Source organism: Acomys minous, assembly GCF_964271855.1.
Source record: "Acomys minous genome assembly, chromosome: 4".
Lineage (NCBI taxonomy): Eukaryota > Metazoa > Chordata > Mammalia > Rodentia > Muridae > Acomys > Acomys minous.
Window position 1 is genome coordinate 71,190,426 of NC_140486.1, and position 288,358 is coordinate 71,478,783.

At 48.1% G+C, this 288,358-nt stretch overlaps 2 protein-coding genes, 1 long non-coding RNA gene and 1 pseudogene across 8 annotated transcripts; 1 reads left to right on the forward strand and 3 right to left on the reverse strand.

Moving 5' to 3' along the window:
• Window positions 1-3,558: 3,558 nt before the first annotated feature.
• TMEM241 (transmembrane protein 241) lies at window positions 3,559-124,493 on the forward strand. Of its 4 annotated transcripts, none has more exons than XM_084780741.1 (15): window positions 3,559-4,035; window positions 5,570-5,616; window positions 10,243-10,320; window positions 18,743-18,824; window positions 33,228-33,305; window positions 39,813-39,838; window positions 44,478-44,529; window positions 47,189-47,237; window positions 48,492-48,537; window positions 54,284-54,319; window positions 59,091-59,125; window positions 68,109-68,178; window positions 72,138-72,231; window positions 113,004-113,068; window positions 121,457-124,493. In XM_084780741.1, exons 1-15 carry the CDS (start codon window positions 3,964-3,966, stop codon window positions 121,518-121,520), a joined length of 894 nt encoding a protein of 297 aa, XP_084636867.1. In that variant the 5' UTR covers window positions 3,559-3,963; the 3' UTR covers window positions 121,521-124,493. The 4 variants fall into 4 exon arrangements, with proteins under 4 accessions (XP_084636867.1, XP_084636868.1, XP_084636866.1 ...); XM_084780743.1 differs by lacking the exons at window positions 113,004-113,068; window positions 121,457-124,493 and adding exons at window positions 6,548-6,626; window positions 85,378-85,515 and having other exon boundaries at window positions 3,948-4,035; XM_084780742.1 differs by lacking the exons at window positions 113,004-113,068; window positions 121,457-124,493 and adding an exon at window positions 90,478-90,556.
• LOC311596869 lies at window positions 66,023-67,125 on the reverse strand. Its single transcript, XR_014779013.1, has 3 exons — window positions 67,071-67,125; window positions 66,833-66,886; window positions 66,023-66,142 (listed from the first exon to the last, which is right to left on the reverse strand). It is a non-coding gene; the product is annotated as an uncharacterized lncRNA (long non-coding RNA).
• Window positions 124,494-146,868: 22,375 nt separating the features above from the next.
• On the reverse strand, window positions 146,869-248,540 carry CABLES1 (Cdk5 and Abl enzyme substrate 1; the record flags this gene model as incomplete). Of its 2 annotated transcripts, XM_084780729.1 has the most annotated exons (10): window positions 146,869-147,976; window positions 152,423-152,630; window positions 154,028-154,134; window positions 164,662-164,765; window positions 166,074-166,230; window positions 167,320-167,416; window positions 185,894-185,971; window positions 202,626-202,718; window positions 209,675-209,746; window positions 247,819-248,540. In XM_084780729.1, the coding sequence occupies 10 exons, from the start codon at window positions 248,538-248,540 to the stop codon at window positions 147,836-147,838; spliced, it is 1,779 nt and encodes a 592-aa protein (XP_084636855.1). In that variant the 3' UTR covers window positions 146,869-147,835. The 2 variants fall into 2 exon arrangements, with proteins under 2 accessions (XP_084636855.1, XP_084636856.1); XM_084780730.1 differs by lacking the exon at window positions 185,894-185,971.
• A 25,727-nt stretch (window positions 248,541-274,267) lies between these two features.
• On the reverse strand, window positions 274,268-274,708 carry LOC311596273 (small ribosomal subunit protein uS9-like; annotated as a pseudogene). Its single transcript has one exon. The product of its transcript is annotated as a small ribosomal subunit protein uS9-like (transcript).
• Window positions 274,709-288,358: the final 13,650 nt, after the last annotated feature.

Consider the following 288,358-nt stretch of genomic DNA (forward strand, 5'->3'; position numbering starts at 1 on the left):
ACACACACACACACACACACACAAAACAAGCAACTAAAAAAAAGAAAAAGGTACAAACTAATGTCTTAGTTTCTCTTCTCCTGTTACTGTAATAAGAGGCCCTGACAGAAGCATCTGAAAGGAGAAAGGCTTGTTCTGGTGCGCATTTAAGGGCACAGCCGTGCTGGTGGGGAGGTCAGAGCAACAGGATCATGAACCAGCTGGTCGCATCTCATCAGCGAGACACACAGAGCAACGAGTGGTGTCCTCCTCTCTTGTTTTCATTGAAAATCCCAACCATTCTATTTTACCAATAAAGACAGGAGCCAGATGCTGGGCTGAACATCTGCTAGCTCAGAGAGGCAGAGAAGGCTCCCAGATGACCTTACTACTCAGCTCATGTCTCCATGTAAAAGGCCCAGAAGGCTCAACTAGTTCAGCTGACAGCCCGGGAGGAAAAGGCTGAACAACGCAAGGGAAAGGCTTGCTAGCTCAGAGAGCCAAAGGCCAAGGTGCTGAGGAGCCGAGGAGCTAAAGCGCTCAAACCAAAGAAGTAAAAACTAAAGAGAGCTAAAGGCCTTCTGCTTCTCCACGCTGTGTTAAATACCCCTCAACTCAAAGTCCCTCCTGCTCTAATCCCTGTCAAGCAGTTTCTTGCTCCTGTCTCTTGACCTAGGGTTAACTTTATTAAATCCTGTGTACAGAAAGCTCTTGGATTAAGGGTGTGTGCTAGGGTTCAACCACACCAAACAAAAGACAGGTTTTCACAGGTCACAATCTCAGGGATTGCAGTGGGGTCAAACACCCTGCAATACTCCAACTCCCTTTCTCCACTTCTATAGTCTAGGGCCCCAGCGAGAAAATGGGGCCTTCAAATGGGTGGCTCTTCCCAGCTCAGTTAATGTAGTCAAAATCATCCCCACTGCATGCCTGGAGATCCCTCCCCAAGTGATTCTACACTCTGTCAGGTTGACAAGTAGCACTAATCGTCACAGAGATTAAACCTAATACAATATGAACAAAATTTGAAAGACTTGTTATTTATTCTTTGAAAGTTTCATATGTATACAATGTATTTTGATTATATCCAACCCCTGACTACTCTCCCCACTGCTCCTGGACGCCTGGAATGCCCTCCTCAAGCTCTCATGTCCCCTCTTTTCTGTTTCCTGTAACCCCTGCGTCCAGTTGGTGCTGCTGCCACCGCTGTGTCATCCGGTCACATTGGCCTGGTCTTGTGCAGGTTGTATGTTGGTAACCATAGCTGCAGTGAGTTCCTGAGTGCGGATGCCATGTGCACAGAAGCCGGCATTCCACTGCATATCTCCTTCCCTAGTCTCTACACTCTTTCCATCCTGTCTTCTTCAATGTTCCTTGAACCTGGACAATTTTAAGTAGGAGCTAACCTGACATACCCAATGCTTTACTGTACAAAGCTCGGGCAAAGGGAAAACGAGGAGGAAGTATCAAGGACCTTTACCAAGACTTGTGTTTTCTGGAGATGAACTTAAATATTTTGGCTGCACACACACTTTTTTGAGACAGGGTCTCAGTACGTAGCCCCTGGCTGGCCTGGAACTCACAGAAATCTGCCTGCCTCTGCCTCCCAAGTGCTGCCTCCCATGTGGCACCACACCGTTTAAAAGCAAAGTTTGTGATGTTGGCTGACATGGTAAGGGCATCTTAACATTCCATTCATATGTCACTGGCTTTATTTCTTCACATTTCATCCTGTTTGAAGCTCTCAGGCTTGGGCTGAGTTCAGTTGCTGAAAACATGAGTTACGCTCCCCCAACATCACAGAAAACAGGGGTATCAGATGTGGTGGGGTGGGCATAGGAGGGTCCCTGGAGCTCCCTGGCCAGCAGAGCCAGCTTAGTGAGCTCCAGCGTCAGGGACACCCTGGCTCAAAATAAGCTGGAGGAATAAAGGAAGACACCCAAAGGGCCCCTCTGGCCCCCTACAGCCACATGCGCATGCGTGTAACCATACGCCCGCCCAATCGGCAGCATAGACACCCAAAGGGCCCCTCTGGCCCCTACACCCACATGCACACGCGTGTAACGCACGCCCACACAATCTGCAGCATAGACACCCAAAGGGTCCCTCTGGCCCCTACACCCACATGCACACACATGTAAATACTGGCCTGCCCAATCGGTAGCATAGACACCCAAAGGGTCCTCTGGCCCCTACACCCACATGCGCATGCGTGTAAACACATGCCTGCCCAATCGGCAGCATAGACACCCAAAGGGCCCCTCCGGCCCTTACATCCACATGTACACGCGTGTAAACACACGCCCGCATAATCGGCAGCATAGACACGCAAAGGGCCCCTCTGGCCCCCTACATCCACATGCGCATGCGTGCAAACACAGGCCCGCCTAATCGGCAGCATTCGCTTCACCATAAGTATTTGAGGATCTGGTATGACTCAGAGCTCCATCTCTCCCTGTCTGTTCCATGCACCTCCCTTTAATATCTATTAGCATCATTACTGTTTATAGGTGTTTCGCCTGTGTGTGTTTGCATAGCGCATGAGTACCATGCTCCCTTCTTTAATGACTCAACCTAGGTAAAGAAAGGTGCGTTACAATTTCTCGAACTGCCTTGAAAGACAGACTAGGCCACTGAGAGTAGGGATAGGTGTCCAGACTCAGCTGCACTTCCACGCTTGTTCCCTCTCATGACCAGAACAGGGCCACGGGGAGAGTGAGTACCCACCCGTTCTGTGATGAGACTTCAAAGGACAAGCAGAGGCCAGCCCTTGCTTCCTCTGTGCAGGGCGGAGGGGGAGGGCAGAGAGAAGCAGAGCGTGCCTCAGGTAGACATGCGAGGGTCCCAAGTGTTGGGATGCTGTTTCTCATCTACAGCTCCGCGCTGAGGCCCATAATGTGCACTTATGTGTGGCTTAAGGGTGTGTGTCTGTCCGTGGGCACACAAGCGCCACAGCACCCGTGAGGAGGTCAAGGGACAATCATGGGACTCAGCGAGCGTCACTTGAATTCTGGTTATGGAACACAGGTTGTCAGTCTTGGCAGCAGGTGCCTTTACCATTTCTCTGGCCCACGTGCACCTTTCATTACCACCAACGTGTTCCCAGTACAATTTTCTACTGTTTGCCAGAACCTGGGTTAATTTCTTGCCCTGGGAACAGCGGCTGTGTTTAAAATTCTCGTTTGGAAAATACAATCTCCCTTGTAGTCTGCTGCCCAAAGTCTCACATAGCTCAAGCCGGCCTCGGATCCTCTTGGTAGCCCAGATGAACTTTGAACTTACTTCTGAACCATTTGTTCCCTTATCCCAGGCCCCTGGCACTGTGTCTACACAAGTCTTTTAGAGACATTTCTGCACAATAGAATGCCTTTTCTTAAATCAGTCATTCTAGTCCCCTCTTCAGCCTTCCTTTTAACATCGTTTTTAGATTTGTTTTATTTTGATTATGTGCATTTGTAGTTCAGGGTGTGGTTTTGTGCATGTGGTGACTGTGGTGCCCAGAGAGTGCAGAAGAGATCCTAAGGAGAACTCCGGGAACCGAACCCCAGCCCTCTGCAGAGCAGTGCACACTCTTAACCACTGAACCACCTCTCTAGCCCCTTTCAAAGTAGTTAATTTGTGTGGTTTTGCCAAAGTTAAAAAACGAAGCAATGTAGAACATTGGAAGATTTCGGCAGAAAATCGGTAAAATCTACAGCAGTTTCGTCCAGTCATTCAGTAATAGATATGGCTACTTTCCTTCAAACCATAAAGTAATGCTATGGCGTCTTCCGTAACGTGCTACCTTTCTCTTCCATCATTTTCTACCACGGGCAGACAGAGAGGACCAGGGTCTTGCCACCCTGAGGACTCGCCGCCAGCAGCCCCTTTAAGGAGGCAGGCGCCCGGCGTGCTGCTCGCTGATTGGCTGCGGGGGAGCCTCGTGGCAGGGCCGCGGAGACGGAGGTCCGGGCTCCGGTGGCGGGGAAGCCCGATCGCTGCCTGATGAACGCCGGGCGGTCCCTCCTCGGCCTTTGCTTTTGCACCTGCTACCTGGCTTCTCACCTCACGAACAAGGTGAGCGGGCGGGCGGCCGCCACTGCGCGTGGGCTGCGAGCCGCGCCGTCCACGTCACAGATGCTGCCCCGGGCTGGCTGTCAGCGGAAACCCACCCTGAGAGGAAGTACTCTGAGCCCACTTCCAGGAGGACTGTCTCCTAGGGGAGCTGGGGCTGGAGCGAGGCGCACAGAGCCCTGGGCTGCATCCCTCCTGCTCACCAATCCCTCAGCACTTGGGAGGTGGAGGGAGGATCTTAGGTTCTAGGTCATCCTCAGCTACATCGCGAGTTCGAGGCCAGCTCGGGGTACTTGAAACACTGGCTCAAGTAAATAAATACAAGCACACGCGAATAAACAGAAAGCAAGCCTCCTGGTTCTCCCTCGCGGAAGGAAGAGTTGAAGGAGTCAGACATTCGGCCCACCCCCAACAGCCTTCTGTCCCAGGACCCCAAGTTCCAGAAGCAGTGAAAAAGATGAGTTCATAAGCCCTTAACCCACTGATTGATTCATTTAGTCTTTATCTCCATTTCAAGCATTTCCCATATACCCAGTTTTTAAAAAATGGTTTAAAATCTTGGTGGGGCAGAAAGTGCCCTATTTTGATAAGAGTAGCCTGGAACCAACTTTGTAGACTGTGCTGGCCCTGGATTCACAGAGACCCATCTGTGTCTGGCTCCTGAGCAGGATTGAAGGCCTGTGCCACCACACCTGGCTTGACTGCCCTTTTTTTTTTTTTAAAGACAATGTAGAGAATTGACTGAGATCTTTCCTAAAGTATTTAATGGCTTTAGGCAAAAATGAATGAATGAATGAACATAAAGGGTTCATAATAAAAAGGATGTCTCCAAAACAAAATACAATTCCTTGACTATCAAGCTCTATGAATTTGACTAAAAGACTTAAAAGAAAGGCTGGGAGATGCTTAGGCAACAGTGTTTGCCTCTCAGGTGTGGGGACCCGAGCTCCCCTAAATACAACAAAGAATTAATGTCACTACAAATTGAATCAGGGCAGGGTGGCACATACCTGTAATTCTGTTACTTAGGAGCCTGGGTTGCATAGCAAGTTCTAGGCTAGCCTGGACTACAGACAAGATCTTGTCTCAAGAACAAACAAGCAAGCAACAGCAAAGCAAAAACATGAATTTACCTCAGCTGAGTTGTTCTTAAAAAAGAAAATTTGTTCGCTTCAGTGTAACTTGGAAGGCCACTCTTTTGTTCGTTTGTGACTTGAGGGAATGAAGGCCTTTAGTTGTTTAAACATACTTATATCTCTTCATTAGGAAGGTTATTATGTGCTTTATCAATTCGCGTCATTCAAAATGTCCACTGATCCTTTATTCCCAGCACTCAGGAGGCAGAGGCAGGTGGATCACTGTGAGTTGGAGGCCAGCCTGGTCTACAAAGCAAGTCCAAGACAGCCAACCCTGTCTCAAAAAACCAAAACCAAACAAACCAAAAAAATAAAGCAAGTCTAGGACAGCCAGGGCTACACAGAGATACCCTGTCTCAAAAAAAAAAAAAAAAGAGTCCATTAATCTGTTTGTTTTTCAGTATGTCCTGTCTGTCCTGAAATTTACCTACCCTACATTATTCCAAGGGTGAGTATCTTTTTTTCTCTCAGATTTTGTTCTTTAAAATTTGGATATTTGTGTGTGTGTGTGTGTGTGTATGACACACGCATGAATTTCCCTTGGAAGCCAGAAGGCATTGTTGCTGGAGATTCAGGCAGTTGTGAGCCATCTGACATGGGTGCTGGGGACTGAATCCTGGTCCTCTGCAAGAGCAACGTGTGTCCTTAATCACTGAGCCATCTCTCTCACTCAAAGGGCAAACATCGTTAACACTTTCCATCCGGGTGGTGGTGGCACATACCTTTAATCCCAGCACTCAGGAGGCAGAGGGAGGCGGATCTCTGTGGGTTCGAGGCCAGCCTGGTCTACAAAGCAAGTCCAGGACAGTCAGGGCTGTTACACGGAGAAACCCTGTCTCAAAACAAAACAAACCAAAACAACTTTCCATATGTATTTGTAGGATATGTCTGATGATGCCTTAAAATGTCATTTGAAGCAGTTTTAGTAACTGTTTTGTTCATCACCTAGAGATACTGTAGTTCATCCCCAGACAACTTTGTATTTGAGCCTGAAAACCAAACCAAAAAAAAACTTCCTGGGCTGGCTCAGAGGTTAAGAGTACTGTCTGCTCTTGCAGAGGTTCTGAGTTCAATTCTCAGCAACTACATGGTGGCTCACAGCCATCTGTAATGAGATCTGGTGCCCTCTTCTGGTGGGTGGGCACACATGCAGGCAGGACATTGTAAACTAAATACATTTTAAAAAGGTGGGGTGGGGGGGTGGGGGGGCAAGGCATCAGGCAGATCTCTGTGAGTTTGAGGCTAGCCTTTTCTAGAACATCCAAACTATGTAGAAAGACCCTATGTCAAAATGAAGAAGGAAAGAAAGAATGCTAAAGAAGTTTTTTTGGTTTTTGGTTTTTGTCTTTTTAATAGTTATTTATTTATTATGTATACAGTGTACACCTGCAGGCCAGAAGAGGGCACTGAACCCTGGGAGACTGGACAGAGCTCCTGACCCCTGAGTCATCTCTCCAGGTTCAGTTTACCGTTTAGCCCTGCATGCATATGAAAGTTTCTATAATACTATATACCATATCAAAGGAATGACTCTTTTTCTTCCTTTCTGCAAATTTCATGAGCAAATATCAATCCTTTTTTTGTTTCACAATTTGACTTATTCATAAAATCAGATCGTTTTCTTGTGCTTATTATTCTCTTGCCTGTTTTCAGTGAATTTTCGTTTGTGCCTTTATCCGCTTATTTTCACTGAGGTTTTAACATTTTTCTCTTTTATTTGGTGCGTTTAGTTTTGGTACTGGGGATTGAGCCTATGATCCACACTTGCTAGGGATCCGCTCTACTGCTTAGCTATAGCACCCCCACTTACAAAAGAAACACATGTTTGGAGACAAAGCCTTGCTAAGTTACTCAGAATGGCTTTAAACTCAGTCTATAGCCCAGGCAGCGTTTGAACTTGTGATCTTCTTGCCTCAGTCTTCTCAGGAGCTGGGGTCACAGGCCACAAGGCCTGATTATTTTTACCTCTTAAGGATATAACCACTAGAAACTGGAGAAGATGGCTTAGTGGTTAAGGGTGTTTGTGAGGACCAGAATTTGGCTCCCAGCATCCTCTGAAAGAGCAGCCAGTGCTCTTAACTGCTGAGCCATCTCTCTAGTGCCATTGCAATTTGTTTTTTAACCTTTTAATTTCTTTGCTTTCTTTCTTTCTTTTTTTTTGTTTTTGTTTTTTGAGACAGGGTTTCTCTGTGTAGCCTTGGCTGTCCTGGACTCACTTTGTAGACCAGCCTGGCCTCGAACTCACTGTGATCCACCTGCCTCTGCCTCCCGAGTGCTGTTTAATTTCTTTTTAATTATTTTTATTACTTTGTGACCACTTCCATTGCATTTCTGTGTATGATTCTTTTGTTCTTTAAAGATGCTATGTAGTTAGCTATTCACACATGTTTGTTAAAGCTTCACTCGGTTCCTAGCCATTGTCAGTTTACTTAAGTGTGTGGTTAGTGTGAGAAAATTTTCCCTCCCTCAGTAGTTAACCAATTTATAATATGCTCATTTATTGTATAATCCTTCCTTTATGCCTCTGGATCCTTAAAACAATACATAGTTAGTATTCTATAGTCTTTTTTTTGGGTACTCTTTTGTTATTTATTTATTTATTTATAGAGAAAAGGGCTGTTGAACTTTTTAAAGCATATGCCATTTATGTACATATAGAATAGCTCTCTCATGCTTCTCTTTACACAGTGTTTTGGGGGATGGAGAAATGGCTCCGTGGTTAAGAAAGACCCTAGCACCCACAGTTCAGTTTCTAGCATCTTCATGGTCTAACACATAATGGTCTATAACTCCAGTTCCAGAGGCTCTGACACCCGCTCCTTGCCTCCCCACAGGCACTGCACACCTGTGGTGCACAGACATTCAGACAAAAACACCCATACACATAAAATAAAATATATACTTAAAAAATCACCAAGCATTACTTCATGTCTCTTGGGGGGGGGGGAAATTCATGAGGTTCAGACCTTTTCTGATTGAGGGACATAAACTGCTTGTCTTGTTCTTGGCTGGCCCAGTGAAACACTGGGTCTTACTCCTGAGCAACTGTCTTCTAATACTTGAGGAGATGGGACCATATCATGAGCAATGAGCAGTACCCACAAATTCCAAGAAGTAAGAGATGGCCCAGCACATTTTGAGGGTGCAGGCTGTGGGTCTTGGGAATCCCCAAGGCAGGGAGAGAGAGCTTTTCCTGGGGAGGGGACTAGCCCAAGTCTAGAGGTCTTTGGGTCACACATAAGAGACTTTGTCCTGGAGGCCAGAGGTTCTTGGTAGAGTATCACAACATATGGGTGTGTTACAGTCACTTCTGAGGTGAGATGTCTCATGATTTGTGACTAAATAATAGGATCTTAAAATGTAGAAAGGATACCAGTGCCGGGCGTGGTGGCGCACGCCTTTAATCCCAGCACTCGGGAGGCAGAGGCAGGCGGATCGCTGTGAGTTCGAGGCCAGCCTGGTCTACAAAGTGAGTCCAGGACGGCCAAGGCTACACAGAGAGACCCTGTCCTGAAAAACCAAAACAAAAAACAAAAAAAAAAAAAAAAGAAAAGAAAGGATACCAGTAAAAACCGTCAGGGAGAGGTTAGCTATGTGAGGGCTGAGGGGCTCATGGACCCACTAGGAATCTTCCAGACACCTCTGGGGGGGGGTTGGGCTGCGCAAACCATGGCTGCTTCATGGATGCATTAAGTAAAGGGGTCAGTGGGGACTTGCTGCATTTGTGATAGCTCTAGGAGCTGACTGTTACTTGGAGCCCCAGAATAAGGATAAGAAACATCACTGAAGAGAATGCTAGGACTTATCGTCTCTGTCACCTCCAGGAGATGGTCTTGAACTCACATACCTTCTCCTCTTTAAGATTTATTTTTTATAAGATGGGTGTGGTGACACACACCTTTAATCCCAGCCCTCAGGGAGACACAGACAGACAGATCACTGTGAGGCTAGCACGGTCTACAAAGCAAATCCAGGACAGCCAAGGCTACACAGAGAAACTCTGTCTCAAAAATAACAAAAACAAAACAAAACAAGATTTATTTTTATGAGTGTGAGTGTGTGCCATGTGTGTCCAGTGCCTGAGGCGGGCCTTTGGGTCTCCTGGAGCTGGAGTTACAGGCAGCTGTGAGCCACCAAACATGGGCCCTCTGGGAGAGAAGAGAGTATTCTTAACCACTGAGCCATCTCCCTGTTCCCTCTAAACCGTCCTGATTCGGTCTCCCAGCTGTTGGGATCACAGGTCTGTTCCACCATGCCTGGCTCCTTTGGCATTTTGATGCGCTTTACACAGTGGGAATGGGAGGAGTGTTGCTAAGCTCTGCTGTCCTTCACTGTATTGCTAAGAGCCTTGTGTCACTAGTGACCTTCATGACCCCAGGGTGTATGTGGCTGTGAAGGGGTTGAGGGCTAAGGAAGAGCCAATGGTTTCTAAAACAAGGGAGTGGCATGCTTTAATGAACAGCCTGGAAGAAAAAGCTACAAGGTAGAGAATGAACGGCGAGGGACAACCGTGGGACCTTGTTATAGTACTAAGCTGAGGATCAGGTGCAAGATGGTAAAAAACTAAACTATATGACAAGTAGAGAGGCGGCTTCAGATGGGGATGCTTTATGGGGCTAAATACAGTCATGAGGATTTTGCCAAGTAGACATGAAGTCTGAGAAGGGTCAGGAAGGTTGAGAAGATGTCTTAGTTGGCTGACAAAGACAGTAGGGCAGTGATCAGGGTTGGGCATATGTAAGGTGGCCTTTTGCATGTGACGTAATTGGGAGCTTATGAGACTTCAGGTAGAAGTATCTAGGTAAGAAAGGGGGATCTGGGAGTCGTCCGTATCTATGGGCCGTGAATGAGGTTGCTCAGGAAATGTCTAGAAGTAGGAGAGGTGAGTGAGGTTGCCAGCTTATTGGAGAGCTGGATCCAAGGCAAAGATCTGAGGAACTGGAGGATCGTGGAGAATGGGGGGATAGGGTGTAGCAGGCCTGGACGGTTCGTATCAGTGATGAGCAGGTCGGGAGGGCCGGGTAGTGCTGGGTCTAGCCCTGGAGTGACTCTCCTCAACTCTCCTCCTTTCCAGGTGGCAGACGCTCATCGGTGCACTTCTGCTTCACATGTCATGGAAACTGGGCTGGGTGGAGATCAACAGCAGTTTAAGGTACAGATCCTCCTCGTGACTGACTCATGAGTGACACGCACTCGCTTAACATATGTGTTACATTGCAGCAGAAGACCTGGATGTGTGCTTGGGTTGTTTGGCCCCTTCTTTTCCAATCTTGAAATTCAACGATTTTCTACTAAGATAAGACTTGAATAGTGTCACTAATAGGATGTTAACATTTCTAGAGACACACAAATTACAATACCATATTAACTTGCCTTTATTCTAGGTCCAAGGATCACCACGGAGAACTTAAGGGAGTAGCTGTAAATGTTCTTGGAAATTTTTATTATTTTATTTTCTACTTACAGAATAGTTAAGAACAGTACCAATGTATTAGTTACTTTTCTTTTGCTGTGATAAAACACCAGGACCAAAGCAGCTTACGGAAGGACGGGCTTATTTGGGGGTTCCAGAGGGGTACGGTCCATGGTGCTGAGCAGAGGCTTGGTGGCAGGAGAAGCTGAGAGCGCACATGTGGGTGCACAGGCAGGAAGCAGAGCGAGTGCACGCAGAGCAGCACATGGCTCTTGCAATTTTTAATCACTTTTAATTTAAATATTATTTCTTTTATTTTTTTATTTCTTTTATTTTTTAAGATTGTAATTTAATTACATTGTTTCCCTCTTTGCCTTTCTCCCTCCAAACTCTCCCTATACCTACCTCTCCTGACTTCTCTTTCAAATGACCTTTCTTCATTAACCATTGTTACTGCATGTATTAGGTACATGTGAACCTCCCTGAGTATTATGTCACAATTCATGTGCATAAGACGCTGATCTAATCTAGAAGAGCGGCTCCTTAAATATTACTTTTGCTGTAAGTAATGGATTTAAAAACATGAAGTCTAAAGTTCTTCTGTAATTAAGGAGTTAATATATACAAAAGGACCTGTATAGACCATTGAGCTGGTACAGTGCTTGCTTGCACTGGTGGTGGTGGTGGTGGTAACACCAGCATTGTTGTTGTTGTTGTTGTTGTTGTTGTGTGTGTGTGTGTGTGTGTGTGTGTGTGTGTGTGTGTAGTGGGAGGGAGGGCACACAGGGAGAGGGGGGAATTCACTGGTCAGCCAGTCTAGCAGAAATCCAATTTCAGTAAAAGATCCAGTCTCAAAAAATTTAAGGTGCAGAGCAATTGAGGAAAACATCTGAGTTCACTTCTGGCCTCCAAATGCACATGCACACGTGCACACACACACAAACTTGTACACATATACACGCAAACTAGAAAAAAACCAAAAAACAAGTATTGTCTTTACAGTGGAAGGATGCTACTATGCCAGACAATGCCAGTGACCAACCTAAGACCCTTGGTGTCTTCATATCCATGTTTGGAAGCTATCTTTATGTCCACTAGATGTTGGTAGAATACAGAAATTTTGAGAATTCCACTTGAGGAGCCCTCTAGGCGCCCATAACAAAACACTGCCGAGTGTTTGTAGGAAGCAGATGTTCTCTCAATAAAGCATGCTCTATTTGAAAAACAAGTGACTTAATTTAATTAGCTCCATCTCAGTAACAACAGTTTTATTATGTATGCCAACAGACTTTCCTTAGCTTCACAGTGGGGGTGGGGCGCGCATGCAAATGGAAAGCAGACCTGTGATTCAAGCGAGACACACTATCTGGCTTTTCTCAGTCAGTTAAGGGGCTCGGCAGATGAGCACAGTTTTCAAACCAGACCCTTGGCAAGAGATCCCTCCAAGTGATTGTACCTGTAATCCTCCAGTCAGGAGTTGCTCTCCCACCCTCATGCAAACACATGCATGGGCATGCATGCAAACATGCATGTGAACATACTTACTGACTCAGCAGTTCCCCAGAGGCCCCAAATGCCCAAGGGACCTGAGACCCTGCCATGACCACCTATTTGGTTTCCTTTGTGGGTGAATAAGAGAATGAAAGAATTAACCCACAAAGAGGCCCAAATGCTGATGAATTAGAAGAGGGAAAATCGTGCCCCGTCTAATGTTCAGGTCTTAGACTCAGTGTTAGGCCTTTAAAGGAGCCAGGGTGAGTGTGATCTCTCTCTAAAGTGATGTTGTAGCCAGATTAACCTTCAGGGCCTGTATCTTTAAATGCTTCTGGGCATTTATCCTGAGTGTTATGAAAACATCACAAATATGAGAAAATAATGTATTTAAGGATACTCATACAGCATTGGGATAGTAAGAAACGCAAGATTGACTTAAAATATGCAACCATAGGACATTTAGTCAATTGTTATTATTAGCATTAATTGTTCAGTTGTTACTAATACAAGTCAGTGGTCATTAATTCAATTATCAGTAAATCGGGTGTGGCTTTTTGCCATGGGAAATTGTGAAAGCAAGCAGATCATGAGACAGTATGCGCAATGAAATCCTGTTGTTGTAGGAATGTTAATATGTGTAACGTGTGGGCGCTGGGAGGACACCGAACAGGTCTGATTCCTTTTTGGTGGGCCCTGGATTGTAATTGCAATGTTTTTCTTTTGTTTCCTGGTTTTTGAGACAAGGTCTCACTGTGTAGCCATGGCTGGCCTGGAACTTGCTGTGTACACCAGGCTGGCCCTTGAATACCACACTAGGCCTACAGTGTTTTTCTTAATTTTAGAGTATGGTAGAGTATGGCAGTTTCTCATTGCGTAGAGGAGCCAGGTATCCTCATAGTCAACTGTTATAGGTTCAGGGTCACAGCCTGTGCCCCAAATAAGCCAGATTCAGTGGTCTATCCTCAATAAGCCAATTCAAATAGCTAAATAGTGAAATGTAGAAAAAGACAATCCTTCTGGGAGGAGTGACAGGGAGTTCCAGGGATGCTCCGACCCGCAGGAGTCTCTTCAGCGTCCTAAAGTGAGGTTACGGTTTCCTGCAGGGCCAGTTATGTGTGCCAAGGCAGTCCTGGTTATGTGTGGCCCCGCCCACCACTGACCTGTCTTCTTCTGTGAGAACACTTAACAGGTTTTTCTCCTCTGATGGCCTACACTTGCTCTTTTTCCAGCTGGAGACTCCTGGGGTAACTCAGTTTCTTGGAGGAGTCTGTTATTTGGATAAACGGCAAAGCGAAGGGTGCAAGGCTTTCTTTCGGATGCCTTCATACCTGCCACGTACACTGCCTCTTCCCCCCAGATCGGCTGAAATGCCAAGGAAATGCCTGCATCCCTTTAAGCTGGTGGGTAGACTGTCCCACAAGCGTACATTGTGCTTTCCTGTTAGCCCCAGTCGGGATGACAACATAAGCCACACTGTCCTTTGCCTGGATCTTGGCCCAGATGTTTGGACCAAAATGCTCACCCAGTCTCCCTGCCACATTTCCCAGGAGTCTCTAATGTATCCAGTTGAAGTTATGTCTTTGTGTTTCATAGTAGGGATTGGCACATAAGATAGTGAGTGCCAGGGGGTTGTTTTCTTCCCTCGCATTCTCAGTTAGCAGTGCAGACTCTTATTTCCTGGAGTCTGTAACTCAGCAGGAGTTTCGTTTGCTTATTTTATGAGTGACTCAAGTACAGAGGTCCGGAACTTCACTGACCTTACATTCCAAAGCCTCAGGCCTGCTGCAGCCAAGCCAGCTGCTGGCTGGCCTTGAGCACTGGACTTCTGGTGCACGGCCTGCTGTGGGTTTGTGTTCTGCTGCCTTTGATCCTTGTAAGGTCAGTGTGACTCAGAAGTGGGAACGCCTTTTCCTAGGGTAACGGCCACCATCTACAGTATCTCTTGGCCCATGAGGGTGGGGATGGCATGCTCTTCTCGCTGTTCACTTTTTGGTTAAGGATACAGATATGTATTGTTTCAGGCAGGGCTGGTGATAATGGAGAATATATTCCTGTTAGCTTTTTTACTGATGCAACCCCCCGCCCCCAGTGTGCTTGCAGCTTACCTGTTGTAGCCTTGTCTACATTAGAGCGTGAGAGCTGTGTGGGCAAAGCACAAGGACATGGGTGAATGCTTAGACCAGGGTAGCCCTGACTTTAGATTCTGCCCTTGTTTACCAGCTCTTCAATAGGAAAGTGACCTGGGGTCCGTGTGCATCTGTGCAAGTTGACAACTTTTGATTAGAACAGGAGATAGGAACTTGTCAAGGATAGCAAGGACCCCAAAGCAACAGTATTAAATATGAAAAATAAGATGCCAGGCAACAGATATGATAGGGAGTTTATTTGTAGAAGTGTGGGAGGGCAGGAAAGGGAAGGGGCACCCCAAGGGGAGAAAGAGAGAGACAGAGAAAATGAGAGAGTCAGAGAGAACAAGAGATAGGAAGAGAAAGAGAGGGAGCCAGAGGGGGAGATGAGGTGGGTTTGCCCTTTTTATATCCTGGGCAGCTGGCACACCTAGCTGGGCACCTGGCAGATGATGATGTCATAGGTTGCTAGGCAGACTGGGGACGATATGCTAACATTCCTCCCTTTCCCTATAATTAAAAAAATGAGAATGTTGGATTACTTTTCCTGTAAGGTAAGTTAAAGTATATAAATGTAGGTTCATAGGAAGCAGCTCTTCGCTGCCATGCAAGGAGGGAGGAGAGAGAGAGAAAAAAGCAAGAGCAACAAAATGTCCAGATTATATGGTAAAGAAGAAGGAAAAGCTCTGTCCTGGAAAGTTCAGGGTATGCCAGCATGTTCTGCATCAGATAGGGACTGAGGAATGCTGGGAAAATCTGGAGATGTCTGTCCCAGGTCTGAAGCACACCATTCCTGCCTTTTGTTGATAATAAACAAATGAGGGTGAAGAAATCAGTTGCCTCTGACTGCTTCCTGCTGACAGTGGGGTGGTGACAGGGGGTTAAAAGGCTGAAATGTTGGCCAGGTCTGGGAAGAGCAGGGTGTTGCATTTCCTGTCCACGGTCTGAGGACATCTGCAGCTAAGAGGGGCTGTGCAGGTCCAGCAGGCATGATCTGTGAGGTTGGACCAGAGCGCCTGTGCATGAAGTTAGTAGGTTGGGGAGAGAATTCCCTATTGGTGGACTTTTGAAATTCTTGGGAGAGCGAGCAGAGATGGAAGTCTTGGAGCAAAGAAGAGAAAAGCCTGAATATTGGGAGCGTCCTTCCGTTTTACTCTAGGTGTATATTTGAAACTTTTGGGAGAGCAAAGAGAAAAGGCTTGAATGTTTACCCAATTTCTGGTGGCAATTAAAAGTTTCATGTTGGATCTTTCCAAGTTTGGTTGCAGAGCCATGTAAGCTTAGCAGCCTTTAATGTGGGCATAGGGATCTGAAATTCTCCAGAAGGCATCTGAAAGGAGCCTGGAGAGATGGCGAGTGGACCGTTTCCATGGGGAGGTGGTCAGTGACTTGCTGGGGCGTCCCCCAGTGCAAAATTTAACTCAAAAGGTTGGTATAGACTGTGTCAGGGACTCATCAGTGCTGGTCAGTGATCAAGAGAGCACATCCCGAAAAGGACCGAGCTGAGCCCAGAGACACAGTCACTTAGCGCACCGGGATCTATGTATCAGGACGGGGAAAATACTGTATTGGCGGTGACCCCATCCAATAGAAAAGGTCCTGATTGACGGTCAGCGAGAAGGACCAGGTTGGGATTGGGTACCTCTGTTCCTGAGTGAACCAGAGAGCTGTCGACAGTCTCCTGGACAAAGGGAAGCTGAGTGGGAACTCACCAAACAAGCCAATGTTGGCTGCACAAAGGTGGCAGGTAGTAAGAGAGCAGAGTCCCAAAACCAGGGAAAGTGACAGGAATTCCATCCTCTGAAACAGGCAATAGGTGGGAAACTTAGGCTGCTGATTGGCAGTTCATATATGGGCTCCATTTGACCTGAGAGGTGGATTTCCTGTATCTTACAAGAATCATTTTAAGTTTGCAAAAGGAGATAAATTTTAGACATGTTAGCATCATCGTTGTTTGCAATTTGCAGTAAAATACACATTGTAGGAAAAGGGAGTAGACCTATGGCATAGCATATGCGTGGGGAAAAACTTTGTGTTAAAAGCATGGATACTCTTTGAGATGAGCTTAGGAAAGGCAGAAGCCTTACAGATCTTTCTGACATCTGTGGAATGGTAACATGGAGAGTGCAGAAACCTCTTGTTGAGCAGAAGGGCAAAGGCTCTCTTGATCTGGATTTTCAGCATCAGTACGCATCATGACAAAGGGGCTTCTTCCCTCTGTCCAGAAGACTGGAGGTATACAATTCACGCACAATGAGAAACATTTTTAATAAAAGACAAACCAAAGAAAGTTTAGGTTTTTGGGCTTGTAACTATGATAGAGGATTGTATAGTAGAATGTTTTACCATGGTTAGATTAAGAATTCAGAGCTCCATGGATTAATGTCAAAGATCTACACATTCTCAGTACAAAAGTAGCACAGCAACGGGAAGCAATAACACATTCTTTTAGACCCTCCAACCTTCATAATTTGCATTTACCAACCTTAAACACCTTAGAAGCTTTCCTTTTAAATGTCAACTTCTGTATCTTTATCTAGTTATTTACCATAAGACATGGGTAAAATTGCTGTGCGCAGTCACTGTCCTTTAGCTAAAAGAATGGTAAAGTTCGTATTGAGACCTGGTTTTTTGTGTCTGGTTACAAGGTTGGCTGTATCTAAACCTGACATTAGCAGCCCTAGGAGTGAGTCTTCAGGCCGTATCTCCTGCATATGAAGAAAACTGAGAAGGTATCCAAAGCCTGTTTATCTTTAACCTGAGGTCTGTGAGTAAGGCAAATCTGTTTGTCTTTTTAAATAAGAGATACAATATCTAGTAGTTTTAATTAGCTAATGAACTGACCATGGAGTAACATGGCAGATTACTTTGTGCTAAGGAGCTAATTGTCTGTTGTCTAGCTATCAAGCGAACATCAGCTTAGCCATCGGTGTGATCAGAGACCTGAGAAGGATAAACTGTAATCTAACCGAATCTATGTATTAACCAAAATGACAGAGATGACTAGTTATTCCTATCCCAGTACCTGGTCAGCTGTCCTCAGTTGTCTCCTGTGGCAGCGTGGTACCATGAGCAGAGACAGTCTGGCATCAGGCGCAGAGTACGAGAGGTTGTTTTTGTGGAAGGAGAACATGGCAGAGACTGACCTCAACGTGAGACAATAACTCCCCAGGTGTCGACTTTGTCCGCAGTTCAGGCTGGATTCCAGCAAGAGGGTGAGACTTCGGGGGCAGTGCCGCCCAGTGATCAGCACACCAAAATCCAGGGCTGAACTTTGTAAGTTGCTACATGCATCTGCTGAAGTAATCTATGTGGTTAGAACAATGGGGGGGGGGCCCATCCTGGAGCCTGGGAACATTGATCTGCTCAAGGATAGGCCGCCTGTGCTGGCCTTTTTGTGAGTTTGCCATTGCCCCAGGGTGTTCACTGAGTGTGTCCGTGATGCTGCTGCTGTACGCTGCTCAAATGGCTTTTCTTATCTTTATTCATTGTGATTCTGGGAGCCTCAAGCAGTAGCAAAGCTTCACTTATTATTACTTCAGTGAGGGGAAACAAGTGGCAGCCTCCATGAAATGTGTTCTATCTCCACATCTTTTCCTTCTTGTGTGTGTGTGTGTGTGTGTGTGTGTGTGTTTATTTTCAGATATGATTTTGCTATATAGCTCTGGCTGTCCTGGGACTCATTGTGGAGACCAGGCTGGTCTCAAAACTCACAAAGTTCTGCTTGCCTCTGCCTCCCAAGTGCTGACATTAAAGGTGTGTGCTACCATACCCAGCTTGTTTGTTTATTTTTGAGGAGAACAAGATTCTAGACTATAATGAAAAGTCAGATCCCTTCAGCGCTCTCAGAGTTCTCTAGAATTTCAGGTTAATAATATTTGAAGAAGCTGGAATACCACCAGTCTGTAGAAGTTCTGCGATTCACTATTTTAAAATCTTTTTTTCTAATTTTTTTTGGTTCCGAGTTGTGATTTCATGGAGCTGTTTGAAACATCTTAGGTAAACAGTACTTTCAAAAGCATTATTGGTGCTAGAGAGATGGCTCAGAGGTTAAGAGCACTGTCTGTTCTTCCAAAGGTCCTGAGTTCAATTCCCAGCAACCACATGGTGGCTCACAACCATCGACAGTGAAATCTATTATCCTCTTCTGGCATGCAGACACACATGCAGGCAGAATGCTGTATAAATAATAAACAAATCTTTAAAAGAAAAAAAGCATTATTGGTATACTTGAAATTAATGCTATACCACTGAGAAAATCAGCTGTGTCTTCTCCCCGAGTCTGCCGCAAGGCCTATGCACGTTCAGTTTTGGAGGAGTTCCTGAATGCTAAGTACATGTCACATGACAGAGATGTATGTTGGATGGCTTCCTTTGCTTATGTTGCTGTCTCGGTGAGCAAAGAGCACATCTCACTTACCACATCCCCCAAGGCTAGTTAGCCTTAGTGGAAGGAGTTGCTGCCTCTGGGAGTGCTTCCCAGATAGCTCTTTTCAAACAAGAAGTAGTAAAAGCATTATAATTTCTTGTTCGCTTTTTAGATCTGATGTGTTGACGTGGCTTCCTGCTTCGGTGCTGTTTGTTGGTACAATCTATGCGGGGTCCAGAGCTTTGTCTAGACTGGTAAGTATTAGAATGTGTGTGAGTGTGCAGGGACACACAACCCGCTTGTGTTTTACTTTATTGCCCCTGGCAGCAGGTAGGGTAGGCATCAGCTTGAAGGTCTAACTGGATCTGTAGCTGTGATCAAAATACCCAAGGAACAACTTCAGAGGGTCCCAGGCTGAGTCCTTGCCCCTTGGGATCTGGGCCTGTGGTAAGGTTGAACATAGTGACAGTGGAGGATGTGCCTAGGGCTGACCATGCTGACAGTGCAGGATACAGAGAAGCTGTTTGTCCCGTGGCAGAGAGGGAGCAGAGCACAGTAGTAGATGGAGGACCAGGAGCAGCTTTCAGAGGCCTGCCCCCAGTAACCCACTTCTAGCCAGAAGTCCAGACATTCCCCAATTAGTACCACTGCCTGGGGACCAAGCCGGCACTATGGAAGCCTTTTAAGGGGTGACTTGATACCCAAACCATGACAGAGGAGTCCTGGGCCTGAGCTAACATGGAGCTTTTTTATTTTTATTTTTATTTTTTTTGCTTTTGCTTTTGCTAAATTGGAAATAACTAGAAAATAAAGCAGGGTCAGCTTGTCTCACAGGGTAGAGGACGGCAGGGACAGAAGCAGCAGTTGTGAAGTCCGCCACAGTCACGTGAGCAGTGTCGACGTGGAGGAGGCAGGATATGCTGGATATTCTGGGAAGCAGAGTCACCTGCTGCCGAGGAGGGACTGGATACATTGGGAAATGGTCCAGGGGATGCTGGATGCAGTTGTGAACACAAGTGTGGCTCAGAGTGGACCAGTATCTGAGTACTAGTGAGATGAGTTGTCTGCTCTGTCTTCCCGCTCCTCATCCCTCCCCTCCAGGGCTGAACTGAGCTCCTCAATGTGAGCTTTCTGAAGATCAGAGATGCTTCCAAATATGTTATTCAGAACCCCAAAATGTACTTATTTGCCATCAAGAGAATCCATTCAAACTACCATGGATGCTATTCATACCTCCTCTTACTTTTTCTTGACTTCTTTTTTTATTTGTCAGAAAATGCCCAATGTTGTGACTTTTGAAAAATACGGAATTTGTAAAAAACAATTTGGTCTTTTTATAGTGTTTGTTGTTATGCTAGTTCCTGAGACCTCAGATATAAAAACAAACAAGATCTCTCTACCTGGGTCATGATGTTATGGTGAGGACAAAGTCAGGGTTATAAAATAGCAGCTGAGAATGTAATTTTGAAATTAAGTCATCATTTTTCTTTCATGATTTGTACACTTAGGAGCTGGAGTGATTGGTTCAGAAGGGTAGAAATTCCCTGGGTGGCCTGGGAGCCGACTCACAGCCCACGGCGGTGACCAGCACAGAGGGTTCAGCCGGCTCCTACTCTTTCTACTGCTTTTTTCTGGTTCCATTAGGTTTAATTTTCCCTCTACGTTCTGGATAAGTCTGGGTGCCAGAAGTTTAAAGATTGAATAAATCAGGTGTTGGGCTTTTGATAATGATGCTTTTTCTGTCCGGTGATTACCCCACAGAGGTTTTCAGAGTGTTTTTCTTTTTTTGTATCTTTTACTTATTTACATTATAAATTTTGTGTGTGCATATATATTTGTAGGTGTGCCTATTTGTGTGTGCATATGTGGATTTTAGAGGTCAACATTGGGAATCTTCTGTCATGTCCTAATACACATGCGCGCGCGCACACACACACACACACACACACACACACACATACACACACACACACACATTTGAGACAAGGCATTTCACAGTTTCAGCTACACTAGCTGGCTGGTGCAATCCTAGCACTGGGGTGATGATGTGTATCTTCACACTTGCATCTTAGGTCTTTTCTGGTAATCTGATGTAAGCCGTCATGTATGTGCATCACGCATTTACTGGCTGAGCCTTCTCTCCAGCCTCCTTTGTATCTTTTTAAAAAGTAATTTTCATTTATTTTTAGATTATTTGAGGCGGTGGAAACGTATTGTAATATTTTATTTTATTTTTTTAATTATTCAGATTACATCTCGATTGTTATCCCCTCACTTGTATCTTCCCGTCCCCCCTCTCCTCCATGCCTCTTTCGCCCTATTCCCCTCCCCTAGACCTGTGATAGAATGGGTCCTCCTCCCTGACCATATGATCACAGCCTATCAAGTCTCATCTGGATAGCCTGCTTACCCTTCCTCTGAGTGCCACCATGCCTCCCTACCAAGGGGAAGTGGTCAAATACGGGGCACCAGAGTTCATGTCAGTCCCCGCTCTTCCCACAACCATGGAAAATGAGCTGTCCATTGGCTAGATTTGAATAGGGGGTCTAGGTTTACTGCATGCATTGTCTTTGGTTGGTACAACAGTTTGTGCAGGGTCTAGATCCGCCACCCCTGATGGTCTTCTTGTGGGGCTCCTGGACCCTCTGTGCCCTTCTGCCTCCCCATTCTCTCATACCACTCTCACCTGGAGTCCCAATAGCAAGTCCCAGGCTCTGTCCCAACCCGCCGCTGAGTGAAGACTCTCAGAGGACATCCATGGTGGGCTAGTATCCAATTATAAGTGAGTATATACCGTGTGTATCTTTCTGGGTCTGGGTTAACTCACTCAGGATGATCATTTCTAGTTCCATCCATTTGCCACAAATTTCAAGATTTCCTTATTTTTAATAGCTGAGTAGTATTCCATTGTGTAAATGTACCACAGTTTCTTTATCCATTCTTCAACCGAGGGACATCTAGGTTGTTTCCAGATTCTGGCTATTATGAATAAAGCTGCTATGAACATAGTTAAGCAAATGTCCATGTTGTATGATGGAGCATCTTTCAGGTATATGCCAAGGAGTGGAACAGCTGGGTCGTGAGGTAGCCCTATTTTCATTTTTCTTAGAAAGCATCAGATTGATTTCCAAAGTTGGTTGTACAAGTTTGCACTCCCACCAGCAATGGAGGAGTGTTCCCCTTTCTCCACATTCTCGCCAGCATGTGCTGTCACTTGAGTTTTTGATCTTAGCCATTCTGATGGGTGTAAGATGGAATCTCAGAGTCATTTTGATTTGCATTTCTCTGATGACTAAGAATGTTGAGCATTTCTTTAAGTGTTTCTCAGCCATTTAGTGTTCCTCTTTTGAGAATTTTCTGTTTCGCTCTGAACCCCACTTCTTAATTGGGCTATTTGGTTTGATGGTATTTAATTTCTTGAGTTCTTTACATATTTTGGATATTAGCCCTTTGTCAGATGTAGGGTTGGTGAAGATCTTTTCCCAGTGTGTAGGCTGTCAGTTTGTTCTTTTGAAACTGTCTTCTGCCTTACAGAAGCTTTTCAGTTTCATGAGGTCCCATTTATTAATTGTTGACCTTAGAGCCTGGGCTGTTGGAGTTCTGTTCAGGAAGTTGTCTCCTGTGCCAATGAGGTCAAGGCTCTTTTCTACTTTTTCTTCTAACAGATTTACTGTGTCTGGTTTTATGTTGAGGTCTTTAATCCACTTGAGTTTTGTGCATGGTGATAAATATGGATCTACTTGCATTTTTCTACATGTAGACATCCAGTTAGACCAGCACCATTTGTTGAAGATGCTATCCTTTTTCCATTTAATAGATTTGGCTTCTTTGTCAAAAATCAAATGTTTATAGGTGTGTAGATTTATTTCTGGGTCTTTGATTAAATTCCATTGATCAACCAGCCTATTGCTCTGCCAGTACATTGCTGTTTTAATTACTGTTGCTCTATAGTACTGCTTGACATCAGGGATGAAGGTTCCTTCGGAGGATATTTTATTGTACAGGATTGTTTTAGCTATTCTGGGTTTTTTGTTTTTTCATATGAAGTTGAGAATTGATCTTTCAATGTCTTTAAAAAATTATGTAGGTATTTTGATAGGGATTGCATTGAATCTGTAAATTGCTTTTTGTCAGATGGCCATTTTTACTATGTTAATTCTCCTGATCCACGAACAAGGGAGATCTTTCCATCTTCTGATATCATCTTCAATCTCCTTCTTCAGAGACTTGAGTTTTCTTTTCTTTTCTTTTTGTTTTTCATTTTTTAAAAAATTTTGCTGAGACAGGGTATCTCTGTGTAACCTTGGCTGTCCTAGACCTGCTTTGTAGACCAGGCTGGCCTCGAACTCACAGCAATCCACCTGCCTCTGCCTCCAGAGTGCTGGGATTAAAGGTGTGTGCCACCACGCTTGGCTTGAAGGGTTTTTTTTTTCATGCAAGTCTTTCACTTGCTTGGTTAGGGTTACACCTAGATACTTTATATTATTTGTGGCTATTGTGAATGGTGTAGTTTCCCTAATTTCTTTCTCAGCATGATTGTTATTTGTATACAGAAGGACTACTGACTTTTTTGAGTTGATTTTATATCCAGCCACTTTGCTGAAGGTGTTTATCATCTGTAGAAGTTTTTCAGCTGTGGAATTTTGGGGGTCACTTATGTATATTATCATATCATCAGTCAATAGGGATAATTTGACTTCCTCCTTTCCAATGTGAATCCCCTTGATCTCCTTTTGTTGTCTTATTGTTCTTGCTAGAACTTCAAGTACTATATTGAAGAGACAGGGAGAGAGTGGACAGCCTTGTCTAGTCCCTGATTTTAGTGGAATTTCCTTGAGTTCTCTCCATTTAATTTGATGTTGGCTATTGGCTTGCTGTATATAGCCTTTATTATGTTGAGGTATATGCCTTGTATCCCTGATCTCTCCAAGACTTTAAACATGAGTGGCCGTTGGATTTTGTCAAATGCTTTTGACATCTAAGGAGATGATCATGTAGTTTTTTTCTTTCAGTTTGTTTATATGGTGGATTACATTGATGGATTTCCATATATTGAACGATCTCTGCATGCCTGGGATGAAGTCTACTTGGTCGTGGTGAATGATATCTTTGAGGTGTTCTTGGAGTGTTTTGTTGAGTATTTTTGCATCAATGTTCACAAGGGAAATTGGTTTCAAATTCTCTTTATTTGTTGGGTCTTTGTGAGGTTTAGGTACCAAGGTGACTGTGGCCTCATAGAATGAGTTTGGTAATGTTCCATCCATTTCCATTTTGTGGAGTAGTTTGAAGAGTATCTGTATTAGCTCTTCTTTGAAGGTCTGGTAGAATTCTGTACTGAAACCATCTGGGCTTCTTTTTTTTTTTTTTTTTTTTTTTTTTTGGTTGGGAGACTTTTGGTGACTGCTTCTATTTCTGTAGGAGAAATAGGACTATTTAATTTGTTTATCTGATCTTGATTCAACTTTGGCAAGTGGAATCGATCAAGAAAATTGTCCATTTCCCTTAGATTTTCAAATTTTGTGGCATATAGGCTTTTGAAGTAAGACCGGATGATTCTTTGTATTTCTTCAGTGTCTGTTGTTATGTCTCCCTTTTCATTTCTCATTTTGTTGATTTGGATAGTGTCTCTCTGCCTTTTAGTTAGTTTGACTAATGGTTTGTCTAACTTGTTGATTTTCTTAAAGAACCAGCTCTTGGTTTTGTTGATTCTTTGAATTGTTCTCTTTGTTTCTAATTCATTCATTTCAGCCCTGAGTTTAATTATTTCCAGTCATCTATTCCTCTTGGGTGTTTCTGCTTCTTTTTGTCCCTAGGGCTTCCAGATGTGTCGTAGGCCTTTTGTATGTTTATATGCATCTGTTTCTTTAAATTGGAGAAATTTTCCTCAATGATTTAGTTGAAAATATTTTCTGGGCCTTGGAGCCAGGCATTTTCGCTTTCCTCAATTCCTATAATCCTTAGGTTTTGTCTTTTCATAGTGTCCTTTATTTCTTGGATGTTTTGTGTCAGGAATTTTTCAGATTTAACATTTTCTTTGATGATTGCTTCAAGTGCTTCTGTTGTATCCCCTACACCCGAGATTCTTTCCTCCATCTCTCGAATTCTGTGGGCGATGATTACCTATGCGCTTCTTGTTTCTTCTCTAAATTCTCTCTTTCCTGACTTTCTTCTGTTTGTGCTTTTATCATTGTTTCCATTTTCATTTTCTGATCTTGAACCATTTTATTGATTTCCTTCACCTGATTGTTGGCATTTTCCTGAATTTCTTGTAGTGACTTCTTCATTTCCTATCCATAGGCTTCTGTTGTGGACTCTCTAAGGTCCTCAGTCTGTTTGCCTGCATCTTCCTGTATTTGTTTAAGGATTTTATTCATTTCCTCCATTACCATCTTCATTATGAAGAATTTGAGGTAATTTTCTTGTGCTTCAGTTATGTTTGAGTTTCTGGGGCTGATTGCTTTAGGATAACTGGGTTCTGGAGATGCCATATTATTTTAGCTTTTGTTGTTTGTGTTTTTACGCTGGTGTTTAGTCATCTTGCTGTTTCTGAAGTTGGATGGTAGTTTCTGGTGTCCTTCACTGGCTGTTGAGAGCAGTTCATATGTGAGTGTCTATAGGTGGAGACCGCTCACATGTCGGGATCAGGGAACCCTTCCCTGAATCAGGCAGATGACCTGGGTTCAACTTTGGGGGTACTTTGCTCCACACTCTGAACTCCCCCTGGACCAGCAGAGGCTGATGCTGGTGCTCTGCAGCCCAAGGTTCAGTCCGAAATACTGTAGTTACATCCTACTATTCTGTGTTTGACTTGACTTTGGGCCACCGGGGCCTTGGGGCCTTGGTTCGTTATGCCAGAGAGTGTGGGTACCATGTGAACTAGCCTGCAGCATTTGGCTGAGCTTTGGAGAACTTGTCTACAGCTGCCTGGGCCCTGGGTCCCTCTGTGGACCGGTGGGGTGATCGAAAGTCAGATCTATTCTAGCTCTGGGATGCCTCCTGGTCCAGCAGACACTGATGCTGGTGCTCACAGTTCAGAGAAAGGGAGAGAGAGAGAGAGAATGAATGTGTGTGTGTGTGTGTGTGTGTGTGTGTGTGTGTGTGTGTGTGTTCAGGTACAGCCCAATAGCTGGTGTATGGCTGGGCTTTGGTGAGCTTGCCTGTGCCCTCACAGGTTCTGGGGCTTTCTGTGGACTGGCAGGGTGGTCTGGGGTCAAATCCACCCATTCTGGGTTCTCTCCTGGGCCAGCAGATCCAGATGCTAATGCTTCACCACCCACAGTTCAGTCCCAGATACAGAGTCTGAGATAAAGAGCACAGATGCAGCTCACAGGTGGGTATGGGTCCAGATTCTGGGGACTGGGCACCCATCCTCTGTGGGCCAGTTGGATGGCCTGAGGCTGGACCCACCTGTGTTCTAAACTGTTCTCTGAGGGTTCTCCAGGTCCTGTGGTCTATGGCTCCTAGCCTGGTCCCTAGGCTCTGCCCTGCCAATCAGACACAGTGCATTGTGGGAGCCGCCATCTTGGATTCCCTTCCTTTGTATCTTATGTAAGTCACAGTCACTAGACAAGCGAGGGCTGAGGAAAGTGCCAGTCACCTGAGGAAGAAAGAGATACATCTGCAGAGTCTTGCCAGCTTGCCTCTAGCCTCCACCAAGTGACAGTGCTTCTGACTTGTGTTTTTCAAATCTGTCTCTTTAAGAACTAGTATATAAGTTGGACAAGGTGGCCCATGCCTGTAATCCCAGCACTTAGGGAGGTAGAGGCAGGTGGAATGCTGTGAGTTCGAGGCCAGCCTGGTCTACAAAGTGAGTCTAGGACAGCTAGGGCTACACAGAGAGACTCTGTCTCAAAACCAAATAACAAATGATTTATTTATGTATATATTTAAAACATGCATTGGTGTTTTGCCTGCATATGTCTGTGTGAGGGTCTCAGATGCCCTGGAACTGGAGTTTCAGGCAGTTGTGAGCTGCCATGTGGGTGCTGGAAATTGAACCTAGATCCTCTGAAGAGCAGCCAGTGCTCCATTTCTCCAGCCTGGACTTTTTTTCTTTTTTAAGACAGTGTCTTCCTATGTAGCCTGTTCTGGTTTTATACTTACCGTCGTTTACCTTAGTCTCCTGGGCAGTGGGTATGATTGCAACATATGCCACTGTGTCTGGGTGCTTAGCAGGGGGTGTGATTGCAGTGTGTGCCACTGTGTCTGGGTGCTTAGCAGGGGCTGTGATTGCAGTGTGTGTCACTGTGTCTGGCTGCTTAGCAGGGGCTGTGATTGCAGTGTGTGTCACTGTGTCTGGGTGCTTAGCAGGGGGTGTGATTGCAGTGTGTGTCACTGTGTCTGGGTGCTTAGCAGGGGGTGTGATTGCAGTGTGTGTCACTGTGTCTGGCTGCTTAGCAGGGGGTGTGATTGCAGTGTGTGTCACTGTGTCTGGGTGCTTAGCAGGGGGTGTGATTGCAGTGTGTGTTACTGTGTCTGGGTGCTTAGCAGGGGGTGTGATTGCAGTGTGTGCCACTGTGTCTGGGTGCTTAGCAGGGGGTGTGATTGCAGTGTGTGTCACTGTGTCTGGCTGCTTAGAATCTTTTCACTCTGTTAGAAAGCTAGCACTAGTCTAAGCAGCCAGGAACTGTACTGGCTCATATTAGTAAATTGTAGGCTAGAGACCTACTTTGGGCCTGGTTAGATCCAGAGAGACTGCAGTGACATTCCTAGAACATTCAGTTTCCCTCTCTGTCTGTCACTTCTACATGGTATCTGTTCCAGCGACATCTCTTCCCTCTGGGAGTCACTAGCCTCAGGCTCACCTCCTCACAGTTTGTAGGGAGACTACCTTCCTCATGCCTCTTATCTGAGAGCCAGGCTTTGCTTACATTGATCCTTTGGGGACACTGCCCATCCTGCAGACTAGCTGGGAAGATGGGGCCATGTTTCCCAGCCTGTGTGGATTGTAGCTCTGCCATCATCCACTGTGACTGGAGACACTCAGAGGCACTGACTGGCCTAGGTGGGCAGACTGAGAGACTGGCAGATTCTCAGCTTCAGCCACCTTACTGCAAAAAGCTCTCCAATACCAGATGACTAAAGTCCCTCAAAAGCCCATCATAAATGTCCATTCAGTTTGTCCTTGGCAGCTGGGGAGCTCTGTACCCTAGAACAATGCTTCAGAAGTACAGTTTCTAGGCCAGCCTGTCCTTGAGCTTGCTCTTTGGTTACAGGATATGCATCAACTTCCGCCTTAAACACACCATTCAGCTGAGCTATCTGGTGGTTCACAGCAAGACTTTACGAAGAAGGTGGTTTACACTATAGTGTAAACATGGTTTCTTCCTCCTCTTCTTCTTCTTCTTTACAATTTCTTTTGTTTGTTTGTTTGTTTTCTGGGTCAGGGTTTCTCTGAGTAGCCTTGGTTGTCCTGGACTCACTTTGTAGACCAGGCTGGCCTTGAATTCACAGAGAACCTCTGGCCTCTGTCTCCCCAGGTACTGGGAATTACAGGTGTAACCTTCTATTTTTGTGTGAGTCCCTGAGCAGACTGTCTCAGTTGAGTGGACTGACCTAGAGCATACTCTTGTCTAACAGGCAGATACATAGGCTGCTCAATTCAAATCTGTTAGAACAAGATGACTCCCCTCCCCTGTTAGAACAAGACCCCTCCCTCCATCTACCCAGTGGGAGTGGGAGGGCAATGAGCAGGAGGACACTTCTTTTTTGTTTTTTTTTTTTTTTGTGAAAGAATTCAACCCAGCATCTTTTCAGTTTTTTTGTTTTTACATTGCTGCGTAGACATTCCTAGGGTGGATAAACACCAGGCACTCACACAATTTGTGTTGGATGGAAAACAGGCCTCACTATTCTGGTGCCAAACTGTCAGTTAACGAATCCATGAGGAACTGGGGTAAGTGCTCAGTTAAAATCTGTGGGTGTGTTGTTATACAAAGCACTTTGAGTAGCTGCTTCAGAAAGGCCTCCTTGATCATACAAAGCCTTGAAGTTCAGATGTACAGCTCCTGGGAGCAACTTGAGGAAACTTTGCTGGGCCCTATGGGGAGTTCTTTGTGGACTTTTCTACCTCATACTTACAATTGACTGATACATAGAGGTTAGGGAGAGAAGAAGGTATTCTAAGGTTTTGTTGTTGTTGTCATTGTTATTTATTTATTTATTTATTTATTTATTTGAGACATGATTTCATCTGTCTTAGGTTGTCCTCAAACTCTCTGTGTGTCTGAGGATGACCTTGAACTGACTCTCCTGCCAACCCCTCAGGAGTGCTGGGCTGACAGAGGTGCAGCGCCATGCCTGTCAACCCCTCAGGAGTGCTGGGCTGACAGAGGTACACAGGCATGCCTGGCTTGTGTTGTTCTGGGAAGGATCCCAGGCCTCAGGCTCCTTCATCCCTAAGCACTTTGCTGACCTAAGCTGACTTCTGGTTCCCAGCAGGTCTTAGGGAGGCAAAGCATTGACTCACATGCTAGCCTGAGTGCTAGGCAAGCATACTGCCCACCACACACCCAACTCTAGGAGTGTTGACTGCTCGCGTGTGCAGGCGGCCACAGCTGCTGAGAGCTCATGAGCGCAGTGGTCCTGTCGTGTGTCTTCACTGGCCTCTGGCTCTTAAAATCTTTCGGTTCCTTCTTCAGCCGTGGTTCCTGAGTTTTGTGCAGAGGAGCTATGAGATAACAGTCATGTGTGGCTGAGCACTCCGTAGGCACTTAGACTAGTTGTGCCTGCTCGCCCCCTCCCCCCACTGAATGAAGAAGCTGCTCAGATGAGATCTTACAGCAGCACTGATCTGTGGGTGGCGAGGTGTGAGCAAAGGACTCTTTGCTAAATACAGATTTTATTTAAAAAACAGGCTCTTTGGCAAAATAGTAACTCCCCGTCAAGATTGTCATTATCTTTTTGTTCTGTCTAAAAGTGTTTCCCAATATCCTAATTTTATTCAGTAAACCTTCTTTAAAGATTATAGAAACATGTTTGTCTTATGGGTCTTTTGCTTTTTTGTTTTACTTTTCGTGTGTGTGTGTGTGTGTGTGTATGATTTTTCTTTGTTTATCTTTCTTGGTTTTATTGCTTTTTGAAAGAGAGAAAGAACATGGATGGGTTAGGGAGGTGGGGAGGATCTGTGAGGAGTTGGGATAGGTGAAAACATGACCAAAATATATGAAAAAAATTTCAGTAGAAAAAAGGCTTATTAAAATTAGACTAGGGAAAAAGCTTCCTGAATATTGTTAACAACAACTTCTTAGAAATGACACCAAAGCACAGAAACAAAAGAAAAAAAATTTTTTTTATTAAAATGAAAAACTTACTTGTGCCTGGCATGGAGGCACATGCCTTTAATCCCAGCACTTGAGAGGCAAAGGCAGGCAGATATCTGTGAGTTTTAGGTCTACAGAGCTAGGTCCAGGATAGCTAGGGCTGTTACACACAGAAACCCTATCTTGAAAAGCCATCTTCATCATCATCATCATCATCTGTCGCGCCCTCCCGCCGGCAGGAACGACGCAGACACCAGGATTCTTCTCAATTGCGCTTTATTGGGAGCGCCCTTGAAGTTGAAGCGAAAGACCCCGAATGCCCATGAGCACGTTGTTTAAATACTGTCTGTACGTGGCGTGTCAAAGTCTCATTGGCTACATTTGGATGCCTCATTAGCATGCCTCATTAGCATGCCTCATTAGCATGCCTGCAGTCGAGAGGGCCGTGTTGGAGTGCTTCATTTGCATACCCCTGTTCGGGAGGGGTGCATTGAGAGGGCTTATGTCTGCGCATGCGTGGGAGCGTTAACGGTCGCCGCCAAGTGGTAACGGTCGCCGCCATTATCGGGTGTGGCCACGCCTTACAATCATCATCACCATCACCATCATAATAAGTTTGTCTTTCTGGGTCTAGGTTACCTCACTCAGGATGATTTTTTCTAGTTCCATCCATTTGCCTGCAAATTTCAAGATTTCTTTGATTTTAATGGCTGAGTAATACTCCATTGTGTAAATGTACCACAGTTTTTTAAATCTGTTCTTTGGTTGAGGGACATCTAGGTTGCTTCCAGTTTCTGACTATTACAAATAAAGCTGCCATGAACACAGCTGAGCAAGTGTCCTTGTGGTACGGTGGAGCATCTTTTGTGTACATGCCCATGAATGGTACAGCTGGGTCTTGAGGTAGCACTATTCCCAATTTTCTGAGAAACCAAGTTGATTTCCAAATTGAGTGCTGGGATTAAAGGCATGAGCCACCATGCCAGGTTGTACAGGTCTGCACTCCCACCAGCAATGGAGGAGTGTTCCTTTTGCTCTGTATCCTCCCAGCATGAGCTATTGTTTGAGCTTTGATCCTAGCCTTTCTCATGGGTGTAAGATAGAATCTCAGTCATTTTGATTTGCATTTCCCTGATGACCAAAGATGTTGAACATTCCTTTCTCCGCCATTAGACATTCCTCTGTCAAGAATTCTCTGTTTAGCTCTGTACCCCATTTTTTAAAAGGTTTATTTATTATTTATAAAGTGTTCTGCCTGTTTGTGTGCCTGCAGGCCAGAAGAGGGCACCAGATCTCATTAGAGATGGTTGTGACATGTGGTTGCTAGGATGTGGCCTCAGGATCTTTGGAAGGGCAGCCAGTGCTCTTATCCTCTGGGTTATTTGGTTTGTTGGTGTCTAATTTCTTGAGTTCTTTATATATTTTGGATATCAGCCCTCTTTCTGATATAGGGATGGTGAATGTAGGGATGTAGATCTTTTCCCATTTTGTGCTTTTAACGGTGTCTTTTGCCTTACAGAAGCTTTTCAGTTTCATGAGGTCCTGTTTATTAATTGTTGATCTTAGTGCCTGTACTGTTGGTGTTCTGTTCAGGAAGTTGTCTCCTGTACCAATGAGTTCAAAGTTATCCTCCACTTTGCCTTCCATTAGATTCAGTATATCCGTACATCCAGCTTTATGTTGAGGTCTTTGATCCACTCGGACCTGAGTTTTGTCCAGGGTGATAGATGTGGATCTATTCGCATTCTTCTACATGCAGGCAGCCAGTTAGACCAGCATCATTTGTTGCAGATGTTTTCTTTTTCCCACTGTATAGTTGAGGCTTCTTTGTCAAAGATCAAGTGCTAGAATCCCAAGGACGAGCCATGTTTCTAGCTGCAGAATTTGGTTCATTCTAGCCTTGTTTGTACCAGCCCTGTTGTGATTGGGCAGCTGCGGGCTCGCTGGGGACCCTGTTGTGATTGGACAGCTGTGGGCTCGCTGGGGACCCTGTTGTGATTGGACAGCTTCGGGCTTGCTGGGGACCCTGTTGTGATTGGACAGCTGCGGGCTCACTGGGGACCCTGTTGTGATTGGACAGCTTCGGGCTCGCTGGGGACCCTGTTGTGATTGGACAGCTTCGGGCTTGCTGGGGACCCTGTTGTGATTGGACAGCTTCGGGCTTGCTGGGGACCCTGTTGTGATTGGACAGCTGTGGGCTCGCTGGGGACCCTGTTGTGATTGGGATGTCAGTATGGAGCAGCTTGCCCGGAAGCCCTGTGTCTTTGTCCGCCCCGCCTGTGAGAATTGTAGCCCATCTACTTAAAGACTTCAGAGGAGAGTTAAGAAAAAAAAAAACAAAGTAGACAGCTGTCGGTTATGAGGATACCAGGTGTTGAGGTGCATGCCGGTCATCCAGGCACTTGGGAGGCTGAGGCAATAAGATCTAGAGTTCAAGGTCAGTCAGTCTGGGCTAAACAGCAAGATCCTGCCTCAAAAATGGAAAAAACCTAGGTTAATCGTGTGGCATTATTCATGTGCTCTTCAGCTATTATTTGTGTACTTTGAAATCAGTGTTATGCCTATGGACGGATTCTTCTCCAGCTTCTGGTCAGTCAGGCCCAGCTAGACAATTAAGCCTCCTTTGGGTCTATAGTCAGGGTCGCACGTTCTGAATTCATAATCCCAAACCTAATCTTATTTCTGGACTCATATGTGAGATTTATAGTCAAGGAGCCAAAAGCCATTGCTTTTCATCAACTATTCTAAAAGGCCATTTAACATTTCCTAGCTTGGCCATCTTCCAACCTCCCGGGCACACTTCCTTTCACATGCCACATGGGTAAGGTTGTCCGCATCCTCCGTGTTTTGCTGGATTAGCTGTGTCTTGCAGTATGCTCCATCTGAGCCCCTGCTTGCTGGGGACCAGGTTTTCTGCCGTGTGCCCACCTTGCTCGTGGGATTTGTTCCCTGCACCTGGCATGGTGCATGATACACGGGAGGTGCTTAAAACTGCGGAAGGGGAGCCTTGACACACACCCCAGCTAGGTCAGCACCTCCAGGGCTGGGGGACTTACTACTCAGTGGTTACGAGCACTTGCTGTTCTTGCAGAGGACATGGGTTCAGTTCTTAGCACCCATGTGGTGGCTTCCACCATATGAGACTCCTGTTCTAACGAGTCTGATGCCTTCTTCCGTTCTCTGTGGGCATTGCATGCACACAGAGCAAACGTGTGAGCGGAGAAAGTACGCAAGTGAACATTTCAGCAAAGTGCTAGTCTACTGGAGTCTTTTTTGGGGGGGGGTCTGTGAATGCTGAATGTCCCCACACATCTTATTTTTAAACAACAGTCAAGAGCCGTGCAGCTGTGAGATGGGAGAAAGTGTTTTCATGCTTGTTATTCTGTTTGCTTTCAGGCGGTTCCTGTGTTTTTCATTTTGCATAATGTTGCTGAAGCTCTCATCTGTGGGTACCAGAAGTGTGTCTGGAAAGAGGTAAAAGATAAAGCAAAATGCTGGTTTCCCAGCCCTGGCTTATGTCAGAGACCTGCTTTTCACTCAATGGCCTGTCCTAGTTAGGGTTACTATTTGATGAAACACCGTGGCCAAGAGCAACTGGGGGGAGGAAAAGGCTTATTTGTCTCACAGTTCCATATAACAACTTATTTCAAAGGAAGTCAGGACAGGAACTCAAGCAGGACAGGAACCTGGAGGCAGTAGCTGCTGCAGAGGCCATGGAGGATGCTGCTCTCTGGCTTCCTCAGCAGCAGGAAGGAGCTGGGCTAAGTCACATAACGCTTGCAAGAAGCTCTGTGCATGGTCATACTAGGTTAGGCATCTGGGCCTAGATAGAGATGCTCTCCAGATAAGGTCAGGCAGAGAAGAGGAAGCCCTGATGAGAAAGAGAGTCCCCCATTTTGCACCAAGCTTGGAGAGCTATCCAGACATGGAGCACTGAGACCTTAATAGCAGGGTCTTCCAACAATATTCTAAAACTCTGTGTGTGTGTGTGTGTGTGTGTGTGTGTGTGTGTGTGTGAGAGAGAGAGAGAGAGAGAGAGAGAGAGAGAGAGAGAGAGAGAGACAGACAGACAGACAGACAGACAGACAGACAGACACACAGACACACAGACACACAGACACACAGACACACAGAAAGACACAGGGGTCAGGGGGAGGAATATGCACACGTGGAGTTCAGAGGACAGCTCCTGCCCTGACATTGCTTTGGCTGGATTCCCTGAGGTCGGAGGCCACTGTCCAGTTGACTCTTCATGGGTGGTATGTGCTGTTTGTCAACCTGTTTGCTTTTCTGGAATCTCTTGACCCCTTGGCCTTGACGACCCTCCCTGCCTGGTTCTCTTTTGAGCAGGCTTTCCCCTCATGGCCTCGTCTTCATCCTCCATCTACTTTTTCATGATTTGTGTCAGCATCATCGTCCTCATGGCCTCACCTCTGCGGCCCCCTGCCCGCCCCCCATCTTCTTCCTACTCCAGCTTTTTGTCTCCCCTGAGCTCAGAGCCCCAGCAGAGGCCCCTGGCCGTCAGCTCGGTTCCCCAGACCTGCCTCCCACTTAGGAGATCAGGTCGGTCAGCATCTGTGGGTCCTTGCCTTCTTCCACCCGCATACTGTCCTCCTCTGCAGCCCCTGCTGTGGCCACTCTAGCTCATGGGTTCTGTCTCTGTCTCGGGGCAGCTAGCTGAGGACTAATGCATGGGGGCTTAATGTGCAGGTGCCTGGGACAGCTGAGCGGCGCCATCCCAGAGCAGAGTGAGGCCATGACCACCTCCCAGCACTCTCAGCTCTTCTCCTTGGGGTCAGAAGGGGACATCTCTCTGACATTTTACACCACATCATGTGCTTTCCATATCTCATCAGTTCTAACACATGCAGCTTCCCACAGCACCCATTTTTAACCATCTAGAATTAGAGGCTCTTGCAGTCAGATGCGTCTAGTGTGAATTTCTTTCTGTGAATACAGAAGGTAAAATTTTATCTGACATCCTTTTGTGTTGCTGAAATGGGGTTTCATTATATGGCCTAGGCTGGTCTCAAATACCCCTGCCCCAGCCTCTTCAATGTTACACTTGTAGACTTATAGAATGGAATTACCAGTCCCTTCTCCTTTTTTGTGTCTTCTTAAGTTTAGTGACAGGGCATTGTTTTCTCTGTTTCTCTAGCTGGCTTCCTGTGACCCCCCCCCCCCACTTTCCCAAAGCAGAGCCACAGGATGAGCCTCTTTATAACGTCAGGCACAAGCCCCAAGGCTTCTAGTTAGCCACTTTCTTCTCTGAGGTTCAGGTTTAGCTGCTCAGCTTTTGTGGGGGCTGACTCACATCACCCACATTTTTAGTAAGCAAGTGAGTGAAAATTTTAGTCATTAAAAAAACAACCTTCTTTGGCTAGAGCTAACTCATTGGTAGCATCCTTAGATAGCACATGTGAAGCCCCAGGCATGGTGGCATGTGCCTTTAATCCTCACAAGTCTAGGGTTATACTTGGCTGTATAGGGACATGTGAGGCCCTGTCTCAAACAAATCCAAAACAGCCCCCTTGCACAGTCAGTGTAGTAAGATGTAAGTCAATTTAGGAACTGCAAAGGAAACCGCCAGACACTGTGTGTGCACACGTATATAGGTGCACCTATGCTTTTTTATTTAATGAGCCTCAGACACTGCTACTGTTGTTGCTGTTCCATGCTAGAGCCTCTCCCTAGTTGCTTATATGTAGGTGGTTTTTATCTCAGCTTGACATTAAAATCTTTTCTGGGTTTCTGTTTGTGTGTGTTGGTGGTCCCCCTTCCCCCTTGAGTCAGGTCTCACTCGGTAGCCCTGGTCACCAGTGCTGACGTTAGACTCACAGATATCCTCCTGACTCTACCTCCTGACACTGGGCCCTGAACACTTGATGACCCTTGTGCTTCTGCCTCCAGCATTACCGGAACCGAACCGTAAGTCCCCTCAGCAGCCACAGCCTGCCTGCCAGCCCATCAGGACAGTCCCTCTGACCTAAGGTCACCAGCTTTCAGTTGCTGCTTCTGCTGCCTGCCTGAAGTTTCCTTCCTCTTGAGAAAAAGTCTCACTCTGTAGCCCAGGCTGTCCTGGAACCTGAAATCCACCTCGTGCCCCCCCCCCCAACCTCCACCTATATGCCTGTGCCACCTCCTTACCTCGGGGGTGTGTTCTTAATGTAACAGCTGAGGGCCTGAAAAGATAATATTTTTCATGAAGAATACAGTTTCCCCCTCCCTCACACACTGTCAGATGTTGCCATGTGGGGGCTCATTGGGTTAGGGGCTTGTCTCCAAGCTGTACAACCAAGCCTGATTCTGGGAACCCACATGGTGGAAGAGGAGAACTGGTTGTCGTCAGACCAGCACATGCATGCCCCAGCACTAATAATAAGTGTAAAACAAAGTTAACGATAAAGTTTGGCTTAACCATTATGTGTCCATTTTACTGGATTAAGTTCTTGGGAGCAAAATTGACTCATGATTTAATTTCTGGATTATGAGAGTGAACTTGATGTCCTGTAGTTGGTTCTACACATGTTCTCTTCTTCCCCCTCTCCCTCACACACACAGAGTTTGACTGCAAGGTAATGGTGGCTTGTGGGACTGCCACTGCTGGTTTGTTTCTCAGTGTTTATTGTTTATAGTAAATAGCAAGATTTCCGCCAGGCCTAAGGTTGAGATGTGGGAGGTGCATTTGTGACCCTCATGGAGCTTGGAGTTGAGCAAGAGGAGCCACGCTAACGTGTGAGCTATGATGCCCGTAGGATCCTAAGTGGGCTGGAACTGGGTGTGTGGGAGGACCAGTCCCACCAGGAAGGCTTCCCAGGGCCCTAGATTTGAGTGGAGCTACGTGGAATATGTGGGGAGAAAGGAAACTTAGGTAGGCTGAAGAAGCAGCAATGGAAGCCTGGTGGCTTAAGGTCAGAGGCTTGTGACCGAAGGACTGGCAGGCAGGCAGTGGCATGAAAAGGTCAGGTTGTTGGGGGCTGGAGAGATGGCTTGGTGGATGCGAGCACTGGCTGCACTTCCATAGGTCCTGAGTTCAATTTCCAGCAACCAGACGGTGGCTCACAACCATCTATAATGAGATCTGGTGCCCTCTTCTGGCGTGCAGGCACACATGTCGTACTGTATAAATATATACATATATAAATATATATATTAAAAATTATATATTTCTATACAGGAGCACTATATAAATAAATAATAAACTAATAAATAAATCTTAAAACAATAAAAAAGAAAGGTCAGGTTGTGAAACCAAAACACTGATCCCAAACCCCAAGACCTTGGACAACCTCTTCCCAGATTTCCTTCCTGTCTTGGCGCCTGCATCTTTATAAGATAGCCCACAGCTGCTGACCCATGGTTATACTGGACAATAAGGGTAGGATGGTACCCAGCAAAGACTAAGCATTACCTGCAGCAAACTGGATAATGCAGAATGATTTTTACCCTTATTATAATTTTTGTCACTGTGACCTTTTCCCCCTTTTAAATAGGATTCTTTTCACTATGTAGTTCTGGCTAGCCTTGAACTTGCAAGTCCTCCTGTCTTGTCTTACTGGGCCCTGCTACTACATTCACTCAGCCAGGAATGAGACTTCTGAGGAGTTGCACTTTGCAACCCCAGACCCTGAGATAGTATTGGGCTTGCTTATTATTGGATCAAGGCCCTGAAAATGGTACAGACATTACAGTAATGTCTTAGTGGTTTCCTGGGGAAAGTGGAGCTATAAAATGAGTTTTCATCGTGTTCTGAGCATGGTGGCTCAAACTGTAACCCCCGCTCTCAGGAGGCGGAGCAGGCCATTGTTTTGAGTCCGAGGCCAGCCTGAGCTAGAGTATATCTCCGGCCAACAGAGTATCTGGGTGTGGTGGTGCATTCCTGAATCCCAGGAGTGGATGGTGGAGTGAGTTCAAGGCCAACCTGGGCTACATGAGATCAAACAAAACAAACGCAGAATAGTTAAAAAATGAAATAGAATACATTTATTTTTAAAAGAAGCTGACGTCTTAGAGGCTGAAATCTTGTGGACCAGGTGGCTTCACTGTTCTGTGTCATAAGCCCCATGTGAGTTACTGAGTAGCCATGTTATCCATGGCAAGGGTAGAGCAGCCCCAAAACCTCTGCCCTCTGCTTGCTCTTAACCACACTCATGAGGTTTCCATTGTATTTAGCTTATAGTATAGCTTGAAAGACAACACATTTTACCCTTAACAGGGTCAAAGGTACAGGTCTTAAGAGCACAAGGCACTCTTCCCACTAGGGGGCAGCATATCCATGCTTGTCCTGCTTTCCATATTCAGAGGATCCCAAAGATACAAGCCATAACTTTGTATACAGATAGCATCTAATTATTAAAAGAACAAAACTTTGGTTACTTACCAACATGTGAAAACTTAAGGTATCCTGGCGAGCAGGCCATATGTTTCTTTTGTCAGCTCTTTCCTCCTCTTCCTCCTCTTCTTTCTTTTTCTTTTTTTCTTTTTGTATGGGGTCACAGACTGCCCTGGAACTATCTGGCCTGGAATCCACTCTGTAGCCAACACTGGCCTTGAATTTATGATCCTCCTGCCTTGGGCTCTGGAGTGCTGGGATGACAGGTGTGCGTTACTGTGCTTAGCTTCAGCCCTTCACTTCTAAGTGACACACTTATACGTCTCACTATTTGAATAGCGTCAAAAAAAAAAATGTGGTTTGTCTCAGATAGTAAAATGATCCGGAACTATCCAGAGTTAACCTGCCATCCTCCCTGCCCACTTCATCTATCAAGCAGAAAGACCTGTGCGACTCTGCTAAAACTTCATTCTTCCAGACCAGCGGTTCATTTACTTGATCCGATTTAAAAGTCTTTTACAGGAAGAGTCCACATTAGAATGTCTTCATTTCAAGACTTTTTAAATGTCAGGGTCATATTCCTCCAACACACTATTTTATAAAAATGTCCCTTATCTTCATTTTAAAAAAAGTTTTCATATACCAGAAAATGTGTAACATTCTAAGAGTCAGAGCTGGTTGAACGACACAGGTGTGGCTCTGCCCAGTGAGGCATGCCTCTGGTTACAGCTACACAGGCTGAGGCAGGAAGATCACTTGACTTTAGGAGTTCAGGAATAGTTGGGAAACACAGCAAGACCAACTCCCTCTCAGAAATCATTAAATAGTAGGCAGGAGATATGGGTTGGAGGCTGAGACCACTTTCCGCCTTTGCAGAGGACCTGGGTTCGGTTCCCAGCTCACACATTGAGTATCTTACAATTAATTACCTTGTAACTCCATTTCTAGGAGCGATCCAGTGCCCTTTTCTGGCCTCTCTGGGCATCTGCACACATGTGGTACATATAAAGTCATATAGACACACATACACTTAAGTAGTAAATAAGTATTTATCAGTAAATAAGTGACTATATACATAGAGGCTAGAAGTTGAACTAGAAGTTAGTTTCTTTTCCTGTGTAGATCACACTGATTTCTCTCTATGTCCTTGGATTGGTATGTAAGATGTGAAAGCTGGCACTGATATCATCTTATTGTTTATAAGCAGCACAGTACCGGTGGTCAAAGCACTTTGGCAGAAGACTCAGCTGTGGCCCAAGTCATTCCTAGTTTGATCCATATATCAAAAGGCGCAGGAAATGCTAAATGTCAACAAACTCTCTTTAAAATAAAAATGAAAAAGATGGTTTGTCTTCATATATGCACACCAGAAGTGAACATCAAAGCCCATGAGATTACAGTTGTAGATGGTTGTGAGCCACCATGTCGGTATTGGGAATTGAACTCAGGACCTTTGGAAGAACAGCCAGAACTCCTAAGCTCAAGTGATCCTCTTTGCTGAGCCATCTCTCCAGCCCCTGGCAGTGAGCTCTTAAGCACCCCCAAAATTGACTTATAATTTATTTGCTTTTTAATCTAAATGTTTTCTGTTCAAGGAAGTTAAAGAGTTTTAAAAGACTAATTAATTATGTTTCTTTACTTTCACACAGAAAACATCGCTTACAAAGATCTGTAGGTAAGTTAAAAGAAAACACCCTGGGGACGTGAGATTAGACCTGATTTTAACTCAGATGATAAACACTTGAAGGAGGAATTTATAATTAATAGTCATATATTTGTGCTTTTTAAATTATTATCTTCTTTATGTAATACTTTCTTCAGAGGGGAAAAACCAGCCCATGTCATATTTGCACACCGATTATACAAATCTTCACTAATTGTACAGTAGTAGCGATGAAAAGCAAACGGAAAACATGGAAGTAACGTAAAATCTAAAAATAAACAAAGACCAAAATGGGGGTGGTGGGGGTGGGTGAGATAGTTCAGTTAATAGTGCTTACCACAGGAGCAGAATGCCCTGGTTCAGCCCCCAGCTTTAAAAGCCTAGTGCAGTAGCAGATGCTTGTAATTCCAGTGTGGGATTTACTGGGAGAGAGACATGGTTTTGAGATCCTGTCTCAAAAACAAAGTGGGTCATTCCTGAGGCATGAGCTCTAGCCTCCGCATGTAAGTTCACACACACGAAGGTGTACCACCCCTGTGTGCACACCTTCATCCATGTGTGCATGTACACACATATAGCTGAAATGATATTTTTATTATTGGTGTCTTAGTTAGGGTTCTATTGCTGTGATTAAACACCGTAACCCGCAAGCAGGTTGGGGAGGAGAGGGTTTAATTCAGCTTACACTTCCACATCACAGTTCATCAACAAAAGAACAGGACAGGAACTCAGGCAGGGCAGGAACCTGGAGGCAGGAGCTGATGCAGAGGCCACGGAGGAGGCTTGCTCAGCTTGTTTTCTTATAGGACTCAGGACCACCAGGCTGGGGATGCAACACCCGCAATGGGCTGGGCCCTCCCCCATTAATCACTAAAAAGAAACTGCCCTACAGACGGATCTTATGGAGGCATTTTCTCAGCTGAGGTTTTCTCCTTTCAGATAAATCTAGCTTGGGTAAAGTTGACATAAATAGCAAGCCCACTGGGTGTCTGATTTTCCATGATGATAAAAGTCCGCCTCAGGATCTGAATTGTGGTCCCAGGCTGTGAGCATAGACTGGTTTATAACACTCTGTGCCTCCTCGTGGTCCTCGGCAGAGTATGTCCCATGCCAGGCTCTCATGTGTCCTTATTCTAACTGTGCAGTTGCTTGTACTGCCTCCCCCTCAGCAGTGACTAAGACGCTCCATCTTGAAGGCAGAGCACCATGGAGCTGCCTTGACTGTGGGCTTAGGTTTTCATTGTTGTTGTTGTTTTGGGCTTTCATCCTACCCAATCCCCCTTACCTTCTTTGGCTTTTAGTACAGCTTGCAACTTGAAATAAAAAACGTAAACAAAACCTGAGGACCCGTCCTGTTTTAAGGGAGATTAGCTGTTGTAAAAAGCTGTTAGTGCGGGTGGTGGTGGTGGCCCACGTCTTTAATCCTAGCACTTGGGAGGCAGAGGCAGGTGGATTGCTGTGAGTTCGAGCCCAGCCTCGTTTACAAAGTGAGTCCAGGACAGCCAAGGCTACACAGAGAAACCCTGTCTCGAAAAAACAAAACAAACCAAACAAACAAAACAAGCAGGGCGTGGTGTCGCATACCTATAATCCTAGCACTCAGGAAGCAGAGGCAGGTGGATCTCTGTGAGTTTGAGGCCAGCCTGGTCTACAAAACAGGTCCAGGACAGCCAAGGCTACACAGAGAAACCCTGTCTCGAAAAACAAAACAAAAAAACCCAATAAAACAAAACAAAGCTGTTAGTGATCTATTCGTGACTACCTGAGGCAGCTGCTGTGGGAGCCAGTCCAGTCTCAGCCTGATAGCCCTGTGCTGCTCATTCCTTTGTGTGGGAGCATGGTGTGTTCTAGCTGGCCTTCCTTCCCAGGGAGCCCCTGCTGGTCCCCTCCACTCACCCATCTCTGCCTTCGTTATCCTCTAGAACACTGTGATGTCACCACGGCTGTCAGAGGAGGGTGCAGACTGAGTGCAGAGTCTTCTGGGCCACAGGCTAGCCCATGTTCTGACCTTCCCCAAGCTAGCGCTCAGCTATGAGGGATCCTCAGTGCCTCGTTCTGCCTTGGATCCTAACAGCTATGCAGGTCTGGGTACAGTACAGAGCCACATGTTACAGCGGGGAGGACTGTTGGAATGGGTCAGCATCACTGCTCCCAGTGTGCCGAGTTTGTAACATGGCTAAAGAAGACTAAGCTGGCCTGGAGGTTGTGCTTTTGGTGCCCTTTTTGGACAAAGCCTGAAGTCAGGTCTTTCTGTGTCTGAAACTCCAAAAAGTGATACAAAGAACCAGGGGTCCTAACAGCCCCAGATGGCCTGACAAGGAGAGCTCTGAAGATACCTGAGGTTGGTTGTGCTGGGTTGTTTTGTTTGTTTGTTGTTTTGTTTTGTTTTGTTTTGCTTGTGGCATTTTGTTTTGTTTTTTGGCTGGTTTGGAGTTCTTGTTTTGTTTTTAGTTTGTTTGTTTTTGGTTTTTCGAGACAGTAGCCCTGGATGTCTTGGAACTTACTATGTAGACTAGGCTGGCCTCAAACTTGGAGGTCAAAGGTGTGTGTCACAACCACCTGGCTGTGTTGAGGTTTTGTAAGTGAAATTTTAAGAATAATATTTTGTAGAAGTTTAAAACTATCTATAAAAGTAGACAATAGTATGATGAAGCCTCTCTGTCTGTTTCCTGTTCCATGTCGCTCCCCTTACACATCTGTACCTTGCTACCTCAGGGTGACTTTGAAGCAAACCTCAGCACTGGAGCATCTCACCTATGTTTCAGGATCATAAGAGGTTTTTATTTAAAAGCTTTTTATTTGGGAAGTAAAGATTAAGCAAGAGGGGGCTGGAGAGATGACTCAGAAGTTAAGCGCAGTTAAGAGCTGGCTGCTTGTCCAGAGGACCAGGGTTCAATTCCCAGCACCTACATGGCAGCTTACAACTGTCTGTAACTCCATTTTGGGGAGATCTGATGCCTTCATGCAGATATACATGCAGGTAAAACATCAATGCACATAAAATAAAAAATTTTTAAAAGTTTTTGTTTGTTTGTTTTGTTTTTTCAAGACAGGATTTCTTTGTGTAGCCTTGGCTGTCCTTGACTCACGTTGTAGACCAGGCTGGCCTCGAACTCACATTGATCTGCCTGCCTCTGCCTGCCAAATGCTGGGATTAAAGGCATGTGCCATCACGCCTGGCTAAAACAAATCATTTCTAAAAAGACAGTATTAAAAAAAAAAAAGATTAAGCAGGGCTGTTTACAAGCACTGGCTGCTCTTCCAGAAGACTTGGGTTCAGTTCCCAGGAAATTCCCAGCAGGCAAAACTCCAATGCACGTAAAACAAATAAATCATTAAAAAGAAAACTAAGCAAGAATCTTATAGTGGATTCCTACATTTATCCATTTCTACCTTTTTTGTATTCTCTTTCTCCCTTCATATATATATGGACCCATGTTTATAAATGTAACAGTGTATGTAGGAATATATATATATATACCAGTACTCGTATTTCTCTGATTCACTTGAGAATAAGTTGCAGAACCCATGACCCCGTTCTTCAATACTTTGTATGTCTCCTAATACCAACCATCCCTGGCGTGACAACACACAGTTACGTTGAGAAGACTCCTACTGAGCCTTAGTCTAGTGCTCTTATCTGATACTGAGTTGTGTTCATGTTTTGTCACTATACCACTTGGCTTTTATAGCAGTTTCTCCCTCCGGGATGGCGTGTGTCTTCAATATCCTTAATTGCTTGTCAATTGTTCAACATTTCTCTTTATTTACTTTTTATTATTTGCCTTTCCATTAAAAGTTTTTACAATTACATTTTTTTAATTGTGGGGTTTCAGGGGGAGGGGGAGTGGTGTGTGGTGTGTGTGTGTGTGTGTGTGTGTGTGTGTGTGGTATGTGTGTGTATGTGATGTATGTGTGGTGTGTGTGTTTACATGCTTATGTACTATGGTGTAAGTGATGCGTGGTCAAAGGGCAACTCTTGGGGTTAGTTCTTTCCTTCCACTGGGTGTGACCCAGAAAGTTAACTCAGGTCATCAGGTGTGGTAACAAGTGGCTTTACCTTCTGAGACACCCTGGTCTTCATATTTCTGAAGGTCCGGGCCTGATGTTTGTGAACCGTGCCTAAGTCTGGGTCTAATGTATTATTTCCACATGATGAGGTGAGCTTCAACAGGCTTGATACTGTGTCCTGAGGGCATGTTATCAAGAGGACATGGTGGGGATGCCCCGTTATTGCAGACAGCAAGAGCAGCTGTTAACACACAGCAGTGGTGGACTACAACATAATGCGCTTTCCATACTGCGTTCATCCAGCAACTGGCCTGGCTGTGATCCAGTCTCCTAGTCTGCCTCCCTCATATCTGGGTGGACTGATGGTGAACAGGACACTGTGAGGTGTGCCTTTTTAGGTACCTGTGAACCCCAGGCTTTAGGAAGCAGCCGGCTGGACCACAGAGAGGGAGCCACCTGACCATCAGTATATAACTGTGAGACTTAAGCAGTGGGCTCTCGGAGACGGTCAGGTGAGCTGGGTGGTTATAGAGTCTCCCGGCCACTTGCAGACTGCGGAGGGTGTTCCTCCCTCTGCACACACTGTGGCAGGCTTTGATGTTGAACGCTGACGCCGTCTGTTTTATCTGCCTGTCCACAGTACCCTCTTCCTCTTGGCTGCTGCAGGGTGCCTTCCCTTCCAGGACTCTCAGGTAAGCCCAGGCGGACTCGCAGTGCCTTCAAAGCTCTTCGAAGCTTTCATAGGTGTGCAGGGTTTCTCTGCCTTCTTTGAGAACCAGAATAGCCTGGCCTAGCAAAGATGTTCAAAGACCTATCAGGCTGGTTGCCTCGTGGCTCAGCCTGTCGTTTCTCCAGGCCTTCAAACGGGTTCCTGGCCGGGTACAGTCCAACTTGTGTAACCTATGATCACCACAGCCTCAGACACTCAGCCAAAGTTGATTTTCCTTCTTATCCTAAGCTTTCCTCTTCCGCTGGGGGTTATCACTGGTGTTTATCTTGCGAGGCACTTAGGGGCCCCTTTCATCCCTAGAAATCATCTCATTGTAGACATTTTTTTCTTACTTACCTTTTCCCTTTTCTCCCCTGATAGCCTTAACAGTCTACCAAGCGTCAGGCACCAGGCTAAGAATACAGACAATAGTCGGTTCCAGCAGAAACTGGAAACCATTTAGAGCAGCGGGCGGGGAAACAGGCCGAGACAACAGGTCATTATAACCCAGGGAGGCCAGGGCTCTGCTCAGGGAGGCGTTCAGTTCTGCGTGGGAAGCACCTAATTAGGAATACCTGACAGTTGTGGGGACTTGCCTCACGGTGGGCTCTGTGCCAGTGCTTTATGAGTTTCACCTTATTCAGAGTCTCACGGCGTGGACTGGGGGGTTGGGGGGGCAGGCCTGTTGGGTAAGTGCTTGAGGACCAGAGTTGGGTTTCCAGCACCCAAGTTAAAAAATAAGCAAGCAAGCACGCAAACAAGCAAGCAAACAAAAACTGGTTGCAGTGCTGTAAAACCATACTCCCAGTGCAGAGAGAATCCCAGGGGCTTTTAGCTAGTCTGAGCTTCAGGTTTAATGAGAGATCCTATCTCAAATATAAGGTGAGGAACCAATGGAAGAATACACCTGCTGTCTGTGTCTGGCCTCCACATGCACACCTGTGCACCTGCACACATGTGCGTACATACAAATGCACACACAAACAGAAAAAAAGCTTAGTATTGAAGGGATAGGGACCTTTTCTTTTTCTTTGACTTAAAAAAATTTTAATTTATTATAATTTATTCAGATTATATCCTGATTGTTATCCTCTTGTATGCCCCATTCCCACCCTCCCTTTTTCTTCCGGCACCCTCTTCCCCTCCCCTGGACCTCAGACAGATAGGCACTGTTTCAATCTGTATTTTATTATTAAGGAATTAGTATGGTCCAAACAGGCTAATAAACATGTATTTCAGAATTTTATTCAGATCTTTGTGGTGCTGCAGCAGCACTCTGCTCACCAGCCTTAAGTGTGGAAAAGTGACGGGGAGTTGACTAGGAAAGAGGGCAGGGCTCTGTTGTGCGTTGAGTTATGATCATCTTGTGGTTTACTTTAAGTCACACCTATGGTGTGTGTACTCTGCTCTAACCCCTGCCTTCCAGCAGTTGATACCTTAGTGAAAAGTGCATGCAGAGAGAGATATAAACAGACCAAGGAAGCTATGGAGTGTGTTTGGTGGTATTAAGTCATACGGCAGGTAGCAGGAAAGAGAAAAGAAAGGAGTCAGTGTTGACGTGGGGCAGTGAGAGAAGCTGCTTGCCTAGCGTGGACAGTGCCCTGGGTTCTGTTCCTAAGCATTGCAAAAGTAAGTTAGTAAGTAAGTGCGGAGGAAGGAGGAAGTCCCCCTGGCTGAGGTGACGGGGACACATTCACGCTTGGGAAAGCGCAGGACATCCTTGCTCTTCGGGTAGCGGGGCTGTAGATGGGACTAAAGATGTGGATGAGAGCTTGTCATGCCACTGGAATCTTAGGAAGTCCTTAATGATCACCACGTGATACTGGGGAAATGAGGGTTTCCTTTGGGGGTTCTTAGCTGTATTAATTAAAAAAAAACATAAGAGTGAACTCAAATAGAAGCTGGAGGACAGTTTTTTTTAGAGTTTAAAAGAGCACCACCACAAATGAGCAGGCTGTAACCCTGAGCAGCTGAAGGCAAGGCTGGTGAGAAGGGAAGCCCCGCTCTTTAAGTTAAGCTGGCTGCTGTGGGGTCAGCAGACAGCCACCATGCGGATGAGCAGAGCTTTCAAGAAGGAATTAGGAAGCCCAAAGCTTCAGAAAAAGCATATGTAGGTGCTGGGCAACACTTGGAAGATAAAAAGGTGGGCACACCTGAACCCCCTTGCAATCCGTAGGACAGTCTTGGGGTGGGGATTCTGCGAAGGAAAAGTACAGTATCTCACTAAAAGGATAAGTATTCTGCTTGCCTCCTTAGCATGGCTTAAGGTGAGCCAACCTTCCTAGAGTGGCCTGCGTTCCCGGGCGTACTTTCCTGACCAGGTCATGGACCCACCCTTCCAGATTGCCTCTTAAGGGAGGAGACAGTGGCCTATCCCACCTAAAGACAGATCCCATTCCTTACCACAGCAGACACAGGCCTTTGGATGGCATGATTTCACATTTGAACACATTGGGGGTGGCGGCAGAGTGGGGTACTGGCAGAACCCAGGAAGACGCTTAGGGTCACTGGGTGGGCATCGAGCTGATTCTAGGCCCCAGGAGGGTTGCCCGAAGCTCCCACTCTCTGTGTTCTGATTGCTGTACAAATGTCTGTTGGGCCGTAACTTAGCCTTTCCTCGCCTTTTCAATCCTGTATTACAGTTTGATCCAGATGGATATTTTTGGGCTGTGATTCATCTATTTTGTGTAGGTAAGTTTTTGAAAGTATTCACTTAAACGACTGAGGACTGTTATAAACTCTTACTGTGTAGCCATTTTCTTAGTGATCCTAGACAATAGGAAAATTAAAATATAAAGACTAAAGTTAAATGGACATTTTCCAGATTTTTTTTTGTACTTGTGGACTTTTCCTCAAATGTTACAATTTCCAACATAATTTCTCTTTTGTGCCAAACTGTCCTTGCTTTGGGTTTTATTTGCAATGCTGGTTGGTCTTCCCTAAAAATAGTGGGCTCGATATATACGGGGGTGGCGGCGGCAGTGAAGAAACTGCTGCCACGACCACTCCATTAGGGGCAAGGTTTTTATTGTGGGTAAGAAGGAGAAAATATCCAGAGGCATTCTGGAAGATTCCAGAGCAGAGAGAAAGGAAAACAGGTGTACATGGCCAGGCCTGGGGAAGCAGGAGATAACAGGGGAGATATAGCAAGAGAGCGAGCATAGCAAACGGCGCACAGGGAGCTGGAGAGGAAGAGAAATCACTTAATAAGCACTGTGGGTGCTTATAAAGAGGGTGGGTAGCTGGGGGAGGACTTCTTGTGGGGATGGAAAACCAGTTCCTGAGGAACGCTCACTTCATCTAACCACCAGGAATCCCGTCCTCTGGCTTGAGCTCATTTCTAGCACTCAAAATAGCATGTCTAAAATGTTTCCAAAATGTTTTCCAAACAAAATCCCAAAAGCTGAATTTAAAAATCAATCTGATTTTTAAAAAAGATTTATTGATTTATTATTATGTATACAGTGTTCAGCCTGCATGTACAACTGCAGGCCAGAAGAGGGCATCATGTCACATTACAGATGGTTGGGAGCCACCATGTGGTTGCTGGGGTCTGAACTCAGGACCTTTGGGAGAACAGGTGGCGCTCTTAACCACTGAGCCATCTCTCCAGCCCGAACAATCTGATCTTATTTCAAGTCATAAGTTCAGTATTTCTTGTTTGACTTGGTTGCAATCAGAAATCTTGGGGCTTTCCCTTCTCCACATATAACAAGGAAAGAAAAAAAAAACTGTCAGCAGTATCACCTGGTGGCAATTCCTGGCCTGGCACCTCCTGCTGACCACTGACGTTCCCTGCTACCCCCAGTGTTGTTTTCTCCTGTGTGTGAAATGGGGAGAGAAGGACCAGCCTCCCGTTTCCCTTGCGGACTCTTTTCTGTTTCACTGCAAGTGTACGCAGCTCCTTAAGCAGACAGTGCCAGTGACTCTGTCCTTCCTATCCAGGGGCTTACAGAATACTCCGGAAGGCCCAGAAGCGCAGCATGCTAAGGTAAGCTCTTGATGTGTGGGGACTGGCTGGCTGAGCAGATGAGACAAGACCCACAAACACATCTTGTCGCTAATTGGGCTGCTTATCTCTCCGGCCTCTTGCCACCTCCTTCAGCAACGTGTGCAGAGGCAAGGACGTCTCTTGCCCCTCTGGTTCTGCCATTCGATGAGAATTTAATGAAATGCCCACACCCCTAGCTGTTGAGGTGCTGCTTGACTGTGTCTAGCTCAGGAGGGCAGCTTCTGTGTTCTTGTTTCCACGGCCCCTAAAACTTGACGCAGTTTATATCTGGAAGTCTCCCTGGTTTCCAGTCTTTGTTGTGGGTAGCTAATGAAACAACCTCAGTGAATGTAAATTTAAAAAAAAAAAAAAGGAAAGGAAAGAAAAGAATTTTTTTCTCCATTGAGGTGGCCGTTGAGACTGGCCCAGCTGGCCTCTGGGTACCCACAAAGGAAGGCCTAGGGGGTGACAAGGCCCTGTTTCTGTGTTTTCACTCCTTTGAATGAAGTGTTTTTGCAGCCAGAAGCCAGCCAAGCAAGGTATGGTTGTGAATACCTGTAATTAATTCCTCTTTGGCAGGAGGATCTAGCGTTCAAGGCTTGACTAAGTTCCATAGAAAAACCATGTCCCAGGAAAAAAAACAAAGCTACACAAAGTCTAGGATGCTCACTTAAATCTGAGGTTGGATGAGTATCACATGATTTTTCTTCTTGTTTGCATTTACTTATTTCTTCAATTAGCCACTTTCCAGCCTGATCCCAGCCTCCTCCCTCCTCTCCTCCCAGTCCCACCTTCACGCCCCCACCCCATTCCTCCCTCTCCTTTTCAGAGGAGGGGTGGTCCCCCATGGGTATCAGCCCACCCTGACTCCTCAAGTCACAGCACCACCAAGAGCATCCTTTCCCACTGAGGCCAGACAAGACAGCCCAGCTAGGGGTTTGGGATCCAGAGGAAGGTAGCAGAGTCACAGGCAGCCTCCGCCCCGTTGCTAGGGGACTCACATGATGACAAAACTGCACAGCTGCAGCCGGGCGTGGTGGCGCACGCCTTTAATCCCAGCACTTGGGAGGCAGAGGCAGGCGGATCGCTGTGAGTTCGAGGCCAGCCTGGTCTACAAAGCGAGTCCAGGACAGTCAAGGCTACACAGAGAAACCCTGTCTCAAAAAACCAAAAAAAAAAAAAAAAAAAAACCCTGCACAGCTGCTACATTTGTGTAGGTGATCTACGCCCAGCCCATACATGCTCATTGGTTGATGGTTTAGTCTCTGTGAGTCCCATGAGCCCAGGTTAGTTGACTCTTTTGTTAATTTGGGTACAGTTTCTCTGGATTTTAGTTAATTTGGCTAAGGATTTTTCTATTTTGTTGATTTTCTCAAAGAACCAGCTCTTGGTTTTGTTGATTCTTTGTATTGTTCTTTTTGTTTCCAAGTTATTGCTTTCAGGTGTGCTTTTACACTGCTAGTATGAGATGGCTCCAATTTATTTTCTTTCTTGTGTGTTTGTTTTTCCAGACAGTGTTTCTTTGTATAGCCTTAGTTGTCCTGGACTCACTTTATAGACCAGGCTGGCCATGAACTCATAGTGATCCACCTGCCTCTGCCTCCCTGGGTGCTGGGATTAAAGGCAAGCACCACCACACCCAGCTCCAATTTCTTTATGAAGGCAATTAATGCTATGAACTGTTAAAATTATTTTTTTTATTTATTTTTGGTTTTTCAAGACAGGGTTTCTCTATGTTATCTTAGCTGTCCTAGACTCACTAGAGGCAGCAATCCGCCTGCCTCTGCCTCCTGAGTGCTGGGATTAAAGGTGTGTGCCATGACGCCAGGCAAAATTATTTTTATAAAATTGTGTTTGTTTTTCAGTTTTCCTCTTAACCTGGCCATCATTCAAATAATTGAGACTCCATTATATTATTTTAACAAGCTTCACAGCACAATCCTGAGCAGGATTAACTTTGTTCTTCATCCTCTAAGATAATCTGGCTTCTTCCCAGCATACATCCCAGAGATACTTGCACTCTGTGGTTTTCTCCGCCAAGCTCTCCTGGTCTCTCCTGGACCTCTCCTATGGCTCAATCCCCGTCTTTCTCCTCTAACTCTTCGTTCCCTGGCTGTCAGGAAGTCCAGTCCTGTTATCCCCCTTACTCAGGGATTGGCTGTAAGATGCTTTTTTTTGGCACATCAGGGGACAATTGGAGAGCAGTGTTCACACAACATTGAGACAGGAGATTCTCAGAGCAAGTATTGCAACCAGATATGGGGGTGGGGTTACAGAAATCAGCATTTGAATTACACAATAACCTTATGCTTACAATGAACTTTCCTCTTAGCACTGATTTCATTGTGTGTCATAAGTTTGGGTATGTTGTGCCTTCATTTTCATTGAATTCTAGAAAGTCTTTAATTTCTTTATTTCCTCCCTGACCCAGTGGTCACTGTATAGAGAAGTTCAGTTTCTGAGTTTGTAGGCTTTCTGTTGTTTTTGTTGTTGCTGAAGTCTAGCTTTAATCCATTGTGGTCTGATAAAATACAAGGTGTTAGTTCACTTTTCTTGAATCTGTTGAGACTTGCTTCATGAGCAACTATGTGGTTGATTTTAGAAAAGGTCCTGTAAGGTGCTGAGAAGAAGGTTTTTGTGTTTGGATGGAATATTTTGTAGATATCTGTTAGGTCCATTGATTCATAACACCTATTAGTTTCATTATTTCTCTGTTTAGTATCTGTCTCAATGACCTTTCTGTTGGTGAGCAAGGGATGTTGAGGTCTCCTACTATTAACATGTGTGGGTCGATGTCTGGCTCTTAGAGTCTCGGTTGAGAAATAGGTATAATTCTGATAGGTCTGCCTTTGTAAGTCACTTGGCCTTTTCCCATTGCAGCTTTTAATATTCTTTCTTTGTTCTATAGATTTAGTGTTTTGATTATTATGAGGCAGGAGGATTTTCTTTCCTTGTCTAATCTAATTGGTATTCTGTATGCTTCTTGTATGTTTATAAGCATCTCTTTCTTTAGGATAGGGAGATTTTTCTATGATTTTGTTGAAAATATTTTCTAGTCATTGGAGCTGAGACTCTTTACCTTCTTCTATTACTGTTATTCATAGGTTAGGTCTTTTCATAGTATCCCAGATTTCCTGCAAGTTTTGTGTCAGGAATATTTTAGATTTAACATTTTCTTTAACTGATGTCTCAGTTTCTCCTGTCGTATCTTCAATGCCTGAGATTCTCTCGTCCATCTCTTGTGTTCTGTTCATAATGCTTGGTATGTTTATGTTATTCCTGTTCTCTTCTCTAGGCTTTCCATCTCCAGAATTCTTTCAGTTTGTGTTTTCTTTATTGCTCCTACTTCCATTTTCATGTCTTGAACAGTTTTACTCATTTCCTTTACCTGTTTGATTGTATTTTCCTGTATTTCTTTAAGGGATTTCTTTTTCTCTAAAGGCCTCTATCATCTTCAGAAAACTGGATCTGAGGTCGCTTTCTTGTGCTTCATCCGCGTTAAGATCTCCTGAGCTTGCTGCAGTATGATGGCTGGTGCCACATGATGATGCCATATTGCCCTGGCTCTTGTTATTTATGTTCTTACATTGGATTTTAGCCGTCTGGTTGTCTCTGTTGTTGGCAGGCCTCAGGAAATGCAGTCCAAGCTGTGGGCCAGAAAATGGGTCACTGGGGAGCAGGTATGGTTTACCTCTGGTGGTCCCTGATGGCCTCAGGCCTCTGGGAGTGCAGGCAGGATTGTGGTCCAGGAGATGGAGAGCACCACTGCTGTGCTTGCCCAGGGGTGCCTAGCAGGCAGAGGGCTGGGGCACAGAGGTCTCACCTGTCTATCCCTGGTGGCCACAGGGCTCTGGAGATGGAAGCTGAGCTGTGGGCTGGGAATGGGGTACACAGGGGACTAGCACATGATTCTTCTTCTTCTTCTTCTTCTTTTTTTTTTAGCACATGATTCTTATAGTTTCAGTTTGTACCATGTGGTCTTGGGACATAAAGTATAAGTTTTAAGCTGAATTTTCAATTTATTTGAGTATTCTGGCCTTTTAAAAAGAAATACTATTGTGTGTATGGTGTGCGTATGTGAGGTGTGCCCATGCTATGATTTGTATGTTGGGAAGAAGATGGCTTTTTGGAGTCAGTTCTTTCCTTCTTCCATCAGTTCCTGGAGAGCAAGCCGAGAGCCTCCGAATTGCACTTCCGCCTGAGCCCTGGCCGTGGGTTTCTGTCTGTTAAGAATGCCAGCCCTGGAAGACAGAGAGTCCTGTGCTCTAAGATAGTTGATAGGGTTGATAGCTGACACTCCTTTGAGAGTAGCCAACACATACATGGGAAGCAGATGACCAGGTGAGGTGTGTGTTTGTGCTGAGCTAGCAGCTGTCTGCCCCAGATGAATGGGCCCATTGGTGGAAGGGGTTTAAAATCTGTATTTCTGCTTCTTCAGCAGTCACCTGCATGTCCACTGCTGTCATGAGCTTTGTCATCCAAACTCCAAATTTTAGGGAGCTACACTGTGGTTTATTCTTTACTTACCTGGATAACTAACAAGAAATAAGAATATATTTGGTTGATCCTAAAATGTCTTTTTTGTTTGTTTGTTTTTAGTTTTACCTTGACTATAATCTAATTTTCATTAATTTTTTTTGCACTGAAAATAGATTCTTGTCTCATACAATATATCCTAATTAGTTTCCCTCCTGCTCCTCCCAGTTCCTCTCTATCCCCATCCCCTTGGGTCCTTTCCCTTTTTGTCTCTCTTTAGAAAGAACAGGCTTCTAAGAGGTAACTAAACATGATGTTGAGGTTGGACACAGCAACCCAGCAGTAGGAAAAGAGTCCCAACAGCAGGCAAAAAAGGTCAGAGACCCATAACAATACTAAGCCGATAGCTATAACATGAACGCAGTGAACCTGAGGCAGACCCATGTGGGCCCTGTGCTTGCTGCTTCAGTCTCTGTGAGCCCATATGCACCTTGCTTAGTTGATTCAGAGGGCCACGTTCTCCTGACTTCTTACAATCCTTCCACCCTCTCTTCCATGGGATTCTCTGAGTTCTGAGGGGAGGGATTTTATGGAGACCTCCAGTTTAGACTGTCTTTCCGATTAATGTCTGACTGCAGGTCTCTGCATCTGTTGCCATCTGCTGCAGACGAAGCCCCTCTGATGATGACTGGCTAGTCACTGATCTATGAGTAGAGCAGAATATCATTGGCAATCATTTTATTGGGTTTGTTTTGGTTTTGGCCAGTTGTGTTAGGGTTTACCCTAGGTCACTAGGCTGTCTAATCTCTGGTTGTTGGTTACCCAATCAATGTTGGGGATAGGTGCCTTCTCATGGGATGGGCCTTAAGTCAAATCAGACATTGGTTGACTCCTCCCATGGGTCCTGTGTCACCATCGCCTTAGCTTGTTTTGCAGGCAGGACAGATTGTAGGTTAAAGGCCAAGGGTTTTGTGGCTGGGATGGTGTCCACATTTCTCTTTTTGTAGCCTGCAGAGAAACTTCCTGCACCAAAGAACTAGAACATAGAGGTGAAGGGTTCATGTTCAGTGACCGCCTGGAATTTAAAAAGTTATTTCAGGTCAAATGACAAGACTTGACCTCAAATACCAGTTACTCCTTTTCCTTTGATACTTTATGAAATCAGTAACTTAGAGGTAGAATTTATTAATAGAGGATAATGACCATTTATAGACTTAAAATTTTCTTCCATCATTTAATGAGTTTTATCTCTTTCTGTCTCCTTTCTCAGTGACATTGACCAGCAGTACTTAAACTATGTATTCAGGTAAGACATACTTTACCTTCTTTTTTTTAATACTTTACCTTTTTTTTAAAGAATAATGTGTATCCTGCTTAGAGATGAGTTTTTGTTTTCTAACAATATTTTGATTAGAGAATTTTAAACACATTGTCTGCAAGGAACAAGTTTAAAATGTTTTGGGTTGATCACAATATAGAGTCTAATGGTTGTCGTTGCCTTAGCCCAGGCAAGGGGAACCCGTCCAGCCCGCAGCCGCAGAGGCCCCACCCTTCCACCTGGACGGTGACGGGTATTTATTCTAGTGCCCAAGCCTTTGTTTCTAGACTGAATCCTGAATCCTGAATCCAAGTGGCCCTGAGCCTGGCTTACCAAAGTGTGGCAGAGGAGCTCCCCAGGGGGGCTGTTCCTCATGTCTACACACACACACACACACACACACACACACACACACACACACAGACATATCACACCACACGCACACACCACACACACACACCCCACACATACACACATACACACCACACCCCCCACACCACACACACACACCCCACACATACACACATACATGCACCACACACACACCACACACACTCCGCACCCCCCACCACACACACACACACCACACACACACCACACCCCCCACCACACACACACACCACACACACACCATACATACACACCACACACACACACACACACCACACACACACACACACACACACACACACACACCCCACACCCCCCACACCCCCCACACCACACCCCCCCCCACATACACACATACACGCACCACACACACACCACACACACTCCGCACCACACACCACACACACACACACACACACACACACCACACACACACACACACACACACACACACACTACTCAGGGTACAGAGCAGAGGCAGAGGCCAGATCCCTTTGATAATGAAGCTTCCGACACTCTCAGGGTGTTTTCACGCTGTCTTTGTTAAAGGGGTTAGTCATGTCCCAGGCTTAGTTTATAAACTTTTCAGTATGGCCCAGCAGAGGATGGGGTCATCCTGCTCCATCAGATAGCTCAGGATGGCTCCTGGACTTCAGCAGCCTCAGACTGTGCATTGCAGACACGTGACTGAGAAAGTGAGAGTTGCTGCTGCCCTCCAAGTGAGCCTACACACAGAGAGCACCAGGTAGGATATATAGCTCAACATTTGGTGGAGTTACTTAAGACATTGAGCGTTTACTGTAGCTCTATTTTCAGAGAAAGCTCCTGTTGTACAGTGCAACCCAGCAGTTATTAAAACACCCCTTAGTATTTTGATTTTTAAATAGGCTTGTGTGTTTGGTCATATGTGCACACACATGAGAACAAGTACTGGAAAAGGCCAGAACAGGGCATCAGATCTTCTGGAGTTGGAGTTATAGGTATTTTGTGAGTCTCCTGACGTGGGTGCTGGGAACTGAACTCAGGTCCTCTGCAAAAGCAGTACACACTAACCACTTGAATCTTCTCTCTACCCCAAAACACTGTTTTAAATGTAAAATTCACCCTAAGCATGGATGTTTGATGCCTTTGTACTACTACTACTAATAATAATAATGATAGTCCTAGTCACTAGTTCTGCTGTGCTTAGATACACTAGCTGGTGCCATGTGATGCGTATGTGTGCGTGCGTGTGTATTAGTTATAGAGGTCAGCTTCCAGTATCATCTAATTTTTTGAGGCAGTCTCTCACTGAACCTGCAGCTTGCCATTTCAGCTGGCTGGTTAGCCAGTGAACCCCTGGGATCTGCCTGTCTTCACCTTCCATCTACCGGCTGGGTTTTAAGATACTTTCCCCCAAAAATGCCAAAGGTTCTTGGTGTTTAAAAAAATGTTTCCCAGGGCTACAGTTTGGTGGTAAAGTACCCAGCATGCACTAGGCTTTGCGATTAATCCACAGCACTGAAAGTAAAACTATTTCTCAGCTGTTGGGTCATAGAAAATATTTCTGCACAGAAGATATATGCCATGCATCATGGGAAAACGAGCCTCTAAGATCCTCAGCTCTTTATTCTGTCCTTTCTCCCTCCATCTGGGTGAGGCTGTTTATTGACGATGAGTGACCCTGGTATTCAGGACTTCCTGGCTGAGGCTGTGGCACACTCCAGTAAAGCCCTAACTCTGTCCAGATTTTTTTTCATTCAGTAAAGTGGCAAAGACAAATGAATCACAACGAGGACCACTTTTTAATGGCTGGGAAATCAGCATCCAGGAGCCTGCGTTCTGCTCAAATGTATGGGTTGTCCCTGTCTGGCAGCCAGGAGCACTGCATGCCAGCGTGCAGATGCGACAAGCGGACGGTTCTCTGGCTCTGGCTCTGAGAATACACCTGCTCCTGACTCTGACTCCTCCGTGCCCCCACCGCAGATGCACCTCGAGGGCATGAACTGCAGCAGAGCCTGCTTTGAGCACCTGTTGTGTGTGTGGACTGGGATGCTTCAGATCCAGAGATAAATAAAACACGGTCCTTCCCCTCTGAGAAGGCAGAGTGTACGAGTAAGGAGAGAGCTGGCGCTGTTCTGCGGTTCAGACAGATGAATAAGGGAAAGGTTGGCTGGAGGACTAAAAATAACCGAAACTCCTAAGTGTCTTCTGTCTGCGTTTTGGAGAATTTAGGTAGTAAATGAGGGTGGCCTTGTATTGTAAATTCTTCTTTTTTTTCCTGGGTTTTTGAGACAGGGTTTCTCTGTGTTAGCCATGGCTGTCCTGGACTTGCTTTGTAGACCAGGCTGGCCTCGATCTCACATTGATCCACCTGCCTCTGTCTCCCAAGTGCTGGGACTAAAGGTGTGCGCCACCATGCCTTCTAATCTGAATTCCCCTGGTATATAAAATATAAAATCATTAGTGTAACATTGCTAACACATTCTCTGCTTCCTTGTTTGGGTGAGATTATGTGCAAGCTTGTCACTGAGAAATGGACAGGTGCTCTCTGGGGTGAAACTCAGTGAGACAGACAACATGCAGGCTAGCATTTGGAGATCACACTTTCCCTGGCTTTCCCTACAGTTCTCCTGTGAGAGCTGACTTGTCGGGTCCTGGCCCGCTGGAAAAATCGAATCAGGGTTCACCTGAAAGAGGGAGTGGGGATTGAAAGTAGGATACAGAGACACGAGAAATAACAAATCAAGTCAGGAAATTTCTAATCAAGATTCCCTTTAATGCAGACCAGTAAGACTTTATATAGTAAGGTCAATAGGATCTATTCTGATCCCTCTCTCCTTAGCTCCCAAGGCAAGAAGAACACAGTAGCCTGAATAGCTCTCTGTAAGAACTTCTTTTCCCTTCCAGGTGTTTCTCAGTAGGGATTTCCCTACTTTTTCAAAGGTCCAATGATGGCCTGGAACACAAAGACCTCCTCTGGTCCCCAGGAGGGTACAGCACAGTATGGATAAGACCGAGTTGTAAAATTACAAACAGGGATTTGAGAGTCAACCCTGAATTGTTTTTAACCTAATAGAGTGATGCTGAGAGTATTTAAGGTTCCATGGTAGGTCCTGGATGGTACTTTGGGATGGAAAGGGATCCCCATATCCTTCCATGGGAGAAGTAACTGATGCTCCTGAAGTTAAACCAAAAGAGGATCTACAGGCTTAAATAGTGAAGGGTGTACATTTTAAAGATATAAAAAGATGTACAGAACACATACATGGGCAGGACTAGGCATTGCCAATTTTGAAGTCTCATGTAGTGTGTGTGTGTTTCTGACCATTGTAAATTCTGTCGTACAAGCCTACAGGTTCTTGGATACTGGGACACAGGGCTTGTTCCCTCCCCATTTATCAGAAGCCTTCTCTCTTCTCTGCTGATCTAAGAGCATCCCATTAAAAAAAAAAAACAAAACAAACCAAAAGCATAAGGTAGGGTTTAAAATACAGCTCATTAGCAGGGCGCTTGCCTAGCACCATGAAGCCTGGCTTCAAATTGACCCTCTGTCTTAGAGGATGAGTCTGGAAAATCAGAAATGCATTTTTGCATCCCTGGAGATTTTGATGTAAGCCAGGATGCTGGGCTGTTCTGTCACACAGCCAGGGTGTAGACCAGAACCAGCCTCCCTGTACCTGTAAACCGACTCCTGTTCCTACCCCGGAACTAGGCCGGTTGCCTAGATGACATGGAGTCTTGCTAGAAGTTCCACAAGGTGGGAATTCAGCCCTTGGCAGCTGCGCTGAGGCGGGCAGTGGGTTCGGGGAGATGGAGGGGCCTCTAGAGAGAGAGGGATGTAAGTGCCAAGGCGGAATATGGCTCCCTCACGTCCCTCATCATTTATTATCAGGTAGTTTTTGGCTGTACAATAGGAAGATGGATACATTTGTGAAACAGCTGGAAATTTAACTACTTTTTACACAGCTTATATTATGACAAATAAATCCTTAGCTCACACTCAACAGCTAGCTTTTAGCTCGCAACCTAATTGAAATTTGGAACTTGTTTTGCTTAGCTTTCAAATAATCATGTTAAGGTAAATAAAACTATACTAGGACCAGCCAGGGCAAGAGAGCACTAAACAGGGAGCACGCAAAACCCTTGTCCCACCATGAGCACTCTTGCCAAGACAGAGTGATTCCCCTGAATTCCCGTTCTCTCGGGGTCTGGGCTCAGGTAGAAGGACCAAGGAGCACAGACGGCTTTCAGGCAAATCTAACCTGTGAAATTGGATGGAAATGTGTATTTCCTTCTCAGTGCATTTTTGGGTGCTTGTGTGTGTGCTGGAGAACGCTTTCTTAACTGCTTTGTTGTGTTTTTCATGCTTGTTTTTTTTTTTTTTCAGCATGGTACTCCTGGCATTTGCATCTCATCCCACAGGTAAACCACTGTGCTGTTCATTTATTAACCTTGTTCTGCCCAGGACTCGGGGCCTGGCTAGATCTCTGAAGGCATTCTGAAAGAGAGTATGAGGTTAGGCATGGTCCACGGACTTGAAACCTCACTCAGTGGATGGGTGCAGATGTGGCTCAGAGGCAGAGTGCTTGCCTAGCGCGTCCAAGGCCCTAGGTTCATCCCAGCACTGCAGAACAGGAGGATGGAAACAATACTCCATTGTGGATTTATTGCTCATGAATTATTCTTATCCCTGTTTTTTTTAATTTTTACCTTATATTTGACCTTTGAATTTTTTAATTAGCCTACAAAATAATAGGCTCTATAGTGACATTCTCATACATATGTATCATTGTATATTACTCACTGTCCCGCTCCACCACCTCCCCTTGCTCTCCCCCAGGCTGTCTCCTTATACTTTCATGTCATGCATGTAAGTTTGTATATTTTAAGCCTAGAATATGCACATGAGAAAAAAACATGTTTTAGCTGTCTCTCTGGATCTCGCTTGTTTTGCTTACTGTAATGAGCTCTAGTTCTGACCCTTGGACATAATATTGTCTTCCTTATGTGTGTATTTTCCACGAGTGTGTATGTGTGTGTGTGTGTGTGAGTGTGTGTGTGTGTGTGTGTGTGTGTGTGTGTGTGTGTATGAGTATGTGTGTGTGTGTTTCAGTATGCATGTGGATGTCAGGGAACAGTGTTCAGCAGCGTTGGTTCTCACATGAGTGCGGGAATGTGTGTACATGTGTGCGTGCGTGCATGTGTGCATGTGTGTGTGTGTTTCGGTATGCATGTGGATATCAGGGAACAGTGTTCAGCAGCGTCGGTTCTCCCGTAGGTTCTCAGCTCAGGCTCAGGCTCAGATAGTCGTCCTTGGGTCGAGTGCTTTTGACCTCAGCGGCATCTTGCTGGCCCTGCTGACGTCATCTTAATGTAATTTCTCATCATATATCACTGCCCAATCTTTTTAAAGCTGGGGTTGGTTTTCAAGTTATCTTTACTTTGTTGTTGCCTCAGTTACTCTGAGGTTGTCCTTCTGGATTAGGAATTTCCCCAAATGCTCTGTTCTATTCTGCAGTTTTATTTATTTATTTTTAACTTTGAAAGGTCTTAAAGACCTATTTTCCATTGTTAGTAACACAAAACCACAGGCTGGGTAAATTATTTTTTCCAAAGAGGCTTATTTTGGTCCCTAATGGTGGTTCAGGGTCACAGGGCCACTTCCAGTGAGACTGTCTGGGTAGGTCACTAGGGTTTGTAGGGCAGAGCCTGGGCCCCAGCAGCCCAACAAGCTAGGCCTGGTTCCCAGTCAATGGGCTAATGAAGGAGAGAAGTAACAGTGAAAAGCTGAGAAGGAAGGGTCAGTCAGCACAGCCAGGTTCCCCCTGGCTTACCCATATTTACTTTCTGAGTTAGTCCCAGTGGCTTTGGATATATATATCTACCTGTACATATATATTATATTATATCCTACATATATTCCCTCCACTGAGACCTGTTTGTCCTTCAGCTGTGTGATTGTGCTTTTAAATCTGCACACAATCATCAGAGCTGGGAGGCATCTCAACAGTTAGCCCAGTGCTACCACAATGTGCAAGTGAGGGAGGTGGAGCTGGAGGGGTTAAATGCCATGACCAAGCCATGGCCAGCAGGCGTGTGTCAGCAGAGGAATGTCAAGTTAAGGGCATCTGACCTTGCTGTCAGGGTCTTTTGAATTTCTGCTTTCCTAGGGCTCTGCACGTTACTGTGAAGCATTCTGAGCAAGTGAGTACATTTCTAGGACACTGACTTGCCTTCTGGAGCTGCCTTTGTTTTGGTGTTTCATCCTCCAGGCTTCAGACTTGGATGCTGGTAATAGTTTATCTGATAACAATTGAGATGTACTATGAATAAGTTAATAAAATTTAAAAAAATAGTTTATCCGTTTTGGCCACTGATCCGACTTTTTACCTTGAGTTACTTGAGTTTTCAGGTCAATGCAGAAGATACCCCGGATGGATTGCTGCTCTGTGGGTCAGCAGCTTGAGACTGTAGATTGGTTTGCACAGAAGACTTGTCTTAAATGAGCATCAGCTTCCTCCTTCAGGGTATGCGAATGCTCTGTAATTAGATCGTAGCGATGATTACACAGCTGTGGGTATACTGAACTCCAGAAAGTGTACATTTCCAAGGGTGAATTTTATGGTATGAATTATATCTCATTCAGAAAGTATGTCAGAGACAAAAAAGAAAACTCTTTAATTTGGGAACTCTCTAATTTGGAGTGTGGTCACACTGAAAGAAGAGTAATTATCCTTCAGATATGTGTGTAGAGGCTTGGGGGTACGGCTCAGAGGTAGAGACTTAGAGACTTGCTTAACATATGTGAGCTCTGGGTTCAATCCCTAGAATGTCCGTGTTTGTGTGTGTGTGTGTGTGTGTGTGTGTGTGTGTGTGTGTGTGCGCGTGCGCGCGCGCTGTAAGCTTGTTATACAAGACGAGTCCTGTCTTGGACTTCACATTAACCAAAGTGGTATCATTGAAGAGGCTGGGTACAGGAAGTTGAGAAGGAATTTTCAGAGCTAATGATTGGCTGTGCCTCTTCTGTTGATAACAGGGCTAGGCTTGACTTCCCTTGCTCTTAACAGCTGAGACTCCCTAGCATATGAATGCCCCCAGACTTCAGTGTCCAGCACGTTGGCTATCTGAATGCCATAGCAGGCCTCCTGCAAGAGCCCCAGGAAAGTTGGTGTGGGGTGATGGGCAGCGAAAAAGCTGGACCCTTCTCTGTGCTAGAAGCAAGTTCATGCTCTGACTCTTGCAGTGACACTGTAGACCACACTGCCTTTCTTGCATACTGGGTAATGTGAGGGTGGCTTCTTTTCCTCTTTTGTGTGTAAATATGCATGTGTGCATACACGCTCCTGCATGCTAACTGGGTGGGGCTGTACACATGTGTGAGTGTGTGAATGAAGCCCAGGCAAACTTGGAACGTCATTTCTCAGGACAATGCCCTCATTGTTCTTTTGAGACAGGTTTATCTGGGACCCAGTGACTCAGCCAGGCCAGCTGGCAGGCAGCCTGGAAGGGTCGCCTGTCTCTGCCTCTCCAGTCCCAGGATTACAAACGTGCCACCATACATGAATTTTTTTTTTTTTTTGATGGGAGCCTATGTGGCAAACTTCTCTGACTGAGTCATCATTTCCTCAGCAGCAAGCTTTATTCTCTTTACAGCAGTGCTCTGTGTGTTGTCACCAATATCATGTTTGTCACTTTCTTAGAACTTTTACAAGTTGTGCATCGAGGTGCCGTAGGAATGTGTCTGCTTCTCCTGTTTCCTATCTGGGGAGTTCCATAGACTTCAAACCTTAGTAGCAGTGAAGTTTTTCCGTTGAGTGCCTGTGTGAACCGAGGATCTCTGAGCAGTAGAAATCTTGACTAGAGTAGTAAAGCTCTTTGTGAAGTGCAAGTGAAAAGACCCTTACCAGATTGAATAGCCTTGACCTTTGGGAACTCTCAGGGCTATACAGACAGCTGTAGTCTGTATGAGTTATGCCCAGTCCTTAGAACTGTGCAGTACCTAACCTCTGCAGCCACAAGAAGTCCAAGTCACTTAGGAATCATTGGATGCTTACTTTCATTTCTTAGAATGGATGACCAAAACATTAGGGACCATGGTGCACAAAATGACAGAAGGTCAGTATCTTCACTTCTTTTCCTGCTTCTGTGACAAAGTTCTGTGACAAAAGCAACTTAAGGGAGCGTGACCATGTGACCATATTGTGTCCCACAGTTCAAGGGTCTTGTCCATCACTATACAGAAGCCAAAGTGACGAGCTAGCCACACCCCATCTACAGTCAGGAAAAAGAGATCAATGCGTGCCTGTTGTAGCTCAGGGCATCCCTTTATTTATATAGCCCAGGATCCCGGCCAGGGAGTGGTGCCACAGTGGGTGGGTCCTTCCCACCTCAATATAATTAAGAGCTCTCCTACAGGCGCGCCAGATGGCCGCTGCCCAGATAATTCCAGATTCTATCAAGCTGACAATTAACAGTAACCACCACATTCAGAATGTGCCCCTTGGGAGTCAATTCCATTAACTTCAAATGGATCCTGGTGTTGTTTTCTGTCTTAGGGAGAGACACCGTAGCCATCACAACTCTTATACAGGAAGACGTTTGGTTGGGGCCGCCTTACGGTTGAGAGGTTTAGTCTGTCGTTGTCATGGGGGAAGCCTGGTGGCACGAAGTCACACATGGTGCCAGAATGACACCTGAGAGTTCTACATCTGGATAACCAGGCAGCAGAAGGAGCGCGTGCCACTGGACCTGGCCAGAGCCCACCGCAGCGACACATTCCCTCCAACAAGTTCACACCTCCCACTGAGCCTTTAGGGCCATTTTCATTCTTTTTATTTTTAAAGATTTATTTTATTATTAGGTACACAGTGCTCTGCCTGCATGTAGACCTGCAGGCCAGAAGAAGGCATCAGATCACATTACAGATGGTTGTGAGCCACCATGTGGTTGCTGGGAATTGAACTCAGGACCTCTGGAGGAGCAGTCAGTGTCCTTAACCTCTGAGCCATTCTCCAGCCCGCCATTTTCTTTCTTACCACATTTTCTAATGGTTCATTGCAGCTAATTGTAAAGTTCAGCAGATAAAGCAGCTAAATAGACTTGTTGGGTCTTAGAGTAGATATATATTGAATAAGAAAGTGCCAGTATCCCAGAGGGTTTGTACCATTTGCCATTTCGCTCAGTGACTCCACAGCCTCAGCAGCCTTTGCTATGTCAGTCTGACTTGATCTACCAGGCAAGGGTCTCCTGATGGAGTTCTTGCCTCAGCATCACTCACCCTCAGTTCTGAGTGGCTGAAGGATGATCTTTCCTGTAAATGTGTCTGGATGCATGGACCAGGGAGATGGGTGTGCGTGCCCTGAACACTGGTTTCCTTGGGGCTGGGGAGACAGAGCAGACCTGTTCACTTGCCTAGAACCGTAATTGAGAAGACTCTCATTCCTGTTCTTTTAAACCATTATACCAGGAGTAGAGAAATTCTCATCCATGTTTAGAAGTTTGCACTTTGTATTCTTGTGAGGTCCTCTGCTGTGGTATTTAAAAGAGAGGCTTTAAAGCAAGCAGAAGAGCAACGAGATCCCGGGCATGTGGGCCAGCGGAGACCTTGGTGCTTGACTTTAGGTGCAGCAGCAGCAGCAGCAGCAGCAGCAGCAGCAGCAGCAGCAGCAGCTCTTTGGAGCAGGCCCCATTCACTGCCAGTTCAGGGGCTGCGATGCAGGGAGAGGACATTTCCCTCACACTTCGCCTCATGTTAGCGTAGCAAGTCAGGATGCTACACTGTTGTACTTCTGTGTCCAGTAGCCTCCGGAGAAGTGGGGTTCATGTCCTCTGCTCAGGACAGTGCTACCTGGGACCTATGCAGGGTACGCACACTTGCTTGCAGGAGCTTCGTGTGGCTGCCACCAGGCACGAGTCAGGTGCCTGTGCCACTTTCAGCTCAGCACGGAATAGCACAGTGTTGTAAAATATCTTCACTTAGTTATTTGTTTTTGTTAAGATTTTAATTATTTTATGTGTAAGTGGCTGAGTTTATGTATGTGCTCCGCGTGCATGTATGTGCCTACAGAGAAGGAGGGCACTAGAGCTGCTGAGCAGGAGTTCCAGGGGTTGTGAGCCCGCTGATGGGTGCTGGGAAGCAAACCTGGGTCCTCGGCAAGAGCAGAAAGTGCTTAACTGCCGATCCACTTTAGCCCCAACACTTTCACATGTCCCTTAGGCTCCAGGATTGAACTCTCCTGTGGCTGCAGCAAGCTACTCCTTATACCCTCTTTGTGGTATTTGTAGCAGTGTATAGGGACACATAGGTGCCGCTTTCCGTTTAAAAGCTTCACTTTTGCCCATTGTGGTGGTACAAGCCTTTAATCCCAGTGCTAGGGAGGTGGAGGCAGGTGGATCACTGTGAGTTTGAGGCCAGCCTGGTCTACATAACTTGAACTGTCCTGGAGCTAACACATACACACACTCTCTCCCCCCCCTCCTCTTTCTCTTTCCCCCACCCCCTCCCTCCTTCCCTCCCTCTCTTTCCTTCTCTCTCCCTCCCCCATCTCTCTCTCTGTTCTGCCTTTTCTTTGTTTTGTATTTTTTAGTTATTGTTTAACTATTTATTTAACTGTTTGTACAGTTGGTTGCGTGGGGAGGCGGGGAGAATCTCAGAGGAGACTAGGGAGGAAAAACCATGATCAGAATATATTGTATGAAAAATAAAAATAAAAACCTTGCTTTAGTAAGAGGCATATTGAGGGCACCAGAAGGGGAGCATTTTGATTCAGGTGGAAATTGAGGGTCACATAATCAAGTCTAGAACATTCCTGGCCTGTCAGGAGACGCCCAGTTTTTCAAACCCCTTCTTACTATAGTGTCATTGTGGTGCTTGCAGTGACAACGGGTAAGGGTGACGCAGTCCCTGCCCTCAAAGGAGTTGGTAATTCTGGGTAGCCAGGCATGTATGCAGACAGGTAGGTGCTGTGTGAAACATAACAGCTTTAGAATGACTTAAGGATGAAGGCAGGCTAAATTTTTATCCTACCTTTTTTCTCTCCCTCCATCCCTCCATCCCTCTGTCCGTCCCTCCCTCTCTCCCTGTAACTTACAAGAGTGGCTCTGTGACCTTAATTATCCTCTAGCTGGCAGGTTCCTTAGACTGTGGCTTGTTCCTTACTTCCCTCCCTCCCAGTCTACCTCCGTCCATTCTGCTTGTTCTTCAGGCTTCTCTCCGAAGCCTGGGCTGGGCCGTAACTACTGCCTGGCGCCCGCGCCGGCTGACCCCGCCAGAACGTTTATGATGAGAGATGCGGTGTCAAGAGCAGGCACATCCAGAGGCCTCTCAAGGTCCTGGATTTCGTTGATGGCTCTCTCTGCCGTTCCTCATTATCTCTGTCACTGCACTGCGCTTCCTCTCGCCCCTGGGAGGGAGATTGGGCAAAGGCCAAGGAACAGCAGCTGCAAAAGAGACAGAACAAATTGTCCACGGATGTCCACCCGCATGCCTGGGCAGGCCCTCAGCCTGCCTGGCAGTCCACAGTCCCGGGGTTAGCTAGCTTGTCGTTTCTCTGCGGAGAGCCTCGGGGTTTTCTTCAGTGCCGGGCACGTTGTGCACCACAGTTCTGAAGCTGGCGAGGAAAGGCCGACTCTTTTCCTCTCGTACTTCCCTGTGTGGGCGCCGCCTGCTGAAGGGCAAAGCGAAGGTCTGGGCAGACTTGGGTGCACATTCTGGCTCCACAGTTCGGTCAGTATATAATCTTAGCTGCATCTCCTCATTTGGAGTGGGGTAATAGAACCTTCCAGAGGTGCTACGGGGAGTCACCACATTTCACATACAGCTCCCAGAGGTGCTTGCTACAGGGAGTGACTACATTTCACACACGGCTCTGCACAAAGCAAGTGGTCACTGTCATTGCTTTATTCTTAGAGGCAATAGACGTGGCAGGTGGAGGGCTGGGACATTACTAATACAGGCTACAACTAGAAAGTACAGACATTCAGTAGAGTGGTGACCTTTGATGGGCTGCATAAAACCAAATCCCACGAAACCCTTTTATTAGACCCACGTGTGATAAGTGAAGATTGATCTCAATTTTTTAAACATCCAAACAGGCAGAGATGTAGAATTTGGAACTTTCTAATAGGTACCTGAACCATTTGAGGTCACATAGGAGGCTTCACAGCAGCTCACTGAATCTTGTTCTGAAGAGAGAGAGAGAGAGAGAGAGAGAGAGAGAGAGAGAGAGAGAGAGAGTGAGAGAGTCCACACACGTGTGTGAGCATGCGTCCCTGCTGATGGAACCCAGGGTCCTGTGCATGCTAAGCAAACACTCTGCCAATGAGCTACTTGACTCAGCTATCAGCGGTAAAGGAAATCAGTACTTACAGCTCTGCTGCAAAGCTCTTTACAGGAGTACTTTGGAATGTCAGCCTCGTCCCCCGCACACCCCTCCCCCCCCAGCTGCCCAGAACAGACCCAGACCAGAGCCCAGGCCTCTAGAGAGCCAGGCTCCTGCAGCGTGTCAGAAAGTCTAGGTTTGGAAGGATTAAGCTGTCTGCTGTCGAAATGCTTAATTCCTTTTCTCGAGACATTTTTGGAAGGGTTTCTGGTTTTTTAATCTCCGACTTATTGTTTGTGACAAAGTTCAAATTCCAGAGGGAAATAGTCAATATGTATGATTATTTCCTCTTGTACTAAAAGTGGAACTAAAAGAATTCACTTACTTCACGAGAAATAAATGTACCCTTTGGGCCTTACACTGGAATGAGTGTGCACAGTTGCTCTGCTCCTGTGCCGTCTGTGCAGTAATTAAACACTAACGTGGAAAAGGATGTCAGGGGAGTGCATTCATGGCTTTTAAAAAAATTACATAAGGCCAAAAAAAGGGAAGAAAATAATCTTGATTTGTTTTTCGAGACAGGATTTCTCTGTGTAGCCCTGGCTGTCCTGGACTTGTTTTGTAGATCAGGCTGGCCGTGAACTCACAGAGATTTGCCTGCCTCTGCCTCCCAAGTGTTGAGATTAAAGGTGTGCGCCACCACTGCCCATCTGAAAAGAATCTTTAAGAAGACTTTTTCTCTTGTACTTCCCTGTGTGGGCGCTGCCTGCTGACGGTCTGGGTGGACTTGGGTGCACATTCTGGCTCCACAGTTCAACAAGTACACGACCTTAGCCCCTCTCCACCCCATTTGTAATTAGAGTTATAGAACCTTCCAGAGGTGCTACGGGGAGGCACCACATTTCAGGTATGGCTCTGCACAAAGCAAGCTCTCGCTAAGCGGTCACTAAGATTTGTAGGGACATGGCGGCTAGAGGGCCGGTTCATTGTGCACAGGACACTGTGTTACGTGTCCCTAAGCAGCTGGGTTGAGGGAGCTGTGGGAACTGTGTGGACCGTCGCATGACCTTTGCTGTGCTCCTTAGGTGACCTCTTCGGTGCCCTGGACTTTCCATTCCTGTATTTCTACAGATTCCACGGCAGCTGCTGGGCCAGGTAATCTTGAGCAGATCCGAGTCCTGTGCGCTCTGTGCCATTAGCTGTCTTCATCTACGAAGCTCATGGTATTTCCGGTGAACGGAGTGAGATATGGAAGGAAGTAGGGGAAGCAGCTCTGTGTGTCCAGCGTGTCCAGCCGGTCATTACTGGACACTCACCCATGCTCAGCGCCAACCTGTGCCCAGCAGACCCTGGCCTGGCGCAGTGGCTCAGCCGGGACTACGGTTTTCAAGCCCACTGAGACGCTGGACTTCCTGTGCCCTTTTCCTCCACAGCCCTTACACAGAGTTCAGTCTGTAAAACTAATGATGTCGATTCGGTTTGAGGGATGTTTGTGTGGTGTCAACCTTCATCTTGGCTCCCCTCTTGCTTCTGAAGATGACCCGCAAAACCCTCCATGGAACTCTGAATCTATGGACGTGGTAGAAATGGGCAGCTAGCCAAGACGCCAGGGTGCTAGTAGTACCTAGCCGTGGGAAGGCCTGAGGGATGGAGACCAATCAGATGAGCACACACGGGTACTCAGAACTTCACTGCCACCCGGCCCCATCATTTTAGGCAGTCACAAGTGGGGAGAGGTGGGGAGATGGGGTGACGGTCTCACAAGTGGGGAGAGGCGGGGAGATGGGGTGTCGGTCTCAAGCCTGTATTTTGGCATGGTGGGAAGAAGAGAACTGGCCGCCCCAGGGCTGTGTGGCCGCTTGGCCGATTGTCCAGATTCCCTTCCTCCCCTCCCAGTTTATAACACAGAACAGTAACCCAATAAAGGGGTATTGCGTGACTCAGAATATTTGTCAGCTCCTAAGCATCAGGCCTGGCCCGGAAAATGGTGGCCATTATCAGTCCAGTGCTCAGGCTGACTGTAAGGAGAGTCTCAAAAGTGTTGGGGTTGAATCCTGGCTCTGCCAAAGAATCTTAAGAATCAGGTTTTTAATTTGTTTCCACTCGTCTAAAGATAATGACTATATTTGTCTTACAGGCTTTTATACTAATTAATACAAGTGTATACTTAGAGCAGTGCCTGTGCGTAATAGATACCCAGTTAGTGCTATTGTCATCAGTCAGAAAAACAAACAAACAAACAACAAAACAAACCCAAAACCCACAAGTAAAAGCCAGACTGTCCATTCCTATAGGAAAATGGTGTCCAATGGAGCAGTCTTTGTACATAGGTAAAAAGTTGCCTGTATGGGCTGGGGAGTTGGCTCAGCGATTAAGAACATTTGTTGCGGAGGACTGGGTTCAATTCCCAGTACCCACACGGCACCTCACAGCCATCTGTAACCCCAATCCTAAGGTGCACATGCTTAGATGGTGGGAAAGCACCCCCACACATAAAGTAATAAAACAAATAAATTTTTAAAAATTGAGTTGAATTATAGGTAAGTACTGCTTCTGAAGTGGCCATGTCATGCTTCCTGTGGGCATTGGGAAAATGAGGGCAATATTTTATAGACTTTCTGCATTTGAGCCTCCGAATGATTTTCTTTATTACCCTCAGGAAAATATCAACAAGTGTTGTGTCAACTTCCCCAAGCTCTTGTCAGTCTGACTAGCCTCACAAGCTTTCACAGTGTAACTCTTGCTGCCCAGGCACCTGCAGTTGGCATTGCTTTTAGTATGAGTGTAGGCTCTGGTGTGTGGTCAACACTAGTCTGGTTATCTGGGACAGAACAGCACCTTCACAGCTCACTGGGGTGGGCTTTGTGGGCGACACGCACTGGGCATGTTTCTGGCCCTCTGTAATCACCTTCCTCCTAACTCCGCATGTTAGATCAGCCCTTTTTCTTTTAAAGAGCTGTAAATCTTTGTTTGAATAGTCCTAACTCTGTATCATTTCCCCCTCTGGCTTCAGCACAAAGCTGACATTTAAAAAAATGTATACAGTTCCTCCACATCATTTTAATGGTTCCTCCATGGCCATATCTCAGACTAGTGTCACCTTCAGGAGGTCCTGGGAAAGCTCAGAGGGGATCATGGGTATCTGAGGTGGGAGCTAGCCATTACCCAGAAACCCTTGAAGCAGAACTCTCTTTCTCCCAGGATCCTTTACTTCAGGGATCCTCCCTTAGTTTTTCAGAGGGATATTCCCCATATCAAGGGGCAGAAGGGTTGAAAGGAGGAGGAGAAAGATGGGGTAGCCCCAGTATAGAAATGATTTATAAACTAGCAAGTTAAGCAATGGAGGGGGGGGAGACATGTCGGATGTCTGTAAACAGAGACCGGCTTATCCTCACTGAGTCTGTGCTGAGGGGGGCTACGCTCATGCCCCTTGGCTGGAGGTGGGGAGGAAAGGACTAAGGACAAAGGACAAAGGACAAGGACAGGGAGACTGGACACCCCTGTGACATTGATGTAGTGGTGGAAGCCACCAAGAGGTAACGCAGAGGATTGGCTGCCTTATTCTCCACCCCTAAAGGATCTCTCTGGTTTCCTTATCTGGAGTCTGCCAAGGTTGCCGGTTCCCTTACTTTGGGCCCGGGAGACTGATTCTGTGGTAATGATGTAGGAGGAACTCAAAGTAATAGAATCCACAGTAAAGGATTTACCAACAGGTTGGCTTGGGAAACATTAAGTCACATGAGTAGAGTTAAGCTAAGTGAGTGCTGTTCCCAGACACCCCAAAGATAAGCAGTAGCTGCCGAGACCTATTAGAGGTAAGCAAAGGTTGCCATGTAGGATGCAGTGTTTGCTCACCAGGACTGTGCACACATCAGGTCCAACCCCCAAAGCCATGCTTCCAACAGGCAGCTCAGGGAATAGCTAGCACACCGTCACAGATGCTTAAGTCCTGGCCTGCACACAAGTTCCTTGTGCCCTTATCAGGAAAAGCATTATTCTGCAAGGTAGGCAAGGTAAGCCTGGGTAGCAACTATTTAAGAACAGCACTGCTGTAGGCACGCCTGTAATCCCAGTACTGGGGGAGACAAAGGCAGAATGATCCCTGAACTTGAGGCCAGACTGGTCTACAAGCCTTGCCCAGGACATCCAAGGCTACTGTCTCAACAAAACAAAAACAACAAACAAACCAAAAAGAAGTAAATCTGGCAACATCTTTGCTGTGTAAATCTCTCGCCTCCCCAAGTGGCCAGGCACGCAGTCTCCTATCTGTGTTTAAATTGCTCAGCATGTGACCTAGGGCTGGGACCTACAGTAGATTTAAGGATGTGTAAGCCTAAGGTGCATATGGATGAGAAAAACTGCTGTGTGAGCTGGCTCCTCCTTGGGCTTTTTTTTTTTTTTAAAGATTTCCCTCTGTTAACCTGTAAGTAAGCAATTTCTCACCGAGAGGGCATATTAATTCTGTAACAGGGGCAGTATGCCGTGGAGGAGGTATTTGCTAGTGAAACAGAAGGGAAGGGTTAGGGCCAGCATGCTTCCTAGGTGTGCCCCAGGGGGGCATTCCCTCTAACCATATTCCCCCTTCTGAAGTTCCCATTGTCTCTCAGAAACGCCTTCAAATGTTGTGTCCATAAATGGACTAATCAAAAGTCAGGGGCCTCATGGTATAACCACTTTTAAAGCCAACACGATTTGCATCTGTGATCAAGTCTTAGTGTCCAAGTTTTTGGAGCAGCACTTGGCATTGAAAGCATAACAATGGCCGACCAGACATCTTTCTTTCATGACTTAGCCAGAGTTCCAAGCCTCTCTCACCTCTTTAGAAAAGTAGGGGGTCTGCTTTCTAAACTGTTGTTTTTGTACAGGGGTGGTAGAAAACGCAAATGTGATGGAAGTTGTGCAGTGCTTAGAAATTAGACATGGGTAAACTGCGTGTGATGGCACAGGCCTGTCTGTCATCACAGCTCCCTGGGAGGGAGTGGCGGGAGGGTTTAGGGTTCCAGGCCAGCATGTGGCCGAGACCCTGCCTCCAGGGTGGGGTGTACAAGGAGGAATTGCGGGCTGTAGCTGAAGGAAGGCAGCCTCACTAACCAAAAGCTGTTCTCTCATTCCAGTGGAGTTTTAGGATTCTTCCTCATGCTCAGTACAGTCAAGCTCAGAAGCATTCTGGCCCCAGGGCAGTGTGCGGCCTGGATCTTCCTTGCTAAGGTAGGAGAGAGCGAGGGTTCGTAGGGGTGGGAAAACCTCAGACACCTGTGTGCCAGACTTCTCCGCCTCGGTTAATTAAAATGGGATCTTTAGGAAATCATTTTTAGTGATAACACACCTGACCATCTGTACCGGTGATAGTTTCTAAGACCTTTCACCTGTTTTATCAGCAAGACATAAGAATAGCTTTTGTGTGCCAGAGTGACCATGACTGACGCCTAAGAAGATAGGTCAGAAGCAGAAAGGCAACAGCGCAAAGCACCATGTTAACAGCAGTGCTTTGAGACATGCTCTCTCTTTCTCTGGGTGCCTCACTTTCCCTATGTCTGAAGGAAGCGAGGTGCAGGGGCTTAGTGGCTGCTTCTGAGGAGAGGGAGTCAGCTCTAATGAGGTTGTTATCGGTGTTTCTGCCTTCAGCCATCTATATTATTTCAGTTGCTTCTGTTTTCTCTGAAAATGAGATTGCACAGTGGTGATGTCACTCACGCTGTCTACGCGTTAGTAGTAGTATTTTCTGAAGAATGGGAGACTGGTTGAAATCTTAGGCATGAGAGACGGAGGAAATCGACAGTCTCCAAAACAAGCAGAAAGCTGGAAAAACACGGCCGGAAGTCACCGTTCTCATGCTCCAGACATTGACTAACGACACCAGAGAAGCCAGAAGCACCTTGTTGTTGGTAGGGATAGAGTGCTTTCAGCTCTATCAGTGTGATGGTTAACACAGAGCAGGCTGTGGGGATCTGTGAAAAATCAGCCTTGCTGCTTCTAGAAGATGCTCCCTCTGTCTGGGGCATTGCTAATTCAGGTGGTCGTTTTGGTCATAGGTGACCAGGGGAAGTCAACAGTTCCACTGTTTTGAGTTTCTAGGCCTCAGGGGGGTAATCTATGGATAGTGATTTTGCTGGTGACCTAAGTAGTTATGGAGGTAAGAGAGCATCGTGAGCTCCATAGCCTTGTATGTGTCACACGCTAGATGCTTCCCGTGTTTAGGTTAGGAACTCACAAAAAGAGGCGGGGCAGGCGGAAACATACCCACACATTCATGGCAGTGGAGCCTGTTTGCACACACAGAGCCAGAGGGAAGCACAAGCCAAGGCAGACATGAGAACTGCCCGAGGTTCAAATGTCCTCTCCAGCCACGCAGAAGCAGAGACAGACATGGTTTTCTGGCTCATAGTATTTGAACAAAACCCTCTGGCTGGTCCTTGCCAGGATACCAAGTTACACATGCATAAAGAATAAGAATAAATAATAGAGACATCCTCATCTGTACCTTTTACGAGAGACAGAATTTACACTTGGTCTCGGAGGATCGCTGAACAAGCAAAACAAACAACTACAGTAATAAGATGTGTGGGAAAAGCTAGGGCCCAGAGCTGTTACCACATATTATCTAAAAAGCATAGTATTCAACCAAAAATTACAGACATTTAGAGAAGTGAAATGTGGTCTATGGGCAGGAAAAGAAAAGGCTTCGGATGTAGGAGTTGGCTTAGAACACCGCAAAGGATTCCCTTTAGAGCGCTCACGGACGGGACGGCAACTGTGCAGAATCGCAGGAAAAGCTCAGTGACTTCAGAGTGTCAGCGGAGAGAGTTAGAAAACAACCAATGGAAAGTCCAGACTGAAAAGTGTAACAGAAGTGAGATTTCTGTAGAGGGACTCAGTGGATTTTAGATGGCAGAAAAAGTGAACTGATGATAGGGAGAAGTCCTCATTTACTTAAAAAAAAATTAACTGAAAAAATGTGAACAGCAGCCCAGAGACCTGTGTGACATCATATGCATCAGCGTGTGTACAGAAGCAGTCTTGGAAGAGCGGGAGTCAGGGATAGAAAAAAAATTTGAGTAAGTAATGGATGAAACACCCAGATTTTATGAAAGACTCAATAAGCCCTAAGGACAAACAAAACAGAACCTTATCTAAACAAATTATAATCAGACTGTTAAAAGCCAAAGAGAAGATATTAAAAGCATAAAAAAAGAATTCCACATAGAGAAGAAAATCAATGCAATTAGCGAAAAATAGCAAGCAAACCTCAAAACAGAGCAAAAGCCCAGAGGCCAGAGGTATCAAGAGGAGGCCACATTCCGCATACTAAAGGAAAAAACATGATAACCAGAGACTTAACACATAGCAAAATTGTCCTTCAAATATGACAGAGAAATAAAGACATTCCCAAATAAATAAAGACTGAGAGATGTGTTGCTAGTGGCAATATCAATAATTACATTAAATGTGAATGGTAGAGAAATGGCTCAGAGCTTAGGAGCACTGGCTGTTCTTGCTCTGTTTCCAGCACCCATGTGGTGACTCACAATCTTTGTAACTACAGGTCCAGGGGATCTGACACTGTCTTCTGGCCTTTGTGGGCAGTAGGCATGAATGTGTGCTTATACATACTTGTAGGCAAAAACACTCAAACAGATAAAATAAAAATAAATGAATGTTTAAAAAAAAGTTCCATTAAAAAGACAGAGGTTGTCAGATTACATTTTCAAAATGTAAGGCCCAACTCCATACTGTCCAGAAGAAGAGATACACCTTGGATCAAAGATACAAGTAGGCCGGCTTTGAGGATGCAGCAGAGCCAGGATCCTCATAGACTGCTGGTCAACATTTGTGTAGGCAGCTGGGTATTTCCCAAAAGGGAGACTGAGTATTATGCCTCTGTGCCCAAAAAAGGCTCAGGAGGAATGAAAACACACATCCTACAAAAACCCTGCCCATGGATGTTCATAATAGCATTAATAACACTGTTTGCCAAAACATGCAACTAGTGTAAACATGAATTTATTAGTGGATGGATAAACAAAATATTAAACCATAACAAGAAATGAGCTATTAATACATGCTATGATGTGTCTGATATATGTATATGAGCCACACCTTAATTTCCGATAGCTGAGTATTGTGGCTTGTAAACCGTCCCTGACAGCTGTAAAGTGTGCTTTGCCTATTTGACCACTGGTCACTGAGAGTCTCCTTTGCTCTATTTTATTTTTATTTATTTTTTAAAATATATTTTATTAATTTATTCATATTATATCTCAGCTTATTTATATTTTTTAACTTGAAGGGACAGTTATAACTTCTCCCTCAATAGTTACTTTCAAAAGAGGCATTTTTAATCGGTTCTTGTGGCTTTGTACTAATCCTTAAGTGTGGAGGATTAGATTAAATGAACCATTAAGGTTTGTTGTAGTTTCCCCCTGATCTTCCCCCTCTCCCCATTACACACAGACACACACCTTTTCTACCACATATGAGCTCTGGATCTTAGTATCCAAATATGTGTTCATTCCCCGAACCAGCTACATATCAAATGAACTGGCATTTGTAATGTACCACAACTGTGCTTGGTGATACAGCATTGCCTCGTGATGCCGTCATGACTGAACAGCAGGTGCCAGTGCTTTCAGAAAGTGACTCAGAAGGGGGGGGGGGGACCCCTGGTGCCAGAGGAGAATTTGTAGACCCAGGCAGAAAGGTCATTCAAGGGCCAAGATGCCTTGTTCCTGGCTCCAAAAAAAGTATTCTTTCTTAGCCATTGTTTAAGAGGTTGTCATATCAACATCATTATTTCTCTAGTATCCGCTTTCTTCTCTCCCTCCCTCCCCTCTGATTGGTTGATTGATTGATTGATTGATTGATTGATTGAGACAGTCCTGCTGTGTATCCCTTACCTGGCCTGCAATCACTGTGTAGACAGGCTGGCCTCAGAGTCCCAGGCCTGCCAGCCTCTGCTCCTGGATGTTGGGATTAAGGGTGTCACTACCATGCTTGGCTTCAGTTCTTTTTCTATCATTTTTCTCTGTTGGAGTCTGAAAAATATTTTAAGAGATAGAAAGCATTACAGTGCGTAGCAGCCTCTGGGGGAAGAGCTCTTCCTTTTGGTAAATTTGAAATGTGAAATCTAACGCATTGGCAAATCTTAAGCTTTCTTGTCACTGGGAGAACAAAGGATTGACTCAGGAAAGGTGAATGGATTCAGGAGAAGAGCAGTGAAGGGTGTGGGTGTGTAAGAAAGTACAGCCTGAGTTTCTACTCTTCGTGGGATTTTCCATCAGGTTTAAACCCTGTGTGAGAACTCTTCCTGGCTTGGGTATCATTTTAAAAGAAAATCCCAAATGTTCAATTATACCAATAAAGACTCAGGAGCCAGATGCTGGGGTGAAAATCTGCTAGCTCAGAGAGATGGAGAAAGCACCTGGCTGACCTTCCTGCTCAGCTCCTGTCCCAATGGAAAAAGACTCAAAAGGCTCACTAGCTCAGCTGACAGCCCAGGAAGAAAAGGCCAAAAAACCCCAAGGCCAAAGGCTTGCTAGCTCAAAGCTCAAAAAGCCCCAAAGCCAAAGGCCAAGGAGCTGGAGAGCTAAAGAGCTAAAGGCTAAAAGTCCAAGAGCCAAAGGACTCCGTCTACTCTACAGCTGTCTTAAATACCCTTTAACTCAAAGCCTCTCCTATTTTTTAATCCCTGTCAGCAGTTTCTTGCTCCTGTCTCTTGATCTAGGGTTAACTTTTTAAATCCTGTGTACAGAAAGCTCTTGGATTAAAGGTGTGTGCTAGGGCTGGCTGAACCACACTGTAATCACCTGTTTACAATAAACAGAAAGTTCTTGGATTAAAAGTGTGTGTTAGGGATCAACCATGCTAAACAAGAAAAGATTTTTACAGTTCACAACCTCAGGGATGACAGTGGGATCAAATGTCCTGCAACAGTTGGGAACTGCCTTATCTTATGCTTATTCATTTCAAACTGTTTGGGTTCTCAGAGCCGTTGGAAAGAAGCAACTGAGGGCGAGTGAGTTTATAATGTGCACAAGGCAAGAGAGGTGAGGCATACTCAGACACTAGCAGCAGCACCCGATGTCCTGTCAAAGCCGCCCTGTGCAACGTGGCTTCCTCTGAAGCTAATGCTGATAGCATTCGTGGCCTGGAGAGAGCATCATCAGGTCATAATGCCAAGTCTGTCCTTTTAATGGCCCTTTTCTGTACATTTTATGTGTGGTTGCTTGGTTGGTTAGTTGGTTTTGCTTGGTTGGCTTCTGGTTGGTTGGTTTTGGTTGATTGGTTGGTAGGTTTGGATTTTTTTGTTTTTGTTTTTGTTTGTTTGTTTGTTTGATATTACTAAGGATTGAACCCAGAGTCTTAAACATACAAGGCATGTGTTCTATCATTGAATTATATTCTTAACCCTCTTTTAAAATTTGATTAAAATTTCAGTCCTGGAGACTATAGCAGACATGATTCTTTTAACATTTGTGCTTCATATATCTACCTATGTATGTGTGCACATATGCATGGGTGTGCACGTGTGAACACCAAAGGACAACTTGTGAGAGTTGGTTCTTCCCTTCAGCCAGATGGGTCTCAGGGATTTACTAAGGTTGTCATGCTGGACAGCACTGCCTTTACCCTGGAATATTTCACTGGCCTTCTGCTTGTTTTGTTTTGTTTTCTCAAGACAGGGTTTCTCTGTGTAGCCTTGGCTGTTCTGGACTCACTTTGTAGCTCAGGCTGGCCTCAAACTCACAGAGATCCACCTGCCTCTGTCTCCTGAGTGCTGGGATTACAGGTGTGAGCCACTGTTCCTGGCCTTCTGGTTGGTGTTTCATGGAGCTTACATGTCACACATGCAGGGCTAACACTCTGTATTAGTTAGGCTTCTCTGAAGAACAGCACTGTTAAAATGAGCATAAACATACACACACACACACACACACACACACACACACACACACACACACACACAGAGTATACATATTATGTAATATATAATATACATACATATTAGTAAGAGATTTAGTAGAATGTTTGACAAACTGTTGTCTAAGCAGTATAACAATACCTGTCACCTGACAGAGAGGCTACAAATCCAGGAGTTGTTCAGTTCACAAGACAGATGTCTCAGCAGTCCTAATCAAGTGCTGGAGTCCCAGGAAGTCCTAGAGAGCGGTCAGTTTTTAGTCCGTGTTGGAATCCCAAAGAAGTAGGTCCTAACACCAGCGAAGGAATGTGTCAGAATATATATACTTGCCAGTGAGAGTGAGGGCGAGCCGACATTCAAGTAAAACCTTCTTACGTTCATGTCCTGCGGTGTGGGCCGCCACCACAAGGCATGGCCTAGATTTAGGATGCATCTTCTGACCTCAGATGACCTGGACTTAAGGTGTGTTCCCCCACCTCAGTTAATCTAAGAAAAATCCCTCACAGGTGTGCCCAGCTGCTTCGGTTTTGGTTAATTCCAGAGGTATCGGGCAACCAAGACTAGCTCTCATGGACTGCTTCCCAGAGCCGTGCAGTGCCTACCAGTGCCATGAGGCAACACTCCCCTCAGTGCTGTAACCTCTGTGTGTGGGAGCCTCATGTGGCTCCAACACTCTTTTTCTAATTTACTACCAGCCTGAAGCAGTTAGCGGTCCTGTAAGATTTAAGATACACTAGGGGCATATGATATGATATGACTTGAAGGCTTATAGCTTCTCTTTCAGTGAATCTCTTTTTGTACATGATTCTACCATCACTCAGCACTTCTTTAGGGAAATCTTTGGAGTTTGGTGGACACACGGAGGAGAAATGCATTAAGTGTGTTCAGTGCCTGTCTAAGGGCTGCTGTAATTCAGAGCAGACAAGGATGAGACCAACCTGGGTAGCAAAGGAGTAGTTGACACTGATTGCTGGACAAGGCTGAAGGAAGGAAAAAGAGCCTTCAAGAGTGAGTAGCAGGACCACTGAGGCAGGATGAGCACGTGGGGACTCGTAAGCTTGATCAGAGGAAGAGACAGTGCAGGCATAGGGAAACTGGGCAAAAAGCCAGATTACAGTAAAAAGGAGCTACTCTGTGAAGCCCACTGTGGCCCTCTGGATGCGCTGGTGAATGGTGTGGTGGTTTGAATGGCTCAGAGGGAATGACACTGTCAGGAGGTGTGGCCTTGTTGGATGATGAGTGTCCCTGGGGGGTGGGGTGGGGATGGGGCTTTGAAGTTCCAGAAGCTTAAACCAGGATCCAGAGTAGAACTCTCAGCTCCTTCTCCAGCACCATGTCTGTCCTGAGGACAATGGACTAAGCCTCTGAACTGTAAGCAAGCCCCAATAAAATGTTTTCCTTTATGGGTTGCTGTGGTCATGGTGTCTCTTCACAGCAATAGAAACGTAACTAAGACAAGTGGTTAATTATGCTGGGGCAGGTTAATATGGAAACGACTGGGCTTAAGTAGATAGAACTGAACTTTAGGCATTCAGGTAGGAAGTCAATCAAAGCGTCAATGGCAGGAATTCAAAAAGACAGTGAGGCCCGCCTGACAATTAGAAGGAAAGTAAATTTTAATCATTTAACATCATATGATTTTTATGGAACATGACAAGATAATCAGATAAGATTACACCATGTTGGGACAGATGGGAGCAGGTAATGCTATTTCTAAAACACCAAGAATGCTGGGTCCGGAAGAGCATGGGTGACTCCTAGGCTTGGAACTGGAGACACGGGACACCCATGGCAGACAGAAGTGTTGATGGTAAGGCTGGAGGGAGTAAAGCTGGTGAAATGTATTCTAGACAGATGTGTGTGGCAACCAGACATCTAAATGGAGCTGCTTTGAGTAGGAAACCGGAAGTGAGAAGTGGGTGAGACCCAACGTCAGACATTAGAATAGTGAAGGGACGGAAGAGCTCACTGGGAGAGGAAATGCAGGAATGAAGGAACAGAAGCCAGACTCTTAACTTGGGAGACACCCAAATGCTGGACACCATAGTAAGCAGGAGAGAGAAGTAACAGCCAAGGGGTGGGAGAAGAGCCGGGAAGTGATGCTAACGGGGTCACAGAGAGCAGGTTGAGAATCGGAGCAAGGGCATTGATAGCCTTTGAGGAAGTAACAAGGGGCAGATGTGGGAATGAAGATGGACCGTAAATACACTGAAGTAGAAGCCTGAGTGGTGGTCAGGGGGGTGATAGCGGACTCGGGTGAAAGAACAGAGAAGCCAGGAATGAGAGAATGAGGGGACCTTGGGAAGACCAGTGTCAACGCTGTGTGCAAGGACTTGGGGCTGTAGGCTGTCCTAGAAGCCAGAAAGCCTCCCTCCCCTCCACGCAGCCTTGGCAGGGGTAGGCCGCAGGGCTTTAGTCTCTGTCATAGGATGTGTGTGGCAGAGGGACTGGGACTTCCAGGTGAGGGGAAGGAGAACACTGTTTGACTTTGATCACTATTCGCTGAACTTTCCCTCTATGATATGAATGTTTGTGCCGTACAGTTCATGGTTTGAAATCCTAATCTCTGGGGTGATGGTTGTAAGTGTAGCTTTGAGCGTGATTAGATTATGACGGCAGAGTCCTCAGGAGGCTGCAGTCAGTCATGGTGGCTCACGCCTGTGATCCCTGCACTAAGGAGACAGAGGCAGGCAGATCTCTGTGAGTTTGAGGCCTGTGGCCGGTTCTCGGCCATCCAGGGTTACTGAGGGAGATCCTCTCTCAAAATAAAAGGTTCCGTTGGAGCTGGCTTGCCCCATGCACTGTGAGGACACAGAAGGAGGGTGCTGTCTCTAAGGAAGCTGCTCTTTGCAGACACTGAATCAACCAGCATGCTGGCCTTGCATGTCCTAGGCTGCAGAAAGAGTAAGAAATACATTTGTGTTGTCTATAAGCTACCGGGCCTCTGGCCATTAGTTACAGCCTCCACGATGGACAACTTAACCCACATTGGTTGCTTTTCTCATTGCTGTGATCAAATGCCTGACTTGAGGAAGAAGGGTTTGTTTTGGCTTACAGTTTGAGAGGATACAGGCCATGGTGATGGGGAAGGCATGGCAGCAAGTGGCTCCCTGGCTACAGGAGTATCAGTATGCTGACACTACTAAAGAGCATCTCATAGCTCCATGGACCAGGAAGCAGTTACTGGAAGGAAGTAGAGCCAAGTCTCTGAACCTCAAGGCCTACTGGCATAGCCAACTTCCTGTATCGATGATCCACGTCTTTTTTTGTTTGTTTGTTTGTTTGGTTGGTTGGTTTGGTTTTTAAAGATAGGGTTTCTCTGTGTAGCCTTGACTGTCCTGGACTTGCTTTGTAGACCAGGCTGGCCTCGAACTCACAGCGATCCACCTGCCTCTGCCTCCCAAGAGCGGGGATTAAAGGTGTGTGCCACCACTCCCCGGCTTGATGATCCACTTCTTAAAGGCTCTACTACAGCACCCCAAAACACAAACACCCCAAACACAGGAGCCCAAGGTAGACACTTCACATTTTGGACACTTCGCCTTCAAACTGCAGCACCCAACCCCCCAACCCTCAGTTCTTTGATCAGTAAAGCAGAGTTTGGACGAGAAGGTGTCTGAAGACAGTTCAAAGCTGACAGCAGGGCGGCTCTGATACTCAGGACCGACTAGCTGACAGCTTTCATGTCTCATGTAGCCTTGTGTTGATGAAGACCATGCCTATTCACTAAAACATTTTGCAGATTTATAAGGACCTCTTGGAGCACACCCCTCTTCAGCAGGCCTTTCTTCTGCCCCTGTTGTAGGCTCCAGCCTCTTTGGGAGAAGATCTTGGTGTCAGGGTTACAGGTGGTTTATTGGAATTTTTTTCCTTAACCCGAATAATCAGAACTCAGGCTTATAGAAGATGGTTCCTCCCATCGCTCTTAGGATGCTGCTCATATGGAGGAAATATTGTGAAGTTAGAAGGTACTAGAACATGAACTCCTGATTCGGAGCAAATTAAATGACCTAATGTATGTGGAAATAGCTAGGGTAGGGTATGCTTTGCAAACAGCTTTCCATAGAATAATAGAGATTTAAATAAAGACTTAATTTTTACCTAGTCTCAGGTCTGCTACTTCAGGTGCGTGAATTGGTTTTCTTTTCTGTAAACAAGCACAATACTGTCGACCTCACAGAGGGCATTAAGTGATCTCTCACAGCTCTGGACTGGTGAAAGCCAGCCCTTGGCAGGTCCTTCCGGGCTCTGTCAAACCCTAGCTCAGTTCTTTCAGGAAGTTAACCAGTGATTTCCTGCCTCTGAATTTACCATTGTGGTCACTGATTTGTAGACTGTGGCTCTGAATGCAGCATCCACAAGAACCAGATTTCTCACAGCCCATTTAATATGAGATTGTCCAACAAAGGAAGCTATTGATGCACCATTCATAACGTTTTAGACATATAAAGAGTCATTGATCCAAAACAATCACCTGCATGTGAAAATGTATGTTTGCTGGTTTCCATGGAGACCACCCAGCTGGCTACTCTGTGATCACTCACTAGCCTTAATTATACATTGGCATTGCCTGGGAGCCTTCAAAGCTGTCTCCATAACAACATCTCCTTGTGGCATAACATGACCACCCTGGTCTGTGTTTCCCATGTAGGAGTTTCTGTTAAGAGGTGGGCAAATGCTGCTAGTAAACTGGCCAGTTTATCCTTATAAAAAGCTTTGATGTGCATAGGAAGTTTTCTGTGCTCTGACTTCCTGTCTCAGGCTTTCTTGCATGTGGAGGCCACAGCACAGCTGCTTTCTCTCTTTTTGAGGTGGCATGCTGACGTGTCGCCTGACCTGTTGCCAAGATATTGAAGCAAGAAAGAGTCTTCAGTATGTCAATGGACTAGAGTTAATTTCTTAAAAAGTAATTTTTTTATGTGTAGCAGTGTTTTTCCTGTGTGTGTTTGTGTGTGTGTGTATATATATGTATATATATATATATATATATATATATATATATATATATATACATACATACATACATACACACACATGCATCCCTTGGAACTGGAGTTACCAATGGCCGTCAGCCTCCACTGTGGGTGCTAGGAGTCAAACCTGGGTCTTGTACAAGAACAAGTGCTCTTAACTGCAGATCCATTTCTACAGCTCCAAACTAAAATCATCATCATCAGCAGCAGCAGCAGCAGCAGCATAAAATTAAGAGGCAAGACAACCAACATTGACCTCTAGACCCACACACATGTGCATGGGACACCTGCACATGTATGTGCACACACTCAGAAACAGATACACATGCGCCACACAGAAAAGGCTGAGTTGTCTTAATGGAAGAATCATACAAACTTTTTGACATCTAAATAATAAGAATGTTTACTTTTATTAATTTTATGTATTTGTTTATGTGTGCTATAGTTGTGTGTGTGTGTGTGTGTGTGTGTGTGTGTGTGTGTGTGTGTGTAAGGAGGCCAGAAGTTGATAATGGGTGTCTTCCTCTCCATTTATTTGAGGTAGCGTCTCTCATTAATCCTAGAGCTCACCTTGATCAGCACTGGGGTTGCAAATGTGCCCATACAGCCAGCCCTCACGAGGGCTAGGCCTGCTGAGCCATATCCACAGCCCCTACTTTTTGCCTTTCTATTGGATGTCTATCTCGAGAGAAGTTATAAGAAGGTCCTCTAAGGCTTAACATTGACTGTCACCTTAAATGTCCAAGGAGGTGACAAGAGACGCCCTTCCAGTTCTGAATCAGAGTTCTTAGGTTTGGTTTTTGACATGTGCCTCTGCACATAGGGCAGGCTGGAGAGGAAACACCAGGAGTGTAGAGTCAATGATTTGTTCTCTGGATGGCCTGTCTGCAGAGCAGGGAGCATTCCCTTCCCGCCCGCCACTGCGCGCTGCCTACCACTTCTGCGTCTTCTTGTTACTACCACCATTGACGTTCTCACACACCTTTCCACTGTCTGTCAGGGGGCTGGGCTAGTGTCCACAGTGAGGTGGAGAGCCCCTGTCACACACCTTTCCACTGTCTGTCAGGGGCCCGGGCTAGTGTCCACAGTGAGGTGGAGAGCCCCTGTCACACACCTTTCCACTGTCTGTCAGGGGGCTGGGCTAGTGTCCACAGTGAGGTGGAGAGCCCCTGTCACACACCTTTCCACTGTCTGTCAGGGGCCCAGGCTAGTGTCCACAGTGAGGTGGAGAGCCCCTGCTCCCCACGCGTTTATGGCTCTTCCTGGTGTCCTCCCTCCTTCCCATCGCATTTCATAGCTCATTTCACTGTGGAAGTTCTCACTCTGATATTCTTTTTCTTTTTTTCCTTTGGTTTTTACTAAACATCTTTGTGTGTTGTGGAATGGTCTGATGAAAATATGTCATGAAGTAGAATTAAGCTCTGCAGTAATGTAACTTCTATGTTGAAAGAGTATACTGAGAAAAAAATCTAATTATGGCTGTCTCTTAATTAAATCATTTTTCTTGTTCACCGACTAAGCCTCTGTGGTGATGAGAACAATTTTTCATGGAAAATTTAAACCCAGAGGCAGCAGCATAATTTCCTTTACAGCCTCTAGCTCGGCGATAATAACAGCATGTCAGTGCCTTTCCATGACATCAACGGCGAGGCGACAGGAACGTGGAGTGGCCTGTGAGGGAGTAACTCAGTGCTGAAGCCTCAGAAACACTCAGCAAAGAAGCCAGTTACCCAGGAATCACTTGTTTATGAACAGCCTTTTCCCGGAGGATCCCAGGAGGGAATACAGTTCTGGAGTTGAGGAAAAATAACCAGATTCTGTTTCCTGTTGTCAGATTAATTGAGAGAGGCGAGTGATGCTTCGTGGATGTTTTGCTGTTTGGATAAGGTGCTTGTTTGTTTTGTGCCTGTGCTTTACATAGTTTCCCCGTAGCTATTTTTAGGGCTGTTTTTAGGATCATCACAAGGTTCTGTGTTGCGAAAATATGATGGCAATTCTGGGTTTCACAACTTTTGGTCCAAAGGAATTTGCTGCTTATTTACTAAGGGAGAAGCTTAATTTTGTAAATGTCCTGACTGTGAGTTTCTTTCTGGGTGCGCCTCATATCCTAGATAACTTAAAATAACTGAGGCTGTCTCTGAAACACGAAGGCCAGTTATTTGGACACATTTGTAAAACTTCCCGTTTGGGGTGCCGAGTGGGAGATGAGGGTGGGGCCGGCGAAGTGATTGGCAAAGAGTGCCAAATAAACAAGTTTCCAGGGAGCAGTGCTGAAACCAGCTGATTAAGCACTCCTGAACCGCTGGTGAGAACCGGGTCAGGAGCCATTGTTTAAGCCAGCCCTTACAACATACTAGCCTTCCCCTCCAGAAAGGAGCCAAGTTGTGTAACATTTCCCCCACTCTGTTGAAGACTTTCCTCTCAGAGACTAACGCCTCCTTGATACCTGTGTTCCACTCTCAGCCCCACGCAGGAGGATTTGTCACCTTGGAAGAGGCAAGAGGCAGGAGACTCACGCCAGGACTTAAGGCTCCCACCTGGTACCTGGAGCCTGGAGCTGTGTTCAACCTGAAGCTTCCACTGCCATTGCCCTAAGCCCTCACCCCCCCACACCCCACCCTTGACCCCCCCCCCCAGCCTTGAGTTGTTGGGCTGGTGACCCCTTCCACAGCTGGATTCAGTGCCCCCTGCGCTTTGTGATTTGCTTTTGTCTTGCTTTGTTGAGCTCAGTAGTTTGAATGATAATGGCCCTCATGGGCTCCATCTATAGGAGCTTCAGCCCTACCTGACAGGGACTAGGAGGCGTGGCCTTTCTGAAGGAAGTGCGTCACTGGGGATAGGTTTGGGGGTTGCAACTGCTTAAGCAAGGCCCAGTGTCAGTCTCTCTGCCTGCTGTCTGTGCGTCCAGATGTAGAGCTCTCAGCTACTCTCTGCCTGCGTGTCACCGTGCTTCCCGCCATGATGGGAATGAACTAAACCTCTGAACCTGTAAGCCAGTCCCAAGTAAATGCTTTCCTCTCTCAGAGTTGCCACGGCCCTGTGTCTCCTTACTGTAACAGAACACTGACTTAGCCGTGACCACTCAGCATGTAGCTGAGGCTGGCCTGGAACCTGCCCAGCTGCCTTTGCCCTCAAGTTTTATTTCTCAAGTAGCTTGGTGGGAAGGTATTCTGTCGTCAATTTCATTCAGCAGATTTGTGTATTGTGTCTCAGTCAGTGTTCTCTTGCTAGGAAGAGACACCATGACCATGGCGACTCTTGTAGAAGAAAGCATTTAATTGGGGAGGTTGCTTACAGTTTAAGAAGCTTAGGTCATTATCAGCCTGGTGCATGGCGGGACACAGACATACACGGTGCTGGGAAGGAACAGAGAGTTCTCTGTCTGGATCTGAGGCAGAAGGCAGAGAGAAACACTGGGCCTGGCTTGGGCTTTTGAACCCTGAAAGCCTAATCCCATTGACATGCTTCCTCCAGCAAGGCCACACCTCCTAATGCCTGTCAAGTAGCGCCATTTCCTGATGTGTAAGGGGTCAAATACCTGAGCCTGTGGGGGACATTCTTATTCAAACCACTGCAAGTGGCCTCTCATCTTCCAGGTTAGGGCGAGGACACAGGAGAGTGGCCCAGAGCCCAGCATTTCAACAACCAGAGAGACCTGTGTTAACAAGAGACTACCTAACTTCTGTCTGCCTCAGTTGGCTCATTTGCAAAGTAGAAATAGTTGTATATGTTTCAGGGAAATGTTGCAAGAATTGCACACACACACACACACACACACACACACACACACACACACACAAGAATTGCGCACACAGAAGAGTGGCGAGCTATTTTCTTGTTTGAAGAGAATGAGCGTCCCTCATGGGGCTGTGGAGTTTGAAGTGCTGGCTCGCATTTTGGATGGAGTCACGCTTTGGAACCCTTGGGTGTGTAGGGAGCTGTCACCTTGCTCTCTCACTATTCTAGCACCAGAGGAGTTTTAAAACTACTACGAGTTACCAAGTAAATAAAACACAATTACCAAAATGACAGGCAACATCATGCAGTTTTAAAATATATTCAATTGTTTCCAAGTAAATCAGGAAACGCACCACCTCGGCTGACTTTAAGAAGTGCTTTCTTGGTGGTGTTAGCTTGTTTGTTTTAAGAACTATGATCTCTGAAGACAATGGACAAGTCCCCAGTGGGGACTCACAGCCCTCAGCTCAGCTGGTGATGAGACAGTGGGAGTTGAGGCAGAGGAACTTCATAGCCGCCGCTGCCAACTGCGGAGGAAAAGACTGGCAATTTCAAATGCCGGATAGGATGCTGGGAACACAAATACCAAACAACAATTCCATTGTAGCCTCGCTATCACATGCCTGGGTGTGTTTCCCCAAAGAAAGGAAGACCAGGCCTCAGACAAACGTCCATGGAGTGAGTTAGAGCTGGCTGCACAACTCAGAGTGCCCTGGACATGCCTGAACTGTGCCCTTTAGCAGGCAAGTTCCATGACCAGGGCATTGTATTTCAAAAAAAGCTGTTTTGAAGGTATCTTTAAACTGGCATGTAAAGCATTAGGATTCATTATGATATTTTCAAACTATTTTTCTGCTGACTCCTCCTTCACTTTTTGTCCCCATCTTCCTACCCTTCCTTGTGCCCTCCTACTCACTGTCACCTCCTTTCCCCTTTCCCCTCACTTTTGTTCTGTTACTCTGCTCCTCATCAAGTGACTCCTCTGCCTCTTGCTTTGATGCTGCCTTTTGACTAAAGGCAGCCTGGGTGTCACTTGGGGAAAGGAGATAGATGCTCAGTCTGGAGCCTTGCTATTCTGGTTCTTAGCCACTGTCTGTCTCTATAAAGCCATGATGGGAGAAAGCATGTGACGTGAAGAGGTGAGCGCAGACTTCCCATAGCACGACAGAAGAATGTGTTGTTTGGCTCAGCTCCACAGGTGAGGGCCTGGGCCTGTCGTGCACACTCCGGTCAGGGCCTGAGGTGCTTAAAGAAAACAGCAGGCCTGCCATTCTCTCAGGCGAAGTGGTTTAAATAAACAAACACGATGTTCCTGAGCTATAGCCCTCACTGGGAGCATGTGCTAGGGCTGGGCTGGGCACCTCCCCTGGGGATGGCCTCAATTTCACCGTGCTGTTAGATCGCTTTCCTCTCTCCGGCTTTGCAGGCTCCCTTCGCTTTGGAGTCAGGGTTGAGCACTTTTTAAAAAGCGAGCACTTCAAGTTGGCAGCTGTCTTGGTGCCAGCCTCCCAGGCTTTAGGCGCACATCGCTGTGTGTTGTGATAAAGAGGAGAAGTGGCAGCCAGCTTTCATGGGCAAGAATGGGGAGGAGAACAGACTCCCTGAGTGCACGGGAGGCTGAGAACCAGCATCTGCTCTATTGTTTGGATACATTGTACAAGTGGCTGATCCCTGTTATAGAAAGGGGCTGGGGTGTGTGGGGCCGTGTCTTTATGATAGCATCTTCCTTGTGGTCCCTAACAAACAGAAATCCCAGGCTGACTTTACCGCAGACCCACCTCACGCTTGTGGAATCTATGATAAAGCTACAAGGAACAGACACAGCCACCACTCACTGTGTGCTCACCTTAAGCAGTGTGACATACTTTGACACACATTTCTTTCTTGGTTTTAATTATAGTTGTGTGGTTCAAACCATGTCCTTCTCTCCTACCCTCCTTTTGTGGGTACAGGGTAAATATAATTTATATAAATTTGAACAAAGCGGCTCATACTTGAAACAAGGTCTCAGGGGAAAGAAAAAGGGGGGGACAAGGTCTCAGGACTTAAATCCTGTATGTGCCCCTGACCCCCAGACCAAGTACACAGCATCTGCAGTTCTGCTCTGTTGTGTGAGTGACATGAGAGGGGCCCTGGGTGAGACTGCTGTACATGGTCTGGTAGGAAGGCGTATCATGGGCTCCTGCACTTAGTTGTTGACATTTTCTACTGATGTAGAAAATACCCCCAGGAAACCAAGAGCTGGTGGGAAGGAGCAGGCTGTCACAGGAGCTCATCTGGCAGCCCGTGCAGCACCGGGACCCAACCAACTGCCACTCAGTGCCATGTCAGCATGCCCAGACAGAAGTTAAACATGGGAGCGCAGATTGCATAGTTTCTTCCTCAGCCTTTGAGGTTTCCAGTGGGTATGGTATGCTCTAGGGAGTGCCAACCATGACTGAAACTGACAGCTCATTTCTTTTTTTGGCTGTTATTTTGCTTTTTTGAGGTAGCGTTTCTTTGTGTAGCCCTGGCTGTCCTGGAATGCCCTGTTTAAGCCAGGCTGGCCTCGAACTCACAGAGATCGGCCTGCTTCTGCCTCCTGAGTGCTGGGATTAAAGGTGTGCACCACTACCGCCTAGCTGCGGAAAAGGGCTTTAAAGTTAGTTATTCCCTTCATTAAAAGGGAAAACTTGAGCTGGGCAAGAGGGCACCCCAGGACAAGGTGACCCCAGCAGTTGGAAGGTTGAGGCAAGGAGGGCAGGAGTTCAAGGTCATTCTCTGCTGTATAGAAAGTTCTAGGCCAGTCCAGGGGATGTGAGACCCTGTCTCATACAAACAAAAACAGGATCCAGAGCGATGACTGCTCTTCCAGAGGAACTGGGTTTGATTCCCAGCATCCACATGGTGGTTTACAACCATCTCTAACTCCAGTTCCAGGGGAGCCATGGCATCTTCTGGCCTCTTGAGGTAGCCTGACACCAGGCATACACAGGATGCACAGACATACATGCAGGCAAAACACTCATATTCATAAGGTAAAGATTAAACAGGAAGAACCAATACCAAAATCAAAATATATAATTTCAAAAAGGACAAGCTCTAAAGGTGTATGAGAAAATTAGAAAGCAAATGAAAAGAAGAAAAAACTTATTGAATCCACCACAATAGATATTTTGGAGATCATCTTTTGACCTATCTACCTGTGTCTATCATCTGCAAAGTTATTTTTATAAAACTGTGTTTGCTTCTCAGTTTCTTGCTTAACCTGGCAATCACACCAATATATTATATTATTATATATACTCTATTATATTATTTTAACAAGTTTCATAGCACAAGAACTAAGCAGTTACTACCCTATTCTTTTTTTAATTTTTTATTAATTTATTCAGATTACAACTCAATTGTTATCCCATCATTTGTATCTTCCTGTTCCTCCCTCTCCCCTACTTTCACCCTACTCCCCTCCCCTAAGTCTATGACCAAGGGGGACCTCCTCCCCCACTATATGGTCATAGGCTATCAAGTCTCATCTTGGTAGCCTGCTTATTCTTTCTTTGAGTGCCATCAGGCCTCCCCACCAAGAGGAGGTGGTCAAATATGGGGCACCAGGGTTCATGTCAGAATAAGTCCCTGCTCTCCCCATAACTGTGGAGAATGTCCTGTCCATTGGGTAGATCAGAGTAGGGGTTCGATGTTTACTACTTATGTTGTCCTTGGTTAGTGCAATAGTTTGAGCAGACTCCCCTGGGCCCCGATCCACCATCACGATATTCTTCTTGTAGGTTTCTAGGACCCTCTGGGTCCTTCTATTTCCTCATCTCCTATATTTTTCTTACTTAGAGTCTCAGTAGGATGTCCTCCCATCTGTCCCAATCTCCTGATAAGTGAAGACTTTCGTGGGACATACCTTTTGGCCTAGTGCCCAATTATAAGTGAGTATATACCATGTGAGTCTTTCTGCTTCTGGGTTAACTCACTCATTGTGATCATTTCTAGTCCCATATATTTGCCCACAAATTTCAAGAATTCTTTGTTTTTAATAGCTGAGTAGTATTCCATAGTGTAAATGTACCAGTTTCTTTATTCATTCTTCAACTGAGGGACATTTAAGTTGTTTCCAGGTTCTGGTTATTACGAATAAGGCTGCTATGAACATGGTTGAGCATATGTCCTTGTTGTGTGGTGGAGCATCTTCTGGGTATATTCCAAGGAGGGGAATAGCTGTATTACCCTAATATTAACCCTCTAAGCTAATCTGGTTTCCTCCCAGCATACATCCCAGAGATATGCACTTTGCGGCTTTCCTGCTCCAGCTCCTTCTCCTGATGGCTCCTGGATCTCTTCCATGGCTCAGTCCCCTACTTCCTCCTCCATCTCCTCCTCCACTGGCTGGTAGGAAATGCAGCCCTATTGTCTCCCCTGCTCAGCGATTGGCTATAAGCGGCTTTATTGGCACATCAGGAGACAGTTGGGGAGCAGTGTTTACACAACATTGAGAAAGGAGATTCTCAGAACAAGGACAGCAACCAGATATTAAGGGTATAGAAATCAGCATTTAAATTACACAGTAACCTTATGCCTACAATCATCTATCTTTCCTGTCTTTTTTTTTTTTTTTTGGTTTTTTCAAGACAGGGTTTCTCTGTGTAGCCTTGGCCATCCTGGACTCGCTTTGTAGACCAGGCTAGCCTCGAACTCACAGCGATCCGCCTACCTCTGCCTCCCAAGTGCTGGGATTAAAGGCGTGCGCCACCACGCCCAGCTTTTCCTGTCTTTTTTATGATTTATTTTATTGCTTTCTTTGTTTGTTATGAGACAGGATCTCACTATGCAATTCTGGCTGTCCTGGAACTTCCAGAGAGATCCACCTGCCTCTTCTTTCTGAGTATTGAGATTAAAGGTGTATGCTTCCATGTATGGCTTAGTTTATTATTTTTAGTTCTGTTTCTCTGTGTGGGTCTGTATATGAGTGGGTGCATGTGGATGAGGTGTCTGCATTGACCAGAGGCACCATATCCTCTTGGAGCTGGAATTACAGGTAGTTTTGAGCTATCCCATGTGGAGTGGATGCCAGGAGTTGAACTCAGGTCCTCTTTAAGGACATGTTCTTAACCACTGAGCCATGTCCCCAGCCCCATTTTTTTTTTCAGTTTTATTTTATTTTTCCTATACAGGGTCTTTCTGTGTGGCCCAATCTGCCTTCAAACTTGTGATCCCCCTGCCTTAGCGTTCTGAAAGTTGGATTTACAGGGTGTGCCAGACACTGAATTTCCACTTTTCAACCTGATTTTAAAAAGATGAGATTATTCCCTGCCAGTTATCTATATGCTTATTTATTTTTCATTTTTGCAACACTTGGAATGAAACACATGCCAGGCAAGTGTTCTGCTACTGTGTTGTACACATATCTACCTGCTGGGTTTTATGTGACTCTTTGGGGACCCCTCCTTACCACCCCCACCCAGCCCCCAACTTAGGGTGGTTGAAGAAACGGAAGCCCAGAGTAGTGAATGACTTGTTCACGACATCTCGTGGCTGGCCTGAGATGGGAAAAGCTAGCCCGTGAACTCACCCAGCCCAAGGGGATCTTTGCCAGTCAGAGGCCTGAATAGGCAAGTGGTGGCCTGAGACTAGTGGGTCCAGTACTGGGCTTCTCAGTGTCTCTGGGTGTTTGGCACAATGCCTGACACTGGATAGGCCCCTTGGTGGAAGAAAAGAAGGAAAGAAAGAAACTGACTTTATGGACTGAGACCTCTTTCACATCTTCCCTGTCTGCATGGCAGGCTGTCCAACAGTTAGCTTTCTTTTTTTTTTAATTGTTTTATTTTATGAGTATGGGTGTTTGGCCAGCGTGTATGTTTGTGCACCGTGTGCATGCCTGGCACCCACAGAGGGCATCAGATTTCTTAGAATTGGAGTGGGTTGTGAGCCATTCATTATGTGGGTGCTGAGAATCAAGTCCAGGTCCTCTGGAAGAGCAGCCAGTGCTTTTCAACCTCTGAGCCATCTCTCCAGCTTTGTTAGCTGTTTTAATTTTTTTAAAAGAATATCTTTTTAGGGCTGGAGAGATGGCTCAGTGGTTGGGAGCACTGACTGTTCTTCCAGAGTACCCGGGTTCAATTCCCAGCACCCACATGGCAGCTCACAACTGTCTATAACTCCAAAATCTGACACCTGTAGACATACAATGCACATAAAATAAAAATAAATAAATAAAATAATATCTTTTTAAATGCCTTTAATTCTCTGACCATTTATATATGCGTCTTGACCATCTATGCCCTCACCTTTCTCCCACTGTCTCCAGACACTCCCAACTCTTCCTCCTCACCCCTTCATGTCTGCTCCGTGTTTGTTTGGTTAATAACCTAGTGAGTCCAGTTAGTGCTGCCTGTGGGAATTGTCACTGGTTGTGTGCAGGTAAATCATAGCTGCGGTGAGTTCATGGTGCAGTGGCCATGTCACCACAAAGCCAGTATTTCTCAGTGTCCCTCTCAGCCTTACCTTCTTTCTGCTTCTCCTCTGTGATATTCCCTGGGCTTTGGGACAGGAAGTTGATACCAATGTCTTGTTTGGGGCTGAGGGCTCAATAGACATTTAATTCTCAGCACCTTGACTACTTCCGGATGTCTGCACCAGTTCCTGATCATTGCAAAGAAAAGATATCACTAACCTCTGGGCATAAGAGCAAATATGTGGGAGACGGTTTGAGAGCATGTGGTGTAGCAACAACTGTGGTAGCTTTCCTCCTAGAGCTTGGACCTTGCAAGCTTGGGGCTTTGAGCAGATTTACAATATGAAACCTGAAATCCTTTCTTTGTAACAGGCCTCAAATCCAATACAAAAGCAGTTGATTACCCCGTAACTTTATGCCTCTGTTACTCTAGTAGGCACACCTTGTCCAGTACCGGTGGCCTCTCTTTTTCCTTAGTGACCGCCATGGTACCTTCTAGCATTACAAAAGCTAGTCAGCAGGAAGTTTTCAATGCCAGTGCCACTTTGATTTCTACGTGTCTACAATCAAACTATGGAGACTTATAGTTTAATTCTGGGGCCAACACAGGCTATAACCTGTATTATTTGGGGGCCTCTCGCCAGTGGCCAGCTCTTGACAGCTGTCTTGCTCTCCCTACCAGCGGGGCACTGGTTAACAGTGTGGGTGCTAGGGAGCCTCCAGCAGGGCACTAGTTAACAGTGTGGGTGCTAGAGAGCCTCCAGTGGGACACTAGTTAACAGTGTGGGTGGTAGGGAGCCTCCAGCAGGGCACTAGTTAACAGTGTGGGTGCTAGAGAGCCTCCAGCGGGACACTAGTTAACAGTGTGGATGCTAGAGAGCCTCCAGCGGGACACTAGTTAACAGTGTGGGTGCTAGAGAGCCTCCAGTGGGACACTAGTTAACAGTGTGGGTGTTAGGGAGCCTCTACTGTTACGTTGTCATCTTCTCAGTTATAGAAAGACTAGACCTGTGCCAGCCATGTCAGTCCTAGATACCAGATGTATTATTTGGATTTTGTATGTCACAAAGTCCCAGAGAGCCTGAGCAGCCAGGCAGTAACTCTTGAGCACACCATGGTTAGTAGGGAGCAAACCACAGAGTTAAACTATTGTATTTTAGGGGTAATCATTTATCTCTGCAAAAACCTGAGGTGATATTTTATCCTTACAAATGTGTGTGCCCTTTGACCTGACACAGTAACCTCCCCCTTATTCATGAGAATACATTTCAAGACCTTTAGAGGATATGTGAAGCCACAGATAGTACTAAACTATATGTCTACTTTATATATTGTTTCCTGTCCGTGTATACCTCAGGTAAAATTCAATAAATTAAAGTTCTATGAAGTATCCATAAGAGGTTAACAACAACAGTAATAAAACAGAATAATTATTAAAATACACTGCAATAAAATGTCCACCTTAACTACTCTTTTGGTTGGTGCTATTATTCAATAAAGTAAGGGTTACTTGAATGTAAGCGTTGAAATGCTGTGACAATGGCTCTGTTAACTGAGACAGTTACTGACTAACAGGTGGGTAGCATTCAAGATGTAGATCCACTGGGCAGAGGAGTGATTCATGCCCAGACAGAGGGCACATGAGTTGATAATGCTATTCAGAGCAGTTTATCATTTAAGACTTATAAGTAGTTTAGTTTTGGAATTTTCCATTTAATATTTTTGGACCACAGTTGACTGTGGGCAATTGAAACCACAGAAAAGAAAACTATGGATAAAGCAACATTAATATATCCACTTCTGGGAAATTATCCTTTAGTTCTATAAATAACATATATGCAGTACTGTAGGGCTTTTATAGCATTGTAATAATGACAGAAGTTGAAAACAATCCTCATGGGATTTTTTAACAGGATCACAATCTCTCTTGCCAGCAGGATCCTTAAAAATAAATAAATAAGAAAAAAGAAAAATTATGGACACTCTCACCATACTGCCAGGGGAAAATCTCCAAGATTACTAAGGCAAACCATATGTGCCAGCTTTCTTTGTGTAAAAAGAGAAACAAATCCATTATCAGTATTCATGTTGACTTACATGTGCAGAAATAAATTTTATTTTTTTTTTATAAATTGTAATTAATAAACATTGTCTGTGGCAAGAAGTGGGACCCGAGCACACAGAGAGCTGGAGTGTTCTGCTGTATATATTTTTATAGATTTTTTTTTGGATCAAAATCATGATTTATCACCTACTTAAAAATGCAATGGAAAAATGAAATGTAGGCACAGTGTAACTCTCCAGTGTTGTGAAAGCAGGTGCCTTTGCTTGGGCAGAGCTAAAACATGGGTACAAGGGTTTCAAAACAGGAAGACTTGATCACTTGCTAGAAAGATGGCAGGAAAGCAAGGAGGCGGGTCTCATTGCAGGGGGAGGATGGTGTCCCATGGTGGCCTCCTGAGCTAAAGTAGTGTGACCTCTAAGACCAATGGAAGGGTTGCTCCCACCAAAATAACTGGAGAATAGTATGCTGGTCTGTCCAAAGGCAGCCATGAGCATCCATAAATGGGAGCTCTTAAGGACCACCATGGCCTGAGTCTTAGTGTCAGAGAACAGAGACTAGATGCTTTACAGCTGAATGCAGCAGGGTAGCCCAGCATTTTGGTGATCAGTACGTTCTTGGGTATAAATGTGTGTACTATTTGGGGTCATGTGAGTGTGTGTGGAGGCCAAAGGTCAACCTCAGATGCCTTCTCAGGGGTTGTCTCCCCGATCGCTCTGTCAATGTCTCCTTGTCTGTCTTTCTGCCAGCCTGTCTCTGCCTGTGTCTCTGCCTGCCTTTCTTACCCCCTTCTCTGTGTCTGTGTCTGTCTGTCTGTCTGTCTGTCTGTCTCTCTAACACACACACACACACACACACACACACACACACACACACACATCAACATCAAGATCTCTTCCTGTGAGCTGGCACCTCTAAGTGTGCAGCATGCTTCTCTGGGATTTTAAAGTACCTTGCCAGTGACTTGCCTCACTGCCTTCAATTTTCATTTGACGGTGACGGCAGCTGCTGACCACCCCATGCCTGGCATTTTCAGTATCACCTACTGGCTGAGCATTTGCTGAGCTTTCTTCATGCTGTTCCTTCTATGGCACATCCCCCTCTCACCTTTCTTTCCCTCAGACTCACACAGCCCTCTCTGTGAGAGGCTTGCTCTGTGACGCTCAGGAGTGTACCCGCATCTTCTCCCTCACCAGGTGATGCTGACCTGTTTCCTCACTCGTGCTGACTAGTCAGTGTGGGCTGCTGTGAGGAGTCTGCCTTCCTTGTGTTGTCACTCTAGGGCCTCGCATGAGTTCCCTAAGAGCAACTTAGCTTCATCCCAGCAAAACCCAAAGCCCTGGCATCTGCCACATCCAATTCTGTGAAAGGCGCCTTGAAACATTTCATTTTTAAACTTACTCTTTAAAAACTTTCCAGCAAAAGGGTGTCTGAGTCAGTTGTAATGAAATGCCGAGATTGAGTGACTTTCAACCACTGAAATTCTGTCTGCCTGTCTGTGTCTGTGTGTATGTGTGTATGTGCGCACGTGCACGTGTGTAGGAGTGTGTATACACGTGCATATGTATACAGGTGCATGTGTCCATATGAGGATGAGGAGGAATTGTGAGCGTCCTACTTGAGCAGCCTTTTGATACAGGGCTTCTTGTTGGCCTGGCTAGCCAGTGAGCTCCAGGGGGCCAGCTGCCTCTGCCTCTCACTTCACCAGCACTGGGATTAGAAGCCTGCCACCACGGTGGCTTCCAACCTGAGTTCTGAGGATCACACTCATACCCTCATGCCTCCAAAACAAACTCTTTAATGACTGACCCACCTTCCCAGCCCAGGAGTTTATTGTCTTACAGATCTTGAAGGTAGGATCCCAAGACTCAGGAGTCAGCCGGGTAGTGTCTGGGGGGACTTGTGAATGGCCATCTTATAGTGAATGTTCACGTGACTTCACCTTTGCGCCTGAGCAGCACTAGGGAGAGAGCATCACAGAGGGAATGAACAATGCAGGAGCACGTGCTTTGCTATTCATGGAGCCACTTTTTGGGTTTGGTGCTGAGGATGAAGCTAGGGCCTCACGCGCGTTAAGCACAACCGACCACTGAGCTACACTGTCAGACCTGCCTTCTTTATATGAATGTGCTAGTCCCATCATGATGGCCCCACCTCCCAAGGTATCACTGGAGGTTAGGGCTTTTGGGGCATCTTTCAGTCTGTTGCATAGAGGCTCACAGGAGACCTGTCGGATGCTTAGAATGCTGAGGAGCTCCTGTGAGATCATGGAGAACTGTGTGCTGTCACGCAGACGCTCTTTCCTTCAGCTGATGCTTCCTCAGGAATTGCTGGCTACAAGAAGGAGGTGGGTCAAAAGCAGCAAAGGCTTCACCCAACAGACACCATATTTCCTACTTTTGAACACTGCAAGGAAGGGTTGGTCTCTGGTACCGATGCATATTTTTGGCATGCCTATTATTTCCCCCTCTGCTATGGTGAAGTATATAACAAAGAAGGTGAGTTGAAGTCATTGAGTCAGAAACCGTTGTCATGGCCTTGGGTAAGCATGGCGTATTTTTATTTAGGACCCCTTTGAATATAAGTTTACCTCATCTCTAAAAGCGGTCTGTAGAGATTAGATCTCACCTTTGATTGAATCAAAACAAGTTAAAAAATAACTTGGCCACAGGCTCCTCATCTGCAGCAACTGGGTACTCCTGCACTTGAGAACAGCTCAAGCTTTTGATCCACAGGATGGAGGTTTTAAAAAGTAACTGGCAGGAATCCATCATTCTGCATGTAACCAACATAGAAGGCTCCATTTCCTGAACAAGCGAAACCATGAGCATACATAGTATCAGGCTGAAGAATCAATCCAGGCACACAGCAGGCTGTTGCCAAATGTAGTTGGAGGGAATAGTAGGGTGGTTCCAAATGCTCCTTTTGTCTTATATAGTTGGACACTTTACTTTTGTCAGAGAGGCCAGACAGGAGGATGGCTTAGTAGCAGAGAGCTTGCCTGACATACACAAGGCTCTGGCTTCAACCCCCAGCACCACACAAACAAACAAACAATAAAAGAGACCCAAGACAATGGTTTTTTTATACTAACTTGAAAGAGAAGCAATATATGGCTTATTTGTAACTCCTTTCTGTAAAGTAAGCCATAATAACATACAGCCAACCCCTTTTTGACTTATCATACAGAACACCCAGAAGGTTCGAGGGAATATCAGCTTGATAGACATGATGTTATCATGGCCTTGAGAGAAATGTTGGGATCTTCCCAAGGAAGAAGTAACACAGGTTTTGTAATATGGCTTGGTAAGCCTAGGCGAGAAGCTATGGTTGAGGTAGAGAGTTCAAGATTTTAGGGGCTGGGGTGCAGCTCTGTGGTAAAGTACTTGCTTGGTATGGGCAGGGCCCTCCATTTTGATGCCAAGCATTGGGGTGGGAAAGAGAAGGAAGGGGAGAGAGAAGAGGAGGAGGAAAGAAGGTAAAGAGGATGAAGAAGAACTGCTCTTGTTTAAGGTTTTGGTGCCGGAATTCCACTACCCTCTGCTTGCCTGTTGGGTTATAGACCAGGAGAAGACGCGTACAGGAGTCGTAGGCAGGTGGGAAACAAAGCAGAGTTGGAAATAAAAGGCATTCAAGCCCAGCAGTGAGACGTTAGGCCTTCTGTTTCCTGCAGGGGACAGGCCTCTTTGCCATCCTCTTTCCCAGTACACGGAGACAGAGTCAAGAGATTCCACTGTTGGATTCCAGAGAAGAAAGACCAAGTGTCCTGCCTTTAAATCTGGGGATCCCACTGTCAAGGCTAATGAGCTCAGTAAATGTGCAGTCACAGGAATATGTGCAGAAACAGGAACACTTCTTCCCTTGGTAGGAAACTTGGAAGAGAATGAAAGCAGCAGAGCTTCCTACCCCAGAGGCTCCAAACCGCCCTGGCGATCACCACCGGTCACATGTCTCAAGAGAGACTGTGCCCTTGGGAACATTCCTTTGTTCCAGGCTACTGTACATAAAACACTGGACCGTGATTTAGAAAAAAATAAAATTAATTAGCATTGTGATGATGAGCTAGAAAGATTGCTGCTGATCAGAGAGATGTTAGGAAGAGTTCCCACAAGGCTTTTCCACCTTGCCTCATCAGGCATCCAATGGCAGCAGGGGATAGTGGTTGGCCACACCCTTTAGGTCATATGTCACTGGCTCTGTTTTCCCTTGTATATAATAAAGGAGTCTTTTATTTCAGACTAGAATATTGTACCTTGCAACAGGCCAACATTCCAACAGAAACTAGGAAGAAAGGTTGCTTGTGCCTTTAAAAAAAAAATAGTGCCCAGCTGTGAGCAACATTTTCTAAGGCAGTTGGGGAGTTATGAAAGCGATCAATGAGAGTGGGATGAAACACATTTCTAGAGAGCAAAAATTCCTTCCCAGGTACTGAGTAGAACAAGCTAATCTTTTTGGTAGAGATGGGTAAGGAGGGACGGTATGTTCTGTATCTAGATGTGAGCTAAATATTTGGTTTTGTCCAAGCGGATAAATCCTCAGGGAAGGAGAAGCCAGAAGAGCTTTTGACAGACAATGGACTCACTGGAGGGCTGGAAACTGGAGGACTCATGAAGGCAATTCCAGTTTTCCTATGAGATGTTTGCTTAATTCTGAGGCAGCATGGAGGCTGCAGCCTAGCCTAGGAAGGAAAAGGAAAAACTCACAGTTTTGGAGGATAGAACATTCTAGAAGGTGCCTGTATTATCATGATGGTGTAGGATGGGATGGGAGACTGAAAGTTCAAAACCTCTAGAAGAGAGACCTTTCATGAACGAGGAGATACCCACCTAGCTCCCAAGTCTGGAGAGCTGACTTTGAGTGGCTAGCTGGAGTAGAGGACGCCAACTCTCTGAGTAGCATCCTATCTCTGAGTCCATGCTGGGTCCCCACCCCCACCCCCGCGTAGGAGGAAATGCTTCCTGGTAGAAGGTGATGCCCGGAATCTCAGTAGCTGTTTTACAAAGGACATTCACACACAGAGACAGGCAGGGCTTGGTGACTGGGTAACTGTATGATAATAACTGGGAGAGAACCTCAAGGGATCCACATCCTGGAATTAGCCAACTTGTAGCACACTGGTGAGGACTGGCCAACATGTGAAAGCCCTAGTTTCAACATCAGTTCCACAAAAAGGAGAAAAGAAAGAAAAGGGGGGAGGGCGGACTGGAGAGATGGCTCAGAGGTTAAGAGCATTGCTTGCTCTTCCAAAGGTCCTGAATTCAATTCCCAGCAACCACATGGTGACTCACAACCATCTATAATGAGATCTGGCGCCCTCTTCTGGCCTGCAGGCAGAACACTGTACAATGATTAAAGATAAATAAGTACATCTTTTAAAAAGAAAGAAAACTGGGAAGAAGAAACAAGGAATTGCTTCAAATTGAAGGAGCACCTTAGGCTGAAGACTCACATTTTAATGGAAACTGTGAGCATAATGGAAGCAGAAGTAGCACTGGCCAATAAAAGAGCAGGGTTGGGGTGTGGGGGTTCATCTTTCTCCATCCCTCTGCTGGGGGGGCAGGGCATCTCCCTCCATCCCTCTGCTGGGGGGGCGGGGCATCTCCCTCCATCCCTCTGCTGGGGGGCGGGGCATCTTCCCCATCCCTCTGCTGGGGGGGCAGGGCATCTTCCCCATCCATCTGCTGGGGGCATCTCCCCCCATCCCTCTGCTGGAGGTGGACAGGGCATCTCCCTTTATCCCTCTGCTCGGGGGGCGGGGCATCTCCCCCATCCCTCTGCTGGGGGGGCGGGGCATCTCCCCCCATCTCTCTGCTCCTGCTTCAAAGAAGTGGCAACCAGTCGTTTCAAAATTACTGTGAAAATACCTGGAGACTTATTCTGTGAGGTATTCCAGAGTCTCGAGTTCTCATGTTTGTTGGGTATACAAGTCAGATTTCTTCTGAGTAATAAAAGGATTCATAGCACGTTGGTTGATTCCCTTATGTCACTCTGGGCAGTCATTATAAATACTGTATGTTCAAGAACACATAGAGAGTAGCTCTAGTAAAGGGAGACCATGTGAAAGCTTTGGTATATGGATCGTGTTGATTAAGATGTTGCATGAAGCAGTGATGTAGAATTCTTTCCTTGTTACTTAAAACATGGCTATAGACCAAAAACACAGACAAGAAGAAGAAAAGCAGCTCACTTGGGTTCTGTCAAAATTAAAAAAACTTTGAGCTGCAAGAGTCAGACAAATTGTATGTCTGATGTGGAACCTGCGTGTACATAGTAAGTGGAGCTGGAGAAACGGCTCAGTGATTAACAGTGTGAACTGCCCAAGGACCTGAGTTCAGTTCCCACTGTGCAAATAGGGAGGCTCACAAATGCCTGCAGTGCCAGCACCAAAGGCCCTGAGGCCCTCTGCTGGCGTCTGCAGCACTGAACTCATGTGCACAACACACACACACACACACACACACACACACACACACACACACACAAATAATTTTTTTAAAAAAATCTAGAATATGTAAGTAACTCTTATACCTCAATAATGAACGATAACTCCAGTCTTTAAAATGGGCCAAAAGTCTAGCTAGGCAGGAAGATGAATGAATGGCCCATAAGCCATAGGAAAATACTAAACATCATTAACACAGAAAAGCACTTCATTAGCTGCTAGGATGTCAGTGACTAAGAAGACAGATAATAGCAAGGATGGGAGGAAGGCAGAGCTTTCGTACATCTCAGGTAAGGATGTGAAGGTAGTGGTGAGCCCACAGGGATGGGACGGATGGTACTGGCGATGTCTCGCTTCACCACCTTCCTGCTAATCCATCTGTGGATAGATTGTATGGATGCTTCTACTCAAATTACTAATATAACAACACCCAAGTTAGGAACATATCAATAACCAGGGATCCAATTCTGTTTTACAAGAGTCATCAGGAGATTTGTTTTGTTTTGTTTTTTGAAACAAAGTTTCTCTGTGTAGTTCCTGGTTGTCCTGGAACTCACTCTGTAGACCAGGCTGGCCTTGAACTCACGGAGATCCACTTGCCTCTGCCTCCTGAGTGCTGGGATTAAAGGCATGCACCACCACCGCCTGATTGAGGAGAATTTCTTAAACGCATCCAACCTGTGCCCTAAAAAGCCCTGATGGAATAGAGCAGGGTATACTGAGGTTTTAGTTTGTTTTTGCTTTTTTACTTTTTCTTTACTTCCTAAAAGGTTTTTACATACATAGCAGAGATGGACAACTGCCAAAGCACATGAACATTGATCCAGTTAAGCAGAGCCCTGGTGGAGGGCCAGCTTGCTGCCAGAAGAGGGAGCTTGGCCCAGGACTCAGGAGGCTTGCTCTGATCAGGGTGTTTATCTGCTGTGGGCTCCAGTTTGTCATCTGTAAAGTGGGCTCATCTCTCTCCTCTGTAGGGCTGAAGTGGGGCTCTCCTGAGACCGAGCATATGCTCCTGAAAGCCTGCTTACCTGGGACGTTTTATATCCTCTTTACACTGGCTACTTTTCCCTTCATACCTCCACCTAGAAATTCATACCCCATTTCCCGAATTCTGTTCTCTTATTGCTTCTTTCATAAATTATAGATGTTTACAAAAAGTTTCTCTGCATTGAGATTGCCTTTTCTTCATGTAGACTTAGCAACTTAACCTTTTTTTTTTTTTTTTTTTTTTTTTTTTTTGTTCCTCAGCTGTGTCCTCCACACTGCTATGCTTATAAGGCTGGCAGAATGAGCAGCCCATCTATTTTAATAAGCAATATCAAATACTATTAATAGTCATGTCTAGAAGTTGGTGAGAGCTGTTTCTCGTTAATATTACATTAGTAGTGGTAATAAATCACAGGATGAATAATAAGGGCTATTTGAATATTTATAGAATGTCAAATAAAATTCCTAGTCTTAGCCATGGTTTCCATCTGGGGAACACAGAAGAGTTCCTTGGGTCTTATGAGGGAGTAAAAGTCTCCTCTTAAGGTTTTTGGCTTGTTACGGTTTTGTTTCGTTTTTGTTTTCTTGAGACAGGGTTTCTCTGTGTAGCCCTGGCTGTCCCTGGACTCACTCTGTAGATCAGGCTGGCCTCAAACTCAGTTCCACCTGCCTTCTGAGTGCTGGGATTAAAGGCGTGCACCACCACCGTCTGGCAAATTGTTAATGTCGTGTTAGATTTCCTCTTGAACTTAACGATAAGGCTGCATTTGGGGCGTTTCTATGTGATTCAGCTGCGCAGATGCCAGGGCTCTCTGACATAGACCTCTATGCTCTGCGGCCCCGGAGAGGTGCAAGACCCACTTGCTCCATTCATCTGGTCCCTGCACGTGTGGCAGAGCAGCTGGAGGACCTGCTGCCGCCACTACAGGTGTGGCACAGAGCTCCCATGCTGCGCGTGCAAGCTGGCCCTGCTGTTAATAGGTGTGTGTGTGGGGGGGGGGTGTCTGCGCTGCTACACATCCTGCAAGCTCACAGGTGATTCTGGTGCAGCTCGTCGGCAACTACACCTGGGGACTGGGGAAATGGCCTGAGGTTAAAGCAGTTCCCACACAGCAAGAGGACCGGAGTTGGATCTCCACCTGTGCGGGGAGGGCATGCAGGCTCATCAGTAATTGTAGTCTCAGAAGGCAGAGACATGGAATGAGGAACAAACTGTCTAGCAGCTGCCTATACTGGGGAGCTCTGCTTGACTGAGAGACTGCCTCTAGGAGTAAGGTGAAAGAGTAGTCGATGAAAAATTATGACATCAATCTCTGACCTGCGCATGCGCAGGCATGCGCACAGACCCACACACGTATACATATGCATGCACATATACACCTTACACACGTGTTCACATGCATGCAGACATTCATACCCACACATGCATGAAAAGGAAGTATAGCTACCTCTTTTCCGGTCTGTCCATCTGTCAGGATTTTCCCTGCCTTCCTTAAGAAATGTCCCCTCCTAGTTTCCCACAAGAAGCTCAATAGTACGAGTCGATATTCTTATATTCCTCTGCTTGCCGAGCCGCAGGCCCTGTTAGAACTCTTCCTGCCATGTTTGACTTGACACCAGTGAGATCACAGTGATGAGTCAGCGGTGAGGCGAAGAGGGTGTCTTTAGTTACCCTCATCTGTGAGATCTCAAGTGATCAGTGTTGTGGCGCCACGACTGTTCCCAGCTCTGATGGCCTGGCGCAGCCATACGAAAGTCATGAGGCTCCATCACATACAGATCTCTCTTGTTAGCCCCTGAGCAAACCCAGAGAACCGTCTGACACAATCAGATGCATTCATAGGGTTTAAGTTCCGGAAAGGCTTTCTAGGGACAGGCTTTGGGGAGGTGAGCAGGAATCGTGTGAGCAGGCCTCTGAAATGGCCCAGCAGGGGGGACGTGCTGAGGAAAGATAGTGATGTGATATCCGGAAACTGTCTGACAAAACTGTAGCCATGAGAGGGAGGCCAGGGGCAGAAGCAATCTGTGGTGCAGATTCCTTTTTCCCTGAAGCGCCATAACAGCTAGCCATAGTGGCATACCCCTTTAGCCTCCCTGCTCAGGAGGCAGAGGCAGGCTGATCTCTGTGACTTCAAAGCCAGCCTGGTCTACAGAGTGAGTCCCAGGACAGCCAGAGCTCCATAGCGAGACCCTGTCTCAAAAAGGAAAAACACAGAGTCATGTGCAGTTAAATAACAACAAACAAGGACTCTGAACCTCTGACTCTCACTCAAGTACCCCACTGTCTGGCAAGTTCCTGCCACCCCTGCCCCCACAAACCTGCTTTAAATAGCAAAGTCTGCTTAAATAACACAGAGATTTTGATATCCATGGACATAGCCAGAAAGCTCAAAGCCTGCCACTGCTTGTAGCATTGAGTCCTGCTGCTGTTGGCATGGGCTGTGCCTGTGGCGGGGTATGGGCTTGTCATTCAGGTCTTCCAGGGAGATGTGCAGCTGGCAAGGCCCTTTCTCCTGTGGGGGAAAACTGTATCTCTAAAACTGCTTTTAAAACGTGAGAACAGTGATTAGTACTGATGGGCATTTCCTATGTCTTCTAGATGGCAAATTCTGAGAGTTAGCTGGAAACCTTCTGCAAGGGGCTGCTTTAGCCGTTTCAAGAGCTCTTAAAAGAATTCAGATGCTTTTGTTGACATTTTGGAAGACAAATATAGTTTATTTGAGGTGCTGTCTTATAACTTGGGCATTATTATTGCATGAAAGGTGATTAGAGGTGTTGAAAGGTTAGAAGACCCTGCAGGAAGGTTGCTGTGGTAGAGCCTTAACCTCTAGGACACGCTCAGCTCAGGAACACTGGAATTGTGATTCTGATCATAACTGTGGGACGAATGGCCCAGGAGCTGCCTGTTGCTAAGCTGAAAGGGTTGTTTCATGTAGTTGGGGACCAACCAACTGTTCAATATGGAACGTGTGACAGCTTACTTAGTTCCTTGGATATGAGACCTGGGCTCTCTTTCCTAAAGGCCAGGACAAGGAAAGAGGGGGGATGGTCAGATTTGGGAGATTCGCCCACTGGCAAGGCATGCCCATGTAGCTAGCTGGGCCCATGCATGGTCTCCATTGGGACAGAGGAGTTTCATTCTCTCTGAAAATGGCAGGAGGGATGTAGGGTCAGCAATCCAGGTGTTTAGGGAGGCTTCTCTGGAGTAATAGCTTACAGAATGAGTGTGTGTATGTGTGCGTGTGTGTGTGTGTGTGTGTGTGTACGTGCATATATACATATATATATACATATTTATATATTATATAATTATATGTTATATATAATATATATAATAGGATTGTTTGTAGGTTGTGATCAAGCTAATCAAACAATTGTGGGCTATGAACAGAAAGTCCAAGAATCCAGATGTTGCGCAGTCCGTGGGGGTGGATGTCTCAGCTGGTCTTCGGTAGACATTGAAATCCTGAAAATGTAAGCTCTTATGCCAGTGAAGGAATGGACGTGTCGCAAGGCTAGAGCAAGCAGACAAAGAACAAAAGCTTCCTTCTTTCATGTCCTTATATAGGCTTCGAGCAGAAGGTGTGACCCAGATTAAAGGCTTGTGTGTCCTGTTCCCTTCCCCCCAAAAGACCCAGATTAAAAGTGTGTCCGCCCACCTCAAGATCTGGAATAAAGACAGGTGTTTTCAGACCTTAAGCTCTGGATTAGAAGTGGAGCTTCCTACTTCAAGTTAAGTAAAAACCCCTCACTGGCATATGTCTCTTTTTGGACTTTAATTAACTCTGGATGTAGTCAAGTTGACAACCAAGAGTAGCCATCACACCAGGTCATACTTAGATCTCAGATGGAGTGCCCTTCTAGAAGATCAGTCCTAGAACTCTGAGTTATGGCTCCAGAGGCCAAGGACTGGCCAGAGCCAAGCAGGCTAGAAAGCACCCCTGGGCTGGAGAACAGAGGAAGTGTGGAGCACTAGGAGGGAAAGTGAGGCGGCTCTCGAGTTAACGCAAAGGCCACATCCCATTCTGGGGACCAGGTAATCTTGGGAGGCACAGCGTAAGTGGGGCGTACACACTCAAGAGGCTGAGGCAGGCAGATCTCTGAGTTCGAGGCCAGCCTGGTCTACAGAGCAAGTTCCAGGACAGCCGAGGCTACATAGAGAAACCCTGTCTTCAAAAACCAAACCAAACAAGCACAGAGGGAGCACGGGGAGCCTCCTCATGCTTTCAGCCTCAGTACTAACACCTGGCTGTGCCTTAGGGGTCCTCATCAGAGAGTCACTCACCCCGAAGTTTGCCCCCTCCAAACGTATGTCAAAATTTAATGCCATTGCAGCAGTATGCAGGGACGATGGGATCACAGGTCTTCCCTCATAGATGAAGGCGTTCCTCTGGAAGTAGGTTGATAAACAGAGGCGGCTGAGCAAAAGGCTGAGTTTGACCCACTTTCTTGGCCCTGCCTGTTCCTTGCTCTCTGTTACATCATGGCGCGGCACGGAGGCCTCTCACATGCTGCTGCCACCTTCTTCAACCTCCTAACCTCCAGATCCACTGTGAGTCAAATGGGCCTCTGCTCTGGCTTTTGTTGCAGGAGGAGATGTCCTTGTTTTACAAGTGTATATGTGAGCAGTGTAAGTGTGTGTGTGTGTGTGTGTGTGTGTGTGTGTGTGTGTGTAAGTCATAGGTTGAAACTGAGTATATTCCTCAATCATCTTCACTTTATTCTGTCGGGGTCTCTTGGGGAACCCCGAGCTCACCAATAATTCTGGCTTGCCCCGAGGAGCCCGATCTTTATCCACTACAAGCTAGGGTTTCCGGTGCTTGCCATGTTTTCCTGACTTAGCCATGGGTTATGGGGCTCTGAACTTGTGGTGCTCACACTCGCACAGCGAGTGCTTTATCCACTAAGCTGGCTCCTTCATCCGAGTTTTAGGTTTTTATGACAGGCTGATGGAGAACCAGGTGAGGTCACTAACTCAGTGAGTATCTTAGTTTCCTTTCCTGTTGCTGTAAGAAAATACTCTGACAGAAGCAACTTAAAGGAGAAAGGATTTATTTTAGCTCGTGAGTCCAGGTTATGGGCCTGTGAGGAAATATAGCTGTCTTGAGATAGCTGGCTGCACGCAGAGAACAGTGAGTATAGGCAATGCTTGCGCTCAGCTGGCTTTTTTTGCTCCTAGACAGTCCAGGATTCCTTGCCTGGGGAATGGTGCTCCCCATGGTGGGAAGGTCACCCCACAGACATGCCTACAGGCTGACCTGATCCAGGTATTATGTCATCTGACAGTCAAAACTAACCATCACAACTTGGTAAAGATGCTTGCTGCTAAGCCTGATTACCCGGGTTCAATTCCCAAAGCCCATATGGTGGAAGGAGAAAGCCAACTCCTGCAGCTTGTCCTCTGACTTCCACGTACGCCCTGTGGCTCCTGTCCCCGACTCTGTAAACAAATGAATAAATGTGTTTTTAAAAAATGGGTCTTGCTGTGTGTCCCAGGTTAGCCTCAGTCTGTTTACTTGCCTCCACATACCATATGCTAAAATTACAGGCATGTGCCACCACATCCATCTCAATCCCTGTTCTTTGTAAATTATACAGACTACAGCATCTGTTATAGGAGAAAAAGTGTAAAGACCTTCAAGAAGCCTCTGGTACAAACGAGCATCAGAATCAACGCCTTCGCAAAGCTGGTGCTTAGCAAACAATGGGAGTTCTCCTCGTAAGGCAGTGCGTGCCTGCTGTCCCTGGTACCATGACAACTCCGTCATCAGTTGGCTGCAGGATTCAGGAACTAAGGGGATCCTCCATCTGCCTGATAAACATAAGATTTATTGTCTTAGCCTTTTTTTTTCTTTCTGTTGCTTATGAGTGTGTGTGTGTGTGTGTGTGTGTGTGTGTATGCACATTTCCAAATGTGTGTGTGTGTGTGTGTATGCACATTTCCAAATGTGTGTGTGTGTGTGTGTGTGTGTAGGCACACCTGTTTATAGGTGCATGTGCACATGTGTGTGTGATCATGTAGAGATTCGAGGGTGTTGTTGGGAATCCTTTTCCACTTCATTCATGGAGGTAAAGTCTCTCAGTCAGTCTTGAGGCTGGTTTTGCCAGCCAGCTTGTTCTGGAGATCCTGTCTCCACCTTTTGGTGGAATTTTGAATTATAGGCAGGAATTTTGAATTACCTGGCAATTACATGGGTTTTTGAGGATCCGAACCCAGGGCTTCATGCTTGAACAGTAAACAGTTTTACTGCTGAGCCATATCTCCAGCACCTTGGCCATTCTTAAGTGGTGTCCTGGTCACTGTTCTGTTGCTGGAAAGAGCCACCATGACAAAGGCAACTCTGTTTTGTTGTTTTTTTGGTTTTCTTTCTGAGACTGGGTTTCTCTGTGTAGCCCTGGCTGTCCTAGAACTCATTCTGTAGACGAGGCTGCCCTTGAACTTACAGAGATCCACTGTCTCTGCCTCCTGAGTTCTGAGATCAAAGGTGCACACCACCACCACCTGGCTCAAGGCAATTCTTATAAAACATAACATTTAACTGGGGACTTGCTTACAGTTTTGGGCGGATAGTCTGTTACGACCATGGTGGGGAGCATGGCGGCACCCACGGTACTGGAGCAGGAGCTCAGATCTACTTCCTAGTTCACGGGCTGGGAAATCCCACCCCCAGCGACACACTTCCTCCAACAGGTCCTGATCCTTCTAATCCTTTGAAACAGTGGTCTCCCTGGTGACCAGACAAATATATAAGCCTGTCGGGGCTGTTCTTACTCAAACCACCACGACTCCACAGTGCAGTAGCATCAGTGGGTTTATAACATTGTGTAACCATCACTACTGTTTCCCTTGAAGATCTTTCCAAACTGAAACTCTCTACCCACCCAATAATATCTGTCCTTTCTGGGCTCCCCCAGGCCACAGCAATGACCATTGTCCTTTCAGTCTCCATGAGTTTTATGACTAGATGCCTTACATACATGGAATCTGATTTCATTTGGCCTCTTTCAAAACAAAACAAAGAACAAAAAATAATAAAAAGCCGGGTGTGATGGCGGACGCCTTTAATCTCAGCACTCGGGAGGCAAAGACAGGTGGATCGCTGTGAGTTCAAGGCCAGCCTGGTCTACAAAGTGAGTCCAGGACAGCCAAGGCTACACAGAGAAACCCTGTCTCAAAAAGAAAACAACAAAAAAACAAAACAAAACAAAAAACAGAGTTTCCTCTTTTAAAAAGCTGAGTGATAGCTCCACTGTGAGTCGGTTTCTTTACCTGCTCATCACTTAATGGATGATTTGGTTGCTCCCAACTCTGTCTGTTGGGAATGATGCAGCTGAGTGTGGATGTATGAAAATGAGAGGTTTGCTTTCAGTAGGCTCCTCTCTCTCTCTCTCTCTCTCTCTCTCTCTCTCTCTCTCTCTCTGTGTGTGTGTGTGTGTGTGTTTATGTGTACTGTGTGCTTGTGTAGATGGATGTATAGATCTGAAGACACTCTTCAGGTGTCATTTCTTAAGTGCATTTCTACTATTTGTAGAAACTCACCAAGTAGGCTAGGCAGGCTGGCCTGTGAGCTCCAGGAATCAGCCTGTCTCAGCCTCCTGTCTTGAAACAACTGGGTTTACAAGCAGCTTTTTACATTGATTTTGAGGCCTTTATTAAAGCAGACAGTTTACCAATTTAGCGATCTCTCCAGCCCTTCCAGTGCCTTCTTGCAGCCGCATGTGGCTGTGTGACCCTTTCTTGAGTTCTTGGCTATGAGTGAAGGTTGAGCTAGAAGCCAAGGCTTTGGTTCTCCTCTCACTGCCACAAACCGAGAGTCCCTGGGGCAAGTCACAGCCCCTCTACTTGTTGGCCAAGTCCTACTGCTTAGGTCTTGCCAGGTGGCTACTTTATATTCTGGCCTGGAGCAGTCAGCCACTGGCTTTTACTTCCTTATAAGTGGGATTGGGAAGGAGTGGCCCTTTACAGGTTCAGCATTGGCACTGTGGTGGATTCCTAGCAGCCCTGAAGGCCCATGGCATACAGAAACCTGCCACTTTGAGCAGATATGAATTTTACCTCAGAAATGGAGAGGTCAGCGTTTGGGGGCTATTCACTGAGTGGGCAAGCCAGACTGCCCGGCTGCGGACATCCACCTTACTAAGCAGTTGCCACTGCCATAGCGAAAGAAGGAAAAGAGTGTAACAGCCAAAAGCCATGGCGGTCCTCACGGAGCAGACGGAAAGACGCTGTCTGACTCCACAGTACTGCTGCCAGGCAAGCGCGACACTGTGCATTTTTGACAGAAACAAGCCACAGTGATTTATAACATGCCAACGGATGTCACAGCCATCAGCAGTCTTGCTTGTGAAAAGAGAAAACTTTGGAGTAGCTTGAAAACACGGCTCAGGAGGAAGGCAGGAGGCTGCACAAACATTTCCGGGAAGGAGCAGGGGCCGAGGCCTGTTATGCCTGTTAGGCCAAACTCATTTTCAAGTAAGGGCTGGTTTGAAAATTTTAAGACGTGTTTTTCTTGGCAAAAGACACCATTCACAGGCACAGCGAGGCCAGCCGCCTGAGTCCTGGCAGACAGGATTCTTCCCAAGTTCCAGACCTGTGTGGATTCCCGGCAAGGAGCACCTCCCTTTTCTCAGGCAGGACCAAGTCTCATGAGAGAGGCAGAGAAGATGAGCAGAGGAAGCCTCTGAGAGCTGGTGAAGGAAGCAGAGGAGGACACAGGTGGCTCAGAAGATAAAGCCACTTGCTACCATAGAGCCTGCATGGTGGAGAGAACCAGCTTCTGTATGGGTGCACTGTGATGCACACGTACACACACACACATACACACACACACACACACACACATACACACACACACACACACACACACACACACACACACACGAGAGAGAGAGAGAGAGAGAGAGAGAGAGAGAGAGAGAGAGATGTAAAAATGTTTAAAGGGAAATGAGATGCAATAGTGAAGAAAGAGGAAAAAAGATGTAATCTGGGCCCCCCACAGCTCCAGGCTGACAGTGCAGCTAACAGCCATGTGGACTACAGACTTTTTCTCCTGTCAGTTCCAAAAAAACATGACCCTGTTGGCACTGTGCCAAGAAACAGCAAATTTTTTGAAAGAAAAGACCGACTATCAGGATAGCCAACTTTGTTTTTAAGATGTGGAAGGAAAACAAATTAAGAGAAAAGAGAGAGAGAGAGAGAGAGAGAGAGAGAGAGAGAGAGAGAGAGAGAGAGAGAATAAAAAGGAACAGCGTAAAAGCAGACACACACAGATTAAATAATATTTCTCCTAACAGATTAATGGGAAAACCATGATGAGATATATTTCGTGGAAAGTGCAAATGTAGTACTCAGGGTTGGAAGTGGTGATGGGACAGTGGTCCTTAAAGGCCGCTGCAGTCAGGAGCTCCAGGCCAGGGGCCTTTAGGTTAGGGTTAGCCTTTACCAGCATCAGCTTTGTCCTCTGTTGGGAAATGAGGACGAAGTAGCACGTTTGTGTGGGCAGAATGCTCATTTCCAAAATCAGACATCTGCCCCGCAGGATGCCTAGTCTGCCCTGTAGAATGGCTCAGTTCTGAGGTTGCTTCCTCAGATGGGAGGATCTCAAGTTCAAAGCCAGCCTGCAGAATTCAGAATTCTAAATACAAGAACCATCTTGGCGGGCTGGAGAGATGGCTCAGTGGTTAAGAGCGCTGCCTGCTCTTCCAAAGGTCCTGAATTCCACATGGTGTTTCAGAACCATCTGTAATGTGATCTGATGCCCTCTTCTGGCCTACAGGTGTACATGCAGGAAGAACACTCAATACATAATAATAAATAAATAAATATTAAAAAAAACATCTTGGCTTAGCACAGACATTCTAAGTGTGGACAGTGTTGGTTCACACTCATTTCTCGGCAACTGTTCTGCATCTGGACCCCTGGCTGCCCTTCCTAAGAGTCCTCTCTGGAAGAGTCTGCTCTAGAAGATGTAGGGCTAACCTCTTCCCTCTACCTCAGCTTCTGTGATTCAGATAATTACTATGCAACTGCTCTCTTCCCCCAGGAAGTGCTTGGCTCCTTAGAAGCTATATGGGCAGGTGTTTACCCTGAGGATCTGGGCTCAGGCCTGCAGTCATCCTGCACTGGGGATGGCTTCTGTGCACCGAGACAAGATGGAGGCACTGTTGTCGATACAGTCTTTTCTTGGGATGGATGTGGTGACTTTGGCACTGCACCTCTCTTCTGAACAGCTTAGAAATAAAATGCTTCTTTGTGGGTCCCAACAGACCACAGGACATAGCATTTTCCACATCACACTTTTTGATCAGAGGCCACGCCACACCAGAAGACTGTTGGGCGCAATGGCGAATGGCGAAAATAATCCTTTAACCTGGGGTGGCGCAGACCCCTGCGGCTCTGATGGCCTTTGTTGTTTCTGCAGGTCATCACAGCTGGCCTGTCACTGCTGCTGTTTGATGTAATCCTGACCAGAGCAACTGTGGGATGGTAAGTTTACTTCAGAGAGAAGACACAATTCATCAGGACAGTGCTGTTTGCTCAGACAAAGCAGGAGTGTGTGTTGGGTGGATGTGCCCATCCTAAGTAAATTTCCATATCAGTGATGCATTCCCTGTTTTACTTAGTCATTGACTGATTGATTGATCGATTGATTGATTACAGTACTAGGCCTTATACAGAGTGCTTTGTGTGTACTAAGCTCTCACTCTCCTATAAACCACACCTCACACTGTAGCCTGGGCTGGCCTTGAACTTGCATTAATCCTCCTGCCTCAGTCTCTCAAATGCTGGAGTGGCAGATATGAACAAGCCTGCCCCTCTTCTCTTTCAACTGTTACCGGTGTGCTTAGAAGAATCCGCCTATGACTCTTGCACAGCTCATATAATGCATGCTTAGGCAGCATGTGCTTACACATTATGCAGCATGACACATTTCCAACAACTGAACGTCATATAGACCCTAACACCCAGTTCAGCATGTCACCAGAATGTCACCATCGGTCCTTGGGTATCTAAGGGAAGGAAGGACTGGCTGCCCCAGAGGCCTTACAGATACCAGAGTCGCAGCAGATTGTCTTCTTACAGGAAGTGATGTTGTGTTTCCATTTAACCCATCTATCCTCTTGTGTGGTTTTAAATCCTCTTTAGATTACTTAGCCCTACCCAAGCAGAGACTGGTTCTGAGGGGAAAATGGCTTTTCTTGTTCTTAGGACCAGAGTCATCCTAATGACTGATCTGTTGGGGCCACCTTGCTGGTTTTGTTTGTAGTTTTGTTCTGCTTCTGAATTTATGTCAAAACGGGCCCTGCTGAGTTGTTAGCTGTTTGACTCAAGACCGCAGTGCTAGTAAGTGTGGCCGACACTGGTGCCTGGGTTTTCTACTGTGGCTGATGCCCCTGAGTGCTGCCATTGTCCTGGAAACAAGTGTTCCATTTGAGCTACAGTAGGCAATGCCTATGGGCTAATTGTGAGGACCAGCCCTGAGGAATCCATGATTGGGAGTCCAGGAAGTGAGCCTGCATCCTGTGCGCCTTGCCTGGGTGAGCCTGTGTCCTGTGTGCCTTGCCTGGGTGAGCCAGCATCCTGTGTGCCTTGCCTGGATGAGCCTGAGTCCTGTGCGCCTTGCCTGGGTGATCCTGCATCCTGTGCGCCTTGCCTGGGTGAGCCTGCGTCCTGTGTGCCTTGCCTGGGTGAGCCTGTGTCTTGTGAGCCTTGCCTGGATGAGCCTGTGTCCTATGAGCCTTACCTGGGCGAGCCTGCACCCTGTGTGCCTTGCCTGGGTGAGCCTGTGTCCTGTGCGCCTTGCCTGGGTGAGCCTGTGTCCTGTGCACCTTGTCTGGGTGAGCCTGTGTCCTGTGCGCCTTGCTTGGATGAGCCTGCGTCCTGTGAGCCTTGCCTGGGTGAGCTTGCATCCTGTGCGCCTTGCCTGGGTGAGCCAGCGTCCTGTGCGCCTTGCCTGGGTGAGCCTGCATCCTGTGCGCCTTGCCTGGGTGAGCCTGCATCCTGTGCGCCTTGCCTGGGTGAGCCTGTGTCCTGTGCGCCTTGGGATGCAAGGGCTCCCTTCAGTAGTCAGATATTTCCCACACACCTGTTCTTGAGTGACAGCCAGAACTCGCCCCTTCTACAGTGTCCAGACACTCGTTCCCCTTCCTGGTGGCAAGCCCTTGCCTGAGCTGTCCCAGAGGGACAGAAGGAAGCAGCTTTTGCTCAGGGCACTCAGAGTAAGGAACCCATGCCCTCTCCTGGGCCTACATTTCTTAGATGGAGAAGAACAGCAGGAAGAAGATACAAGTGAGGAAACACTCTTCCACTTTCCTTCTCTTTTTCTTCTTCTTTTTTAAATTTTTATTTATTCACATCCTTTTGTTGTTTTAGCCACAGGGCCGCACTTTGTAGCCCTAGCCGTCCCGGAACTCATTATGTCGACTAGGCTAGCCTTGAGCTCAGAGATCCACCATGCCTAGCTTCCTATTCTTTGTAATAATAACTGGTTAGGGGACTGGAGAGATGGCTCGGTCCATAAAGTTCTTCACGAGGACCTGAGTTCAATGCTTACAACCCAGGTTAAAAGAGCAGTGATGGGGGCATTTCAGCGCTGGAAAGGTGGAAACAGATAGGCTTGCTGGGCAGCGAGGCTAGCCTACTGAGCGAACTTCAGATCAGTGAGACGAACTCAGAAAGTGTCACAATAGCCACTGAAAGAGACACCGTGGCCATGGCAACTCCCACAGAGGAAAACATTTAACTGGGGCTGGACTGCAGTATCAGAGGTTTGTCTATTATCAGCATGGCGGAGAGCACAGCAGCAGCGGGCATGCATGGCGCTGCAGAATAGCAGAGAGGTCTACATCAGAGGCAGCAGGAGCAGAGTCTTTGGGCTCAGAATGCAGCTTTTGAAGCCTCAAAGCCCACCCTCAGTGACACACTTCCTCCAATAAGGCCACACTTCGTATACATGAGCCTCTGGGGGCCAGTGTTATTCAAACCACCATGCACGTGTACACACATATAAAATCTAACCCATCTGCAGAAGGCTACTGTGCGTCTGACGTTTTTTGCAGTAATACCATCTCACTTTCATAGTGCCCCTAGTTAAGTGTGCTTAAAAACCCAAGACGCTGAAGAGGGTCTGAGGCACTGAGTGGCCCCCCTTCCTTCAGGATTTTTAAGCTGTGGGAAATTACCAGAGTTTAAGTGTAGGCCTTCATGTGGCCGAAGCCCTAGAGCCTGGAAGTGGCTTGAGCACTGGCAACAGCACAGCGTACAGTGTCAGAGCCCATAGGGGAGACACGCAGGGAACGGGCTCAACTGGTTCTCTTCCCACCACAGTGACGTGCCTCAGCCTTGCACTCTGTAAAGAGAACTGGAGATGGTCCATGTCCAGGAGGGGCGGTTTGCGTTGGCTCAGTTTCAGACAATGCCATTCCTTTGGGCCTGACGAGGCAGAGAGCATATGATGCTGACCTTATGGTACAGCCTGTAAGCAAAGAATAAGAAGGAGCCAGGTCCTCATCTCCAAACCCCACCTTTTAAAGGTTAGAAAGGTTGGGCTGGAGAAATGGCCCAGAGGTTAAGAGCACTCACTGCTCTTTCAAAGGTCATGAGTTCAGTTCCAAGCAACCATATGTTGGCTCCCAACCGTCTATAACAAGATTTGAGTACATAATAAATAAATAAATCTTTTTTTTATTAAAAAATGTTCTAGCCCTTCCCAGTAGTGAACAGACTGGTGACAAAGTCTTTAATCCATGAGCCACTTACTCAGACCATAGCAGCAATACACTGTAAAGAGCGTGGTAATGGCCTGACAGCAGAGAGCGCTTTGTGGGAGGACACAGCCTAATTCCTGTTAGGGTCTGACTTGGCAAAATGATCCATGGATGCGTTTAGGGTAAAAACTTCATTATTGTGCATTTTCAACTGTGTTTTATTTGTTCTTTCACAACTTTATCCATGTGTACAATGGATGTTGAACATATCCACCCTCAGCTCACACCTTTGGAATTTCCCTTCTCACTTCTCTCTCTCTCTCTCTCTGCTCTCCACCCCCCCACACTCCTCCCACACCCCTGGTTTTGTAACCTACTGAGTGCCACCTGCTGGAACGCCGACCACCTTGCTGGCTTGACTGGCCTGACATTGTGCAGTTAACATAGCTGCAGTCCGTTCATGTTGTCTGCAGAAGGCAGCGTTCATAGCACCGTCCCCCTTCCTCCCGCCCTCACGCTCCTTCCGCCCCTCCTTGTGTGATGTTCCCTGAGCTGTGTGGGGAATGTTAGGTTTTTAATACTTAGCTATGACTCTGTTGGTTAAAATGTTTAAATGTTCTGTTGAAGCCATGTTGATGTGTGTGGGCTGTGCTGCTGCTGAGGCCGTGGTGTTGTTCGTGGTCCGGGCCGCCTCCAAGGGCTTTGCCTGGGTCGGTGGGCCTCCTGGAGCTGGGGGAGGTCATATCTGTGCTCTGTGCTGTCACCAGTAACATGAAGAAGCCCATGGTACATGCTCGCCTGGCTGTAAAGAGCAAGGAGGTGACTTCTGCAGTGATACAGATGATCGCAGGTGCATAGCTGAGAAGGAGGAGCATGGAGGGCTTCTGTGATAGATACCTATTCCCCCCCCATTCCCCCTCCCAAGTAACAGCCTAAGCAGGAAGCCATTGAAGAGAACTCTTACAAAGTGTGATAAGGAGCTGGGCATGGTGGTGCACGCCTTTAATCCCAGCACTCGGGAGGCAGAGGCAGGTGGCTCTCTGTGAGTTCGAGGCCAGCCTGGTCTACAAGGCAAGTCCAGGACAGCCAAGGCTACCCAGACAAACCCTGTCTCAGAAGAATAAAATAAAAGCTGTGCTAAGGATGTCTGTCATATCCTGAGGCATTTAAGTGATTCCCCTTGGATTTTATAAATATGAGATCGTACTAGAATTCAAACCCAGGCCTCAGTGTGTCCAAACCTTCCAGAACTAGCTCGAGCACTGGCAAAGACTTGTCCGTAGTACAGGTCAGTGTGCAAGGCCAAAGCCTATGAAGGGCAAACAGGGAAATTGGCTTCAACGTTTCTCTTCCCACCTCTGTGTGGCTAGTCTAAGTTCTTGAGAGTATTTTTCTTTCTTAAACACATGCCCTCATGTTTTGTATAGACTTTCAAAACGAACCAAGAAACCCAGGTTGAGTGTGAGGAATCAAAGCGAGCCGGCTCTCAGGCGTGAGGAATGCGAAGGCCCATTAGTGAGGAGGTGGCTGTCAGAAGGGACTGGTCTCCAGGCTGCTTCACACCCTGTGGAATTGAGGCTGAGCCCTGAACAAGACGGGAGGCGAGCATTTGGACCCAATCAAGGACGCGCCATGTAAGGCTCTGGCAAAAGGAGCCTTGGCTTCGGAAATTGCTGGGTTTTTAGAAGTCTTGAGGTTGGGGATGGTTTTTCAGCCTCAGAGAATTTTCCAACCACAAGCTGAACAACGAGAAGGGGCATGTCAAACTATAATTCCAATTTCTGTCTCTCACCAAGATCCGTACCCTGTAGGAGTTCAGGCGCAGCCAGGTGGCCAGGCCAGCGCTGAGGCTCCAGATGGGAGACGCTGGGACCGTGAACTAATCAGAAGTCTAAAGGGCCGGGGTCGCAGGTCTCGGAGCCTTTTTCTTTTTCTTTTTAAGAGTTATTTATGTATTAACACAGTATCTTGCAGGCATGTACGCCTGCATACCAGAAAAGGGCACCAAATCTCATTATTATAGATAGTTATGAGCCACCATGTAGTTGCTGGGAATTGAACTCAGGACCTTTGGAAAAACAGTCAGTTCTCTTAACCTCTGAGCCATCTCTCCAGCCCTCTTTTTTTTTCTTCCTTTTTTAATGTTTTAGACCCCCTGTACAGTTATTGTTTCTTATGTTTTGATTAATCACCAGCATTTAGAAATTAGGTGATTTTCTTCTACGAATCCAGATTTACATACTCCTTCAAAAATGGCGACCAGCTGTGAGTCGGGTCTGTGCCTCACATGACAGCAGCCATTGGCGTGGACAGTCCCTAGGAAGTGCTCTCTGATGAGCATGGTCAGGCTGTGCCTCCCGGCTGGCCTGCCTTCCTGGGAGGGCGGCATAGCATCTCAAGTGATCAGATCAGGGCATCTAAAGGAGGGTTTCTGGGCCGACAGGACACTCAGTGGGCAAAGGTGCCTACCTCTAAACCCAACAATCCAACTCCCACCTTGGCCCTGACATGCACACGTGTGCCGTAGCACGCATGCACTCACACTCACACTCTCGTCACTGTTGGTATATACAGAGAGATTATTGCTTGTTGTGGGTACTATGCTGTGCCTCATTGGATGCCAAGTAGCAGACCTGACCTCCACCCCACTTGATGCTAGTAGCACCCTCACGTTTGTAATGGCGGGTGTTCCCTGGGAGGCAGAATCACAGTCTCAAGGTTCCTGGAAGTGAGAAGAGAGAATGTTATCTGAACAAGATCCTAAGTAATGTGCTCATCCCCTGATTAGAGGTTTAAATCAGCTCACGTCCTTGGGAGCATCTCTCAGGCTCCCTGGGGATGGCTTTGAAAGTGCCTCAGTGTAACAGCCAGACATGTAGATGGATCCTTCCCATGTGCTTCCACATGGGTGCAGTGCTGTGGGGGGGGGGGGCTCAGGCTCCCTCACGTTTCTGAGTCTAGCATCTCATGCTTGCTGATGATCCAGCCTTCCAAGAACAGTACCTAAGAGCAGGTCAACCTACACACCCAATACATCAGAGTTCACGTAGCCAATTGCCTTGTTTTTCATGATTAAAAAAAATCTATTTCAAGCTCAAAAATTATTTAGGCTTATATATAATTAATTTTAATTAACAATTTTATAGTTTATACTAATTCACTCTGTTTGAAAACTGTAACGAGGGCCTTCAACACATGCAAAGAGAAACCTCACCTATGAGCAGTGTCCTGCTGAATAGAATTATTTGTGGTACCACCTCTCTGGAGATTTTACAGATTCCAAGAGGTGCGTTCGTCTTTGGAATGATGCCAGTGTAAGGCTGTGGGGAATGACCACAGTGCATCCGCATCCTTCTGAGGGCTCCATGGCAACCTCCCCTTTGCCCATCATTCATTGGGCCTGCCACCTGTCCATCATAGGTGGCCAACTGTGACAATCTCTCAGATGCGATCCCAGTACAAACCTCATGAACACCAAAGATCGTTAGAAAATCATTGTAAAGAGCTGGGTGTGGTCCCTATGCATGCTCGTGCGCACGCAGGCACACACACACACACACACACACACACACACACACACACACACACACTTTCTCCCTGAAGAAATGGAGACTGAGGCAGGAGGATTATAAGCTTGAGACCAGCCTGTGATACTTAGTGAGACCCAGAATAAAAACAAAGAAAGATTTTCAGTTATCTTAGTGTCACGATTCCTGCCCCTCTGATTTTAGGGGCCCTTCCTGGAGACTGCTCAAGCCTTGGTAGACAGAAAGTGAACTTGGGAGCCAGGGAAAAATATCCTAATACCCTCAAAACCCCTTTAGGACGACAGTGGATGAAACATATCAGTTTCCTGTTTGAATTAAATGTTTGCATCTCAATTTAAAAGACATTATTTGGGCCTGGGGATGTCCCTCAGATAGTAGAGCGCCTGCCTATGGTTGTGTAAAACTCTGGGTTCCACCTCCAGTACCACCTCAAACTGGGTGTGGTGTATTCCTGACTACACAGTGGGTGTAGTAACTTTGGGTGACGTAGGACCCTGTCGAGCATATCATGCTTTGTGAATTTCATCCCAGCTGGGAATGAGTGTTACGGAAATACATTATAGTGAGGTGGAAGGAAGTGAAAACCAGGCCGCTGGAATATAGGTGGCAGACGGGCAACATATTTAACAACTGGGCCTTTTGTTGGATAACTATACATACTGTGCGCTGGGTCTGCAGCTGAGGAAAAATTAGAGTCTGTTGAGTTCAGTAGGAATTAGCCAGGCAGCCACAATCGTAGACGTAAGACAAGGCCTTTGATCCCCACTGGGGACGGCAAGCTCTAACTTAAATAGTTGTAATGCTATTAAGACTCCAGGACCCCGTGTGAGCCCCTCCTGCGGGCTAGAAAACAACATCAAAGTTCACCTCTTGGCTGCCTCCGCGGTTTCATTTTACCATTCACTAAGCTCCTTGGGCACTTCATAAAGTCTCTCCGCCAAAGGGATGAATGTGAGGTTATTACACTCAGGCATTGCCCCTAGGCTGTGGAGGACAACTGCTGTGGGGGTGGGGGGTGGGGGGAGGGATGAGGGGGAGGGGGGAAAACACTGCCCCAGTCCTTCCTGGTGATGAAGGAAGATTAGTGAGAAGGCCCACAGCAGAGCTCCTGCAGCCTTCCTCCCAGGTTGCTGTGTCCCTGCGCTTGCCCAGGGACATGAGGTAGCATGTGTGATCTTGAGTGGATGCTGGGAAGACCAGCTGGGGGTGGGGGTGGGGGGAATTCATGACTCCCGTCTGTATGCTCACCTTTAAATGTCCTGCTAGTCTAAATTAGAAGCCATGTCCCTATTAATTGCAAGGCTGTTTCTGTAAAATTTCATATCCCACAATTCCCTTTAGCTAGAAGCACCCAAGGGGTCATGGGAATTCCTTCCCTGCTTCCCCCTCTTTTTTTCTTTAGAATATTAACCTGGTCAGGAGAAGTGGGGCACAGGCCCCCCCCCAGGAGGCCTCCCAGACCCCTTACCTCCCAGGCGGTGACTGACAGACAGTTCCTGAGCCATACTTGTCTGGGCTAGTGGAGGTGGAGTACCTCACTCCTTCCGTTGTTTTTGGGTGCCAGGCAGCTTGGCTACCCTGCAAGGTGAGGAGAGTTGACCATGTGCTACTGTTCGCAGCTTCCTGCTCGGTGGACTTGGTGAGGCCCTGCTGGTGTTCTCAGAGCGGAGGAGTTCCTCATGAAGATGGACAAGGGAAGGAAGCACACAGCTTGCTGCCCACTGGAGAGAGCGACCGACCGAGAGAACACGCCACAGTGAGACCAAGCTGGGGTGTCCTCTGGACAGAGCCTGTGGCCTGTGTATGCCCCAGCCAAGCTCAACTCACTGACTGCTGATGATCCAAACACCCCAGTTTCGCATTGCTGAGGGGAAGGGTTTCCCAGGGAGCTGTGGTGCAGAGGAAGGGTCTGTATTACATCTTCCCATGCTGAACCGCCCCCTCTCAGGGTACCCAGTTCTGTGGAATCAGAGGATCTTAACGGGATGGCTGTGTTAGCTGGGTGCACCACACCCTTGCCTGCCTCCCACCAGATACCACTTACTAACTAACACAGTCCATGGAGTCTCGTTGCATTGCTGGGTGGGGTTGTTTTGTGTCTTTACACCTTGGCTTCTCTTATACCACTTGATTTTTCTGCTTTACACTTGAGCCCATGCCAAAACACACATGTTCCTGAGGCCATGCAGAGCAGGGCATATGTGTGAGCTGAGCAGGAGCTCTGGACCCTGTGAGACAGCAGCAAAGATCTATAGACTGTGGAGTCAGTGGTGTCCTTTGTGGTTGCTGCTGATTTATTCCCAGCATCTAAATTTCTCTTGGTATTTATGAATTGGTCAGGAAGTGTTGAATTCTGTGGACTGTTGACCACTGGTAGGTTAAAGTAGTCACTAATCAATCATCTGCAGTCTGTTAAGTACTCTGTAGCCCAGGTGGACCTTAAACGCCTCACCTTCTGCCTCTATTTCCTGAGTACTGAGATTGCAGGCATGCACTACTATGCTTAGCTTTTGTTCCTTACATTCTTTAAAATATGTAATTCCTTCATATCTCAGAAGAGATCTCAAGTCATTGAGCACTGGATTAATAATTAAAGCCCCACAGCTTACCACCAAAGAAGAAAGCACTTGATTCTGAATCCACTAAGGGCTAAGAAAATAATAACAGACATTTCTTCCCATTGATTTCACAAAGACTTGATTGTTCTGGCAGGTCTGAGAGAGTGGGTCATACTGAGGCGATGTCTCCAGCCCTGATGTGTCAGAGGCCATGTCATTGATGGAGCCCTCTGGGCCCTGAGAACTGCTCCTTGTCACAGGCTCAGTCCCAAGATGGGTGAAGTCAGTCCATTATTCTTGAAATTTTTCCCAACTTGTTGGTAAACAAAGAAAATGTAATAGTAGGATGGATTATGTATTTAGACTGTGAGGACCTTTAAAAGTTCATGTCCTTTTCTGATCTCTGTTTACCATTTAAGGTAAAAGTGTTCCAAGACTTTATGCTTATGTAGTTTTCAATTTGCTTTCTTAGAATAATTTTACATTTATTTATTCTATTATTTCATGCCTGGTACCTGTGAAGGTCAGAGGAGTGTAAAACTGGAGTTACAGACAGTGGTGAGCTGCCGTGTGGCTGTTGTGAATTGAACCTGTGAGCTCTGCAAGCATAACAAATGCTCCTAACCTCCAGGCTGTGTCTCCAGCCCTGCAATTTGCTTTTAAAATATATTCTTATTTTAAATTATGTGTAATGTTTATGTATATGCATGGGTCCAGATGTCCCAAGGAGGCCAGAAGAGAGCATTGGACCCCACGGAGATGGAAGTACAGGAGTTGTGAGCTGCCCAGTGTGGAGGCTGGAAGACCACTCTGGTCCTCTGTGAGAACAGTACATGCTCTTTCCTGAGCCTGTCTCTCCATCTAGAATGTACTCTTGTTCTTCACCTGCTGTGGCAAACTAGTAATGTAATAATGTCCTGTAGCTCAAATGGAGAATCTTGGTTTAGAGTTTTCCTTTTTAAATTCCCACAAAACTCTACTGCCCCACTCTCTCCCTGTTTGTGAAAGGGGTCAAAATGTCACCCTATGCCTGTCCTTCTTAATGTCATTTAAGGGGATGGAGAGTCCTTAGCTGTAAAGAACCACACAGCAACCAGTCCCAGCCCCATCTCTAGCAGATGAACCTCAAAAGCCTTTACTGAAAAGATTTGGGCACTTTTATTGTAAAGATATCTAGTCTCTAATGCTTTGGGTTTTATTATTATTTTTATAAGCACATTCCAGTGTTCCATTGTGTCTAAAGTCTCAGGTGTTTTCATACTGCGGTGACAGGGTGAGGCTGAGGGCCAGTTATCCCTCAGTGCACCGTCCTGTGTCCTCCATCTTCCTTCGCGTCCTGGCCTTCTTTCCTTAAGGCATGGCCACCATCTTTTGTCCCCCATCCTGATGCTCAACTCTGAATGTTCATGAATCCAGGATGAGGCAGGGACTCCCCTGGAGTTCTGCTGTGATGCTCTCTGTGGGTCAGAGAGGTACCCACAGTCCTTAGGCCATCATGCCCATTTAATTCCGAGTTTTTATTAGCTCCAGTTTGTTTGTTTGTTTGGGTCTCTGTTATGTAGCCCTTGCTATCCTGCTGGAAGTATAGGCCAGGCTAGCCTTGAACTAGCTTGCCTCTGTCTCTCCAGTGCTGGGATTAAAGATGTGCACTAACACACCTGGCTCCAGTTCCACTTCAAAACCACAGTGTATTTCTTTTTTCTTTTCTTTCTTTCTTTCTTTTTTTTTTTACTTGCACAAATAAAGAATATGCCTTCTTTGAAGGGAGGCAAAGTTCTGTGTGGTTGAGTATTAAACTACACTTCTGTAGCTGTAAAAAAAATAAATAAACCATTTATTTTCTTGGTAATTTGCCTTTGTTTTTCCTTTTTTCAGCCCCACCAGGGGGGAGCTGTAGAAACAGTTGGTGGTGGCCCTGAGAGTTCTTAGATTTGTTGTTGTGGCTGCACTTTGTTGTTGGACAGGGCCTCCTATTGTAGCCCAGGCTGGCTCTGAAGTCAAACCTGTCTTCTTGCCTCCGACTCCCAAATGCTAATGCCTTAACTTGGGCACAGGCCCCTTCCACCATTTTCAGGCCTCTTGGCTCAGCTGGTGAAGCCCACAGTCCCTTCTAGACCCACAGGCTGTTCTGTTCTTGCTGGCCTCACATAACAATGAAAGAATCAGTCACTGCCAGATTTACATTTGCTCTAAGTGTGGGGACATACTAATTTAGTCTTTAAAAATTATATTAAAAAGATTTAATATAAAAGTGTAAAATAGCTAGGCACAGTGGCACTCAGAAGGCAGAGGCAGGGGCATCTCTATGACTTTGAGGCCAGGCTGCTCTATAAAGTTCTAAGCCAGCCAGGGCGACACAGTAAGACCCTGTGTCTAGCGGAGAAATAACTCATAAAAATTTTGTAGTGAATATATATTAAAATATGACATTAGTTATCAAATATAAAATGTAAGTGAATGTGAAATGTATACTTTCAATACAAATATATTTTTACCTTTTAAAATGTTGCCACTAGAAAACTGTTTGCAGACACGGGGCACATTCTGTCACTATTGGTCATCTTGAATTTAGAGCTGTGGTTGACCAGCCCAATAATACTCTCCATGCCCATTGTATTCCACAGGCTGCACACCGAGTCTCTCTGTGCTGCAGGCATTTTGTATTGGGGGTTGCATTCTCTTCATTTTCCAAGAAGATAAATCTGTAACCTCCACGGATGCTGCTCTTTAATTACCTTTCCTGTTGCTGAGACAGCATGCCTGACACAAACAGCTTAGAAAGAGGAAAGGTTTATTTAGCTCACAGCTTTAGTCCATTGTGGCAGGTGAAATATGGCCAGAGGGAAGAGAGGGAGGGGAGAGGAGAGGAGAGGAGAGAGAGAGAGAGAGAGAGAGAGAGAGAGAGAGGGAGAGAGACAGAGACAGACAGAGACACAGAGAGAGACAGAGACAGACACAGAGACACAGACACAGAGAGAGACAGAGAGAGAGAGAAAGAGAGAGAGAGAGACAGACAGAGACAGAGAGACAGAGACAGAGAAAGAGAGAAACAGAGGGAGACAGAGAGACAGAGACAGACAGAGACACAGAGACACAGAGAGAGACAGAGACAGAGAAAGAGAGAGAGAGAAAGAGCGCCCTGGTGCACCTGACTCCTTTTCTCTCTTCTGTCAGGGCCCAAGCCTATGAGACAGTGCTGCTCATAATCAGCATGAGAAGGGCTGAGACATAGATTCTTGGTGTCTCTTCTGTTGCCTGGGGCAAGGTCTGTGGCCTGCATCCCTCATCCCTGCATCCCTCATCCCTGCATCCCTCATCCCTGCATCCCTCATCCCTGCATCCCTCATCCCTGCATCCCTCATCCCTGCGTCCATCATCCCTGCATCCTGCATCCTGCATCCCTGCATCCCTCATCCCTGCATCCCTCATCCCTGCATCCTTGCATCCCTGCGTCCATCATCTCTCATTCCTGCATCCTGCATCCTTGCATCCCTGCATCCCTCATCCTTGCATCCCTGCATCCCTCATCCTTGTCTTTCCAGTTCTGAACTCCTTCCTCAGCCTTTGCTTCCTGGCCCTGGATGGGGCTGGAGACACCGCAGGTTTCTGAGAATGAAGGCTCTGATCCCACTAAGCCATCACTGCCTCTAGAATAGAGAGAATTCATCTGCTGAGTGCTCAGGCACATTGTCTCAGGGCAAGTTTTGTGATGGCCTGTTACATGGCAGTGGAAAATAGACCTATATGGTAGTGCGTGCCTATAGTCCTGACACTCAGAAGCTCAGCTGGCAGATGGTCTAGCCACCCCCCCCCCAGGGCCACACATCAAGGTATAATCTAAAACAAAAGAAAAAGGAGGGGGAGGAAGAGGGAGAGAAGAGGTAAGAACGGGGGTGGGGGGGTGGGGAGAAAGTAGAAAAGAAAGGGCAAGCAGGGAAGAAAAACCAAATAACAAGAGCACAGTCCAGCCTTGCCGAAGGTCAGGACACAGTTCTGCTTCTCTCAGGGAGTCCTGTCTGGCCAGCTCTTCCCCTAAACACACTCTGAGAGGCCCAGTCTCTGTCCCCACATCCTCCAGACTCTGCTTTCATGGGGACTTAACCATGAACAAGATACACACACACACACACACACACACACACACACACACACACACACACACACACGACATGCCCCCAGATTTACTTTCTAGTGCCTGAGATATGGCGATGGAAGAATTCAGTTTCAGAGGCAGCAGAATTAAGACAGACACTGGAGGAAACAATGGCTCTTCACAGGTTCTGAAGGAAGGTCAGGAACTTCTCTTCCAAAACACACACACAACAGGACCCAGGATTTATGATCCGAGTCTGTCTGTTGAGCCTCCCTGGGCTATGAAGACAGGGTCTTTGGGAGACAGAGGATGAGGCTAGCAATGCTTCTAGGGAGAATGACTGTCCCCTCCACCCAGCATAAGGTGTGTGAGTGGGACAGGTGCAGGCCCTTGGATGGCCGCCGTGGGCTTGGACTCAACCTTGCCTTGGGCTGTTCTCGTTCTCTTGGAGGTGAGATGCGGACTGGAAGTGAGCCTGTAGGTCACAGTGGGCATGTGTCTGAGTAGGTGCAGACGGGTGCCATCCCTCCCTCCCGGCAGCCAGGCTGTGGGGACAGCTCACCTTCACCTTGTACAGCATCTCACCTGTCCTTCCCATGAGGCCTCTGAGTGGGGTCATCCTTAGCCTCATTTTGTGGAGGACACAGACTCCGAGGAGGTAAGCTCACTGAGGGCCAGCTCGGTAGAGTGGGTGTGAGGACTTGGAGGTGGGCTTTGGTCACGCAGCTACCACCTCTGAATTCCCAGGGTATCCTGCCATCCCCATGAGTCGGGTCCATCCCAGGGAAGTTGAGTCCGTCCATCTGTCTGTCTTTGTGTCTGTCAGGCTTCAGGGCAAACATATGTTACGTGTATGCTCTTCCCAACACTGACAAGACTCCACACCCCAGACTGGGCAGGAAACCTCCACAAGGCCAGCCACGACCAGGCCAGGATTCCAGAGTCATCCATAAAAGCAGTCAACCTGGAGAATTTCCCATGCTCCAAATTGTTTCTGGGCCTATGTACTTCTGTGTTGTAAACAAGTCAGGGAGTCGAGCTGCTGGCCCTTGGCTCTGGCAGCCTGTGGGGGCATCTGCAGGCCTCTGAACTGGGCAGCACACCATGGGGGGGGGGTCCACGCTCTTGTAGAGACACTTCAGGGAGGGCAGACATCCCTAGTCCCCAGTGAACTGGGGGTTCTGTGCTCTGCTGGGACTTGGCTTCATTCTTCCTGTGGCCATCTCACCCTGGGAAAAACAGATTGGCACACGTGTCTCCTTGTAGTTCACTCTCAGCTTGGCCAGGAGAGGCCTGAAGGACACTCCTACCCCGTTCCTTGGCAGCTGTGGGCAGAAGCTCATTTAAACGACTGCCTGAGCCAGAAGGGACATCTGAGTCCTTTATTCCCCGCTCTCTGAGAAGGCCTGGCAAAGGCCTCCGTGCCCATTTGTCTTCGTCCTCGGGACTCTGAGCCTCGAGGAGAGCTGGAGAAGCTTTAGAAGTTTCAGAGACCTGATCCAGGAACCATCTACCTGGCCCCGTTGATCTGCAGACCAGAAGTAAAGCCGTCTGTGCCGCTAAAAGGCTCCGAGTGGGAGGTAGCAGCTGGCTTCTGCCTGACCTCGCTCACTTTGCCAGAGATTTAGACACATATTGCTATAGGTGTTGTTGTTTTCACATAGATGGGTGTTTTCCAGCAGGGCTGACCTGTCCTCTCTGGCTCAGGCTGAGGCTGGCTTTTCTGTACTGTGGCGTTGTCCCACCCACTTACCTGACAGACACAGCTCCGGTGGCTTTCTGTGTGATTGCTGATCTGTGTGGCTGCAGATGCAAGGCAAATCCACGCTCCCGTTCCTCAGAGAGGCTGAGCCTACAAGAGACACAGAAAGCCAGTTGTTATTAAAAATGAGATGGCACGCAACAGGAATAAATATAGAGAGATTGGTTTATAGAAGGGGAGAGAGGGAAGAGGGAGGAAGAGATGCCCCAGGAGGACAGGAAAAGCAGGGGTGGGGGGTGGGGGGGGAGGGGGAGGCAAAGTAAGAGAGTACGAGGGTGAGAAGGTGGCAGGTAGGTCCCTTTTATATCCTGAACTCCTGGCACACCTAGTGGCCAGCTGTGATGATGTTACAGGTTGCTAAGAGACCTACAGGCAGGTATGCTAATATTCTTGCCTTTTCCTATCATTAAAAAACAAAAACAAAAAAACTCAAGAAACTAGGAAGGGTGGTGGGGTGGACATGGGGCCATTGGACTGCTTCTCATGCGAGACAAGATAAAGTACATAAATGTAGGTTCATTGGAAGCAGCTCTTGGCTGCCATGCAACGGGGAAGAGAGAGAGAAGGAGAAGAAAGCAAGAACAACACAACGGCGAAGGAGAAGGAGCAGCCCTTGCTCTGGAAAGTTCAGGGTAGAGGGCAGGCTGTGTCAGCCATGTCCTGCAGCAGACAGGGACCAAGGAGTGCTGGGGAAATCCCGGGGCCATTTGTCTTGGATTGCCCCAACATGGTCTCATTGGAAGTATACAGTTAAGTAGTTTTTAGTTTAATTACAGAGCTTTACACCCATTGTCCTCATCTAGTTATATGAAATTTTACCCTGAGAAGAAATCCAACAGGCATCGTCCCCTTCCTTCCCAGCTATGTAGATGTGCCTGGTCTGGGCCTCCTCCTGAGTGGCATTGTCCGCATGTGGCCTGTTGTATCACACCAAAAACTTTACAGTGATTTTCTGTCACACCTATGGATTATGGGTGTGGGTGCCCCTTCTGTGGTGAAGTGGGACAGGGGGAGAGGTGATGGAGCCACCATTACCAGGTAGTGTGGAGAGCTGCGAGGTGCCACGCCTTAACATGGCGCAGGCTTCCGCCTTCCGCCATCCCGACGGCGAGCGCTCTCTAAGATAAACAAGTCCTTATATGGCAAAAGGCTGTGCAACGGTAACTGGTGATCTGATGACGAGCAGTCCTGCTCTGACGCGGACCTATGAGGAGGTGGCACCTGGCATGAGCTGATTGGCCCTTGAGTTGTACTTAAGCTTGGCCCTTCCCTTCTTCGGGGCCATTCCCACTGAGCTTAATCCTGAGTAAAGATCTCGAGAAAAAGTCTGGTTGTTGGTGTCTTATTTCTGCTGGACGGTGCGGCGCCGACAAGGTAGTACCACTTAAGCTTTTAGGTCCAGCCCCACAAGTCTTGAAGATCCTCTCAGTCCCAGTCTACATTGATCTGTGGACTGACTACTTAGACATCATCTGCTATTCGGGGGCTACTTGCTTCTTGAAGAAGGCAGACACGGCCTTAGAGGAGTCATGCTGGCAGAACAGGGTTGTGTGTGCTTGGAATAAGAGGAGTCATTCGGGAGACGGCATGCAGGCTTCTGCTAAGAGCTGCTGTTCTCAGGGCTCCCAACCACCACCTTGGTCTTTGGGAACCCCACCTGGAGGCTGGGAATAGACCCAATGAATAGAAGGTCTGCACGGTAGCCAGTTTCTTTGTCACAGTGACAAAACACCTGAGAAAAACAATGTAAGAGAGGAAGTATTTATTTCTGCTGATGGTTTCAGAGATTTTGGGGTCAAGGTCGGTTGGATCTACTGTATTGGAGCTTGTGTAAGGCAGAAGGTCATGGGGGCTGCAGTGTACGGCGGAGGCAGGAAGCAGAGAGTGCAGATCAGCTAAGGGACAAGATGTTCTTGCAAGGGTGACCCTAGTAACGGTTTTCCTTCCATCAGGCCCCGTCTCAGGACCAGGTTTTTAATGTGTGGTCCTGAAGTATGGGCAAGCTATCTGTTGATGCTAAGGTTTAGATCTCACTTTGCATCGTAAGACACCCAACCCAGCTGAGCTTGGGACAAAAGCTAGAAGGAGCCCATCTCTGGGAAGCCCGCAAATCCCCTTGCCAGTGGGGAAGTCACTGCTAACCTTTTCTATGAAGGAAAATAACAAAGACCTTTGTCTTCATTAGGGTCTTATTGCTGTGAAGAGATACTGTGACCACAGCAACTGTTTTTTTAAAAATTAATTTATTCAGATTACAACTCAATTGTTATCCCACCACTTGTATCCTCCCATTCCTCCCTCCCTCCTGCTTTCACCCTATTCCCCTCCCCTAGGTCTATGACTGAGGGGGACCTCCTCCCCCACCAAATGGTCACAGGCTATCAAGTCTCATCTTGGTAGCCTGCTTATTCTTTCTTTGCATGCCACCAGGCCTCCCCTCTCCCCAGAGGAAGTGGTCAAATATAGGGCATCAGAGTTCATGTCAGAGTCAGTCCCTGCTCTCCACATAACTGTGGAGAATGTCCTGTGCATTGGGTAGATCAGAGTAGGGGTTCGATGTTTACTACTTGTATTGTCCTTGGTTAGTGCAGTAGTTTGAGCAGACGCCCCTGGGCCCCAATGCACTCATCTCGATGTTCTTCTTGTAGGTTTCTGGGACTCTCTGGGTCCTTCTATTTCCCTATCTCCTATATGTGTCTTACCTAGAGTCCCAGTGGGATGTCCTCACATCTGTCCCAATCTCCTGGTAAGTGAAGCAAGTCTTAATTTCTTTAAAGATAGAAATGGGGTTATAACACCAAGGCTGTTTTAGTCATATAAGACATGGTGCTTAACGCATTTTAGAAACTCAGGATGAGGATTTTAGGATCTTACCCCTACCCTACCCTTGCTAAGAATTTCCCATTTCCTGCCTTTCCTAAGGCTAAGTCTCTGGTGTGTGTTATGTTTCTGAGGCTCCATCTCACATCCTTTGCTTTCTTTGGGTCGTGAGAACCTCATTGGATCTGTTGTCTCTAGGTTGCCTGGGTCTTGGTGACGGCTCCTTCCAGGCTGTCCCTTGAGTGCAGGGATTGCCACTGCTTGGCCAGGGAGTCTTCACCTGGAGAGACTAGGACAGACAGGAAGCTTTCCATCCTTCCCTGTGATTTCCACTGGCTTTTGCAAAATGGCGAACTGTTTCTTCACTCTCTGGGCTTGCCTAGCCTTGTAAATTAAACCGCAGTGAAAGTAACACTTGCCATTTTGAATCTAGACCCCAAGTGGCTGTGTATAACTCCATGTGCTCTTTGACTTGGCTTAGATTCTCTTTTTTGACTCAGCTTTAGAGAGACTTCTTTGAGCCTCTGCCTTGAACAGTCCTTCCTGTGCTGAACCCAGTTCAGTAAGCATTCTGCCAGGCTCGCTTCCTGAGAGCTTCATGCCCAGCCACAAGCCCATGCACGCTGGCTTTCACCTCTGGCTGACTCTGGTGTCTAGCCCCGGGCTCAGTCTCTCTTTCAAGTCTTGGCACCTGTTGCCTGTATTAAGTGGAGGGTTAGAGGCGTTGTGGAGCACAACAGCCCTCCCAGCAGAAGCTAACTTATCCCTGCCAGCCTCGGCGGACTGGAGACCTAGGACTCTGGGCCTCGAAAAGGTAAGCTGAACTCCTGGCTGTCTCAGAGGCTCATGGGAAAGAACATGTCTTTTGGTTTACACCACTAAGACTTCAGAGGCTTGAACTGTAGCATTCTGATTGGCAGTACTTGCCACCAACAGGGAGAAGAAAAGGCAAGAAGAGCAGAGCACAGGGGCTGCTGCAAAGCTCCTCTGCTTTGAGTTAAGTACAGAGTGGGCACTGTGTGGCATCCAGACCCTGTGAGTGTGTGCATGTATATGTGCGCGCGCGCACGCGTGTGTGTGTGTGTGTGTGTGTGTGTGTGTGTGTGTGTGTGTGTATGATGTCCTGGGTTTGATCACCACCTTCAGCACACACACACACACACACACACACACACACACACACACATTAAGCACACACACATTAAGCATGCACACACACACACCAAGCACACACACACACCAAGCACACACACACACACACACACACACACACACACACACACACACACACCCTGCCAGGTTCTGTCGTTGGTGGCCAGCCCAGAAAAGCCTATCAGAGGAGTGGATTTGCAATCAGCCTCTGTCAGCAACCAAGAGGCAAGAGAGGCTGTGCTAATGTTGGTGTTGACTTAGCGTTTGGCTCCAGCTGGGCAACAATTATGTCCTAGGTTCCAAATCAGGCTAAGTAAACACATGTGAGGCTGAGCTGTAAATATCACCCTGAAGAGCTGATATGTCAGCACCCCAGCACTGGAAGCTGGAACGCCAGCCTAGGACGCTCAGCCCACGCTGCTGTCCCGTGCGGATTCTCTGGCAGCTCAGCCTGTTATATTTTATTTGAAGTGCTGGAGATCGAGTCCACAGCCTTGTACATGCTAGGCACGGTATTCTACCACTAAGATACATTGCAGCTCTTTTTATTCTTTTTAATGTTAATTTTTATTTGTTTATATGTCTGAGTGTTGCAATGTGTGTAGGAGCCTATGAGGGCCAGAAGAGGGCGCCAGATCCCCGGGAGCTGAAGTTACAGGCAGCCATTATGACATGCTCCTGTGAGTGCTGGGAACTGAAGTCAATTCCTTCTGAAGAACAGCAGGCATTCTTAACCACTGAGCCATCTCTCTGGCTCCTTTAAAAATCGTTTTTAATATTTATTGATTGATTGATTGTGCCCAAGCCTGATTCTGTGTGCATGCCACAGCTCACATGTGAAGGTCAGAAGACCCCTTGTTGGGAGTTGGTTCTCTCTTCTCATCATATGGTTCCTGGCATTGAACTTAAGTTGTCACGCTTGGCAGTGGGTGCTGTTACCCCTCATCCACCTTACAGGCCCTGAGTTCATTTTTGTTTTTGTTTTTGTTTGGTTTTGTGAGACAGGGTTTCTCTGTGTAGCCTTGGCTGTTCGGGACTCACTTTGTAGACCAGACTGGCCTCAAACTCACAGCGATCTACCTGCCTCTGCCTCCTGAGTGCTCGGATCATAGGTGTGTGCCACGGCTCCCAGATGGACCTGAGTTCTTAGTTCAGAATTCGGCACAATGCAATGGCCCTGGATACACATATAACACTTCACAGACATCACCATGGTCCATGTCCAGAACCTTCCCATTGTCCCAGACGGAATTCTGTACACCCTTCTCTCCTCCGCACCACAGAGGCTCTTGTCCTTTTGGTCCTCTGAGCATCCCAGTGAGGATGTGGGACTTGCAGTTTCATTAATGTCCAACCTGTTTCCTTCATTACACTGCAAGAGCTGGACCACATGACATCAGCCTCGGGATGCGGCCAGGCATCCCTCCTTACCATCCAGTCTCCAAGAGATGCAAAACAAATCACCCTTCTTACTGCAGCTCCTGGAGAGGTTTCGAGAACTCCCTTCACCCTTTCTGTCTTTTAGCTCGGCTTGTTCTTAATAAGCGCCATTGCCCTCCAATCAGATGATGGGGAAGCGTGGCTGGCTGGGGGGGGGGGTGGGCACCTCGAGTCCATCTTAGTAGCCCCAGGGACACTGTTCATGTTCCTTGAGTGGCCTTAAACCTGACTTCCAAAGCTGGATAGATAATTGTTGCCTCAGTAGCTGACTCTTGGAACAACTTGGAATCCAGTCAGCCCCTGGGGGCCAAATGTGAAGCCAGGGAGAAGATGAGGTCCAAGTTTCTACACCCTGCTGCCCCTCTATACCCCATACACATATGAGTGCACACATGTAAACACACATGTGGGGACATATGTGGTGTCTCTGGCCTGAGGTAAGAGACCTGCTCGAGGCATAACCTGGGGAGCTAGGTGGAGGGTATAGACATGCACAGTGGGGTCACCCCTGAAACAGGAAAGAGGGGGATTTCCCTTAACTCCTTTGAGGACATATTGCTGCTCTGCACATAGACAGCATCCGAGGTTGGGGTGGGGCTTAGGGATGGAAAGGGCCACGTAGCCAGCTTATAAGGCAAAACACCCCATGTCCAGCAGCCAAACATTCAGTTACACCAATTAAAGAGACAGGGAATGGGGAAAATCAGAGGAGATGTGGTCAGTGCTCACTGGGACCAAGAACTAGAACAGAGAAAGGGGTTGAGTGACCCAAAGTTTGTCTTTTGTAAACTGATATGGACTTCAGACTGAGATACAGGAAGAGTTGGTTAACTCTGATAAAAGAAGAGCAAAGGTCGGTCCGTAAAGAAGCTGAGGGCTGCTTCCTCTGGAAGAATGCAGTCTATTAGGAGAAAGGGCAGCGGAGGAGGGGCACTGCATTATACAGACTGTGGGACAGGGCCACTGGCTGGGCTTGCAGAGGCCCCAGCTTCGGTTCCCAGCACCCGCATGGCACCTCACAACTGTAACTCGCAGGCCCAGGGGGGAATCTGATGCCCCCTTGTGGCCTCTGTAGACACTGCATGTGTGTGGTGCAGGCAAATACTCATTCACAGAAAAAAACAAAAACACAAAAAACTCTCTCAAAAGAAAGCAACTGAGACACAGCCCCAATGGCTACTGAAGAGGAGGAGGAAGAGGGGCAGAAAAAGGAACAATATACTTGAGGGAAAAGCGACATGGCCTTCTGGGAAGAGAGGGGTCCCTTTAAGCCAAAGAAGAGTTGTAATTAAGAGTGAGGGTGGGTGTGGGGGAGGAGAGGACTCTCCCTGAGGAGTCTCTACATCCATCCCAGAAAGCAGAGAATTCTGGCCTTCTATGACCTTTCCGGGGTGGCCAGAATTTTCACACCATGTGCTTTAGCTCAACATAGAGTACGTGACAAAGAGCACGGAGGAGCCAGGTAGTGGTTAGGACCATAAATCAGAGGCTGCTGTTGGGCCAGAGCACTGCCAGCTTCCCAACTCTGATCCAGAGCGAGCTGCCAGGAGGTGGGGCCTGGCTTCTGCAGCCTGTGGGATCTGGCTTTTTAAAGTGACCACTGTCTTTTAGGGGCAGGCCTGTGTTCTAACAAGAACGGGGCAGGGCAGACTGGGTGTTGAAATTCAGCTGTTCTGGCCAGGGTGTGGCCTTGCCTGCCACTGTCATCCACTGCCGTCTCCAGCGGACAGCAGTCTGGGTCTCGGAGGGCTAGCCTCGACACCATAAATTGCTGTGCTTATTTAGGCTAGGCTATCCTGCATATAGACCTTGCTGTCCCTATAGTTAAAGGTAATTGTAGGTTTAGGACAGCGTCTTGTCTGAGGACATTAGTGACGAATGTACCTTCCTGAAGAGGGAACCAGCTGATCCAGAGTACAGGAAGCAGACACAAAATGAAAGCAGGGGCACCAGGCTTTTATCCTGGATTTAGTCATCTTGTAGAGCCAGGTATGGAGGCAATACTTTTTAAAAAAGCAAACTCTACATGCCAGATAAAGGTGGGGGAGGGCGCCTCAGGAAGCCTTAGCGATTGGGTACCCAAGAGTGTGGGGGTGGGGGAGGGCGCCTCAGGAAGCCTTAGAGATTGGGTACCCAAGAGTGTGGGGGGTTGGAGAAGAGCTAAGCGGCAGTAGGGGGAAGGGCAGTCTCTGCTCAGACTTGCCTGGGGAAACTCAGCTTATAGTTAGCCAGCTCCCACTGCTTTGGGAGGAATTCACTGTGAAAGTCAATTCCACTTTGTCCTAAGGCAAAGAAATTCACTTTTATCCTGTGGCAAAGCTGAATTTTCCTCCTCAAGAATTTTCTGTCTCCTCATCCTCTTTGGTCAGGTGAGGCCGACCTGCCTCTGTTGAGGTGAGCAGTGTCCTGGGCACCTGCTCTCAACTCAGGATGCGTTACTCATGCATGGGTTTATATTCTCAGAGTGGAAAAGGTCATCTAATCCTCTCTTTGCTTTATTGAGAGAATTAAGCGGAGAAAGCTGTATTTGTTTGTGTGTGTGAGCTGAGCAATTGCGGAGAGGGGGAGTTCGAGAGAGTATGTATGTATTATGTATGTATGTATGTGATGTAGCTCTTTGCCTTGTACCTACACATAGTAACCATATTAGTTATTTTGCTGTGACAAAACACTACAACTTACAGCTTAAGGAAGAGTTTATTTGAGTTTACGGTTCCAGGGACAGAGTCTGTAGTGGTGGGGAAAACATGACAGCAGGCAGCCAGAGCAGGAAGCTGAGAGAGCAAACTGGAAGTGAGGTGAGGTTAAAACTGTCAGGCCTCTCCCCATCAATGTACTTCCCCCAGCAAGGCCACACCACCTCTCCAGATGGAGCCGCCAATTTAGAGGGCACTCCAACAGCAGATGCCACGTGACCCTCACCCAGCCACTGCTGTCCTGTGACCGCCGTCCAGGAAGGCTTCCCCAGTGATTGGCTTCAGTTGACAGAGAAAACAGTCTTTAAGATAACGTCAGACAGGCGTGGGAGTGTCTTAGAAAACCAAGGGCTGGGCCCACACTTATTTGTTCGTTCAAGAAGTCTCAGGTCATGTCGTTGTCTCCAGCAGCTCTAGGGCCCAAGGGAATGTGCAGCTTCTCAAAGATTCTGTACTCTCTTCCCCCTAATTATTACAGGCTTTCCACTCTTCAGGCCTTTGTCCCCTCTTCCATTCAGAGGGGCTTCACGTTTCACTGCAGGAAGAGCAGGGGCTGACAAGTGGGAGCCTGTCACCATCCCACTGTCGTCTGCGTTCACCACACCTTCCCTCCTCTTGTCCCTAGTTCAGAAGTGCCACCTCTTTAGTTGGATGTTAGTGTCCTCTGCCTTGGATCATCTTCTTCTCTCCCTCAGAAACCCAGCGATGGATAGATGTATGTATGTATGTACGTATGTATGTACGTATGTATGTATGTATGTATGTATGCATGTATGTATATGTTATATAATTTTCTGTTTCTCCACTGGATTTAATTTTTGTTTTGTTTTGTTTTGTTTTTTGAGACAGAGTTTCTCTGTGTAGTCCAGACTGTCCTGGAACTCAATCTGTAGACCAGGCTGGCCTCAAACTTACAGATATCCACCTGCCTCTGCCTCCTAAGTGCTGAAATTTAAGGCATGTGCCAGCGCCATCTGGCCACCACTGCATTTAAATGCCCTATTTCCTCTATTTAGAAAACACAAAGAAGCTTTGTTCTTTTTTTCTTTCTTTCTTTCTTTCTTTTTTGGTTTTTTGAGACAGAGTCTCTCTGTTTTAGTGTTGGCTGTCCAGGATTTGCTTTGTAGATCAAGCTGGCCTCAAACTCACAGCGATCCACCTGCCTCTGCCTCCTGAGTGCTGGGACTAAAGGCGTGCACAACCACCCCCGGCTACAAAGAAGCTTTTTCTTCACAACCTTTCTTGTATGTTGATTGCCCAAATCTCCAGCACACCCATCAAAGAAACAGAGTTTGAGTTGGTTCAGCAGTGGAGAAGAACAGCAAAGTTTTCATGTTTTGGAGCAGGGAAGATGGGGTCATTCACTGAGAACTGAGTATGGTTCTAGATGAGACTAATAGCAGGGATTCAGGATTAGGGGCTATGGCGTGTGGATTCAGGATTAGGGGCTATAGCATGTGGAATGAAAGCTCATTTCTTTGGGTACAAATTGCTGATATTTTCCACCCATGAGTTGATGGGTCTTTGGGGGAGTTTCTGCAGTAGACAAATATACCATGTATTTATGGGGCTGTAAAGCCATGCGACCTGAGGCGGGGAACAGCAACGTCAGGTCCATATTGGCAGAGGTATCGGTTCTCTGTGTCCAGACTGATTGTGAGGGTTGAAGCTTTGGTTCCTGGCTTCCAATGTCTTTTCTAGCTCTTTTCTCCTGTCCACAGCTGAACATTCTCAAAGAGCTATAGCTCTGCTTGCTGACCTCACGTCTCACTCTCCTGTCGCTTCCCAAGTGCTCTGGGCTGCGTTCATACCCCTGAAAGTATTTAGCTGTGTTCTTGTTGAGACACCCTTATGTCACGAGCACGTGTCCAGCTCTCTCCTCCTGAGAACTGGGCCTTGTCCCAACGGCTACGAATTGTGACACTCTCCCCATGGCCCTGTCTCCTCACTCTGCTTTTTGGCAGGTGCCTGCTCTCCTGACCTGTCATTAGATGTCACCATCCCTCAAGACATGGGCCTGGGTGTTCTCTTTACTGCCCATTCTTCCTGTGGTTGTTGGAGTCACTGGCAGGGAAAGAATTCATCCCCGTCTTTCTGAGTGCTTTGCCAGGGAGCAGCAGGCAGGGGAGTCAGCGGTAGCTGCTGCCTTCTGTGAGGCTGTGGCTGTTTCTGTAGTGCAGCTTTCCTTTTTATGGTTTGGTTTGTACCATGGACATGAGGGTGTTGGTCAATATGTGACTCTGGGCGGGGGCTGGGATTTTGGAGCAATGGTTTTGTGGAGTGAGACCACGGTTAACTTTGATTGGCTGGGCCCAGCCACTCCATTCACACATTGCCCCACCGACTACTTCCTCCTGTGGCACTGCTATGCATCAACATGGCTTCAGCCTTGCATCTCTGTCTCTAGCACAATCTGGAGCTTGGGACCCAGAGCAGCTTGCATCTGAGTGTCTTCCAAGCACAGTTTGGTCGGCAGACACTAGTATTAGCATCAGAACAAACAATCCCCCAAACTAGGAGGACATAGGATTTATTTTCCATTGGTATTCCTTGTTTGGCTGCTCGTGTCACTCATGTGGCATGCTAGGTGACAAAATTACTACTGCTACTACCATCATCACCTCCTCCTCCTCCTCCTCCTCCTCCTCCTCCTCCTCCTCCTCCTCTTCTTCTTCTTCTTCTTCTTCTTCTTCTTCTTCTTCTTCTTCTTCTTCTTCTTCTTCTTCTTCTTCAGTGGTGGGTTGAGAACTCACTCTGCAGACCAGGCTAGCCTTGAACTCACAGAAATCTGCCTCTGCCTCTGCCTCCTGAGTGCTGGAATTAAAGGTGTATGCTACCATCACCTGACTTCCTAAAATTTCTCTTGCCTATGAATTTTCCTCTTCCTACATGCTCCAGTACCCAGGGAAAAGAATGGTATAAAATTTCTTCCCCATCCACCCCCATATAGCCTGCCACAGAGAGGCACACTCTCTAATGCATTGCTTCTAAAAATGTGAAATGTGATTTGTGGGCCAGGAGCCTGGCTCCTTGGGATCTTGAGTCCCAACTTGAGCTCCTTGGCTTTTAGCATATGTGAGTGGCCCATGCTGGCATCAGAATCCTTGACTGCCTTCAATGTGTTTTGGTATGACACCGCGGCACCTTTATGGCTGTGGTTGTCAATCTTGGCAAGGGAAAAAGCCACCTGGGGAACATGTGAATTCCCAGACGCCACCTCCAGAAACCCTGGAATTATAAGGAGTCTCATTTCTACACTAACCCTCCCCCCATGGGGGCGGGGGCCTCATCAAATGTGTCTTTATTCTCCCACGGAGAATCTGGTCTGGAATAGTGAATTGACCTCTGGAAACTTTGCTTTTAGATTTATTTATTTTATGTATCTGAGTGTTTTGCCTGCATGCATGTGTACCCCACGTGTGCCTGGTGTGTGTAGACGTCAGCCGAGGGCATCAGATCTCCTGTCCCTGCAGTTAGATGGTTATGAGCCACCTTGTGGATACTGGGAATAGAACCTGGGTCCTTTGCAAGAACAACAGTGTTCTTAACAGCTGAACCTGCTCACTAGCCCCCTCTGGAAACTGCTCCTGGCCACAGTAAGAAGCATATCTCTAAGCCTGGACCTCACGCCAGTAGGATCCTCAGATGGAATTTTCAGTGAGGAAAAGTATTGAGAACAAGTACTCACCTCTATTCGCTCTTTGCCCTCATAGACCTTTTTAAAAAAAATTATTTAAAGGCTTTCCGAAAAATAATATTTAGACTTTAAGCAAAAACTGAAAATCATCCTCTGAGCTTCCTGGGGTGGGTGAGTTTGTACACTCTCTTAGGTGTCTCTCTGAGGCCAATCTGAGGCTGAACTGTAGGGACCATTGAAAGCGAGCGTGTAGAGCCCAGATGCTTACATGTCCAGAGAGCTATGGAAATCACCTAGCCGCAAAAGACAACAAGGGAGTGTAGGGACTTCCCAACTGAGTGGCCAATGGACCTTCTATCCAATTGAGACCATGGATGTCATGTGTGTTCAGTGAATACGATGTGGAGACATGTGCTAGGATCCGTAGGGAACTGGGAAAGGCGAGGGAGGGACGACAGGGCAGCGAGGAACAGACCACCCTCAGTGGAATCCCAAGACCGGCAGAAGCCAAAGCCCAGAAAGAGATGTGAAGGACGTGAGATGGCACAAGAAACCCCAGACCTGAAGCGGAGATGCAAAGAGATGCAATGGAGAGGCAGGCAGGGAGGAATGGGGAAATTAGGAGGTAGGCTGTGGGCTGACAGTGCAGGCCAGAAAGCAGCCGTGTGAGAAGCCGGCAAGCGGCATTGCCTACCAGGATTTAACGTACCAGGTAGGACTGGACAAAGCATGCCCTTCCGGTGTACAGGGTTAGGGGTGGAGCGGAACTGCCAAGCAACCTGGAGAGAGTCACCAGGGTGGAGCCTGTCCCCATTTGGAAGAGCTTTGAATGGATTTGAACTTGAACCTAAAAAAGCACCTCGACTTGGTTGCATGCCCTAATCCTCATCGTGAAGTTTGTCTACAGCTCGGGGGTTGTGCCTGAGGCCATGTTCATACTGGACAGCAGAGTGGAAAAGCAGGAAGGCCCCAAGGGGACAGTGACCTCGAAGCCTCAGATGGACAAGAGAGGTAGCTTCGCTGGTAACCCCCGTGGGCTGCTGGGTTCCAGATGCTTCTCCCAATTGAATCAACACATCTCTTTGAGGGACGTCTACCACCTTGAGTCTGTAAAGCAAGTGACATGCAGGTGGAGTCTTCATCCCCAGAGTCCCTTCTCTGCCCTATAGAGTCCCCAAACCACCACTGTGCCGTGTGGGCACAGCCCCTACTCTGGCAGACGGTGACCTTCAGGAGTTACAGATGTCTAGCGGTTTCTTTTATTTCCAAATTGCTTCCGTAAGCCTCAGCCTCACAGTCGGCCTACATCTCTCATCAGTGGGCTGCAACAAGGGGGTCATTCCTCCCAGGACACCCTGGCTTCTCATGCGTGAGCAATGACAGGCTGGCAACATTCCCACCTGGGCTCTGACTTCAACCTCTAGCGGGGTGTGTGTGTGTGTGTGTGTGTGTGTGTGTGTGTGTGTGTGTGTGTGTGACTGTGTCAGGCTGTTGTGTGTCTTATACATGGTGTTAAATGTAGTGCCGGGTTCAACCCTGGCTTTTAGCACCATTATGAAAAGGTTTCAGGCTTGGGACTCAAGGGGGGAAACTGAGGCAGGCTGTCCACTTGGGTAAGAGATTTATTAGAAGACTTACTAATGCCATGGGCAGACAGACTTACAGACAGACAGACAGCTGCATATCGGGCGTTTCTTAGGAGAGTTTGGGCCTCAACCCCATAGACAGACATACAGTATGGTGGGGACTCTGGTCTGTGTTCAGGTCCAAAAGGCAGAATGGAGAGTCTCCTTACAGGTCTCAGAGGCAGAGGGTGGTTTCATGCCTGTAGGCTGTCTCTGATTCCTTGGCTGGGTGGCAGGGAAAATGTAGGAAGGCTTTGTATTCTAGGAAGGACTGTGAAACTCTGAAGGTATGGGGGTGTCTCATCTAATTGAGTTTATCCATTATACAAATCGGGGGTGTATCTCCTGGAACCTGGGTGCCTGGGGCATCTGTTAGTGGCTTAGAGATCCAGATAGATTGTAGGATCCTTCACAGGAGAAAGAGACACTCCAGGTGAGTGTGGCACATAGACTAGCAGCCACACCACTGTAGAGCCCAGAGCTGGCACGCCCCCCTCCCTACCTCCCTGCCCTAAAATTGGGGTGCCAGGCTCAGACACCAGTGAGCTTAAAAGTCTGCCAGCCCCATGAGGAAGGGAAGTCACCAGCAACTTTGCTGACAGGTTCCACCAACGGGCTTCTGGACGGCAGCTGTCTGGGATGTTGAATAGGACCAGGGGTTAACCAACTTCCCTGTCAACCAAGGAGGAAGCCTCAATGCCACAGGGACTCTCATGACTACCCTAAGTCAGCCCCTGGTGGGTAATCTTGGTTAGAGACATCAGCAACTCCAACAACATCCAGTAGTATGGGGTCCTCCTAGTTGACAGGGTCATGTGCCTTGGACTTCATCTGTGTCCCCTGAGCTGCAACCAACACACCTGTCAACCAAGAAACAGGAAGAAGCAAAGGATGGAGCCAGACCGTGGTCGTGCACACCTTTAATCCCAGCACTTGGGAGGCAGAGGCAGGTGGATCTCTGTGAGTTCGAGGCCAGCCTGGTCTGCAGAGTGAGTTCCAGGACAGTCAGGAAACAATAGCTACACAGTGAAACCCTGTCTTGGAAAACCAAAACCAAAACCAAAATTAAAAGTATGGAATCCAAATGAGTTCAGTCATCCCCACGGATGAGTGTCACTGTCGTCCCTGTGGAGCAGGAGTGTGTCTGTGTTCATGCTAACTAAGCACAGTAGTTTCTATCTGAATCCTGACTGCCAGGCTCTAAGTTGGTCTTCCCCAGAACAATTCTGATGAAAGACACTATGACCCCTGAGTAGCTGTTGTGACTTTCTCAGACTCACATGGGCCAGGTCCTGTACTTCTGTTCTTCCCTGTGACTGTCAGAGCTTCTGTTGAAAACTGTCCCATGTGTCATCTACCCTTCCTGAACATGGCTTCCAGCTCTGCTGTGTGGCCTCGGTTTTCACTTGGAACATCTCTTTGGTGCTGATCTGAACTGTCACGGGTTGCTATGGCCCACCATCCCGCATTGGTCTTTCCATTTGGAAGCTTCCAGAACCCAGTGTGAGACACACTGAAAAAAAAATGCCAGTTGGTTCACCCATGATGCCACCAGGTCACAGCTTTTCAGCTCTCTCTATTGCCCAAACTTCCCTCTGTGGAAACTCCCTGCCGCTGGTCCCTGGAGAGCCTGAGGCACGGGTCTGACCCAAGCAGGACCATGGCCAGTGCTGGCCAAGGCGATTCCGTGAGTTGCTTTCCTCCGAGTTGAGACCAAATACCCAACAAGAAGCTGCTTCACAGACGTCCGGGAAGGATGCAGTCTGTGTGGCAGAAAGATCACGGTGATAGGAACAAGACGTGGCTAGTCACAGGGGTTGATGGGGAACAGAGAGAGCAACCAGGAAGTAAGTCAGAGCTTCACAACCCCAAGTCCTGCCCACAGTGACTCCTGACTCCAGAGAGGCTCCAGCTCCAGAAGGTTCCACAATTTTCCAGAACAGTGCTGCCAGCTACAGACCAAGTGTTGAAACACTTGAGCCTCTGGGTGACATTTCACACTTGAATGTCAACAGGGACGGGTCCACTGCAAGGCAGCTCAGTGTGGGGGCCCTGTGTATGGCTTGGTCCAGCTTGTCCTTCTGGCCTTGTGCATCCCAACAGTGTCAGGCTGTGTCGTCAAAGGATGCTGGGGCTGATCAGCCAGTGGCTGGCACTGCTGTTTGCTGTTTCATAAAACCACAAACGTTTACTTTCTCTCCACCTTTCTCAGCTCAGACTGATCTATACATGCTGACTGGTTCTTTCTGAGTGGTACTTTATATTCTGCGTTTATGGAGGACTGCTGACTAGGAGCCATTAATACACACAGATCTTCGTGAGGCCCCAGCCAGGACAGCAGGGCACGCCACCCTCCCCCCACACCAGTGAGTCCCTGCCAACCAGCTATGTGGAGGACCACAAATCTGGCTGCTGCCGCTTTTCAGAGCCTCCCCTGTTCACAGCTGCTGACACAGCCCTGAGACTGTGAGTTCCTAGCTAACAGACTTGCCGTTCAGGGAGGTGAGCCTACGTCAAAGGGGCACTACTTCCTGTCTGGGAATCAGAGCCTGTTGCTGGTTCTTGCTGTGGAGCCTCCCCATCCGGAGTGTGAAGAGCATCTCTGCTGTGCAGGCTGTTTCTCATTAGAGACCCTACCATGCTGTGGCCCCTGTCTGTCCATGGTGTCATGTTAGAGACCCAACCATGCTGTGGCCCCTGTCTGTCCATGGTGTCATGTTAGAGACCCAACCATGCTGTGGCCCCTGTCTGTCCATGGTGTCATGTTAGAGACCCAACCATGCTGTGGCCTCTGTCTGTCCATGGTGTTATGTTAGAGACCGAACCATGCTGTGGCTGTCCATGATGTTATGTTAGAGCAATTTAAACCAGCAACATGGCTACTCTGGCTGGAATGCAGACAAGGCTTTGATCCCAGGAGTCAGAGGCATGCAGATCTCTGAGGCCAGCCTGGTATAGAGCAAGTTTCAGGTAAGGAAAAGCTTAGGTGCAGGCGTGGTGGTGCACACCTTTAATCCCAGCACCCAGGAGGCAGAGGCATGCAGATCTCTGAGTTCTGTTCAGGCAGTTGGGTTGAGAGTCAGTGCAGTGGAGTTGAGTCTGTGGTAGTTCAGTTCCTGGAATTCAGAGGTAGTTTTTCTAGGATGATTTCACACAGACAGGTTGCAGAGAGAACAAGCTAGACCCAGGTGAAGATAGAAGAGCCAGAGAATGAGGAGCCAGGAGATTAGAACAGATTGTTAGTTTGTTTGAGGCCAAGCAGAGCAATTCAGTCAGAGGCCAAGAGAGAAGCCAGACTGAATCAGTCAGCATGGAAGAAGGGTTTGAACCAGAACCGCTGAGTTGAATCAGCCAGCCAGAGTTCAGAAAGGATCTAGGAAGGGTGAGCTTATTCAGCAATAAGTCTCAGAGGATGAAAACATTCTAGGTCTAGAACAGACTATATGGAGGCTAGAAACTTCCAGGACTAGGCCTAGGTTAGAGACAGACAGCAAGCCTCCAAGACAACGATTGCATCAGGTGAATAAAAGATACCATTACAGTGTTACTCTTTCAATAAATAGCCTTTTAGGTCCCAGTGTCCTCCTGAACCACCGGCCCCACCCAACGCTCACCTCACCCAGCTGACTTTCTTCTTTGAAGCTGTTATCTCCAGCCTTGTACTTAAAACAGCCTTTTGTTCAAGCTGGTGTCCACCTGAAAGACGTGAATGCCTGTCTGCCCCCGTCCTTCCTTTCTCCTCTTGTCCTCAGCAGCGCGCCACCCCGACCTCTACCCCTGTAGCGTTGTCGACAACTGCCCCAGGGAGGGGACTGCAGGCCGCCCTGCCCATGGAGTGCTCCCTGCAAGTCCCCTGCTTGGAAAGACTTATTTCTTCACTAGAGGCACAACCCCTGAGCTCTCCCGTCCCCTCTGCCTATTTGGTTCTGGCAAAGGGGCAGGAAGTCTGGGTTCTGCTGAGTTATCAGCGGCATCCAGGGCCTGGAGGGCAGGGAGTTTGGCAGTTCAGCAGTTGAGCACTGAACAGGAACTGTCAGAGAGATAAAGAATTGGCTGGACTCGCTCTGAGCTGTTTCGTTTGCTGTTTCGGGACGGTGAGAGCTGGAAGGAGGAAGAGGAGGGAAAGGGACCGCAATCCTGTCTTGCTCCTCAGTCACTAAGACGGGTAACATGACAGAGAGTGATCTGTGTGAAGTGACCACTCCAAGTGGAGCCTTCCGGCTGATGACAACAGGAAAAACTCTGGTTGGGGAGCTTTTGATCAGAAAGAAAAGCCTTGAGGAAAACAAACTATATTTTCATTTGACACAGGTTTCCTGCCTTAGCTAAAGGGGAGTGACTTCCATGTGTTCTACCTGGGGCCTTCCGTGGGAACTGACCCAGTTCAAGTCTCATCTGGTCCTTTTCACACAGGGCTAACTAGAGCAGAGGTGCCCATGACTGCAGGCCAGACTGGGGTGGCCCTGATGTCCCAAGGAGCAGGTAACTGGGCAGAGCTTTTCTAGAGACTGCCCTAGAGAAACTTCAGAGCAGTCCTCAGAGGAAGAAGTCCAAGGGTAACGGGCAAAGCCTCAGCAACTTCTAGAACTGGACTTCATGTCCTAGTGACTTTCTCACAGCACAGGCTCAGGTTTCCTTCTGGACTCCTTGTCAGAGCCCAAGGCTGCGGACGAGTCTGCATGATGTATGCCCCCAACCCTCCCCATTGCCCCCCGAAAGCTGGAGTTGTGAACACAAGCTAGGAGACCTCTTGTCACAATGTCCTCACTCTCATGAAGGCACCCCTTTCACCAAAGGAAAACAAGACTCCCACTCCATACACTCAGAGCCATAGTGCCTAAGTTAAAAGGAAACAGACTAGTGAGGTCATGAATCTGTGGTCACTCAAACCCAAGTCACCCCAAATACAAGTTGTGGAAACCCACTTCCTCCACCTTCTTTCTCCAGGTAATGCCAAGGGGTGTCAGTGTGTGACCTCACCAGGACTAGAAAGATCTGAGGTGGGATGAAGGCAGGAAACCTGGTTATAAAAATGGCTGAGTCTACCAAGAAGACACTTGATACCCTATGAGCATATACAGGGGGAGGAGGCCCACCTCAGTCATAGTCATAGGGGAGGGGAGTAGGGGGAAAGTGGGAAGGAGGGAGGAATGGGAGGATACAAGGGATGGGATAACTATTGAGATGTAAAATGAATGAATTCATAAAAAAAATTTAAAAAATTACATACTGTCTCACACATACTGTATATGTATAAAACAACAAAATATTTTAATTCTCTTCCATTGCCACAAGCTTTCTTCAGTAAGGTTACACCTGTGTAACTACCAGGTGACAGCATGGTTAATGCTTCAGGACTAGAAGTCCAGGACGGTATTAGGACAAGTCACAAGTTTGCACTAACAATCAATTCAACCACAGCTTGAAATGTAGCTTGTCCCAGCTGCAAAAGCCACAAGACACCAATCATGCGTCTTACCCCCAATACAGACTTTTATAAAACACACACATATAGGTATTTAGCACAATAAACGCGCTCAGTATGCACTCTAACATAGAGCACAGGAGTACACGCCATGGAGTGCAGCCCGCACGTCTCCACAGGCCAGAGCCTGTGGTGTGGTGGCAGGTAAGTTCAGAGCGCACCACTCTGCATGTGACATTCCCCTTACTGAGAAATGTCACCTTTGTCCAGTGGGTGGCAGGTACAGTCCCATAAACAGTGTTATTTCCTAAGAGCAGAGATGTCAATTTGCATCTGAGTCATTGTTACCCAGAAGTCTTTACGAGTCAGCTCCCTAGAGGGTGGGGATTGGTTTGGGGGGTCAAGTGTAACAGTGTCCCTCAGACACTTGCACACCCACACCCACGGGCCCCAGGGAAAGTGCACTTCCGACGGCAGATATAAAAATAGATTGGCACACTCTTGACACAGGGGGAGGGAAATTGAAGTAGCTTCCCCGAATTGCGAACATTCTGTGGTAGCACATCCCGCTACAAGTCAGAACCGGTCTACAGTGAAGGCCCGCTTCAAGCTGTGGGCGTGCCTGGGAGGGAGAGCAAGGCTGAGCTGAACTCTGGCTGTGGGGAGCTGGGAGGGTCTCCATCTTCCCCAGTACATGCCTCCTTAGTGCGTCTGAAAGAAGTCTCCCCCGCAAGTTCCGAGGCTCCACCGCACTCAGAGGAAGCAGTCCTTGGCCCTCCTGGGGCCTGTGCTAGGAGCTCTGGATCAGGCGTCTATAGTGGGGCATGATTTCGTGCTCCGGCAGGTGAAGTGCAAATTCCAAGGCCACCAACACCGGGAACTCAAAGGCAATGAGTTCCCGTCGGTTCAGCCGGAACTTCTCTTCCAGTTTCTGCAAAGTCAACAGAACCATTTTAGTTTTGGGTTTGTTTGTTTGTTTGTTTTCCAAGAGTAACTTTTCTATCACGCTAGTGAGTGCTTATCACCAATACTTCTGCTCTCTGATGCTGTAACAGAATGCCAGAGGCTGGGTGAGTTTAAAAGAATAGAGGTTCTAAAGGCCAGGAGGCCAACGATGGGCAGCTGTATCTGGTACAGGCTTTGTGCTGATCCGTCTCAGGAAGAAAAGCAGGACAGGCCAGTCTGTGCCATGCAGAAAGCAGGATGGACACTCACAGCTTCCCTCTTCACACCCTAAATTTACACCCCAAAGAAGGGGCACAAGTCCTCCTCTCTTTTTACAGCCCTCCCAACAGCACTGCAATGGAAATCAAATTTCAATGTGAGTTTTAGGATGAGAAAAACATGCCCAAACCACCTATCTACCCATTACTGGCAGGGTGCCTGCCTTAGTCCTGGTGATCAAGACAGTGAATGGTCCCCAGAGGCCAGTAGTCTTATCTGGAGATTCATGACAATGTCATTTACTCTTCTAGAATTCTCAAAGTCGATATTGCATTTGTACCCGTTTTACGGGTGATCACAACTCAAGAGGTCACAATCCCTCATCTACAGTCATGTGGATAGGAAACCACTGCACTGCAACCTAACTGGAAATCTTTTCTTTTTCTGAGACAGGGTTTCTCCGTGCAGCCCTGGATGTCCTGGAACTTGCTTTGTAGACCAGGTTGGCTTTGCCCTCACAGAAACCTGCTTGCCTCAGCCTCCTTGAGTGCTGGGATTAAAGGTGTGCGCCACCACTGCCCTGCTCCAATTGGGATTCTGACTGTATGTGTTATAACTGAGTCGGGCTTAGAGGTCAGATCACATTGACCAGCAAGCGTCATGGGCGATCTGCATGGCACAAGATGAGGATTTGTGATTCAACCTTTTCCTCTCACTCGTGAGAACCCAAGTCCCCATGAGGCTGTCCCACATCTAAACAGCTAGGTGGCCAATGGCTCCTTACCTGTCCACTGAACAATACAGCTTCTGGGATTAGACACAAAAGAGAAGCAGTGGGGAGACAGGAAGTCCCCCCTTTTGCTAGTCTTGGCTTCAGCTCAGCCTTTGGCTAATGAAATAGCTCGCTAGCAGAGCGAAGACTGACAGCTCTAAGGTTAAACTGGGGGGATCTGCGGCCCTCAGATGGCAACTGTGTAACTGTTGTGCTGTTCTGTAACTGTGTAACTGTTGTGTGGTTCTGTAACTGTGTAACTGTTGTGCGGTTCTGCAACTGTGTAACTGTTGTGCTGTTCTGCAACTGTGTAACTGTTGTGCTGTTCTGTAACTATGTAACTGTTGTGCTGTTCTGTAACTGTGTAACTGTTGTGTAGTTCTGCAACTGTATAACTGTTGTGCTGATGTGCAACTGTGTAACTGTTGTGCTGTTCTGCAACTCTGTAACTGTTGTGCTGTTCTGTAACTCTGTAACTGTTGTGCTGTTGTGCAACTGTGTAACTGTTGTGCTGTTGTGCAACTGTGTAACTGTTGTGCTGTTGTGCAACTGTGTAACTGTTGTGCTGTTCTGTAACTCTGCAACTGTTGTGCTGTTCTGTAACTCTGTAACTGTTGTGCAACTGTGTAACTGTTGTGCTGTTGTGCAACTGTGTAACTGTTGTGCTGTTGTGCAACTGTGTAACTGTTATGCTGTTCTGTAACTCTGTAACTGTTGTGCTGTTGTGCAACTGTGTAACTGTTGTGCTGTTCTGTAACTCTGTAACTGTTGTGCTGTTGTGCAACTGTGTAACTGTTGTGCTGTTGTGCAACTGTGTAACTGTTATGCTGTTCTGTAACTCTGTAACTGTTGTGCTGTTCTGTAACTCTGTAACTGTTGTGCTGTTGTGCAACTGTGTAACTGTTGTGCTGTTGTGCAACTGTGTAACTGTTGTGCTGTTCTGTAACTCTGTAACTGTTGTGCTGTTGTGCAACTGTGTAACTGTTATGCTGTTCTGTAACTCTGTAACTGTTGTGCTGTTGTGCAACTGTGTAACTGTTGTGCTGTTGTGCAACTGTGTAACTGTTGTGCTGTTCTGTAACTCTGTAACTGTTGTGCTGTTCTGCAACTGTGTAACTGTTGTGCTGTTCTGTAACTCTGTAACTGTTGTGCTGTTCTGCAACTGTGTAACTGTTGTGCTGTTCTGTAACTCTGTAACTGTTGTGCTGTTCTGCAACTGTGTAACTGTTGTGTGGTTCTGCATGGATACTTTCAGCTTCAGTAGTGTGGCACATTCTGATTAAATGTGTATTATAAATGTGCTTAGGACTGTATTAGTATAACTTCTTAAGATGCCTTAGCTCAGCATATGTCCATACATGTAAATTTACCACTTTATCTGGGGACCCCCAGTAGAACCCTGAAACCACAGTATCATATCCTATAGGTATATAATGTACATCTATAGCAAAGTTTGACTTATAAGTTATGTACAACAAGACCAACAACAACTAAAACAGTAAAGGTCCTGGAGCCGAAGTTGCTTAGCCATCTGATGTGTCCATGCTGGGCAGAAGTTAGATGACGACATTGTGGTGGAGGAATGCAGACATTTATAGGACGCTACTCAGACATACAAGCTGCGATGCTGGGGCAGTCAGTCTAGCAAATGAGGTGACTAATAGGTGCTGGGGTAAGCAAGGTGGCTACCCAGAACCCAGAACCACCCCCATCTGAGGCAGGACAGGGTGAGCTAAAATGTACAAATTGCTTATTTTGGGACTTTTCTATGCAGTATTTGGGGCTGTGGGTGACTGGGTAACAAACCAAGGAAGGCCAGTGGATAAATGGGGACAGCTGTATGAGCTCAGTGATTCTTAGCTTGGATTTGGCACCCAATAACCAGATGTTCATGCATCTACTGCACACACTAGACCCTGTACTATTTCTAAAAATGGACATAAATAATATTTGTTCTTTAAAAAAATATATGCTAAAGCTAGACATGGTGGCACATGCGTTTCATCCCAGCACTGGGGAGGCAGAGGCAGGTGGATCCCTGTGAGTTCAAGGCCAGCCTGGTCTACCAAATGAATCTAGGACAGCTAGGGCCACACAGAGAAACCCTGTTTTGAAAAAAACCAAAACCAAACAAAAAAAAAAAGAAGCTAAATACCTGTGCTTCACTCTCTTCCATCACTAGAAGCTGGTGGGGCGGTCAGACATGCAGGACATTGCACTGACCGTCTGCTCTGTATTCTTTGCTGCCCCTGCCTTTCCCAGGGCTAGCCCACTCCTCACCTGTGAGAATGCAAGCTAGTAATCGAGGACTCCCAACCCCAGCACCTCCTTCCTTCACTCCAACGAGCAGAGAGCCCACCTGTGGCAGCCCAGCGCTGCTGGTATTCTTCCTGAGCCTGCACACCTGCCTGGTGAGTAACCTTTCTAAACTCCTTCCCTCTCCATCTGCCCCCACGGGATCCGGATTCTATGCACTGCATGTGTGTCCCTCACGGCACTGGCTTGGCCCCAGGGTAGTGCAGTTAGGAGTAAGGCTTCTGAGGATAATCAGGTGCAGATGAGCTGGGTGGTCTTGGTGAGTTTGGTGACCTTAAAGGAGACCAGATTCAGGAATAAAAGGCACATGTAAGCCAGGAAGGGGACGAGAAGCCGGTGACCTTGAACTGGCCAGCTTTTACAACTATGGGAAGTCAGTTTCTATGTTAAGCCACTCAGTCCATAGTACTGTGCTCCAGCGGCTAAAGTCCTGTACTCCTGAGAACTGTAGGTAATGACACAGTTTTCAGTAACAGCTGGCTCTTGATCTGTTGTCTTTTTTTTTTTTAAGTTGCATATTACATTACACACACAACATGCACTTAACTACATTTGTGTCCTGGGAATTAGAACCTGGAGTCGGCCTCATGCTGGACACACACTCTCACACTGTACCACAGCCTTCCCCACTCTTTTTACTTTGAGGCAGGGTCTTACTAGGTTTCCCTGGCTGGCTTTCAACTTCAATCCTCCTGCCTTCGCCTCCCGAGCATCTGGGTTTATGCCTATACACTCAATGTTAAAAACAGGCATTCATGAATCCAGCCTAGGTGATCAGGCTTGCCTTGCTTTGCTAGGGCTTGCCTGTAGAAGAAAGTTGACACCATCCCATTGACCCCTGAATCTCTGGAGGGTGGTCTGCAGTCACGCCCATCACAAGATTCTTGGTTGCCATGGCTTCTTTGGCTGTGAGAATAACTTCATCTCTCACTTACCTGAGAAAGGTTCTTAGGCCATGACCCAACGCTGCCTTTTTAGTCCTGTCCAGGCAGATCATCCATTTCTTCTTCATATGATTTCACAGCCCCTTATCTGTATTAGCCATCAAAGGCCACCTGCCTGCCAGGGGACCCTTGGACTGAGTGCACACCCCTCCCCACAGCCAGCAAGATGCAGCTCACTTACATCAATTAGATGTTTGACTTCGTGCTTTTTGAGGTCACTTCCGACCTTGGCTGCTAACAGCACGCATGCTCCTGCACAGAGCTTCCGGTTCTGCTTGTTCAGCTTCCCCTTGAGGGCGAGCTTCTCAAAGTAGACGAAGGCCATGGCCACCGTGGGCTCCTCGAAGCCACAGTCCTCCTGGGCAAGCTTCCGCATCTCCCTTTTCAGACTAGAGAAAGACAGGAAATGGAGTCCTGAGAGAGCTCAGGGGGACCCAAAAGAAGACCGTGACGCCATCTGGAAAGCATTTTCTCTATTTTACTCCCACAGGGGATGCGGGCTGCTGACATTAATCCACAGAAGATGTGGGACCAGTTATGTAGCTGGGCTCTGGCCCATCTGTGGGTGTACTGACCCAGCATGCCCAAATCACCACTCCAAGGATAACGGGCAGGCAGGGCTCCAAAGAATAGTGATGGAAGGATGCCCCAGAATACAGTTCATGTCTGAGTCCCCAAAAAAATAGGGACCGGGCTCCTCAAAGCTTTTCATAGAAGTGTTCGGTCTAAGCTCTGCCAATTATTGACTACACTCATCAAGTCAGGTGGGAATAGTGTTTGGCTAAAGCAAGCAAGACCCCTGGGGTCCTTGGGAAAGATGCCCAGCAAAGGGACATAGCATGGATGCTTAATTTGTCTTATTCTTTGGTTTGGAACATGCCAGAATCAAAGCTGTGTTAGGACACACAGCAGGCTATAAACCCTGCACAATCCTCCAGCACCTCAGCTGTGGTTGCCACACACTGGTGTTGCTGGAGGCATCCCGCGGACACCGCAATACAAGTCATCTCTAGTTTGGCAGGGTGAGTAGCTGGCAGACGTGGATCGCCACAAATACATCCAATCATCTGTCTGGGAAACATGGGCCTGTCTCTCTGGCTTGGCTGTTTTGGTGGCTGTTCAAAGATTTGGGCCTTGAAGTCATGTCTGGGTAGGTGGAGTTAGCCCATGCCTTACTTCAGGTGCCAAGTCTGGGCACTTCTCTTTTGCCTGCATTCAGAAAGCTAAGACCTGAACGCTGCCCATTCTGGTTTGATATTGTGTGTGTGTGTGTGTGTGTGTGTGTGTGTGTGTGTGTGTGACATGACTCACGTATCCTAGGCTGACCTCAAATTTCTCCCTCTGTTTCCCAAGCGCTGGGATCACACAGGACCGTATAACCACGCCTGGGTTGTGTAGTGAGGGAGTTTGAACCCAGGGCTCTGGGCACGAAAGGCAAGCAATACTCTACCTACTGAGCTCCATGCCCAGATGCATCCCTTCAGTTTGTAAAAACCTCGGTTTTAACTGAGCTGGCAAGCTGCAGGCAGACAGCATGAAATTATTTTTCTCACTGAATATCTCCCCAAGAGCTGTGTCAACTAGGGGGTCAGCTTAGCCTGATGCCCTGGGCCCTCACACGGCATCCAGACACAAATGAGCCCACAGCAGAAGAGTGTCTAGTGAGCGTGACTGTATTTCCTTTTTCCTGAGGAACAAGAAGAAGAAGAAGAAGAAGAGCTACAGTGCAGTTTGTGAGCTCAGGGTGTGCTGGCGGGAAGGGCAGGGTGGTGGGCAGCTCCCATACCTCCTGATTTTGCTGAGTGTTAACTTAATATGAGGAAACTTCTCCTTGAAGGTTTCGTTCATGTCCTTCTTGAGATCTGAGGGCTTCACATAGTCAATCACTGTGGTCTGTAACAGAGGAGGAAAGAAACGTTACTGCAACCACAGGTCCGACGTAAGAACCGTGTACAAGCTAGGCCTAATTTGCAGCAGGAAACAAAAGCTAGGATCATCTGAAGCAGCCAGTAGCAAGTGCCTGTGCCTCAGCACGTTGTCCACACTGGGCAGGATTCAAAGGCATGGGATTTGAATTTGGAGTCCTGGGTTCAAATCCACCCTCAGCCACTCAGTGGCCCGGCTTTCCAGAGACTCACAACATCTCAGATCCTACCACCCATGGCTATTTTGAGAATTATGAGAGGTGCTTTGTTCAGTTCCTTGCTCAACAAATTCTAGCTACTGTTTAAGTAGTTTTTGCAAAATGTGACAAAATACATATAAAATATCATTTTAAGGCACCATTTAATGGCATGAGGGACATTCACATTGTTATAGAATCATTACCACCATCACCATCATACCCCATGGATAATCATTCCCACCACCATCACCACCATATTCCAAGCATAACCATGACCACCACCATCACACCCCATGGATAACCATGACCACCACCATCACTCCCCATGGATAACCGTTACCACCACCACCATACCCCATGGATAACCGTAACCACCACTATCTACTCCATGGAGCATCTCCCTGTAAACTCTCTTGAGTACTGGCAAGCATCATTTTTGTTGTTGTTTATTTTTGAGATGAGGCTCTAGTCAAGACTGGCCTTGAACTCAGAATTTCTCTAACCAAGATTAGATATATGCCATCCCATGCCAAGATACCTTTAAAAACATTTATTTACATGTGTGTACACATGCAAGTGATTCCTTTTGCCATGTCGCATGTGTGTGTGTCGGGAGGGGGGGTGGTCAGAAGGTAACTCATGGGAGTTGATTCTCCCCTCCTACTATGTGAGTTCAGGAAATCAAGCTCTGGTTGTCAGGCTTGGTGGCAAGCATCCTTACTTAGCCATCTCACCAGCCCTTAGCTAGCTGTCGGCTCATGTAAGTAGAGTTATGTGCTTGCTTCTCCATTGCAGGTTTCCTGTAGTGGTAATGCTTCCAGGCTCAGCTGCACTGTAGCTTGTCCCTGAATTTGCCTTCAGAGGCAGAATGACATTCCAGTATATGTATGTAATGGTGACTATTATTAACAGTCCCTTGTTTAAATTCTGCCGATCCCTGAAGGCAGGCTCCTCTGAGCCCTTTGGAATGTTCTGGCTTTCCTTGCCTAGTGCTCTGTACATTTCACACTGAGTTAGTATTGTTCTGGGTCACACCATTTAGTCTCAGCTCATCTCAAAAGTGTATCTGCCAAGGGTCTGTTGGCTGGCCACAGAAGTCACTTTCAGCAGGTGACTGGCTTTCCACAGTGGCTGTTACCCCTTGTGATGTGGAGGCCACCTAGCCCCAGGGATGACCCACTACCAGAAAAACACATCCAACATTCTCCTAGCAACTGTAGCTAATGTTGGTAGGTTTCTTTGAACACTTGGTTTGATGTGATTTGTAATGAATATTTAGATTTTGTGGTGCTGAGAATTGAACCCAGGGCTTTGGTATGCCCAGCAAGTGCTGTGCCACTGAGCTACGTCCCAGCTTACAAGACATAGAATAGGTACATGAACTGCATTTGGTGGCAGCTAAAGGCCACATATAGCCCAGTTCTAAGTGTCTTAGTGGCACTTTCCTTTCTCTGGATTATAAACACTGAGCGCGGCAATGTTAACCAAATTCTGCTAAACAAGGTCACAATTCTGTGACACTTGGGGAGATGAGAATCAGGCAAGTAACTCCAAGCCGACATCCAGTTCAAAGGAGCATTTGAATTTTCCAACCAGTCTGTCCAAACATTTGGGGCAATGGGAGACCCAGATGCTTCCCTGCAGGAACCATTGGAGCTGACTGGATGTGGAATGTATGAAAGTACACCCAACACTTTCTTGAAGTTTCTGAATGCACTCCATGTGAAGAAACTGATGTCTAGTGTGATGGAGGAGCCTGTCCCAATCTTGACAAGCTACAGGCAGGGCCAGTAGTGAGATCCTGGCCTCCCACTTTGGAACTTTCGCTCTTCTTACACCCTGTCTTCCAGGCTGCTCATCCCTAATCAGACTATGAATGGCTGAGAGTAGCTCCCCCCTCAGGAGACTGTCACAAAGAGGTGTGGATACAGACAGGGCCAACAGGGTGGTCACGTTGAGCAAGTCCAAGCAACAAAGCCAAAGTCAATCAACCTCTGGTCTAGGACCCCAGAGACATGCACATCAGATTATCCTTGTCAACTAACATTTGTTTCCGGTTTCCTCTATGATGGTGTGTCTGGAGGCTCATCCAGCTAAGTTCCCTACTGCACAGGTTGCTTTCCCCATGACTAACCTTCCATAAACACTCTGCTTCCTTCTGGGTAGCTTTACTCCATTATAAAGGCTGGGAAACTAGCTGTTATGTTTCCTGACTCCCTTGCAGCTAGGGTGACAGATACATTTCTGGCTCTTTCTATCAGATGCTGTGGCACAAAGAGAGAGTGACACTGGAGAAGAGGCGGCACTTCTGTTACTTCTGCTACCAAGAGTGGTTGAGCAGTTCTAGCGCACTAGCTCTGGGTGACTGTTCTGTAGGTGTAGGCCACAGCAAGAGTGACATACTCTAGAGCCAGCAGAAGATGCTACTGCATCTTCCCAACTGTGGAACTTGCCTGTTCTTATTCTGTCAGCGTTCTTAAACCATCCAGGGAGCTTCGGGAATCCTTCCTGTCTGCCCACCTCCTCAGAGCTGGAATTACAAGTGTGCTACCATGCCCAGGCCTCCTCACAGGGGTCCTGAGGACTGAACTCAGGCCTTCAGGCTTGGGAGGCAAGGCGAGCACTTTACCAACAGAGGCCCAGCCCCAGCTGGAGTGGATGCTGAGCTTTTGCAGTACGCTATAACAGAAACTCATGTACTGCAGTTTACAGGTTTCCCCATCTGTGCTTTGGGGGTAAGGAGCGTGGGCATCCTTTCCTGGTAGTGAGCTGAGTGGAGGCCACTGAGTGTTGACCTGAGACCCTCAGCACCGTCCTTGGTAGACTGTTCAGACCACCTAGGTGGCAAAGCTCTAGGGCTCATAGAGATGCCACCTGCAGGCACACGTGACATCCTGCACCTCTCCTGACCGGTGTGCTTGCTTTTAGCTGCAGGCCACGTCATCACGACTGTTCTCAGCACTGAACATAGGTCTTGGTCCCAATCTGGCATTTGGCTTGATCCTCTATTTGGGCTTCGCCTGTCCCGAGTCTCAGCACGTAGCCTAGGCTAGCCCTAAACTCACAGCCTTCTTGCTTTAGCCTTGAGTGCTGCTGGGATTTTAGGAGTGCACCACCATGATGTTCCTCAAGTCTTCCCTTAGGTCAGTACATTCTGGGGTGTGTAGGGTCCTCTGCAAAGCTGTCCATCAAAGCTCAGTAATCCACACAGCTTAGACAAGAAGCCTCGACTCCATTTTCAGGGAAGCGGTCGGTACCGCACCTCATTTGATTGGCATTCTCTCTTCACAGCCCCAGCGCCTGGCTGCCAAGTGGGTGGTGGTGAGTGATCCAAGGGCAGTGCTCCAGGGTGAGTGGCAGAGGAAGCCCTGAGGCGGTGCTCCCCACAAGAAGGGTGAGCTGGGCACAGGCCAGGTGGGACCAGTGGACCAGTATCCTAGAGGGTGTCTGCTTTAGGGACTCTGAAGGTGTCAGTGAACTTGGACAGCTAAAGGTTGTGACTGCCTACGTCACTGAGGCAAGTGCCCAGGGACAGTCACGCTAGCCTGTCTGCCTCAGGGTGGATTTGAGGGGCCATGAAATGCCCCGAGGATGCGATGGAATGAAGATGGAGGTAAGTTGTGATGTGTGAGGCTGGCTCAGAACAGCAAGTGGCTGCTTTGGCTTCCTGGCCTGCTGCAAGAAGATCCTACAATCTGGGAATCAGCAGGCTAGTAGGCTGTACTCATGGAAATAGAATGCTTTCTGTCTCTAGAACCTTCCTTGCCCCACCCCTAAGCCTGACAGATGTTTCACTCCAACCTCTGTTGGCTTTTGTCTCCGTCTCCAGACATAACCACATTAGATTAGAGCCCAACCTTGCTTCCCCACTAACCTCACTTTACCTCATTTGCATCTGCAGAGAGCCTATTTCAGGTCAAACACATAAGGTCACAGGCGGTCACAGCATCTCTCTCTCTCTGGGAGTCATAGCCCTGGCCACAGTAGCGGTTTGTACTTACGGGCTCTGCTGTGTGGCCTTGCTAGACTCTGACTCTACCTGGTCCCCTAGAAGGAGTGCTCAGCTCCCCCCGCCCAGCCTCCCAAGTGTTAGCCTGAGGGGTGGTGAGTATTTCCAGGCACCTTCCCTCCCAGCTTGATGTGGGAGGTCTGTGTTTGGTCTTCCTGTCTCTTGGGGGAGTCTCAGCCCAAGCTTTGGTTTTACACCCAGCTCTGCCATATAGCATCCGGGTAGCCTGGTGCATACTCTTAAGTGCTTGGGCTTCAGTTCCCTCCTCTGGCATCTCTAACAGATACCTGGTTTGTGTTGATGGCCACAGGACACCTGATCTGGATGGCTTCTCCTGTATTCTGCTCACTTGGCTGCCTGGCGTGTTTTACTAGGCTGAGTGGGCAGGCCCCAGGACGGCCATCTGCTTCTGAACCTTCTAGGATGCAGAAGGGCCACCCTTTGCCCTAGCAGATGTCAGAGGGACACACCTTCACTGTCTTCTGAGCTACGGGGTGGGGGGGGGGTGAGTACTGGAGGATGAGGAGCCCTGACAACCTGACACCATGCTCTCTGCATGATGACCCTTAGGGTCTGGCCTCCCAGCCGGCCACCTGACAGCCCCACTGTTCCTGCAATGACGGCAGAAAACCAAAGAGCATCAGGGGACTCAGCAGCAGGCATGAGGGGCTCCCAGCCCCTGCCAGCCACCCTTTCTGACTTGAGGGAGAATAACTTCAACACAACATCAATGCTTTAAGCCTACTCACTCACTGGTCTAGCACACCAGCTATAAAAACTTGCAATGCTGGATTTTACCAGGAGTGTTACTACTGTAAAGCATGGTGCTAATTAAACAGGGCATAGCTCCTTCCCAGCCTGGAAACTGTGCATTACTGCCTAATTCCAGGCCATAGGACTGGCCTGATCAAGGCTCCTCACAGCCTGTAGCCCTGCCTGATGGCAGGGCTGGGATGCAGGACGGATGGACAGCTAGGACACTCCGCACTTGCATTTTTGATCATGCACCCAACGTCAGGCCGCCGGATGCACTTGCTTGAAGCTTTCTGGCTGCAGGAAGCTGTGTGTCCTCAGCTGTGTAAAGGGGACGACAGGAGAGTCAGCTGAGAGGACAGTGTGATTTACAAAGGAGCCTAGCTAGGCCTGCCCCTCCAGAGGCAGGAAGGTGGGAGGGGAAAAGGGAGGGGAGAGAGCGCGAGTGCGGAAAAGGACCCTGAAAAGATGAAATACCTCCAGCTTATTTAGGTGGAAGTGTCCAGTGCTCTGTTGTAGACGCTGGGGCACTCAGGGTTTTTTTTTTGTTTTTGTTTTTTTTTATCATTATTCCCTCTTCGCTCATGAAGGAGAAGCCTCCAAGGAGTTGGGAGTTGGCCTTGGACTTCATCCACCTCACAGCACTAGCTGTGGTGCTGTGAAGAGCAGGCCCCTTGGCATGCCGTGTCAGAGGACAGGGAGCCATCTGCCTCAGTAAGGATCCTGGACAAGTGCAGGGGACAGTGGCTTATATGGTTCCACTCCAGGGTCTGGCAGAGCTCTGGCCTCTGAGCACCTGCACAGCAGCTCTGAGCAGGGCATCTGCTACTGTCTCTCGGGGCAAAAATTCACGCCTACCTAGGTGGGGACATCTTAAGGAAGTGAGGCTGCCTCAGTTTCCCCACGATACCTTAAAAGGAACGCATAGTACCAGGAGTGATCTGGGCAGCTGCTTCCAGCCTGGCAAACATCAGTGCTCAGCTCTGCTTCAGCGGCACTTGTCAGCCCACAGCATTCCGGTCCAGGGGGCAGCGGGAAAGCAGATGCTATGCTTGTTCAGGTAATTAAGCAGGGGGCGGCTAGAGACTATATCCATCTAACCACCGGCAGATGGGCATTTCAGCTGTCCCGTGCATTTAATCCTCTTTCTTAGGACAACGGGGAATGCAAAGCATGCCATGGGGATGGGTTGGTGGCCTAAGCAACAGGGGTCGGGGGAGGAGGTCTGCCTTTGGAGCTGTTTCTATCCTTCGGATTCCAAACACAGGCACCTTGAAGGAAGAAGCACACAGGGTTGGTCACACTGTGAGGTCACCATGCTTGTGAGGCCCGTTGACAGACAACAGACACCTCACATCTTGGATTTCTTCTGTCAGGTGAGCACCTAAGCCACCAAGACAATTCTTTTTTTTTTTTTAAGATTTATTTATTTATTTATTTACTATGTATACAGTGTTTCGCCTGCATGTCAGAAGAGGGCATCATATCACATTATAGATGGTTGTGAGCCACCATGTGGTTGCTGGGAATTGAACTCAGGACCTTTGGAAGAACAGCCAGTGCTCTTAACCTCTGAGCCATCTCTCCAGCTCTGCCGAGACAATTCTTGACGAAAACAAGCAATGATAATAAAATTCATCTATGGAGGCAGGGGCAGATCCAGCCCCCAAGCAGGGCAGCCAGCCTGAATGAATCCTTTTTACCGAGCTCTCTACTTCCCACTGCTCAGCATTTCATAGTGCACTGGAAAACTGAATTCTAAGATGCATTTCTACAGCTTAAGGCTGGCACAGGGATGCCTTGTGGGCTTGCCAGAGGACTAGGATGCTGCTACCAGGTAAACGGAAGTAGAGCAATACCGTCAGAGCCCCATCCGACAGGTGTTCTGTTGAGATGTGGGTATCAAGAATGTCTGTTAGCTTTGTCTCTCATGTCAGAGCAGTATGAGAAAAGGAAAAAGGATCTAATGATCTATTCCTACTGGGTTACTTCTGTTGACCTTACCACCAGCACTCTTTCTCACATACTCTTCTTAATTGTTTTCCACACCCATAAAGGGAGGGGAAAAAACAAGGTAACAATGAAAACCACTACCAGTGCAAGCTGCCAGGTGCTAATGATAAAGAGCCACTCTGCTAGTTAAACTTAATTATACACCAGGCAGCAGCCAGCACAGGAAGCTCGGGTTCTGACAGGACGCCTCCTGTCCTCTGTGGCTGCACCTTAGCTAATGCCCTACAAGAGCCGGCAGGCAGCCAGGCAGCTTGACGTGCTTTCTTTCATGGTCTGTGGTCACGTTCTATGACGCGCTTTCATAGTCTGTGGTCACCTAGAAATGTGCAGGCTGGGCCACAGGTGGGGCCTCCACACCTGCCTCGGAGGTTTCAAGGTCAACATGTAGTGTTTGCCTTTTCGTGATGGATGAGTGTGAGAATGGCCTGGTGGCTTAACAGTCAAACATACAAATGTAACAAGAGCCACATAGTGTCATCCCAGCCTGAAAGAGAAGGACTTCACCTGTAGAAGCCTCCAATGGATGGTGGCAAGTGGCTCTTTTGACACTTCACTTAGAACAGTGGCAGTGACAGGGCATATGCAACAGCAGGCTGGATGGGTACCACTGAGGCAGCAGGGTTCACGATAGCCGTACACCAGAGATGCCTGAGTGGCCATCAATAAGACAATGAGTCACCTGTGTTCATCCAACCCTGCCCAGCGGTTACGTAACGTCTGTGGCTGAACCTCAGGAACCCCAGGATGTGTGAAATAAATACAGACCAAAGGACAGATAGAGCCAAGTTCCATTTACACAAACCTCCAGGGTAGATGCACAACTGAATGCAGTTCCAGAGCTAAGAACAGTGGTGGCCTTAGGGATGGGGAGTTAGAAAGACACTAGACCGGGCTGGAGAGATGGCTCAGAGGTTAACAGAACTGGCTGCTCTTCCAAAGGTCCTGAGTTCAATTCCCAGCAACCACATGGTGGCTCACAACCATCTATAGTGAGATCTGGTGCCCTCTTCTGGCCTGCTGGCTCACATGCCAGCAGAACACTGTATAGGTAAATAAATAAATCCTAAAAAAAAAAAAAAAAGAAAAAAGAAAAAACAAAGACACTAGACCTAGGTTGGGATCTAAGGACAGTGACAGAATTCATGAGACTATATACTTAAAATGGTTGTAACAGAGCCTGAAATTCCATGCATCCCTCCCCCATAAAAAAAACCAAAACCAAAACCAAAAAAACAAAACCCTGGACTGGACAACCGTGCCACAGTTTCAGGCTTGTGCTCTCCACCGAGATGGTCCAGCCAGGACTATGGCCTGAGGAGACAAAGCTAAGGCAGCAGGATCTGCAGGCCAAACAGTCCCTAGGACTTGCTCCCATGAGCCAGTACAGGCAGTGGCAGGAAGCACTGGGGCCAACAGACAGTAGAGCCCAGTCCCACGGACCTGACACCACCTGAAGGGATGGCTGCCAGACTGAAGAGAGCTCCCTTTCCTCCTGTGCCTGTACTGAAGGCCCTTCAGCCACCTGCTCAAATAACTCCAACTCTTATCATCCCTCTTGGGAGTCACAGGCCTATTACAGTTGCAGGGTCGTCACTCTAGGCCTCACCCCGCTTCCTGCACACACCCTGGCCTTCCCACACAGAACCCACCTTGTCAACCCCATCACGTCTCCAGGATGACGTCTGTACCCTCATGACTGCAGGCACCATCTACTTGCTTGCTGCTGAACTTTCCCACGAGAGTGGGGACTGGGACTAGTTAGTTCTCTGAAAAACGAGGAAGTAACCAGCCCAGCGCACAGTAGGGCTGCTATTAAATTTGATGGATGAGCAAATCCTAGAGCCCTGCACTCTTGTTCCGACGAGGCCATTGCAAAGCCCTCAGAAACTATAGGCTCCTCTGAGTTGGAGAGGCTGAACTGGAGCTGTTTGTCACACACGTTGTCAACAATTTAAGTGCTAACACGAAAGAATGGATGTTGTGTCTTTTATCAAGAGTACCAATGTCTGGGGCCAGAGCAGAAGGAGAGAAGCCTCGTGACCTGGACCAGGAAATGCAGGCAAAGAGTGATGGCATTCTGCAAAACACGGGCTCTGAGCCAAAGCACAGACTGCACAGCCCACTGTGAGCACAGGACAATGACCCACTTGGGAGCACAGGATGAGGAAGGCTGGACATACCCTCCCACTTGGAAAATCACCCGTGTCCAAGGGGGACAAATTAGCTGTCTGCATGTGAGTGTGCACAGACTGTGGTCCAGGACTTCAAAGGCCACAGTGAAATCATCTAAGGGGGTCTGGGCCCTGCCAGGCTTGTCAAAGGGAGGTCAGTGTTGCCACCAGACTTAGCATTTCAACAGGGGAGTCCCCTGCAGGATCCCACCGTCAGCCACAAACAGCACATCTTCATATTGTCTCAGACCTCTAGATTTCTGTTAATCTTCTGGTCAAAGAGTGGTCCTCCACCCTGCCACACTGCTGACTGCACAGGGACAGACCTCTTAGAGACAGCCTGGCCAAGTCAATGAGCTGAGCCCTAAGTTAGGAGCTGGATGTTCAGCACCCCACTTCCTGCCCATCAGTTAGCAAAGTGCACGTCCATAGACGAAGCAGGACTCACACTGAAACTCTGTTGGAAGGCTGAGGACAAGGGTCATTTTAAATCATATGTGAAAGTTCATCCTACCCAGTGGACTCTGAGCCACAAATGCTGAAAGTAATCGGCAAAGGCCTCAGTGCTCACGAGGTTCTGAGCTCCAAGTGCAGACTCAGGCAACTTTTGGAGTTGCTTTGCCCTGTGGCGTCTGTAGACACGAAAGGCCTTGGGATCAGTGCTGAGGGTAGGGCGCCTGAGGCAAACAGACGGAGTGACCCGGAGGAGGAAGTGCCTGACAGTCTGCCCTGCTGTCCCATGTGATGCAGAAGGCACAGAGGCAGGGCATCTGCACAGAGGTTCTCTCTGCCGATGGATGCTGTGTGTGACAGGTTTTCCTGCTCCCCAGCAACCAGGACACATCCATCAAAAGAAAAGGGTCCTCTACCGAAACAGGAGCCCTCCACAAAAGGGAGGGCGAACATCCAGGAAGCATATTCAAAGTTACAGAAAAGGAAACCAGGAAGAGATGTGAAACACGCGCAGAAAGGAAATCGCTCGCGTGTAACACCCATGTCCTACTTTCACTTTCCTTGGCAGCTCTCCTAGTGACAGCTGTTGGTTTGGAGTGCACGTGACAGTCACTGAGGTGACCCAAACACAGCTCAACTTGAACTTGGTGCTCCCGGGAAAAGGTCAGAAGTAAGGGACTCTAAAACTGGGCTGGTAGCCTTCATGTCTCCTGGACCCTGGTTTCTCGGCCTCTCTGACAGTGGCATTCCTAGGCCAACTTGCCAGAATCCTGTAACCCTCACTTAGAGAATTCAATAAAATGTCCCAGGTGCAAAGTCCCGTCGGCCACCCAGGGCCATTTCGGGAGGCGATGGGCATCAGCAAGCCAGCCAACCAGTTGTCAGGGGCTACTTACCATGTAAGAAGGGAAGGTCAGAACTCGCTTATGCTTGCCACAAGGCCACTGGGGGTCATCCAAGAGATTTGGGTCATAGTCCATAAAGTCTCCCAGGTCACTTCCTGAACATCAAGGCAAGATGACAATTAGGGGCACTGCACTCTTGAGGCTGAGGCTGCTGGGAGAATGCTAGGACAGTTATTAAGGTCAAAGTGGCTTCAGAACCTTCATCTCAGAATCACCTCAATGGCTGACTTTCGGGGGTCAATCTCTCCATGGCAATGAGGTGTAGCCACACACCTACAAGAAGACCGGCAAATTCTTACCGTTCTGATTTCATCTATATTAGCAAATTATGTATTCATTTCCCTGGCCTGGCCTGGCCGAACACAAAGTTTCAAACAGCATGGGACCTGTTGCAACCCTGTAGGTCACAGAACATAGCTCTACAGTAGCCTGTTCTCTAAGCTTGCAGAGAAAATTGCTAAACTCAGTTGTGCCATGCAGGGCATGACCGGGGTAAGTGCCTGATGGGCTACAGTGTGTGTGAATCGTACCCCAAACATGGTCGCCACCAGGGACCAGAGACAGGAGTGGGCTGACCTAGGGAATGTTACCTTCACTTGGAATTTCATGTGTGTGTGTGTGTGTGTGTGTGTGTGTGTGTGTGTGTGTGTGTGTATGAATTTGAATGCTTGTGTGCAAGTGTGTATGTGTGTATGGAGGTTGATGTCAGATGTCTTCCTCCCTTTTCTACCGTATCTTATGAGACAGGGGCTTTCACCAAATGGAGCTCACCAATACTGTCAGACTAGCGGCCAGCAAAACTCAGGCATCTGCCTGTCTGTTTCCTTAGTGCTAGGATTACACGCACACAGTGCACGCCTAGCCCTTTACATGGATGCTAGGGATCTGATCTCAGGCCCTTGTGTTTTCATGGTAAGCTATTTAGCAGCCATTCCCCTAGCCCTCACCTGGAATGTCTCTGTAAGAGCTTGTATCCTTGTACCTATGTGTGAGCAAATGTTCAGTATGCGGATCATCCTTCTGAAAGCAACCCAAACCATACACTGTGAGCACTGCAGAAGAAATGCCCACCCAACCCTACACTTAGGGACAGAGTTATATGGGAAAAGGCAGAAGGCGGCGGCAGCAGAACCCAAGAGGCTAAGGGAGTGCAAAGGTGTTGGCTTTTCCCACGTAGGCAGGCCCTGGGGCTGTATCTGAGCAACTAGAGAGGTCCTCTGTGGTGTGTGTGAGAGAGTTAGAGAGAAGGGGGACGGACAGGGCTGTGTGGCCTGAGATCATGCTCCCCCACCCAACCTCACCTGCAGACCCTGTCCTCTGACACAACTGGAGACCCCCCACCTGCTCTGTAGGATGAGGCATCCCCTCCCATGAGCCACCAGACCCCTCTGAGCCACAGTTACCTGCATCTAGGCTCCCTTGGGTGCTGCCGGCTCGGCCCATAGAGAGGCTGCGGTGGCTCAGGCTCCGGAACTGGGAGAAGGAGGAGGCGGAGTCTATAGTATTTCTCCGGGTTCCGAAGGCATTTGTGGGTAAAAGAAACTGGGTATAAGACACTGTCTGAAGGGGAGGAACAAATACAGAGCAGTGGTTACGCCCCGGGAGGCTAGGTTTGCATTCCGGACATGCCTTGCTTTAAACAAACAAACCAACAAACAAACATGCAATTCTAGAAAGTAAAGGGATTTGAAGAATGCAACTTATTTGGTCTTTACTTGTGCCAAATTCGTGTCACTTTGATACCCAACCCTCACCTGAACAGACCCCAGGCTATGCAAGGTTTAATCGATTGCACTCGGTTTAACTTTTCCTAGTAGGTGGCAAAATGTCCACGTGCCAGGCAACAAGGCATAGCCTCTGAAGGTGCGGGAATGTTGAGTCAGGCATGTGGTATGTTATGCCCTGCATCTTATATTCCAAAGCAGGGATACGGGAACACGCCAGGCCTCGGGAGTCTGATAATGGTTGCTGGCTTGTATCACGCATCTCTACAGCTGCTGACCATGACTCAACGCTACCCCAGACCTCCTCGTTCCCAGGTGAGCACGCACCCTTTAGGGTGAAGGTGGGGGTGATCATATTTCTCTTCCTTTGCCCCAGGAGTTACCTTGCATGCACCCCACATACAGCTTAAACCAGGGAACGTGTCTTGGGCACAGAAGTAACAGATGCCCTTTTGGGACAGTTTTCCTATGGGTTCTTTGGAGGTTTTATGGAGCCCACCTATGCCCGGTACCAGAAGGTCCAGTTCATCTCTCAAGAGTTTGCTCCTTGGGCCTTCAACTTAGCAGCTCATTATATTGTGGATGGAGGAGGAGTGTGAGAGTTCGGTTGCTTGGTGGTCCAGTGGTCACTGTGTGGGGCTGAGGAGCTCTGGGCTGACACCTCTGATTCAGAGATGCACAAGCCATCACTCCGATGTGTGTTCCCGAGGGTGTGAGCATTGCACAAGCAGCTGTGACTACTGTTAGCGAACACACTTGGGACCTCCTGCCACGTTTCTATTGTTATTAATTAGCTCAGAGGCTTTCTGTCTGCACACTGGCAGGATTGGGGTAAGATGGCACAACGCATGTGGGAATCACCCCAAAATGGCCCCAGCCTCTCAGGTAAGTCTAACGGTCTAGCTCTTTGCCTTGGCACCCTTACCTTCCCGTCAGCACCCAGCTCCACACCTTCCAGGCCAATGATCTCCTTCAGGCTCATGGCCCCTGCTGACTGTCTCCCCCCATCCAACTTCAGGTCCCTGGGAAGGACAAGCCAAGAGAAAATGCCTTTGTGTGTTTCCCAAAGAATGACACTTACCGCATGAGACACATGGCACAGTCACACTGGTGAACTAGCACGACAGGGCAGGATGACGGACTTGCCTCTGCTCGGGAACTTGCCAGCGGTGCTCAGGGAAGCACTCTCTCCTTTTTTTTTTTTTTTAATCACTTTCCTATAAGTAAAATCCAAACAAAGAAAGACCCGAGGGGGAGGCAGGGTGTGGAACCCTCGGTCACCGGTATCCCCAGTGTGGCCTCTGTGTTTTTAGACACAGCCAGGGGGAGGTATTTCCTGAGTGCTGGGGACAGTGGGTCTCTTGGGAGCTAGTGCTGGCTTCTTTGTGAAGTTGCTAGGATCACCTCTCTGTGCCACTCTTCTTTATCAGATGGGACAGATCAATGTCTTCAGCAGGTGCTTGCTGGTAATGAAAGGGTCAATGCCACAGGAGTGAGGCCAACCACCTTGACACGGTGTCTCTCATCACAGTGGAACCCCAGCAACAACCATAAGCATTCCAACAGCTGGACACAATTTCTAAAGCTTTTCGTCATCATGTTCTTGGTTCTTTAGCATAGAGCTATAGGCATATATTACCATTAACCCATTTACAGAGCAGGAAATGGAGGCTTGTCAAGGCCACCAAGACAGTAGGTTGTGGGGAGTGCTTTTATATTTCTTCCTAACACATGGCACCACCCTGGAGATGGGCACCTTGTGGTGTAGGTGTGACTCCTCATTGGTGTCCATCAAAGGGTGAGTCCCCTCCAGAGTCACTCAGCACCACTCTGATGACCTGCTACAGTCTGGTGAGGGATGGAGCAGGGCACCCAGGGTGTTCTGTGTCACCCCATGGTTCTATACTGCAACCATGTTTGGGTACTGCCTTCCACCTTCTGTCTCTGGTGCACAGTGTTTGCTGGTGAAGACCACTTTAGACCCATAGCATGCTCATGGGACATGGAGGGAGGGAGAGTCCACAACCAGAGACTCAGAACCTCAGCAAGAGGAAGTACCATGGAAAGGTCAAAGGTAATCCAGGAAAGAGAGGAAGAACGACGAGCGGGGAAGAGGAAGGAAGGAAGGAAGGAAGGAAGGAAGGAAGGAAGGAAGACCACCTCGACACAGGAAAAGCGAACATCTCCGGCTGAGTTGCGCCACTGCTTTGATCTATGGGCATGCCAAGGATGCGGAGTCTGATTTGGGACAATCTTCGAAATCAACACACAGACATTCTGCATCCAGTGGCACTACATTTTTGACGCCATTTTCCTGAGAAGACATGGTTCACCAAGCTCAAAATGACATCAAAGTCATGTAGGACAAGAGGAAACAAGCCTCAGAACTATCAGTTTATAGGGTGCCCCTCCTTCCTCCCGCCATCCTCTCTCCCTGTCTCCTCTTCTGTATAATGAACTTCCCAAAGATATTCCCCATGTAACTCCCAGTGTCACATTTGCCTCCCATGCTTGGGAGCGCAGCGCAGCACATCCCAAAACTGTAACAAGGAGGTGTAAGTCATCCAAGTGAGGGCTTCAAGAATGTTCTAAGCAAGGGAACTACTTTAATAGGTATGTAAGTCCTTCTACAATGTCCTCTCTGATGGAGGCCACCCTCCTTAAGGGCTTGGCTGCCCAGGGTTATGTGTGTTATTTTCCAAAGATGCTCTGCTGACTTTGAACCTGCTCCTGGGAAGACCCAGCATATGAGAGAGAGAGAGAGAGAGAGAGAGAGAGAGAGAGAGAGAGAGAGACAGAGACAGAGAGACAGAGACAGAGACAGAGACAGAGAGAGAGACACAGAGAGACACAGAGAGACAGAGAGAGAGAGACACAGAGAGACGAAACAGAGAGACAGAGACAGAGAGAGACAGAGAGAGCAGGGTTGCCCCACTATTCTGCCTGTTACACAAGCTACCCAGAGTGATTCTCAAAAGACTTTAGCAGCCAAAGATGGAGGCCAGTACAAAATAGCAGTAATTGGGGGCAGCATGAGCACCAAGTCAAAACTTGAAGGCCAGGATAGACTTTATAGAAAGGCAGGGATCATCTTCTGGGAGCACGGCCTTGGGGGATGATGACATCCAGGCCAACCTGTGTCCGAGTGCCTGGAGGAGGAGTTCTTTAGTTCCTGCCCCATTTGCACGGTATCTGATAGGGTATAGAAACTCAGGCATTTTCTGAGTGCTCTGGTGGTCTTGTGGTGCCTCGTGGTTGCTATCAAATCCCCTTCAGCTGTTGCTCAGACTTACTGAGTCTTCGGGAAAGCCTCACCCCAGTCAGTTAAGTGTGCACAACACAGCTGACAGAACAAACCCAGCCATGTCTCCCCGGAGCCCTTCCTGTGAGCTGAGCCACAATCCCTATGTAGAGGATCAGAGATAACAGACCCAGAAATTGTCCAAATGCCCAGGACACTTGGGTCCATGAGAAAGAGGCAGCGGCCAGGCTAGGCTCCACCTTGCCTCCCCTCTGGACTCCACCTGTGCCAATTCATGTGACCTGATAGTGTCACCATTTCCCCCTGGCTTTCTATTACGTCATTGTACCTTTTAATACAATACTCACTGTGCCTTGACCAAGCTGAATAAGTAGTAATGTAAAGATGAACCTTCAGCTATGCCTTGGGTCACATATGGTTCAGGATGGACCAGTGTCATCCGACAGAACTCCCCCCCCCCCCCACTGCAGGTGATCTCCATCTGCACTGTACCACACAGTGGCCACTGGTCACATGTGATAATGGAGCACTTGAAATACGATCTGGCTAAGAAAGCTAATTTTCCAGTTGTATGAAGTGTGTGTGTGTGTGTGTCCGTCCAAATATAGCCTATATTAGCCCCTGAATGCTAGCCCAACTCCTGCTTTAGCCCCCCAGAGTGTTAGGTTATTACTGTGTATCACTATGCCTTTATTAATCACATGACATTTTAATCAACTTAATGTAAATAAATAGACATGAGCGGCTAGTGGCTACCATATTGGGCTAAAGCTTAGTGTTTTCTTGTCAGGCAGGACTGTGGCTTCAATTCATTGGTAATTTCCATGACAAAACCATACTGTCACATACAATGTGTTTAATAATGTGGATCTGGTCCTCCCATTTTCTTCCTCAAAGTAGTATGGCCATTTGCTGTCTGTCGCCTCAAATGTTTACCTTTCAGGCCATAACTCACTAAGGAAACCATGCCAGACATCCTAGATGCAGGGGGGCAATCAGCCCAACATAGTGATCCTTGGTGGGCAATATAAGATAGCCATGGGGTCCCCTTGCTTAGAACCCTATCAATAATTGTCGACCAAGTGGTCCCAGCTATAATCAAAATTCACAGCTTGCATATGCACAAGTCACTGGCAATCTTTTGGCCTGGAGGAGTCACAAGGGTAGGGGTACTAGGCTGTGTGGGGGTACACCAGCAAGCAATGACTAGTGTGTGGTCCCCAGGACCTAGGTATTACAGTGTCCCCTTGGCCCTAATGCTGTGACCTTTCAATACAGTTACTCATATTGTGGCGATCCCCAAGCATAAGAATATTTTGTTGCTACCTCATAACTGTAATTTTGTATCTGATCTGCAGGATATATAATATGCGCCTCACAGAGTGAGAACCGCTGCCCTAGGCTTTTCTTCATACAGTCCTGGAGACAGGAAAGGAAGGGTATTGAGAAATCTGAGTTTCCCAACAGCCTCGTGTGGGGGTGGCAAGAGGGGACAGCAGGTAGAAAGAACAGAAGACTCTTTTCATCTGTACTGGCCCAACATGGCAGCCACTCTAAACATGGGTGACTTTGTAATGGGTGGGATACACGTTTCTGAGCATTCGTTCAGGTTGCCAGTGAAATTGGACTTGGTTCTTGGTGGGAGTGAGTTAAGAGCACAAGTATATACCCACATGTGCCTGGATAGTCACATCACAGAATCAAAGCTTATTTATGACATTTCTGATGAACACTGAATTTTTTTTTTAAATCTGATCTCCTGTAGCCTTGTCTGGCCTTGAACTCACTGTGTAGCAGAGGACAATCGTAAACTTCTGGTGCTTCTGTTTCTCCCTCCCAAGTGCAGAGCTTAAGGGTGCGAGCCACCACACCCAGTTATTTAGTACTGGGGGTTGCACCCAGGCCTTCGTGCACATTAGGCAAGCAGTCTACCAACTGAGCTACCTCCGCAGCCCAAGTACCCACATTCCCTTTCCTGGACTTCCCGGGTAGCACTAGGGTCAGGATGTGAAAACACAGGGTGCTGACCATCTTCTCTGGGTTGGGCTTTTCCTGCTAAGTGCTCTGACAAATGTCACTGAAACCTCACATTAGCATGAGCTGCAGGAAATTGTCCTTTTGGAGCCATACTTGACTGACATAATAGCAGTCATTTCACAAGAGGCTCCCTAATATTACAGATAACTGCCTGGCTTTACGTGTGAGGGCAGAGAAAGCAACAGAGCCGTGGTGCTGCTGTCTGCTGTCTCAGAGGCCTCAAAGGCTGGAGGTGCCTGCAGAAAGGAACTAGGAGAAAGGACCTAGGAGTTGATTGCACAGACGCACCCCAAAAGAATCTTCTAAAAGAATATCCAGTGGCAAAGAATTAAGCAGACGTTCCAGGGGAGTAAGGATAAAATCTCAATGTTTTTTAAGGCCACTGTTCTAAAATCTTATAAAATGGTTATTAAAAATACCCATGAGCTCACATGCCAGGATTAAGCCTGCAGTATAGGGGACAACATGGAGCAATGGCTGAAGCCATTAAAAGCAGCTCCAAGCTGGGCTTTCTTTGAAATGCCTAGAGGATCCTCTTTTAATCCCAGATATATTTTGGGCTCAAATATTAATTTACTTAGACTCCACCTATTTTTAAAAATCAAAGAAGCACCAGACATGGTGGCATATGCCTTTAATCCCAGCACTTGGAAGCAGAGATAGGTTGGTCTCTATGAGTCTCAGGCCAGCTTGGCCTGCAAAGAAATCTGTCTTTTTTTTTTTTTTTAAAGGCAAGTTAAATCACCACTTGTGGTGTTCCAGAATTGCACATGTTAAGGCATCAATGTGGTACTTCGCCCAGGGACAAACATGGCTTATCAAATTGTAGGAGAGCATCTTACTTTCACAGGAGCCAGCGCTAGAGCACCCATGAGGCGCCATGGGCAACTTCAGGTTCTAATTCCTTGTTGCTCCAGCTTCCGGTGACAGAGCAACTTAGACTGACTTCCCAACTCAGCTCAGTTCTCAGTCTATGCAGCCTGAATGGTTTGCAAATACAGGACGAGGACCAGCTTTTGACCTAGTCAGTGAGGGAATGGGTGGGGCTCGAGAGGGGCCAGGGCAGGGCTGAAGCAAGCTGAGAGCTGATTACAACAGGGGGGTAAAAGCATGTTTGGGGGAGACAGCCAAGTAGCAGTTACATCCTTAGGAAAAGCAGGTTGGTTCATTAGGGGGCTGCAGCATCCTTCACAACAGTGTGTGTGCCACCATCCTGAGTCCTCTGAGTCCACAGTAGGAAGCCCCTGGACCCCTGACGTAGCCTCAGCTGCCACAGCATAAAGCAAACACATCATATTTTACCACTGTTGAGTCACCTGTCAACCTAGATAACCGCCTTCTCACAGGTTAGCTACTCCCCGTTAACCACTGCATGGCCAACTCCCGACTCCATCTTTGTAAAAGGCTCAGCTGGTTATCATTAATGCACAGAACTGATATTGGTGGGAAAGCAGGGCTCCCTGTCAGAGAAAAAGCTCAGGGTCCTTTCCCTGGTCAGAAAAAAAAATCAAGGAATCAATATTTGCCTTAAAAAATATGATTGAGAGCCAGTGTGTAAAGGTGCTTGCTATGCAAGCCAGCTAAGCCAATGCCCAGAACACACAGAAAGGTTGGGGAGAATCCCCCCAAAGTTACCTCTCCCCTCCACACTTATCATGCACATAGCCCCACATAATAATACCTAAAATATATATACAATTTAATACTTACACCTGGGAAGCAGATGAGAAAATGCATGTATGAGCCAATAGGTATTTTCCGAGGCTTCCTACTCCTAAGGCGGGGCTGTCCTGGCCTCTCCCCATGGTGGTGTGCCCTAAGCTCAGGCTCAGGGAACCCGGTTGGGGGCGCCAGCAGGCACTCGCTCTTTAAAGGACAACAATGGCTCAAACACTTGGCTGCATCAATAATTTAAGGGCTGATTAAATATTAACAGGCTCTCTAGACCCCTCAGAAAGAACAGAGACTGGGAGAAAGCAGAGCTCTGAAGACTGGATTAGGAAAGGAAGCATCACCTGCGAATGGCTCTTAATTAAGAGATCGAACACCTCAGAGCTCCAGGACGGACATGCGGTTAAGAAGCCCCGACCGTGGCTGCTGTAGTTTGAATCTATAAGGTCCCCCAAAGGCCATGTGCTAGAGGCTTGCCCCCGACCCTGGCATACTCCTGAGAGGTGGTCGGGTCCCCTAAGAGACAGGACCCAGGCGGAGGCCTTAGGTCAGGAAGTGGGCTCTCTGGAAGCACACACCCCAATTTTTTTTTTAGCTCAGCTCCAGTATGTGGGCGATTTTCACTCACAGGTGAGTGAAACACAGATTGGAACCATCTATGCAGGTGAGTATGCATGAGTGTGGGAAGCACTGGACAACTCTGTGAGTTCTCCCTCAGGAGCGGCCCACCTTGGTTCCTGGGACATGTCTCCCGGGCCTGGAGCTCTCCCTAACCTCACTATTGTCTCCACCTCTCCGGCAGCAGGATTACAGATCTGTCCACGGCTCCTGGCTTTTTCATGTGAGTGCCAGGATCAAACTCAGGCCTTCGCGCTTCCAAGAACTAGTCCTCAATCCCAGGCGGGAACTTCTAAAACCACAAATGAAAATAGCGTTCTTATTTTCCTAAGTTCGCCATTTCTTGTATTTGTCACAGTCACAGAGTTAATACACAGCTCCTTCAAGTGCAGTCTTGGGGCAGTTTCACTTGCTCGCAGGGAGGCAGCTACACCACCAGAGTTCAAAGTCAGCGAACAAGGAAGGAAGGCCACAGCTGGCAGGAAGAAAAGCAATCAAAGGCAGCTTTTAGCTGAGAAATCTTGGCCCCTCAGCACTTCATGGGCAAGTCATCCCCAGAAAGGCGACTGGCAGACAATGAAGGGGGTCTTAGCTTACACCAATTTTTTTTTGTCTAAAGGCAGCTCTTATAAGCAGCCGGATAATGGCGTGCTTCACACATGAGATCATCTCAGAGTCAGTCGCTGGGTGGGAAGACGCTTGGTGTGAGGAAAGAACCACGGTGTGAGAATGTGTAATTTTCCACAACCAAAAGAGACATTTCGGGAGAGAGTGGGCGGGGAGGAAGGGGGTGGGCCCCGGACCAGGCAGGGTGCATTTAGGCTCGAAGGCTCTCTAAGAATAGAATTTCTTCTGTGTCACAAAGTGATCAGGGATCAGGAACTGGACCCAAGCAGATGACCTCATCTGACTGCCTCGTGCCAAAAGCCAAGGACACAAACACCATGTGGAAGCTGTTGGCAATGCAGGAACACACCCCCAAAGACACCTCGCACTCTAAGCAATCCACGCCTGCTGGGTTGGCAGAAGATGAACCAGTGGCTACCAACTAAAGACCAGCATGCAACGGGCCTGCGCCTACCCAACGTACTATAGAAACCCCTGGACTCTGAGCTTTTCTCCTAGGTCACCCTACTTTTAAACCATGTCTTCTGTTTTTATATCTAACCCCACAATTGTTTTTGCCACCATCGTCTAACTTCCTTGTTTTTACAAGACCCCCAAATAGCAAATTAGCCACCGCATCACCATTAACTTCCTTCTGGCAGAGTCACCTGCTGATGTCTGCCTGCTTCAGGAAATCAGCTCTTGGGCACAGTGCCAATTCCTTTAGGCACAGAAGCAATGTTGGGATAACCCCTTAACATACCGCCTACAGTCCCACACTCACTATTGAAGTGTACCCCAAAACTTTCCGAGCTGGCAGTCTGGATCCGGGATGCGTCTTTCTAACGGACGCAGTGTTGTAAGTGGAGATTAGCCACATTATACCCTACAGACTCTATTGTGAGTGAGCCAGCCCCGAAGTAAGAGCCAGAGCAAAAGGCCGGAGGGCGTAAGAGGAGAGAGATGTGGAGGAACTCTTGGTTTCCTGGCTTGGGACTGACCTTAGGCAACAGTTAAAGGACACATTTGCATTATTCTGCCTTCTTCTCAGATGGTCTTTTCCCCTGGACTCTGAACTTTTCTCCTAGGTCACCCTACTTTTTAACCATGTCTTCTGATTCTATATCTAACTCCATAAATCCCTGTAGTGCCCAGATGTTCCACTCCTGGTCCCATGGTTGGGGCACCAATGCTCAGGGGTGCAGGGTAGGGCCTGGAGGGTGAGGGAGAGCAGTCTCAGGTGGCAAACACAGGGCACTCTGCGTACTGAGTGGGAAAGAGTCCGGGAAGCTGCTTGTGCATCTTTTTATATGCCAAGTCTCCAAGCCCAGCCGCAGAGCCACTAGAAGGGGAAGCCAGCGACTAATGTGGACGGACAGTGGCCTTGGCAACTGCTCCCTGAAGGATGAGACGTGGGTTTCAGCGTGGGACTCTTCCTGAAAATGGTACAACTTACAAGCCCCTGAGAACAGGGCTCACAGCAATAAGGAGGCTTGATGTTAAAGTCAGACCGGTAGAGATGGGCCACATCCTGTCTCCTTTATCTGTTACTGTGCTCCACCAACATGCTCTATGGAGAGCAGAGTCTGAAAAAAATAAGATCAAAACCACCTCCGTCGTGTCCTACAGGAGTGAAAGCAGTAGAGAGAAAAGAGTGGAAGAAAATGGACCAACTTTAAGGGCAACTTTGTTGATGAGGTTTGGCTTGCTAATTTTGACTTTATGTTTATGTATTTTTAAAACACGCTTTATTAACATGCATGTACCATCAAGAAGGAAAAAAAAATAAGGAATAAGGGCTGGAGAGATGGCTCAGAGGTTAAGAGTACTGGCCACTCAACCAGAGGTCCTGAGTTCAATTCTCAGCAACCACATGATGGCTCACAACCATCTATAACGAGATTTGATGCCCTCTTCTGACATGAAGTCATAAATGCAAATAGAGTGCTTATATACACAAATGCACAAATAAATAAATCTTTTTAAAAAAAGTATACCACAATATCTTTAAAAAGCCAGGGAAAGGGGGCTGGAGAGATGGCTCAGAGGTTAAAAGCACTGGCTGTTCTTCTGAAGGTCTTGAGTTTAGTGCCCAGCAACCACATGGTGGCTCATAACCAGCTGTAATGAGATCTGGTGCCCTATTCTGGTACGTAGGAGCACATTCAGGCAGAATACTGTACAAATAATAAATAAATAAATAAATCTTAACAACAAAAAACCTAGGCGGAGTGGTGCACACCTGTAACCCCAGCACTATGGGAGTGAGAGGCAAGTAGATCTCATGAGTTCGAGACCAGCCTAGGCTACAAAGTAAGTCCAGGACAACCAAGGCTACACAAAGAAACCCTGTCTTGAAAAGAAAAAGAAAAAAAAAAAGAATAAAAGAAAATCTGAAGGTGAAACCATAGTATTTGTCAAGCCACACTGGTGGCTGCCGCCTCCGTGGGTGTACTCGGGTGTCACCATGGCCTGGCAGGGGCTCTGAACCATCTCACCAAGTATTTCCCTGAGGTGAACATTACGGTCATTGAGAAAGACGAGTAAACTGAGGTCAATGGGACCTGCCTGACTGCCAGCTCCTTTCCATGGGCCAACCCCTTGCCTGGTTCAGGTGCCCATCGATGCTGGTCACCAAGATGGCTAAGGACTGGGATGCACCTAAGGAGGGTGCACGGGAGGAGCAGGATCCTTGCTCTCATCATCTTTGGAGCAGTTTTGTGGCTAACCTCTTTAGGGACTGGAGCTCCATGTAAACTTGTGTTACCAGAACAGCAAGGAACCGTGATGTGAAAAAGTGACACTAACGCACTGTCTCTAAGGCCCTCCAAGCTCTTAAGGCTTTGTTTGTGCTGAAAGTGTTGTCTTTGTTGAGCTCATGGGGACTGGCATTGCTGGAATTAGCCATCACATCAAACAAGTGATCTTGGGGACACTCAAGAAGCAGCAGTGGCTTCATGTCTGGGAGGCCCTTCCGTGTGCCCAGAAGTCCTTTATCCACTGAGCCTATAGGCTGCTGTGTGAGGTGTGATCCACCCTTGGCAACCATCGTTGGGGCTGCAGTCTCACACCTGGGCACAACCCACAGCTGTCTTCGATCCATCAGCACTTCCCTGCTAATGCAGGCGCTTAGACAGGGAGGCCGTGCTGGCAAGGATGCACTAGAGAGTGTGATTGGGATTGGGGATAGGAAAAGACCCGAGGCGGGGGCTTCCGCTCACCGCAGGATGAAGTGTCCCGTCTCCACAGCACTGACCCTGGAAACTGCCCTCTCCTAACTGTGCTGGTTCTACCCAAAAGGCCCTTGCTTTAAACAGAAGCAGGGTACAGCCAGAGTGCAAGCGTGCTGATCTGCAAGATGGGGCGGCAGAGCTATTCTCTTTTAATCTATTTAGAGACGTCCAGGCAACCAACTCTGACAAAATCCAGGGGACACAAATAGGCCTAGGCAAAGGTAGCAGAAGCCATGTGACCTTAGCAACAGGCCTGAATGCACCGCACTGGCCATTCACCATAGCGGTGAGGCCAGATGTGGTCGGCCCAGGCTGTGTGTGTTGACTCATCTGGCTAGCTGGGGCTCACCAGACGCAGCAGCTGGATGTAACTTGGGCCCTCTGCCTCTTTAGGCTTAGCAAGTTTCTTGTTGCCCTGATGAAGCAACTTGGAGAGGGTAAAGTCCCATGGCCCAAGTCAGATCACCTTGTTAGTCCCTCCAGAGCTCTTCTTAGGGACGTCTGTACAGCTCCTCCAGTTCTCTGGATCTGCCCCCAAGGAGCAAGTGCCAGGTCAAGGGCTCCGCAGAACACCTGCTCTCACCAAAGCACACTGCCTGTCTGCAGCTGGTAGGGCAGTGCTCTGCCTCCCCCCACAGAATGAGCAACTTCCCAAAGCTTAGAAACGCAACCCTGAAACACTTGCCGGCCACCCATCTATTGATGAAAGCGGAGTGTTTGCTGTGCTGTGGCTAATCTGAGGACTAAGACACGGTCTGTATCAACAAGGTAGAGTAAGTTAAAACACATGCTGTAAGCACTGCCACAGTCTTCGCAAGCCTTGGTGAGGTATTTGGGGGTTGGGGAAGGAGCCTAAGGAAGCTGTTTGGAGGGGCTGATTTCATTCAAGCTAGGCTGGGATCACAAGGTGGGGGGGAGCTGTGTTCTAGATTAAAATCCCCTAAGCAGGGAAAGCCAGACAAGGAACCTACAGGCACCTTGCTGGGTCTGAGATGCCATGGGAAGAGATGGTGCTAGAGAGAAGCCTTGTCTACGTGTAGATGCTCAGGACCATGAGAGAGAGGGGGGAGGGGGGAAGAGGAAGCAAGGACCCAGGTATTTAGTGAGAAAAAGAACAAGGTTATGACTCACACATGAACCCTTCCCTGTGTGGTGTGCTGCGGTGTTGCTGTTCTGAATAGCTCCGTAAACTTTGGGTGGTGGGACCTAGGTGGAGGAAATGGGTCCCTGGGGGAAGGGTTTTTTTTGGGGGGGGGAGTTTATATTGTGTTCTTGAGCCCAGATGAGGAGACGGGAGAACAGGGCTTTTCAGACCAGTCACACAGAAACCACGGATTGGAGCTGGCATGAGAGAGGCCAGCATCAGTGCTAAGGGAGGGACTGAGTGAGCAGAGTGGGGACCATTGTTCCCTGCTACCTCAAGCCCAAGGCTGTGGATGTGTGGATGGATGGATGGATGGATGGATGGATAGATGGACAAACAGACTGAGCTCAGGGCCTAGGGGACACAGCTTCCCAGAGTTTAGACCCCTCCTTGGGTAACAGCAATTATTCTAAGGGTAACATATGGGGTTGGAGACACTTAGGGGTCCTTGTTGTCTTTGAGGACCCTTTCTGGGGTTCTTCACTGGCCTCCTCAGGTTCAGTGTGAGGCCAAGTGGAACCTTCATTGAACCACTGTGGCAAAGGCCACAGGCTACATTTCCCAGACCCCAGAGGTGGCCAAGGTTCTGCTAGGGTTAAGTGCTCTTGTGAAACTGATCAAGATGGGGGTTCTTGGCAAGCCTGGGAGACCATGGGAATGGCAGAGGGGGTGGTGTTTCTGTCAAGGAGGCCCGGGGGTGGCACGTGTCCCAAGGTGGCACGTGTCCACCCTCGCTGCACTGCGCATGATCTACCCTCCCTGCACTGCGCATGTGTCTACCCTCGCTGTACTGCGCATCTACCTACCCTTGCTGCACTGCGCATGTGTCCACTCTCGCTGTACTGACCCCCATTGGGCTATTCCTGGTACCTGTGCTGCTTCAGTCTTTCACTGGAGTCTTTTTTGGTCCTGAATGCCTCCCACAGCCCTGACTATGAAAGGGACGCTGCTATTTGCAGCTGAGGACACTGAGAGTCCACTGCTACCCTAGGCGACACTTTTGTTACAGAGTAGGACATGGTGTTTGGGTGCCCTGCTGTAGGCAAGACCCTGTATTTCTAATGTAGAGGCCCATAAAAAAGGAGTTATCAGAGATAATAATGGACGATTTTTCTGAAATGTTATATGTAGACAACTACGTAAGTCAAACTATGTTTTGGGAGCAGTTAAGAAAGCTTTGTGGAGAGCCGAGAGGTGGCACAACAGTTAAAAAACATGTGCTGGTCTCGCAAAGGACCTGGGTTTGGTCCCAGCTTCTATGCCAGGGGCTTCTGTAACTCCAGCTCCAGGGGGCTCTGATGCCTCTGCAGGCACATGCACTCACACGCACCCCCTCAATACATGATTAAAAATAAGTTTAAAAGAAAGAAAACTGTTTTTAAAAGTCCCGTCAACTATGGGGGAAAAGATGACAAGTCTTGTACTGCGAACAGGAGTCCTCTCCTAGAAACCTTGGGCACCCCAAGAGAGGCGATAGTTTCACACATGGGGTTAGACTTGGGAACGAACACTTAGAAGTCCCTGCGTCCCTTTCCAATATTAGAAGAGGAGGCAGACAGCCAACACACGCCCTGTGGAGAAGCTGCTGAGAGGCTCAAGTGGGTAGCACTTCAGGGCAGCGCGGGGCACAGTCGCTCCTCCCTCTCCTCACAGACCTTCTCAGGCGAAAGGCAGAAAATCTCAGATGGGGAAATTCTTTTTCATTTAAGACCCATCCAGGGCAGGCGTGGTGGCACACACCTATTTCCATTACTCAGGAGCATCATGAGTGTGAGGCCAGCCTGGCCAATGTCGCAAGACCCTGCCTCAAAATAAAAATAAGTAAATAATCAAGGCTGCGGTTGAGGGTCAGTGGTAGAGAATGTGCCCACCATGCGTTAGGCCTTGGGCTCGCCTTCAGTACAGCGGGGGTGGGGGTGGAGTCCACCCACAGCTACCTGGAGTCACTATTGGAGAATTTAATATCACAGGGTAAACGAGCCACCCTCACTCAGTGTTCTGAAGTGCCCCTGAGTGACAGCCAACAAGGCCGACCCTAAAGGGGTGCCTGAGAAGGCAAGCACAGCTGGGGCTAAGCACTGTGGGCTGAGGTGTCCCATCGCTGTGAACACAGGAGCACACAGCCCTGCTACCCTCTGTCCTCAATCCCATCAGCTGAGCTTGCTTAGTCCCACTGTGCCTCAACCTCCTCAAGCGAAACAGTAACGCAAGTGCCTAGCTTACCCGGTCCTTGGAAGAAATGAGCACCCACACTTGGAAGGCCCCCGGCAAGTGGCCCCCTGCACTGCGTATTACTTGGGTTTTAGTTATGCTTCCTTCAGAACACAAACTTGTAGGTACAGCCTCTGAGAAATCTTAGGAAATTGGCCGTTCTCTCAGACAGCTTTCTCTATACGTCAAGGCAGTCTGAGCTTTGGGGGCAACTGTCAAATAACCAGGGTCATCCCCCCCGCCCCCGTCTTGTTGGAGGTTCTGGAGATCACCCAAGTGCCTTGCATGCAGTCCAGGGCGTCACACTGCTCTCAAAGCCCACTCGGCCCGAGCCCCAGACCGGAAAACGGCCAAAACGCCCTGACTGTGTGTGGCTTGACATCAGAAACTTTAAAAATCTCTGTGAAAAAACAATTTTTCAGGTGAGACCTCTCAAAGCCATGGGTTGTTGACAGGTGGGGAGTGTGAGCCTCGTGTCTTACAAAACCTATTCAACCAGCCTTACGGCTCCCACACCAGCAGTGTAGGCTGGGGTGACGTGAGCCCGGGAGCCCGCAGCGGCTTTGGAGACATGAGCCGAGCATCCCCGGTAGGAACTATGAGGTAATGGAGGTGGAGAGCTGAGTGATGCTCCTGTGAGAGCTGGGGACATCCCAGGACCTGGACTCCCGGCAAAGCTCATTTCAGAATTCTCCCTCAGCGGCGTGGATTACCTGCTCAGATGCTTCTGGGTGGACTCCAGCTTGGACATGGCGCTACTGAATCCTCTCCATGCAGGAGGCTGTTGACCATGCTAGAAGTTGGCTTATCCTCAGACACCCATGGAAGTCTCAAACATGTCTATGTCCCTAAGGGCACCTGTGTCTAGGGCAATACATCTTCTCCTTTACCCATCTGTCCGGATTCTTTCTGTTCCTTTTGGGCTCCATCTGCCCTAAGTGTTGGGTGACTGCTTAGGATGTCACTGTCTATTGGCTGTTTTGTTTGAAGAGTGTGCCTGTCTACTATACATGAGAAAAGAGATATTTCCAAGGCCGCCGTGCCCGCTGTCTTGAACAGTGCCGGTAGATGCTCTCTAGAGTCCAAGAACAGGAGGGGATTCTGCTACATAGTAGGGGAGCTTGAAAGTTTAGAGGGTCTGAGCAGAGGTGAGGTGAGGTGAGCAGAGGTGAGGTGAGGTGGGTGAGGTGAGGTGGGTGAGGTGAGGTGGGCGGGCCACAGATTTCACACAGCAAAGGATTTTGATGACGACTCAGGGGCAGTAACATGCTCTCCATCAGGGCTTCATGCACACTGGGGGTCGCAAAGGACTGAATGCAAAAACAACAAAAGAATGCATGGCGAGACCTCTTCTAAGATCTATCTATTGACATTGCTCAACTGATACCAGGTACCAAAGTAGGTGTTCACCTCAGGTGAAAAACCAAGTGCAAAGCTAGGGGCCATGGCAGGGGTAAGGCAGGTGAGCCAAGAGGATGGGAGGCAGGGGGGAGGCAAGTGAGCCAAGAGGATGGGAAGCGGAGGTGAGAAGCTGCCGTGTTGCGACAGAAGCTAGAGAAAACACCCAGGAAGATAAGGCTGCCTATCTGAGAGATGCTTGACCTGCAGAGGAGCTAGTGAGCTTCCTGGATTTTGTCTTGTTTGTCTGTTTTGTTTTTTTGTGACAGGGTTTCTCTGTGTAGCTTTGGTTGTCCTGGACTCCTTTGTAGACCAGGCTGGCCTTGAACTCACAAAGATCTGCCTGCCTCTGCCTGCTGGGGTTACAGGCGTCCACTGGGCTGAGCTTCCTGATTTTAGGATCTGTTTGGGGAAGCCAGGACAGTCTGGAAGAATCAGGCACACATGGCCTGCTCTACTTGAGTAAGCAGAAAGGAAACATGGGCCGCAGAACACAGAGCTCAGAGTTCCAGGGTTGGCACACAAGCACATCCCACCCCTATTGGTCACCTCGGATGCAAAAGTGGGAAGGACAGATCATTTAACCTCTAAAGGCTTCCACCCTTGAACTCCTATGATAGATGGATTAAAATATGATTAAAATAGCTAGCACTGCTCATTAATAAACACTATTGTAATATACAGACATGCATATTTTCTTAGATACATTTATTAATATAGTTTTATTATTTGAGCAGTTATTTCTGAACTACAGCAAATGGGCTATTATTTATTAGCGGGATGTAGGCTTACTAAACTTTCAAAAGCACAGAGTATCCCCAGCCACTCAAGTGCAGTATTTGGCATCGTGCTCAGAGTTTTTCTGGTGCTTTAGGGGAACACAGAATCTGCTACAGACAACAAACAGGCTGGTGCCCCTGGAAGGTCTTACAAACAAACTGACTGTGTTCTTTGGTTACAGAATCATTGTTGGGCCGCTTGATTTCCTCAACTCTAAACCTTGAGAAGTGGTGAACTCGAATCTGCTCATGTCTAAGATGTAAAAGTTCTATCCTTGCCTCCATCCAGGGCCACAGCAGAGCAGTCAAACCCTCAGGTGACTCTATCGGCATCAGGGACAGCAGGTGTGGGCAGATGCTGTTTCCAGCACCAGCTGCCTGCCAGCTTGCATTTCCCTAAGGTATATAGAAATGTTGAGGGCCACACAGAGCCACGAGGGCCACACAGAGCCACGGTGAGATGGTTCGGATTATCTCCATTCACGAATTCTTGCTGGCTTTGAAAAAAGGACCCAAATCAACACAGTAACAACTGAGAAACGTAAGTCGCAAAGTTCTCCTTACTGGGGTCCTGAGCAGTGGGCTCCACTTACCTCTCAGTTTGCCAAGTGCCATGCTGGGAACCTGGTATCCACAAACTCCTGTGAGCCTCAGGGGCCTCAGGAATGCTCCATACCCCAGAAAGAGTGCCACACATGTGGAATTCGTGTGGCATGTCTGTACGGGACGGGAACCATGGGACAGTGTGGGGGAAGCAGCGTACAGATGTTCCCAGCCCCTACCTTGCCAGAACCATGCTCTCACAGGTCACATCTGTGAAACGACACAGCAGGGAGGGGCGGCCCTTATGGACATTAACCCTTTGAGAACGAACCTGACTCAACACTTCAGAGATAAAATGTACAGAGAAGCCAAATTATCTTACGGAAAGGGAACGAGTCCTCAGCCAGGAAAGGCTGAGTAGTCACCTACTGGAACACTCGGCATCTGTTCCAAGCAGTGACTAGTTACACGTGTAATCTGACGTGGTCTCCCCCTCCACAGAGTAAGTCAGGAGGGTGGGTACCAAGCCCGTCCTTCTCCCCCCTGCAGCGCCAGTACCTGGTCACGTGGGAAGTAGAATGCAAAGAACTGAACGAGAGGGTTGGAGCTGGGGAAAGAGTCCATCAACCGTAAAGGTCTGCAAAGGAGTCCAGAAGAGGCTGTGCCTGTAAAAGCCCCATCGGCTGCTGATGCGCATCTTCCAGGGGCCGTAGAAGAGGCAGGCTGCTCTGGGCCTTCCCACAAGTTGGTTTCCATGGAAATGGACTGGCCTTCTGATACAGCCACAGCTGTGGCAGAGGCAGGTTAGGCAGGAAGAAGAAAACCTCTCTAGAACCATCCTTCAAGCCAGGCCCACGGCTACCCCTACATGGGCCGCAATCCTCCAAGCTATAAGATCTGCTGTTACTTTTTCCTAGAACAACCTACTTGGTGAGTTGTTCTAAGAATGCAGAAACAAAAAGGCGCTGACGCTTGGCGTGCTCTGTAAGGGACACACCTGACACAGCGGCTGCTCTTGTGGAACTCTTGCACGGTCCATGCAAGAACCAGGCGAGTTGATCAAGCCATGCATGACCTGTCTGCAGTAGACAGGAAGGACCAAGGTCAGCAGGCCAGCCTGGGGACAGCTTGTGGGGACAGTCCAGGGTGGGTAAGGGGCGAAACAGGGCCAGGGCCACATTGCCCGACTCAGGACCTGTGCTTTACAGTGGCTGTTGTGACAGTGACTAGGGAGCAGCTCCAGCCCCCGTGACAAGAGGCTAGAGTGAGCGTCCAGAAATGTCCCCGACACCTGCTGCACTGCCCTACCCCAACTTCCAGCAGCGCCCCAAGATAGATGCTGCAGACAATGCAGTGGGGACTAATCTAGAAACATGGGAGGAAGCCAAGGAGGCTGCAGGTAGTAAGGAGGGAAAAGTGAGTTTGCAAGTCCAGACCCTTGGTTATTACTTTCTGCGCAGAGGCAGAGGTGGGGTTGGTTGATTCACAGAGAGGAACGTTTCTCTGGCCTGCCCCTAACCGTGTGCACTTGCTCCTGGTGCCACTTTCCTGTGGCAGGTTTGTCCTGTGGTGGCAGCTCCATCTCTCCCGTCAGTCTCCAAACAGAAGGCAAGACACAGGACGTAGTACGGTCACAGGATTTGGTCCTTACCTGACCTACCTTTTTCCAACAGTCACAGTGACCCAGTGGCATAAGGTGGACCTCATTATTATTATTTTTTTGGACAAGTGACAAAAATGTACATTTAGAAAAAGGCAGATGAAGGCAGATGATGGGGAAGCGCGCGCACACACACACACACACACACACACACACACACACACACGGGAACTTTTCAGGCTGAAAAGAAAGTAGAACACACCCCCCAAAATCAGACACTGAATTTGTAACATCAAATCTAGGCAAATTCACGAGCAGAGAAAGGCAAGTCACATGACGCACATGGGCGCGTGAGCGTGTCACCCAGAGAACAGAAAGCATGCATGCATATACATACCCGACGTGGGTACTGTCTCGATACGGCAGCACGGAAAATATACTACAGAAGGCTCTTCTGCCACTGATAAGGACTATTCTACAAAGCAGAAACAAAAAACAAAAAAACCAAACAACTAACTAAATGCAAAGACTCCAAATTAAAAAGAAAATAAGACAAACTTAAAAGGTCTAGAGCAAATTAAGCGTTCATGGAATTCACAGCACATTTGCATACTCCCAACACCTCCTCAGCAGATGGTATTTTGCTCTTCTTGCAAAAAAACCGCAAGCCTCAGTGCAGCAGGAGGTTGCTGCCTCTCCTCACCCAAATATTAACACGTGCGAGACCAGCCATACGTGAGAGGTGCTGCCTGGGACGTGGGCCGTGCCTGCGAGGCAGAGCAGACCGCACCGAATCTTGGGTGGCCAGTGCAGGCCTAAAGGCCAATGCCACATCAAGAATGCTGACTTCTGCCCTGCAGTGAATGATGTGAGGGCAACGGTACCCAGAACCGTGAGCTGGAAAGATGTTGAGATACCATCACCGTAGTTAGTTTTTCATATTCTGGTAACATGTTAGGTTCCGAGAATAGACTGAGGGAACAATTACATAATCAGTTTTAGCCACTGTTCCTGCTATAAAGAATCTACTGGGAACAGTTCTACACGATACTCTTATGCAATCAAAGCCACTTGAAAAAACATTAAAAACAAAAACAAAACCTCTCAAAAGTACTTATCCTGCCATTTGAGAATAACTTTTGCCAAAGGGAATTGATGGTGGGGGGAAAAAAAAACAACAACAACAATGAAGAAATGAGTGGAAGAAATAAAAAAATTAGTCTTTTTGGCATGAGGTCAATACTGTTCACATATGGAGCTTATTTACTTTTTAAATTTCCTTCAATATTATGGTGTCACAAGCAGGGAAAAACAGCACTACTGAGTGTATCAGGGTTTGGGGATCTCAACCCTGTTTTTTGAAACTATGATTAAATTGCCCACAGCCCCAGGATGAAGACTGAGCCCTGCATGGCAGCCCAGACCACACTATTGGCCCTGCCTCTTGAGTACCACTGACAGTATTTTCCCATGTGCCTTATCACGCCTCCCTGATAAGAACGTGCAGCGGTCTACCTGTTGTCTGATCCCGTGTCTTCTACATGCAGTTTCTTCAGCCCGTGATGTCCTGCTCAGACACATCTGGCAAAACCTAACTTGGCAGTCAGCCCTCGAGGTGGGTGGGGGCGCACTAGTGGGAATGACTTCTAGGCACTCATCTCCTCTCCTAGGAGGGCAAGGCCAAGGACTCGGCCCTGGGCTCTTCCTCGACAGATGTGCCCCCAATGTCTCCGAGACACAGTTTGAATTGCAGGGAGGCACCCAAGCCCTCGCCAAGGAGAGCCAGGCCTTCAGAAATCTATTGGTTCCCCCAGTGGTTTCTATTTGCAGGGACAAACAGGACCAAAGCTTGTCCCCGGCTCTGATACCAGCTCTGGCTCCTCATCTCACTCCTCTGTGCCTTGATTTCACCATCTGAAAGAGGGTGTGGAGTTGGGCACGGAAGCATACACCTGCTTTCCAGTAAGGGCAGGGGCATCAGGCACTCAAGCCCAGCTTTGGCTGCACAACAAATGTGAGACCAATCAGGGCTATATGGCATCCTGTCTGAAGAAACAAAAAAATGAGTGAGGGAGGGACTTAATGAAAAAAAAAAAAAGAATGAAATGGGGTAAAACTAATACTGATCTTATTGGGAAGTTGGAAGAGAAAATGAGCTCATTCTAGAAAAACCCTTGATGCGCTGCCCGGCAGACCTGATGCATATTAAATAGGAATCATTTTTGGCTGTAGCCTGACTTCCTGGGTGGAGCTGTCTCAGCAAGAGTCCTGGTATTCAGAACTTTTCCAGACCTCAGTGCTGCTAAAGGAGCAAAAAGGCAATGCTGGGGACCGCTGTGTGGCCCAAAGGATGTGACACACATGAGGATCATTACCGATCAGACCGAGGCCCCATCGGTGCAGCAGAGCCAAGAGTGTCACATCCTAAGCCAAACACATCACGATCATACCTGCCTGGACCGAGACATGGTGTGTCTGTGTAAATCTACTTACACTGACACAGTAATGGCTGAAACAATTGATCGTATGCCAGGTCATAAATGCTGTAGCCAGTGAGACACAAGTTAGTGAAGGTGACACATCAGCAGGTGTGGCAGCCCATGGATTTGAACCTGAGCTTGTTCTTGCCGAAAATTCACCTCCCTGACTTACTGGAGAGATCTGCCTGCAGTGCTTATCTAAGTACCCGTGGGCCTCCTGGACACCAGCAAGCCTGCTTTTACCAGCGTGTTCCACAGGAGCTTTCTAGCTCAGCCTGCAGCTCACCTTGAGGACAATGGACCAACCACCATCACCATCAGAGCTGCTGGAGCCACCGAGGCCCCATAGTCTATACTCTGCTCAGCCTGGACCCTTTCCGGATGGATAGATAGATGGAGAGTCTTCTATCCCCACTGTCCCTGTCATCCTCACTGTCACTCTTGCTGTACCCCCAGCCACTCATCATTAGTGTCCCTGAAACAGAGGAAAGAGGGGGCTGACCAGAACTGAGGGCTGGACTGTTGCAGCATCTCTCTCACTGCCCAGCACTGATGTGTCTCCCTTTCCCACACACGGAATCTGTTTGGACGTCTTTAATAGAACAAGAAAATGAGAAGCTGCCGATGCCAAATGCAACCCAAGTCCTCTCTAACATTTCAGCCACAAAGGCGCCCGTCAGCAAATGGCCGTATTGTTCTATGAGCTGTGGGTGCACTCTGGGTGGTCCTCACTATGAGGCCTGGGAGATGTTGACACCCAGGATCTCATTCAGAAATGTGTGTTACTGTATTGAGAGCCAAGTTTAGCACCAGGAGCATGCACTGTTTCCCAGCAATCCCTCTAGGGTGGTTTTGTCCTTGGCCAGAGAAGGAGAGGGTAGGGAGGCGAAGCATCTTCGGCTCATTCTCTGGCCTTTCTCCGCTCAGCCTTCCCGCGGACTCTGCTCTTGATGGGCCAGAGAAAGAAGCCATGACAGAGCCCCATGCGGTGGATCCGCATTGCCACTGCAGCACCTGGGAACACGCCTTCCATATTTCCTGGAGTAGACCTGGCCTCCAGCAGGGACTGCAGAGCCAGGAATGAATTAGCAGCAGCAAGTGTAGAATGAGATGTCTTCCTGCGCGGCAACTGTGAGGCGCGTCCTGTTTAGAACCAGAGGGCTCATGGGAATTTACAGCTCTGCTCTGCTCTAAGGAGCCATCCATCACAAGGAAGACGCCTCAGAAGAAAATCCGATTTGATTTCCTCCTGAGAGAGTTAAATTGGACACCGATGGTCATGAACAGCGTGAGACAACCGCATACCCGCTTCCAAAGGGCTCTTGAAACTGACGGCATCCGTGTCCTCGCCTCCAGCCACAAATGTCTTCTCACACGGCACACAGAGATCTCACACGATCTTCCCCACCTGTGACATCTAAGGCTTTACTGACGCCAAAATGGACAGAAAGCTTTCCATAAAAGATGAGGACTTCCGCAGTGGCACTAACCCCAGGGAGCCGAGTCTGTGAGGAACCAAAGGTCACATTTCCATACAGACATCTGCCAGGAAAAAAAAAAACAACCCACAAAATAGCTACGGAAAAAGCTCCACAGGACTGTGGGCCATGCTCCCTCTAGATATACAATGTTTTCTAAAACCTTCAGGAGGCTCAGAGCGTGCCCAGCAGCTCCACAGGCCCACGCATCTTATCCATAGAGGATAGTTTCCATGCTCTTGGGAAAGTGCAGCCACTCAGGCCATCTTGCAGCTTCTAAGCACAAAGTTTCCACGTCTGTGCTTTCTCACAGACTTTGCTGTCACACCCGCAGTCCAGTGTTGGCGACCTGTGCAACACCATGCATGGTCTTCATATGTTCTGTCGCTGCCAAACACTATCTGCTCGTTCCATTTCCAGCCCCTGAGGAATTTCATGCGTGTTCCACAAGAGCAGGGATACCTCATAAGGATATTAAAAATGAGCAAGCAGCTTGGTGGAATCAAAAAGCCAAATATTACATCTAAGCACGGTCCAGGGTCCGTATCAAGTAATGAGCATGCGCAGAGACACATTCTCCAAAATCTCTTTCCAAGCCTAGGAAGCCAGAGAAGACGCTGAACTCCAAAGCCGCAGCACTCACCCCTGCGGACACAGCCTGTGTGGAAGTGGGGACTCTGCAGATACAACTGGGTTAATTGAAATGATACAGTAAAGTGGGTCTCACATGCAGGAAGTAGTGTCTGTACAAGGAATAAGTGCTCTGTAGATACCTAGGTCCGCACAGAGGAAGAGATCAGGTGATGCTGAGACAGGGATGGGGATGCTGCTGCTGCTGCTGTGGGCCAGGATGCCTAGGACTGCTGCAAAGTGCTGATGATGATGGAGTGAAGGGATGGTCCTCCTTCCAGGGAGAGCCCTGTTCTGTGTGCCAAGCCTCCAGGAATGACAAGAGACCTTCTGTGTTGTTTTAACCACCCAGCTCCGAGCACTTTGTAAGGCAGCCCAGGAAGTGAATACAGCTGGCATTTGGTCATGTTGTTTCTGCTGGATCTATGCTGCCCTTCACTCGCTGGGTAGGTGCTCTGTGCGTTCACTCTACGCTTGCTGTGCTCAAGGAGGCAGAGTGTTGAAGACTGGCATCAGGGAGGCAAAAGAACCCGCTCTTCCCAGCTCCGCTTGGACCGCCTTTCTCACACCGGTTCCTTCCGCCTCTCACAAAGCTTAATTAAAAGTCGGGGGGGGGGGGGGGAGGGAAGGACCTGACCCTTTCTCTTATGTCTGAAGCTGGCAATTACATAATGAGTGTGGAATGAAAACCACCACCACAACAAGAACATGTCCTTGTACGCCCTGTTTACACACTCAGGCCATTGGGGGGAAGAGCTTCCTCCTTCAGCACATTCCCGCCCCCCCCCGCCCCCCCCCACACAACCACTGTTGGATGGGCAGCATCTGAATGCAGGGGCAAAGCACAAGGCTGTGGGGCTTCCAAGGACACTCTTCACAAAGCGATGTTCCCTCCCATCCAGAAATGGCAGAGGGACTGTTTCTGTGGGGGGGCAGGGGGAGGACTGGCCGGATGGAGGGGCCCTGGGAAAAGGTGCTGGAACCTGGCCTGTAGTGTGCAGAGTTAGCCTGGTGTGCATGTTCAGTACCTGGGTCAGGCTCGAACACGGGGGCTGGCAGACAGCTGGTCCAGCTTGAGTGGGATGACTCAGTGAAGATCTGTGCTAGTAGCCCATGGATGCCAGCTAGTGGGGCTGTGCATGGCATCCCTCCGTTTCCACAGCACTTTCTCCAGCTCACGCCCTTTGCTCCTAATGTAACTCCCGCCACAGCCCAGCCCTTATTGAGTGCTTGGGGAGGAGAAATGTATCTCACCATCTAGGGAGTGACCGGAGACTGCTGAGAAACAAGCTATGTGATCATCTGTCCGTACCCCTACCCGCCCCTCCACAGACACTTCCTAAGTGTGCCTTCGATGCCAGGCGTCACAGGAAGCGATGGGGACCTACCCCTGTGAACTTTACAGCTGGGTGGAGACAGGCTGACACACTGATGTAAAGGCAGGTGTTCTGTGCCGGCATGTGCTGGGGAGCATAGGAAGAGTGTCCAAACAGACGGAAGGAAGGCAGCCTGAGGAAGCCACCTAAGGTTAAGTGACCATCAGCTTACCATGGAAAGATCGGCTACTCTGGAGGGAGTGGAGATGAAAAAAGTCCTCGAGCTTAAAAAGAGGAGTTCAGAACCAACCAGAACAGAGCTGCACTCTGGCCCCCACACCTGACTCCCACCTGCTGCCTGCACACTTGGCTGGGAGGCTGTTCTCCACCACCTACACTGAATTGGACATATTAAGCTCTGTTATGTATGCCCCAAACGTCCCAAGTCTGTTTCCATCAGCTGTCAATGTGATGTTAAGTTATACTTGTCCATTAAGGACTACAAAAATAAATTGGGTGGTGTGGTGGCACATGCCTGTAATCCCAGCACTTTGGAGGCTGGGGCCGGAGAATCATCATGAGTTCAAAGCCAACCTGGGCTACACAGTGAGTTTAAGGTCCACCTGGGCTACATTTACCACTGAATGTTTAAACATCAGGATTTCTTTCTCTGTTCTAGGGAGAGAAATCCAAGATCAATGTGTGGAAAGATCCATGTACCCCCTGAAGATGAAAAGACAAGATCTGATTCCCAGGATTGCTTCCAAACTCAGGGCTGCCTCAGACAGGAAGTCCTCCTGGGACAGAATCTTGTGTTTTTAAGGACTCCATTCTTATTGGCTTATGCACTCCCATCAACCAGCTTGCCCAATTACACATGCAATGACTCCATTTCCAAATTTGCTCACACCTTGAGTTATGGGGATGAGGATGTTAATCTACGACTTAGGGGGACCCACAGGCCCAGAATAGAGAAGCTGGGGTGGGTGAGAGCTGGACACAACGGTCTAGAAATTAGGAGTCTCCCAGGAAGACTACACAGCTCTTCCAGGACAGTACTTGGAGCCTCAGTGAGCGTGGCCCTGGCCTGACGTAACTGTGTTTTTTTTTTTTTCTTACGAGCAGTGTCACCTCACTAGCCAGCATCAAGGCCGAGCAGTGCCACCTCACTGGCCAGCAGCAAGGCCGGGCAGTGCCACCTCAGCTCCAGGCCATCCAGAAAAAGAGAGAACTACACTGACTCACCATCTCAGCCAGAGTAGCGGTGTGCACCTGAATGCTGCTACTTAGGGAGCTGAGGCAGGAGGATGCTGAGTTTGGAGTCAGCCTGGGCTGCTTAGACTGTCTCAACCACAAACCGGATTCCCTCAGTGAAGATCCGGTCCAGATGGAACTGGTTCCCAACCTATACTTACTTCCTATAAAGCTCTGGCTGAAAAGAGGAACGAAGAAGGATAGTGGGCCGTGCTTTTTTCAGCAGCAAAGACAGACAGACAGACAGACAGACAGACAGACAGACAGACAGCTCACACTCACACGCCACAGGGAAGGCCAGTGTCACTTCTGTGCTTTCTCTAGACTGGCTTTGTTTTGGGACAGGGTCCTACCACGTCACTCAGGCTGTCCTCAAGGATTCTCCTACCTCACCCTCGTAAGAGGCTGGGAGTGGACGCAGCAGCACATGTCAGCCCTTCTGTGCTTGTTTGCTTGCCTAGGGACTTTAAAGACAGGCCAGTCTGAATGACGCCCTCCCAGCTTAGTCATTTGAGTGACGCCATTGCAGGCATCCTGTCCTCAGCACACGCAGAGGACCTCTGTGGGTTTTTAAAAAAGAATTTTGTTTTGTTTTTGTAAGCCTAGTGCATGTGGAACGCCACCCGCATGCCTTCCCTCCCTCCCTCCTGCTATTCACCAGCACAGGGGAGCTGGGTGGGCAGGGAGCCTTAGTAATGCACTTGGGGTCAAGCTAGGCTGCCATCCACTTCCTGTCCCCCACGCCCCAATGAAGCTGAGTGGCAAACACGGACAGAGATGAAGATGTCACTCACAGGCCTCCCCCTGTGGCAGTGACAGTGAGATGCAGGCTCTTGGTGAAGGGCAGATAGAGGGAGCCATTTACCCTGCCCAGACACTGGCTTCAAGAAGACGGCTGTGAGGCTGCTGGTTGTTTTTTGAAACGTCCATTTCCTCTTAACTCATTTTCCCAAACTGTAGTAGACTGAAGGACTAAGCCGGGTCTCTGTGTCCTTCTGACCCATGCTGCCCCCTTTCCTCCAAAACTTTCTGGTCCCCAAAGGAAAAGTCACAATATCACTTCAGCTCCTGTTCTTCCATCAGCTTGCTTTAGAAAGGTAATAAACCGTGCTGAAGCTCTGCATGCCTTTTGCTTCTGCCTCGTTCACTTTAGAGAGAAGACACAGCTTCATTAGGACTGCCATCTTGAGTCCTACAGTGCTCTGTGTGACATCTTGAGTCCTTCTAAAGCGCTCTGGAGGCCCCTGCCACAGGACGCAGCAGCTCGTACACTCGGTCCATGCATTTAGTGGAGGGAGCACTTCTTAGTCTGTTCACCAGGAGATGATTCTCAAAGCAGTCCCAGGAGGTGACACTTTCAGGGCACCGGGCAAATATACCAGATGCCTGGTGGGCGTTCAAAGCCAGACAGCGTAGTGCTCCAAACACACAGGTGCTTCTCAGTCTCAAGGGCTACAGGTACCAACAAAGAAAGTCGCACCTTTCCTAATAGGACTGCAGGTGAGAAAGGGCAGCCACCATCTGCCTTCAGCCTCTCTTGCTCAGCAGCAGGGCCTGTCACTGTGATGTCTCAGTTCTCTACCTGCCCAGCAATGAGCTCTCAAGGCAGCACCAGGTAGCTTGGTCCTTCGAGGCTCCGTGAGCACCGGTCATCGTCCCAATGTATCTATGTTTAACCTCCTCCCTCGGGACACAGCAGGCTCTCCGTGAAGTCTGGAACTGGCGGTGATTGACAGCTCCTCTTAACCATCCCATCCCAGGGTGCCCAGGTACTACAGCACAGGGCAGCTGGCCACATCTGTCTCCACAAACGGCCCGTCTCTACAAAGGGCTGCCGCCCATGTTTGTGGATGGCTTTTCTTTTTCTTTCTTTCTTTTTTTTTTTTTTTACAAACTTGAGGTTTTTTTTGTTGTTGTTGTTTTTGTTTTTTTAACTTCACATCAAAATGCATTCATTTTGAAGAGACCAGCCTTTAGTAATTTACAAAAGTTACCCTAAGGGACCCATAATGCTTTGCCCTTGACTTCCGGTTGACTCGAGCAACTGTATTCAAGGACAAGTCAGATGACATTCCCCACCCCCACCTCTGCTCAGCTCTGTAAGGGACAGAGCTTAAGCCCCCCCATAAGCCCCTCCCCCCCCCCCCCGCACCCCCGTTCCTCAGAGCTTAACCCCTCTTCTCCTTTCTCACTCTGTCCTACCTCAATGTCTTTCCCGCAGTTCCTCGAGCACACCCTAGATGTTCTGCCCTCGGTCTCCTGAAAGGCTCCTCCTGTGGAGTGTCACAGGGCTGGGCCCCTTACCTCCTCCCCGCCCCCACTGCAGGCGTTCCCACAGGCCCTCAGCAAACCTCCATGTCCCCTCACTCACTACTCTGCTGCTACAGTTTTTCTAGCCTGTTTCTCCTGCTGTATATGAAATCCTTTATCATCCATCTCTCTCCAGTTAGCCTCTGGGTCCTGGAGGCAGAACCATTCTTCTGTTCATGGACGCCATGACCCCTAGAACAGGCGCCATCTGGAGGAGTGGGACGGACTGTACCCTTCCCCCATGACACTCCATGGAGTCACTGAACGGCCAGCTAGCAAAGGGGGTGGTCAAATCTCAGTGCAGTGCAATCACCTGACTGTAAAACATAGTCCCTATGTTGAAAGGGGTGGTGGGAGGTGAAAGGCCACACTGTATGACAGACAGCATGTCATGGTAGAGTGTGTGTGTGTGTGTGTGTGCACACGTGCGTGCGCATGCGCACACCTATGAGCATGGAGCACATATGCCAAGAACAGAGGACATCAAATGTCGTTAGCACCCTCATTATTCCCTTGAGACAAGGCACTTCACTGAGCTGGAAGCCCTGTGTTTTGTACAGCCTGGCCAGTCACTGAGGCCTCTGCCTGGAAATACTGGGAATATAGCTAGGAGCAACTATACATGAATTTTACATGAGTCCTGGGGATTCTGACTTGGGCTCTCCCACTTACTGTTCAAGCACTCTTCCGTCCTTAAAAATGATCAGTGGCCAAGAATTGAGGAAAAAAATGGCTTAAGTAAACACGTAAGAACGGTGTGAAGAAAACCACACCCAGAATATGCTAAGGACTATGAAAAAGAAAACAAGTTGGTACCCTACATGTGTGCCTGGTATCCAGGCACGTGCGACCTACCCTAGGAAGTTGACCACATGGGGCCATTCCACTATAAGCCCAGCATGGCGTCACTCACAATGTGACTGTTGGACTTGACTCTAATTGGGCATCAAGGCCATACACTTCTCAGGGCTAGCTTTCCATCAGGGCAAGCCAAAATCAACAAGCTGTCCATCTTAACGCTAACGGCCTTTTCACGTGCTATCTCTCCTGCTCCGTAGCTGATGGCTGGCCTAAGTCGCACTTATTCTTGATAAGTTTAATCTCAGCGAGCTGTGCCCGGCACTCCCAGCTGATGAGGCAAATGCACCTCAGCTCCCATCTTACCAGACACTCTCCACCCTGGTCCTCTGCAGGCTGACCATGCGTTTTGTACCCCACTCTCCCTTGTCTGTTCTAGAGCCCCTGCTCACCACACACTCTTCTCCTCCAGCCCCCTTGGCTGAGGGGGGTCGGCTAGCAAACCTCAGCCAGTGCACACTCCCAGGCTCCCCCACTCCCAGCCCTCCCCTCCATTCCATCCGCTGGGTACCCGTAATGAAGAACAGCCTAACATTTTGCTGAAATCAAGAAATGTAATGGCTACAGCAGTCTCCTAATTTGCTAACCTAGTTATTCCATCAATGAGGAAATGAAGCTAATTTAACAAGATTCTCCTCAGTGAACTCATGTGGATGGCGAGCAACCTCCACACCCCCCTGTCTACAGCACACACACCCATCTGTTCCTCTTCTCTGCCAGCAGGCAGCCTGAAGCTTGTTGGGCTGATAATTAAAATTTACCCTCTGCCGCTGCCACCTACTCCTTCTGACATTCTTAAGGCAGCACTGGCCTGGCATTACACTCAGAACTTAAAAGAAGAAATCCTCCAGTGTCCCGGAGATCATTTTGTGTTGTTAACTCTTTCGATGCCCAGCCTCTAGTTCAGAAGATGCAACTCATTTAAAAGGCCTCTCTGTTCACTTTGTTCAATGTGTGTGAGCACCTACTGTGTGGCTGGCACAGTGCTTTGTTTTTATGCTTTCCAGTTCTACGCGGAGAGGCTGTAAGCAGGTCAGCAGCTGACCTTGTGCCATCAACCCCACACATGTGTAATGTTCCATCCCTTCTTCAGAAAATGGCCTTTAAAGCCTGTGCCTGTTGCCAGTGTTACACACACACACACACACACACACACACACACACACACACACACTCCAGTTTTTTAGACAGTTTGTCAGTGCAACTTGGGATGGCTGAGTCTAGTCACAATGTGTGCACATCGACATTTTCAGTTTGTCCACCACCCCAAACCCTGTTCTCTTTTCCCTGTGGCCCCTGCTAACCTCACCTACATTCTGTTTCTCTTGAGTCATTGCATATTTCCTATAACTGTGGTTCTACACCGTCTGACCCTTGTGTCTGGCTCAGTGCAGCTTTCCTTAAGGCAGCACTGGCTGCCAGCGCAGCGGCTCCCCACGGCTGGATGACACCCTCTGTGTACAACCACGCTTGCTTTTCTACCTTTTTCTGGATGGACTCCTGGGTTCTTTCCAGTTCTTAGTTCCATGAGGGAAGCTGTACTGGTGCACTGATGCCTGCTGGGATCCCTTTCAGCTCCTCTAAGGATACACCTTGCTGGCTATTACAACTTCTTGATGTGCCCGCCGGTTGAGCAACTTCTGTTTGTTTCCCATGGCAACTAGACCACTTCACAGTCCCGTGTGCAATGCATGAGAATTCCATTTTCCTCCTGTCTCTCTCCTGCTCCCCTTCTTGGCATGTGTGACACATGAGAGGACCGAGGGTGTCCTCTCAGTCGCTCTCCACCTTATTTTTTGAGACAGGGTCCCTCACTGAGCCTGGAACTCGCTGAAACGGCTGGGCTGGCTGCGGCCTTCTTCTGACTCTGCTGTCACCTGCTGTGGTGCAGAGCGTGGACTGCCAGCTCCCACCATGGGGAGCTCCACAGTCACACACCTGGGCTGCAGTCCCACCTCTGCCTTGTCAGCACGTGCTCTGCTAACGGGGCCTAGCCAGTGTGTCCACTTCCTAGCACACTTGGTGCCTACTGGTGGCTTAAAGCACCACAGATGTGTTATCACATAATTCTAGAGGCCAGGGCACGGTAGGTCTGCAGGAGTCAGCAGAGCCCGTGTTCTCTGGAGGCCCCTGGATGAACTAGTTGGTGGTCTTTTCTAACTGCTTGTGGCCATTTGCACCCCTTGACTTTCGGCCCTATTTCTACCTTCAAAGCCAATCGAGGCAAAGGAATGTCACGCCCCCTCGCCCTACCTCCCTCTTCCACCTGGAAGGACTTTGCTTATAAAGGTCATCACGCCCAACTTGAAGGTGAGCTCATTAGCAGCCTCAGAGCCTCCTGTGATGGAGCTGCCTGTGCTCACTGGTGTGAGGTGGGGGGGCACCTTAGTGGTGAGACACTATTCTGTTAGTCACAAACGAGAGTGGGGTCTTATGAAAGTCAGTGGGGTGGTGGGGGGTGGGGTGGGGGGTTACTCCCCTGCTGGGGCCTCACACGTGCTGGGCAAGTGCTCTAGCACTGCGCTGCAGCCCCAGCCCTGACTGTATTTCTGATTCTTGCCATTCCTTGACTACAACTCATTCCAAAGGCGCCTGTATAAGGTTCTACAAATACTGCGGGTTACTATTTTTTTTTCCCAGTGCTGGGCATCAACCTCTGGGCCATGTGTACATTAGGCAAAAGCCATACCAGTAAGCCATCTCCCCAGCCCTTGGGGTTTTTTGGTTTTGTTTTGTTTTTCAAAACAGGGTTTCTCTGTGTAGCTTTGACTGTCCTGGACTCGCTTTGTAGACCAGGCTGGCCTTGAAATCCTGAGTGCTGGGATTAAAGGCGTGTGCTACCATGGCCGGCTTGCCCTTGGTTTTTGTGACAGAGACTCTGTACATAGCTCAAGCTGGCCCCAAGCTTGTGACTCTCTTGCCCTTCCTCCCAAATGCTGAGATTAGAGGCATGCATTGCCACCCTTGGCTAGCCTACTGAGGGCCTTGGTTTTTGAGACAAGGTCTTACTATATTGCCCTGGCTGGCCTGGAACTCAAACCAATCCACCTGCCTCTGCCTCTGGGGTACTAGGATTAAAGCTGTGTGTCACCATGCTGGGCTACCTGTTGAGTTTTGAGATAATAAAACAAAACATAGTCAGTGCTTTGAGCCTGGTACCCAGAAAGCACTTGTGATAGTTGCAACTTTACCAACTCTTTGGCAACATCACCCTTGCCCCAGGACTCCATCTCTCGGTCTGGGAACCTCATCCTTGCCCCAGAACTTCATCTCTTGGTCTGGGAACCATTGTTTTTCTACTATAAACCTACAATGACCCCCTCGGCCTGGAGCACAAACCTGCCTCCGGTGTGAGACCTAGAGCAGCAGGTCCCCTCCTGCCAGGGATGACTGCTTTCAGGGTCACATGAGGGCCCATGGCAAACTTCCCTCTCAGCCTGTGTGATCTGTGTCAGGGGATAGGCCTTTTTACCTTGCTCAGTTACAGGAGGATGCTCAGCTCTGTTTTCCTCTGAACTTCTTCCTCACACAAAAACGCCTTACAGAATTTATCAGAACTCAAATGTGAACCTGCCATGGCAACCCCACGGTGCATCTGGCTACCTCACAGGCCAGCTAGGTATCTTTTTTCTATGCCACAGAGGGATGCTGTTCCTTCGTAGGGAACCCACCCCAAGCTCAGAGATTTATTCCTCAGCAGGCACTTTGATACTAGCAACTATGAGGCCACCTCAGGCTTTGTTGGGTTGGTTTTGTGTTTGCTTTGTTTTCCAATGCTGCAATTGTGCCTCGCATTATATACGGTCCTCAGCTTTGGGGTCCCTTTCTCTCATTTCTATCTCAGAATTAGGTTTCGGATTCATTGCTAGCTCTGAGTCTTATGCTGATATTCCCTGCTTGTCTTGTGGGATGCTAACTGCTTCCAATAACAAGGCCTCTACGGCACGGCCAGACATCTAGAGGTCAGGGAGCCTCCACACCAGCGTCTTTGGGCAGACGAGCAAGGCCCCAGGTTTGTACTGTAGACTGAGAAAGTAGGCTGTGAACTCAAGGGGGAATCCCCAGAAGGCCTGCGAACTGTGCACAGCAGCCAAGCAGTCACATGCCAGAGTCATGATCAATACTGCTCAGGTGGCAGCCTGCTGGGGGCCTGAGCCAAACCCTCAGCCGTCTACTCCTGAGGCAGGGGCATCACACAGCTCCCTCCTTTAAAGCACATGACTAGAGGTCCCTCAGCCCAGGAGGGCTGGGCCCGTCTGCCTCGGCACATCCACAGCAAGACTCACACAGCTAGGCAAAGCTGCCGCTCTGCTTTCCGAAGGGCCAGCCAACATCCTCCCCTTCCTCACCCCCTAACCAGTTTCCCTTCTGACCTCAGAAACTCTGTCTTCTTCCTAGCTTCCTCTCCAGTTCTGTTTCACATAAGGACAATCCACCCACCCTTACTGAAAATCCCAGGAAGGAAGGCGAGCTCAGTAGCACCTGAATATGCTCACTGGGGCAGGTAGGTGACTCTTGCATGTGCTCACGGGGCAGGTAGGTGGCCCTTGCATGTGCTCACTGGGGCAGGTAGGTGGCCCTTGCATGTGCTCACTGGGGCAGGTAGGTGGCCCTTGCATGTGCTCACGGGGCAGGTAGGTGGCCCTTGCATGTGCTCACGGGGCAGGTAGGTGGCCCTTGCATGTGCTCATGGGGCAGGTAGGTGGCCCTTGCATGTGCTCACGGGGCAGGTAGGTGGTCCTTGCATGTGCTCACTGGGGCAGGTAGGTGGCCCTTGCATGTGCTCACGGGGCAGGTAGGTGGCCCTTGCATGTGCTCACGGGGCAGGTAGGTGGCCCTTGCATGTGCTCACGGGGCAGGTAGGTGGCCCTTGCATGTGCTCACTGGGGCAGGTAGGTGGCCCTTGCATGTGCTCACGGGGCAGGTAGGTGGCCCTTGCATGTGCTCACTGGGGCAGGTAGGTGGCCCTTGCATGTGCTCACGGGGCAGGTAGGTGGCCCTTGCATGTGCTCACGGGGCAGGTAGGTGGCCCTTGCATGTGCCCACGGGGCAGGTAGGTGGCCCTTGCATGTGCTCACGGGGCAGGTAGGTGGCCCTTGCATGTGCCCACAGGGCAGGTAGGTGGCCCTAGCATGTGCCCACGGGGCAGGTAAAGCACTCCTCCAGCTGGTCGGTTCTTACAGCTCTCTTGTCTGCCCTTACTACCTGTCCCAGCCCTTCATCGAGACTGAGCCCCCTGACCCCAGCTCTGCGCTCCCGCAGACAGCCCTGCAGCCTCTCTGAACTGTACCTGTTACTGTAATTCCCCGGTAGGCGTGGAGGGAGGCAGCTCGACTCTGTAAACTGGAAACGTCACTCTGCTGATCCTAGGCTATATCCTCTCACTCCTAACCACACCCGGCCGCCCGGGAACCTTCTGACGCTGTGGCTGGCAATGAAAGTGGAACCCTCTCCACTGCACACTGTCTCTTTGGCTTTGTCATTGATTTTGTTTGGGAATTGCAGCTTTTCTGTGTTTATGTTATGTTATGGTGAAAGAGTAGGAGAGGGAAAACCACCAAAGGTTTAAATAAAGTCTAAAAATGGCACTAGAAACGGCCTCAGAACAAAACAAAACCGGTGACTGAATGAATGTGACACAATTTGCAGCAACAGTGAGCATCACGGTAAAAACAAAGCCTTGGAATAGTGCAATTAGTGAAGGCTGCCTGGAGAACCGTAATGGGAAGATCCATCCTAAAGTCTGCAGAAAAGAGCTGATACCTCAGCTGCGCTGTTCTGAAACCATCATGGCTATTGTCCTGATAAGGCTGAAAAAATAGGTGTAAGCCTTAAGAAAGTAGGTCTTTAAAAATCCACTTTCAGCAGGGGCAGTGGTGCATGTTGTGATCCCAGCATACCAGGAGGCAGAGGCAAGTGGATCGCTGTGAGTTCGAGGCCAGCCTGGTCTACAAAGCTAGTCCAGGACAGCCAAGGCTACACAGAGAGACCCCCTGCTCCTTAGTGCTGCTCCACAAGCTGTACACTGTATTTTCCACCCTCAGAATCACAGGCATGCTGGGCCCTAAGGAGCCTCACTGAGAGACTTCTCAGCAACTTCCCTCTGTAAGAACTGGAGTATTAGTGAGACCACGTGGTCTTCTAGAAATCACATCAAATGAAATAGGCTTGGCACCAGGCCCTCGACTTTGGGGCGGCACTACAGCTAAGAGGAGCCATCCCCAAGGCTCAGATGGATGGACTCAGCCATTCGTCCCATCACAAGCATACTCACAACAAGTCCAATCTATCCATCCTCTGGAGAGTTTTAATATCAAGGTTGTGTACTTTTCAACTGTAATTGTTATTTAATGAATGGGTGGAAAAAGCTTTCTGGGAGATGTCAGCAGGGCCAGAAACAGCCAAAGTCCGGATCTACCCTCCTAAAGAGTTGCCTGCACCACAGCCAAAGGCAAGTTCAGGCACAGATCTGGAGGCTTCTACTGACCAGCCCAGAGCTGGCGAACAATGAAAACAAACCGACAAAGCAGAAAAACAAAGCGAAAGCAATTGTTTCTCAGTTCAAAGTCGTTCTGCGCCCTATCAAAAATCCAGTCAGTTGCTGGTCTGAGCCTCCCAAGAGGCCCTGAGAACATGGATTCACCAGATTCCTTTGGGTAATTCCAACCCTGGGCTGGAGATGTCTGGGGTGTGCTATCTGCTATGAAAGCTCAGCTCTGGTCGTTAAACAAAGCATCCCCCTCCCCCCGACTCACAGCCCTCCCCTCCCCCAAGCCGGGCAGCTCTACGCGCTGGCATGGTACCTGCCGTTCCTGGTGTCATGCTGTCTCATGTTCTTGATAAAATGAATTTTCTTAAAATTCTTTGGTCTGGGGGAACCTGAGAGTGTTCGACATCTGAAAAAAGAAAAACAAACAAACAAACAAAAGTCATTTAAAACCCCTATCAGTTGCCCACTGGATGGCTGAGACATCCCCACACAAAGACAGGAAGGAAAGACCAAACGGCTGGCTGGCTGGAGTCACCCTGTGGCAAGCAGGACTGGGGGTGGGTGAGTAACGCAGACAACACAGCCCGGAGCAAGGAAACTTCCAAAACCCAATGACGGACAATTTCCTTGATAACACTGATAACATTTTATACGAGTCTCTGAAAAGTCAGCTAATGAAAACTATTGTCCCCAGCTACAATAATGTAACCTAAATGGATTCCAAGGACACCGGCCTTTGTTGGCAGCTTAAAAGAAAGATCCTAAGTGAAAACAGGTAAAGGGAGCCAAACATTGCAAATTGAAAAGATTTGGGGCTGGAGGAATGACATGCAAAATTCCTTTTAAAAACAACCCTGGATCCTTTCTCTTCTGTAGCAGGAAGTTGGCCTGAAAACCCTGGACAGCTGCCCCTACTCTGCCTGGGAAGTCACAGCTTAAATCTGAATGACAATCGGGGCCTAGCTAGCTGCTGTTTCATTTTATTGCTTCTGAATACATTTTAACAAGTAAACATCTATTGAGCCAAAGCGTCCTGCATTTAAAAAAATAAAATAAAATGTGGCCCCCAAAGGGCAGACAGCATTGCTCCCTGTGCGTGACCACGGATGAGGGAAGCTGACTTGTGGACAATGACTGTTGAAATAATCTGGTAAAATTCTAATTTACAAAGCCACACAAGACACCACTTCTGAGGCCCAAATCCCACGACGCTGCCAGGGAATGATGACGCTTATTTAGGCCCGTCCTGCTATAGCATGCGGACGCCCAGAACCTCATCCTTCCAAAATCAAGTTCTGGAAAACAACCGGGGGCTGCCCCTACATCGGGTGCCCGCAGAGAGGGACCCTCGTTCCTTGGGCTGCCATGTCAACTGCAAGTTGCAAGAGGGCCACAGGTGGCTGTGAGTGCCAGCTGGATGAGGAGGTGAGGGCAGCAATGATTTCAACAGTGGGAGGAGCTCCAATGCCCATGGAGCAAGTCAGCCTAAGAGAAAGCAGGACAGGTGCTGATGGCTGCTGCCACTGCCACAGCAGGCCTCAAAGGGACCTAGAAAAGATGTTCTCGTGTCCTGGCCAGTGACCACCAGGCAGGTGGCAAACTCCTCAAAGTCCTCTCGCTGTGGGAGCTCTGGGTGTTCGCAGGACACATGGATGTGGTGTGCACTCTTGGGTTAAGAATAAAAGGCACAGCTTTGGGTGTCAGCTCCTGAGCGTCACAATCCGCCCCATGAACCTAGTCAGCGAGCTGTTTGTCGGCGCTGCCTTTTAAAAAGCACTCACCCAGAACACCAGGGAATGGAAGGCAGGCATTAGGAGCACTATTAGCAACAATTGCCAAGGAAACTGGAGTACTGGGCTCAGGTGACAGCGGGTTAGGAAAAGGACTGATTCACAGCGCTGGCTGCCTGCATTTAACATGTAAATACCCATTTAAAAGCAGACACTTTGTGTGCTGCAAAATTTAATTAGGACGGAATTAAATTAAAAACGAATTCAATGAGAGATTAGCTCTTCCTTGTTAGCACTGATTAGAGGATGCACTTAATTATGCTGAAGTTTTAATAGACACCTTGGAGGCAATTGTTCTGCATGCTAACCTTCAAGCAAGCTATAGGCCCATCAGAGCCTTTCACCCCTGCAGCTCCCAGAACATTACCGGGGACTTTTCCAGTCATGAGATTTAAAAAAAGAAAGAAAGAAAGAAAGAAAGAAAGAAAGAAAGAAAGAAAAAGAAAAGAAAAGAAAAAAGAAATCTTCAGAGATAGGTCTATCCGTGCCTCTCATTTTACAGGTCAGAGAATTGAGGCTTCCCTGAAGGCAAGTGAGCTCCTGCACTCCCAACCAGCACCCTTCTCCTACGTCACTTTATTTCCTAAGAGTGAGACATTTCTAAGTAAATATGAACACCTTTCTTGTTGTTGTTACCCGTATCGGCTTGTACGTATATAAGTATGTATGTATGTATATACTGATTAATGAATGCAGGCAGAGGAGGGCCACACAGCAGCTGTGTAGACATCAAGGGCATTGTCCTCTTCTACTGCCGTATGGGTCCCTGGGATCAAATTCACGCCATCTCTCCTCACCGCTGCAGGAGGGGTTAGGGGGTGAAGATAAGGTGGGAGGGTACTTGGGTAGAGATGACGCTAAATCCACTTGCTGCCACCTGATAATATTGTTTCCCCTCCTCCGTGCTCAACTAACTTGGACCAATGCCAGTTCCCTGCCTTGTATTTTAACGGCCCTCAAGTGTGGTACCTACAAGGAAATGGCTTCCCTCGGTCTGTGACACTGCCTCACAGAGCATGTCCTCCCTCAGTCTGTGACACTGCCTCACAGAGCATGTCCTCCCTCAGTCTGTGACACTGTCTCACAGAGCATGTCCTCCCTCAGTCTATGACACTGCTTCACAGAGCATGTCCTCCCTCAGTCTGTGACACTGCCTCACAGAGCATGTCCTCCCTCAGTCTGTGACACTGTCTCACAGAGCATGTCCTCCCTCAGTCTGTGACACTGTCTCACAGAGCATGTCCTCCCTCAGTCTGTGACACTGCCTCACAGAGCATGTCCTCCCTCAGTCTGTGACACTGCCTCACAGAGCATGTCCTCCCTCAGTCTGTGACACTGCCTCACAGAGCATGTCCTCCCTCAGTCTGTGACACTGCCTCACAGAGCATGTCCTCCCTCAGTCTGTGACACTGTCTCACAGAGCATGTCCTCCCTCAGTCTGTGACACTGCCTCACAGAGCATGTCCTCCCTCAGTCTGTAACACTGCCTCACAGAGCATGTCCTCCCTCAGTCTGTGACACTGCCTCACAGAGCATGTCCTCCCTCAGTCTGTGACACTGCCTCACAGAGCATGTCCTCCCTCAGTCTGTGACACTGTCTCACAGAGCATGTCCTCCCTCAGTCTGTGACACTGTCTCACAGAGCATGTCCTCCCTCAGTCTGTGACACTGTCTCACAGAGCATGTCCTCCCTCAGTCTGTGACACTGTCTCACAGAGCATGTCCTCCCTCAGTCTATGACACTGTCTCACAGAGCATGTCCTCCCTCAGTCTGTGACACTGTCTCACAGAGCATGTCCTCCCTCAGTCTGTGACACTGTCTCACAGAGCATGTCCTCCCTCAGTCTATGACACTGTCTCACAGAGCATGTCCTCCCTCAGTCTGTGACACTGCCTCACAGAGCATGTCCTCCCTCAGTCTGTGACACTGCCTCACAGAGCATGTCCTCCCTCAGTCTGTGACACTGTCTCACAGAGCATGTCCTCCCTCAGTCTATGACACTGTCTCACAGAGCATGTCCTCCCTCAGTCTATGACACTGTCTCACAGAGCATGTCCTCCCTCAGTCTGTCACACTGCCTCACAGAGCATGTCCTCCCTCAGTCTGTGACACTGCCTCACAGAGCATGTCCTCCCTCAGTCTATGACACTGTCTCACAGAGCATGTCCTCCCTCAGTCTGTCACACTGCCTCACAGAGCATGTCCTCCCTCAGTCTGTGACACTGTCTCACAGAGCATGTCCTCCCTCAGTCTGTGACACTGCTTCACAGAGCATGTCCTCCCTCAGTCTGTCACACTGCCTCACAGAGCATGTCCTCCCTCAGTCTGTGACACTGTCTCACAGAGCATGTCCTCCCTCAGTCTATGACACTGTCTCACAGAGCATGTCCTCCCTCAGTCTGTGACACTGTCTCACAGAGCATGTCCTCCCTCAGTCTGTGACACTGCTTCACAGAGCATGTCCTCCCTCAGTCTGTGACACTGCCTCACAGAGCATGTCCTCCCTCAGTCTGTGACACTGTCTCACAGAGCATGTCCTCCCTCAGTCTGTGACACTGTCTCACAGAGCATGTCCTCCCTCAGTCTGTGACACTGTCTCACAGAACATGTCCTCCCTCAGTCTGTGACACTGTCTCACAGAGCATGTCCTCCCTCAGTCTATGACACTGTCTCACAGAGCATGTCCTCCCTCAGTCTGTGACACTGCCTCACAGAGCATGTCCTCCCTCAGTCTGTGACACTGCCTCACAGAGCATGTCCTCCCTCAGTCTGTGACACTGCCTCACAGAGCATGTCCTCCCTCAGTCTGTGACACTGCCTCACAGAGCATGTCCTCCCTCAGTCTGTGACACTGCCTCACAGAGCATGTCCTCCCTCAGTCTGTGACACTGTCTCACAGAGCATGTCCTCCCTCAGTCTGTGACACTGCTTCACAGAGCATGTCCTCCCTCAGTCTGTGACACTGTCTCACAGAGCATGTCCTCCCTCAGTCTGTGACACTGTCTCACAGAGCATGTCCTCCCTCAGTCTGTGACACTGTCTCACAGAGCATGTCCTCCCTCAGTCTGTGACACTGCCTCACAGAGCATGTCCTCCCTCAGTCTATGACACTGTCTCACAGAGCATGTCCTCCCTCAGTCTATGACACTGCTTCACAGAGCATGTCCTCCCTCAGTCTGTGACACTGCCTCACAGAGCATGTCCTCCCTCAGTCTGTGACACTGCCTCACAGAGCATGTCCTCCCTCAGTCTGTGACACTGCCTCACAGAGCATGTCCTCCCTCAGTCTGTCACACTGTCTCACAGAGCATGTCCTCCCTCAGTCTATGACACTGCCTCACAGAGCATGTCCTCCCTCAGTCTGTGACACTGCTTCACAGAGCATGTCCTCCCTCAGTCTGTGACACTGTCTCACAGAGCATGTCCTCCCTCAGTCTATGACACTGTCTCACAGAGCATGTCCTCCCTCAGTCTGTCACACTGCCTCACAGAGCATGTCCTCCCTCAGTCTGTGACACTGCCTCACAGAGCATGTCCTCCCTCAGTCTGTGACACTGCCTCACAGAGCATGTCCTCCCTCAGTCTGTGACACTGTCTCACAGAGCATGTCCTCCCTCAGTCTGTGACACTGTCTCACAGAGCATGTCCTCCCTCAGTCTGTGACACTGCCTCACAGAGCATGTCCTCCCTCAGTCTGTGACACTGCCTCACAGAGCATGTCCTCCCTCAGTCTGTGACACTGCCTCACAGAGCATGTCCTCCCTCAGTCTGTGACACTGTCTCACAGAGCATGTCCTCCCTCAGTCTGTGACACTGCCTCACAGAGCATGTCCTCCCTCAGTCTGTCACACTGCCTCACAGAGCATGTCCTCCCTCAGTCTGTGACACTGTCTCACAGAGCATGTCCTCCCTCAGTCTGTGACACTGCCTCACAGAGCATGTCCTCCCTCAGTCTATGACACTGCCTCACAGAGCATGTCCTCCCTCAGTCTGTCACACTGCCTCACAGAGCATGTCCTCCCTCAGTCTGTCACACTGCCTCACAGAGCATGTCCTCCCTCAGTCTGTGACACTGTCTCACAGAACATGTCCTCCCTCAGTCTGTGACACTGCTTCACAGAGCATGTCCTCCCTCAGTCTGTGACACTGTCTCACAGAGCATGTCCTCCCTCAGTCTGTGACACTGTCTCACAGAGCATGTCCTCCCTCAGTCTGTGACACTGTCTCACAGAGCATGTCCTCCCTCAGTCTGTGACACTGTCTCACAGAGCATGTCCTCCCTCAGTCTATGACACTGTCTCACAGAGCATGTCCTCCCTCAGTCTGTGACACTGCCTCACAGAGCATGTCCTCCCTCAGTCTGTCACACTGCCTCACAGAGCATGTCCTCCCTCAGTCTGTGACACTGCCTCACAGAGCATGGACTCCCCTTGGCCTGTAACAGTGCCTCACAGAACATGTCCTTCGGGGCTTCCGGGAGCTCTGTATGTTTCCAGAAACTTCAACAGTAGAGACCAGCCTGCAACCCTAGCCTTTCGGATGATGCCAGTAGCAGATTCCACTGCCCGCTGATATCTGGGTTGGCGCAGTCCTCTGCTTCTCACAGTGGTGAGGAACCTCTCAGGATGGCATCCTGCCCTCCACAGTGGAGGCTCAAGGCTCAGGGGGGAAGCTATGCCCTCGAATGTAGCCAAGCAGATGGAAAGCAGATGCAGGTTCAGGAAGGGCTGATGCCAGTCCGTGGGAGCTCCCAGCCTCCTCCGGGTCTTCTTGTCTGCTGTCTGCCTCACAGTCCCCGGGAAGCCCAAACATCTGTCTCCTCTTGCCCTGGCTCCTTTCAAAGCACTGAACCACACACCTTTCCCTTGCCAGCCTGGAGCTGTATGGAGAAGACCAACATTCGAGTGTCTTCTCCTCCACAAGGAAAACCTGGCCAGACCTCTGCACACATGTGGGCCAAAAGAGAGGGCAGGGCTAGGGGAGGGAAACCTGCCTGTCACAGGCAATTGCTGTCATCCCAAAAATGTGTCTCGATAGCACTTTTCTAATCCCCAAGGGAAAATGGAATGAAATGCTTTCAAACCCAAGGGAGCCCTTGAAACTATCTTCACCAGGTTGCCCCAGCAACTAGCGAGAGAGTGACGTCATGGTCACCTCCTAAGGAGATCTGGTTGCCTCTCCTGCTGGGAGTAAGGCCTAAGATCTTAAGCACTGTGTAACACCAGGGCTAATATGAGCTCTGTGTCCATAAACAGGCACTTTCAAGATGAGGAGGGCGGCTAGGGTTGAGACACGGCAGATGCCGCCTTCCTGGCACCAACCACAGAGGTAGCCACAAGAAAAGGAGCCGTCAAATGTGCAGGCACACTGGCTGGCGTTAGTCTATTAGTGGGGTGGCCTAGTTTTCACATGTCTTCAGAGAGTTGGGGTTCCACCCTGAGAATTCTTTGTCCTTGGGAGTCAAATTCTTATTTTTTAAAATTTAACCGGGAAGGCTAGGAACGGAAAGAATCTCCCATGTACTGCCAGCTGTCACAACATACGCACCCAGGAAGCATGGGAAAAACTCACCTCCGGAGAGGCGCGTTCTCCTCAATATCTTCCAGGGTCTCCAAAGATGATCTCTGGGAGATGAGACGACGTCTACAGAGACAAAAAACCGGAAGTTAGAAGTGCACAGTAAATGTGTAAATTAGTAACTATCAGAAAAAAAAACCCAGTGCCATCCCTAACTACATCCCAACCATGTGTCATTATACCCACAAAGAAGTGTAGCACTCACCCTGCACCAAGCTAACTTCTCTTCGCAGCAGACAGAAAGCACTACTTTTGGCAAGTCACAGCCTATCAAATGCAGAGCTGCGGAGCCCAGTCCCAATGGAAACAACCCCTGCCACACACCCTCCCCCCCCCCCCCCACGCCTGAGGCTCAGGGAACGTGGCGTGAGAGGGCACAGAAAGACTGTAAGAGCCAGAGGAATCTGCTGTGAGATTGCGTCTCCTGAACAGGAACTGAACAAGGACAGCAACAGAAACGTAACCGGGACGGGGGAGGGAGGGCAGGGGTGAGGGGGGCGGGGGGGAGGGGGGCAGGAGGCCCCAACTCTACCTACACAAGGAACTACAGGCAACTAAAGAGTGCTGGGGAGTGTGAGAAATAAGTCTCTCGCCAGAGAGGAGCACGTGGATTGGTTATCCAATGCCAAGCAGCCTGCCCTTTAGACATGCAGATATACATAACACTGTATAAACCAAGCAGGCCCTGTTTGTGTATTCAGGAATATGTATGTATACACAGATACATACATGCATGTAATAACAATTAATAAAAACAGAGGCCATTTATTAGAAGGAGAGCAGGGAGGGCTATATGGGAGGATTTGGAGGAAAGGACAGGAAGGGGGAAATTATGCCATTATAATATGATGTCAAATAGTAAAAGAAATTTTAAGAAGAAAGGGGTACAGGTGAGACTTCCACCCCTGACGAGAGAATGGTCTCTACAAATTTGTCCTCTGACTGCCACATGTCCTTGGTGGCACTTGAATATCTGCCTTACCATACACATAATAATAATAAATAAATTTACACACACACACACACATACATACACCCCAATTTGGAAGAGCAGCCAGTGCTCTTAACCTCTGAGCCATCTCTCCTGCCTGACAACCACTCTTTTGTAAGACAAACAGAAAAAATATTTTTTGCAACCTACTCAAAGGCTTTATTAATTTTCCAAGACGTAGCTTAATGTTTAATACTGAAACCATTTACAAATAAAACATTATTTGTGCACCCAAGTTTTCCTTCTTTTCTTTAACTATAGGCTGTTTTAGCTTAATTGTCTCAGATCCTCATTGCCGTTCATGCTGACTGATTTCCTAACATGACTCTCGCTGTCTTGGTGACAAACAGGACTAAACAGTGTGGTTTAGTAACACTGAACTTCCATCCACACAATACGGTCAGGTCATCAACAGGGAGCCACAGCTGTCAGAAACGCAGCCGTCTTACTCGGGAACCCAAGGTACAGAAGTGATTTTAAGAGGTAGCCAACTCACTGGGGACCAAGCAACACTGACTCTGCCAAGAGCTCAGCTTTTGGAAACCCCGGCGACAGCATCCTGCAGCTATGGCTCTGAGCATCTGCACATCAGTTAAGATACAGTGTCAAAATCCCAGTTAGTCTTAAGAAAGGCTGGCGAGTGAACCCCAGCCCCTCCAATGCTAACTCTGGCTGGTTTAGAGTTCAGGGCTGAGATTATGACAGCACACCCTAGCCCAATGCACCCCTCGACAATAGATGCTCCCATCTCAACCCACAAGGCTCACAATTATGCAAAGAGGCATGTCTAGGCTTTCCGGTCGTTAATCTCTTTTCTCATCCCGAAAATTGGAAAGATTGGGCTGAAAGAGGCTCAGCAGCGCATACCGAGCTTGCGGAGTTGAGCCTGGTTTCCAGCACTCACACGAGATAGTAAGGCACGTATATTCCCATCACCGGGGGCATCTGAAGTCTCCATGTTCTGCAGGCACCTCCCCCCACAAACACATAATTAAAATTAATTAAAAAATAAAGAGGCTGACTATATAAGCTCTGCCCCCTCCTCCCATCCCTACTAGCAGAGTTTGCCAAAATGCACTGTGCCTTAGCCTAGCTGAGATACGTGTGTTCCTTCCACCGAAATCCACCTCGTGTCATGCTTCTCTTCCGTGGGCTCCCTGGGAAGCAGAGGCACTTGCCGATAGGCTCACCACCTGTAAAGTTGGTGCCCACCCCACCTCCGTGCCCTGCCTTATGGCCACGTCTTATCAGTGGAAGTATAGTGTATGCATTTCTGGTACCGTTCCAGGCCTTTAATCTAAAAGAAAAATATTAACAGGTACACAACTAAACTGCCACTAGAGACAACGCAGCCACAAGCAGAAATAAATGTGCGTCACAGATACTCTCCGTCCATCCTGCGATGCTTTGAGCCTCCCTCTGTAGGACAGCATTTTTGGGTGACCACTGAAAAGAGCTCTGTTCAAAGTGATGCAGCAGCTGTGTCCCTTGATGGCTGCGCCCCTCCCTGCCCACTCCATAGTTGCCCTTGCCAGCCCCACCCCCAACCCCCCATAGTCACCCTTGGCAGGCTCCTCAAGCTCCGGAGCCACTGCTCAGGAGCAGACACGATCCAGGCCCCAGCCAACCTCAGCTTGGCTCATCCCCTGAAGATATTGGGGTCTACCCACTTACCCAGTATGGCCTCTGGCCTGGCCTCTAAACACATGGCCCATCATGCTGACCCCTGCTCTTTAGGGGCTTGAGTTGAAGCAGGTGTCCACAGGACCACTGCAGAACTCAACTGCAACCCCTCAGTTCTAATCTTTTGAGAGCAGCCGGATCCCACCTGAACTCAGGAGCTGCCCCGCTCCCTGGCTCTCTCTCCAGAAAGGCTAGCTGCTCCCACAAAGTGCAGATTCCAACGGCACAAGCTCCTGTGCGTAAGCTCAATCTAGCTGACTTCTTCCCACTCAGGCAAAGAAAGGCACATGTTTGGAACAGTTAGGATACATCTTCTTCTACACTGTTACAAGAACTTGCTTTTTTTTTCAGATCAGCACATTGGATATTTTCCTCATGAGCTGAGCAGGCACAAAGTCAAGAGTGTACATTATTGCAGATTAAATGTTTTCTGCTCTGCATCCCCAAGGCTCATATGAAAGCCTAACACTCAGTGTGATGGTATTGGAAAATGGAGACTCAGGGAGGCAACTGTGTGACAAGAGAGGAGCCCTCAGGGATGGGATTGGTGCCTTATAAAAAGGTCCCAAGAAAGCACGCCAGTTCCCTTTCAGCCATATGGGGACACACGGATAAGTCAGCTGTCTGTAATCTGGAACAAGGCTCTCACTAATCTAAACACAAAGCTAGTGGACTGTCTAGAGGCTGCCAGACTCTTCCTGTGAGAAAACAGTTCTCATTTACTTGCAAGCCATCTAGTCTTTGGTAGTTTGTTATAGCAGTGTAACTAAGACTGACAGACAGATAGACAGACAAACAGGCACATACACAAGGGAGACAGAGACAGAGAGACAGATGGGCAGACACTCTTAAGGCATCAATTCTTTAAAGAGGAAAGAGAAGCTCAAATTTGAACGTTCGCCCATTTCTTTAAATCAGTGGGTGTGCATCCCTTCTTCATGAGGATTCTCTGAGGCAGAGATACACAGCCTAGAAACAGCCACTCCTGGCCACTACAAGAAACTGTAACATGGCGCCATGACAGGCCAGCTTGACACCTTGTCCTCTCTAAGATGAGGACCTGTTTGTTGTCAGACGGTGTGTCCCATGAGCTAGCCGTTGTGTTCATCTCACACCTTACCACGATAGATCCTTCCAAGATACGTAGAAACATCTTTGCCCTCACCTTCTGCCCTCAGGAAGCCTGCATGGATGAGGTAGCTAAGGGCAGGAAGCCACTTTCGCCCTGCAATTTGTTTCCTCGCCTGAGCGCTTTGCCGGGCTGCCCTTTATCACAGGCACAGTTGACCAACAAAGGTCTTTCCGTACCTTAATGACTGGTAAACACTTCTTAGCCTTGGACCAAAATCGCAGGATACTTTATCAACCACACAGACATTTAGTAATAGAGCAGCAAGGCTCAAAGACAAGCATTATATGCTGAAGCCACCAAATCAAAGTGCCCAGGACTACTAGCGCATTGCTCATGCTCATTGGCCATTCTCTTGTGTACCTACTACAGCAAGGACCTGCCACGCCAGACACGCTGGCCCCAGTGTGGTTCACACCCAATGCCCACGTGCCACCCAGCTTCCAGAAACCCTTTCATACTCATTTCAAAATGTTATGCACCGAATGCGGGACTCTGAGCCGTGGTCCATGACAGTACATCTACATAGCTGAACGTGCCTACAGGAACCAAATTACTCCACTCGTAATTACCCATGCACAGCTCATCTGTGTGCTCCCAGGGACCTGGCGATGGACAGAGTGGCCAAGTTCTAATAAATTCATTCACATATCACATACATTAAGGGTACAGAGACCTGGGAGAGCAGTGCCCAGGGCCAGCATCCCTAAAGCTTAAGCACAAAAGAGCCATTGCTCCCATTCCCAGGGCAGGAACAGGTGCTATCCATCCAAAGTAACTGTCCAACGGCCGGTGGGCTCGGTGGTCTGGCCATTCTGAAAGGCTTCTTAATGCCTACTCTGTCTTCATCCTGGTCAGCAGTGACTCTGAGGACCTTGGGAGAGTGAGTGGGGTGATAGAAGACACACCACAGCCAGAGTGTCTCTGTGGCTCTCTTAGAAAGACAAGGTGAGGTGGTGGGCACTGCCCAAGGAGTGGAAAGCCCTGACACAACTGTTAGGACCAGGCTGTGACATACTAGAAGCTGACCCCTGGGCCTTGGGCTGTGTCCTTGTGTAAAACAAGGAAGGTACCTTAAGCCAGCTCACTTGAGCCTAGCTGCACACTGGAATGCCCCTTGAAGAATCTGCCACTTGGGCCTGCCTCCAGAGTCTGCCTTTCTTGTCTGGGCTTGGCTGGGAGGATTTTTTTTTTTAATCCACCAGGGGATTCCGATGAACAGGACAGTTGACCCCACTAAAGGAGGTCACCTCCAACATCCTGCTGTGGCCAAGGGTGAGTTGCCCTCCAGTTAATTCCCTTACTCTCCCCCATCAGCACACTCGGGATGGAAGTGATAGTAACCAGCCCCTGAGTCTCAGTCATCCTTGCATGGAGACCTTACAAAGGTCAATGAGCAAAGGAAAGCAGCCATTTAGCCTGGAGAACTGAGGCTAGAGAGGACCCGGCGAGTTCCAGGCACAACCAGGAATGAAGTCCACATGCCACATGTGTGTCACACACACACAAAGGACCAGAGAAACAAGAACCTAGGTCTATTTTCTCTGGAACCAGAACACCAGCTTGGTGGACGGGTTGGAACCTTGGGGCACAGCTGGGCCGGATACCTGATGTTCCGTCTTCTTGCATGAAGCCCACTTACATACATTCCTGGCTATGAGTTGGTTGCTGAATGGTACAGTCATCTTTTCACAGGTGTGGGAAGTGAGGGCAAGTGACTCGGCTGAGGACACAATGATCAGGTAGAAAGAATCTCTTGTATCTGTGTGGAAGCATCACTTGTCAATAAAAAGCTAATGGCCTATAGATGAGGCAGGAAATAGGATGTGGGGCATCCAGGAGAAGAAAAGATGTTGCGATAGTGCCAGGTTTGGGAGATTCTCCTGGCAAGATGTGAGGGGGACAGACACATGGCACCTGAGCCCAGGTAACCAGCCATGTGGCAGAATGTAGATTAATATAAATGGGCTATTTTTAAGTTATGAGCTTAGTCATAGAAAAGACTACCTATGTGGCCTAGATATTTGTAAAAAATATTTTAAGTCTCATTAGTCATTATTCTGGGATCTTGGGGCCGGGAGGAAAACCCCACAACAACATGATCACCTCTGTTCAGACAGTTTATAACAAAAAGTAAATAAAAATAAAATTTTAGTATATCCTTAAGATGATCCCAAACTTATAATTTAGTATTCTGTCATGTGTTCATTGGGGGTTCCCTCAACCCCTGACCCAAGACCAAACAAGGCTAGACAGAGGAGTTCTGTCTTACTGTTCTAGTGCTCTGAACCATGGCCAAGGCAACTTACAGAAGAGTTTATTTGGGGCTTATGGTCTCAGAGGGTGAGTCCACGACACGATGGCAGGGAGCATGGAACTGAGCAGGAGCTGAGAGATCACATAGGACCCACAAGCACCAGGCAGAGAGCCCCACCTGGGAATGACACGGGCTTTTGAGAATGTCAAAGCTCATCCCCACTGATGCACCTTCTCCAACAAAGCCACACCTCCTAAGTCTTCCCAAACAGTCCCACCAGCTGGGAAACAAGCATTCAAGCCTATGCACTTATGATGTCATTCGCATTCAAACCACCACAGTCCCCTAGGGAAGGGCCACGCCATCCTCTCCTGTGTACTCCTGGGAAGGAACCAGGCTCAGGAAACAGCAGATGCTCATTCAAGCCTGGCTGGCCACAGAACTTCCCTTCATCAGGTGGGTAGTCCCAAACGTCTCTTCTCGGAATGGCACTTGACCTTCTCCTCTCTAAATAATTAGTGAGCAATGCTTGATGTCTGAGCCTCCATTTTGTTTTGCAAGGCCCAGAACCCAGTCTTAGAAAGTTTCCCACTACTGAATGGGGGAAGGTGGGGCTTTACCTTACAAACGAGGGGAGCGTGCAACCCCAGGCTCCTTTACAGATTCAAAAACTAAAAGTCTCAGCCCCTTGGGGTGCTCAATCAAAAAAAGCTTGAGGCAAGCCTCATGCCTGTATCAGCAAGTCTTTGCTCTGCAGAAAAAGAAAAAAAAGAAAAAAAAAAAGAGGTTGCAGTGACCTAAAACACAGGACATTCATTGGCCATTTGTCGCTGTTTTACTATGGAACCCTGTAAAGGAGCCCGTAAGTACAGAGCTGTATAGAAACCTGCACCTGACGTCACTCGGGCATGCCTTCTGAAAATGATGCTCTGCAAACACAAGGCTCTCACAGCAGAATCAAACCCCCAACATTTCACTGTTGCCTCCTTCTTTTTCCGAGGGTTTTAAACCTCTGAGGACCACAGTCTTCTGAGCTTGTGCTGCATTCAGCAAGGGCTGTTAAGCTAATAATATTGGTCACGTGCTGCAAACTTTAAAGCCAAGATCCCAGAGGGTCTTATAGCAGAAGCCGAAGTCACTTCCCTGAAGATAGGATTAAGTTGTAAAGCAAAACGGCCATCACAGCATTCACAAACGCAGGCTTTGTCCTGTTGCTATAGATATTAGGCTTCACCGGAAGTGCTCCTGGGATAAGGGCACCCCTAGAGCTCACCTGGCAACTGGGGTGGCCATGGGATCTGACAGGACAGCGAAACAGTGCCTGCACTGGGTCAGCAGTCTCAATGCCAGTCACGCCGACGCCCTCCTGCCCGTCCTCTGGGCGAAGGGCTCCCAGCTGCCTTGCTCTATATACCAACCTTCTTCCGAGATTTCACTAGCTCTCCTAAAGTTAGAGCCAATGCCAGAAAGCAGACGGCAGTGATTAGAAACCCCAGGGACTACTGGGGTCCTCCTCATAAAGGCAGGGAAGCAGGTTTGATTTTATAAAAAGGAGATTTTCCCCAGGGGAAAGTACACAATTGATTATCCGATGCCAAACCGCCAGCCTAAAAACAGACAGACAGGTAACATCATACAGACTGAGCAGGTTATGTTCAGAAACATATATGTATATACATATGCACATATAATTACAATGAAAAAAGTAGCCATTCATTTGGAGAAGAGAGGGGAGGGGTACATGGGAAGGCTTGGAGGGAAAGGGGGAAAGAGAGACTGTTGTAATTATATTATAATCTCAGATTTTAAAAAAGACAAAATGTCATGATTTTTATTTTTATTTAAAACCTTTTTGATAACTTGTAAGTGTATCATGCACTCCATCATTTCCCCATTCCTCATATGCGTCCTTCACCCTTGCAACCTCCCTGCCCAAAAAACACACGCACGCACGCACGCACGCACGCACGCACGCACGCACGCACGCGCCCAATAGGAACCATCTTGTGTGGAAGCTGTAGTGTGTCACAGTGTGTCCCACAGTATATCCCTCTGTCCACCTAGCTTCACTTACAAATGTTCATTGCAATGAGACATTGGTCCTGTTCAAGATGTCCAGTTTCTGTGACACCGTCAATACTGTATCCTCACTGGGACACCTCCTGGTTATCCTGTTGTCACCCTGTGTCATGGAGATCCTGCAGCTATGGATCAGCAGGACTGGCCCTTTCACACATCCCAATTGTTCAGAGATGATATAGAATTTGGGGTGGACCAACGCAGACCCCTGGATCTGGGCCTGGGTGGCAGCCGAGCTGGTCAGTGCCCTGGCTCTCGCTTCTCAGTGGGGCAAGTTCTCTAGCACTGCTTTGGCTAGGCCACCAACTGCTGCCATTGGCAGGAAGCAGGGCCAACTCATCTGCTCTTATGCCCTCAAGCTGGCTTACCTACACCTACACCTCCAGAGCTAGAGCCACTGTGTTACCCAGACAAGGTGTGGGACCCCTCTCTCAATTGCTCCAACCTTTGAGGGGCAGCACCAGCTCTCCCACTATCTTGCCCTCAGGGCTGGCTCACCTGCATCCCAGCCCTGCACCCCCTCCAACAGGGCTGCCCAGGCAAGGTGCAGGGCCTGCTCTCCCAAGTGCTGCAGCTGGCAAAGGACAGGACCAGCTCACCTGCTATCATGACCTCCAGGCCAGTTCTCCCAACTGCCACAAGTGACAGGGTGTGGGGGCAGTGAATCTCCCCCGAATTCAGCAGGTAAGTGTTGCCTCGGGGCTGACTCACTTGCACCCCCTCAACCAGGACCAGCCCAGGTAAGGGGCAGGGCCAACTTAATCCTTTTTATGACCCTGTGGGTCTGCCAAAGGTGGCAAGAAATTGGGGCTGGGGACATCTCCTCTACGGCCATGCCGACCCATGGCAAATGAGGGGGGGGTGTCAGCTCTCTCATACTCATGCTTTGGGGCCAGCTCCACTGTAGTGCAGCTCCTCAGTGCTGCCACTAGTGAGAGATGGGGCCAGCTCTTCAGAGGGCCACAGCCAGAGGGGCGGAGCCAGTTCTGCACATCCACATGGTCCCCAGTAGATGCCCAGGAACATACCCATGTTCTCTAGTGGTAACATGAGCCAATGACATGGACACTGACCCCTGCCACCACAGACCCTGACATGGCCCTCAGCAGCAACTCGGACTAGGACTTCACCATGGCCCCAAGTGGCAAGGCTGGCCACTTACAACAGGCTACCCCTCTCTACCCTCAAGTGTCCATCTCTCTTCATAATATACAAGCTGTTCTATGTCTCTTTCCGACCCATCTGTCCACCACACACTTGCACACTGTGGTGGCTCCCACTGCAAGCTGGCCATGTGGCTGGGGGCGGGGCCTGGGTGGCATCCTTTGTGCTGCTTGGCTGATGGCAATGGGGTGGAAGGCAGGTCAATGGGTGGCGTGGCAGTCCTCAGGTCTCTGTCTTCTTCCTCCTGCACTGCAATGCGTGGCCTACCTTTGCCATGGGATGGAGGGGAGGTCTGTGGGTGTCTCTTCTTATCTGCGTCATGTGGGCATAGTGGAATGCCTCTGTCTGTCTTTCTCCTCCTGTGTTGCGTTGCCTGGATGTGATTTGATTTGATTTCTTCTATGTGTCCTAGGTATAAAACAGCTTTGGCCATCGAGCCGGGCGTCAAGCTAGGATGAACAAAGGACTGCCACCTGCTCTTCCCCTGACTGATATAAGAACACCAGCACCAACGAAGTGTCTCTTTGCCCATTGTCAGAAGCTGGGTTTTTGTTTGTTTGTTTTACTATGACTACAAGCCGCAATATTGATTTTAAACCCCGCCCCCTTTTTTTTTTAAGTCTCCAGCTGATGAATCAGACAAAGAAATCAAATTGAAATTAAAACACAAAGAACTGTCTGTCAACCAGCTTGTTCAAATAAGGCCTGTTCCTCTGTTGTTCTAGGTCGGTAAAATAGACTTTTGAGATGTTAGCAGAGAACACACAAATGTGTGTGGCTAGTTTATTCCTGCTTTAACGGTTCTCAGCAAACTTGCCAAATGCTGGAAAATCAAGTGTGAGCTCATCGCAGTAAGTACTTCTGGCTTTTTGGGCAGACAAGCTGTGGGCAGGGTTACTACCTGGCCAGGCATTCGTTGTTGGTCCTGCAGGCCACCCAGTGCACACAAGCTGTGCAAATGTGACACCATGGGTCTTTTGTGTCGTACCAGTGGGAGCCCATAGTGATCCAACAGCTCTGAGGGGGGCTGGAGGGGGTGGGGGGTGGGGGGGGGAGGGCTGAGAAACAGGTAGACTGTGTCATTTTGGAGGTATCTGTCCAGTCTCCTGGCTTTTGTTTTTCGGGTTGTTTTGTTGTTTGTTTCTTTGTTTTGTTTTGCTTCGTTTTGAGGCAGGTTTCACCACATAGCTCTGGCTGGCCTGGAGCCCACAGCTGTCAACACGCCTTTGCCTCCTCAGTAGTGGATACACAGCATGCACCCGATGTCTGGGGGACTTTTGAGTTATCAGGAAATCCAGAGGCTGGCCCAGGGTAACTGAGCCGGCTCAGACCTGTGACCTGTCTGGGAGGGAAGGCTCCTGCCTGCAGCTGGAGGACACATTCATCAAATGTGCGGAAGAGCAAAACCAGGAAAAGCAAACCTGTTGGCATTCAAAGTCAGGACGCAGACACGCTTTATAGAGCCCATGAGATCAACGGCTCTACTCTCCCCATGGAACATACTGGATTCCCCTTTGGTGACAGAGATGACAAGTAGAGGCCAAGACAGGTCAGTGTAAGGGTGGGGGGGGGCGGGGAACACAAGAAAAGGAAAAAGCTCTCAAAACTTGGACTAGAGTAACCCTATGAGGGCAAACGGCCTGCAGACTGACTGCAAGCCCAAGTCGCTGGGGGTCAGTCAGGCCAGGGGGTTCTGAGAGGGTGTAGATTCCAGGACTCCAGCTCTGTCTTCCCCAAGCCAGGCAGGAAGGCACTGGGAATCCTGTACCCCCAACAGGTCAGAACAGTCCAGGGATGGAGGAGGTAGGCTTACAGGATAGGCAAAATGTAGCCATGAGGAGAGGCCCGGACTGTGGTGGTGGGGTTCTGAGGAGGCAGCACCCAGGTGAGCATGAGGTGTGGAATCCCTTGGAAGAAAGTGTAGTCTCAGGAAGGAGACCAACAGGAGGCCAGGGTTAGCTAGGCTTCCAGTAGGAGGGCTAGGGCAGCTCTGGGTAGAATTGGGACATACAGGGACCACAGACAAAGCCATAGGCCAACCTGACCTAGGGGATCCCCCCAATCGAGACACCCTTCATAGGCTTCTAGGTTGTGTCAAGTTGACATGTAAAACTGGTCTTCACAATATGCATTTGTTACATACAGAAGCTCATATAAATTATACCCTAGTGTATAAAGCAGCCAGTTCATTTAATCAACCGTTCCACTGCTTGATAGGATCAATCACAGAGAAATACAAACACGTCTACATAAAAATTCACCATGAACACCTGAATGTTCAAAGAAGCACTATGCACACAAGTCCATGTCCCCATCAACTGATGAATGCCCAAATAAAATGCAATTTTAATCAGCCTTAAGACGAAATAAAGTGCTGAGATGTACTACCACATGAACTTTGAGAACATTCCGCTGAGACAGAGGAGCCAGGAAGCCATTTAGATGAAATGTCCAGGAAAGCAAGTCCACAGATCGGAAGTAGATTAGCAGGTTGGCAGGGAATAGGGACCCCCAAAGACTATGGAGTTTCCTTTGGGAGTGATGAAAGTTTTCTACAATCAGATAGGAATGCCGGTTACAAAACTCCGTGGATGTAGAGTACGTGTAGTGTTCACTGGCTTTTTGTAAACAGATGGCATGTGAAGTTTATGGCAACAGAGCTGTTAAAATATTTATGCACAATACATGAAACCTATGTATGCACAAAAACATGGGGCGGGGGGGAACACATATTGAAAACGAATCAACCATTTGTGGACCCTCAGAATGCCACTTTGGAAACTGTGGGTGGGATTCAATTTCTTCTTACTGGAGCTGTGGGGGCTGGGAGGTTGAGTGGCTTGCTCAGTCAGAGTGAGGCAGTGGGAGGACAAGGCCTGGGGGCCACTGTAACATTTATGGTTCCTCTGAGTCCCGTCTGCAGCCAACAACAGCAGGTGCCAGGTTAGAACCGAAAGCTACAGTTGTGGGCATGGTGGAAGGCCCAGCCGCTACTTGCATGGACTCTACAGCATCTCCCCCAGGCAGCTCAGACACAGGGCCATCACCCAGCACTCTATCTGCCCCCACTCAGCACTCTGACAGAGCAAGTCAGAAGGCTCCTTGCCACTTCTGTTTCTCTCCCCTCTCCCCCCTCCCCCTGGCCTCTGAGGGCAGATTCCTTTGTACACCACAGCCCTTCTTTTGGGCTTGCTCTGGTCTTCAGAAAGGGGACTGTGAGTACCCCCAACCATGCAGGGAGAAGACAGTTCGCCACCCAGGCTGCTCCATCCGTGTCATTTTTGAACAGCTCACTCTGAGCCTTTTGAGGATGTGTTAGGGCAACTGCCTCACTGTATACACAATCAGCAGCCGCAGTCCTAATTACTAGGCTGCTGAGAGAAAGTTTCCAAAGTCACCCTGAAGCAAGAGAGCTGTCCCCTCATGCCACATGAAGTTTCTCAGACGCAATGCGGATTCAATAGCCTATGCCAGAGGTCTAAAAGGTCTCTTCCTGTCAAGGCTTTGGTGGGATGCCACACAGCTGCTGTGGAAAAGGACATATATGTGTTTGTGTGTGTGTGTGTGTGTGTGTGTGTATGTGTGTGTGTGTGTGTTTACACGTAGTGCATGTGTATGCTCACTACTCTCTTCTCAGTTCTCAAAGACCAAATGATCCCAGAAAAGATGAGCAACTATTGCTATAATGCTAACAGGGCACCCACTGGGGTAGCAGTAGGGCTCAGAAAGGCAGGGCTCTCGACGGAACTGACGCCACTGTGTGACCAAGCAAGCTGTGTTCGCACCTTCACCACAATGTACTAATAATGTCCACTGTTCCCGGTGATGGAGACATGAAGAGATACAGGAATGTAAGATTTGGGTCCTTACACGATGGGTAAGATTCTGTTCAATACCCAGAAGCTGGGGCTTCAAATGCAGGTGAGCATTATAGGAGTACAAAGCTGATGACGTCACAGGGAGCTCAGGGTCTAAAGGGGGTGCAGGCAGCAGATGGGTGTCACATGCCTATAGAAACTTTTGCCTATGTTCTGTGGGGCCAGGGCCAGGCTCTAGCTCAGCGGCTCCCAACCTTCCTAATGCTGTGACCCCCTTAACAGTTAGTTCCTCATGTTGTGGTGACCCCCCCAACCATAAAATTAATTCGCTGCTACTTCATAACTGTGATTTTGCTGCTGTGGTGAATCATGCTGTGAATGATGTGCAGGACGTCTGATATGCTACCCCTGTGCAGGGGTCACTGGACCCCAGTGAGGTGACCTACTGTATGAGAACCACTTCTCCAGAGCCTCAGTAAGTGACAGAAAGCTGACAGACAATAGGGGAGAGAAGTCCCCCTCTGGAAAACGGGTAGATTCCTAAGGAGAAATACCATTTAGACATATTCAAACAAAAATGGGGTTAGCAAAATGGGCTTTAAGGACTGTCACCAAGCAGGGTGCAGTGATGCACGCCTATGATCCCAGCACTCAGGGACGCAGAGGCAGGCAGATTGCTGAGTTCAAGGCCAGGCTGGTCTACAAAGCAATTGACAGGACAGCCAAGGCTACACAGAGAAACCCTGTCTCAAACAAACAAACAAACAAACAAGTGACACTAAGAAATTGGGATGTCTAAAAACAGGCAAGGCTGGCAAGAATAGCACACGTCAACAAAAGAGCCAAGGGTGGTGACCACTCCATCAAGCCTCACTCTACTCTAGGGGGGAAATATCACCTTAGTTAAACTTTCATTTGCTCACCAGTCACTTGCCCTTCATTGACTAAGCACTCACTGCAAGGTGCCAGGGACACATGGCTGGTGAATGATCTGACTGGCAGACACAGTAAGAGCTAATGACAAGGAATGCTGTGCCTTGGGTGACAGGCAGGAGAGACCCCCAGCCCAGCCCAGAGTAAGACATGGAGGAAATCCAAGACTTTCCTGGAGCTGGTGTGGGGATGAACACAAGGTCACTAGTCTGGGTGGGAAAGTCACCCCCAGGCACAGCTGGTTCTTGCCTCAAGCTGAGTCTGAATTTTCACAAAGTCCTTTGAAACTCAGGCTATGGAGTGCTGAGACATGACAGGGCCATCCTGATGCTGAGCTGTGCCTATTAAATCAGGTGTGAGATTTAAGGCCTCATAATCATGAAGATCTCATTTTCCTGGGTTCATAAAACCCCAAAGGTTGGGCTTCCGCTATTAGTTCAGTGAAAACCACATGATTATAGATGGGCCTGAAATGCTGCAAGTCACCTATGGGAGGGACATGGAATTCCACATGAGGATGGTTCAGAAGCCTGTGCAGCCAGCCCTCCAGCGGACAAGTGTCATAGTCCTTAACACAGCACTGAGGTCTTAGGAAGGGCATCAGAACAGATCCTGTGTTGGTTCCTCGGGGTAGGAGATGGCTGCACCATGCCCTCTGCTATGGGCTTTATGGACAGTGCTAATATCTCGGAGCCCTTCACTGTGGGTGCCCTTGACTTCCATTTTGTAGATAGAGAGCATGAAGCTTCCATGGGGCATGGACCTTGCCCAAGGCCTCAGAGCCAGGAGACAAGGGGGACGCATCTGGGGTCCCGTTCTCTAAAGGAGCGCATGCTTGTCCTCTGAGGCAGCAGTGCAGTGCATCTAGGAAAGCAGGATGAGGGGACCTGGCAGGGACAGAGGCTGTCTGACCATCCTGTCCCCTCACAGAGGCTTGCTGCTCCTTCTGATGCTGGCTTTTCGCTGTGCGCCTGTGCTCGGCCAGTCTGAAGGGCTCGTAATCTCATCCAGGCAAGACTCACTTACCTGCAGCTAGCTGTCTGTATGACCCACAGAGGAGCAGGCCCTGACAGTCATGGGTCCAGTGAAGTGTCCCTCCCTCCCTCCCTCCTTCCTTCCCTTTCTCTCTGTCTCTGTGTCTCTCTCTGTGTCTCTCTCTGTCTCTCTCTCTCTCTCCCTCTCTCTCTCTCCCTCCCTCCCTCCCTCCCTCCCTCCCTCTCTCTCTCTCTCTGTAAACATTTGGCTTCTCAGAGTGTCTGAGAGCCTCTGAGCATCACAGCACTTCAAACCCCTCAGCACCGACTCCAGGGACGAGGTGCCGGTCTCCCTCCTGCTCCTTTCAAGTTCTCACCGTTCCTCCTCAAGTTGGCTTCAAAAGCAGCGAAGCTCTTGCCCGCTGCCTGTGCCGAGAGCAAGCTCTTTAACCTTCAGCCTCAAAGCTTATTTCCAAGGGGAAGTGACTTTGCCAAAGGCGGAAACAATCTAAGCTTTACCCAGGAGAGAGGAAATGACTGAGGGTTGTAAGATGTAAACCTAAGGACCTGGACTGGGCTTAGCTGGGTGTGGCTTCACGCCTGGGGTTCTGGGGTGCCATGAGCAGAGAGGCAGTTGTCCTAGAAACAGGTGGGAGAGGACACGTGTTGCACCGTGTGATTACGTCTTTAGGCAACTGCAGCCCAGTAGAGACTGTACCATGGGTACCTAAAATGATTCTGCCAGGAGCGCTGGTATAGGCAGGGTATTCAACACACCCATGAGGAGTGGTGACCTGTTTTCTTGCAGGCTCTACCACAGCCTGAGCCACAGTTGCGCTGTCCATCCAGACTTCTTATGGTGACATCTAAGTGTACTGCTTACTGACCCACTACTGTGTGCATTTATCTCCTATTTCATCACCCCAAACCCTCTGTACCCACAAAACACTGGTTTCCCATCTCCCCCCCTAGCCCCTGGCGGCTCCCTTACACTTCCCATCGCTTCACCTGACCATGCTAGGTGACTCACGGAGGTGGAATCATAGCATCTGCCCTTCTGAGGTGATACCCTGTTGCACGCATGGACATCACCATGCCTGTGCCTGCCACTCTCTGTGTCCACAATGCTGCCGGAAACACAGGGCAACAATAGTCATACTCGCTCCACCCACTTTCTCAGGACACACTGACATCAGTCCCACCCACTGCCTCAGGGTGTGTCCCAAGGGGACACCAAGAGGCCTCTAGAGTGAAAGGAACAGAGAAAGCCTCAGGAGGTGCGCTGTCTTCCTACCCAGTGACTGGTGGCATCCTGGGAGCCACTAGCTACCTTCTCTATCACGTTTATGGGCAGGCGGCTGTAAGTGTAGAAACTGACCAAGAGCTTGTTGGTCAGGATCCATCCCATCCCATCCTTAGGCCATGTCCCCAAACAAATGTCCCCTTGCCTTCAAGAAGGCTGGGCCACATGAAGACATCTTTAAGGGACTGAATGCAAGCCCAGGTTAGAACGGCCTTCCTCCCAGCCCTGCCCTCCCCTGCAGGTGGAGCCCTCACGTCCCCTCCTCTGCAGCCCTGCACAGGTAGACAGTCAGGTCTGGCTCTCCTGGGAACTTAGAGCTCCCAGGCACATAACAATTGCCCACACAATGACTGTACATACAAATACTCTACACACACACACACACACACACACACACACACACACACACACACACACACAAACTCCCGGTCACTAAATAATTAGCACCAAATTACCACTCACAGATTCTCATCAATAGAATCTAACCAATATGATTCCCTTGTGCAGGATACCTGCTTAGCTCTTTGAAGTGTATTTTGAAGCCACTAATAGGCAGCAAAGCCCAGAGTAAGTGAGACAGAGGCTAAGTTTCCAGGCAGCTGGGCTCTCCAGGGATGATGAGGACAGTGAGAGGCCAGCTCCTTCAGCACAGCTCAGTCCTCTTCACGAGGTGGCTACACGTTTCTGTCACACATGAGCAAAGACCCATGAAGTCTCTGGACGTAGCCTGGAAAGGTTTTATTTTTATTTAATTAAAAAAAGGCAGAATCAAAATTATCATTAAGCAAGCATAAAAATGTTAAACCATGCTCCCAGGAGAGTAAGGGAAATAATTTCCGCCGATAACAATCTTGAAGCGAGTGAGTTCTATCAAGTGAGTCAGGCACAGGCACAAGAGCGACCAGGTTCTATTTCCAGCTTTCTGCCTCCTGGTGACATCATTCAGAGCTGGTTCCCAGTCCTAAGTTCACTTTGTTATAAAGTGGGGAGAAGAGGCCACCTCTCCATTCCATAGACACTCAGCAGAAAGGTCATACACAGCACAGACTGCAGGGAACCCAGGCTTTGGGCAAGGAGTCACTGTGGGCAACTTAAGAACTCAGCCACTCCCGGCCACACAGAGTATGGGACACAGGATGAGAAAAACGCATGCTGTCTGGCCTCTGTTTTAAAAACAATTGACTATATATGAGCATAATATAACTGACAGCACCTGATGCATCCACGTGTGCACATGGCTCTGGGGGGTATGAGGTAGAAAGGACTTCAGACACTTCAGGAGAAAGTTCTTGAAGCAATTCCGCTTCCTTCCAGGAGCGCGATGAACGCTAACCACGCAGACCACAGAGCCCTGAGATGGCAGGTGTGATGCTTAAAACCTCAACCCAGAATGGCATAATGGCCTTGTAGCCCTGGGATTTTAATTTTTTAAAATAGCATTTACATATTGCATGTATTGTGTGTGCACACATAGGCCACTTGCGCGTGTCAAGGTCAGAGGACAGGTTCCAGAAAGCAGTTTTCTCAGCACTGTGTGGGTTCCGGGGATTGAACTCATGTCACCGGGCTTGCCAGCAGATGCCTTTACTTGCTGAGTTATCTTACCAGCCCAGTCGTAGGACTTGAGATATGTCCAACAAGCTTGCAGCTCCTGTTTTTCATGGGTTAGGATGGGAATAATGGGACCTACCATAAAGGACACATACTACATACTAACATTTTAAAGCAACTGCTTTTAAATCTTGTTAAAGAGAACAAAACATTGATGTTTACATAGCAAAAGGTTTATGAGAGACAGACAGTCTGAAGAGACCTGGGTCTCAGCAACTGTAGCCTGCTTTTGGTGTTAACCAACCACACAGTCAAGCTGTTTGCTGTCACCACAAATTCATCACTGCCGGCCTCAAGCAGGCATGCCTCCATGCCCCTGAGCCTTCAACATCTGAACAGCTACATCCTCCCTGTACCCCAACTTCTCCCAGCCCCACTTACACTCCCCTCTTCCTCCACACAGTGACAGCACAGGTTCTGACCCCGGGGTGGCTTTGTGATCTCCTCTGCTCAACTTTCTAAATATTTAACACCCTCCCCCACTTGTCACCACCTCTCAGAAATTCTACCTGAGCCCATTTTCCCTGTTTCAAACATTCTTCCTACAATGGTGACACCTAAGCCCGATGCTGTGACCTCCTCACCACGAGGTTCCAGTGTGTCCAACTGCCTTCCTCAGTCTCCAAGAGATGCTTGCATAGGTATTTCTCACTCACATGCCAACCTCAGCCCTCTCCCTGCTCCTGGCGAAACCAGCTCCCTCAGACGGCTCCACCTCAGGAGAACCACTCATCTCCAAGAAGGCAGGTCACAAACTCAGCAGTCACTTCTGAATCCCTGCCCCCAACAAAGCCATCTTGGTTCACAGCCTTGTGTTTTTCTGAGGTAGACCTTGAAGCAGCCATAGTCCTGTCCACACCTACCTGACCAGTCACTGACCCTCCTGCTCAGCCTCCTGAACAGCCAGCATGAGCTGAGCTTCAAGCCGAGACTCTCTCACTGCAGTCAAAAAAACACTGCAGAGGTTGGGGCCATAGCTCAGGTGAGAAAGCATCATCTAAAACCAGATGTGGTACGTGCGTGCAACCTCAGCACTACAGCGCTGCAGGCTTAAGACCGTCGTCCTTGGCTATATACTGAGTTTGAGGCCAGCCTGGGCTACAGGAGACCTAACGTCCACGGGGCATGAACAGCCTTGTCACTTCGCCCTGATGCAGTTCCCCTGCTACAAAGGCTCCTCCATCCCTCACCCACTGGGGGAATTGACTGTTCTACACAGTCTCCCTGACTCCTCCGCCTGAACCAATGTCGCCTCTGGGCGTCATTCCTGGTGCAGCCTTTTCTTCCAGGCACCTAATGTGGCTCATATTTATCATTGTTTATTTATTCCTTTGCCCCCTGTCCAGGAAAGCAAACTCCCTGAGGATAAGAACAAAAGATATTTTGTTCAATGCCCTCCGCCTGGCCTTTGGCACACACGTGTAGACTCTGTACGCACGACCCATAAGCAATGAATGAAGAAAGCTGCCAGGCATGTAAAAGGACTTGGGATTTAGTCACCTAATGTCTGTCCCACCTTCGCTTCTTATCTGCCAGTGTGTGAGCAAGCAGCCGGCTCCCACTGCCACAGCTGGAGCCATGCCTCCCCCACCATGGTGAGGCCCCGGAACTGTGCCAAAATAAATCCGTTTCCCTTCATTTATTTCTGTCAGGTGTTCTGTCACTGTGAGGTGAGGGTAAGCAGGGCGGGGCCTGGTGCTCACTCTGAGGTCCTCTGTTGGTGCAAGTCCCTTCTGAATGAACTAGGTCTGTAGTTGCAATGGTGTTCACACTGTTGCCTCAGTTACTTGGGAGGCTAAGGGAAGACAAATCCCTTTGAGGCCAGGAGTTTAGGGCAGCTGGGTGCCCCATCCCTTACCACCTGCAGCAGATGGTAGAGCTGGTCCTAGCATCCTCCTAGGGGCAGAGCTGGCCCTGCCGTTTGCCCGCTGCAGCACTCAGAAAAGTGGGCCCTGAACCTCGCCTGTGCAACACAGTAGACCTAGCCCTGATGGTGAAGACACAGGTGAGCCAGCCCTCGGGGTGTGAGAGAGACGGCCCATCTCCTCACAGGCTGCAGCACTCGGGAGAGTGGGTCCTGCACCGTGACTGGGCAGCACGGTGGAGCTGGCTCTGGAGGCAAGGGTGCACGTGAGTTGATCCCCACCCCAAACACAAGAGCAGGAGAGCTGACCCTGCCTCCTGCCGTGGCAGCATTGGGAGGCCCAGCCAAAGCAGTACTGGAGAAATTGTCCTGGTGGTGCTGATACGGGGGAGCCGGCAGGCTGACCAGCTCAGCTACCACCCATCCCATTGAGTTGGCCAATCCCCCAAATCTGCAAACCGTCGGGGTGAGTAAAAGGGCCAGTCCAGCTGATCCAAAGCTTCAAGATCTCCATGACACAGGGCCACAACATGAGAGGGTCCAAAATCGATGGTGTCACAAAGCCAGAGATCTTGAACTGCAATGAACATTTGCAAGTGAAAATGTGTGGACACAGGGACACACTGTGGTTGATACACAGCTTCCAGAAGAGATGCTTGTCTGTGCTTTGGATTGGTTTGTTGTTGTTGTTGTTGTTGTTTATGTGTTTTCTTTTGTGGGGAAGGTTGCAAGGGCAAAGGGCAGCTATGAGGGGAGGGAGAGATGAGTGGGACTGAGGTGCATGATGTGAAACTCACAAAGAATAAAAAGTAAAAAAAAAAAAAAAAGGAAGAGTACGTGCAGACTTAAGCTAGCAAGCCTTGTCTGTTTGCCCTAAAACCCCTCCCTGACTGCTTTGTGTGGGCGCTGGGCTCCAGATCAGTAACAGAGGGGGGCAGGCATCAGGGCTAGGTGGCACCCCTTAAGACTTGCCCCTGAGTTGTGAGAGAAAAAAAAAACCATGAAGTTGGGTAGGTACAGAAGAGAGTGGGGGAGGGGAGAACAGACTCTGATAAAAACACACTGTATAAAATTCCTAAACAAATAAATAAAGGCTCACACCTGGTGGCCTAAAGGCTCCATAACCTCCCAACATAGCCCTACCTGCCAAGTGTTCAAACATATGCGCCTACGTGGGACATTCCGCATCCAACCCATAGTAGTCCCTTCACAGCACATCTTGAGCATGTTCCTGACACCTGACCTTGCTGATTTCAGTGATGCATTCAATGACCCTCCAAGCAGAGCCCCTGGAACACCTGGCAAGCCACACGGGTGCTGGGACATCACACACTCATGCACAGCATGCCCCTGGCTTTCTACACATGCTCTGCCCAGCCCTGAACCTGTCATAGACAGTCTTATGAAAAACTGCTCTGCCTGTATCTTTGAAATGGTGTGTGTTGTGCTACATGTTTCATGTGTGCTTGGGAGCATTCATGCAGAGTGTGGCCATATGTGGGGGGCTGCTGGAGAGGTCCGAGACATGGCAACAGCCTCTAAGCTTGGTATACAGCGACAAACTCCCTGTCTTGGTGGGGCTCTCTCTTTGCCTGATCTGGGGAACCTCAGATTTTGTAAGGAGCATCACCCAGAGAAGATTACAGGCCTGACTCTTTTCTGATAGATCCTATTTAGCAAGCACCTGGGATTCCTAAAAACACCCCACCCTCTGCTGAGGAGATCCAGCCCTCAGCACAAAGCGATGACCTTTAATCATGCCTGGAAGGTTTCCCTCACCCAAAAGGAATTAAGAACTCTGTTCTGCCTCTTGTGATGAGACCCTGTGCTACTACTGCATGTAAGTGAGGTAGTACAGCACGGCATGTAAATCACGTGTCCCTAGCACTGTAACCCAGGGAAGCAGACACATCCACCTTCAAACCCCTTCCCGCCGCCCAAGGTTTATAAACCCCTGAATCACAGAAATAAAAGTGGGTTGCCATGCCCTCTCACTCCATGCCTGCCTCCACGAGGACCTCAGCATTCATTCTGGGGAAGAACTGCCACTGGACACCAGGGCTTGACTGCAGCTACGGCAGTCAAGGGAGCGATGGCAGAGGTGCCATGGCAGCCGCAGACGCCGGCTCCATCGCCGCTAGCTCAGTGCTGACCACCAGAGATGAGTCCATCAGGCCTGCATCTCACCCGACCTGCCTTCCCTGGGGTCTGCCTGCTTCCTCTGCCATGCTTAGCACAGCAGCTTGACAAAGGGCTGTCACACTTTTGGTATCAGCATGGGCTTTTGGAACTCTGGATACCAGAAATCTTATTCTAGAAGAGCTAACCTTAACAAGACTCCCTGGAAAACTTTCCACACCCTGGCCTAGCTCAAGGCCTCACCCTAAAGTGTTCTAGCCATTCCCAGGGAGAAATGGGACCTCTGACCTGGAGGTCTGTTCTGGTCAAGCAGCACCTGGCCTGACCCGCCCACCTCAGAACACAGGCTACCCATCAGTCCCTGAACAGTCACTCACATGTGGAGGTCAGAAGACAAGTCCAGATGTTGGTTCCTGCTTTCCAGCTCATCTGAGGCAGGCTCTTTGTTGTTTAGAGGTGCCGAAGCCAGACTAGCTGGCCTGGAAGCTTCTGAGGACTCTCCCCTGTGAGCCTCCCACACTCACTCTATGAGCACTAGGACCGCAGATGCACATCACTACCCCGGCTTTTTTACATGGGTTCTGGGGATTTGAACTCAAGTCCTCAAGCTTGTGCTGCAAGCGCTTTACTCATTAGGCTATTTCTCCAGCCTCCTCTTTGCCATGTCTAAAGAGAAGCTTCTAGTAACCCACGATCTACCAAACCCCCTATTTGAAAATATTTCATGCTATCATCAAAACCTTACTTGGGCTGATTTTCTCTTAGATAAAATTTCCAAGTAGCAATAGCTGAGAGTTGCCTCTGAGTCTCCGAGAGAGAGGAAAATAATCCAGGCCCTGGAAGGATGGCACAACTGGGCAAGTGGATAATGAATGCGTCTTTTAAAGGGAGCAGAAGAATCAAACCTTAATTTTCCTTAAATTTTTATCTTTAGATGAAATGAAAGGGATTCTCTTGAGAGAAACACAAAGCGCTCTGCACCGGCAGACAGACCTTAATCTTGCTGGGGGCAACAACGTTCTGTGTGGGTGCCTGTGTTAATTATTTATTTTTAAACTTAAGCAGATGTCTTTTACAAGCTCACAGTTGGGATCATCTGACTGGATTCTGTTTAGCTGAACATCTCGCACTATTGCCCCAGGCAGGAATCAACAGACAGGAATAAAGAATCTCTTGTTTGCTGTATGTATACCACAGAAAAGTCCGCATCTAGTGAGTGCAGGTCTGCTTAAAAAAGGGCACAAAATGCATGCGAATCAGAGCGGTGGCCTTTCCTCTCAGGGAGAGGGGAGTTTCTACAAACAGTACTCCTGTGAGTGTCACCAAGCAGGTTACAACAAGTCATTTAGTCAGATAACAGGACAAATGTCAACACAGGAAAAGCTTCCCCTTGACCTCTTTAAGGAGACCTTTGGTGGATTTCCTAGGCTGCTCCAATGGCAGAAAGGCCTACTGACTGGTCCAAGTATGGCTCTTGCCGAAGTGTTACCCGAAGTGTTCATTTGTGCCACTGAGCTATGAGAACAGGGTCAAAGGAGGGGAAACCCGTGCAAGTGGGTTCCCAGAGAAAAGGAGAGGTCAGCAATTTCCTAAATTACTATCATAGTATTTCTTTCAGCACTGCATATACTATCTTACTATCATAATTAGATAGGTGCGGAAATTACCACATCTTTACACTCGGGACAGACGCCCTCCACACAACAGGGCTGTCTCCTTCTCAAGCTTACAGGCATGAAGCTGCTGTAGCGCTGCTGGGTGGGGGGTGGGGGGGGATGAGGGGCGAGGAAAGGCACGGGGGGGGGGGGGGGGAGAATGGCGGGTCGGTTAAACATACACAAATAGCTGTAAAGAGCAGCACAGAAACGCACAGTGATCTCTTCAGTGTTCTCACCTTCTGTCGCTTACAATGTTCCAGGTCCCAGGTGGGAAACCAGTAGGGGCCCGCGGATGTCTGCTCATCTGACTAGCTTGGCTGCTCATCTGACTAGCTTGCCCATTCATTAAAAAAAAAAAAAAAGAGTGGCATAAGGTCATCCTGTTTAACTGTTAACAGTCAAAACTGAATACGTAAACCTCGAAACAGACTTCGCAGGCTCAGAGGTAACCCACGTAGGCCAAAGGGGCTGAAAATTGTCAAAATCCTCCTTGGCTTGGACAGTGGAACCACACAGCACACTGTGCCACTCTGGTCATTAACTCAGGCCGCAGGTGAGGAGCCAGGCTCAGCTCTTGAGTACTTAGCATATTCCATGCATTCCTGGGCCAAAAGGCAGGGCATCTGTGGGTGCCAGGCACAGTGCTGAGCACCAGACTGAATCCATTCACTTGAGTCACATTAACCCTATTGGTTGTGTTTATTGCTGTCTCTATTTTGTGAATAAGGAATCAAGAATCCTTGACAACCACTGAGAAGGTGGTCTGAGCATAAGGAGGCATCACACATCCAACCTTATTTTTTAAGGCATTTACATCCAGCAAGAAAAACTGCCTGAAGTGTAACACTGTGAGACTAAACCCAGGCCTCAAATGAAAAGCCAGTGTTTTAAGGAAAATCCACTCAACTGTGCCATGACCCTGGGATCCTCCTGCCACAAGTAGCCCACACGAGGCCCTGAAGTCCCGACAGAAGCATTCTGTTTCTCCTGTGCTCTGAGGTTGAAGGAAACTGGAAATGGACCAGCCAGGGCTGGACACGCCCACACCAGGCTGAACTAATTCCCAGTGTGAATGGGACAAGCCAATGCTAACCAAATGTCACCTCAATCACTTCTGCCAGGGTTATTAAAAGAAACTGGAGACTTCCTCCCTGGGGCATCGTCTGTTAATTACCATTCACAAAAGTGCAGTTTTAGACGGCTGTAGTACGAATTCTTTTCCCTTTGAAAACAACAACAACAACAACAACAACAACAAAACTCCCCCAAAATACCAAACAGCATTCCAAATGGCAAAGCGATTTGCTGTCCAACTCAAGAGTCTCAGATCAGCTTGGGATCCTGTCTGAAAGAAGGCAGGCATCTGGTACCATTTTGTGACAACATAAGAATCAATGCTCAACTCTCATGTAAATATTTCCTCCTAGGCCAGATCCCACCAGCCCATCCGCATCTTACTCATTTCCATGTGTTTCGGTCCAGACTCTTCTTTCCCTGGCTCCCAAGAGCTAACTTTAAACATGTTGAGTGTTGCATCTTTTCACTGCTGTACCTGTTACATTCTCTCTCTCTCTCTCTGTAAAGTGCAGCCTTCAGGACGCCTGCAGTGAGATGGGTCATTCCTCATGCTCCCAATCCGCCCAGCCTCCATGAGACACTTGTGAAGAAAAGACGTAAACTTGTAAAATGTGGCCTCCTTACTCGGCGTGCAAGGCAGCAGGCCACAACACAAGCTTCACTGAACACCAAGTTGTGGAGTTGACAAGTGTATATTCTCAGGACAGTGTTAGGAATTGGGCTGGGCGCCTCGGTCCTAGAGCTGAGCCCAAAAACTCATTTAGAGAAAACGTCACCCATGTCAAACGGCAACAGTACAGAGGAGAAAAGCACAGCCTTTGGAGTCAGGTGGGATCCCAGCTCTGTTGGCTCTAAGGACCTGGAGAGAAAAGCTAACATGTTCAATTCTCTCAGTGATTTGATGGCATTGGCCCCATAAAGTCTGCAGAACATCAAAAGAGTATTTGGTCTCTAATACCCACTTCAGACTCTCAGTGAGATTTACACTCCATGTGCCTCACAGAGATCATCACCACTGGCTTTGGGCTTCAAACTGGCCACTCATTAAATGGGAGCCCCCTCCCCCCCACTCCAAGCTGGCACACAGCAGTACTTCCACTGATTTGTGCCAGAAGGCAGGCTTCATACAAGCGCTCATAATTAGAGCACCAAGCTCTGGCCATGAGGTCTCCAAGGCCTTAGCAGGCAGCAGAGGGATGACCCTCAGGAGTTAAGGAAGCCTTTTGGCTCAGCACGACTCAGAGGCTGGTATTGGTTCAAACTTGGGGAGTCTGACCTTGAGTGCTTTATTGTGGGCCTATTTAAACAGAGATTTGGTGAAAATTCTTCTGGTAATAACTAACTCGATCTCACATGTGCAACAAAGCAAACACAGATCTCCTTGAAGACCAAGTAAGCCATATACATATCAGGAGTGACTCTGTAACGTCCATAAAGATGGGTGCTATAAATTGACTAAGAAAAACACAGCTCTGATGGGGGAGGGAGCAGAAATCCAGTGCTGGAAAAGTCCTTAGCCACTCAGAGAGGGCAAAGGTTACGGGGAGTAAGCATGTCCACTCCCAGCCTTCTGGGTGGACCATGGGTATATCATCCCTTCCCTTGAAGGAACAGCCCCGAGTGCCTAACACCCCAGGCTCCCCTGGTGCTTCTGTGTGAGGACAGGAGACCTACAGAAAGGCCTCCAATCCCAGGGACCCAGTCACCTAACACTCCAGGCTCCCCTGGTGCCCATGTGTGAGCCCTGGTTACTGACTGGCCTTCAGGTCATTTGGGACCCAATGGTCCCAAATTTGGATCTAAGGTGACTGGGTCATCCTTTTAAAAAAATATTTTATTAATTTATTCACATTCCATCTCAATTGTTAGCCCATCCCTTGTATCCTCCTGTTCCTCCCTCCCTCCTGCTTTCCCCCTACTCCCCTCCCCTATGTGACTGAGGGGGACCTCCTCCCCATGTATATGCTCACAGGGTATCAAGTCTCTTCTTGCTAGCCTGCTATCCTTCCTCTGAGTGCCAAAAGGCCTCCCCATCCAGGGACCGTGGTCAAATATGGGGCACCAGAGTTCGTGTGAAAGTCAGTCCCCACTCTGCACTCAACTGTGGAGAATGTCCTGTGACTGGGTCACCGTTTAGCATCCCGTCTTTCCTCTTGTTTCTCTCAGCATCCCTCACTCCCTACATGGTACAGGGTATGGTTAGCATACCCTGCCTCTACCCCGAGCTCTGCGGCACAGGGGCTGGGTTGCGCTTCCCTGTATAATCCAGCCATTTTGGTTACCTGGCTCAAAGATCGTCTCCAGGTCTGCCACTGACCCCCACCTCAGGTGGCCCCTGACTTCTGCTACCCAGAGCCCAGCAGCCTTGGCACGGCGTCCCCGCCTGGCTCAGACACCTGAGCAGAGCTCATACTGAAACTCTGGCTGTCCCAGTGCCAAATAGGTTATAGCTGGGAGCCTTGAACAAAGTTCTCAGTGTTTGGCCAGGGTGCAAAGGGGAAAGGTTGGGGACCGATGAGGAGAAACTTACAACAGCAACCAGCCAGGTCACTGAGCAGCAGTGAACTTGACTCTGTGTGTCAACGCCACACTGACCTGTCCATCCACCAAGGAGTCCTCCCACTGGAGAGGGTATGCCGCTTAGACCCTGGACTGTAAGAACTCTACTTTTGCAAAGGGAACGAGGAAAGTGTATCTCCCTAGTTGGTCTTGAGGGTGCCCAGTGGGGGGCAAGGATCTTCCTGGTGGGCTGTCCCCTGACAGCCCTTGACAGTAACAGGCAAGACGGTGTGTGGTGCTTCACCTCATCCTTCCCCTGTGCTGGGTTAGCAAGGACAAACAGTGGCATTTGGCCTTGCTGTTATTTGGGACGGGGATGGAGCAGGATCAGCACCCACAGGAGGGTGTGGTGACTTAGCCATCTCGGTGCCATACCCTCAGATCTGCACCACCTTGCCAGGCCTGACTGGTGCTTCCTGATGGAAAGCACAGGTGTGGTTAGCGGGACGCACCGACTCTGAAGGCAGACAGAGGCTTCAGCTCTGCAGCCCAAGCGCCCCAGTTCTGATCTGCTAACAGGGTCCACTTAACGGAAACACACTGGTGTGCCTAGTGTGTCTATTCGGGGGTTTCCTGCAGAGGCTAACTGAGAAGCTGAGACTCACCCTCCCCCAGGGATGAGGGGGGAAAGGCAGGCAGCTGAGTACCAGCATTCATTTCCCTTTCTGATTCCTCACACAAAACCACATGACCAGCCACTGTGCCGTCCCTGCAATGAAGAACCACTCCTCTTCTGCACTGTTGTCTGAAACAATCCATCTTCAAGACCTTGTCAGATAGCCATTTCACAAGGCAGAAATTGTCCCCGATCACGGATGGCAACAATGGGGCTGGCTAGGTTTGCTAAGTGACAGAGCCATGGAACTTCATGGCTGGTCCTTCTCAGTCCATTCACCCACTGTGAGGACAAAGGGGCTGAGAGGCAGGGGAGAAGCCACAGGTGCCAGTGCCCATCCCCCACAGAGGGTGGGGGGAAGGCTACCCTTCTTGGGTTCTTGGGAAAATTTTCCACCACTCTTTCCAACCTAGGGTCCTGCTGGCTGCCCAGGAGGTGACCACGTGCCAACCAGCACGCCTGATGGGCAGGCTGCAGTCCCAAACCCTGGCAGAGCTTTCCTCTGCCCTTTACCACAATGACTGTGACCAACTCCTGCAGTCCTACGACCTCGGTTCTTTCTGAGGCTAACAAATATAAGCGGGAGCTTAGACAGGAAGTGTGGGACATTATACAGTATGTAATAGAAGCCTTTGCTTTTGTTAAGTGATGTGACTCTGGGAGGGGTGTGGATTTTATTTATTTATTTATTTATTTATTTATTTATTTATTTATTTATTGGTGTTTTGTTTTGTTCTGTTTTGGTTTTTTGAGACAAGGTTTCTTTTGAAGTCCTGGCTGTCCTAGACTTGCTTTGTAGACAAGGCTGGCCTCAACATCACAGCAATTTGCCTGCCTCTGCCTCCTGAGGGATTAAAGGCATGTTCCACCAAACCCAGCTTTTGGATGTTTTAAAACTCCCAGAATTGGAAAACACAGATGTTGACACCATAGTGTTAGCACTCTTGGTGACTTTCTAACCTGTAGCACCCTGCCAACTCTCTGAATGCCCTGATGAGAAAACACCTATGGAGGTCCAATGGGCAAACACCTATGGAGGTTCCTCGTGAGCGTCAAGCTCCAAACAAGTCACAGAGCGAATGCCACAATCACTGCACACATCTGTCGCCTCCAATATTTCACTGCACATCCCTCTAAGGCAAACTGTACTCAATTTGGGGGAGCCAGCTTGGCATGGGATCAGTAGCTAGCAGGCCCTACGCAGAGAACGTCCTACACTTTTCCAGTCTTTTCCTCACCTAGCAATACAAAGCCGACATCTTGGTCTATTAATAATTGGGTCAATGAGGAAAGTGTTTTAAAATAAAAATCAATCTCCTAGACACACCGATCTTTGGCCCTTGCAAATACTCTATTATATTCTTGTTGTTTTGTTTTGTTTTACTCTGTCATGCACTAGGCACATGGAGGGAATCTTTCATGTCAAGGGTAGGACCAATCCCTCCATACAATCTTACAACACTGCTAAGTCTAGACTAACACTGAAGACTAGCGTGTAGGTGTTCACCTCTGTGGCTAACCATGCAGCGATATGCCGCAGGCCACACCAACACGACAACCTCGTGCAAGATGAGCTGGTGTGCAATTACCCAGCTCCCCACACAAACAGAGAAGGGATGGGAAACTGTCATCAATCGCATGTTCCTGGAAGCCTAATGAAATCAAGCCAAACCAAACCACGGCACTGTAGTTTGTAACGAAAAATTACCGATATATGTATGATCTCCACACAGTGCCGAGGGCTGTGAAAGGGATTCCAGCTTCCGTATCTGAAAAGATTTTGTAATTAAAAAAACAAAAAACAAAACAAAACAAAAAACTTAAAATGTTTAAGCTAGCTGACTGCATAGATGGGGTGGTGCAGGTTCCCAAAGAGACCTCATGAGCGTGTGAGACCCTTGGGCCTGAGGTTCCAGGCAGTCATGAATGGTCTGGCTGGGTGCTGGAGGCCAACCTGGGCCTCTGCAGGAGCGGTGCAGCCTCCTCACCTTAAGCCAACTCTACAGCGCTGAAAGTTTTGCTTTAAAATTTACCGGAGACCAAACTCACACAATGGGTTTGGCTTTTGCTTCCTTTTGAGATGCTGGGGACTCACACTCAGGGCTTCCTGTATGTTGGGATATACTACAAATTGACGTACGTCCACAGCCCTTATATTTGGAAGCAGGAAACAGACAGCAATCCTGGGGGACATGACATCATCTTCTGTGGCAGATTCCTTTTTGCCCCTTAAGCATTTTGAGGCCAGGTCGTGCTATGTAGTCCAACCGGGTCTTGAACCCATGCTGGTCCTTCAGCCTCCATGTGAGGCTGGGGCTGCAGGCATGAGCCACCACACTCAGCTACCCAGCAGATTTTTCAGAAACTGATTTTCCATTTGCTTCCTTTGATGTGACATTGAGGCAGCCTCCAGAGGGATGAATGGGCCAGGAACATGTATGTAATCATGGGCAGCCCCCAAGGCACACCAGTTCTCAGGAAGCCAGGAAGGGCCCACACAGGCAGTCTGGATTCCCAGAGTGGGAACAGGTCTATCCTGATAGCTCAGTTTCCTACTCAGAGCTCACCACCAGACTACCAGCTCAGAGCTCACCATCAGACTACCAGCTCAGACTCACCATCAGACTACCAGCTCAGAGCTCACCATCAGACTACCAGCTTAGAGCTCACCATCAGACTACCAGCTCAGACTCACCATCAGATTACCCAGCTCAGAGCTCACCATCAGACTACCAGCTCAGACTCACCACCAGACTACCAGCTCAGACTCACCATCAGACTACCAGCTCAGACTCACCATCAGACTACCAGCTCAGACTCACCATCAGACTACCAGCTCAGACTCACCATCAGACTACCAGCTCAGACTCACCATCAGACTACCAGCTCAGACTCACCATCAGACTACCAGCTCAGACTCACCACCAGACTACCAGCTCAGAGCTCACCATCAGACTACCAGCTCAGACTCACCATCAGACTACCAGCTCAGACTCACCATCAGACTACCAGCTCACTGTCATGGCTAAGGGGTTTTAGTCAAGTCTCCTTAAGTCACCCAGCCTCAGGCTCCTCATCTCTAAAGCGGGCATAACCTGCATTGCACAGGGATATGGAACAGATAAAGCTCAAACACACAGCAATGAAGGGAAGTGAGGGCTCTGTCCCTGTTTCTCACCTGCTGGAGGGGGAGGGGGAGGGCAGGCTGGACAGTGCAGGCCACACTGGCAACCTTAACTTTCTCCAGGACGTGGGCTGTGGTTGGGGTGGGCCCATCAGGCTTCAGGACAGAGGAGGAGTGGGTAAGTACCCTGCCTCACCAAACAAGCTGGGGCAGGAGTGATGGCTGAGAAAAATAAATAAAAGGCCTGGGAAGCTGAGGGAAGCAGTGATGTGGAAAGATGTCCTTCAAGGAAAGGGTGGGATTAGGCTTTGGAGAGGTTTGACGCGTGCCAGGCTGAGGATGTACCTCTTAATGGTGCATGTGGTAGAGCCAGACCTTGGATTTGACAGCAACCCTGCAACTGTCCACACCAAAACCAAACCTTCCTCCAGTGTCAGGTGGCTGGGGAACTGGGTTTTGTTTTGATTCTGTGGTCACTCTGCAGAAAAGGAAGTCCATTTTGGCGAGACCTGGCCCCCAAAAGCTCTACCCAAGGGGGCCCTGACAGCGTGAAAACCAGAGAGGTCAGTAGAAGGGGTGTGTGTGACACATATGGAAAAGGCATTGCAATCCTGTGGACAGTGCTGGAGACTCCTCCCAGGAAGAAGTCTACATACACAGCAGTGATGGAGGCCTCAGGAGATATATATATATATATATATATATATATATATATATATAGAGAGAGAGAGAGAGAGAGAGAGAGAGAATATTTAAGTCTGGTAGGATCAATGTAGGTCTTAGAAAGGTCTCCCTACCCAGGGAGAAAAAAGGGTGCGTCCAAAAGGAGAACGGGGTCCTCTTGGAGAATATCACATCACCCAGGACAGAGCCCAGGGTGGACAGAAAGGGGCCTAGACACCTGCACACCTTCTGGGCACGGAACACCCATCAGGCCACAGGTGCCATGATTTTTCAGGGCAAGCCAAGGAACAAATAGCTGAGACCTTTGGTTGGTCACCCAGTCTCTGCCACAACCCCTCAATTCTGCTGTCCTAGCATATGACAAAGCCTTTCAGAATCTGCTGGTGAGGTCACCAGCTCTGATACAGTTTCCTTCATTGACTTCACCTCTTAGGCTGACCTGGAGACTTCAAAGGTCACCGCTCATATTTAGATTCCTACCTTTGCATCATCTAAGAAGGAGAGCAGGAGACAACACAGACGTGTGGGTGTGTGGCTATTTCCAAGAAATCAATACATAAAAGGCCAGTGGGTCACACCTTGCTGACCCCTGACTGCAGACCAGCATGACACCGTGAAGAGACAGAGTGTTCAGACAAAGAACAAAGGCCCGAGGGAGGAGGCAGTGTGATCAGGCTAGGGAGGACAGCAGGATGAAAAGCAGACCTGGTCCCACCCACCAGGCTGTAACAACAGGGCAGGGTCGGTATCAGAGGAGTAAGGGTCAGCGAAGGAGGCCTCAGGTAATTCCCCAATGGGATTTCACTACTGTGGTCCCAGAAAGCCCTGCTTCCCTGACCCACAGAGGTCCTTCTTAGACGATGCAAAGGTAGGAAGAAACCATGGGTTGCGATCTTTGAGGTCCACAAGCTGGCTTCTGAGGGCTGACAAGCAACAGAGCCAGGGAGGCACCAGTAGTCACCAGCAGATTGCGAAGGCCTTAAAACTCTGTCCCGTATGAGGGCTGAGGGACCTCAGGTAAGGCACTTAACCTCTCCACACCTTAAAACAGGACTGATACGCTGTCTCAGGATTGTCAGAAATGGAACTCACTGAAGCCTCATAAAGTGCTGCCTGTCTGCGAAGTTGTAATAGTGTCCAAGGTCCCAATCCCAGGAGTGACACGGGAGGGTGGAAAGTGTCCCTGCCCTGTGGGAGCTCACCTACCACTCATCACTGGGCTAAGTCATGTGTTCGTGTTCGCTTGTGCCACTCAGCCCAGCAAGTGACCTGATTCTGACTATGCCTCCTGTGATCGGCACAGTGGAGCCTTGTAATCGAAACCCATTGTAGTCAACTTTTGCTGAATGAACACACACCATACAGGATGTCAAGACCCATCCCTGGAGCTTCTTCTACGTACCTGGCAGATAAGCAAAGTAGCCAAGGTCAGTCTTGGCCTGTTGTGTGACCTTGGAGTCCTGCTCTGCTCTTGGCTAGGGCCGCAGTCCCCATGCATCTACAAAAGCCCTTTATAAATGGGTCCCCTGGCAGTCAAGGTTACCACAGCCAAGTTTCTTGATGAGGGAGGAGTGCTGGCTGGGAATGGCCATCTTCATGCAGCCCAAAGCTTCCCGCTTTGATGGCCTCCTGAAGTCTGAAGGCCAGAGTGACCCTCCTGTTTCCCAGGTGGCCCAGCTGATGATGGTCCTGCCCATAATCCCAGCACTAAGCCACAGGAGTTGGGAAGGACAGAAACTCAAGGCCATGCTAGGTTGCCGCGTTTGAAGCTAGTGTGGGCTGCTGAGACCTCACTCAAACAGTAAATAAAAGTGTCCCCTTCACTAAGCTCAGCCATCTACTCACTAGCCAACTCACTCACTCATTCATGCCTGTTTTCCAAGCAGGTCCGTAAACAAATTCAATGCTTTGCATCTAATTCTACAGTTAAATTAGCCTATGACTCCAAGCCAGACACACCCTAGCCTTTCCCAGCAGGCCCTGAACACTGGCAGGCTCATTTATCCTAAGCCTTTAATACCATGAGGAAACTGAGGCGGAGAGGCCAGAATTCTCAGAGCTGGTCCTGGATCAGGTCAGTAGCTCATACTGTTCCTCTTATTCTGCTTGTAAGTGCCACGGCCATTAACTACTTCTCGGCACCTAACTCCCCCCAGAGGTGACAGACTATACAGCTTCTGGGGTAGCTGCTGGGTGGGTAAAGCAAAGCCCAGAGTGGCTTCCGAGCCATCTCACAGCCTCCCCAGCACACACATACTGCTGCAGAGGGTCTGGGCCTGCGATGCCTCTGCCATCAGCCTCAATGGCCACCCCGTCTTCTGAAAGGAGCCTATCTGGAGCCTGGCTCCCTCCAAGACCACAGCTTTGGATTCTGAAACCTCTGTTGCTGGAAACATGGCTCAGAGGTAACCCGGGCTGGCAGACTGCTGAGGAAATCCATCATAAAGCAAGGAGGGGACAAAGCTAGGAAAAAAATAACCATCTCCTTCCCGGGCTCTGGCTCTCAACTCCTGGATGGTCTGCATTTTTTTTTCTTTCCAGTGAAATCTCAGAGATAAGGGTTTATAGCGGCATGAACCAAGTTTTCATGCTGATGTCGGAGCAGCACAGGGGGCAGGAGGCAGAAGGCCCTGCGTGTCCAGGAGAAGCCACCGAGAGTCTGGGCTCAGCCCTAAAAGGCCGAACGATCCCGGCCAAGCAACTTAACACACCTCTGAGCTCAGCCCTCAGACTCACCCTGGTATAGTTCCTCCGACCACAGCGTCTTCCTCAATTATCCCAGGGCTGGTTATTTGCTTTTGGCTTTGGTAATTCATAGCCCAGGCTGGCCTCAATCCTTCTGCTGTTGGGGGTCACAGGCAAAACCCCTGGCTTTTAAAGTACAGATCCCCAGGGGACGTTAACTACACCCACACCCGGCAGCCCTGACTCCTAGAGCGCACATTCAGCATTCAGTTAATCTTAGCATTCAGAAAGTGAGCTACAGGCAAGGCATTTGCAAGGGCCTAGGAGACCGGCCAAAGAAGAGCTCATGAAGAGAGTGACTCTGAAGGGTCGATTCACCTGCCCAGGGTCACACAGCTACCGTGGTGGTACCAGCACTCCAGCCCAGGACATGGGTCCATCCTATGGCCTCCTCCGCCACGGACCTCACTCTACATGGGACACTGTACTAACTCAGGTGTGCTATTTTTAAACAGTGCTCGGTCACCGTGCAGCCCTCTGGCTGGCAATCCCACCTGAGCTCCAGTCTGCACTGCTGGGTGGCTGCCTGCCAGTCAGAAGGGCCTGGAAACGGAACAAGGATTTCTGCCAGCTCCGGCCTGAGATGATGTTTTTAAAGTAAAAGAAGCCTTAAAATACATTTTCAAAATCTGCCCCCTTCTGCCTATTAACACCTTGCCCATGTGTGTGTGGGGGCCTCAGAGCCCCAGCAGAGGGGAAGCAAGGCAGAGTGTGGGTTCAGGAATCCCATGGAAGAGACGGGCATGGAGCCCCTATCACAGAGGCTGGCAGGATTCTGGGAGCCCTAAGATTCCAAGCAAATGGAGCCTAGGAAGTGGTTACAAAGTCGGAGGATCAAACAGAAGAAGGATTCAAGAGACCACCAGAAAGGGGCTACAAATCACATGGAGTAACTGGCTCACTGTGGTACAGACACTGTTAGCGCCAGCAGCTCCAAAGCTAACAGTGGGCCTACTGTGTGCAAGGAAGGATAAGGCTGCTCGACAGAAGGGAAGGGCAAAGACCCAGGTCCCTCCCAAGTCCCAAGCTGAATCTGTGGTAGCAAGGGTGGCAAGGGGGCCTCTCAGTCGTGGGGGACAGTCTGAGATGGCACTTTTCAGTCCCTCGGAACCCTGTAGTCTCCCATCTGTGGAAGAATCCACACACAGGGCAGCTGTGAGGGTCAGATACCTGTGATGTCCGGTTTCCATGTACAGAGGTGCTAACCTCTGCTTGGATTCACAGTTGCTGAGCACGCACCATATGGCCTGGTCACAGAAAAAAAACAAAAACAAACAAAAAAAAAAACGCTCCTCCCTGCTGTAGTTCAAACACAGCAAAACTCATTCTAACTGCTTTTTATAAGAGTCCAGGTTATAGGTGTGAGGTGGAGGGCTTCGCCGGCACGGGGAAGGGTCTGGGTTCCATCCCAAGAGCGCAGGAGTCCAGAGAAAAGTTACCAGGAAGAGTTTTAAGAGTCCGGACCTTAAAGTTGTGATTTTTAAAGAAATATCCATAACAAACTCAGTACTGCAAAGAGAACATTTGAGAGTCACTAGGGCAGAACTTGTGAATCCTCTGCGCACACAGGTCAGAGTGGAAACAGAGGCACTCTCCCCATGAGGCTAAAGGTTGAGAGCCACAGTCAGATGCAACAAGGCTCCACAGAGTTTCTTACAAAGCTGGGCAAAGAATCCATAGAAAGTCTAATTTGATTGGCATCTCACATCCCAGGCACATTTTCAAAAGCAGCATATGGAGGGCGAGAGCCTCACTGGTCACTGGGCTTCAGAAGCCAACACACCAGAGAGCAAGGCAGAGTGAGAGTGAGGGCTGGCCCGGCCTGGGCTTGAGGGAGTGTAGGCACATAAAAACACTCTTCGGGAATCATAAAAGTAGCCCAACTTAGACAAAGGGCTTCTTGGCCACATCAACCTTCCTCAAGTCACTTTAACCTTTGCCCTGCCCCCTCCATCAAGAGCTGTCTCAGAAAACAAAACCAAAGAACTGACAAAAAGCCAGCCACCATGGTGGCACATACCTTTAATCCCAGAACTCAGGAGGTGGAGGCCGATTTCTGAGTTCGAGGCCAGCCCAGTCTACAGAATGAGTTCCAGGATAGCCTGGGCTATGCAGAGAAACCCTGTCAGGAAGAAGAAAAAACTGCCCCCAAAAAGCGTACCTATAGGGCTGCCAAATACAGGCTATTCAGAAATAGTTTGGTCAATATGACTGTCTGGCGAGGATGCATCTTTGAGACTAGCAAAACCTGAGGTGTGTTTAGAGAGAAGAATCAATAAACCATCCTAAAGGTTCTCAGGGCTAGGATTAGCAAGCAAGTGCCAACGTACTTTGACACGGAACTGCTAGATTCTCCACACCTCCTGAGTGAGTTTCCTGAAGGAAGAGTGGAGGGCAGTGCCACTTCCAGCTTGCACATCTGCCCTCCAGGCAACACGGCTTAGCACGGCTTATTACAATGCCTGGCCCTGTCTGAGCCCTCTGCTAGGCTTAGGCTCAGACTCTAGAGACACTAAGTTCTGCTGACGTAGGGCTGCCCATCCACTGGAGAGATGCATGCTGACAAGAAACGCCAAAGCAGGATCCTGGCTTGTGCCCTATATCACCCATCCATCAGAGCAGCCGGACAGGAGGAAGCTACCTCCTCGGCCTCCACACCCTGCCTAAGATCCCGTGTGGATCTGGAATACTCTGCCTCGTTGGTCTGACTTCCTACACTGGGAAGCCAGCAACCTTCTAGGTAAACCCAGCAGGTTCTTCTCTCACTTCCAACCGGCCACCTTTTTTTTTTTTTAAAGCCCAAATCAGGCGTGAACCCTCAGGCGAGCATCACAGAAAAGCAAGGGGAAGGCCAGTCTCCCTGTCCACGTAGATTCCCACAGAATGCTGGCCAGGGTCTATCCCTTTAGAAGACACAGAGACTTTGGTTCTCTACGTTAACGCTATGCAACTAAGGCAGTCAATGCCATAATTTCTCAGGAGGCTTTATTTACCAATGAGGAAGTACTCCTACCACAGGCCTGCGGAGCCCCACCTCCTTGCCAACCTGTAGCCTCACAGTTCCACACAGAATCAAAGCCACTGCCCAAGCATATGGCAGTGAATTCCAGCTATTTCTCCAATAAGCAGGTCTCGCGTTTTTGTTAAGATGTCACAAACCCGCAGATAACTCACATAGGCATACAATAAGCTTCTAACTCACGCCCGTTTTCCCGAAATGGAAAAGTCTCAGGCCACATTTCCTCTGATCCCCACATACTAGGCCTGGGCCAAGGAAATGCCAGAAAAAGTTTCCATTTCTTAGAAAAACAAAAGGAAAATACGATTTCCCGGGCTCCACAAACTTTCCAGAGGGGTTCCCACGTGTCTGTTACTAGTTGGGGCTCCTAAGCGCCGCCCGGCCCCACCCACTGCCCCGGCAGCCGCGAGCTGGGGACGCGCCTCCGAGTCTGGACGGGTTTTCAGGAAGCTAGTGATCTCCTTGCACCGCTTTTTAATTGCTTTTTTCAATTCCCAACTCCCTGGGCCAAAGCAGGAGCATATAGTGCCCGCTCTGCTAGTGCCGGGTTCGTGCACACGTGTGACCAAATACTCCCAGGGCTCTTCCCCTTTCACATGCCCTACTGGTTTGGGATTCCGGCCAGGAGCAGGAAGGCGGGCGCGACCCCGGTGTGGTTCCTGCCCTCGGGACACCGCAGAGCTGGGCGCGCGCGGCGTCCAGGATACTCACCTGGACCTCTGCAGCTGCTCCAAGGCGCTGGTGCTGCCGACCTGGCCTGACTGCTCCAAGGCGCAGTAGTTCTGCGAGTTCTGCCTGGAGAAGGCGATGGGCAGGATTCCCTGAGTGAACGAGTTGAGGCGGCCCCGACTGCCGCTCACACTCACGGGGGTCCCGGAGCCCAAGAAGCTGGCCGGCGGCACCTGCACGTTGGTAAAGGCATCGTCTTCCTCCAGCTCCTCCTGTCCCGCGACTCCCCGCTCGTCTGGCAGCTGCAGCTGAGCACCGGGGACGGCTGGGACTGAACGGGGCGGCTGCGATGGCTCCCCCGACGCCCGGGGGACTAGGGACGGCGGTAGCGGACAAGGGCAAGAACCAGAGCCAGCAGTCCACGGCGCGGCCACGGTGCTCGGTGCCGAAAACGCGTTGCAGCCAGCGGCCAGCAGGCTGAGGCGAGCCCTCGCTCCCGGCTTGGTCGCGCCGCCCTCCTCGCCGCCGCCCCACTCGTCGTCCTGCAGCGGTGGCCGTCCGTCCAGCGAAATGTTGGTGAGGAAGGACAGGGCAGCCTGGCGGCGCCGCGGGTCGATGCGCGGCTTACGGAGAGGCTCTGGGGGTGCGGTGGCCGGAGGCGGAGGCGGCTGTACCCCGCTGGTGGTCACGGTGTCCGTGCCTCCTCCGCGGCTGCTGCTGCTGCTGCATGCGGCCGAACCCGCGGTGGCTGTCGCCGCCGCCATTGTGTCCGTCTGCGGCGTCAGTTCCGCGGTGCCCGAGAAGCGAGTGGCGGGTGCCGAGTGCTAAGCGGCGGCCGCGAGCCCAGGCGACCCGGGATGGGCAGGGCGCGGGGCGCAGGCGGTGTGCGAGGCGGCCCTGCCCTCCTGCGGGCGGGCCATGCTCGGCCCTGGGCGCTCGGGCGCCGCTGGGACCCACGCGCTCTTGGTTCGCCCTCCGCGCCCGGGACCCACGCGCGCCTGGTCTCCGCTCCGCTCCGCGCGATCACGGGCTCCCGGGCCCCGCGGTCAGTATTTATAAGTGCGCGCACCCCGCGCTCGCGCTCTGAAGCGCTCTTTGCAATAACACAGTATCACGTGTGGGGAATGAGACCTAGGAGGAAAACAAAGCCGCAGGCGGAGGCCGCCGCGCCGGGAGGCGACCGCGCAGGAGGAGGTGGAAGAGGGGAAGGAGGAGGAGGAAGGCAGCGCCTAGCGCGTGGCAGGGCGGGGGCTCACCCGGCCAGTCCCCACGGTCCCAGCTGTTCCTGGGGCGCGCGGAAGCCAGGTGCTGGAGGCGAGCACGTCACCCCGTACGCTCGGGCGGGGAATCGCGGTGTCTGTAGAGCCAGATGAACCACAGCCCAGGCTTGTGCTCCCGAAGAGTTATGGGGCGTTCACCTGGAGCCTTCCTACCGCGAGCTAATAATCGAATCTGGCGTTACCCATGGGCCTGGACTTACTTGTTCTTTTTAACAGTTACGAGGGAGGGTACACCTCCCTACGTGGACTTCCCCACCAAAAGAATCGCTAACCACTGGGTTTTGCCCCCATTCTTTCGCCAGACCCAGGGGGCTGCTGCCAAGATAAAGGATAAAGGCACAGACCTAGCTGCCAAGGTGTGTTGGCACCTTCTGTGTGGCCCAGTTGAGTTACACACACACATACCCTTGGTCCTCTTGGCAAAGGACAGCCGGGATTTTCATTTGGTCGCTGAAAATGTATTGCATTTTCTGTGAAGATCTGGGCGAACTAAAATAATCCTGCACTCGCGTTGTTGCCCTCAACTTGCAAATGTCTTTCATTCCTCTATAAATCGGGACTGATATTCCCATTTGTTTCATAGACATCTGTTTGGCTCCTGGTTCCACAAAGATGGGTTCCTGCCTAAGGACACAGTGACTCTGGGGTCTAGAAAGAATCAGCCTCACCCCCCCCCCCCAACAAGTGGTGTTAGGATGAGCAACTACGGGGGGGCGCTACCCAGCCGCTTCCCAAGACCTCCAAGTTCTCTGGCCTGTGTGGGTGACTTATTAAACGCTGTATGGAACAATTGTCGCCTTGAATTAGGCTCCGCAACACCTAAGAAGCCTTGCTACACTTCTCTGCGGGAGAAAGCAAAGCGTTTAAGATGAACGGATTAATTTAATTAGAGGTTTAAATTTAGCCTTGAAGCTAACGGCTAAGTAACTCTACATTGAAATTCCACTCCTTTTCAAGTTCAGCAGAGTAAATTAAGTAGCGAAGAGCAGGCATGAGGCCTTAGAAAGCGCAGCCAAGCCCGAGGCAGCGATAGGTGAGATTTGGGTTACATGTACTGAGGACAAACAAGTCTCAGGGCCGTTTGCACCAACAATTGTTCATGTTTAATTCGGGGCCACATTTAGAACTTACGAAAAAGTGGAGGCCTGTCTACTGCCGACTCTGAACTCCAGCTGGTTTTAATTAGTACTCTAAAACCTTGAAACTTCAAGTCACTTTATTACAGTTGACTTACTTTACCTGAGCACTAACCTAGCTGTTCTGGAAAGTAATATTAAATGAGACTCCATTTCTGCCCCTGTGAAAGAAAAAGAAAACATACTATTTCACACACACACACACACACACACAAAGATAAATTTTAAACAAACAGGAGGGGAAGTCACTAATAATCTCAACGTATGTGGTAATATTTTTATTTCCATCATGAAATATCAAGAAAACAATAGTGGAAATATTTCAGACTTTCTACTATGATATATACATATAAACATATGTATTGGGGGACAGTATTGGGGACTCGGGGTTGTATGCATCCTATGTTGTAAATATCCTAGGCAAATATTCCACCTCTGAGCTGCATTCCCAGCTCTCTTTTCTTGTTTTTAAATTTTGAGACAGGGTCACTGTAGTCTAGGGTAGCCTTGAACTCCCTTTGTAATATAAGCAGGCTTAGAATTTATGAATCTCCAGCCTCATTTCCCAGACAACTAAGATTACGGGATTCTCATACACGATCCCAGGCTACCAGACAATATTAACCTGTTTAGCTTAAATTGTTTCTGAGGTGGATGGCGTACCCTGTTTTAAGGCCATCTGACCAGAGAAAACTAATCTGCCTCCTAAAATTCTTGCTAGGTACTTAAATCTTTTCAGCAAATTCATTTATTTGAGCACTTTATATAACTCTACTTACTTTAAGTCTCTAGTAGGCAAACTGATTCAAATGTTTGTTATTTGATTGTTTCAATTCAAGTGTTTATTAAAGCCCCAAAGAGTTATCAATGTCTAACTACTCCTGTGTCTCTGTGCTCTCCTGGTAGGGGTCCTGAGGGATGACTCATTGTTCCTTCTTCCACTGTGTGTCAGCCACAGCAGACTTGACCACCCTGTGGTAGTGCTGGAAGGGTATTGTCATTAATATTTTAACATTTTTGGTACAGAAAATTAAAAAAAGTCCTCTAGCTCCCAGTGGCTGGGTCCAGGGCCGGTGCATGTTCCTGCGCCCTCTCCTGGTAAGGCTTTTTATAGCAGGGTCTGTCTCCACATTCCAGCCCATACTCATGCTCATGCTGGGTGGTGGGGGCGGGGGTGGGAAGGTCCGACTAGAATAGAAATACTATAGACTGTGGAGTGAGAAATCTGGGTTAAGCTGGGCGTGGTGGCACACACCTGTAATCCCAGCACTCAGAGAGGCAGAGGCAGGCGGATCTCTGTGCTTTCGAGATCACTGTCTACACAGTGAGTCCAGGACAATGAAGGCTACACAGAGAGACCCTGTCTCGAGAAACAGAGACAGAGAGGGAGATCTGGGTTCCTAGAGAAGCTCACTTAGCCTCTCTGAACTCTGGTTTTCAGAGAATTTATACAAGAATGTCTGATAATCCCTCATGCACTTTTTAAGTGTCAGGTGTCATTCACACCCCTCAAATCTACCTAGGTCCCGAACTAGTCCAAATTCATCGATCCGTAATTAGTCATTAGGTCACTTGTTATTGAGCAGCGTCTATGTATACAGTGCCCGTGTGGGACAAAGCAATAAACTGTGGCCTGTGTCCACTTGTATGTACCCTTGATAGTTAAGACAGTGGAAAACAAAAGCTTAGGGATACATTGAAAGGAAAGTTGTAAGCCAGCTGAGTAAGTGTCAAATGAGCAATGAGCTGTTGCAATGGAAAGAAGGGGGCTTTTAATTTGAAGTGAGACCTTTGTGGACTGCGCTCAGCAACACCAGAATTTGAGCTGACCTAGGAAGTTGTTGTAATCCGGATCCCCAATGTCCATGGGCTGTTCCCCAAAAAGGCTTGATTTGGAGGTGAGGGAAGGTTGTTAGAAGGTGAACACTGAAGAGAGGAAGTTAGGCCCTTGAGTGTGTGCCCCTAAAGACTGTGGGATTCTGGAGCCCTCTGTTGTTAGTTTTAGCATCTCAGCCTTGAGGGGTGGCTTTTCATACCTCACACTCCCCAAAATGTGCTGCTTCATCGTGGGTCTGAAAGCTTTTGGGCCAATCAGTTATGACAGAAAGCTCCAAACAATGAGCTAAAATAAACCTTTCTCTTTAAATTTGTTTTGGTGTTATTTGTTTTTTTGTTTGTTTTTGGAGACTGGGTTTCTCTGTGCGGCCTTTGCTGTCCTAGACTCACTCTGTAGACCAGGCTGGCCTCAAACTCACAGAGATCTGCCTGCCTCTGCCTCCTGAGTGCTGGGATTAAAGGCAGGCACCACCAGGCCCAGCTTTATTTTTAAATGTGTGTGTTAGCACATGTATGGAAGTCAAAAGTTGTTTTTCTCCTTCTACCATGTCCTGGGTATTAAATTTAAATTATCAGGCTTGGCAGATGGATCCTTTATCTGCTGAGCCAACCTCTCTCAAACCTTTTTGTATAAGTTGATTAGCTCAAGTGTTTGTTAGAGAAACAGGTAGGCAACATCACAATTTTGCATTTAAAGTCTTTGTGCATTATGGCCATATGGGACTAGAAACTGAAACGCAGCTCCGCACACATCCCGTTCTCACCTTTGTGTTTCAGCTCAGAGGGAGGCAGCAAATGCCACAAGGTCACACTGCACAGCAAACCTCACACGAGAGCTTTATTGGGAAGTACACAGGGGGTGCCACCTCTGCTGGGGTGAGGAGCAGCTGGGAGCTGAGCAGGAGGCAGGCTTGTGGGGGTTCCTTGGGGGGAGGAGTTTTCTAGAGGGGGATCGGTGGGATTTCCAGTTCCATGTCTTGGCATTCTGGTGTGTCAGGTGGGATTGGGGGTATTTTACCTGGCACGGTTGTGAACATTGCTGGTGATGTAAGTTATGTAACTGGCAGAAGACTTCCGGCACTCACAGATAGCTATTTTTAGAAAAATGCAAAATTTAGGAGCCAAACAGAAGAAGATGCAGTATGCTTTGGGTCTTGGTTGTTTATGGTTTCTCTCATGCAGGTAGGACCGGAAGAAAGCCTAGCCATGAGCTTTAGCTCAGACCAAATTATGTTACTGTGTGTTGTGCCAGAGTGGAGGCTGCCCCCTGCTGCTGGCACACACACCAGGCTAGTGGTCTAAAACAGTGGCCTGGCACTCAAAGCCCATGTTCCTGTATGCAGTGAACATGAGAGTTTCTAAGGCAAGAGGAGGAACTACCCAGGAGGTGGTCCCAAGGCTCCAGTGCTTCTAGAAGCTGACTTGCTCGAATGTGTCATCTCTGTTGACTTGGGAGATGAGCACAGAGAGGGGAGACAGGGTCATGACCTCTGGTTCCCCCTTAACGTGTGTCATGGCCATCTTCATTGATTTCCTTGGGACTTCAGGGATACAGCATTTGAATAAAATCAGAAGCTGAGGGATCTTAGATGAAAAAGTAAGCGCATCACGTGTTGTATAGTCCCATAAAACAGCTTATAAAATGCCGCTTGTAGCTCTCCCCCCCACAGTTTGTAAATGCAGTCCCATGCCAGGATCTCTGGTAGGTTCTGTGACCTCCAGGGCAGGTAAGAAGTGGACCTATTCAGTGGCTTCAAGCAGAGAAAGTGCTGGTGGTGTTTACGCTACAATACAGTCAGTATTGAAGAGAAGATGGGAGGAAAAGCACAGGAAAGGAAAGGCCGTGGCCGGCCCCCAGCAGAGGAAAAGCCCAGGAAAGGAAAGGCCGTGGCCGGCCCCCAGCAGAGGAAAAGCCCAGGAAAGGAAAGGCCGTGGCCGGCCCCAGCTTACCTCCTAGATTGAGTGGTTTCCTTACCCTGTTACCAAGGTCACTCTTTGGAAAACAAAAACAAAAACAAAACCTTTGTTGTCTATATCTATTCTATTCTTTTTTAAATTATATTTCTTTTTTTAACATTTCTATTATAACACATAAACAAAATAAACTACATACGGCAGGAAGAATCACAAAACAATCAGGAATTATACAACTGTTACATTCATAGTGATCTGGCTATTCGTATTTGGCAAACTTGAAGTAAACATTTTTCCTATCTTGTTAAGTCTAAAATTCTGAATGAAAATCCATATCCATTATATCTCATCTCTATTAACTTAAAACATCTATCTAGACCTAAAAACATCTTAACCTCTGAACAACTAAGACTAATTGTAAGACTAAACTATCTGGTCTTCAACCCCATCAGAGACTTGAGAAGGAATAAAACTTAATTACCTGAGTGAACCGGAAGTGCAGGCAAGCAGCTTCCAAAATGAAAAATGACAGAGACGATTTGCTGCCTGAACAGTCACCCCAAACTCTCAAGTAACGTTGGAGCGTCATCTTCAGTCTTCTGGCCCAAGATATCTGACAGACATATTTGTGAGGCAGGAACTGTTGAGGACTCCCTTACCCTGTCTTGGCAGAGTTTGGCCTGCTACTCTGCCTGTATCCAAGCTTGCCCATTTTGGGGCAGAATTCTGTCTGTGGCAGGAGTGATATTTTGCCCAGTGGGTGGTTTGCCACATTTGAAGCCATCTCCATAAGGAGATTCTCCAATCTCTTTAGGACAGAGATTCTTCCTTCCTTCCTTCCTTCCTTCTTTCCTTCCTTCCTTCCTTCCTTCTTTCTTTATGTGGGTTGTTTGTTTGTGTTTGCTTTTGTTTCCCAAGACAAGATTTCTCTGTGTAGCCTTGGGTGTCCTAGACTTGCTTTGTAGACCAGGCTGGCCTCCAACTCACAGTAATCCATCTGCCTCTGTTTCCCTGAGTGCTGGGATTACAGACATGCACCACCACTGCCTCATAGGAGGGTTTCTTCACTTTTCCACTCATACTTGTTTTAGTAAATATAAAAATATCTAATACTGTTTATTACTAATCCTATAATTATTACAGCAGTATATTCTAACCCGCAATCACAATCAATAAAGACACAGATACCTCTTGCATTTGAGAATAGCTTCAATTTAGATGGGACTGGGCAGATATTAACCCTCTAAAGTATCCTCATCACTTCCAGCTCCCACCCCAGGCTTTCTGCTTTAATCCTCCCTACCTGGGCTACTTCCCGTCCGTAATCCTAAAATACTTGCTAATGTTCTCCATCTGGGCTGCTTGCCTCCATGCACACCAATGCAGCCATGTGCTTCTCTCCACACTAACCCATCCAAGTGGCTGTGCTTGCTCCCTCCTTCCCGGTACCTCCCTCCTTCTGCACCTGTCTTCTTCCCAGATCCTTCTCTCCAAACCCTTTGCCCCTTCCTTCTGCCCTGACCAGGCTTCCGTAGTTTTTACTAACCAATCAACTGTGAGTAGGTAGAGCAAGGTTTGCACAACAAGCACAGGTGTGCAGGAGAAACTGCTCCTCTGAGCAGCAACCAGATCTTGGGGGCCAGAGATTAGCATCAGAATACACGGCACCAGGCCAACCCCCAACACATACCTCCTCTGTCTGAAGACATTTTTATGTAACCATAGTGTGTAGGTATAGAGAATATGTACATAAAACATTTACTGATAATAAGCCATAAAATGTATTTAGAACAATTTTATACTCATATAAACATGCCACTTATTAAAGATGAATTAAAATCTGTGCACTAACGATGTATTTAAAGTTGAGCCTTGTGTGATATTTAATAGTTCAGGATTTGAAGCATCCTCCTTATTGTGATATATCAGTGCTGAGAACACCACTTCACATAAATACGTAGCACAAAATAACACAAGTGGGGCCCGAGTGTAGTTTTAAAGAAAGAAAACCTCAATTGTTCCATTTTACCAATAAAGACTCAGGAGCCAGATGCTGGGGTGAACACCTGTTAGCTCAGGAAGGCAGAGGAAGCACCCAGCTGCGCTTCCTACTCAACCTAATTCTCCTCCGCAATGTCTTAAACACCCTTCACTTAGTGTCTCTGTCAGCTGGTTACTTGCCCCGCATAGGGTTAACTTTGTTTAATCCTGTTTACAGAAAGCTCTTGGATTAAAGGTATATGCCAGGGCTGAGCCACTCCACAACTACTTGTTTATAATAAACGGTTCTAGGATCAAAGACTGAGCCACACCACAATTAGAAACAGGTCTTTATAGTTCATAATCTTAGGGTTCATAATGAGATCAAACATTCTGCAAGAGCAGTAAAGAGCACTTGTTGCTCTGACAAAGACCTGGGTTTGGTTCCCAACAACCAGTTGGTGGCTCACAACCCTCTGTAATGCCAGTTCCGGGAAATCCAATATCTTCGTCTAACCTCCTTGGGCACCAGGCTTGCGCATGGTGCACATACATACATACAGGTAAAATACTCATAAGATAAATAAATCCTTTTTAAAAATGTAATGGCAGAAGTATCTTCAGGGCCATCTGAGAAACTTGAAAATTCTTTCAAAATCCCCAACTAAAATTCATTTAATGATAGTAGTAGTTAGTCACAATCAGCTTGAATCACCTAGGAGACGCCTTGTGGACAGGCCTGTGTTTCCCAAGAGGTTTAACTGAAGAAAAGAGACTCACCCTGACTGTGGGCAGCACCGTCCTTGGGCTGGATCTCGAATACAACCCAAAGTGAGCAGAGCCCTGGTTCATCACTCCCTGTTCCATACTGCAGATGTGGGTGACCAGTCCCTGCTGCCTTCTGTGATGCCCTGTGTGCCCGCAAGTCCTTTCCTTAAGGTGATTTTTATCAGGTATTCTGTGAACAAAATGACAAAGTAAGTAATGTGATTTTTTTTTATGAAGCCTCCGCCAGCAACTCAAACAGCAACTTTTAAAACCAAGCAAACTAACAGAACAATCTGTTGTGCTGAGCTACGCTGGTAGGAAAAGGCTTTGCTTTCCATAACTAAAACATTATATTTCTAGAAGAGAAAACTTGGGATGTTCGATAACACCACTGTAATCACCTGGGATTGTAGGCACACAGTGCACCCACACACACCCCGAGGAGTCCAGATGCAGAGGCAGAGCTGGAGGCCAGCCTGGTCTACATAGAGAGAACCCTGTCTCAAAGAAATGAAAAGAAAAAAGGAAACCCACTGTAATGCATGACACACGGTGGTCTTAACCCTTTAAACCTGAGCTGTTTCAGGTTGTAATCAGTAGCGTTGCTGGTGAGAGCACGCATGGTGAAAAGTGTTGTGAGTTCAGACACCAGGCTACGGTGAAGGCACATGGCAACACAGCTGAGCACTAACTCTGCCAGAAATACCTGTGATCAGATAGGACTTGGATTTTTGTAAATTCTTTGGTCACTGGTGATTCAGACATCTTTTACTACTGATGATGTTTGGGGTTTTTTTTTCTGTTTTGTTTTGTTTTTCTTTTCTGTTTTTGTTTTTGTTCTGCAATTGAAATATTCACTGAGATGACTCATTTGGGGTTTCAACCCACAGTTCAGAAGCAAAGGTCTAGGACACCTTTAGCACCTCTCTACTTCCTCCCATGGTTTTGACCTCCGAGTCTCTACTTCCGGCCTACTTCCGGCAACCTCCAACACTGTTCACCCACAGGTTCAATCAAACAGGACCACTGTTGTCTTTAGACACCTTGAAGCCTGTAATGCAGCTGTAATGTGGATAGAGGAAAACAGTGTTTTACTGCACTCCCTGCCAAGGTCTGTAAAGGGTTTTATGGCTTATATGCAAAGCGGAGAAAAATATGCAATGGGTCTGTCCATTTGAAGGAACAGTTCCATGATCGTGTGTGACTGGTTTGTCAAGAGCTGTTATTTTGTGCTAAGAATGGGGCTCAGTGCCTCATCCACCTGGGCGCAGTTTCATTAAAGGACAGTGACAACGGCGCAGGAGCATTTAGTCTTAAATTTTCCTTAGATTCTTCCCTAGGTGGAGCTCAAACAGTCGTGGAAGGAGGAGGGGCAGGCGTCAGAAAAGAGGCGGCCCATTCTGTGAGTTCTGTGAGCACACATTCCTGGAAACAGGAGGGCACCGGCATCAGTCTGCAGATCGCCCAGCAGTCACTCCAAAGCCCTTGAGTTTCAGTTTCTGGAGCTTCAGACTGGAACCTGTCTGCCTTGGTCCCTTCCTGTCCAGACTGGAAAAGAGCCATATGTAAAACACCTGGATAAAGTGTCTGCCCCCCACCCCAGCCCCCCCAGTGGGCGCTTGTGAGCAGGCGCAGTTGTGACAGCCCAGAGAGGAACGTGGCTGAGCAGCAGCGCAGACCCTCCACTGCTTGATCATCAGAGCGGGAAGTCTCCATTTCCTCCGCCTATACCGACTCTTCTGGCACCAGATCCGATAGGCAGGCCACACTGGCCAGTTCTCCAACCTTGTGGACACCGACGGAACGTGCTATAGCCCAACTCAATTCAATCTTAACATTCTCCACCGGGGACAACAGCTCCATCCCAAGCGACTGCCCCTACTTCGGTCAGCAGTTGACTTCCCCTCCTGGGTCCGCCCCTTACTTAGCCCAAGGCCCATTGCTTCTCCTCAGTGTGCTGTGCTGTTCACAGAACTCAGAGACATGCTCCTGCATGCCAGCTTAGTAAACAGGATGCTACAGAGGGTCCCCATGAAAAGCCAAATGAGGAGGCACACAGTGACCGAAAGGGCCTTCGTGCAGATGCGGCAAGGCCACCCTACCACAGCATGCACCACAGAGTCTCCAACCTGGAAGACTACTCCAGCAGCTTCTAAGGTGGTTTTGTCACACGGGCATGGTGGGTTATTAACTCTTTCCTCTCTGCAGAGGCGGAAAGTTCCAAGCTTCTAATCATGGCTTTACCTTTCCGGTGACCAGCTTCCTTCTTGAAGCTCTCCAGGAGCTAGGGTCATCTTGATGATACAAAGTGTCCTCCTGCCACCCATGCCATGTTATAGAGTGTATGCTCTCTGAGTCAAGGACTGGGCTTGAAGATAAATATTAGGGCAAAATATGCTTCCAGGCACCCATCTATCAGGGAATTACAGGGCTTGGGGTCTCTGTGCCAGCAACCAGAAAAAGAGACCAAATGTATATTTCTTTGCACTGACCACCATAGAAGAAACCCAGCAGGGAAGCCATTAGGAAGTGTGCTTTAGATGTTCCCAATAAGGTGGCATTCATTCCCGACTCCCTGTGTGACCCAGCTCCAGAGTTTAAATGGTATTTTGATTGGCGTAGGTAAACTCACAAATTTCCTTTCTTCTATTATCTTCACACTTAAAACATGGCAAAGGAAAACCAGTTTTCTTTTCTTTGAAGTTAATCTGAAACACACAAAGGGATTATAGACAATAAAGAAACTGCTTTCCTGGAATTACAGCTTGGAAACACAAGACCTCTGAATGGCCTGTGTGTACGCACGGGCCTCCGGACTCGCACACAGCAAAGCAAGAATCACAGTTGCCTCAAGGCCTCTGTGTCCTCGCAGCACAGCCCTTCTGTCTTTGCATTTCCTTGGGTCATTTACAGTTCCAGTGGGGCTGAGGTGGCCCCATCCTGTGGGAGATGTTACCAGCTTGCTTGCTACAAACTTCCTCTCTCGCTGTGCTCCGCTCACTCGATGGTGGTCCATAAGAGCCCTTTGCCGTTGGGTGCACAACTTCCCTAGAGAGGCAACTCACAAAAGTGGGAAGCAGAAGGCTACCAGTCATCACGTGGAGGAAGGAGGCAGAATAGTAGAAAGCCATATTCCTTCGGAAGTGTAGATTGCAGCAGCTTCTCTGAGGACTGCTTTGGCCGTTGTGGCAGGAGCCTAAACAGTTGTAAACTGATGTTGAACAGGTGATGCACTCCTGGAATCTCAGCTCTTCTGTTTGCCTGTTTGTTTTCTCTTGTTTTTTTTTTTTTTTTTTTTTTTTTGGAACAGAGTTTCTCTGTGTAATAGCCCTGGCTGTCCTGGACTCTTGTAGACCAGGCTGGCCTCCAACTCACAGAGATCTGCCTGCCTCTGCCTCCTGAGTGCTGGGATCACAAGGCATGCGCCACCACACCCAGCAAAATCTCAGCCCTTATAGGCTTAGGTAGGAGGACTATTAGTTGGTTCAAGGTCAGCCTGGCTATCTGAGGGGGGTGGGGCGGGGTGGGGGGAGATGATGATCAAGACTGAGCAGGTGTGTTTTGGTAGGAATACGGTTAATGCCCAACCTTGCTATGGTGTGACTATGACCTGACCTCTCTGAGAGTCATGCTGGAGTTTAATATGCCTTGTGAGGTACTGAGATGGTAGACTTTACCTTGGCTATAGTGTTTAAAGATGAAGCCTTGGGGCAGGACCTAGCTTCAATTCTCAGCATCCACACAGAGGCTCACAAGGGGCTGTAACTCGTTTCCAGGGGATCTGACACTCCCCTTTGCCTTTTGTGGGCAAATGGTGCACAGACATTCATGTAGGCAAAACACCATTCACGTACAATTAAATTAATAAACATGAAAAAATAGTTTTTAAAAGATGGAACCTTTGGACCCCTGCCCACCACCACACAGCTCCAGTAGGTGGGGTGGAGCATGCCCAGAGGCCTCGGTCCCGCTAAGATGAGCAAATGTAGAGATGTAGAGAAAGAGATGCAGAATGGTGCGCACACAATGCTGAGAGGAGGAACTGGGTAGACATATGAGCAGCCTGCGCTGCCACCTGAGGCCATGTCGAGGTCCTGGCCCATGCTGCAGGGGTTTCGTGTTGATGTCAGTGGCCTATGTTACCACCAAAGGCCATGCAGACATCCCTACTCTGGGCTGCCACCTGAGGCCATGCTGATGTCTGAGGACTGTGCAGAGCTGGCCCTGTCCCTCGCCTGGGCAGTGTGGGAGAACTGCCCTCCCCACACCTTGCTGAGTGGTTGGCTGTGTCACTCGTGAGGTGGCCCCACCCTCTCTGGGATAGTGCTGGAGAGCTGGCCCTGGCGCTGTGGGTGAGGGAGAGCTGCAAGGCTGACCAGCTCAGCCACCACCCAGGCCCAGATGCAGGGCTTTGAATTGGCCCAGCCCAACATCTATGCCATCTACGAACTGCTGGAGCATGTGAAGGGCCCGGTCCTGCAGATCCAAAGCTTCAGGGTCTCCATGACACAGGGCAACAACAGGACAGCTGAGAGGAGTCCCAGTGAGATTCTAGTATTGACTAGCAGAAGCCAGAGGCCTCGAACCAGACCAGTGACTCATTGCAATAAACATTTGTAAGAAAAGCTGTTTGGGCAATAGGGTACACTGGGATACTCCACAGCTTTCACAGAGATGTTTTGTTTTTATTATTTGGTTTTCTTGGGAGGGAGGGAGGTTGCAAGGGCAAAGAGTACATATGGAGGAATGAGGAGGTGAGCGGCATTGGGACACAAGATGTGAAATTCAGAAAGAATCAATAAAAAGTTAACAAACAGAAAAGATGGAATCTTTGAAAGGTAATTAGGTTTAAATAATGTCAGCAGGGTACCCCCTCCCCCCTCTTCACCCCCAAAATAAATCCTGGTGGCTTTTTGAAAAGAGGATGGCAAGAAGAGGCTTGTGTCTGTTCCTTGTCTCTCGGGGTGCGATTCCCTGTGCTGCTCCCAAACTGCCAGCAGTACGGCCTTCAGCAGATGTGGTCCCTGACCTTGCACCGTAGCCAGGAGCCAAAACAGCCAACTGACTCTGTGGCCCGCCCAGCCTGCGGTGTGACACTGTTAGCAACAGCAAATAGACTCAGGCAGCCTCCCTCGTGTTTTGAGTATTTTGAGCGCATTGCTCTGCTCTCAATATCATTTCTGTCATCTGCTGGGGGAGAAAAATGATAAAATCTCTTTCAGATCACTGCTGCGAAGGTTCAGGGCATCAGCTGTGAACGCTTGGACGTTTGGCTGAGTGGGTGGTGGAGAGATGTCGTCAGTGCCATCGTTCCCAGGTGTGCAGAGAAAAGAAGTAACAGAAGCTTCCCTGTTAGCACTGCCTAAATAACTCCACTTGAAAGGGACTGTGTGTGCAATGCGAGACGACAAGGGAAAGGTAGTGTACTTACACAATGAGCTACTATGCTTCCATTGAAAAGGCTGCACTGATATTTCTGACTGTTATGAACATGGCTTTGAAATCATGCTAAACAAACAAGACAGAGTAGAGACTAGGCCAACTATAATACCTGGACTTTGTCTAAACTGAATGAGCTTGTTTAAACACTAAGATGCATCTAAAGAATATGGAGCGATAGGGTCAAACCACTAACTAGTGAGCAGATGTGGTCCCTGACCTTGGACCTTGGGCCGTTTCTTTTTGTTTATACAAATAGAAATAAACACATGGTTATATGGTATTTTAAATAAGAAGTGACATGTCTGCTGAAAACTAAATTGGAAGAGCATCAGTTTGGCGCCATGCAGAAGGGATTGAGGAGAAGCTGAAGGGACAAAGAGGTACACATTCATCCTTCCTTCAGTGTTGGTTCTGACACCACTGGGCACAAATGGCCCTCACTGAGGAATCCACAGCTGTGTGAGACAGTCAGGAAAGCAAGCAGAAGGAACAGGGGCAGGCTAGCCCGCGTGTGCCAGGAGGTGATAGCTATTTCCACACACACAGTTTCTTTCCGTCAGCCACAGCCCTGATCCCCACCCTCTGTGACATGAGGTCAGGCTCTACAACTCTGAGGATGGTGATGGCCCTCAGGTCACACAGCTGACAACTGCAAAGGCAGCCTGCGTTGTTTTAGGGGAAGTTTGTGTCAGGGACTGTGGGCTACGACTCCTAGGAGCCTAAGAGGCCCACGGGAAGAGCCACATCTGAACGTAGACTCTGGTTTACATGTGAGACAAGGACGCTTCAGCCACACAGAGTCACGAGGGCAATAACATGAGAACCTACTGCCACAGCTCAGGCCAAAGGCAATAAAACGTGGACTTGGCAGCGAGAATGGAAAAGAAGGGTCAAGGGTCAGACGCATTATGAAGAAAAGCTGGCTTTAAAGTCTGCATGCATCCTGGGGAGCAGCAATAATTCCCCAAAGAACAAAGAGTACCCAGGGAAGGAAGGACAGACTCGAAGGCCTGTCACTGCCAGGTTGGGCATGAATAAACTTTCTACCTTCACAGAAGGGACGATGAAGAGGCTGAGACAACATTACTTTGTAAGCCATGATTGTATTCACCTTCATCCTCTCAATGGAGAAGCAGGCCTTGGGTTTGTACCGGCTTGGCCACACTGAGGACACATGAGCACACACGAGGACATTGAGGACTTCTGGAGACTGCTACCCCAGCGAGACCTCAGATAGTGCTGTTCCCACTGATGTATGACTTCTGATCAACTGTGATCCAAAATATCAAAATTTGCCTTGATTCTTTTGAGATAGAGCAATTATGTTTACGTAACCCTCAAATATTGCTGCAACTGTTCAACTTTATTATTAGTTTTTATCTCTTACTGTGCTGAGTTTATAAGCTAATATTATCATGGGGATGTGTGTATAAAAAACCCACTAGCTGGGTGTGGTGGCACGCACTTGTAATCCCACACTTGAGGAGGCAGAGGCAGGCAGATCTCTGTGAGTTCGAGGCCAGCCTGGTCTACAAAGTGAGTCCAGGACAGTCAAGGTTGCATAGAGAAACCCTATCTGGAAAACAAACAAAACAAAACAACACCCTGATCTGTATAAGGTTTAATGCCTATTTCAGGAACTCACTACAGGTCTAGGGTGCCCCCCCTTTGGGTAATAGGGGTTCAGTGTTTTCCATTTGCTTTGTCAAACACAAAGCAGAATCAGCGTCCTGAAGCTCCCCACAAACCTTTTCGCAATGCTGGAGACCAAACCCAGGACCCGGTGGGCCTCTAGTCAACCACTGAGCTACAGTGCCAGGCCTTTTAGAAACATTTACTCTGAAGAGGCTAGGAAGGGAGTTTTGTTGGTCAAATTCTTAGCATGCAAGCGTGAAGACCTGGGTTCATTCCCCAGAATCCGTGTTAAAATAACAACAAAGCCAGGCATGGTGACCCATGTTGATAATCTGGGTGCTTGGTGAGTGAAGAAGACAGATCGTGGGGCTGAGTGGCCAGCAAAATTAATTTACTTGGCAAGCTCCAGGCAAGTAGGAAGCCCTGTTTAAAAAACCTAGAGTGGAGCCAGGGGTGTGGTGGCTCATGCTTTTAAGCCAGCATCCAGAGGCAGATGCAGAGGCAGAGGCAGAGGCAGGAGGCAGAGGCAGAGGCAGAGGCAGAGGCAGAGGCAGAGGCAGAGACAGAGGCAGGAGGCAGAGGCAGAGGCAGAGGCAGAGGCAGAGACAGGAGGCAGAGGCAGAGGCAGAGGCAGAGGCAGAGGCAGAGGCAGAGGCAGAGACAGAGGCAGGAGGCAGAGGCAGAGGCAGAGGCAGAGGCAGAGGCAGGAGGCAGAGGCAGAGGCAGAGGCAGAGGCAGAGGCAGAGGCAGGAGGCAGAGGCAGAGGCAGAGGCAGAGGCAGAGGCAGAGGCAGAGGCAGAGACAGGAGGCAGAGGCAGAGGCAGGAGGCAGAGGCAGAGGCAGAGGCAGAGGCAGAGGCAGAGGCAGAGGCAGAGGCCAGCCTGGAAGATATAGAGAATTCTGGGCCAAGCAGTGAGACTCTGCTGAGCAAACCAACCTAACCAAAACACAGAAACAAAAAAGTAGGCATCAAAGACACCTTCCTCTGGTCTGTAGACACACACACACACACACACACACACACACACACACACACACACACACACACTTTATTTTGATGCAAGGTCTTGCTCACAGCTGAGATTGGCCTTGAACTTTTGATTCTTCTGCTTTGCTCCCTGAGCAGCAGGGGTTATGTCATCTGTCCTGTCTCACCCTGTCCCGTCCCCTCCCCATCTCCATGGCATGCCCATGAGAAGTTTTTGAAAACATTCCAAGGATGCAGGAAGGCCAGAAGAGCACAGAGTGCAATGTGGCCACTCCTCGTGTACTGGAGCACAGCGGGTGTGAGCACAGCACGAGGAGGCTGTCCTGTGTCCCTGGCTCTCCCTCTGTGCACCTCATGCCTCTCCAGTCGGTGAGGCAAGAAGTGTGGCCCCTGACAAACTTCAGCTTTTACGATTTATAACTCGTGGCCACTCCAAGTTCCCAATGCATATGTATGAAGAAAGACTATGGCTGACAGGGTTGTGAGAGTGGCCATTTGAGGAGAGTCTCGGCTCACAGGGAAGTAGTGGATGGCGCTGTAGGAGAGCTGACTCCAGGCAGAGAGATGCAGATACGGAGCTCTGCACACATCAACAGGGGTCCCCCACCAAGACTGTGTGTGAGTCTTCTTTAGACCCAGTTTTCTCACCTGCAAAACGAAGATAAGCATCTGCATCGCTGAGAATTACTGTGATATTACAGAGCACAGATCCGGGCTGCTGGTTCCTCTTACAGAGAACCTGGGTTCGGGTCCCAGCACCCACATCAGACATTTCACAGGCACCTGTAACACCAGTTCCAGGGCATCCGAGGTCATCTTCTGACCTCTGTGGGTTTGCTTTTATTTGTGTGTGTGTGTGTGTGTGTGTGCATTTGTGTGCAGGTGCCTTTGGGGGCCGGAGGTGTCAGACCCCCTGGAGCTGTGTGGGACTGATGTGAGTGCTGGGAAGTGAACTTGGGTCCCCTGAAAAAGCAGCAAGTGTTCTTAACCACTGAGCCACCAGTCCCAATAAAATTTTTGTTTTGTTTTGTTTTTTGAGACAGGATTTCTCTGTGTAGCCTTACTTGTCCTGAACTCACTTTGTAGACCAGGCTGGCCTTGAACTCACAGAGATCCACCTGCCTCTGCCTCCTGAGTGCTGAGATTAAAGGCATGCACCACCATGCCCGGCGCCCAATAAAATATTTTTAAAGTGCACAAAATTTATTAAGAATTCTCAGGTTTCAGATCTAGTCTTCTGAGGCCAGAACAGGGTGTGCTAATAGCAGACAGTTATGCCCATGAATTGTGAAGAGAGACATTTTTTGGATTTTTTTTCCTTAAAAAAAAAAAAAAAAAAAAAAAAAAAGAATGAGCTTTGAGAATTGAGGGCGTGATCAAACTGACATCACCAATTGGTGAAGAAAATACAGAACTGGACATGGCAGGACATGCCTGTAGGCAGCACAGTGGGCATTGACGCAGGAGGGTCACAGACTGGAGCCCTGTCCACACCTCGGGAAGTTCAAGATCTGCCTGGCTGGGCTACACGGTGAGAGACTGGGGTGGGAGGAGCTCTTTGGTCAGCAGGGTTAGGACAACTAGACTGAAGTCTGATGAGGGATCACTTATAGTTCGGAGCAAATTTCTCTCAATGGGGGAGGGAGATTTAGATCTAAGAGTAAAAATCTAAATATTTTTGTGTTAGAAAAGTGCTGGAGAAGAGACCTCAGTTCTCAAAAGACACTCAGGACTCCATCCAGCCCTGCAGCTCCCACACCTCCAACGCCTCTTGGCACAGACTCGGAGCCTAGTAAACTTTTGATGGAGTGAGTATAACGCCAGAGTATTTTTAATTGCCTCAAATATGGGAGCAGCATCTCTAAGTATGACATTAAAACCCAGTGCATGAAAGCAAAAGGTAACTCAGCTACCAAGCAGTATTACAAATGACAATCTGGAGGGAAATTCAAAAGACAAACACTAAGGGGAAATATTTGTTATCAATATCACGAAAGGTATATATATTTCTTTTCATTTTCTTCTGTGCTGAGGAGTTGGCCTGTAGCTTCATGCACAGTGGAGAAGAACTTTATTACTGAACTACGCCCCTAGCCCCCTTGTCTTGTTTTATGTTTACATTTATTAAAACCCCCCCTTTCTTAATATTACTACTAAGGGAAATCCAAAATATTGATAAGGAAAGAAGACAACAAATGAAAAGGTCTCTTTACCACCAAAAGAGGCACACAGCTTCTGATAACATGCGCAGAGAAACCCTCATGAGCAACAGGTGTTTGAACACTCAGGCTGGCAGACCATCGGCAGGAGTGAAAACACACTACCATCCATAGCGCACGGCCTCGGGGTGAGCAGGGCAGAGCTTAGCCCCTGACTGGAACACAGCATGGACGGTCTATTCAGTGAGTGCACAGCACGGTCTGTCTTGTGACTGGTTTTAGGAACTGTACCTGCAGACACACCAGCAGCATGGGTGGAGATGAAAGACACGGAGGGCTGCAGTCCTTGGGCTCTTGTTTGAAGTATTAGACCCAGAAAGCTCTGTGTTAGTATTGGGCCATGATAGGGCTGGCTAAAAGTTGTCATATCCATGTCATGAGAGAGTTTAACTGCTAAGCTAGTGAAGGACTTAAAGATGAATAAGACTTGTCAACAAGTCAGCAGAGAAAGGTTAAAAAACAAAACAAAACAAAAAACAACCCAGTCACTGTGAGAGCTGTTCTTCTGAACTTGACCTCATCTGGGGTCAGCTAAAACCCAAATGGCTGGAGACACTGGGGAGGCATTCTTTCTTAGTTAAATCATTAGACGTGAGAAGACCCACTTTTTTTTGTTTGTTTTTTTGTTTTTCGAGACAGGGTCTCTCTGTGTAGCCTTAACTGTCTTAGACTTACTTTGTAGACCAGGCTGGCCTCGAACTCACAGCGATCCACCTGTCTCTGCCTCCCAAGTGCTGGGATTAAAGGCGTGTGCCACCACCGCCCGGCAGAAGACCCACTTTTAATCCAGGTCTTTGAGGCGGGTAGATCCATCTTTAATCTGGACCACGCCTTCTGCTGCCAGCCTACATGAAGGACACGGAAGAAGGAAGTGTGCTCTCTTCACCTGCTTGTTTCCAGTCTCAACAGCAAGTCCGTTCCTTCACGGGCAGCAGAGCCCACTTCTTTGGGATTCTGGTGTGTACTGAAGACCCGCTGAGCCATCCAGCCTTGTGTGCGGATGAGTACTGGATTCTCGGACCTTCTGTTGGCAGATGGCCACTGTTGGAAGAGTGGACCATAGCTTGTGAGCCGTCAGAACATCAGTCTGTTTCTCTAGAGAATTTGTCACCAAGCGACGTGCACAGGAAGTAAACTTAAACTTAAAACTTCCAGCTTGAGTTGAAAAGGCCAGGGATGATGGGGCTGGAGAGATAGCTCAGCGGTTAAGAGCACAGATTGCTCTTCCAAAGGACCAGGGTTCAATTCCCAGCACCCACGTGGCAGCTCACAACTGTCTGTAACTCCAAGATCTGACACCCTCACACAGACATACATGCAGGCAAAACATCAATGCACATACAATAAAAATAAATAAATTCTTTTAAAAGAAAAGAAAAGGCCAGGGGGAACCAGGCAGAAGCTGGCCCAGTGCCAGAGCTGGAGGTCACTGCAGGGCTGAGACAGCAAGCTCAGGACAGGGCTTGCGGTGACAACAGGGGGCAGAGCCATGTCCTTCAGAGCCACTATGCTCAGCAAGAGAGAACAATCTAGAGTGTATGAACATACCAAGAGGTGCTGGGATAGACGGCTTATGGGCATTAGCCTAAACAAGGCATCCCTCTCCTATGGGACAGAGTGGATGAGGTGGCCGTTTCACATGGAAGGGATGGTTTACTTTTGAGACAGGAATGGGGGAGGGAAGAATAGGAGGACCAGCAATGCTGGACTCCCAGAGCTTTCCACACCCATCTTAACGGGACATCTGAACAGGGCTTAGGGTATGACATAAAAGGTCACTCTCCTCACAGGCTAAATATCAATATATAGTGAAAAAAAAAAAAACCAATGCCAATACCCGTCACACATCTACAAAGCCTATTATGAGCACCCCGGGTCTAGAACACCCCTGGCTTCACTCCTACTGGGTAGCAAGAAGATTGTAAGACCCAGAACATGAGCTGGGAACACCCCAACAGACATGGCTCAGGGGTGTGGTCCAGCATCAAGTCCAGCAGCCGTTGGTTTGCTTTGGGTTCTGGGGATCAAATGTGGGGAGTCAAACAAAGTGAGCAGGTGCTTGACCACGTAGGTGCTTGACCACGTAGCTACACCTCCAGCCCTAGGAGCAGCAGATGGTGTGGTCTGGGTGCTGGGAATTGACTCAGAACCTCAAGCTAACTGAGCTACACTGCCAGCCCTAGACTGAGCAGTCTGCATACGTTTCCCAAGGACATGTTTTCTTCAGAATCCAAGATTCAGGAGCTTGGCCTGGATGGAGCCCTGAGATTTCTCCTCAGGTTTGCCAGCGTGGAAGCTTGGAGCCTCCAGTGATCAACCTGAGTGAGGTCCGGGGTCTTGAGGGCAGGCGGGCAGAGTGGCCTCTAGAGGAGGCAGCGAAGCAGTGAGCTCCTCTTCAGAAGCCCTTCCCCAGGGCTCAGTGAAGCTGAGGGGGGGTGGGGTGGCGGCGGGGGTGGGGGGGTGGGGGTGACAAATTAAATACAGCAGCAGTATACACAAAAGCTGGAAGATGGAGCCGCCCACATGCCCATCCTCCAACGAATAAACAAAGCCTGGGACGCACACAGAGGAATACAATCCAATCCCCGAAAGGGCTGGCTTCCTAATGTGTGTGTGTGAAACTTGAACGAAACGCAGGCGTGATGAAGTGAGTGGGTAATAAATGATATGTAACATCTGATTCCGCTACACGGGGCACCCAGCACTGTTAAAGACAGTGACCGAACGACAACAGTGGTTGCCATGGGTGTCGGGGGGAGGGGGAAGATGGGAAGACGGAGTGGGAAGAGTTTGAGTGAGCACTAGCGCGGGGGGGGGGGGGGGGGGGCAGGGAGGGGATGTGGAGGGGTGTTGCACAATAACATGACTTAACACCACAGAACCATTTTTTTTACAGTGATAAGATCCACACGGACCAGTGCTGGCGGGATGGCTCAGTGTTTAAGGGCACTGGCTGCTGCTCTTGCAGAGGTGACATGTCACAACCCTCTATAATTCCAGTGCCAGGGAATCCAGCACCATTTCTGGCCTTTGGCCACTGCATGCATGTGGTGCACCTACATACACCCAGGTAAATACGCATGTACATAAAGTAAAAATAAAGAAACCTTTTCTTAACAAGAACACATACCTTACAGAAAATAGTGAGAAGCACACGCTTCCTGGTTTGGATGTTTCCCCGCCCCCCCCCTCTTTTGCATTATACTATTTTTTATTAATTCATTCATATTACATCTCAATTGTTATCCTATCCCTTGTATCCTCCCATTCCTCGCTCCATCCTGCTTTCACCCTATCCCACCCCTAACCCTAACCCTAACCCAGGGCTCTCTGGCTTTTTGCCAGGGTGTAAAGGGACACAGTCTCCAAGGTTGTTTATGCAACTGGAAACCCCTCTCTGCACTCAAACCCTCCACCATCCCCACATTCCCAGACTCCCAGGGAGACCTGGTCATTACTGTCGACAGCAATAACAGTTCATTTTCTTTTATTTGGATTAAACAATAATTTGATTGGAAAATACTTCCCGGTGCAGCAATTAAGGACTAACCAGAGGTAGAGCCCAAAGCACTTACCCCACCTAGTCATTAGCTCCCGGGAAACGTTAGCCCTACGGGTGCTCACTGCTAGTATAAACTCTAATATAGTGGGAAGAAAAACTGAAGCAATTTTCTCTTCTTTTCTAAGCAATGAAAAGTTTAAAAGTGGAGCAGAGTGTTGCCATAGACGACAGAGCTCTGGGCGGTTCAGGTTTCTCCTGTGTCTGCACGCAGGGGACATAGCAATTGGACAGTTTTCAGCACCCACAGATGTGCGTCCTGACTACCTGAAACGCATAGCTCTAGGCTCCCACAGAAACCCTCAAGCCTTTACTTGTCACCATAATTGTCTTGGGAAGTGCTTCTAATTACATAGCTCTTGTGCCTGCTCCAGGCCGAGCCTTGTACACAGTACACAAATCCCATAAAACCACAAAGCCAGGGGCAGACTCTGGAGTGGTCCAAATTACCATGCAGTTGTTTTTTAACTCAGGAGTTAAGCATTAGTGGGTGTTGAGAGCATCATTTGCGTGAGCAAAAACAGCACTAAGGGAACAGCATGGACCTGCTTCTCTGTAATTTGCTGTAGAGGTCAGCGCCCCTCTGTGCAAGACCAATATAAGTCCTGTTTGCTTTAACCAAGTTACCTCAGGCTTAAAAGAGACTTAATTATTTTGTTACCTGGGAATCGCTGCTGCTGCTGGTGGTTTAGTTCTTGGAGGTGGAAACATCATTACTTAGGATTCCCATGCCTGAAGACATTTTCCAAGACACAAAGCAACACTCATGTACCGTCTGAGAACAGCCTGAAGTCAAGTGCAGCCCACCGCACAAGTGTTACTGTTTGAGTGTTGGATTTTTTGTTTGTTTGTTTGTTTGTTTGCTTGTTTGTTTTTGAGCACCAAATGGTTTTCTAGATGGGTTTGGGCAGAATGGCACCAGTTCTGAGCCTGTAGTTTTGCGTTTGGGAAGATGGAGAGGACTGAAAGCTGACAGGACTGACAGGAAGTAAAGCCAAGAGCACTTGCTCCAGCTAGTCAATTGCTCCAAGGAAGTGTTAGCAACTGGGAGGCCATCCCTGTTCACTATTGGTGTCAACTCTAAAACTGGCCCTTTACAACTGGGCTACAACTCCACGCTGAGACTGATCAGTTGGCTTGGTTTTGTTTTATTTTATTATTTTTTTATACTTTTATTTTATTACACATGTATAAAACAAACTACATACAGCAGGAAGAACCATGTGACAATCATGAGAATAATGAGTTCTAAACATGTTACATTCAGAGTGACTTGGCCATCTGCATTCGTCTCGTTTGAAGTAAGTGTTTTTCCTGTCTTGTTGGGTCTAGATCTCCGAATGAGATTCAGTATCTATCCTATCTCAACTCTAATAGCTTAACTTCTTTATCTTGATCTAAAACGATCTTGTCCCCTAACCACAGCTAAACTTGATTATAGAACTATATTATCTTGTCTTCAATGCACCTCAGAGACTTGAGAAGGAATAAAACTTAAATTCCTGAGTGAACCAGCAGTGGGGGTTAGCAGTTTCCAAAATGTACAAATTGACTTAAGACAGTTTACCTCCTGACCAGTCACCCAAAACTCTTTATAGTGTTGGAGCCTCATCTTCAGCTTTCTCGCACGGAGGCTTGTGGCTGATGTTCCTGACGTAAGGACCTGTGCTGTGTGAAGTAAATCAGGCCATATAAGTCAAGTGGGGAACAATTTTGCTTATGTGAAACTCAAAGCTATAGAGGTAAAGTAGGATGGTTACTCGGCATGGGGGCGAGGTGTTTAAAGCAGACTGGAGTGTTATGGAGATTGATGTACGTATGACATGACAGCTGTGCTGAAGTCCATTGAAGAATATTCTTAAAAATGACTGAAGAGGTTAAGTCTTATGGGAGCTGGGCCATGGGGGCACACACCTTTAATCTCAGCGCTTGGGAAGCAGAGGCAGGTGCATCTCTGGATTCGAGGCCAGCCTGGTCTACATAGCATAGTGAGTTCCAGGACAGCCAGGGCTACACAGAGAAACCTTCTCTCCAAAAATCAAAAAGAAAAATTGATAAACATTTTTTAAAGATTTATTTATTTATTATTATGTGTACAGTATTCTGCCTGCATGTAATCCTGTATGCCAGAAGAGGGCATCAGATCACATTATGGATGGTTGTGAACCACCATGTGGTTGCTGGGACTTGAACTCGGGACCTTTGGAAGAACAGGCGGCGCTCTTAACCACTGAGCCATCTCTCCAGCCCTGACAAACATTTTTAAAATTATGGGAAGTAGGAGTTGGGGGACCGGAACTTATTCTGATACCACTTCCTAAGAAACTTCAGTCAGAAGTCTATAGATAGTGGCAGCCAGGACAGGAAGTGGCACTTGCTCCAGGCTTCCCTCTGACCACGGCTTCCTCTGAGTCTTTTTTGTGTTGTTGTTTGTTTGTTTGTTTTTCGAGACAAGGTCTCTCTGTGTTAGCCTTGGCTGTCCTGGACTCACTTTGTAGACCAGGCTGGCCTCGAACTCACAGCGATCCACCTGCCTCTGCCTCCCGAGTGCTGGGATTACAGGCATGTGCCACCACGCCCAGCTCTCTTCCTCTGAGTCTTAGGTCAGTCTAGGACTTCTCTCTTGCTTCCTAAGTGCCCAGTGTCAGGCTACGGTTTCCAGAGAGGGCCACAATGGTGCTTCTTGTTACCTGCTTATCAGAGGATAAAGTGAATAGTCCATCAAGAGAGGGGGGTGCAGTGTTGGTTCTGAAATGAACCCCCAATGCCCACATGTTAAAGACTTGTTCCTCATCTTGGTGCTATTGGAAGATGGTAGAAAAATTTAGGAGAGGGTTTGTAATGGGAGGTTTGGCATCATCGGAAGTGTGACCTCAGATGTGATTGTGAGACTCTGGTCTCTGTTTCTCTCCCTTTCACATCCACATCATGAAGTGAGCCATTTCACCATGTGCCACCATGAGGATATGCCAATTTACCACAGTCCCAAAGCAGTGGCCATGTGCTGAAAGGACGTGTTTGTGTGACAGTCTTGGGAAAACAGAATCTCCTGCATCACCCCAGATTATTTAGCATCTAAGAAAACAAGCTCCCTGCACCAAAGCACCAAAAATACCACTGGCAAAACACAAGTGCCATAGAGAAGTCAGAAGATCATGACTTCTCCCTTAACTGCTCTTTGAAGCCTGCTCTGAGCACTGAGGGTCAGTAGCAAGCATCTTTGGCTGGCAGCATTTTTGGTATAATCCTATAGGGCGAAACTGGGTCTGTCATGTGCGTTCCTCGTCTCCTTGAGAACCGGAAGGGGACAGTGTCGCCTTCCTTGTTGTACTGGTAATGCTTGCTTCAGAGGGTCCTTGACGCTCACCCTGACTGACGCAGTGAGCAGGTGCTCAAGCCTTGTGTCTATTTTTATTTTATTTTTTGGTATTTCTAGACAGGGTTTTTCTGTGTAGCCTAAAGGCTAGGCTCACAACCATAAATATAAGCCCTGTGTCTTTAAATCCCACCTTTCTTGCATCCCCAAGAATGTGGAGCTGTGTACCGTAAGCACACAGTTTTCCTGTCAGTGACATCTCAGAGAGCAGTTTGAGGGCCTGTGAGATGACGTGGCCAGTGTTGGTACTTGCTACATCAACCTGATGGCCTGAGTGCAATGTCCGGTTCTGTAGCACTTTTTTTTTTTAAATCCTAGGATGTTTATTACAAAGGTGACCCTGATCCTTGAGATGGGCTTATCGGTAGGGGTACCGAGCACGGGCCCCAGGACCTCCAAACTTTTTGGACTCGCAGCGACGGGGGTCAGCTACACGCAAGGTGCGATCATACTGGATGAAGATAGCTTTGATCTCCTTCTTAGAGACGTCATCCACATATTTCTGGTAATAAGCCACCAGGGCTTTGGAGATGGACTCTCGGATAGCATCCGTTTGGGCCACGTGACCATCACCCTTCACGCAGACACGGATATCCACACCAGCAAATCACTCTTTGCCGAAAAGCAGAACGGGCTCCAATAGCTTGTACTCAGCGGCTAGATCATCATCTCCAGGGGGCGCCGGTTCACCTTGATGAACCCATTTCTCTGTTTGTGGTGCGCCACGGCGGTGGCTGTCTTCTTGCGTCCGAAGACCTGCACGGACTGCAGTGGACCCTTGGACAGCATAGCTGCGAGGAAAGAAGAACACGAGGTCCTCACCGCGAGGCGCTGTCACCGGAAAAGGGAAGCGCGGGGCCACCCGGGCCCACTCTTTTTTTTTTTTAACCTCTACTTTATTTGGGGTGTTTAGGCCTCAACCTCCGAACTCAATGTAGGGAGTGGGGCCCCCTTTCCTTCTCCTGGCTGTTTAAGGGTGAAGGGTCTTTGGGTCTGTCTATACCAGTCTCTGTCAACAGCAGATGCAGCCAAGAGTCTCCTCCAAGCTGCTGCAGCCGGAAGCGTTGTCAAGCATTGTCTGCTCTCTGTCTGCTCCAAACCACCACACCTTCTGTCGCTGGTCTCTTCAAACTGCTACATGCCACACGTCAACACGGGACCACGTGCCAACACGGCACGCCACGCCACAGTCTCTCTGATCTCTCCCTTATAGCCTCAAAGCCCTAGACCACGCCCCTCTCCTTGCCACACAAGGCAGGCCTTACCGGCTGGCAAAAGCCACACCCCTCACAAGACAGTTAACCGCTGTGGACAAACTACAGCTCAAACTGAAATCCCACACTTGGGATTAAAACAAAAACATATTTGCATAACACAACTCCCGTTGCATGGTCCCCACAGTGGAAGGCAGCGTTATTCTCTAACCCCCATGTGAATGGCTACACTCACACGCACACCACATGCACACAGATGGTGATGACTGCGGTGGTGGTGGCGGTGGTGGGTCTGGAGAGATGACGCAGAGGCTAGGAAAGTATACTGATTTTTCAGAGGACCTGAGTTTTGGTCCCAACATCTATGCCAGGCAGCTCACAACCACCTGTAACTATGGCTCCAAGGAATCTGACACCTCTGCCCTCCAAGGACACTTACATGTGTGTGTGCACGCGCACACACACACACACACACAGACACACACACTTAAAAATAAATCTTAAAAATATTTTTTTTTCAAGACAAGGTTTCTCTGTGTAGCCTTGGCTGTCCTGGACTCACTTTGTAGACCAGGCTCACAGCGATCCACCTGCCTCTGCCTGCCTCTGCCTCCCGAGTGCTGGGATTAAAGGTGTGTGCCACCACGCCCGGCTTTTAAAAATATTTTTAAAAAGTAAATTGAACTCTGAACTTCTTAGTGAACACACGTTTGGCTCCTCACTATCCCTTCCTGCTTGGTTTCCTTTCACGAGTCACCTATTCAATACGTTTTGGAGAGCGTCACCAAGAAGCAAGTACACGCCAGTATGCACCTAACAGTGGATAACCGTGGAAGATGCTCAGCTAGAACCTGCTTCTAACGCGTGGATCACCACAACTAAACCCAGAACACTTGAGGTAGGCGGGGGAGCCTTCCCTGCTTTTGCTCCCTAGCCTCCTAGAGCCATAGAGGGGTTTTTAAAGGTGACCCAGATGATGCGTTGCTCATACGCTCTGAAGACAAAGTCAGAAACATCATTTTCACTCTTTATAATAACAAAAGACTGCCAGGTGTGGTGGTGCACACCTTTAATCCCGGAACTCAGGAGGTAGAGGCAGGTGGATTTCTGAGTTTAAGGCCAGCCTGGTCCAGGCCAGCCAGGCCTACACAGAGAAACCAATATTAATGATGATGGAGGAAGAGGAAGAGGAAGAGGAAGAGGAGGAAGAGGAAGAGAACACTGTGTACATCTAGAACCACCATGAAGTCAGGTGTGGTAGCATGCACCAGAAATCCCGGCACTTAGCAGGCTGAGGCAGGAGGATTATAAATTCAAGGCCAGCCTGGGTGGCATAGTAGATCTTACTTCTAATAACAATGATAACGCACTTAGCTAAAATGAAGACAAACAGCAGATCAGGAAGAATTCGCCCTCATCCTCAACTGGATTTATATTCAAAGAGAGCCTAAAGGTTAACAAGAAAAAGACAAAAAGCTTTTTTAAAATGTGGAGAACAAGCCAGGTGTAGTGGTGTGTGCCTTGAAGCCCAGAATTCGAGAGGCAGAGGCAGGCAGATCGCTGTGAGTTCGAGGCCAGCCTGGTCTACAAAGTGAGTTCAGGATAGCCAAGGCTACACAGAGAAACCCCGTCTCGAAACCCCCCCCCCCAAAGGGCCTATTAAAACACACTCCTAAAGCACATAAGTAGCCATATAGATCCATACTAAAACTGAACCAAAATGGCTCAGTATGTGGTGTGAGATGGAGCCCGGCATTTTTCTTTTATCAAATTGGCAGGATAGGATAACATGCCATGTTGGCAAGACTGAGGAAACTGGAAACTAATGTTAAAGCTGCACGCCAAAACCCTTTAAAGTCGGTATGCTTTATGACCTGGCATTCCAACAGATCCAGATTTGTGCCAAAGAATTTATTGCTGGTATCTGCCAGGATCTGTATGCAAAGACTCCTCATGAGGTATTGTTTTTAATAGCAAAAGATTTGAATTAATGTGTAGCCAGGTGGATTTGGCTAACTAAATCCCAGCAGAACTCAGTTAAGAGACAATACATAGCCATTTCAAATGCTGCTATCAGAGACTATTAAATGAAATGGGAACATTTCACATTTGATATTCAACAAATCTGTTTAACAAGTAATTTTATTTTTACCAGCCATGTACCTAATCCACAACATAAATGTACACATAAGAAGCTATAATGAGTTGGGGGGCATAGGTTATAGATCCCGGAGGAGTTAGAGGTGAAAATGATTAAAATACATTGTATAGATTTTCTCACAATTTAATAAGAAATATTATATTAGGAAACATAGTTAAAACCAGGTGATGGTAGGGCATGCCTTTAATATCAGCACTTGGGAGGCAGAGGCAAACAGGTCTCTGTGAGTTCAAGGCCAACCTGCTCTATAGAGCAAGTTTCAGGCCAGCCAAAGCTACACAAAGAAACCCTTCCTTGAAAACAAAAACAAACAAACAGAAACCAAGGCCTTGGGGGGCAGAGGCAGTGAATCTCTTGAGTTTGAGGCCAGCCTGTTTTACAAAGAGAGTTCCAGGACAGTCAGGGCTGTTACTCAGAGAAACCTTGTCTTGAAAAAAACAAACAAACAACAACAAAAGAAAGAAGAAAAGAAGCTAGAGTGATTTTTCACTAAAATTTTATATAATTTCTTTTCTGTATTTTTAAGTGTTCAACACAAAGATATACTTTTCTATTTAGGAAAAAAATAGCTACCATGGTTCTTTTTTAGGGTGTGGAAATTACCTTTTAAACAAAGATGGGAATGGTGGCAAGGCTGTTCCTTTTGCAAACATCCACCAGTCCTCCTAGGAGTGCTTTTCAGCAGCCCACTCTCCTGAGAACAGACAGCAGCTGGGAACTGCGGTGCACAGACTTGCAGTTTATCCCTGCAGCAAATCTTCAAGACTGTGGGAATAGGTGGAAAGACCTGCCAAGAAAGTGAGGCTTTCCCCCCAGATGCCACTCTAAACCCTTCGTGGCATCTCTGTGCCATAATGCCATTTCTCTCCTTAGAAATAAAGTAATGTCACCATTTGTTCCCTGCTCTATGCGAGGGGGCAGTGCAGTGACTGAAGGTATCCCACGGGGAGGCAGGATGGGGCAGTGCAAGCACAGAGTGGGGAAAGGGAACAGTTAACACACTTGCCTTTAGTTAGTGCTCTCTAATTAACTCTTTTTTATGAGAGAACAGAAAAAAAATGCACCAAAGTCTGATGGGAACTGTCTCCAAAAATAAAAAATAAAATAAAGCAATCATTTGACCTTCGTGATTTCTTCTATGTCTAAATAAGATTCCTACATAAAACTTCTGTACTGCCCGTTGAGGCTCACTAAAACAAATGAATATCACACACAAAGGAAGAAGTTTTAAAAACCTGACTTCAAGCACTCGGGAGGCAGAGGCGGGTGGATCGCTGTGAGTTCAAGGCCAGCCTGGTCTACAAAACAAGTCTAGGACAGCCAAGGCTAACACAGAGAGACCTTGTCTCGAAAAACAAACAAACAAACAAACAAACAAACACCCTGTCTTCAAGCCAGGCAGAGATGGCTCAAGAGGCAGATACAGGCTGATCTCTGAGTTCAAGGCCAGCCTGGTCTACAAGAGGAGTTTCAGGATAGCCAGGGTTACACAGAGAAAGCCTGTCTCAAAAAACAAAACGAAACAAAACAAAACGAAACAAAACAAAACAACCCACCCAAAACAAAAAACCTCAAACCAATGTGTTCAGATGCCTGCATTGCATGTTAAAACTTGTCGGCCCATGTTGCCAAAGGACTGCCTGCTCTGACACAGCCAAAGACGTTTCCAAGGTGTTTTGGTTTTGGTTTATTATTTGCTGGTGTCAAAGGATCAAGAAGTGTTCTTAGCTGCACACGTGTTAACTGACCCAGTATGAGGCTTTCTTTGATTCAGGGAGCTTTGACGGATATGAACGCACTCTGATAGCTGCTCCTGGGGACTGTACGCATGCTCACCTTAGATGTTCCAAAGATGTCGCACACCTCATGGTGCCCAGGACAGGTGACAATAAAGTCAGAGAGGCTTGTCCTTCTATCACAGCCTTCTTTAGACTTGAAATCTGAAGGCCTAGAAAATGCTACATACAACGACGCGCGCTTGGCCCCTTGCCTAGGCCAGCAGCACATCTTTGAGTGGTGTCAGCAGCTGAGCCAGAGACTGGAGTAAGAAACCAGAGAAACACAATAGCCTTCCAGATATTTCCACTCTTGCATCGAGTTTGGACAAGTAAAGGAAAATGCTTTCAAAACCCCTATTTGATAAATTATTTTCTTATTTAACCAAATAGTCCTTTTAAAATGCTAGAAGGAGCTGCAGTAACCCATAAGGTCCCCAGCCCTGTCATTCTGTTGTCTCCATATCCCATAGCGCTCCAGCACTCTGGTTCTGTAGTCTTCATATCCCATAATACCCTAGCCCTCTCAGTTCTGTCCACTCTCCAGATTGCTCTCACCACAGCCTCTATAGGCTCTTGTCTTGTCTGTTTCTGTCTTCTCGCTCTGATCCAGCATGTTCCCTTCCTTCCTGTACCTCACTGCTTTTTCCTCTGCCTGTCCAATCATGCCAAGCCAGCCTTTCCCAAATCCTAACCTCCCACCAACGCTACACAAAAAGGGTTCAGAGTTCACCAAAACAACTAGAGTTCTTACTAGCTGTGATACCCCACAGGGTTCCGAACAGTCAACTGTCCCCCGCAACCATGAAATCCCAGGCTTTGTGTAAACCACTTGCTTGAGGTGAAATGGCCGCGAGTCGCAGGAGCAGACTCCACGCTGTGGCTCCCTACACTTGGGCTCTTTTTCATCGCATATGGAGCACCCCGCCCCTGGGGGGGGCACTTCGGGGTTGCTCTGGTGGATGAGGAGCAGAACTGTAATAATTATTAATCACCACCTACATTCAGATTCCGGGTGGATCTGCTTTTGTGTTCAGAACAGGAACTATCCCTTCTCCCAGAAAACAATACACTCAGTGATGCCTACAATTGACACCTCTTCTTGCCACTGGCCTCCCTGTGACCTTCCAGGGTCATAGTGGTGTCTGTAGCTGGGGTGAGAATGGAGGGAGCCCAGCATAAAATGCTTCCTGTGCGTAACACCCGAGGCATATGTGAGGTATTTGGGTCCTGGCCACATGTTCCTTCCTCCTCCAGATGCCGTGAGGGAGATTTGAGTGGGAGAACTGTAATATCTACCTGGGAATGGTTCCCAGCTCTGTCGAAGTTCAAGGCTCACATCTGCTCCGGAGTCTTTAGCCTCAGAGCGGCCCTGCCCCTCAGCACATGCTGTTTGTGAGAACCGACAGCTCTGGAAGTTGGAAATATTTCAATAGCTCTGAGGAAAGGGCAGCTCCAAACACATGTGTAAATAGGTGGCCATGCTCGACCAGAAGTCACTGCTGTGTAAAACTCGACCATGACCACTCCTGGGTGAGTCTGTGAGACTTCTTGGCATTGTGGAACCCCCCCCCTCCCCCGGCATCTTTCCATAGGTTTGCCCGATTTCATTGGTCTTCAAGACTCACAGTTCACATGGCCGAAGGGTCGCTGTGTTTTCCTAGCCCAGTCCCCTGCAGCTGGTGGCTGTGACCAGCTGCAGAAGAAGGAAGGCTGAGGAAGCCTTCTCCAGTGAGCCACCTGCCAGCTGCGGCTGCAACTTAGGGGGGAAGCTTGCCCAGAGTGAGCAGAGGCCTGGTTTTGGCCTCTGGTTGTCAAGACCAGGAGTCCTGGAGCAAAAATAAGAGAGAGTAGGGTCTCGTGTTCTCAATCAACGCAAATAGAAGACTTGGGATAGAGAAATAACAAGGTGGTTAAGGTGCCTGAGAGGTTTGTGTGAAAACTGGAGTTGGGAGACTAAAACCTACGCAAATGCCTGGTGGGCGTGGCAGCTTGCCTGCCATTCAAGACTCAGAAGGCAGATAAATGGATCCCCAGAGCAAACCAGTTGGCCAGACCAGCCATATTGGCAAGTCCTGTGCTTGGTTAGGAGACTCCACCCCATTCAGTAAGATGGAGAAAATTGAGGACAAGTCCTGACATTCTTGAGCCTCCCTCAGTGTGTACTCACACATGCATGGGAGCACTCCTGTGTGTGCCCACAACATACATTCAAATGCACATGCATAACATACATTCATATATACATGCATAGCACATACATGTGCATGCACACACACACACAGAGAGAGAGAGAGAGAGAGAGAAAAATGGAAGAATAGAAGAGCAAACGAAACAGCAAACCTTGTTTTAAGTGTGTTTTGAGGACTGAAGAATTCTGAAACTGAGAAAATTAGCCAGCCTGGAAGCATACAAATAAATGCAGACAGCACCTGGGGCAGCCTTCTGGCTAGCTTTGCTCTTATTCCCTTGTGGTAAACAGATTAGGGACAATGGTTTTAAGGAATCTACTTGATAAAATGACTTGTTTACTTGAACTTTTATTTTATTTTATTTTTTAGTTACATGAGAACTGACACATAGTGACCCAGGGGCATCCTTGGAGTGTCCTGCCAAGCTCTGTGAGCAGTGAGAAAGACCTGGTGTTCTGGGACCAAGATATGAGCTGCTGGCAGAGTTGGTGTGGATAGGCAAACAGCCAGGTTGTAGACAGCACACTTAGAAAGATTTTTTTTCCCTAATCTGGCTCAGGGGCGTGTCCTCAGTGTGTGGGCTTGTTTTCAAAGCCAGCAAGGAATGATGCTAAAAGCAAATATATACACAGACATAGCCGAAGTTATTCACATTTGTTTGGTTTTTGGACTGGAGTCCAGTGCAAAGCACCTCGCATAAGCTAAACAAGAGTGCTGACAGCCCCGGCCTTGACTCTTTGATATATAGTCTCATTGTGTTGCTCAGGATGGCCTAGAACTCACAGCTCCCCTGCCCCTGCCTCCTCATTGCTGGAGTTCATGCTGTACCACCACGCCTTGATAGTCATGTTTCTTACGCTCTCAAATGTAACAGTATATTTATAATTTATGTTTTTTAGAACCGATATGTATACCCTGCAAAGCTGGCAACACATTCCCTAAATGTAGCTGAGGAATTTTAAGAAACTAAAAAAAGAAATTTAGAAAGAAGCACATTTGCTTTAAATGAGGCTCTGTGTACTTGAAATTAAAATAAGTCTAAACTTCACAATTCATTTTAAGTTATCTTTGAACTGCTTTTAGTATAACAGTTCGTCACCAGACACGTGTGACAGCTGAAGAACACTGGTGTGGAGACATTGCTGCTTGAGTCCAGCCAGGGCTCTGTGGGGGAAAAAAACCCTGTCTTTTCTAGCTCAGTGCACAGAAAATCTCTTCATCAATAAATGTTGTTATTTGCAACTCAGGGTCCTTTAAAATATGGACCAGAATAAGACTGAAGCCTCAGACTAAAGAGCTGAGTTCAATCTTACTAAAAATTCAACCATCACCACACAGAAACTATGGACCCAGACCGTGGCCTTCCTAAACACAGCCTTGAAACCAGTCTCCGTAGAACTGCTCAATTATACACACAGACACACACACACACACACACACACACACACACACACACACACACACACCCCTCCACAGCTGTTTTACACAGAATAAACAAAATTTAAATAGCATCAACAGTTTTATGTCTCCAGTTGCTTTTCCCAAGGAACACCTGCCATTGTTATCAAGTGTTTGTATGTTGTGAAAATTTTAAAGCCTTTCAAGAGCTCTTCTTTATGAGAAATGTGAGCCAATAAGTGCGAGAACACACACACACACACACACACACACACACACACACACACATACACACACATTCAGAGTGTTCATGGCTGTGTCAACAGGAATGCAGATAAGTACAAATCCGAGAATCCAGACACTGTTGCCAGAGCAATGAACAAAGGGAAAGCAGGATGCTCTCCTTTCTCCCTCATCACCTCTGCGTGCACTCTACTCATATTATATATACACGTATCAACTATATGCATATAAATAGTATTCAACTACCGCCATAATAATTTGGGCATTTTTGTGGGAAATAATTTCTAATTTTGACGATGATGAAGTTCCTTAATCACTGGACTGTGGCTGGCAGTTACTTAAGGATAAGCGATCTGTGACAGGAAGTCTTTAAAAAAAAAAGCCTTTGGAATGAGCATAATGACTCATTCCTTCAATTACCATGAATATGCTGGCCCCTGCACACGGATGATTATTCGGTAGATTGATTTTGATCCTGACCTGTTATTGGCTTTTGGTAGAACTGGTGCATTAATGCTTTTACATTTTTAAAATTTATTATTGTGTGTGCACATGATACATGTTTGTGGGTGTGTGTCACAAGCATGTGCCTGGAGGTCAGAGGACAGCTTCTGGAGTTGGTTCTCTCCTTTTACCTCGGCGTGAATTCTAGAACTGAACTCAGGTCACCAGACTTGAGTGGCAAGCATCTTTACCCACGGAGCCACCTTGCCGGCCTTGGGTTAATGCTTTTAAAGTTGATTCTAGGCATATTATTGCTAAGAATTCATCCACCAATATTTTGGTAAACATTATTCAAAATTATTCTGCTATTTATGATACACTGAGGGAAAATTTTAGTTTTAGAAAAGAAAAAATAATAATTTTAAAGGAATTTGTCAAAGCACAAGGGGAAAAGAAACTACATGAACGCAAAATGGCCGTGGTCCTTCCCTTTCTTATAATTGCATCTGGGCTGCTCACTCAGTTGTTTCAGGCCAAGGCAGCCAGCAGTGGCTTGTGGCCAACAGAGCTGGGTGGGGAATGTGACAACCCGAAGGCCTGAGTGGCGGGGTCAGAAGCAGGTGACCTGTAAAAGTCCAGAGCCCAAAAATGCTGGAAGGCGGGGCATAAGGAGGCCACAGTGCATGCACCTGTCATGGGGAAGGGGTAGGGCTGACTAACTCAAGACAAGGCCGAACAGTAGCCCCTTGGCTCACCTGCCTTCCTCGCCCAGTTCTGAGTGTATTCTCCACAGTGTGCCCCTTCTGTACAGTTTCAGAGCCCACTCCTCAAAAGATGCCCCCCCCCCAGTGCCAAGCCACAGCTATGTGCTTCCTTGCCGTTCATTGCCTGTGACACTCATTTACGATTTAATCTCGTGCTACCTTTCGGCACACTTGGAGTTGCTTCAGTGTGCCTTCGTTTCCCCCAAACACACTATGAGCTTCTTAAGGTTAGGACCAAGAGTAATAGGAAGCCACACAGGATGGCACTTGCAAAGGTCACACCTGCTCACCTGTGGTGGAGCCAGTGCTCTGTGGCTTATTACACCTGCCAGCTAAAAATATACATGAAGTATGTTTGCTCAGACCGGGAGGAGAGGTGACAGGGACCGCTCAGAACCTGCTTTTCTCTGATCTCTTGGGTTGAGAATCCAAGAAAATTACTAATCATGAACACCCTTGGGAATTTTGAAGTCATTTTTTAAAAAAGGAAAAGGAAATATTTTAGGCAGTGCCTCCAAAATCCATATGGACACTTGGGGAAGAGGTTGAGAGAGGCTCTTGTCACGCAGGCTGAACTCCGTCTCACTGCCTCAGCATCTCAGTAAGACCATGTGGCCAAGTGGGTTTTTAGATGTCCCTGAATGCGGGCAGTCTGAGGTTGGTATTGAGTTTTTCAGGGCTAACTGGTCCTAGCCTGTCCTTGCTGGGGATATGACCTTACGTTGCCAATGGTGACTTTTGAATATAAACATGCCTCCATTTTTTCTCTTTTAACTACGCTAGTGCAATCATTCCTGGATTATAAGACATGTCCTCTTTCTCAAACCTGCAAATATTTTCTCTGTGACATGTTGCTTCTTCAGTCTTGACAAGCCTCTGGTCGGAAGGGGATTTCAGAGCCTTTGTGGGCGTGGTCCTTACAGTTCTGGGTAGGTCTGTGGCATTAGTTCTTTCCTGTGCCACGCCCACATGTGGACCTCATGCTCTCTAGAGCAGGGCAGTAGAAAAGCTCACCTAGTGGCTCTGTGGCATGTTGGTTTCCTCAGAACTGCACTGTTCTGTTGGGACATTCCTGACAAGTGAAGAATTCTATGTCTTTGGTGGAAAGGACTTTTTATATTCCTGACCCCACTACCCACCCACAGGAACCAGTACCAGATAGTAAGTAGATGCAAAAATGTTCCCCACAAGCTTCCAAATGTCACCTTCTTTGAGCCATGTCCAGGTAAGTCCGCTGCCTTAGATGCTGCCTCTACCTTTGTACCCACACACACTTTCTCCCACAAGAAAGATGATTAGTGTAATTGCTGATAGTTTCCTTTTTAAACACTTGCCATTTTCTTCTGTGTCATTCTTTCAGAGTTTATCTTTCTTTTTTTTTTTTTTAATTTAAACTTTTTTTTCGAGACAGGGTCTCTCTGTCTTGGCTGCCCTGGACTAAATTTGTAGACTAGGCTGGCGTCAAACTCACAGCAACCTACCTGCCTCTGCCTCCCAAGTGCTGGGATTAAAAGCATGCATTACCACCACCCGGCTAAATTTATCTTTCTTTACAGTGAACCATTAGGTTGTTTTGTCCTGGCTTCCTCGTTATGAGCAATGCCAATCACTAACAGAGGCCTGTGGATCCCTTCATTTCATCCCAATATTATCAACCTGCAGATGACGCTCCCCTGCCTATGCTCAGACGTAACCACCTCCCACCTCTCCACACCACAGGGAACTGTGGGCACAGCACAGATGTAATTCACGGTGTGTACCTTTGGGTGTGCAGATAAATGTGTGTGTGCTGTGTGAAATGTACGTGCACACATATATGTACACACACATGAGGTGGGTCACCGTATCAGCCAGCATTCCTCTTGGCTAGCCAGACATCGATTGATACAGTCTCGTAGCTACTGACTCCGCTCCCTCTGTCTTCTGGAATAGAACTGTGTAGACCAGACAAGAATTCATAAGAGGTTCCTTTTTTTATTTTCAGCAGAAGGACCCTTTCAACAGCGCTTTTTGGACTCTGTGTGGCTTGTTACTAGTCTGGCTCAGTTGTACTAGTTCAGCGGTCTGCACGGTACAGCCAGTGTCCATCTCTTCAGTCTCAGGTGGAATAAAATTGAGTTTACCAGCATCCAAATATTCTGTATCAGCCTACAGAGTAGTGGTTCTCAGTCTTCCTAACGTGTTGACCCTTTAATAGAGTTCATTGTGTTATTGATGATTCATTAATAATTAAAAATATGGTTATTTAATAACCATAAAATTATTTCACTGCTACTACTACATAACTGTGAGTTTGTTACTATTATGAGTCATAATGCAAATACGTGATATGCAGGATATCTGTTTGTGGCCCTCAGAGGGGTCAGGACCCACAGGCTGGGAGCTGCTGCTGCTGCTAATCCCTGCAAATCCCCACCAGGCCTGGAGCACTGGGTCGTGTTTTACTCCTGCTGCTGCTGGTTTGGAAGAGACAAGGCCCCCCATCTGCTGAGGCGCTGATGGGAAAGGCTGTAACCACCTTAGTACTTGGTGAATTCTGCTTTTCGGTTTTGTCTACAGAATTACCAGAAAATGAGGTGCCATGAGTGCGTTGGGCCAGTCAAAGGCGGATGTAACACTCCACAGAAGATGGAAGCTGCTCTGCCATGCGTCTTCTTAAATGCATATGACAGTTGAGTGATGCTTTCTTCTTTCCTCCTCCCATCTTGGGATGTCCTGCTGGACTTTAGCTGGTTAAACTTGATTAACACTGCTGACTTTGGGCAACTCTTTAAAAATGAATGGACAAACCATACAGATGCTAAGCTCTAAGCTTGACCTTGGACCCCTGGACTATTAGTTTATGCTGGGACTCACGACCCTCATCAAAATGTAACTTCTTCCCCTGGTGATGGTGATAGACGCCAGAGCCTCATGGGTACCAGGGCAGCAGTGAGTGTGGCTGCTGATCCATTTCTCGCACTGACTCACAGCTCTCTCCTTTAGTTCCTCCCAAACAGTCCTTGTCTCATTCAGTTCTTCCTTGATCCGGGCACTTAGACAGAGTGTGGGTCTGTGTTAGGAAGAACCTGGCTAGTTCTTGTACACCGGAGCTACAAAGGGCTCCAGTGCCAAGAAGAAGATGCTATGAATAAATGAGTAAAGAAAATGTGGATCACATACAAAATGGAGTTTGATTCAACAGTAAAGAAGAATAAAATTGATATTTGCAAGAAAGTGCATCAAATTGGAGATAAGCATGTTAAGAGGCTTAAGCCAAACCCAGAAAGGCAAATATTGTGTGTTTTATTTTATATATGGAATCTGGATTTAAATTTATATATACATACACAAATCATAGTATAATTTGATGTACAAAGATATGTGTACATATCTAATGCATAGTTATGCACATGATAGGAAAGTACTAAGAGACTTGGAGAGGGAGGAGAGGGAGAGGCTTAAGGGGAGGGAAAATAAAAGAGAGCAAACAGAATATCTGTGACCTGAAAGAAGGGGACTATGTGGGGGAGGGGTGAGTAAGGGAGCAGGAGAGAGATGGGGAGCAAAGAAGGGGACTATGTGAGAGAGGGGTGAATAAGGGAGCGGGAGAGAGATGGGGAGCAAAGAGAACAAAGTACAGTATAAACGCATGAAAATGAAAACACCATAACAGGACTCAGCTTTATTTATTTATTTATTTATTTTTGGTTTTTGAGACAGGGTTTCTCTTATAGCCCTGGCTGTCCTGGACTCACTCTGTAGACCAGGCTGGCTTCAAACTCACAAAGATCCACCTGCCTCTGCCTCCCAAGTACTGGGATTAAAGGCATGCACCACCATGCCTGGCTCAGAACTCATTTTTAACACTCTAAAATTAAAACAGAATTTCCCCTTCCCAAAACAGATTAAAAAAAAGAAGAAGAAGAAGAAGAAGGATATCAAGCGCTCACAGTGGATGCTCCAAAGCAACACTTAGATCCCTACACTCAACCAGTAGTTGATTGTCATTGCCCAATCAGCCTGTTTTTGTATTCAAACTCCTCCTAAGTACTGCTCATCTTCCTGTTCAGCTCCTCCCTTAACCCTTGGTAGAGAACAGTAGTAGTATTGACATTGGCCACACATTGAGACTGACCTAAACAAACTTCCTAAAACCAGTGTGTCCACAGGATGGTATGCAGAGCCTCTGCTGGGACAGGAGGCACGGGGCCATTCTGCTTTACTTGTTCTGACACTTTCATCAGTCACAGTTTACATAATTTTACCACCATTAACA

Coding starts and splice junctions, on each gene's coding strand:
- TMEM241 (XM_084780740.1), top strand. CDS start 3,964: ATGAACGCCGGGCGGTCCCTCCTCGGCCTTTGCTTTTGCACCTGCTAC. Junction 39,839..44,477: donor TCGCTTACAAAGATCTGTAG/GTAAGTTAAAAG, acceptor GCCTGTCCACAG/TACCCTCTTCCTCTTGGCTG. Junction 72,232..85,377: donor CCTGGATCTTCCTTGCTAAG/GTAGGAGAGAGC, acceptor TTCCACTCTCAG/CCCCACGCAGGAGGATTTGT.